The sequence below is a fragment of the Myxocyprinus asiaticus genome, chromosome 7 (genome assembly GCF_019703515.2).
Source record: "Myxocyprinus asiaticus isolate MX2 ecotype Aquarium Trade chromosome 7, UBuf_Myxa_2, whole genome shotgun sequence".
NCBI lineage: Eukaryota > Metazoa > Chordata > Actinopteri > Cypriniformes > Catostomidae > Myxocyprinus > Myxocyprinus asiaticus.
The window spans coordinates 46,359,638-46,565,174 of record NC_059350.1 but is presented as its reverse complement, the minus strand read 5'-3'; the positions used below and the strand labels follow the sequence as shown (position 1 = coordinate 46,565,174).

Sequence of the window (205,537 nt, the reverse complement as noted above, 5' to 3'; positions counted from 1 at the left end):
AGTTCTCCTGAGCAGGCAAGGGGAACTTTCGGCCCTCCGACCCCGCCTGGACCCTCCGAGCCCTGGACTTTGCCTTGGCCTTCGCCTTGGCCTGTCGGTTCCTCGACATTGCCTCAGCTCGGCGTTCCCTCGGCTCCACTACGGTCCTTCAGCCTGTCGGCTGTGCTGGGGTCCCTCATCCCTCCGGCTCCTCCTTGGTCTGTTGGTCACCTGGCTCCGCTTTGGCTCTCCGATCCTCTGGCTGCGCCTCGTCCCTCCGATCCGTCAGCTTCACCAGGGACCTCCTTCCCTACGGCTCCACCTTGGTCCTCAGTCCCACCGGCTCCACCTCAGTCTTCCGATCCCTCAGCTCCGCCTTGCTCCTCCGAGCCTCCAGCACCGCCTTGGTCCTCCCTGCCATCGGCTCCACCCTGGCCCTTCGAGTCTTCGGCTACTCTCCGGGCACCACGTTCCATGGCTCCGCCCCTCGAGCCTCTCACGGCTCCACCTTCCATGGCTCCGCCCCTCGAGCCTCTCATGGCTTCACCCCCCCACGGACTTTGCCCTGGTCCCATGCCCCTCGCCCTTTCTCGCCACGCCACGCCCCACGCCTCAAGACACCCCCCCACCCCACCCCCTGCTCCCTACAGAACTTTGAATTTATGTCATGTGTTACGTGTTTTGTTTATGTGTTGGGGTGTCGGGAGCCACCCCTTAGTGGGGGGAATATGTCATGTGTTCCTGTTTCCCTTGTCATGTGATTTCTGTTTTCCTTCCATGTTCATGTGTCATGTTTTCATTGGTTTATTGTTTAATTAGCTTGTTATGAGTTCTGTTTGTTCATTGGTTTATGTTCTCCCATGTCTTGTATTTAAGCCTCATGTTTTCCATTGTGTAGTTGTGAAGTATTGAATGTGAATGGGTATGTGCATAGTCAAGTCAGGTTATAGTCAAGTTCATGTTTATGTCAAGCCAAGTTTCAAGTTTATGATTGTTCATGTTTGTAGTTAGGGTGTTTCATGTTTATTAATAAACTGCACTTGGGTTCTTCTCATCATCGTCTTCGTCATAGTCATTGTCAGCAGTTCCAGCATACATTACAGAACCACGGTAGAAATGCACATCAACCTGTATAATGGTGTCTAGATAAACATTTTAATGCAAACAGGAACTTGACGATAGATATGATTATCATGACTGATAAACGCCCCCATTTGTAACCTAACACCCCCCTCTCTACTTATTTGCTCTCAGCGCCAACTGGCATCCTTTAAACGCCCACTGGGGGGGGGGGGTTGGGGGGTTCCCGACCCTGTTGAGAACCCCTGTTGTAAAGTGTTACCAAAATGTGATTAAAAATGGTGAAAATGTAAGAAATTGATAGTTTAAAATTATACATTCACATAATTTTTAACCTTCAATCTTGATGTTGATTTAAAAAAAAGTCCATGGATATATTATGTGGCAGTTACCCATATCTGACGTTTCTGCTCTTGCCTATTCCTTCATTCACCACTGACTATAAGGAAGTAAAACTTAATGTAAAAACTTAATGTAAATTCCTTGATTTTAAAATTCTTGTATACCAGCTCAGTACAGAAAGTAAATTATAAGTATGCAATTTGTAGGTTGATTTGACTTTAAAGTGTAATACTGCGACACTATCAAAATATTCCTGTTTGTTTGAGTAGCCTGTCAAGCCCGATACAGCAACATTGGCTCGACCAATGGTGTGAGTTTGGGGTGGGACTATCTGTGGTTTGAACAACCAATGGAAGATGGAGCAAGGTTTCTTGGAATCTGTTTAAAAACAGTGATTATTTTGCAATTACGTTTGGTGACGCCAGTGAGGCAGAAGTTACACATTTCAGTTTTTTTAACTAATGTGGGATTCAGAGTAAAATATAATATACTGCATATTACATAATATGCAGCAGCTGTTGTCAGTAAACATGAAGTGAAATCACTTAATGATAGATTTTTAATTGTGCTGACCTTTATTAAAGCTGAATTATGTAATTGTTTGTGGTGTAAAAATGCTTTCTTATATTCCATCTTAATATACAAAGACGGTTAATATACATCGGTTAATTTTCTCAAAAACTAAACACTGTTTTGTGGTGCTATAAAAATTCCTGTGTTTGATTTTAGCGTCCCGCTTTGACCCAACTCAAGCCACTGGTTATGTAACGTTGTTGGGGCGGGACTATCTGACTGTTTGAACAACTGCAGACGAGGGGCATTTTTGGAAAGCTTTTTGAAAACATTGTTTGTTTTTGTAATTCCGTTCGGTGGCGCTTGTGTCATATAAATTACATACTTAAGCTTTAAGATATTAGGCCCTTGAAATTCAGGTGTCCTTATTGGAGCAGAAATTCCCAGATTATAAATAATCACAAAGGTATTGGCACACACTGAAGGATGTGCCAACCCCTACAATGTTTGATCTATTTTAATCAAATTCAAATCCATTTCATCAAAACTGATGGAATTGTGAATTCTGGCTTAGGAATAATTATAGCGCACTTTGAAAGAGCAGGACAGGTGCTGATCCTGATGCTCCAACAATTGTCAATTCTGAGATGCCTATTAAGACAAGCTGGTAGACAGATTAAAATGGACTAACATAAGAGGCAGAAGACTGATTTAAAATGTCTATGTGTGTGTGTGTGTGTGTGTGTGTGTGTGTGTGTGTGGATCTTTGAAAAGAATTGATTATCTCCAAAAAGCACTGAGAATGAACTTTCTCAATGCATAAAAAACTAGGGGACTTGTCCACTCCAGCTATAATGATTGCAACACTCCTGCCAAACATTACAATCTGGAGGAAACAGGAAAAACTATGCAGAATTCTGAAAATGTACCACCCTAGATTTTACACAAACTGAGGCACTACATGGTTGATTTGCATATCTTTTTGGCATTCATACTTCTCATATGATATGAATGGCAGTGAATGCAATGTTTTTTTAAATTGGATTGCGAAATTCAGCCAAACAGCTGGTCTCGGGGATATGCTGGAGATAATGCCCCATGAACCCTCTAGGAAGGAAGAGAACTTTTCAAATTATGTTTCTCTGTTGGAGCCGTGGTGCACTGAATAAGGCACATGTTCTAAAGCAGATGTAGGTTTCAGTGTGGCCTGCATCATGTCCTGAACCTGAGTTCTCCTTATCTCTCCCTACACTTTGCTATCTGGTCTCGACTGTCCTGTAAATTAAAGGCATAAAAAAATCCCTTAAATGAAAATATGTAGATGCATGACATATGGACCTAAAGGCCCCGATATACTTCATATGGAATCTAAGAATGAACAGGTGTGATGTCATTTAGAAGAGTTCGTTTCATGGTTTGTAACAGCTCTCCAGTGCGACCTTTCAGGAAAACTTTGTATCGGCTGCTAAACACCTTCTTACGGCCATTGGTCCACAGCTCCACCTACTTTGAGGCCGACAGCTGTTTCTGTTTACGTTATATAGTCAGTCAAAATCAGTCAACATTAACACACCAACGTGTAGAGTTGTTAGCAAGCAGGTGCAAATTTACCTTTTTATCTGTACAATCGTTCGTGTAGAGTCATTTTCCAAGAACATGCCATGTGATTTTGTTTTGGTTTAATTAGTCCACAAAAGGAGTCAAATCTACTCAAATACTCTCAAGTGCCCATTCACTACATTGTTTAATATACTGCTTCACTCATATGCCGTCTGCAGCGCATCTGTCCAAAGTGAGATCTTTATTCTGCCCATTAACACTTTTTTATACACCCATCTTTGCAGTAGAATCAGTGTCATTATAAATTACAATAACAGAGGGTTAGCTGCACATATTATGGTCTGAATGTTCACAAACAGTTGCTGCTGATTAAGCTTAATTTGTATTGAACCCATAAAAAAATCCTATAAATCAAAATATATACTGTAGGTGCATGACATATAGGCCTAAGACTTATTTCATTTTTTTTTTTTTTTTACTTAAGTAATTTACCATTTTACTGTTTTACTCTTTTTCTATTTTTACAAAATTATGAATAATCAAATTTTGTGGGGGACATAGCATTTGAAATGTTAACCTGAACTAATCATAAAATGTAAGAAAAAGATAACATTCTGATATCTGATATTTTTTAGAGACTAAATATATTTTTAGAGATATTTTTTAGGGTCTGTAGGGGTCCTCGTCCATTAACAGTCACCTAACCACACTGTAATGGACTAAGTACTTTTCTGAAAACACTGGAAAGTTGTTACTGACATGATCTAAAGGCCAGTACAGAAATATGGGAGATTAGTATATAGGCCAATGGGCAGGAAGAACAAATGTATGTTCATGACTGCATATGTAAGTCTGAAATCAGTTTATGATAACTTGTGTGTGTACCTTTCATGAATACATTTATGAAAGTCTTAGATGAAAGCATGTAGGTGTGGGAATTTGTGTGTGTCTTCCATAAATATATAATTACATGTCAGAATGTGTGTGTTCATGTATGTGCATGGGGAGCAGAGAGTCCATCATAAATACGTGAATATACATCTAAAATGAGTGTGCATAGCAAGATAAATAATGCACTTAGTGTCTGAATAAATATCATTCTCTTAACAGTTCATGAACTGTGTGTGTGTGCTTGCTAAATGGATGTTAAATTAAAGTTCCAGAATTCAAAAGAGCTGCTTACTACATGTTTTATTGGAGTCAGTTAAAGGTGCTCTCAGTAATTTTTTTAATATGTCATCTTGGACTTTGACACCTAGGTGCGTTGATGCAGCATCATTCATATGCAATAGTTTAGTTACCGATGCCATTATAGAAATTTACTATTCACAGTCAGCCATGATTAATTCAATTAATGAGTGAAAGTGTCCAATAACAGGGCAGTTACTGAGATTAAGCGAGTAGTACGGCTTCGGCAGATAGCTAGAGGCTGGAAATTACATACAGTAAGAGCTGGAATACAGTACAGGGAAAGATGGATACAGCAATATGACAGGGTTAACACAGGTTAATGTCATTGCTCAGAATGTGCACTTCCACAGCTCCATATACTTAAAGGAATAATTCACCCAAAAATGAAAATTATCTCATCATTACCCTCATACCATCCCAGATGTGTAGGACTTTCTTTCTTCTGCAGAACACAAAAAAAGGTTTTTAGAAAAATATTTCAGCTCTGTTGGTCCTTACAATGCAAGTGAATGGTAAAAAGAACATTGAAGCCCCAAAAAATCACATAAAGGCAGCATAAAAGTAATCCATATGACTTCAGTGGTTAAGTCCATGTCTTCAGAAGCTATATGATAAGTGTGGGTGAGAAACAGATCAATACTTAAGTCCATTTTTACCATCAATCTCCACTTTCAAAATGTGAAACTTGGAAGTATTGAATGACCTCATATTGAAATCTCTGACTGTAGACTGCAGACTTTAGTATCTTGGTAAATTTGAACACAGTTTGTGATGTTGTTCAAATCTCCTTGGAAACTCTAGAAAAGACATATGTGAGATTACTTGGGTCTTTTTTCAGGAGGAAAATCTGAAAAGCAGAAGACTTAAGCAAATGTCTCCGTTTGCTCTCCATTTAATGTCTTGTTGTCTAGGGGAAACAACTGAGATATTAAAGAGGTCTCATTTGGGAGTTTTCTTTCCAATGGGAACACATTGGCAAAGGAAGTAGGAAATCTACTATTACTCCAAGGAAAACCCTGCTGAGTTCTCTTGAGTATACAGCTACAGTCAATAAAATTGTAATAAAACAGAAAGACACGAGAAAGTGCATTAAAATGATTTTACCACAGGTAAGAGGTGTTCATGACACCAAGTTGTTGCTGCCACTTTTATAAAACCAATTGTGGTTAATGTGAATGCAAATGTGACAGACCTGGGTTCGAGTCAGGGCTATATCTCTTCTCCTGGGTTTCCTGTCATCTCTCAACTATGTCAGTAAAAAGACCAAGGTCCAATAAGAACCAAAGATGTCCAAAGAACAAGGTCCAGTCAGAATTTAGTGTTGGAACCAGGCTGATCTGTTCCTACACAACAGGGTTTTACCTCTTATAAAACATAGCGCAGTTCAGTTCAGCTGGGTCTGTGACTGAAATTCACATTCTATGTGTGAATTTTGGTTCTCCATCTCCAGTGACAGTAGAAGCCTGCTGGTCTCCACAACCTCTTTCAACTGCCATCAAGTTGCATATTACTCCCACGCATTCTTGGGCACATCACTTTTTTTCCATCCAAATGTCTCTGTAACCCAAAAGTTATCACAAACCCCCTAATATATGTTTAATGAGTTAGCAAGACAACCTCTAACTATAGTACAGTAATTGCCCACTGTCAATTAAAGGAGGACAGGCTCCTCTTGGGTCTGATTCCTCACTGGATTTGCTGCTCGTTGTGCTTCTCGATGGGAATCAGTCTTCCCTCAGGTCGCTTAAAGGTACCCTACGGCATTCTTAGAGCGTTTCAGGCCCAACATTGTGTGAAGTTGCTCTCTGACAAGATCCATTTGATGATGCATCGCAATTTAATTATGTATGCAGTTGAATTGTTGGAAACCATGAGTGGAAGTTATTGTATGGACAGGCATCTGGCTGAGATGGTGCAAGATCTATAGAGAAAATGGAAAGCTTCTCATCTAGCTTCTTAAATATGCGTCCATAGCTGTAGCAAACTACAGAATGTGGTTCTGAGAAGATGAAGCCCTTATGGATCCATTTTCAGTAGAATGACAATAGTGCAACTGTTCTCAAAACATTGTAGCTTTTCCAGTAACAAGATAATTTTTTTCCATGAAGCACTAATGTGTACCATGACAAACCGATAGACTGCTGTTTAAATGTTACATTGTTTGCACATGTTTTCGACTCAGTTATATCAATGATGGTTTTCTAGATTTATTGTTGAACTTAGTGTAAATTTGTCTCTTCAAGTTTAATGCTGTCACTACAATTGAGGTCCTTACTATTTTTGTCCCAGATAAGTACTGCTCTGATTGCAAATAATAAAAAAAATGCTACAAAAACAATGACTTTTTTTTTTTTTGCCAGAACAAAGCTGAACTGTACAAGCTGTTTATATATATACAGTATATATCAGATAGTTATAAACTCACTGAGCACTTTATTAGGAACACCTGTACACCTACTTATTCATGCGATTATCTAATCAGCCAATTGTGTGGCAGCAGTGCAATGCATAAAATCATGCAGATATGGGTCAGGAGCTTCAGTTAATGTTCACGTCAACCATCAGAATGGAAGAAATGAGATCTCAATGATTTCGACAGTGGCATGATTGTTGGTGCCAGATGGGCTGGTTTGAGTATTTCTGTAACTGCTGATCTCCTGGGATTTTCATGCAAAATAGTCTCTAGAGTTTACTCAAAGTGCTGCCAAAAACAAAAAACATCCAGTGGGTGGCAGTTCTGCAGATGGAAATGCCTTGTTGATGAAAGAGGAGAATGGCCAGGGCCTCGTTTCCCAAAAGCATCGTAAGCCTAAATATTTATAGTAGGGCAGTGGTGGCTCAGCGGTTAAGGCTCTGGGTTATTGATTAGAAGGTTGGGGGTTCAAGCCCCAGCACCACCAAGATGCCACTGTTGGGCCCTTGAGCAAGGCCCTTGACCCTATCTGCTCCAGGGGTGCCATATCATGGCTGACCCTGCACTCTGACCCCAGCTTAGCTGGGATATGTGGGGGGGGGGAAAGAATTTCAATGTATATGTGTGATAAATAAATAAAATTAATAAAAAATGATAGAATCCAACTTACAATTCATCTTAGTTTTGCAGCCATTTCCCAAAAGCATCATAGTACTTGAAAATGCTCGTAGATTTACAAGTGCTCTGGTGTAATCGCGCTTAGAGCATCATAAGGACATAGACTTATGCAGACACCTGCAGGACAATTCCAAAATTACACTTCATACAACTGTAAATATCATTCGCTACACTTTATGGTGAGACTTCAATATCAGGATATATGTGTTTTATTTATTTTAATTTTAACAGACAAGTCTAATAATAATAATAATAATAATAATAATAATTATAATAATTATAATTAAATGCATAAAATAGATAGTCTAAATGGATGAATAGATTAATTAGAACACAAAGTTATTTGTGTTGACTAGTTGGACAAGTTGGTAACAACAAAGTGGTGGCATGATTGATGCAGACAACTGTATAAATTAATATTACAGAGAGAAGAAAAAAGTCATTAACTTGCTGCTGTGCATGAAAATCATCCATATATATTTGCTCATTATCCTACATTTACATTTATTCATTTAGCAGACGCTTTTATCCTCGTCTCCTCTTCCTCTGTGACACCCAAAGTCTCTCTTGCCAGCACTACAAGTTGTGTAGCACCGCACCTACAGCATTGCTCCCACCGTTATCACTTTTGGGAATAAAGGCAGACCTCCCTTTATTGGTGAATGTCCCTAAAGCGCATCTTCCAAATGTTTCCTTATTTTGCGCTGCGCGACAACACATAATATTCAATGAATGCTTGTCATTAGCAGGATCCTACACTGAGCCTCCACTGACTTCACTAATCCAGGAAGCTTTTATATCAAGAGGAATTTATTACAAAAAATATTACAAATGAACACCTGATTATGGAAGCAGATTGTGTAAAAGAAAATCGTTCTGCACAAAATTATTGTAAACACAATATGTAAATATGCAGTTAATTAGGTCAAATTTTTAAGAAAATATTTTAAAACAAATTTTAAAGAAGTAAATTACAAATGATTGTAAAGTTACGCACAAATATAATAAAGTTACAATGACGAACAGCACTATACGGTTACATTTCAGCACAGTCACACGGACAGCAACTCTCTTAAGTACCACTTAAAGTGCATCCTCACACGTTCATGTTAAGTGCAGTTTTGGGAAATGCTCTTAACCGCTAAGATGGATCGTTATTGGGAAATGCAGCCCATACTGGTTCGAGCTGACAGAAAGGCTACGGTAACTCAGATAATCACTCTGTATAATTGTAGTGAGCAGAATAGCATCTCAGATTGCACAACAAGTCAAACCTTGAGGCGGATGGGCTACAACAGCAGAAGACCACGTTTGGCACTTTATTAGGACCATATTGTTCCTTATAAAGTGCTCAGTGAGTGTGTATTTTAAAAGATTTTGCCCCCTTAAATATCAGCTCAATCTCACAGTCAATTTGGCGACAGTAGGCTGAAAGTTCTTCAGCTGAAATTGGTCTATGCTCACCAAAATTCGAATCACTGCCCCCAGTGGCCGAAGCTGGAAGTTTTGTGAACATATGGGCACGTGTGTACTCCAGTTTCTAGGTAAAATGACCACAAAGTGGTGCCAAAAGCGAGATGTTTTTAGTTGTAAATGATGTAATACGATCAACAGGAATGCATACTTTGTTAACCATACGCCCAAACCCCAACCCTAAACCTAACCATCAGTGGAGTCAAATTTGTTTAGAGTGATAATGCAACCTCCGATTTGCTCTCATCATTGAATATGTGAACGTGATTACTTCCTGGTTTTCATGGATGGCAGTAGCACCACAGAAAAAGGTACCGGAACATTCGGTAGCAACATATCGAGTTCCAATGTGATCATGTTGTAAATACTTTTTATTGTAGTTAGCAAATTGACTGTAGTCACTTTAGTTACTTCATATTGTAACTAGTTACTTTAAATTATAGCTAGTAGTTTGGGAAGCTAATTTGTAAAAAACGCTTTGCTAGGTAACTTAAATTAACTTTATATGGTTCCATCTAAATTAACTGGTGTAATGATTTCATACTGCTAAACTGATCAGATTACTAGGTTATATCAACAAAAGTAATTTTTTAACAGTAAGATCAGGTAGAAAATGCTTAAGAAATTTAACAGTATACACTTTCAAAGTAGCCAATCCCCAAGTCCACAATATGTTCACTGCTGCAGCACAGTACATAATGTGATTCTCTGAAAATAAAGCCCTTCTGAAAGTGCCAGGAATAACAGATTCCTGTAATTACAGACCTGTGCCTGTTAAAACACATACACACTCATGTGAAGGTCAACACTTGCCAAACCTGAAAAAACGTGCTGCAAAACTACTGCAAGTCCTGCCTATGGCAGCTTGAGCGGTAAGTGTATGTGTTCTCATTTTGAGCCTTTTCGTCAGGTTGCCCTACTTAAGAGTGTGTGAGCAAGTGTGTGTGTGTTTATGGGCTAATATTACAGACCAACTGGAAACTTTGGTCCATCTGTTACCCAAAACATCTTTTCTCCAGTATTAGGTCTAATGGAGATTCCCTGGTAGAAAAGTTGTACTCTAAGTGCCGAACTCATCCCTGGCCAATCAATGCCTGCTATAGCACACACACACACACACACACACACACACACACACACACACACACACACACACACACACAGTACCAGAAGTAATTAACTGTGACCAGTGCTTCACACTCTTCAAATTACTGATAGACCTTTATTCCGTCCTGTGCCCCAGGAACGATCCTCTCACAGTGGGTAAAGCTAAGTGAATTAAAAGTGAAATTTATTCAAGGGTAAGATTTGCACCCTCTAGATAGCAATTAGTAAGACTTATATGGTATTTTAGGAAGAAATCATTTGGTGGGTATTTGAGAAAGATGTTGACTGGATCAAAAGTGAATTTCAGGCCTGAATATTTTCCAATTTATAAAGACACTTATGAAGTTTGAGAAGTAACTTCTTTGTCAGAGCTGTAGTGCAGCAGGTAGCACATGTGCTTTTGACAGGTCGGACTTGATCCTGCATCTCCAAGAAAGCACCATCGTTCCTATTTGCCTGTTTCCCTATCTCTTTCCACTTACCTATCAAATAAAGGCCAATAATTTCATTAAAAAAAGTCCCTTTGTTATGTAAAAATTAGACGATTGTTTTTTGTCATTCTCTGGAAATGGTGTCATTTGTGTGTTAATGTTACTACTGACATAATTAACAGGTTACTAACCTTTAGTACACATTATTAGACATTTTTTGTCTCTATTCAGTGTGTAATGGAAAATAAATATTAAAATAAAACTTTAATTTTATTTTTAAATGTTTGTTTTCCATTAGAACAAATATTGTAATGGCTTATACAGAATAATAATCTAATAATAAAAATCTTGCATTCACTATTTACTTTTTTATTCTAAAATGTTTTATGCATTTTCTAAGAAAAAGCTAAATTTATCCTTGTTCCTCACTTTGTTCAACCCTGTTGATGTTTTCTGTTCAACCATTATGTTGATGTTTCCCCTCTTTAAAAATAATAGTTTAATCCTTCTAAAGCCATTTTTAAGGTTCTGACATCCTGAAATGTTTTGACCACACGAGTCAAACAGAGGTACATTACTCTTATAATTTCTCACCATTATTTCATTATGATAACATTTATATAGGCTCAATAGTATAAGAGCTCTGTACAATGGTAGTGAGCAGAATAGCATCTCAGAATGCACAACACGTCGAACCTTGAGGGGGATGGACTACAACAGCAGAAGACCACATCGGGTTTCACTGGACAGATGAAGACTAGAAAACTTAGCCTGGTCTAATGAATCTCGATTTCTGCTTAGGCACACAGATGGTAAGGTCAGAATTTGGTGCCAACATCATGAATCCATGGATCCAACCTGCCTTGTATCAACAGTCCAGGTTGGTGGTGGTGGTGTAATGGTGTGCGGAATGTTTTCTTGGCAAACTTTGGGCCCGTTAATACCAGTCAATCATCACTGGTTTCATGAACATGACAAAGAGTTCCATGATTTTCAGTGGCCTTCCCAGTCACCAGATCTGAATTCAATAGAATACCTTTGGGATGTGGTAGAATGGGAGATTCGCAGCATGAATGTGCAGCTAACAATTCTGCAGAAATTGCATGATGCAATAATGTCAACATGGACCAGAATCTCATAGGAATGTTTCCAACATCTTGTGGAATCCATACCATGAAGAATTAAGTCTGTTTTGAGAGCATAAGGAAGCCCTAAACAGTATTAGTATAGTATTCCTAATAAAGTGTTCAGTGAGTTTATATTGGCACAAATCACAAAAATACTTAAAGGAATTTTCCAAGTTCAATTCAAGTTCAGCTCAATCGACAGCATTTGTGGCATAATATTGATTACCACATAAATTGTTTCGATTGATCCCTCCTTTTCTTCTTCTTCTTCTTCTTCAAAAAAAGAATCAACGTTACAGTGAGGCATTTACAATGGAGGTGAATGGGGCCAATTTTTGGAGGGTTTCAAAGGCAGAAATGTGAAGCTTATAATCTTATAAAAGGACTTACATTAATTCTTCTGTTAAAACTTGTGTATTATTTGAGCTGTAAAGTTGTTTAAACATAATTTTCACAGTCATTTTAGGGTTTTAGGGTTTGTTGACATTACATCGTCATGGAATCCAAGGATGTAACCACATATTCAGGATTGGGGGGTACCAAATGTAATAATTTAATAATCCACAATGGAAAAACCCCATATCAGTATGGTATGGGGGGCGGGGCGGACAGTGGAATGTCTATGGTGGTTAAGGCCCAGATGGAATCGAAGTTATAAAATTGGATGTCATTTTACACAGAAAAGGTTAGTATAAGTGATTTTAAGAAAGCGATTAAAATCATGTTAACACATATTTTGTTTATGTCTTGTTGCTATAATTTTTGAAACAGTGAGTATTTTAATGTTTATGGATTGGCCCCATTCACTTCTATTGTAAGTGCCTCACTCTAACCCAGATTTTTGCTTTTTTTTTTTTTTTTTTTTTTATTTAAAGAAAAGTAGGGACGAGTCGAAATTAATTTAAGGTTCTTTTCAAATTTACTTTAGTTGACCACTAATCTAAATATTGTGGGCACACATTCCCTTACAGTGGTTAAAGCATTTTCAGGCACAAATGGCACAGATTCCTGAGAATAACTCATTTACAGTCTGATCTATTGTACTGTATTTTCTTTAAACTGGAGGGTTTGGAACGATTACACAAAAGCTGTCAAAGATTAAAAAGCAGCTTTTGTTCAAATGACCTACAGATTTTTTTTTAACAATATGTCTCTTCTGTGTGTGTGTGTTGTTTCTAAAGTTTGCTCCATGTGTAGTCAGGATGTCAAGATGACATCATCGCTGTAGCCCACACTCTGACAAGTTAACACTCAAGAGGCACATATAAAATGTTAAGATATCACATTAAAAAATAAATATATAATGCTCGTCATGAATTAAAGATGTAGGGTGCCACCAGCGTAATGCTCCAGACATTTCCACTGTCTTGTCATCTACTTCCACGTTCTCTTTCTTTCTTTCTCTCTTTCCCATCTGTGTGTTTACGAAAGGGAAACTAGGCCTTAGCATCTATTGACAGAAATGAAATGGCCAATACCTACACAGTATAACAACTACAAGAAATATTGCTTATTTATCCCCACATGGCACAAGAGAGGCAAGAACGAGCAAGAGTAATGAAGTGTAGAAATTAATTCTTTATATTTTCACACGAATCAGTTTGGGAGTAATAGCTTAAGCTGTTTTTCCCTTATACGATAAAGTTATCAGATACAAAGCTCATATTTCACATCCTTTCGAAAATGTGACAGCTTGTGCCCACCGACAGTCCATGTATCCATCCATTTATGTCCATTCCTCAGTCTATTCGTTTTTTTTTATTGTATTGAAATGACATTTCATCACGTGCACGATGACATGTCTAATGGTGCTATATTGAATCCAAACATTTTGACTTCTGCCTCCAACTGGGAACTCACTTAAAATAACACTAATTTGCATGAGCATTTGCATAAACATTTCCCATTTGGTGTGTTTCTGAATGCATAATTAGAGTCATAACTTTGCTTTATTTGTGCAGTGTTCTTCCCAAGGGACTTTATGAATAAGCGTATTCTCATAGGCTGACACACATTCTCATATACGAGTACTTTTAAGAGTAGTCCACCACACACACACACACACACACACACACACACACACACACACATGTTGGTGCGGCTATCCTTATGAGGACTCTCCATAGACATAATGATTTTTAAACTGTATGAACTATGGATTCTATCCGCTAACCCTAACCCTACACCTACCCCTAAACCTAACCCTCACAAAAAACTTTCTGAATTTTTACATTTTCAAAAAAACGTAGTTTAGTATGTTTTTTAACGGTTTGAAATATGGGGACACTAGAAATGTCCTCATAAACCACATTTATAGCATAATACCCTTATTATTACCAGTTTATAACCTATTGTAAAACCATCAAAACCATTACATACAGGCTACAGTGTTCCCATTGGGCTGCTGTTAAACTGTTGCTTTGATGGTTTGATATATTGCACAAATCAGATTGGAATGTAAGGATTTTGGACCAAACAAGAGCTAGGATATTCTGCAAGTCAGAACGGGTAAGAGGGATACCATTTTATATGGAAACAGACAGGCCAAATGTGGTTTTTTACAATAAAGTGATTTGCAGGTGAAATAGAGCATCAGCCTTAGTTGAGATAAGGTAACCACAGGTAATAGGCCTATATATAATCTGCTATATATATATACATTTGTGTCATCCAAGCAGCCCCCTGAAGCCTTTCCTGCCCCATCTAAAAGATTTATAGTGAATAAGGACTTTCATTTTGGCCTGTTTCTCAACCAAAGTGATCAATTCATTTCAGATGACATGGATTAAACCTCTCAAGTCATATGGATTACTTTTATGCTGCCTTTATATGCTTTTTGGAGTTTAAAAATGTTGGACCCCATTGACTTACATTGTACGGACATACACAACATATATCTATGAAAATATATTTGTGTTCTGCAAAAGAAAGAATGTCAAATGATTCTGAGATGGCATAAGGGTGAGTTAATGATGAGATAATTATAATTTTGGGGGAACTATCCCTTAACAATAGTTAGTACACATAAATTATCTACATTCACATTTAGAACTTTTAAACAATTATACAGCATGGGTGGTATGAATGCAACATTAGCTATCATGTACATCTAGTTTAACTGTCTGACCAAAAATGAAAATTCTCTCATCATTTACTCACCCTCATGCCATCCCAGAAGTGATGCAATCACTTTGGGTGGGAAACTGAATAATATTTAAGTCCTTTTTTTACTTTCACATTCTGAAACTGAAAGTGAAATTGGAGATTTATAGTAAAAAAGGACTTAAATATTGATCTGTTTCTCACCCAAACTTATCATATCGCTTCTGAAGAAATTGATTTAAACACTGGAGACTTAAGGATTACTTTTATGCTGCCTTTATGTGCTTTTTGGAGCTTGAAAGGTCTGGTCACCATTCACTTGCATTGTATGTACCTACAAAGCTGAAATATTCTTCTAAATATCTTTGTTTGTGTTCACCAGAAGAAAGAAAGTCATTCAAATCTGGGATGGCACGAGGATGAGTAAATGATGAGAGAATTTACATTTTTGGGAGAACTTTCCCTTTAATTAAGTGATAATATGTCTAAAATGTTTGAGGTAAAATCTCAAAGCTTTAGTCTAAACATTTTCTGAATAAATGGGCAAAAACCAAAAAGTGTTACATTATTCTCTCCTGTATGGAAAAACGTACTCATAGTTCAACCATGTTAAACATGCATTGGATCCAGTATCCTGTGTCCTTTGATTTGCCTCATAGTGTGACAAGGGATTTTGGTCACACCACATATGGAGGCCTGGATGGAAAGTCTCACACATTTATCTGAACACACACACACAAGATCATAAAAGGTTGTGACTCCAGGATTGGAATTTCAAAAGCGAAACCCTTCCATTTTGCACCACGTGTGCAATGCTTCCCTGATCATGGAACGTCACCCTCTTACTCCCTCTCTCTCTCCCTTCCTCCCTCCGTATTTTTAGTATTGGAGAGTAGGCGTCGCGCCCTTATGAATTTTCATGGCTTCTTCTGTGTGTAGGCAGAGCGCGCTCTTCTGGCAAAAGCTCAGATATACTCACTCATGTATGAACGCACACAAACATACACTCATTCTTTCGAACTGCAACCCAGAAGACTACCCATCAACATCTCTGTTCCTCTCTTGTTTGGCACAAACACACACATATACACCCACATGAATGAGATATACATGAACAGTGAGTATACACCTAACGCTACGTGAACATGCAGTGTCTCACAGTAGATTAAGCCAATGAGAAATTACTTGCATCTAAAAATGGATAGATCTGGGTCTCTCTCTTTCCGGCGAACCCACACACACACACACCCACACTACAGAGGATAAATCTCTCCACTTCTTTAAGCTCCATGTTAGTGACATGATAATACAATGTTAATTGGGTTTTACGGCACACTTTTGAGATTTATTCGGAGTCCTTGACCTTTCGTTTTCGATTTAAGCTCATATGTATGTGCATTCACACATTCACAGATGTGCACTGACACGCACACACACGATTACATGCAGTCTGAACTTCCGCGGTACTTACTGACAGCAATCCAGCATATGAAATTCATGACTGTGTGTATATGTTAATCTGTCAGGGTGTATTATGAGCATACTTTTGCTCAAGGGGACATTGCATATGTTCACGTTATGGCTTAATCTTGCTTATTCCTAAAACTTGATTCATTTAGTAGCATTCCTTTTAATTTATAGATCCCTGCTCTTTGATAAACTGTGCAATGTATTGTCGGGGCGTATGTAGTGTGTGTGCGTTTTCTTACTGTAGCCATTAATGTTGCACATATGGATCATGTCACAATTAATTAGATTAAAATGATCTGACTGCGGATTAACGGCAGTGTATTTGTGTCTGTTTACATAAACCAGTACAAATTATACACTCTCTCGCTCTGCCTCCACTGAGCCTCTTCACGATACATCTGGACCTTTTAGTGCCCAGTGATGAGTAAAAGTAATGCTTTCACCCGTGTGCATAACTAAACACACTCTGACACATGCATACACACTGTTGGAGACTCCAGATTTCCACAGTGTGAATGTTTGTATGGAGGCGTTTAGTCCTTGATATGCATTAAAACATAACAGAATTGATAAATATAACAGTCAGAAGTTAAAGAGAGAGAGTGAGAGAAGAGGAGGAAAGGATAAAAAAGTGAAAATTACAACAGAGGAAGAGAGTTATAACAACACTGTGAAATATGAAAAGTGCACAAAGCAGTGACCTCAAAGGAAAAAAGCAACAGAGGTAGAATATTTTGTCGGTTAAAATCGGTCTATGCTTTCCGAGTTTCCAGACTACACCCCCCCAGTGACCGATGCTAGAATTACAGTTGTGCGCATCTTCGCAACGCCGTTCTTTCCTTTCCTTCTTTGAAAGGCTGAGATGTGAAAGGCACTGCGTGTAGAATCTTCCAAGCCACAGATAAAATAAAGTGACATCAAAGGCATGGTGCGCCTTGACCGGCATTTTGCACATTGCATACGTATTGGGATGAAAAAAATTCAAAGATTTTGTGTGATCATGCTAACAGCAATGAAAAACAGCCTGATCTGATGCATATTACGTGACAAAAAATTTTGCAAAATGATATTACACATATCGTGGTGTTCCGAGTTGAAATGTCCACTGTGTGGCACTAAAAGCGTGTTAAATTTTCCCCCTAAACAGATGAGGTTTTTAAGGTAATGCTGTATCGAGATTTAAATGAACAAAACCTACCTCCCACAGTAAAACTTAAACCTAACCGATAGTCAGTGTTGGGTGTAATCAAATTACAAAGTAATTAGTTACTAAAATCGAATTACTTTTTTAGTAGAGTAATGCATTCCATTTTTTATTCTTGTAGTCAGATTACAGTTACTTATAAAGTACATTATAGGGTTATGCTTATTTCTAATATATTATTTATGTAGACTACATGAATTATGGCCCCGTATTGAGTCAGTGTGAAGGAGAAATGTGAGGTGCTGAGTGTATGACTTGTGTGTTACAATGAACAAGTAAGAAATATAGGTCCTTTGCATCGCAAGTGCAAAGCTCTATCAGTTAAACTATAGCACACAATTTAATCACACTTGTAAACAACAAGCTTGTAAATGTTAAAATACGTTCAAAGGTATTGCCAAATAATAAAAAGGGGCAGATTCACTAAGAATGAATTGCGCCTGCTAAAAAGTTTTTTGCACGAGCTAACTACGCTCGTTTACTGCCCGATTCACTAAAGGAATTATGCAGATCAGGCAGCGGCGCAAATGGATGCACAAACTCACTGCTGAACACAATTTGCACGCGCAATTCTGAACTTTCTGACCCACCCTGCCCAGAGTGAACAGCATCACTTTGATCCAGACAAGTCATTTTTATTTGTATAGCAATTTTCACAACACATATCATTTCAAAGCAGCTGCATTCATGCATTAACAAAAAAAAAATGAAACTGTAATATCTATAAAGAAACTTTAATATCTATAAACACCTGGATCATTTCTTAAAAATGTGTGTGCTTGACGACACCACGCATATGGATATATTCCAGGTTATAACGCTCTTCAACATCTTAATTTGATTAATTAATGCTGAAATGATCAGTTGAAAATGTTCACAAACATTTCTTTTAAATAAAATTCATTTTACCGCCTACTTTCATTTGGCGGTAATAGCGCGATGTAAATTTTGTGCATTTTGTGAATGAAGCGCAATCTGTGATGAGCCTAATTTACGTAGAAAGGAGGCTTGTTTGTGCGGAAACTTAATTTAAATATTGCAGATGCAGTGGAATTTCACAGAAGTGGCGCAACTGTTTAGTGAATCTTCCCCAAAGTGTTAAAATGTCATAAGATAGTATTGTGTGAGGAACACGGCAAAAAGCATGTGTCGATAAACTGATAATCTGCTATTTTACTTGTGATTTGTGTGAAAGAGACTAAAAGTCACTGTTGCTTTAGCACCTCTAGTGTTCATATATCCAGGAAAGTGCTGTGATATGTACAACAAGCCAAGTAAAAATCATTTTGCAAAAATGTAGGTATAGTAATGTGATTCTATTAGACCAGGTTGCGAAAAACAATGATTGCTATAAATAAAACAGTGAAGCTTCCAATTGTCACTGTCACATGCATTAAAACTATAAATATTATAACGTGCCCTGTGATGGACTGGACATCAGTCCAGTGTGTTTCCCTGCCTTTGTCCCGAGACAGCTGTGATAGGCTCCAGCACTATCCGCGACCCTGCATAGGACAAGCGGCTTTAGAAGATGGGTGGATGGATGGATGGAAATGATAACATCTAAAGAATTAAAAAAACAATACAGAAGAGGATGAATGAAAAAGTCCAAATTAAAACAGCCAAAAAATCAAATGAAGCCTTAATATACAGTATAGTTATACATATAAAATGACTTCATGCTTTGGCGTATTGATGGACAAGCTACTCATTTTCCATATTTCATTAATATATCATTAGCTATATATATATGGACTGAAAACATTTGGCCTAAAATGTGTCAAATGAGAACCTAATAGCCATTATAGAATCATTAGAATTATAGCATTGAAAATCAAACAGTCCTGTAGTGCACTTACTTCCTCCCATTGAGGTACTCTTATGAAGTGCATTCCCTGCCATTAAAGTGTTCTCAAGAAACAGCAGGTCACATCTTGCTGAAACCTGAAAAGCATGCAATGCAGTTTTTTAAGCATCCATGTACAACAGAGATAAATAAATAAAACTATTGACACTGTCCTTTATTTCTGACCAAAGGCTCTAAATGGATACATAAAACTGTCGTAAAACATGCTTGAACACATTATGAGGAACCATTATGGAGGAAAATATTAAGAAAGTTGTTTTGGTTGACCCAGGTATTCATTATCCGGTAAAATCAAGTCAAAGGCAAAGTAAATGTTCAATAAAGCATTCTCAATTTTTTAACCAAGACTAGTTGCCTTTGACCAAATATTATTAGACACATTTGAGAAAAAAATTAATGTAGGTTAGTAACATTCTGCATACAAATCTTAATTTAAAATCAAATCAAATATATTTTTATCAATTAAACTCTGTATGCATACTGTAAGTCCAAACTTAATACAAAAAATCAACAAACTGTATTTCAAGTTAAATACACAAGGTTAAAAAAGGAAAGTTGGATTGTTTAGTGATATTTATCTAGAGACTTGGTCTTATAGACACAATTACTTTACTGCTACGCACACACACGCACACAAACACCCTCCTTTGCACACATACTAGTCTTGGACATCAGAATTTAAGAAGCTGAGGCACATACACATTGAACTACATAAACATCTGTCTACTTCCAGTGTAAACACAAACTACGTCCTATAACACACCAACCTACTCGTACACAGTACATACACTACCTGGCACATATACATACTATCTATGACAGTAAGTATGAGTAGAATAGTGATAGTTGACATATTTTGTTTATTGTAAAATGAAAAAACAAAACAAACAAACAAACAAAAACAACATGGATTAAAATGAAGTAATTTCATGGTATTCTCAGCAATTTTGCCAAATATTTTCAGCAAAATTGCTAAATATTCTCATGATATCTGTGGCGAAAACTGGTTTACAGTAATGTAGCAATTCTCCAGACTCTCTCGTAAGTGCTAACAGGAGCAGTATTGGGGATAGGAGTATTTCTACAGAGTTGTGCTGTATTCAGAGCAGTGCACACTTTTCTGAGCCAATTGTTGTGCCACAAGATGTCATGCCTTTTGGCACCTACAAATTACTGAAAAAAATGATAAAATCCAGCGCAAAGTTGTTTTGAAAGACCTGCCAAAACCCCATTGTGTAGCTGTTATCAACATAATTGTTCTTCATTTAAAATGAATGGGGGTTTTCAGAACCCTTAACTGTAAGTATTAAACTTCGGTGCGTAACTCGTCATGCTATGGACATGAATGATACTCAAATTGTGCGTTTTGTTGAGGAGAGATGTACTGTGACTTTTCTTAGTGCTTGGCGGATGATAAAACAACATTAACAAAAAAATCCCATAGATTTATGTTAAAGGATGGACTTGATCCATATCTATTAGGACAAATTTGGTGTAGTCTTTTGATCTGGGCCATTAAGTAAGCACCTACAGTAGCAACCGTATGGCAACACACTAAAACCCACTCAGAACACCTTAGCAACTGCAAAGCAACACTCTGGCAACCTAGAAACAACCTAGTAAGCATCACTCACATTTTCTTCAGACAATGCAAAAAAGTATTCTTAACAATATGGTTGCTTTACTGTCAGAGACTGGTAAAACAGATCGAGGCTTTGGGTTTCAAAGACCTCTACAGTTGGGAAATAATTTACATAATAATCCTCTCTTTGCTAGAAGGCTTTTCCTTAAGTGTAAAGCTGCTAAGATTTTCAGCAAGTTGCTGTGTATTTCAAAATTTGCTGGTGATTATTAGTTAGCTGGTTAATTTAATAAAAAAAAGCTGTTTTCTGTAACTAGTTCAAAGAGCAACGAGCCTAAACAAACCAGCATTACATAGAAGAAACACTGGTATGACAACTAACATTACCAACTTGCTTTCTGATTTACTTGCATAATTGCGTTTCACCTAAAAGAGTGAAACAAATGGTTACTGTTAGTTTGGTGATCTCTCAGGAACTGAAGCGAAATAATGCATGCATTGTACCCTTTGGATTATCATGCCTAAATGAAAGTTATAATTAAGTAAAAAATATACATATTTCCAGGGAAAGAATTAAATTTTGACTAGCACTATTGCATTCCAAAAGAATAATGAAAGAAGTTATATCTCACAGACGTTTACCTTTGACTTTCTTAAACATTTTCTTTTACTACAACTCATAAATTACACGTTGTCTCTTAAACAACCTGCTGGAAAAAGTTTTACTTTAAATTTGCAGCCAGCGGATTGAATACATGACAAAAACAATGACATTTTATGTTATGCTTCAAAATCTCTAGTTGTAATGTCTGTTTTTAGCAAATTAATACTTATCATTTTTGACTTCTTTTACATGAAAGCTCTTTAATTTTATGACAGATTATAATTACACAACTGAAGGAATACAAACAGTGTTCTTATGGTATGCCGTACTGGCAATGATGCGAAAATGAAGTCACAGTACTGCTATTCTTGCGTACCGGATTTCATCGCACTTCAACACTGAATACAAATCAATGTTTAAGAGTAATTAAATGGTTATAACACCATTATACAATTTTATATAATCAATTTGTTGGTATAGTACAAGGGGATCAAGTGCTGAAAATGTCAATGGTTCTTAATCTGTGTAATGAAAGTGATGTAAAATGATGTAAAACAAATAAATGTGGAAATAGATTTATTCAGATGAAGGTCAAATCTACCTTTAAAACCAAATTCATACGGGTTGTTTAAACCATGAATATCTAACAACACTGATGTTGTTTACGTTCAAGTGAGATGTTGATGTTCATCAGAATGTGAACTGGTCTGCATGGCCTACTCCGCAGAGGCTGATGTATAAAACAAGAAATATGAATATGATTGCATTTCATAGTCATTAATTAGGATAGAAAAACAAGCTAATTTGAATATTTCTTGGGAGTGTAAAAACTGGACAACCTTTCCATATATAGAGGCTGGGTTGACATGGTTAGCGGCAGACATACGGTATAAACAGAGCCTGAGTGATTGATTGATCATCTAAAAAATAATTATTTTTCAAACCATGTTTGTTTGGTGAAGAGGAACACTTTTGAGTTTGAAACCCAGTATATACCCTGAAATGTTAACCTCACTCGAATTTAGAACTATTTACTGAAAACACAGCAAAAACAGGTGATCCCGTTGACATTTGGTCATATGACAGTTTTATGTTTGTATTCAAATGAGAATCAAAATCACATCTGAGATGAATCCATATTTTCACATACACTGTAAACATATACTCCCATTCACTTCAAAATCAAAAAGAACAACTCTAAAAGTTTGATCATAGAGAAGATTAACATGCTGTTGTCTTTTTTTTTCTTTTATATATATATATATATATATATATATATATATATATATATATATATATATATATATACGCAATTAAATCACATTTTTAAATTAATTCCACATGTGTAACAATTCATAAATGAAAGTAACTAATAATAAAACATATTAAAACTAGGAAATTTCATACATAAATATAATATTGCAACCTGATATTGTGCATATCGCTGGAACGACCATTATATTTCAAAACAACCAAAAATATTTGTGAAGTATGGGTGTGTGGTTGGATTTGACAGGAAGTGATGTGCTTGTGTGTTTGAGGCAAACAGGAACTTTTTATATCTCTGTGGTTCTGCACTGACATCTTTAGTTGGTGTGGGCTTTTACATTTTTTACTCATCCGAGTCCCTATGTCCCTTCTGACCACAAAAACACAGGATATCTCTTCACTCTTTCCTGTTGCCGTCTTTTCTTGTCTTACTGTTTTGATTTTTCTATGCACACCTTTTTCAAATATTTGGCAGTGTATAAAACTGTGTAACAATTGACTATCATTTTTTCAATATTCTAGATAACTATAGAAATATGCTCAAGATGATAAACTTTAGATGAATGAACATTGACACTTTACTACACTGTTGTGCATTGAGCAGAGGAGTGTCTTCCTGCCTTTGCGCTTTGCATGCAGTTAAGGTAAGGACTGATTCAAGGATGGGGAGGGATAAAGACTTTTTCTTGTTGGTGTCCACAGAGATACAAACAAGTCCAAACAACTGCAGGTCTTATATGCAACATGTTATCCTCCCCTGAAATTCGCTAACATACTTGATTTCAGAGATTTCAATCAGGACTAATCATTCAGGTAGTGCATTCTGTCATAGTTCAGGCTGGAAAGGAAATCTAATCTTTGAACTCTTGAGTAGTCTGTATGGTTCGTGCCTCAGTGCAGCTTTTACACTGAAATGCATTTGTGCATGCATTTATAAGCCGTTCAAACACTTTAAAAGATGTTTGGCTGCCTTTCCAAAAACTCCACTAAGCAATTATTTATTTCAGAGCATGTGATTGTGTGCCAGTCTATGCCTACCACTTATATTGTACGTGGTCTTTAATTTTTGGTCAAGAGAGATTCTATCATTCCTAACTTTGTTTCGCAGTGGTTTGAGATCATGTATCATTTGTGCCTCTTGCATGTGTATGTGTATTTTTGTGTGTCAAAGTGCAGAATGTGGATATTTGTTTATTTATATTTATTTAATTTATTTTTTGGTTACTCTTGTGTTACCAGAAAAAGGAAACTCTTTGGAGCTGCCCCTGTACTTCCAAAAAGCTTTTGCTGCTCTTCCTTCACTCGAAGGTGCAAGAGTGTCCTGCCCACAAATTTAAGATGTTTTCTGGAAGACACAGAGCTGCTGCTCGACTAGAGGGGAGGACCTGATGTAAAGTTGAACTCTGACTTTTGTTCAGATAAGTCCAAGAAGGGAAACAAAATATATTCAAAACGTTCCTGCTTTGTAGTCATAAAGCTTTACAATTCAGTTAACAGTTCCACTGTTAAGCCATATCCTGGTGGAAAGATCCATGCATGTCTTTTCATAGTCTTTTATATTCGGTGTCTCGCCCTCTTTCTATCAGACATCAGACTCGATGCTCGGCATCCTCTTGTAGACACGCCGAGCACCCCCAGCGCTCATTGCTCTGGGGGCAGTGTATGTGCCGACAGGGGGAGGGGCTACATAAGGCATGACATGCTCGGAGTAATAGAGGTCAGGGCTCGCCATCCCCATGCCGAGCACATTGCCATCAGCCTGGCCTAATGTGAGCGGCACCAGCTGTTTATAAATATCTGTGGAACTGCGGCCATGAGCTAGACGCTGGTCATCACGGAGCGTCTGGAGAAAGGGATTCTCTGTTGGACGGGCTGGATACATCGACTTGCTGCGCTGGCCAATCCCGAGTCCACTAACGCCCACACCTGCAAGAGTGTGGTTTAGGTGTGCCGACTGATTTTTGGGGGGCTTGTCCGGAATCAAAGTTGAGGAGGGAATGTTGGCATATGGAGTGCTGTCTTGCAGACTAACCCGCCGTGATGAACTCTTCTGGGGCAGGTTCTCGTAAGAGTGCTGACGTATGATTACGCCCTCATTCTGGTAGTGGCTAATAAGACCATCGCCTTCTTGGTCACTCTGGGGAAGATAGGCTGTGAAGGAAGCATCTGGCTGGGGAAGATAAGGTGAGAAGGCCCTGTCAACACTTCCACCTCCAATGCCCCTTCCATCTGGATGAAGAAACTGATCCTCACTGATGTCATAGAGGTTTCCAGAGTGGAGGCAGGCATCGCAGCGATACTGAGGGGACCTTACTGTGTAAAGCCCAGAGTAACTGGACACCTTCGACAGACAGCTACGGCAGTGCGTCTGTCGTGGATCCTGAGAAGAACCAGGTCCGCCAGTGTTGCTCCCTGCTCCAACAGGCTTTCCATAAGTGTTATACTTTTTATCCTTAGCGATCGCAGTTTGCATCACATCCGGTTCATGTGGCTGGGTAAGCAGAGTACTGTTGAGCTGCAGAATTGGCTGTTGCTCGGAGGAAGATGTGGGGCGGTGCTTGTTCTCGCGGTGATCATTGAAGATATCTGGGTAGTGTAGTCCATGCTCCTGGTCAATAGAGTCAATAGTATATATCTGACTTCCTTGGCTGCTCTGAGAGAAGATCTGAGCACTGTGGTTGCTCTGTTGGCTGGGCTGACTCCGCAACGTTGAAAGCTCCATGTCACTCAGGTCTCGTGGTAGGCGGTTTCGTTTTCGGAGTGTCTCTTTTAACTTCTGCTGCTTTTGCAGGTCTACTCGGCCTGAGCAATCTGATATATCTGAGCGGGCAGGTGCATCTTCAGGTAGGTAGCGCTGGCTCTTCATAGGTAGTGTCTCAGTTGGTTGTGCAGCAGATGGTGGAGAACTACCCTCTGGTCCTTGGGTTTGTCGCAGTGTCTCAACAGATTTCTTCCACAAAGTGCGTGGTTTGGAAGCGGCAGGTCGTGTTGTCTCACCTCCGCCTCCCGAGCCCCCATTTCCAACAACACCTGGCTGAGCATCCGTCAGGCTCAGGGCACGTTGCCCTGGCAACAGAGTGTTATTAAGCGGCTCTTTGTGACGGTTGCTGAGCATAGTACTGGTATTGCTAAACGCCGCATTTTTCTGGGCCAAGTTGTTGCCTTTTCCTCCACCCATCAATTCTAGCAGGCCTGTGGTAGGAGGAAGAATGCTAGCCATAGGACGTTTGGGCGAGGTAACTCCAAGGGTGGTGATCTCTTTAGCTGATTTCAAAAGGTGCAACATGTTTGCCTGAGGGCTGAAGCCTAACTCTGGGGGTTTCTTCATCTCGATATGGACACCGTGAATACAACTCCAAATCCCCTATAGACAGAAAGGGGACGGAGAGGTAAAAGGAAAGAAGTTGAGTTCATACAACAGCAAAAACAATAATGTTGGCACAATAATTCTCAATATAGTCTCAAAGCAATTTTTCCCTGCTGTTCCAGCTGGGTTCTGAATCACTATAAACCGATGGAATAAAGTAATATATCCTGCTGTGACAAACAACCATGCCCTGTAACTTTATTCTAGAAACAGTGCATGATAATACTATATTCTGTTATATAAGCTATGTCTTATTTTGCTGGAAAAAATGTGTTTGTCAGCAAATGAACAGCAATTCCTACACTGATTGTGGTACCGTGACATGTTAATATGTCAAGACTGAACAGATAAGGGTTGCCTTCAGCAACAAAATCTCTCAAGTTAATTTACTGTGGTGTTTATGGTACATACCCTGCTGATAGTGAAAAGAATTCCTGGTCGACCAGAACAGAGACCAGTGAAACAGTAACGTAGCCTCCAGTAGAAGAGGTGCTCCCAGACAAAAGTAATTAGTGACAGAGCCATGGCAGCTGCGAGCATATAAAACACACCAGCCATATTATCTATATCCAGCTGACTGCTCATCACTTCATTCTTCTCATTATGACAGATACCAGTCAGCCATTGGGCCTCAAGCTCCTCCATCTCACCTAGTGCACAACACAAATCACAGTCAATGCTCATTTACACACTCACAGAAAAACACAGACTGGCATACTGGCTCAATTCCAAACCCTAGATAGCTGTCTACCTAAACAGCATTTGTAGGCATCCTAAACACACTCCTGATGCAGCTGTTCCAAAAAATGCATCGAAATTACGCTGCCTTACATAATACCTTGTTTTGGGCAAATTCTAAGGCAGCATATACTTCGCAGATCAGACAGTCATAGAACTGTAATGAGCTCTTTGAAAATTCTCATTCAAAATGAAAACAGTACAATAATGTTTTCTAAACTATTTCACCAAATATTTAAGTAATTGCATTTTTTGAGCATACTATAGTGTTGCATCATTAGTTTAATAACATAAAGTGTGTGCTAATGTCAAAATCTATTGGAATGAATTGTGAACATTAGTCAAGTTTTGAGCGAGTGAGGAGCTCTGTTTGCGTGAGCATTAATATTTTGGTCCCATAGTATTTCATATCAGTCATTTAAAAGGTTTGGATGCTACCATAGTAAGGGGTGTTCACGCGTACAGCGACTTACAGTGACAAACCAACCAGAAATCATTCATTTTAAATAGGAGTTGCCAATTTCCAGCAACATCAGCAATAGTGACAGTTCAAATTTATGCATAAGCATGAATGAACTGGGTGACTACCAATGGGAGTGCAGAGTAGTGATCTGCCATTTGATACAATTGGATACAGCAGTCAATAGACATCTTTTAGAAACCAACTGCTCAGAGAGTCTGCGACCTCCAGAGATTTAATCGCTGTATGTGTGAAAGTCCCTGTAGAAAGAACTTGTCTACACAGACAAGAGTTTGGAACAGAGGCAACCCTTATTATATGTTTAAACAGAGGACATGAAATATTAGAAATAATAGCAGAGAAAGCTAGGAAAACCCTTATACCATCTCCAATAATCCCGAGGATAGCAAGGTCAACATGCCGTTTCCAGTAAGATCCTTTCTGTAAGGCGATGCCATATCCTGTTGTGGCAAAGATGTAGCCACTGCCAATAGTCACAAGCTTACAGCCATCATCACGCCCCGCCATATAGTTAAGCACAGCAGCATCATATATGAAAGCATCCAGTTTCCTGTATAGACCAAAGAGGGAAAATGAATGGCTTTTGCATAGGCACAGAACATAAAATCAACATTATGTCTACCAATTATAACACTGAGTTAACCACAGATATAAATATGTAGATGCCGCATTCGGTACCCCGTATACGTCAACAGTACCGCTACCTTGGAATGGTCAACATTCCGGGTTTATATAATATCTTTTGTGCAGTTAATATGAGTCATATCCACTATACATTTACTGTATATAGTCCATTGTAAATAGTTCATTATTAATAGTTACTTCTGTATATACAATATATTTTACTATATAAAAAAGTTCCTGTATGAGGGTTTTATAAACTTTTTTGACATTAACATTACAAACAATCATATCAACATAATAAATGCAATGCATATACAGTAAATAAATAAATGACTTCACAAAAATATTATTTCAAATTCATTAAAGACATAATCTTCCTGGTTTTCTTGTTTTCAGAACATTACTGTATATATTATTCAAAAATACATCAAAAATGCAATTCACACAAAACCATTACTTAAATACACTTTTATATATTTATATATTTAAAGTGAAATATGTCATGTGGTTTAACCATTCAAAGACAGTACTTAAAAAAAATAAATAAAACCAACATTTAGGTTGCCAGTTTTTTTTTTTATGTTGACAAAAACCATAAAACAAAGTGGACCCCTTTAGACACTCAAGACTGAGTGAGAAATAAAATAAAAAATAAAAAAATAAATCATTTATATGAAAAGGCTCATTTTGTTCAGGTCATGTGGTGTAACCCTGAGTAAACTTGATATTTCTGACTCACATTTTTTTTTTTTTTTTTTTTTAAGGACAAAATAAGGACAACCTTATTTGTCAATGACCCAAATATGATGACTAGTCTCTGGTTTGCGGTATTAATATTGATTCCTGAGGACTGTAATCTTGTCTTTTACTTTTTTATTCTGCACCTCAATAATAAATCAGTCAGCTAAATAAAACGTGTGACAGTCTAATGATATGATAGGCTGACATTAACTAAAAAGCATTTAGTGGAATTCCCTGTTCATTCTAGCTGTCATGTTATGTCTTATGTTATCATTATGTAAATAAACCAATACATTATAGATGGTTTTGCATTGCTATATTAATTTATTTATTAATGGTTTATGAACTTCTCTATTCAACCCATTGTGTTTATGATAACTCGTCCCACTGCATTCTTTAGAAGCTTCAAGCAATCTGGCTGTGCTTTATGATGGCCAATATCCTCCACAAGAGGGTCTTACAAACTCTGTTAAATTTAACATTTTATATCATCTGCAATATGCAGAATTGTCTGAAGTTTATGACAAATCAAATTTTGCTGCTTGTTGCAGATTGCATCTGTCAATTCACTTGAATGTGTTTACGGGCGAATCTTGACCTTTTCAATATGGCAGATGCACAGATGTGCAGACGTACTGCCATAATCAGTAACAGTTGCTAAAATGGCATCTAGTTATTCAAAAATGTGCATAACTCATACCCAGTTTTGAGGCTGACAAGTGCATCATGAACTCCAGTCTGATGGTATTTGACCATGTACTGGTGCATGTCTGGGTAGTTCTTCCTGATATTTCTCTCTGTGCTCCCATTCGGGACAGTCCCAAAGCGAAACGGTGGTGAGTAGGAATAGGGACTTTGGAACTATGAATAAGGAAGAAAAAAATCAATTACAAGAAAGGATTGTGAGAGCACTATTAAAGGATACATGGAGAGAATCAAAAGAACCTGAAATATAGAAATATGTCTGGGGAAGTAAATATAGTAACCAGTGTAGCTTCATATATAATGACAAAAGGGCCCTTTCCTCGAAAACCTGTAAGCACACTGCACACTGTAAAACATGTTTTGTGAAGTAACCTAAAAAATGTGCTTTATGTGCTACCATCTGCTTTAACTGGCTTTATTTATGTAAAAGGAATTCTTTATTGTGACTGAATCAACCTGACTACATTAGGTTACACCAATGGATGTCAAAGAAGGGTCAAAAAAGTTTAATGAATCTTTTTAAAGTGCATTTTTAGTAGTGCTCCAGAGTCTAAGGGCTCAAATATAAATTTCTATGCATCAAAATTATAATACTTTCAAAAATATTTTATTGTTTATGGTGCCACACAGCATGTGTCCTTCATGGATACAGTAATCAATCCCACAATGCATTTGTGATGAGCTAAAGTTTCAACAGGACATACAGTGGCCCACAAAATATTTGGACACTAAGCCACACTTAAAAATTTGAGTGATCAAAAATCAGATGATATGTATAAGGTTTTAATTGGATTAGGATGCTATGTTGTCAGCGAAGTACATTTTAGAGTCAGAACCAAGATCTATAATACAGAATATGCCATAAGACAGTAAAAAATTACCTTTCTGTCACTGAGGCCTGTGACTTGGTCCACAAACTCCTCTTGGATCATAAAGGCAGCCAAGTTGGCAGTGTAGCTAGCTAGGAAGATCACAGCGAAAAAGGCCCATACAGACACAATAAATTTACTGGTAGTGCCCCTTGGGTTCTGTACTGGGACAGAGTTGTTGAACACCAGACCCCACAGCAGCCAGACAGCCTTACCAATGGTAAAAGAGGGTCCATGAGGGTCTAGACAAATTGATAATGAGAAAAGGAGAAAATTAGTGAGGAGTGAATGGGAGGTTATATGGTCTTTGTGGTTATATTGGTACTCAAAGTGCATTTAAATGTTTAAAGGTATAGTTCACCCAAAAATGAAATATCTGTCATCATTTACTCACCCTCATGTTGTTAAAAACTTTCTGTCTTCCATGAAACACAAAAGGAGATGTTAGGCATACAATGAAAGTGAATGGTGACTGATGCTAACATTCTGCCTAACATACAGGTCAAACATGAGGGTGAAACCAGATGATGCCAGAATTTTTATTTTTTGTGAACAAATGTGAACCCTTTAATGGTTTATAGTTCAGATTTTAAGTTTTACCACTTTAACCATGTATTCTGACTGTGTTTTAGATCATCTTAAAGCAGAGGTTAGTTTGACTGTGTGGTTGAGAGTGTGTAACATACCTTTGCCCTGTGCCAGGTTTCTATTGAAACCAAGCGGGCTGATAAATTCAAAGAGGAAAACAGCGATTGCCGTGACGATGAGTAACATGACAAACATCATAACCCACACTGAAGCACTGAAGGGTTCTGAGGGAGGAGATAAAAAGAAGAGAAAACACATGAGGGGAGGCAAAGATAAAAACAAACAGATCTCAGAGGGAATTCAAACATTTGATGCAATGTTTTGAGATTTCAGTTCCATTACCTAGAAACGCAGAGGGTGACACCGTTCCATTGCTACGTGAAACCATAACACTGATGCCTGTCTCGACGAATGGGACTGAGAAGTCTATGACCTCTGACCGCTCTTCATTTATGGTCAATGAACCGACGGCCATTACAGCCTTTTTGTTGAAAACCTGCAGAGCAAAGAAGAAACACACCAACTGAAACAGAAATACACAAAAAGTAGATGGATGAATGGTTGGTTACAGACAGATAGACAGACAGACAGAAAAATGGACTGACGGATGGATAAATAGGGAGGGATGGATGGATATACAGATACACAGATAGATGCATGCATGAATGGACGGATGGATGGATGGATGGATGTAAAGATACGCAGATAGATGCATGCATGCATGAATGGATGGATGGATGGATGGATAGATGAATGGATGGATGGATGATATAGATGGATGTACAGATACACAGATAGATGCATGAAAGTATGGATGGATGGATGGATGGATTTACAGATACACAGATAGATGCATGAATGGATGGATGGATTGATATAGATATGGATGGATGTACAGATACACAGATAGATGCATTAATAGATGGATGGATGCACAGATACACAGATTGATGCATGAATGGATGAATGGATGGATGGATGTACAGATACACAGATAGATGCATGAATGGATGGATGGATGGATGGATGGATGGATGAATTGATGTACAGATACACAGATAGATGCAAGAACTGATGGATGGATGGATATGGATATTGATGGATGTACAGATACACAGATATATGCATGGATGGATGGATGATAGATGTGCAGAAACACAGATAGATGCATGCATGAATGGATGAATGGATATGGATATGGATATGGATGGATGTATAGATACACAGATAGATGCATTAATAGATGGATGGATGGATATGGATACTGATGGATGTACAGATACACAGATGTAAGCATGGATGGATGGATGATGGATGTACAGATACACAGATAGATGCATGCATGAATGGATGGATGGATATGGATTTGTATATGGATTGATGTACAGATATACAGATAGATGCATTAATAGATGGATGGATGGATGGATGCACAGGTACACAGATAGATGCATGAATGGAGGGATGGATGGATGTACAGATACACTGATAGATGCATGAATGTTGAATGGTTTATTAGAGATGGATGGATGAATGGATATAAGATAAATTTAGCCCAAACAAGTCAGTGGATGAATGAATGCATAGTTGGGAAAATTATGTAACTAAAATTGACACTTATTAGGTTTAATATGTTAATTACCTCCCCCACCATGCCGTTCCACACATTATTTATCTTCTTGCCATGTTTACCATTAGTGACCAGGTAAAGATCATAGGTAAACTTCACATTCCTGGCAATCTTCTTCAGGATGTCTATACAAAAGCCCTTGCAGCACTGCTTGATGTAGGAACCCTCTGTGGTGTTACTGTAGCACACACAAAAACACACATAAAAAAAGCAGTTGAAGTAGTTGATAATGTCAGTGGGGTTACAGCAGCTCATAAAGACACACAAATTTAGAAAAGCTGTTGATGCTGTGATAGCTTTAAGATAAACACTTCTTGTGTTTGGAATCTTAACCTAATAAGTTCCAAAAATAACATCCAAAAAGTTGAGCATTAGCCACATTAGAGACAGCACAATTATTCCTGTATTTTCCAAGAAAAGAAAGCTCTCATGCTAAAGGTTAGTAAAGATAGAATGTACATTGCCTGGGGTAGCCAATAATGCATTCAAAACTGTTATTATCTTACAAAGCTGTTTTTTGAAGTTGTTGTAATAAAACTCACTCTTTAATGTGTTTCCTGCATGGCACTGAGTTGCGCACGCAAGTTCCAGTAAGAATGTCCACATCATCTACAATAACGAAGGGTCGTTCCTCTAGAGTCACAATGCTCAAGTGGTTCTCATCAGCATCCACGTCCCCAAACGAGTTATAACGTGGCCACACTGGAAACTTCAACCTCAGCTCGTGGTTTTCCCATCTTCCCATCTGTAGACATGCACACATGAAGATTGGCTCACAAATAAACAAGTTTAGAAAGTTCTTTGAACTAGGTTAGCCAGATACGTTTCAGGATAGGCATGGGATTTCCAGTTCTTTAAAGCAAGCTTGAAGTTAATCCAGCTATGTTATCAGAGGAACATATCAGACTTCTCAAATATGCTTGCAGGCAGGCTAATTATTCCAATAGATATCCCAGGTTTATGCCAAGTTTATGCCATCTTTGAAGACCAGGATCAATGTCTCTCTTTCCCTCAATCTTCCTTATACTATGACACCTCAAACACTCTCTGTTTACTGTCTGCAAGTGGGTAGTTGACATGCTGATGTCCATTAACTTTCTTTTCAAACATTAAGATTTTAGGTTAACCCTCTGATGCATAACCAGACAGATCTTTAAAGGCCATTTTTAACCATTCAGGGTGTGAATGGTTACATCCAAACCACCATGGGTGATTAACTTTAACCCTTACCCATAACTCTATATGACTGTCCTCTCTATATGTCTTTGTTTTTTTTTCTTTATTTATAAAATTAATTCAAAAAGGTTGACAAAAGTGATGAAGTACCTCTGGAATATTTACTATTATCTTCTTTTCAGTGTTAATCTTCACACAGTTTTTTATTTTTATTTTAGTCATAATTTTTGTCTTTTGACAAAAATGTCCTTTAAATTTAGTCAGTATGTCACCATGTCATATTCATTCATTTTAGTCAGTTTTACTCTGACTAAAATGGCATATAAATAACATTTACGTTGACGATAATGCGAAAAATTACAAAAACAAGATTAAAACTATAACAGACCATTTGAATATTTTAACCAAATATTCAAATATTTAGAAAAATGTATACATTACTTAAAATTATTCAAACATGGATCAAACATATTAAAGAATATTGTTTAATATGTAAGTTTAAACAACATGAGAAAACTGTACTGAAAATTTGAGCTCCATAAATGATAGCATATAATGAATATACTGAAGTATTAGCTACTTATTAGAAGTTACTCTGTAGTGAATTCCTCACGTTTAGACAGTTTAGGATATTGCGTTACATGTAGCACCTTTTTTTTTTTTTTTTTTTTTAGGAAAACAGCATTACACATTCCGACTGCTAGCGCATATCTTAAGCAAGTTCACCTGTTCATTCGCTTCATTGTCTGTGCAGTTGTAATATTATGTTAATATTGTCGATAGAGCTGATTAATCTTTGGGAAATCCCCAACATGCTATGGATTATTTAAATAAATTCTTTCTAGATTTGTATTTCTCAATAAATAAATAATTAAACAGTGTTAGTGCATTGCTAATATCTTTTTAATATTTTTTCCCCATCATATTTTTGTCAACAGTATGTTTTAATTAAAACTGTTTGATTATCGTCATGCGTCTTTTTCGTCTCGTCTTTGTTATCGTTGACAAAATCTAAAAAAGCATTTTCATCAGAAATTTCCTTGACGAGATTAACACTGCTTGTATTGCAGTGGACAGATACTGTAACTATTTAAGTGTGTAACTCTCAAAACACATCATTTTGAAAAACAAATGGGAATGATTATATTCTTGTTTTCAAGCAACAAGAGACATTAATCATTAACGCATAAAAGGGTTCAAATTAAAGTGAATTACTTTTTTCTAATCACCTCTCAATCTTTTTTACAGTTCACTTAAATAGTCCTGCAGTGTGATAAATACATTTTTAAAAGTGCAAATATTCCAAGTAATCTTTCAATTAAAATGAGGTCATAAAAACAGCATGTATAAAAATTATAAAATAATTTGATAAATTATGTTTAATAGTAGTTTTTATTTCTATAGCGCTTTTCACAACACACATCATTTCAAAGCAGCTTTACAGAAAATTATGCTTTAACAGAAAAGGCTGTAATATAGTAATGTATTCAAGTCATAATAGTGCAGTTTAATAATAATAATAATACAAAAAACATGATTGTTAATTGCACCTTAAAATAAATAACAGAAAATAATTATATTTATATTTAGAAACCCAGTGAGAAAGCTTAAGGCGACTGTGGCAAGGAACACAAAACTCCATAAGATGTTGGTTAATGGAGAAAAATAACATTGGGAGAAACCAGGCTCACTGCTGGGGCCAGTTCCCCTCTGGCTAAACAGCATGAATATAAAGCCAATATTAGTTATTTATGTGTAGTACAAGTCAAGCTTTAAAATTAGTAAACTAAGTAAGTGATTGGGGCCAATGTTTAAACAAAAAGCTTTTGTATTAACTATAAGATTAATGACTAATGTCTTAGAATTTACATTCTTATTTAACTGCGGAAGTGCAAACAGATGCACTGTCCTTTGTCATTTGGCTGATGAAGGCTGCAATTAATTTATTATCCATGTATCCCATTTTAAGTGTGCAGTCCATTCTTTGACCATCATTCTCTGACTGCAGTTCAGCTGTACTTTTAGATGAAGTACAGCATGTCACACTGCTCTCACTGCATGAAATGTCATGCCAACTACCCATGTAACAACATAATTTTATGCAAGGATGGTATGTTTACCACATGTAAGAACTTTCTCATATGTGGTGTATGTTTTGTGCAATCGTTGTGTGTTCTATCATGTGTGTGTGTTTGTCTATAAGCTTCAATAACACAATCTGCTCACACCCTGTTCTAGCCCCGTCTCAGTGAGAAATGATTAGTGTCACACTTTTCAGACAATAACTGCAGGGTTTTAATGTGTGTGTGTGTGTCTTCACACACACTGCAGGGCACTGTCAAAACACACAGCATCCAACACACCTCAGAGAAATAGCAACTCATTAAGAACGCATGAGTGAGCAAACGATTAAGAAAACGAGTGTGTGAGGCGCAGAGATAGAGTAGGAGAACATGTAAAGCTAATTAGAAAAAGAGCGCAAAGTAAAAAAAGAATAGATTACTGTAAAGAAAACAAGCAAATTATTTATGTAATAGCCAAAATAGAGATACAAATGAAAAAGGGAAGTAAGTAGCACATTTCAATATGACAGAGACACATGTGGCAATGCACTGTGCTCCAGTCTATTGCCTGAAATCATATCCTAATAAATCAGTTATGAAACCATTGCCTTAATAAGGGACATTTTGGACTGTTTTTGACTGAGCAAACACTGTTTGATGTCTTCTGCATAAAAAACCCCAGGGTGTGAAATGGAAAGTATAAATGAAATGCTATTTTCCTCTAATAGTGAGGGCCACTGCATTTTCCGTCACAGCCACAAAAAGGCTTTTAGCTAGTAAACAGAATATTGATTGCTTATGCATCCTAACACCCCTGACAGGCAAAGTTAATAGTGGGGGGGGGGGGAATAAAGATTAAAGGCTCTTTATCTTACCTTTTCCCATTCCCTCTGTGTGTTCAGAACAATGACAATCAGTTTGGGATTGACTTGGTAGCCATCATCCATGAATGAATGATCTTTACCCCCGAGATTGACTCCCATCATATATCTGAAATAAACAAACACACAGACACATACATCCCATAAAAGATAAACACTGGCTGGGTTATAAGAGGCTTTAAGGTATATATTTTCAAGTTGCTTTAACGAAATGAGCTTTACAGTTTTGTGCCTGCGTAAAAGTCAGTTAATAAAAAATGTGTAAAAAGTGCTCTAAGTTAGGTAAACAGTAAATTGGTAGCAATATGCACACTCTCACACAAGCAGAGGCAGCATCAACTAAAAAACATTGCTGACAATAACAAATCTATTAGGTGTGCAATCTGTTTTCCAAAGACAATAAATAGCTTTTGTGAGCTTAAATGACTAACACAAATCAGTCTATCCCAGAATTTTTCCAAGTCTTTGTACTCTTAACAGAAAAACTGAAACAAATTAATGTCAATATGTCTTGCAAGAGTATTCAGACCCTCAACTAATTAATTTTAATGAACGACTAATTCATGTTTAAGATATTTTTCAAAACACTGAGACTCTAAATTATTTTAATGCAGCATTGTTTTATGCAGTAAAGTATTCTGAATGAAAAAATAAAAACAACCCGAATACTCTGAATAAATATTAAATTCTGAAGGTTTAATACATTATATTGTAGAGCCACATTTTGCAGCAACAAGACTTTCTGGGGAAGTGTGTACAAGCTTCACACACTGATCAGGTGGGATTTTGTCCCATTCTTTCAGGCAGATTTGCTCCAGGTTGTTTAGGCCAGTCAGATGCTGCTTGTGCACTGCAGTTTTCAAATATTGCCAAATATTCTCAATTGGACTGAGGTCGGGGCTTTGACTGGGACATTGAAGAACATTTATGCTATTAAACCACTTTGATGTTGTTTTGTGTTTTAGGATGAATGTCCTGTTAAATGGAGGTAGACCCTATCCCTAATGTCACTTTTTAGAAAATTTGGAACAGGTTCTTTTGAGGTATTATTATGTATTCTACACCACCCATTCTTCCTTTTGAATTTAACAAGTTGTTCTCATGCCCAAGTCACCATGTACTTTTTATTCTAAAATGTTTTATACATTGTTCTGTTTAACAATGTTATGCTGTTACATTTCCCCTCTTTAAAACTAATTATTTTCCTGACACCCTATTTGAGTAAGTGACATCCTTAAGGTCAAACATAAGCTTGTTTTTTATCAATATTTTGATATGTTTGCACTTATACTGGCCTCATCAATCTCAATTAGGGCTGGAAGATATTGCTTCAAAATTATATCTCAATATTTTTCAGCCTATTGATGATATTCAATATATATCTCAATAATTGTGTATTTGCTCTATAAGTTCAGTTGTTGTTTTTTTATCAGAGGAACCACAATTTCATTCAAACAGCCATTGTAGCCAAGTAGATTCAATATTTAAAATACAATACATTAAATAAAAATCTATTTAAAAATTAAATAGGCATGTTTCTCCATAGTTTTTCACTAAATTAACTAAATAAGGGAGAATGAGATTTAATCATTTTCATTGATATGCACTTTTATATTTATACTAAATTATTATTGTGGGACGCAGTCAAGTTCATTATTATATCTTGAATGTTCGTTTTTACTTTGATGATTCGATTTTGTTATTTAAAAGTAATATATATTTTTCCTAATTACTTCACCTTCACCTAGAGCTTTTATTTTGATTCTTCACATGGAGCTTTTATTTTGACACCGAAAGTGCAGTGTAATTTACAATGCTCCGCATATGGCGAAAATCATCGTCTCATATCTTTTCTGTTATACTGAGCCGCCTTTGTAGATTTGTGGCATTTACTAGTGTTTCAAATTGCACGAATGCTTGAACATTCAGCCCTGTGCGTGCACAGAACAGTGCATAACTAGTTTATTCTGAAGCGCACACAGACCATGTTTATCTGTCTTTTATTGCAGCCTTTTACAGTTTTATAATCACATTTGAACATATTGCCATTTTGGTGTTATTTTAATTAATTGTGCAGTCCTGAAGGATAGTGAAATTAGTCTACTTATGCGCTTTTTATGAAACTTAATGAGCAAATAAAAAGCCCATTAAAATCATTGCGATATTCACGATATTGCTTAATTTTATATCGTCACCCTAATCATTGCGATTATATAGTGAATATTCGATACAGTTGCAATCAAAATTATTCAACCCCCCTGACCAGCAATACATTCTGGCGATGTGAATTAAAACACATCAACTAAAACCTCAGTAAACAGTCAAAGAAAGTTTTTAATACACATTTGAGTGATTTTGAGAACAAAGAGTTCAGTTTACCCAAATTTTAAAATAAAAAATAACTAATTCTCTCCACAAATGTCATGTCAAAAATATTCAACCCCCAAAGTCAATCATTTGTGGAGCATCCTTTACCCTTAATAACAGCAAATAAATGTTTCTGGTAAGTGTTCTTAGGCTTCGGACACCTCTCTATTAGAATTTTTACACATTTCTCATGAGCAAAAGCTTCCAGCTCATTGACATTCTTTGGTTTCTGTGCTGCCACTGCTTCCTTGAAATCCCAACAAAGGTTTGCAATGGGATTTTAATGATGGACTGAAAGGGCCATTTAAGGACATTCCACGACCTAACCCTGAACCAGATTTTGGACAACTTGGATGTATCCTTGATGTTACTGTCTTGCTGGAAAGTCCAGTGATCACCGACCTTCAATTTACACACTGAAGGCATCAAATTTTTCATGCCAAAATGGCCTGATACCTGAAAGAATCCATGGTGTCAGTCACATAGTCAGGATAGCCATTTCCTGCAGCCGCAAAACACCCCCATAACAGGACTGATCCACCTCCATGCTTGACTGTGGGGATGGTGTCGTTCTTGTCATCAACTTCTCATCTTACTCCAGACGTACTGCTGACCCATGGGTCTAAAACTCATTTTCAGTTTAGTGTCATACGTCTATAAAAGCTTCTTCCAGGACTCCACAGATCTTTCCTAATTACTTCTTGAATATTCAAGTCAACATTTCCCTTGGTGAAGTTTTGCTTTCTTCCACACCCCAAGAAGGTTGCTGTTGTACCATATTTAAAAAATGTATGAATGGTGCTGCCAACTTTGTCTAATTGAAAATTGAAGTGCCTTGGAAATGTACTTTTAGCCATGACCTTTCTTGTGTAATGAAATAATCTCCTCTATTAGCTTTTTTTAATTGCATTTTGTGCATAGAAATACATTTTTGCTTACAACGCTAAACTTACATTTTAACTTACATTGCAGATTGATGACTTAATTTTGTTTTAAAAGCTACATGCAATAGGGGTTGAATAATTATGACATGGCTGTATTTTTAAAAAATCCTGCTATTTAGAAATATTAGGTTATATATTCACACTTTGACTTTGAATGTGTCACTCAACTGAAACAGATGTAAAGTTAAAAAATTCTGGGTCATCAGAAAAGCTTACCTTTGTAAATCCTTACTGTCTTGGGGGGTTGAATAATTTAGATTGCAACTATATATCGACCAGCCCTAATCTCAATATTTGTAAAACATTTTTACAAGTACAAAAGTATTGACTGAATAATATGGTGTGGTGCAATAATATATGCTATATCTAAGGCCTTTTAGCAATTTTTGCATTGACCTTCAACCTAACATATCATGTGAATGTAACAGGAATGAAAGGTCTTGCTCAAAACATGTTTTCAATCAAACATCTTTTTAAATAAAAGGCACACCAAAACTGAGTGATAACACCAGAATGTACTATTTAAGTATATGAATTCCACTTACCATGATGGGATTGAAAGAAAATATAGCACTTTACTATTACAGTCAGGGTTAATAATGATAACTAACTATTTGTCCTTTTCAAGGGTGTAACCACATATACTGGATATTAAGGTAGTTTAAGAATCTACTGAAAACTGCATATTTGTTGATTACTAATCATTGGGGGTGGGGTTGGGCGAGGCAACATGTCCCCTTCAAAGTATATGATAGTTAGCCCTGGTACTTTGTGACTGAGATGGGAAAAATATTATTTCTTTAAAAGTTCAGCAGTAACTGTGTGAAATGAAATAATAAATAATTAAAAATGCTATTATTTTTTCCTGAAATTGTTAAGCCCAAATGGCACCGTTTCCAGAGAATGGACCTAAAGGCGCACTATGCTAAAAAAATTTCCACATGGCAGCTGGATCACCATTATGCTTTTTGGCAAATGTCAGATGCGTTTTCACATGGTCTTTTATGAGTACTGCTTTCTTTTGTGCCATCCTGCCATATGTTGTTTTGCGGAGCTCTTGATAATGGTTGACTGTTCGTTTCACCTTTTACTGTGTTCCCAGCTACTGAACTCTGTAACTCTTTCAAAGTTATCGCTGGCCTCTCTGTGGCTTCTCTCACAAATCTGCTTGTTTGTGCAGAGAGGTTTTGAGGGATGACCTTTTCCAGACAGTTTCTAGGGGGTTTGAAGTAGTTTCAGTTCCTAATAATTGAACCAACACCACTGGGACATCCAAAGCCTTGGACATTGTTTTGTAACCTTTTCCTAATTTATCCATTTGTTTAACATCATCTCTGACATATTTATAATGTTCTTTAGTTTTTGTTTTCACAGCTGTCCTTTAGATTAGAAACCTGAATAATTATCCTATAACTGTGTTTTTTTTTTTTTTTTTGTTAATCAAGAAAAGGTTATTTTAATGATATACAGGTAAAAGCCAACAGTAGGGTAAATGTGTCCCCGTTATTAACAAGGGAACCAAATGCTGAATACAAACAGCGTACACTGTAAAACAAATTTGATAGGTAACAAAAAAAAATAAAAAATTAAATAAATAAATAAATATTTGATTTGGTAACATCTAAATTAAATGGTTTTAAAATAGTCAAAAATATAATGTAATAAGAATGAATCAACCTGATTTCAGTAGGTTGCACCAACAAACTTTTAGGTGCTTTTTAGGGTTAGATCAAGTAGAAATAATATCTCCTTTTGTGTTCCATGGAAGAAAGAAAGCTACATGGATTTGAAACAACATGAGGGTGAGTAAATGATAATAGAATTTTCATTTTTTAATGAACTATCCCTTTTAAGAGGACAACTGCACGTTACTACTTTTGACTGTATATTTAAGTTATTGTTTTTGATAAATAACATACATCAATGTCGCATTAAAATAATTAATTTGGCTTAATCAGTGCTTAGAAAAAATATCACTAAATTATTTTAATTCAGTAAGTGAGTGTATTTTTAAGGGTCTGAATGCTTTTGCAAGGATTTAATCAAATACACTCCATTAAATAACAGAAGCTCAAAACTGAGTACATCTCTGTATAATGCACAATAAAGATCAGCTCAGCTGTGCACTACTCAGAAGGCACAAACACACACATTCTTTTGACGAGATTTAATTAAGAAACAGGAACAGAACTAGGAAATGGGGTTTAGCTCAAGGCAGAAAGAGAATAGGGTCAGAGCTACACCTGCTACTCAAATACAGCTTCTGTTGTGTGTGTTTGTTTGTAAGAGTGTGTTATTTATATATTAAACATTTCCATGGTAGAAAAATGAAAATTGATTTTTTTCCCACCAGAGCTGTCTCAGTTTTCTCATAAATGAATACATCATTCGGTGTATCTAATCAAACTGATTGAGAGACAGAGAATGAAGGTGGGAGGGGGGGGGGGGGGGGGTAGAGTGTAATATATTGCACACTATCCAGGGTGACCTTTATTTTCAGGGTCTTCTGCAAGTAGCTTTATACTAATTATGTCATATAGAGTTTGTGGTTTATAAAATGTGGTGATTCAAATTGCTTTTGTTGTATGCTGAGCCTCACTGCAGGATCTCAATTAACACAGTTAAATTTTAGTCAGATATTAGATGTAGTTTAATGCATATTATGTGATGGTCTCGTGGGGTCTTAATGTTTTCACTGTGAACACATGAAACTCAGGACGCTGGAGTCATGGCTCGCATTCATTGAGAAAGTTGAAGCCCTTCCTCCTCCCTTCCGATTCGCTACTTCTGTGCCTCCCGAGGGACCAAGTGAAGGAGGTATGCAATGATGGGATTTAGAGTATGGAGATTATGAGGAGGATTTGTCTCCGGCACAAGCCTTGCGCACCTCTGCTGCACCATATACAACGTATTCTCCTGTTGAGTTTGCCCATGATGACCTGCACCTATGATCGATGCACATGGTTCTATCACGTTTGGTGGCAAGGACGTTGAGGAAGATTCGCTCGCACTCTTCCTCTGGGAAGCATCCAGCCAAACAGAGTGCTGTTATCGCTAACCCAGTTCCTTCCAGAGTGGAGACAGTAAGGAAACAAACCCAGCGGCCTGGACCTCAATGGAAGGTGGCGCTTCCTGGACCTCATCCCAGCGATAAAGTTCCTTCTGGGCGGGCCAAGTGTTTCTGATGGTTTGGCACCTACGAAGCGGGGTCGTATGCACATCGACCAGTACACTCAAGCTCAGAAAAGGCCCAGAACACTTCTCTGTGTCCCTGCAACATTCCTCTTGCTCTCCTCATGGTTCTATATCGGGATCGAGATAAAATGTCTGTTTTTGTTGGCTCCATGCCAAAAGTTTTTCATGACCAAATAAAGTTTGCAAATCTTGTTGCAGTTGCTTGAAACACAAACACATTAAAATTTTCAGCTTTAAGCCACTCGATTATGAAAGATGCATACTTTCATGTGCAGATTACCCCTCGACAAAGGTCATTCTTGAGATTCACTTTCGAGGGGACTACTTTCCAGTTTAAGGTCCTACCCTACGGGTTGTCCCTGGCTCCTCACACATTCACAAACTGTGTCGATGCTGCGCTCGCTTTGCTGAAGCTGAGCGGCAACCGTATTTTAAATTACCTTGTCGATTGGCTGCTGCTAGCTCAACTAGCACAGAGATATGTTGCTTGCACATTTGGAACAGTTGGGCCTCAGGGCCAACTGTACATAGAGCTTGTTGATGCCCAGTCAGCAAGTTTCCTTACTAGGAATGAAACTTGAATCGGTAGCCATGTCGGTACACCTGAATGGTGAAGGCGTTCAGTCCAATCTCTTACACTTGACAAGGTTCAAGCTGGGGAGAACCCTGCCATTGCATCAGTTCCAGCGAGCACTGGGCTTGATGGCAGCTGTAGCTGCCGTTACCCCAATAGGCTTGCTAGGGATGAGACCTCACCAGTGCTGGATCAGCTCAAGGGTCCCTTGTCATGATTAGCAACATGGTCACCTCCTAGTGACACGTTGCTGTTTAGCCATGCTACCTATTTGGAGGAGAGCCGAGTTTTATCGTAAAGGTGTGTCACTCGCAGAGATGGAAAGTTGTCACCATGGACACATCCAGCACAGGCTGGGGAGCCCTGTGTAACAGACGCCCGACGTTTGGCACCTGGACAGGTCCACAAGCTGTGTGGCACCTAAATTGTCTGGAATTGCTTGCAGACCTCTTGGCAAACAGATGGCAAGAGTCTTACATTCTGAATTGTTCAGATAGCACTGCAGTTGTGGTGTATATAAATCACCAAGGAGGAGTAAGGTTATGCCCATTGCTGGACCTGGTGAGCTGAATTCTCCTTTGGAGCAAGTCATGTCTCCTACCGATGCATATCCCCAGCCATCTGAACAGCGGAGCAGATTTACTCTCAGATCAGGGTGCCAGGACAAGTGAATGGAGATTCCACCATCAGTCAGTTCAGAGGATATGGGAGGTATTCAGGGAAGCCGAGGTGGACCTGTTTGCCTCTGTTAATCCATGACAAAAGCTCCACTAGACTTGGATGCCTTAGCTCACAGATGGCCAGCGAAACAAATATGCATTTCTCCCCATCCGTTTGCTACATCAAGTACTGTGCAAAATACAGAAATACATAAAACACTGAGGTTTTTGGGCTATTAAGATTCTTTGCATTGTGACATTACTTTCACGACAGTTAGGCACATTTTACCCCCCCCCCCCCCACCGTTCCTATTATCACAATGCAAAAAAGTAGGACACTATGATATTCTCTTACTGCAACATGAAAAATTTACAGTGCATTTAGAAAGTATTCAGACCACTTCATTTATTTTCACATTTTGTTTTGTTGCAGCTGTAACACTGAAAAGGAGGAAGCGGGAGATGGCGAAACTAACTCAAACGGTACGTTTTATTCCTTTGAAACTCAATATTTATGCTTTTCAGCGATCACACACAGAAACTACGCTTTTCAGCAGACATAAATTCGTACAGTCTTTCTCCAGCTCATGTCTCGTAACTCTCTCCTGTGACTGGCATCTGGCTCGCTCTTAAAGCCCGTCTCCACTCTCAACACAACAGCTGTTAGAGACAATCATTGCCAGGTCCCATGATCCTTACCATTCTCATCTCCTGATCTTGCTCCCCATTCAATAACTGGCGCTTAACCACGCCCCCACCGCCACAGCAGCCTTATGCTTTAAATATATATTTTTTCACATCAATCTACACTCCATACCCTAGAATGACAAAGAAAAACTTTGCAAATTAAAAAAAAAAAAAAAAAAAACTGAAATAAGATTCAGTCTTTGTACATTCTGGTGTACAAAGTAACCCTGTTGATAGTGGAGGTCATAGAGAGGAAGATCAGTAGCTACCTCCGCAGATGGCTGGGATCTGCCATGCAGCCTAGGCAGTGCAGCACTGTATGGGAGGAGCAAAAAACTCCAGCTCCCTATCAGTTGCCTCAATAAAGAGTTCAGGGTTTCTCGCACAAGAGATGCACTGCTCTATGGACTCCAGGGATTCTAGAGTGGCATCAGCAGGCATTATGGTGTGGACAGGCAGGAAGTGGAGAGCCCAGGAAGGCATGGAGATGGCAGAGTCTTGGCTGTGACACAAGGCTTTGGTGGGCACAGTGGCAACTTGACGGGCAGAGGATGAGCTGGACAGAAAGATCTCTGGGACTGATATCTGGCAGGTAGAACCCAAGCAGATCAAGTTTTTGGTCCAAGCTGTGTATAATGTCCTACCTAGCCCAGCAAATCTCCATGTCTGGGGCAAGAGTGATTCTCCAGCATGTCCTCTGTGCCCCGGAAAAGGTTCACTTGAGCACATCCTCAGCAGCTGTCCAACAGCCCTGGGGGAGGGCCGCTACCTCTGGTGACACGTTCTGGTGCTGAAAAGAGTTGCTGAGGCCATCTCCAAAGCCGCAGCCAACAACAAGCATGTCCGCGGCCAGAGGAACATCGCCTTTGTCAGGACTGGTGAGCAGCCTCAGTCAAAGCAAAGATCAACAGTCGGTCTCCTCTGTGTCGGACCGGGAGCTGCGAGTCGACATGAGAAGGCATCTCAAGTTCCCGGACCATGTTATGGCAACTTCGTTGAGGCCAGACATGGTACTACCATCAGCCTCTTCAAAGCAAGTGCTCCTGATAAAGCTGACAGTTTGGACCGTATGGAAGAGGCAAATGATCAGAAACGGTACAAGTACAGGAGCTGGTAGATCAGTGCCGGAGGAGAGGTTGGAAGGCGCGCTGTGAGCCCATTTAAGTGGGGTGTAGAGGCTTTCCTGGCCGCTCACTGTGCAAGGTCTACACTCTACTTGGCATCACTCGGGCTGCAAAAAGAAAAGCCATCAAGTTTACAATGGAGGCTACAGAGAGGGCCTCCAGATGGCTTTGGATCAGGAGGAGTGATCCTTGGGCCAATGCTGCTGGGACACAAGCCAGGGTCTGATCAACTCTGGCTGGGTCGCCTGAGTGAGGGTGAATGATGTTGAAAGACCCGAAACACCCGATGACCTCAAGAACATCACAGAAGATGTGTCCCAGCACATCCTAGGATGTATCTTTGAATCATGTATATACACTGCCTGGCCAAAAAAAAAAGTTGCATACTCTAATATTTTGTTGGACCGCCTTTAGCTTTGATTATGGCACGCATTCGTCGTGGCACTCTTTCGACAACCTTATGTAACATCACAAATTTATTTCCGTCCAGAATTGCAATAATTTTTGGCAGAGATGTTGTATTGATGACGGGGGAGTCGAACCACTCCGTAAAGTCTTCCCAGCTCATCCCAAAGACTTTAAATGGGGTTCAGGTCAGGACTCTGTTGTGGCCAATTCATGTGTGAAAATTATTCCACATGCTCCTTGAACCACTTTTTCACAATTTGAGCCTGATGAATCTTGGCATTGTTGTCCTGGAATATGCCTGTGCCATCAGGGAAGAAGAAATCAATTGATGGGATAACCTGGTCATTCGGTACATTCAGATAGTCAGTTGACTTCATTATATTGCTGCTTAACTTTGCTGAGCCTAGACCTGACCAACTGAAGCAACCTCAGATCATAACACTGCTTCCAGAGGCTTGTACAGTGGGCACTATGCATGATGGGTGCATCGCTTCATGCGCTTCCCTTCTTACCCTGACGCACCCATCGCTTTGGTGTAGGGTAAATCTGAACTCATCAGACCACATGACCTTTTTCCGTTGCTCCACAGTCCAATCTTTATGCTCCCTAGCAAATTGAAGTATTTTTTTCCGATTAGCCTCACTAACAATTGGCTTTCTTGTGGCCACACAGCTGTCTAGTCCAAATCTTGTAAGTTCACGTTGCATTGTGCATGTGGAAATGCTCTTACTTTCACTATTAAACATAGCTGTGAGTTCTACTGTCGATTTTTTACAATGTGACTTCACCAAGCGTTTTAGTGATATCCGACCACAATTTTTTTCCGACCACATTTCTTCCACAAAGCTGATGGTTCACCACTATCCCTCCAGGTTTTAATAATAACTTGGACAGTTCTTAACCCAATTCCAGTGATTTCAGCAATCTCCTTAGTTGTTTTCTTTGCTTCATGCAGGCCAATAATTTGCCCCTTCTGAAACAGAGTAACATCTTTTCCACAACCACAGGATATGTCTGCCAACATGGTTGTTTAAGAAATGAGAAGCTACGCACTGCATCATTTAGGGTTAAAGGAATTGTTGCCAGCTAAAACATATTAATCACTGCAATAATGATCCAATCATAGGCTCTTAAGTATCTGCTTATGAGAGAGAGAGAGTTTTTCACAGTCAAGCACCACTCATATTTTCTTCAAAAATACAACAATCTAGTCTTTTGTAAATAATGTTACAATATGTATGCATTTGAACTTTAACGGAAGCAGGTCTTTTCTTTAGATTTGAAAAATGTTCAACAAAATGACTGTACTAAAACACTGAAATTTGTCAGATCAGACACAACAAAAAATTATAAATTATTAACTGAAAAACTGGGACCTTTAAATGGCATTCCAATAGCAATGACAATTAAAGTGAACTCAAGTGTGTCATATAATAGAACCAAGGTTGACATATCCAATGTAACCAATAAGCACTGCCCTGGAAGTTATTGTGTGGTTTTGTGCACTGAAAGACAATAATTAGGAGGTCAACAATGAGGGAAGTTTACAACATAGTGCTTCAGAATCGATTTCCAGAGATCTTGTCTTGCCAACATCAAAGACCAGTAAGCGAGGGGGAAAATGTGTTCATGGGAAATAGATTCATGTTCACATAATACGGAGCACTCGCACCACTAAGGTGTTCAATGTTTTAAAAGTATATTAAGTAAGGAAAATACCCCCGGATGAAGTCATCTTAAATTTTGCATCTGCACCCACACTGTACATAAATACAGTAGTGTTACAACATTAAACCCGAGTGAGAAAAAAACAAAACTAAATAACGGCGGTCTAAACAATTTGATGATAATGCTATTAACAGTAATGTGTTAGACTGTGAATAATTTGGACTAAAGGAGTCACCACAACTCTAGCAAAATAAAAGGAAGACACTTTTGCCTTAGGTTGTGAAATCACTCAAGTGCTTAAAATACGAGACTTGTCAGAGGCATGGAAGCGTCTTCTGCGGAAAGGTGATAATGCTGCAGGAAGTGCTTATGAAAGGAACTGTTGTGTTTGTGCTCGAGCAGATAGAGCAGGATTGGGCTGGGCTCACAACACAGTGAATGAAAGAGATAAACACAAGCACTGGCAAACACAAACAGAAACTCTTAACTAAATTCAGTTAACTTCAGTTAACCCATCATAACGAAGGATGCATAATATATTAGTGAGCATAGATGGCGCCTTGTTGTACCAACACAAAGATGCACCAAAACACTTTCCCGGACTTTCGGTTTCAAGTACACTTCACTACCAATTTTTTGGCAAAAAAGAGGTAAATTTGTCTATTAAGTACTCATACCAACCAAGTATTTTAGCAAACATTTCGATATCAATGGCTGATTGTTAATTGATTATGACAAACAGACATATCCCAGACATATCTTCATTTTGTGCATGTTTTTTTGTGCATGATTTTCAATTTATAAGCTTGGTTGGGATTTCACATGGTTCATTTAATATTCTTGATGCAACATAATGCTTGCCAGCCCCAGTCAGCTGTGCACTTTGTACACTGCGAAAGAGACCCCATCACACACACACGCGCACACACACACACACACAAATTAATGAGTCTTCTCCTGTCATCTGTATGATTTGGAGCACATTTTGCTCGCTTCAAAAGCGGAATGAAACAGTGCTACATGTGTCAATTATCAACACGGCTCAATCATGGATAAAGCAGCACGAGCACAGAGCAGGTGCGGTGATACGCGGACTGGCCTCAACCGCACAGACTATTTTAAATGCGCTTGTGAACCAGTGAGATGCGCGGGCTGAATCTGAAACCCATTTTAATCCGGTACAGAATTGTCTGTTGCAAAACTCATGGTTCGGTGATGAAACTAGTTTAAAATAAACAGCCCCACATTCTAAACGGCACTGACAAAGAAAACAGGAGAAAACATAATTAGAAGGCTTTTTGATTCTCAGTTTACAACACTTCAAAAAATGTACCATGGATTTACTAACTGTACTGTATTAACTATGGTATTTGTGGCAGAAAAAGTTTCTAAATGTATTTAGACTGCTGGTTTTCTTTATATAGAAACCATAGTTACTAATCATGGTAGTGTGGAGCCATGTGTGGTTTTACCTATGCCATGAACTATTAAAATTATCATTCTTAAAACTATTGATACTATGGAAGAACTATGGTGCATCTTCATAATTATGGACCAAGCTATCGGTTTTCCATCTGTGTAAAATATGTTTTCTTGTAATGCTCTCTGATTGTAAGAAAATATAAGTTGTTTTGTTTGTCTTCATAAATTCCAAGAGATAACTTTAGTTTAATCAGTCGGAGCCTGATGAAAGGAATCTGTAAAGAAGATCCAACTTAATCACACTGTCAGAATATTTCAATTTAGCCATATAAAAATTAGGTATACATTTTTTCCACAGATGTTACTGCTGTTAAAATAATAATTTTCATCTGCATCCCAACCTCAAAATCAGTGCTGTACTGTCAAATGTGCATTTCAATGCACATAACATAATATTATTGGTAATTACATGGGTGCTACCAAAGCAGGTGCTGGTGCCACATTTTCAACCGGTCGTTTAAGGGCACAAATAAACCCTGATGTGTTCCAGGCTGAAACTGAGTTTGACACCCCTGATTTAAGCTATTCTTCGACCAACACACATTAATACGGGTCCGGCATTGCAGGCTTGTGGACACGCGCACAACAGCACCACTGCTGAAAAATATCCTAGGGGAAACACTGTATACAATACTGTGCAAAAGTCTTAGGCACATAAGATGTTTCACAAAAACATATGTTTTACGATGGTTATTTACATCATCAGTTTTAGTGTGCAACAGGAAATATCAATTTTAGACTCTCAAACATTCCTTTTGCAAATAGAATAGAACAGATAAACAGGGAGCCCTGCAATAGATGGCATTGCCCCCACAGAGCCCCCCACTGAACATCGAGTCAGCCTGGGATTACATGAAGAAACAGAAGCAACTGGGACAGACTAAATAGATTAAAGAACCATTGCAAATTCTCCAAGAAGCTTGGGACATCCTATCTGCCAACAACCAAGAAAAATTGTTTCCAGATGTCCCACACCAAATATTGATTTACTGGATTTTGTATGACGTTAATTGATAAGTGCCTAAAACTTTTGCACAGTACTGTGTATATACAGTATGTAAGGCTTAATCAGATTAATCCAAGGCTTAATCATTTGTAGGCTATTTAATATTCGCTGCAAAATGTGTGCTTGACTTTTCACAATTGCTTGACACCTCGTGCCTTCAGAATAACATTGTTATACTTGCACACTGCATAGACGTAGGCTAAACGAAAATTCTGTTTCAGTAGATATAAATGTCAGTTAAAAACCAAAGTTAAAAACACATTCCATAGTTAATGTAGTCTACATATCCAGCTTCATCTGGTGAGAAAAAATAAAGAATATATCAATAATATAATTAAATATTAATAATAATTATTAGGCTATAATAATAATAATAAGTATTATTATTATTATTAATAATAATAATAATAATAATATAAATAGGCCTATCCGAGGCATATTTTATATACAGAAACTATAAATGTAATAGAGTTACATTTCAAAATTAGTTTTGAGGCACTTCCGGTTTAAGCCACGCCGAATACAGAAACAGATACAAATAATTTTGTCATAGTAACAATTTTTTTTTTTGAATGAGTAGTAATTATAAATACTAAACTAATTTCTTTGCTTTTGAGTATTTAACCATTTTCTTGTATATATACTGTACATAATTTTTCAAAAATATTAGCCTATTCTGTTATATTTCCCACAAAAAGCACCATGGTAATACACTTGTTTGTTTATTTTCAGACATGGTTTCATGTTTTTGACAAGTGTCATAGTAAAACCATGGTATTTTTTAAAATACCTTGGAGTACCATGACAGCATCATGAAATATGAACATGAACAATCATTCAGTACCATGGCATTACCCTGGTAACGTGGTACGTGGTGCATGGTGCGAAGGCGTGATGAGAAAGTGCGAGCGCCAGGCGATCGACTGTGTTCAGCGAATGCTACAGGGTCCTTGAATAATGTACAACATGCGAGTAAGGGCAGCTGGTGGAGTTTCTGTTGCCCCCCTAGGGTATGATGTTGGCCCCCTAGGGAGTTGGTGCCCTACGCAGACTGCGTAATATGCGTATATGGGGAGTAACGAAATACATGTAACGGGATTATGTTTTTAAAATACAAAATATAAGTAACTCTATTCCACTACAGTTACAATTTAAATAATTGGTATTTAGAATACAGTTACATTCAAAAAGTATTTTGATTACTGAAGAGATTACTTTGCATTTTATTGACATTTGTTTCATTTAATATTTAGTCCTTTCAGATGGAAAACATTTATACATATAAATGATGCGATCCAAAGTGCATTTGAACAGCGGTGAAACACTTTCTTATGATGTGTCACATTCATACGAGCAGACAGAGAAGTAAGTTTGAAGTAAGTTTGGAGCTGAAGAAATAGAAATAAACCTTGTGTAAATTGTCAGCTTTACGCTAAGCTAAAATGCTATTTCTAGCCATTTTACATGCATGTTACCAGGCACGATCATATTTTTTATCAAGAAAATTCACGTTGGATCATAATTTCTTTTTTTCTAGTAAGACCTTTGATATTAGGGCAAAAATCATATTCTTGATAATATTTTTTTTACTGTTTTCCTGTAGAAATATCTAAAAATCCTTAAAACAAGATCAGTTTGATTTATCTTGTTTTAGAAACAACACTGCATAAGATATTTAGGTTTTCCAGAGAATGTATTTTTAACATGTGTATTTTGTCTAACTGTACTGTACTGAGTTTTTATAGTCAAAACAAGTGAAAAGATCTACCAGTGCTGAACAAATAATCCAAAGTATTTAGAATACGTTACTGACCTTGAGTAATCTAATGGAATATGTTACAAATGACATTTTACAGCATGTATTCTGTAATCTGTAGTGGAATACATTTCAAAAGTAACCCTCCCAACCCTGCGGATAGGGAGCGGCAGTACTGTAGTAGCCTAATGGTATTTTTCTGAAAGTGATTATTCTAATGGCTTATTAGTTTCAACAAAACCAAACTGGCTTTGGCTGAACCTGACAGCTCCTTCAGTTTATGTCAATATTCTATAAAAGACTAGTTGAATTTATATCACTGAAAGCGATGCGACCGCTCCCATTATAATTAATAAATCTGTCTACACTAGTGGTACGCAATGTCGGAAATGTGGTAGCAATCAAGTATGATTCTTTGATGAACTTACAGCACAATAAATGGAGTGGACTTTTTATCTGACCTGTTACTTGTCTGAGGTAACAGCACTTTGATGCTCTGGGGCGAATTCAAAACTGCATTTTTTGCTATCTTGAAGGGCACTGCTGGGGGGGGGACACCACTCAAAAGCTCATTCAAAACAAAAGTAAAAAAATGAACCTCATCTCGGAGGGTCCTTCCACAAGACTGTTAGCAAAGGGTACATTCATACAGTAATGCCATGTTTCCTTCAGAGTACCCCCTTCAAGGGCTCTGCAGTTTGGAGTGAGTATAGGGCATAGAGAGGATCACTTGCGATTGGTATCCGCCCCCGATCTGCTGTAGCATGCGCTCTTAAAGGCACCTCCACTTAATTTTCTTTAATACGCCTGTGACTTACAAAGAAACCTCATAACACATCATTACTGTTATTGTGAAATTATGACAAGATTTTAATTTTGTTTTATTTAACTATTTTAATTTAATTATTAAAATTTCTCCCCTTTTTCTGGATGACCAAAAGGGCACCTTTAGATTTATGATTGAAAGGGGTAGGGGCTTGCGCGCCTGCTGCCCCCGTTCTGTGCACGTCAATGCAGATAATGGTTTCGCTGCACACCCCCACCTCTCATGATTTACTTACTTTTAAGCCATCCCAGATGTGTATGACTTTCCTTCTGCCGCAGAACCAACGTGAAGATTTTTATAAGCCAATTTCAGCTCTTTTTGTCCATACAATGGAAGTATTGGTGTCATATTTAAGTAGCATAATAATAATCCACATGACTCCAGTCGATCAATTAATGTCTTCTGAAGCAAATCGATAGGTTAGTGTAAGAAACAAATCGATAATTAAAACGTTTTTAACTTAAAATGTTTGCTTCCGGTTGCTGTTTGAAATTACCTAACTCTCGCGTGATGTTTGTTCCTCTGTTGTAAACAAAGCGCGCACTTCTGACTTCTCACATGAACGTGCTACTGCGTTTACGTCACTGATGCGTTAAAAGATTTTTTACGTTAAAAAAGTTTTCATTATCTATTCATTTTTTATACAAACCTAACGATTTGCTTCAGAAGAAATTAATGGATCGACTGGAGTCGTGTGGATTACTTTTATGCTGCCTAAATATGCCTTTTGGACCGTCAAATAGCCAGGAGACTGATGGCACCTGTATACTTCCATTGTATGGACAAAAAGAGCTGAAATGTGCTTATAAAAATCTTCACTTCGGTTCTGCTGAAGAAGAAAAGTCATACACATCTGGGATGGCTTAAAGGTAAGTAAATCATGAGAGGATTTTCATTTTTGGGTGAACTAACCCTTTAAATGACTGTGTTATTGGCTTTTATAAAGGATGAGAATAGCCATATGTATGGCCAACAGGAAAAGTTGTTTTAGAGATGGAGCAAGTATTACATGTAACACTGCAAAGACAAACCTATGTTTTATTTCTTTGGAATGACGTAAACTGATGAATCATGCATAATAAAACCAGAAACATGTAGTAAGAAAGTAAAGAGGGTAAATTGTGATTTCATGTTGACTTAAATACATGGACTAATTGCTGTCATTACTGTTTGAGGGCAGATGTATGTACTGTATATGTGTGTTTGTGTGTGTGTGTGTGTGTGTGTGTGTGTGTGTGTGTGTGTGTGTGTGTGTGTGTTTGTGTGTGTGTATTGGAGGGGAGATAATCGACTTAATTAAGACAACATATACATTTGTACAAAATGGGGTTTAGCCCCTGGGCAGACAGAAGGAAAGGGGCCAGAACTACACCTGCTACTCAGATATATTCTTTGGATGTGTGTGTGTGTGTGTGTGTGTGTGTGTGTGTGTGAATGCCTCAAGAATTACTGCAGATATACAGCAAACTGTTTTAAAACGAATGTATTAGTTGTAATCTACAACTTCAACTCAAATCTTAAAGGGATAGTTTGCATAAAAAATAAATGTCCTGTCATGTTTCTCCAACCGCTATCACTTTCCTTCTTGCATATCTTTTTTTCCATACAATGAAAGTGAATGGTGATTAAGGCTGTCATTCTAATGTATCATTTTTAATTTTTGGGTGAACTATGCCTTTAACAAACATACTGTTCTAATCTCTTAAATTACATAAAATGACACTGCTTACAGTACAATATGTGTATACTGTATTATAACAAGTATTACAATGCATCTATCCATATATTTTGGAAGCATTTCGAAGATTAATTCTAGCTCTGTGGATGGTGGCGTCATACAAAATGCACCCACACTGAAGAGTCTGCAGTGTCCCAGATACAGACAGCCTTAGCAACGAGGGAGAGATCAAAAGGAACACCTACTCGGAGCAGACGGATACCAACGCTGCAAACAGCTACTGATGGTAACCTATGGCAACTCCTGATAACTGTGTTTCCTGAAAAAAAAAACGGCATAAGTGCCTTTGCAATCTAAACTAACAGTAGCATTTGTTTCCGACTACCGTGTGTGATATGGACAGTGTAGACATCACAGGTTGCCCTCGATGCTCAGAACGGAACTGAAAACCAATACAATAATTGAGGCAGGAGGAATTATATGGGATCTAAAATAGAAATCTTTGTGTCTCCTGAAATATCCAGCACCTCTCAAATGGAGCAAGTAATCTGTTTCCAGAAAAGGCTCCTTGTTTGTCACTGCTTAGCACACTTAAGACCCAGAAAGATGTTCTCAGAGACCTATTAAATTCAAGAAAATAAATAAAATAAAATGTCACAAGTGGTATTCTTTTCATTTGGAAAAATAAGAAAATTTACTACACAATATAAAACAAGCCTTTTCTGTAATAATAGCCGTTTTTCTTTGTTGTATAAGTAACACATTTTTACAAGCTCGAGAAACATGCTACAGGAGCTCTACAGCTCACACATGTGAGTTCACATCATTTTAAACATTTCTCAAAAGTACTATTCATTTCTTTAAGTGCTATTCTCATTTCTAAGTGCACCTTCAATTCTATTGCAAAGAAATCTTACTGATAAAATCAGTAGGGCAGTGTATTGATATAGATTTTCCAATTCGATTAGTTTCGGATTCACAAGCTCTCGATTCGATTCCAATTTCTTTGGGTATTTCAGTTATAATGTCCATTTTGCTTACTTACGAAAGTAATTATCTCTCAGCTAATGCTGTTAATTATAGAGGGGACCTTCTAACTAGGTACATTATGAAAATATGAATTGTACAAATTATATTTTATCATTAGCTTTTCATCATTTTTGTTACTGTAAATTTAAATTATGTTTCATTTATAAATCCATGTCTTCCATAAAATATGATGTCTTGAAATTGCAAAGTTTGTATTTTGTATATACTGTGTCTATATATATATATAGACTATATATGACTAGTGTAACACTCTCATTGAAGGCTTCCCTGCATGTGCAATTAGACCCCTGCAAATGATCCAGAAAACAGCAGCATGCCTGGTCTTTTATGAACCAAAGTGAGTGCATGTTACACCACTCCTTGTCTCTCTTCACTGGCTGCCGGTTGATGCACGTATCAAATTCAAGGCTCTGATGCTGGCATACAGCACAGTCACTGTGTCTACTCCAGCATACCTAAAATCATTTCTGCAGAGCTACATTCCCACCAGTAGCCAGCGGTCGGCTAAGGAATGGCGCCTTGCTGTACCAACACAAAGAGGCACCAAAACACTTTCCCGGACTTTCGGCTTCATCATACCACGTTGGTGGAATGACCTTCCCAACCCCATCCGTGAAGCTGACTCACTTTATGTCTTCAAAAAATGGCTAAAGACACATCTCTTCACTGAGCACTTAACCAGTCACTAAATAAAAATAAATAAAAAAACAAAATAAATTCTTTTTGCACTTTAATCTGTCTTGAATACTACTATTCTGATGCTAGTGAAACTTTGTAATACAGTACTTTTCGTACCACTGTCTCGCTTACAATGTATTCCACTTTTGTAAGTCGCTTTGGATAAAAGTGTCTGCCAAATGAATAAATGTAAAATGTACCAATATTGTGAATATCGTGATGATTTTAATGTGCTTTCATTTGGTCATTAAGTTTCATAAAGAGTGCATCAGTAGACTAATTTCACGGTCCTTCAGGGCAGCACAATTAATCAAAATAATATAAAAATGGCAAGTTGTTCATATGTGATTATTAATCCACAAAAGGCTGTGATTTAAAGACAGATAAACACGGTCTGTGTGTGATTCAGAACAAACGGCGATGCGCTGATCTGTGTGCATGCACATGGCAGCACTCTCAGATCAGTTCACGTGCATTGTGAAATCAAAGTGATGCAGGTTCAAGCTTTTGCACACTTCCAAACATTAGTAACCGCTACAAGTTATTATACAAATCTACAAATGCTGCACAGAATAACAGAAAAGGAGGTGTGATGAGGAGGAGCGCGTGGTCGGGCTGTGATGGCGCTGAAGCTGGAGAGCGAGATAAAGGGGAGCATGCGTTGCATGTGTGTCCTTATGTTTATGTTTGTTTTATGTTGAGTTTCTGATTAAACTTTACGTTGACTGTTCAGCCGGTTCCCACCTCCTCCTTGCCCATCCTTATACTGTTACAATGGTGCCGAAACCCAGGAGGGAGGAGGGATGATACGCTGTCGTGGAGTCCTGCCGCTGCTATCCACCAGGGGAGCAGCCACGGGCGTCAGAAACGGAGGGGTCGCTGCCGGCCTCCGAGAGCCGGTGGAACCACTGCCATTCGCCGAAGAAGGGGACGAGCGGTTCTGTCCACCAGGGGCCAGAGGACTCGCTGCCATCCACTGGGAGAGAAGCGACTGAGCTTCCGCCAGAGGACGGAGGAGCGGTTGAGGACCGGGCAACATCGTGTCTGGGAGCCGGCGAGCAAGTTCTTCTCTCTCTCTCCTCTCTCTCTCTATCTCTCTCTGTGGGTTTCCGCTCACCCTTTCCCTCTCCCCACGCTTACACTCATCTCTCACCCAGGTTCACAGGAGGCGGGGTGGACCACTGGCTGACAGAACGGCCGGATGGGCAGTGTCTCCCCTCCAATAAATGGGGAGGGGAAGTTAGTCAGACCGGTGGCACCCCAGCCTGAATAGGGCGGGGGAGGAGTGTGACAAGGAGGAGGGCCGGCGCTGAATCAGCTGATCAGTGTGAGAGTGAGATAAAGGGGAGCCAGAGGCGCCAGTTCGAGAGAGAGAGACGCACACGGCCATGTTGCATGTGTGTCCTTATGTTTATGTTTGTTTTATGTTGAGTTTCTGATTAAACTTTACGTTGACTGTTCAGCCAGTTCTCGCCTCCTCCTTGCCCATCCTTATACTGTTACAGGAGGAAATTACAGTGTTTCAGGAAATTCAGGACATTGTAAACAGTCAAATACACATTTAATTTTCTGTCACAATAAAAGCTCCTTGTGAAGTTGAAGTAAATACGACAGCACTTTCGGTGTCAAAATAAAAGCCCCAGGTGAAGTAAACAGGACAGAAATATATTACTTTTGTATAACGCAAATCTAATAATCAGAATAATAATGATAATTCAGCATTATATTATAATAATAAACCTGATGTGTACCAGTAATAATTTTGTATTATGCAATGTTTAACTGGGGTTTCAAAAATAAGTCAGTGAAGTAGCTTTGCACACCTTGTTCATTCACAAAAATGTATTAGTAAAAACATTTAAAGGTAAATAATGCTTTTTATTAAGCTAGTATGTATCATTGTATATGAAATATAAATATAAAGTGCATATCAATGAAAATTATTGGATTTCATTCTCCCTTGTTCTTATTTAATAAAAAAAAACAAAAACAAATTTAAATAGATTTTTATTTAATGTCTTTAAAATATTGAATCCACTTGGCTACAATGGCTGTTTGGATAAAATTATGGTTCCTCTGATAAAAACAAAACAAAAAACAGTTCTGAGCCATTTCAGAGCAAATACATAATTATCGAGATATTTATAGAATATCGTCAACAGGCTGACAAATATTGAGATATAATTTTAAGACATTTCACCCAGCCCTAACACACAAACACACACACACATACATATGGTTATATGTTTATTGTTTACATGCAAAATGTTTACTATTTACAAGTATTTACATTGCTTTGCAGATCACGTGCTACATACCGGTACTGTCTCTTTAAGGAACCCAGTTCAGTTAGCAGGTTAGTGAACGTCTCCGTGTTTTGATTTAGTGCACATTAACGAGAGAGTCCAATGGCTTTTTTACCGCATCCATGTGTGATTACAATTAAAAGTTTATTTGTTGTTGTTTTTGAAAACTTAATGTAAAGAACAGAAAAGGGTATTAAAAGAGACATTATTCAATGACAAATGGATTGCGAGGACCTCGTCTTTGGACACACATTACATGGAACGAATCAAACCAAATCTTTACTCTCAACATGCAGTGAAAGGATACTATTCAATCACTGGTGAGTGAAATCTGAAAAAGTTACTATTTTTAGCCATTTTTACTCACATTTTAGAGGGTTGCTGCATAGAGTAAAAGATCCGTCTTGGAATTTAAGAATCAGTATAGAGCTCTTTCAGAAAATCGCAATTAATCAGAAAATAAATATTTATACACAGTCCTATTAGGCAGTATGTTAGTCTCAGTCACAGTTCACTTTCTTTTTTTCTTACAATGAAAGTGAATGGTGACTGAGGATGTCATTCTGCCTAACACCTCCTTTTCTGTTCCATGGAAGAAAGAGAGTTACATGGGTTTTGAACAACATGAGAGTAAGTAAATGATGCCAAAATTTTTATTTATTGGTGAACTGTCTCTTTAAGGCTTTACAGTTTACTTCAACCGAGTGTACATTTCATACATGCAACAGTAAACAATTTTTGCTTACCTGCGCAGAGCACTTGGCGGCACCTCCGGCTTCTCTGATTGGCCGTAGCAGCTTGCCGTTCCATCAGGTATCCGACCTTCTATGTGGAACATGGCAGCGGCTGCAGAACTGATAATTCCCACGGCATCCTGCACACGCGTCTCCAGGGGATAATCCCATTCATCGTATGCCACAGATATCATCCCTGTTGGAAAGGCTTCCGGGGTATGTTCAAGATTCCCCGTTGTCAAACTTGGAACAATCCAAACAAAGCCCGCCCCAGTGAGCCCTAGTGAACGGGCTTCATCCAAGACCATCGCTGCTTCGTCTTTGGAGCAGTAGAGAAGGATGACTGGCGACTGGATGCGTTTAAGTTGTACATGGGCACGATCCTCGGGTTCGCCAACACCATCCAGCGTCACTACACTTTGAAGGTCCCAACGTACAAAGCTGTGGTCCACTGTGACGCGTACAGTAGCTATGAACTCCTGGTAACCAGGGAACTTGGTGGTGACCACAGAGAAGATGTGCCAGTCGTACTCCTCCATTATGGCAAGCATCAATAGCGCCTCCTGCTGCAGGGAGGCCCCAAACTGGAAAAACGAAGAACTGGCATCCTAGAACAGAGAACAGGTGGAAGAGGAGAAAAAGAGAAAGGTAAATATATTGAGTAGGAGTAAAGACAGAAAAAGAAAGTACGATGAGGATATCGAGGGAACAGAAGCGAGAAAAAGGATATCAGGAGCAAACAGCGAGCAACTGAATACGGGAGAGGGGAGAAAGACAGAAATTGCTGCTCACTGTCACACTGCAGTCACTGACTAAGTTAAGAATAATGACTGCATCCTTGTGAGGTGACAGCTTGATATCTCAGAATACACAAACACATAAATGAGCGACAATGCAGCTTATGAATATCATGGTTCACGCTCTGTGCAAACACATACACACTGATCTGTCCACCACTGTGCTGAGACAGATTTCAAATACTGAGCTTAAGCAAAGAGTGACACGCCAATAAACAGGCAAGAAGGAGGTATCTGACAAGGATTAACCCCACACTTGAGTGCAGAATAAAAAAAGAGGCCAAAAGAAAATTCATTTACATGTGGTAAATATATGCTTATCCAGTTGAACTAAACTGTACCTCACTGTAACCGATCCCACTGAGAAAATCGAATCTACGATGCATAACGGAGTCACGAAGCAATCCATCTCCACAGATCCAAAACTGAGTTTGCACTAAACTTCGCATAAACCAATTATTTCACATTCTAAAAATATATCACGCAAACAATTCAGGAGACATTAAATCTGTGTCCCAAATATACTGAGGACTTAATAAATCAGTGCAAATGTAGTGGTTGCACTCTATGTTTTGGATGGTCCCAATCGCATTGTGAATGCAGCACTTGAGTGTGTAAGAGGTTTTAGGATGAAACTGGATGAAGGGTTGCACACACACGCACACATACACACATATAGACCCACGCAAATCTCTGTCTCAGGTGTAAACACACACAAGCAGAGTTGCATGTATAGAGCTACATGCACACACACAGCATGTAAAATCAAAAATATCCGCACTCAGGACAGGTGTCGAAAGATAATCATACAGACTTACACATAAAAATCATTTTTTGGTACTTGAGGTGCTGAGAGGTTTTCCAATTTGGCAGGAGGTTGATAAGCATGTGAAGAGGGTTAGGATTTAAGAAAAGAGCTGGAAGCTTGCAGGTACTATACACACACACACACACACACAGACACATGTGCACATATACAAACAAACACACAAAAGATGTGTGCACCTTGAAATTGCTTTAATCAGAGAGGGTATGAGGTCAGAGCTCTGAAATATCTTTCCATTAAAGCATTTCTTCATTTGTCTACACATCCTCACCTTGGAACAGTCATTTTCTCTAGATTTGTTGCATACTCATGTTGCTTAATGAAATCACTCTTTGATTGCCGGTTTTACGCTATATATAATCACACAGCAATTTTAACACATTCTAACCTTTAATTTATATTTTTAAATACCATTTTTGTTTGTTTTCCAACTCTGGAATGTCATACAATTTTATAAAAGTAAGAAATTGAAGAAAAAAAAAAAACGTATAAATAATTCAACAGCCTCGTGGAATCTTTGAAGTAACCTCAAATGGGAAAGACAGAGTCCAGAGTTTACCCTGACACAAAGCATCCACACACACACAAAAAATAGACATAATGTATATGCATCATGCATGCCAATATTTGGATATTTTAAATGTTTGGATGCTGACATTTCAAATGTACCCAATTAACACTGTAAAGGTGAACCCTCTGTACACAAGCCTCTTTGCTGCTGCATCCCAGTGAAAAGCCAGTGCCAATGCTCAAATGGAGAGGCAGGATTTTTCAGTGCTTTTAAACTTGGGGAGCACAGTCAGCTGGCTGTCATCCCTCATTCCTACCCCCACAACAGGAGTGGTTGAGAGAAAGAGCTCCCTGTTCTGCTATTACTCAGCAGAGACTGACCAGGGTTTGGACGACTGTGTCGGCACTCCAGGTAAAAAGAATACAGGCAAACAAGGACCTCAGAGCTGGAAAAAGACCCTGTTTAGAATTCCTAGCCAAAGAGACAGATTAAAGGGTTAGTTCACCCAAAATTGAAAACTGTGTCATTATTTACTCTGTCACAATTCACTTTTTTATTGTACAGAAAAAAAGATGCAATGAAAGTGAACAGTGACTGAGGCTATCACTGCCTAACATCTCCTTTTGTGTTCCATGGAAGACAGAAAGTTATACGACAACATGAGGATGAGTAAATGATGACACAATTTAAATTTTTGGGTAAACTATCCCTTTGAAATGGTAAGCAATCTTCTAATAGAACGCAACAGTGCCTGCCCACTTTTTTTTAGCCATCTTGGTTCCAAAAAAATATTCCATAGGGATTTCATTAAATCCTTCCTAAAAGAGTTCTAAGCCATGAACCAAATCACCAGCTTAGAGGTGAATCATAATGTTATAAACGTTATAGATTTAAAGCAAAAAAGTATTTGAAAATCGAACAGAAAGACAAAGGTACAAAGGTCTTTCATGAGGGGATGAACTGCAGTCCCACTGCAAATGATTTAATCAAAATAAAAACAATGTAGGAATATAAAATTATTGATGTAAAGTTGTTGATTATAAGTATAGACTCTACACTGCAAAATATTCAGATATATGCATACATATAAGTAGTTTGAGAGTGTAGGGAAATGTACCCTTGTAACCTTGGTTCCCTGAAAGGAGGGTACAAGACACTGTGTCAGTAGCTGATGCTTTGGGAACTCCCCTCAGGAGTGATGATCTCTGAGTGATTAAATTCACGCCAATCTATTGGCAGATGGCGCCCCTGATGCACGCGTCATCGTGAACATATAAATTGGAGCACAGCGCCATTTCATCAGAATTTTATGACTGAAGGGAAGAGAGCACATCTCACGGTCCCTTAACAGCGAGAAATCAGTAGTGTGGCTAGCAGTTGTAGCAGAGATGTTCCCTTTCAAATCTGTCACGTTGACGCTGCATCAGTAGCTGACACTATTGGAACCGTATACCACAGTGCCTTGCTATTGATTTACATGCACTAGGCAATGCCTACTAGCCAATAGGATACTTGAAAGGCATCAACACGGTCCTATTGAAAAATAGGAAGGAAAGAGAGAACTTAAATAACCATTACCATAATCTCACCCCCCGTAAGTATTTAATGACCAAAGGTTGTTTACCTACAGACAAACCACCCAAAGGGGTGTGACCCATTGCTATAGCAGTGACATATACTTTGAGCATGGATGTAAGTCCTGCATCCAAGGGCTCCAGCAAAAAAACAAAGCTTCGTTTGCACAGACATTAGGTTTCCACAGCTCTGGCAGAGGATTTCAGATCGTGCCTTGAGCCTGCGCATTTATGTGCCACGCCACTCACGCATCTGTCCAGGTGCCAAAAGCCAAATGACCGTCACAAAGGGCTCCCCAGCCTGTACTGGATGCATCCGTTGTGACAACTTTGCATCTGGCCATCTGGCCGAGCACAATGCCCAACTGATAGAATGCAAGCATCTTCCAAATAGCTAAAGCGGCTAGAGAGTGGCAAGTCACTACAAGACGTAAGCCACCCTGTCAACATAAATGATGAGGTTCTCTCGAGTTGACGAGAGTGCAACAAGGCCTTATGTGCAACAACCCCAATGGGTTAACTGCGGCCACTGTGGCCATCAATCCCAGGGCCTGCTGAAAATGTTTCAGCGGCAAAGCTCTCCTTAGCTTGAAACTCATCAAGCACTAGCAAATAGGGTGACCGCCTTGCGAACTGATCTTCTCAAACCATCAGGAACCCTTGCCATGCCCAGACACAGGTTTTCTACTGAGAGGAGGGCAGCAGAGCACAATTTTATGCTTTGGCCAAGGCCGCTGTGCAGGGCAGAACCAGCCTGACCTGCCACGGCGTAGGCCTTGCCTACGAGTGAGGATGTAAGCCAACATGGTTTGGACAGGTGAACAATTAGATTTTCAATCCCAATGCAGAGAAGGGGCATAGATGTGCCACAACTGCATCTTCAACTGGGGGGATCTCAGCATAACCCCTTTGCATGGTCAAGCGTTATGAAGGCTTCTGCACCAGAAATGTTTTGACCAGCTGATCATGCAGCTCATGGAAAAATGCCACTGGGTGACATGACTCTGAGTCGTACCGACCAAGTAGGAACCGTTTGTCGAGACAAAAGCGCTCGGGCCCACTCGGAGTGGGCCACTCAAGCTGAAGCTTCTCGACTGCCCAAGAGAGAACCTGAGCAAGATAAGAATCAGAGGTTTTAGTGCAGATTTCCTCCCCATGGGGGGAAATACCAACAAATTAACGGTCAAGTGAGACCAGATGGTGATCATACCATGCGTGCTGATTTTGGTGGCGCAGATTGTCACTGGCAAATTCAACAGGCGAAGATGCCTGTAATGATGGCTGAAAGGCGTGCAAGGCTTGTGCCGGCAGTAATTCCTCCTCAAACTCTCCATGCTCCATATCCCATCCTTGCGCACCTTCTATATGTGGTCCATCGGGATCCGTAGAAGGAGTATGGTGGGAGGAAGTGGACTGGCATTGTCCTTCAGAAAGAGGGCGTGCTGTGAGCGAAGAGTCTTGAGTTTCATGCATTCACAATGAATGCAAACAGTCTCACTGAGTGGCAATTCCGCATGGGCTTAGCCAAGGCATATAACGCAGCACTCGTGACCTTCAGACAGAGGGATATAACACTCACAAGGTGGAAAACATTTGCGAAATGCCATCTTGAAAAAGATGTTGTTAAGCAAAAGACTCTTTTATGTGCTTTACCTGTAATAAAACACACAACAACAAATCACAATATCAGTAGTGAATTAATAGTGTTTGATTAAAGATACACTGTTTGTCAGAGCACAGGCAGGGAGATTCGGCCGTCCAGAGCATGAGAGATGTATTCACTACCCTAAAGAGAAAATTCTAATGAAATGGCACTGTGCTCCAGTTTATATGCCCACAATGATGCACGCAACAGGGGCGGAGCATCAAGCGCCATCTGCCAATAGATTGGCGTGATTTTATAGGGCTTCAGAAATCGTCACTCCTGAGAGAAGTTCCCATAGCATCAGCTACTGACGCAACGTCTAAGTGATCGGCTTGAAAGGAAACCGACTTGATTGGGAGTAGGCGATAGCTGCTGCACTCTTTTGCCATGATTCTCTGATTGGTAGATATCCCCCCTTAGGATCAAGGGTAGTTTAGTTTTTCACCAGGAATTCCACTAAAATTAACGTGGACTGATGGTTTCAACAGAAGCATATATTGTCAATTAACAACATTTTACTTCTGGAACCAGGCTGTTGTGCTATGTTCTCATTTACATATAGTAGGTTCACTTCCCTCTCAACATCTGAGTAAAAATATCCTCCTCTATTTTCTGGCATAAAGATGTGGGTGGATGAGGGAAATGCATTGCAACAATACCCTAAAAGAATCAGCACAATACAGTAAATCAAAATATGCAAACTGTCTATATACACATTGGAAAAATAGTCAGGAATGACCTTCTCTAGTTGTCTTAGTAACACCAAAGTTAGGTTAGCCCATTGCTTTACTGTACGTAGGCATTTCAGGAGAGTGAGGGACATTTTCCTTGATGTTCATTACTTTAGACACCATTCTCTATTCAGCAACTTCCTCCCAAGAGTTTAGGTCAGATCAAAATGACAGAACATGTCTTTTTGATGAGCTTTAGCATCCCCTGTGCTGATAACAGAACACACTCTGATACCAAAACACACTCCAAATACAAAAATCTGCAACATTCTCATGCTGTATAACATATGGCTAATAGAAAATTTCAGGGATTCCCGAACTTTTTTGAACTCCTATGACCTACATTTTTTACTTAAAGTATCCCTTGATATTTTATGTAATATTAATTAATTTGACATCTTTGCACTTGATTTTTCTCATTCTTGTTATATTTGTTCTCTTCTAATAATAGTTATATAAAATGTAATATATAACATCAAACACATTTTCCATAATTCCGTCATCTATTTTTATCCATCATTTTTGTTTTCATAACCCTGATAATTTTATACATTTTGTCATTCCATTCATGTATATACGTTTCATATCTTGATATGATATAGCCAAATTATCCTGTACATTTGAAATAAATAAAAATGGCTTTTAATTGAAGTAATAAAGCCAGGGGCATACAGTACAACCGTTATACTGTATTCTAGGTTGGGAGACATGCCACTGTTACTTCTAGAAAAAAAATTAGGAAATGAAACATTATACCTGAATAATGTTTGGCAGTGAACTGAAAAACTCTCAGGTTCACAACAAAATTTCTTTTAAAACATGATTGTGTTGCTGATCATGAAAGTAATTGTAACATCATAACTTTTTGTATGGTAAGCAGCTCTTTTAAAAAATGCCATTTTCTCACCATCAGTGAGTGCGCAGGGAGATAGAGAGTGAAGTCGCATAGGTTTGTTCACCACAAGGATAGTTAAACCAAGTGTTGTGTGGTTAAAATCTTTCAAGTTGTATTCTTTCTCTTTTTATTTGTCAAATGACATAAAACCTTTAGAATTATCCCTTTTTTTAACTCTGTAATAACAAATATTTTTCAAACAATATCTTCACAACATCACAAACCCCCTACAGTTAAATGCTTTGAGTCTCCTATGGAAGTAAAGTCATCTCTGGAACTTCCTGTATATAGCCATGGTGTCCATATCGGTGCATCTATGAAAGTTCACCCCTACCTCCTTGGTTTTTACTAAGTGGTTGATTGGCAGAATTTGTTGGTGGCTCACTCAATACCATTTCATGAAACTCTAAACCAATCTCTGTACTCTGCATCTTAACAACATTCAATACACCAAACAGTCAGGTGATGAATGAGATGCCAGGCCTATCCAGCTGGAAACAAACCTTTTGTAGCATGTAGATGATTGCAGCTGCAACCAACAGCAGTAGAAACAACAACAGGCCCAACTCCACAGGGAGGCCTGGGTGGGCAAGACCAACCCAATCATGAGACTGTCCCACCTTTGCAACCAGCACTCTCCCCCCAAATGTAAGCACTGTGAATTGTGTCTCCTAAAGAGGATGTCTACCATTTGTGGACATCCCATGATAAAAAGCTACTTACAAAGCCAAAGCAATAGAGCTGTCTCTTTTCAGTAGAGTAAAGAGGGTCTCCCAAATGAAATTCTTGCAGATCAGAGCACTTTATTTATCTTCCAACTGAAGGATTCCAGATGTGGAAAAATCTCAGACAAATTAGCTTGCTGAGATATTCATTCAGAAACTGATGAGGATATTGTGGTCATGAAGGGAAAAAGAGTACTGTACATGCTCTTTGTCTTGTAAGTGGTATCCCAGGCCTTCTGTGGTAACACCCATCTCTACCATCGCTAATGGGTATTGTCCCATCATTGATACATGGGAGCGATCCTCTCTTCAACAACCTCTCAGATCTGACCAAGAAAGGACAGACAAAAAAGATATCCTTTGTATGGTGATAACAGCCCATATCAACCTACCTAGCACATTACAAATAGATACATCAGAGCCTGCCTAGGGCTCCCTTAATAGGAAACTGACCCTGACAAATTAAGTCCAGGTACACGGGGGTGCAAAAAGAAGCCTTCGCAATTAAGTGGGCTGTCTTGGAATAAAATATCTGCAAGGCCACTTCCTCACTTTATGCAGTAGTTCATGCAATATGGCAGTGGATGACCAGGACCACGCACACCAACCAAAAGGTGGCCAGCAGTTCCCTATCTGTCACTCACTCGATGTTGTGTCGACGTAGTGACACTCTTGGGAGCCCAAGACACCTCTGGTCTTTGATAAAAGGCCAATGAAAATTGGCGAGTGGTATTTGCATGCCACTCCCCCGGACATACGGGTATAAAAGGAGCTGGTATGCAACCACTCATTCAGATTTTCTCTTCGGAGCTGAACGATCATGCTCACTGAGCTGAATACTACTGTTCATTCACCTCTGCTGGATCTGACAGCGCATTTCAGTGGCTTCTCCCCCCTCTGCACTGGTGCACTGCAGAGAATGCCCCTGGGTGCTTTGGCAGAAATAAAAGAGTATATTTCTCTAAAAGAGTATATTTCTCTAAAAGAGCGGCACACACGGAATGTCTTTTTAAAGACGCGTCTTTTTAAAGATGCTTTTCCGATTGTGTGTTATTCCTGGTTGCGCTCGTTATCTCTCGCCTTCTGACGGTCACGATCACAGTCTTTCGTGCCTGGGCACTGCTCACGCAGAGACAGCGTTCACGGATGGTCATGTTCTCATTGCGAGAATATGTCCATGGCAACGTTGCGGTCGCGGCTCGCCTTCGTTAGAAAGCAAGCCACCCCAGAGGCTCCCGCCTCAGTACTTTTACCCACGGGTATGAGGCCAGCGCGGCTAGCACTGGGGGCGATTTGGGGACCCCAATGGGACCGCCTCTGCCGGGTATCCCCACACAGACCTCCCATTCCCCAGCACGCTCGTCTGCCCCGATCGGGCTTCCGGATGTGTCCGCCAGCTCATCTCACAGCGAGTTCGACCTCTTATTCGGAGCCCGCGAAAGTGATGAACTCTCGAGTGCAGCATTGGAGAGCGGGCTCGTCCAGTCAGAAGCCTCAGCTGGGCTCCTCCCTTCGGGGTCGATTGCCCAGTCAAAGGCTGACGCGGAGATGACGACATGCTTTCCTGGGCAGCTGCGAGCATCGGCTAGAGTGGAACTCACTGCTCTTCCCTGAACCCTCGCAGCTCGGTGATTGGTTCCTGGGCTCGTGGCACCGCTAAAGCCATGCCCCGCCCACCTTCCTTTCTTCCTGGAAGTGCATGAAGACCTGACAAGGTCGTGGGAGGCACTTTTTACTGCCCGGTCCCAATCTTTTCAGCTTCCCTGCCCTCACTACCCTCAATGGTGGGGCGGCCAAGGGCTATTCGGCAATCCCCCGGTGGATAAAGGCGCTCACGGTGCACCTATGCCCGCAGAGCACCACCACCTGGCGCGGGTGCCCAAAGCCCCCATCCAAGGCCTGTAGGTTTACGTCGTCTCTGACTGCCAAGACCTACGGTGCCGCTGGACAAGCCGCCTCTGCCCTGCACGCCATGGCTCTCCTGCAAGTCTGCCAAGGCGCTAAAGGAACTGCACAAGGGTAGTTCCGCCCCGGGATTGATGCAGGAACTGCGCTCGGCGACCCACCTCGCTCTCCGAGCGACGGAGGTCATGGTGCGGTCTCTCAGGCAGACGATGGCCACCCTAGTGGTCCAGGAGCGCCACCTTTGGCTCAACCTGGTCGAGATGGGTGAGGCTGACAAGACACGATTCCTTGCTGCCCCCATTTCCCAGGCGGGCCTATTCGGCGACACCGTCGAGGACTTTGCCCAGCAGTTTTCAATGGTAGAGCAGTAGATGGATGTTAGCCGGCATATCCTGCCCCGGTGCGGCTCAAGATCCCGCACCCCGTCTACTCATTGCCAAGGGCGTCCCCCTGCAGTGACTGCACCGGCTCTGCCGCAGCCCGCCCCTTCGGCCCGGCCTCGGCGTGGAGCCCACCACAGGAAGCAGACGCCACCCGTCTCATGGCCGCCCAGAACCCGTGAAAGGCTTCAAAGCGCCCTTGAGACGGGAGACCCAGGGACAACGAAACCTGCTGCTCTGGAGCTGGTAAGCAGATCTCCATCTTTTTGTTACCTTTTGCATTTAATTGTGCTGCATGCCCAAGTGGCTGCAGTACTCAAGAGCTCAGCAAGAGCAGTTTCCTTGTTCCCTGGGTCACGTATCCGGTGTGCACGGCTGTCATCACAACCACCGTCCACCACTCTATTTGGCAGGTTTGGCGCTCCAGCGGTGGTCTCCCGCCCCTGAGCGCCCAGCTGTGGCACAAATCCGCCCCCGATGTGAAAGTCTCCACGGGTCACGAGGACAGGCCTCTTCCTTTCCCATCCCAGGCTGTTCCGGGGGTGGTCACAAGGAGCCAGGTAAGTGCTTCGATGTCCTTAGACTCAGCACAGCCACGATGTGGTGTGACACCTCGAGCTCCGCCCTGCCATGAGGCCCCACCTGCCGGTACGTCCGATGACGTTGTCCCTTTGGTCCCCCTTGCGCAGAACTTGGATGCATGGCTTGTGCTTTCCAATCCGTCACGAGGGCTGGTCCGGACCGTCCGACTCGGCTACACGGTTCACTTCGCCAGGCGTCCGCCCAGGTTCAGCGGTGTCCACTTCACCTTGGTGAAAGACGAAAACGCTGCTACCTTGCCTACGGAAGGGCGCGATAGAACCTTTCCCTCCAGCCATGATGAAGAAGGGGTTTTTCAGCCCCTACTTCATCGTACCAAAAAAATGCGGTGGGTTGCGGCCAATCTTGGACCTGTGAGTTCTGAACTAGGCTTTACACAGACTCCCGTTCAAGATGCTGATGAAAAAACACATTCTGGAGAGCGTCCGGCATCAAGATTGGTTTGCGACGGTAGACCTGAAGGATGCGTACTTCCACATCTCGATCCTTCCTCAACACAGACCCTTCCTGCGGTTTGCGTCCGAGAGTCAGGCGTATCAGTACAAATTCCTCCCTTTCGGCCTGTCCCTGTCTCCTCGCGTCTTGACGAAGGTCGCAGAGGCTGCCCTTGCCCCGTTAAGGGAGGTGGGCATTCGTGTTCTCAACTATCTTGATGACTGGCTAATCCTAGCTCATTCTCGAGACATGTTGTGCGCACACAGGGGCCTGGTGCTCTCACACCTCAGCCGACTAGGGCTTCGGGTCAACTAGGAAAAGAGCAAGCTCCTCCCGGTTCAGAGCATCTCTTTTCTCAGTTTGGAGTTGGACTCAGTCTCCTTGACGGTGCACCTTACGAACGAGCATGCCCAGTCCGTGCTGGGCTGTTTGAAGGCGTTCAAACAGAAAACAGCAGTTCCACTGAAACTTTTTCAGAGGCTCCTGGGGCATATGGCATCCTCGGTGGTGGCCACCCCGCTCGGGTTGATGCATATGAGGCTGCTTCAGCACTGGCTCCAGACTCGAGTCCTGAGATGGGCATGGCGCCATGGGACGTCGCGTGGTCATCATGCCGGTCTGTAACTGTCTTTTCAGCCCTTGGTCCGACCTCTCGTTTCTATGGACAGGTGTTCCTCTAGAACTGGTCTCCAGGTGCGTCGTGGTCATGACAGATGCCTCCAAAATTGGCTGGGGCGCTGTTTGCAACGGGCACGCAGCCGCCGGCCTCTGGATGGGTCTGTGACTGCATTGGTATATCAACTGCCTCGAGTTGTTGGCAATTCTGCTCGCCCTGCGGAGGTTTCGGCCGTTGATCCAGGGCGAGCACGTGTTAGTTCAGACAGACAACACGACAACGGTAGCATATGTCAACCACCAAGGCGTTTGCGCTCTCGTTGTGTGTCACAACTCGCCTGCCATCTCCTCCTCTGGAGTCAGCAGCACTTCAAGTCGCTGCAAGCCACTCACATCCCGGGCAACCTCAACACAACAGCGGATGCGCTGTCACGACAGGTTACCCTCAGGGGAGAGTGGAGACTCCACCCTTAGGTGGTCCAGCTGATTTGGAGTCGATTCGACAGGCACAGGTGCACCTGTTCACCTCCCAAGGATCCTCCCCGCTGCTTTGGTACGCCCTGACCGAGGCCCCCCTCGGCATAGACGTGCTGGCACACAGCTGGCCCCTGGCATGCGCAAATATGCGTCTCCCCCAGTGAGCCTGCTTGCACAGACCCTGTGCAAGGTCAGGGAGGATGAGGAGCAGGTCGTCCTGGTAGCACCCTACTGGCCCGCCCAGATGTGGTGCTCGGACCTCATGCTCCTCATGACAGCTCCCCCCTGGCGAATTCCCCTGAGGAAGGATCTTCTTTCTCAGGGACGGGGCACCATCTGGCACCCACGCCCAGACCTCTGGAATCTCCATGTCTGGCCCCTGGACGGGACGTGGAAGACCTAAGTGGTAGACACGATCACTCAGGCTAGGGCCCCCTCTAGGTGGCACCTGTATGCCTTTAAGTGGCGTCTGTTCACTAAGTGGTGTTCTTCCCGTTGGGTAGACCCCCAGAGATGCGCAGTCGGATCAGTGCTTTCCTTCCTGCAGGAGAAGTTGGAAGGGAGGCTGTCCCCTGTGAGGTGTACATTGCCGCCATAGCAGAACACCACGACGCAGTCGATGGTAAGTCCTTAGGGAAGCACGACCTGATCATCAGGTTCCTAAGAGGCGCCAGGAGGCTGAATCCCTCCAGACCTCGCCTCGTTCCCTCATCGGACCTCTGTAGTTCTTCAGGGTCTACAGAGAGCCCCCTTTGAGCCTTTGCAGTCAGCTGAGCGTAAGGCACTCTCCTTGAAGACTGCCCTCCTGACTGTGCTCACTTCCATCAAGAGGGTAGGTTAGACCTGCAAGCGTTCTCTGTCAGCGAAACGTGCCTGGAGTTCGGTCCAGGTTACTCTCACATGATCCTGAGACCCTGACTGGGCTATGTGCCCAAGGTTCCCACCACCCCTTTAGGGACCAGGTGGTGAACCTGCAAGCACTGCCCCAGGAGGAGGCAGACCCAGCCCTGTTGTCGCTGTGTCCTGTGCGCGCTTTACGCATCTATTTGGTTCGCACGCAGAGCTTTAGAATCTCTGAGCAGCTCTTTGTCTGCTTTGGTGCACAGCAGAAAGGAAGCGCTGTCTCCAAGCAGAGGATCGCCCACTGGCTCATTGACGCCATAACTATGGTATATGTCGCCTAGGACATGCCGCCCCTGGTAGGGCTACCAGCCCATTCTACCAGGGGTGTAGTGGCTCCCTGGGCGCTGGCCAGGGGTGCCTCTAACAGACATTTGCAGAGCAGCGGGCTGGGCAACACCCAACACCTGTGCAAGGTTCTACAACCTCCGGGTGGAACCGGTTTCGTCCCAGGTAGTGGCACGCAACACAAGTGGATAAGCCCGGGATAGCTGGCCGGGTGTATTGCTTGCACATAGTGCCTTCCACCTCCCTTGGAGCTGAAGAACATGCGCCATTAATTCCCAGTAGTGTTCACAAACTTTGTTCCCTGGTTGACTTCCTCCGAGCCCTATGGCAGTCGAGTTTTCGGAGAGACTCGCTGCTGGCCCAGTACACGTGCTAACTAAGAGCCCTGTTCTGGGGTAGGTGCTCCACATGTGGCGGTTCCCTGTAAGGCTAAACCCATGCGATATATATCTTCCACTAGTTCGTTTCCCTGCTTGCAAACTGCGTCTTCCTTGGGCAGAACCCCTCTGCCCCAGTCTCCATGTTTGTAGCAACTCCTCCCCCATTGGGCAGGATCTACCATGAAGGCTCTCCACATGGTTTGAAAGACCATGTGAGGTATTCTTCCACTTAAATATCCCCCCACCCCCTCTCTTTGGGCGATGTGTGGTCTCCGCGGTGTCTTCCCCTTGGGAGGGACACCCCCCGACTAGACTTGGCGGCCCAGTCGGATAATCCCCCTTCTTTTTTAGGGAGTGGAAAAAGAGGCCACGACTGGGTTAAGCCTGTCTCTATCTTTGGGTAGTCGACTTGTCCCCAAAAAGGGCCGTTCGACACTCATAACTATGTTGGGGGAGGTTACGTGTCGACCTGGTGCGCTGGCTATGAGGCACACAGCAGTCTGCCCACCACACACCGCCAGTTCATGTAACACAGTTCAGCCAGTTGTGGCGTTTCGTATAGGGACCCCTAGTGTCACTACATCGACACAACGTCAAGTGAGTGACAGATAGGGAACGTCATGGTTACTTGTGTAACCTCCGTTCCCTGATGGAGGGAACGAGACTTTGTGTCCCAACTGCCACAATGCTGAACTACCCGCTGAAATGGCCGGACCTTACATCGGCTCCTCAGCATAAAACCTGAATGAGTGGTTGCATACCAGCTCCTTTTATACCTGTATGTCCAGGGGAGTGGCATGCAAATACCACTCGCCAATTTCCATTGGCCTTTTATCAAAGACCAGAGGTGTCTCGGGCTCCCAAGAGTGACCACTAGTGTCACTACATCGACACAACATCGCGTTCCCTCCATCAGGGAACAGAGGTTACACAAGTAACCATGACGATTCTTCACTCTTTACAATTTTCGATGCTTAGGGAAAGCCAATGCTAATGCTACAAGTTTGACTTTCCAGGATATACAGTATGCCATGTTGTCAAATGAAGATGTCACTTATCTGGGCTGCCCAGTAACCCTTGAACTCCCCATCTGTGCTACAGCAACTGTCCTGGAAGCTTAACACCAGATAATAGCAAGGAAATTAAGGAAACCATAATTTTTCCACTTCAATGCACCTCAGGAATGCCATATACTCTCCTTTCTCAATTGCACTCAAACACCCTCTCCAAGACATTTATAACTCCACTCAATCCTCATTTACCTGTCACAAATACATACACTGTATAGCATTCCGTTTTTAAGTCTTTATTCTCTAGATGAACTTAGTGTTATCAAAGACATACAGGTGCATCTCAATAAATTAGAATGTCGTGGAAAAGTTCATTTATTTCAGTATATCAACTCAAATTATGAAACTCGTGTATTAAATAAATTCAATGCACACAGACTGAAGTAGTTTAAGTCTTTGGTTCTTTTAATTGTGATGATTTTGGCTCACATTTAACAAAAACCCACCAATTCACTATCTCAAAAAATTAGAATACATCATAAGACCAATAAAAAAAACATTTTTAGTGAATTGTTGGCCTTCTGGAAAATATGTTCATTTACTGTATATGTACTCAATACTTGGTAGGGGCTCCTTTTGCTTTAATTACTACCTCAATTCGGCGTGGCATGGAGGTGATCAGTTTGTGGCACTGCCGAGGTGGTATGGAAGCCCAGGTTTCTTTGACAGTGGCCTTCAGCTCATCTGCATTTTTTGGTCTCTTGTTTCTCATTTTCCTCTTGACAATACCCCATAGATTCTCTATGGGCTTCAGGTCTGGTGAGTTTGCTGGCCAGACAAGCACACCAACACCATGGTCATTTAACCAACTTTTGGTGCTTTTGGCAGTGTGGGCAGGTGCCAAATCCTGCTGGAAAATGAAATCAGCATCTTTAAAAAGCTGGTCAGCAGAAGGAAGCATGAAGTGCTCCAAAATTTCTTGGTAAACGGGTGCAGTGACTTTGGTTTTCAAAAAACACAATGGACCAACACCAGCATATGACATTGCACCCCAAATCATCACAGACTGTGGAAACTTAACACTGGACTTCAAGCAACTTGGGCTATGAGCTTCTCCACCCTTCCTCCAGACTCTAGGACCTTGGTTTCCAAATGAAATACAAAACTTGCTCTCATCTGAAAAGAGGACTTTGGACCACTGGGCAACAGTCCAGTTCTTCTTCTCCTTAGCCCAGGTAAGTCGCCTCTGACATTGTCTGTGGTTCAGGAGTGGCTTAACAAGAGGAATACGACAACTGTAGCCAAATTCCTTGACATGTCTGTGTGTGGTGGCTCTTGATGCCTTGACCCCAGCCTCAGTCCATTCCTTGTGAAGTTCACCCAAATTCTTGAATCGATTTTGCTGGACAATCATAAGGCTGCGGTTCTCTCGGTTGGCTGTGCGTCTTTTTCTTCCACACTTTTTCCTTCCACTCAACTTTCTGTTAACATGCTTGGATACAGCACTCTGTGAACAGCCAGCTTCTTTGGCAATGAATGTTTGTGGCTTACCCTCCTTGTGAAGGGTGTCAGTGATTGTCTTCTGGACAACTGTCAGATCAGCAGTCTTCCCCATGACTGTGTAGCCTAGTGAACCAAACTGAGAGACCATTTTGAAGGCTCAGGAAATCTTTGCAGGTGTTTTGAGTTGATTAGCTGATTGGCATGTCACCATATTCTAATTTTTTGAGATAGTGAATTGGTGGGTTTTTGTTAAATGTGAGCCAAAATCATCACAATTAAAAGAACCAAAGACTTAAACTACTTCAGTCTGTGTGCATTGAATTTATTTAATACACGAGTTTCACAATTTGAGTTGAATTACTGAAATAAATGAACTTTTCCACGACATTCTAATTTATTGAGATGCACCTGTACTTGGCAGCAGCACTCCAGGTTCTTTTGAGAAGAACTGCTTTCCATGGGCATTTAATTCAAATTGAGATGAGAATGCCCAAAAAGTGTTGTTGTTGGAGTTGAAACACTCTATTCCAAAAGATTATGGAAGATTTGGGCATCTTTAGATTTCCATCAGGGTCAATGAAACATGACAAACTAAGGATTTAACATAAATTATACTATTTCACTGATATGTCATTGCTATTCTGTCTGCTCTAATAAGACCAATTCGCCCCACAGCTGCTGTTGGAAGATTTTAACTTTTACTTAGGAATCGCACAAACTCTGATCACAAACAATTGCAACCACTGTGACAGATATGAGACCAAATATGATCTAACGATGACTGTATACCTTAATGTAAGGTACCATCTCCACCACCGAAGTGCACACTATTTGTGAAAGGATATGCAAATAAAAATAATGTTATACTTCTAAATTGTGTCTGCATTTATTCTGAATGCAGTTAGTAACTTGTTCAATCGAATCCCACTGTTATTAAGTCTGAATACTGAATAAGTCCAAATTTAATTTAAGCAGTAAAGATGTATATTTCATGTCTGATGGTGGTTTTAATTTTTATAGGACGCATTTCTCAGGTTAAACGTGTGAGGATGTGTATTCATCAACCTAAATAACCAACAAAATCATCCAGGCCTATTGTATCAAGTCAAAACTGGTTTTGTCGATAGTTCAAAAAGAACCTTCATATATTTCGACAGGATCACACAGAAAGTCGGCATGTTGCTTCCGAATGTTCCAGTACCCTGACATCAGCTTTCTTACGACCAGTAATGCGTTGTGTCAGCGGCGTGGGAGACTGGGGTTCTCTCCCATGTTGAAACCAGGAAGTAATTTTGTTTGCTTAAACCGTGACAAGCGTGATTCAAAAGTTCAATTTTCCAGCTAAGATTAAATTTTTACTCCACTGATTGTTAGGTTTACAGTTGGGCTTTGGATTTGGGGGTAGTTCATATAAACACTTCTTCGGCCAATGGGGGCAGTGTTATGTATTTATGGGATTACTTTTGTGCCAATTGTTTTGAACGTAACTTTTAAAGAAATGAATAAAAATATAAAATGAGAATGAATAAAAGCAAACTGAAACTTAAAAAAATCCATTCAAAGTCAAAATTTACACTTAGTCTCCAAATAAACTGCATACTTTGTTAATTAAATTCTCTGCTTAAGTTCGCTAATCAGGACTTATGAATGCGCCTGCTCACATTTTCAGTCACGCATTTACACTCCCGGAGTTTTCATTCGCAGTTCTGACACAAAACTCTTGTGTGGGCGGGGCTAACAAAGAGGAATTCTCATTGGCTTGTGAGATTTTGAGTGACAGCTCTTTGACCTGGAAGTAGAGTTGACCTAGAAGGGGCTCTGGTTCAGGTTTTGCATGTAAAAGTGCGAGAATCTGTTAGCGGCTTCATAATTCATTAGTGTTTAGTGATATATTTCGGCACTTGTTTTTGTACGTTATCTGTATTTTTCTCACCACGAATATTTGTCGCAATTAGCTTTCAGGAGGATCATGGACAAATCATCATGGCTGTGTCTCGTTTGGAAGGATGTGTCCTCCGGAGATCGCATTTGTCGGCCGCATACGTCATCGAGGGTGTCTCCTTTCATTTTTTTTTCTTTTTTTATTGGGAATGCAAAAAAGGTTAACAATTGTATAAATGTAAGTGCATATACATAAAAGACATTTACAATAGATAAAAAATAAGAAAGAGAAAATTAATTTAAAAAAAAATGAAAGGAGACAGCCTCGATGACGTATGCTGCCGACAAACGCGACCTCCGGAGGACGCATCCTTCCAAACGAGACACAGCCATCATGACTACCCCATTGTTAGCGCATGCGCTGCACTTTTCTTCTTTTTTTCATTAATTCTGAAGAATTGAAACAGATTATGAAAATCTTAATCAAGCATGGAGCTTGTTTTCACAGGTTGTAGACCTTCAATGGTATTGCATTGCATGGGTATTCAATCCAAAAAAAAAAAAAATTTGTTGATAGAATTTTTTAAACACTGCTTTAAATGTGGCTTCTGCAAAACCAGCTGAATGAATGATTTTAAAGTTTGAATGAATTTAACTTGATTAAAATTATGGAAATCAAATCGCTTTATTAGTGCAGTTCTACCAACATTGCATCTCATAGTTACAAGATAATATACAAGATATACAGAAAACTCAAAAACTACCTGAACAATATATACACATATTACACAATATCCATATTACATAATACACACATTGTACAAAATATATAGACAACAAAACACAATATACATAAAATAATATACATAGTGCTTTTTAATGCGTTACACCATTTAACGTTCACGAGGACACCAACACAGGCTTGTTTCTTTTCATTTATTCAGTGTTCCTGTACTATATATTTCACTGTCTAGTACGATTTAATTAATCGGGACAAACCATTTATCATTTTAAACCTCAAGCATCAGTAATAGACCACTATTTTACAACTGAAATCATATAGCTAAAAAAGTGCAAAATCAAGCTAGAGAATTATCATTCATGTTCATTTTAAGACATCAGTTGACAACCATAATTTATCATACAGAAAACTCACCTGTGTCTGGTCCAGAGATTAGCTTCCATATTCTTTCCCTTAAAACAACTGACAGATTTACAGATATTTACTTTTTTTTTTAAAAGCCAACAGATACACTATAATGATTTCTCTATATCTTCAAGTGGTCTCAAGTATTTATATAAGCATAAAGGAGTTAATATAAGAAACGCAAAGCAGCTGTAACCTGAATTTGACATGGAATGTGCCTGATGCAAGGGTCCTTCCTAGTGGTGTATCTGTAACATAAGCAGTTTCCTTTCCAAGTACGCATTCTATAGTATGTGGTACTGAGTGCAATATCAGGCATTAACATATATTTGACGGAATGCAGATCAGAGTCTAGCGTATATAAAGAGTCTGATATAGACTAATAAAGCTTAACTGCTTGTGTACTTGTGAATTGTGTTTGTTTGAATCTAGAACTCAAAACAAATTAAATAGAACACAGTCCGCATAATATCACAGTATAATGTTGTCTGGAGCTCCAGGCCTTTCAAAGGTGATGTCAAGGCATTCATTAATCCATGCAGAATAGCTAGATTCAAGTCTGATAAGGGGAAATGGATCACTGGTACAACCACTCCATCCTCTGGGTCATCTGAATTGTGTTTGTGAAAAACTGTTAAATAAAAAGGGAAAGAGATTATTGTAAAACACTACAAACTGCTTATACCAATTTTCTATGTATATTCTAGAATATGTATTCAATTTTCTAGAATCTGGATGTGGCTACTCTCAAAACTTGTTAAAGAATTGGTTTATACCCCAAAATTGTGAATTATGTCATTATTCATAGCCTCATTTTATTTCAAGCCCATATGTTTGAATTACTTTCTTTCATGGAAATAAAAGGAAAGGCAGAATGTTTAGGACTGACAGCCTCAGTCCCCATTCACTTTCACTGCATGAAAAAATTTTACTGAAACAAACATTCTGCCTTTTGTGTTCCATGTAAGAATGTCCTAAGTAAATAATGACAGAACACTCATTTCATCTTTACATGCTCAATCCATACAAATATCTGGTTAAAATTATGTCCTGACAACTAATGAACAAGTAAACACAATATAATCAAATTATGTAATAGTAAGGATAATTAAGTCAAGTACTGGGCTAAACCAAGATCAAACTGTCTTATACAGTTCTGCTCACTAAGGAGCCCGTTATAAGACAGGGAGGGATTTAATTTTCTTAAATAGTTTTGTTAACTTGCAATAAATTAACTATGGTTTTACAACAGTAACCATAGTCAAACTTTGGTATTTGTAATAAAACCATAGTAACCACAACATTTACCATGGTTTTACTATAATAACCATGTTTTAACCACGATATTCATAGTCAACCCTAAGCAATCATATATGAAAATGAAACCTATATGGGAATAAAATCATAATTTTGTGGTTACTATGGTTTTACTACTAATACCATAGTTCAACTATGGCTAATGAACTAAAACCATGGTTAATTATATCTAAATCATATATATATATATATATATATATCTTGTGTATGCCCTGTCTACAATATTACTATAGTAAAAGAGCACGCAAAACTATTTCAGAAAAAAATCCCTCTCCGTCATATAACAATAACTTTTATTTATTTATTAGCTTATCTTAATTACACTGACTTACCTCAGGCTGCCTCGTGTGTCCTGCTGATGACGATTAAGGCATTCGTCCATGTTGCTCCTCAAATTATCTCGACAAAATAGTCGTAGGAAAAAAAATACAGATAAAATACAAAAACAAGCACCTAAATATATCACTAAACACTAATGAATTATGAAGCCGCTAACAGATTCTCGCACTTTTACATGTGAAACCTGAACCAGAGCCCCTTCTAGGTCAACTCTACTTCCAGGTCAAAGAGCTGTCACTCAAAATCTCACAAGCTAATGAGAACTCCTCTTTGTTAGCCCCGCCCACACAAGAGTTGAATCAGAACTGGGAATGAAAACTCTGGGAGCGTAAATGAAAATTTTGGAAGCGTGACTGAAAATGTAAGCAGCGCATTCGTAAGTCCTGATCAGCGAACGCAAGCAGAGAATTTCATTAACAATGTATGCCGTTTATTTGGAGACTAAGTGTAAATTTTGCCTTTGAATTAATTTTCTTCAGTTTCAGTTTGCTTATATTTTTATTCAATACTTGAAAAGTTACGTTCAAAACAATTGGCACAAAAGTAATCCTATACGTATTTAGTTAAGCACAGACCAAGTGTAGCTCGCCATTCGCATTCAAATGCTGTGTGGATTGACCTCTTTAACTCATCTAATTTGATGATGTTGACCCAAGTCTTTCTTGCTGTATTCAAGATAAGACAAAACAATAAATGCACAATGTAAAGCTCTGCTTCTTGTTTTGCTGCATATAATTATGATGTGCATTATATCGAGACCCAACTATAGTTATAATATTGTGCCTTGGGATTTTTTCTGATTTCTGCTTATTTCAGATAGACTCTCCATGCTAAAGGCAGACATGGAACAATTTTGTATAACCTAATAAATGTATACTTCTAGACAATTTGAGGGTGTAACAAATGATTAAATCCAATAGTAAATCTCAGGAATAGGACATAATGAGTCAGTTAGGTTGGAAAAACAGAGTTGGATAATCAACATGAAGACAAAGAGCTGAAAAGTATCCAAACCATACTATTTCATCTGTGACTAATGGCCTGCGGATCAATGGCCTTATGAGTACTACTGGTTCTGTCCAATTTGTCATTTTTGATGATTAAACTTTTGGCTCTTACCCACTCAAATGCCTTTAAACTCATTGGATGGGACTTAATCAGGCACCAGTACAGTGTAATTTAAAAATTCTGCTTGGGCACCCCTCTGAGCTTTCAAAAACAAACTATGAAAAAAAATAGTTTGTTTAAAACAGTTGTTTAATCTGAATCCAAGAGTGTGTCTGATATCAGAATGACAGCAAACAAGGAGGTACTGAAGGTGGCAACAGTACAAGCTTGGCAGAGCATCACATAGAGTTGCTGACTTCAGTCAATGATTAACTGCTATTGTGGCATTTTAAATTTTTTTTCCAATCTGTCATACTGTCCACTACAGTTGATGCCGACGTGGCTTACCATGTTTATTTTCATTTAACAATTTCCTACATTTAATTCTTTAACCTTAAATAAATAGATGTTAATCACTGCAACTCCTTATACAGTGGCCCCCCAAAAATATTTGGTCACTTAAGCTACACTTTAAAATATATGAATTCCATTGCATAGATTACAGAATATCAAACAAAGTGGCATTTGCAAACGAACGATGCAAGAGAGCTTCACTTTCCTCACCTATTTTTGGAATGGCTTTTAGCCAAATGGTCCCAAGGTCCTTTTTAGTGGATGTATAATGTCTGTTCACATAAGCATCCTAGCAAAGCAACAGGTGCAGTTCGTCACATTAACTCTGGATATGTTGCACTGAGTCTGACAACCAGAAATTGTCCAAATAATTTTTGTCTTAACTTTGAACAATGTCTCTATTTTTTTTTACTATTTAAACACGCTAATATTTGCAGGGCTCCAGACTGTGACTAAATGATCGCATTTTGCGACAGTTTTTCCCACCGGTGCGACAAAATGTTCCTATAGGTTGCATTGGTGCGACTACAAAGTTGGCCAACTCGCTCTCAGTCATTACAGCACAGTGAGAAGCAGTGAGAAGTACGGCACGAGTCGCGGAACCCATTTGAGTTCAGCACAGAATTGTCTGTTGCAAACCTCTATGAAAACCCTCGGTGATAAAATTAGTTTTAAACAACATTAAACATTTTGAACAGCATTGACAAGATGAACAGGAGAAAACACTGAAAGTAATGCACAGACATAAATTAGAACACTTTTCACACATCACTAGCCTAAAAAAGATAATTTATTTACAATAGCACTAATTGCATTAACTAGTACTTTAGGCAGAAATATATTTGATATTACATGAAATATCATTTGTATTCATAAATATTTAAATATATATGAAATAAATATCATATTATAACTAATTAAGCTACATTAAGGGAATGGGGGAATATTATTAATTTTTGTTACCTCTTTGGAAGTTTCTAAATTTATAAATGATATAAATATTTTGTATTTATAGTTTTACACATGTTTATGGAACTTTCTTTTCAAATGCAATAATTTGTTTTATAGATGCTTGTTTTTACCTGTGGTTACCATTGTCTTGTTACAAATGCCACTGTTAAAACTGAAAAATAATTATAATAATAATAACAAAAACTATGGTAAATGTTCATAAGGGCAAACACAAATAATAATAATAATAGAAAAAATCGGTTCACATATAAAATATAATATATATAAGTTATATTTTTCTACAATCAGAGAGCATTAGAAGAGAACAGATTTTACACAGAAGGAAAACTAGCTGTCGATAATTCACAAAGTCTGGACAGCTAGTTTTCATTCTGTGTAAAATCTGTTCTCTTCTAATGCTCTCCGATTGTAGAAAAATATAACTGGTTTTGTTTGCCTTCAAATTTCCAAGAGATGACTGAACTTGAATTAATAAGAGTCACACTGTCGAATAATTTAGCCATTTATAAGTTAGGTGTTAATTTTTTACCTTTCATACATTTTTCAGCTTAAGTCTTCAAATATATTTTGGCGTCACTGTACATCCAAATGTATCTAAATATAAACTAACATTATATAAATTCTCCTTCCTTTAACCCAAACTGATCTCACTGTGAATTCAGTGACAGTATGATCAAAACTTCTTTAGCTGAAATCAGTCTGTGCTCACTGAAATTCAAACTACTGCCCCCAGTGGCCTAAGCGGGAAGTGTTGTTGAACATACAAACATGTCTGAGCTCCAATTTCCAGGTGAAATTTCAACAGAGTGGCGCAAAAAAGCAAGTTGTTTTTAGTTGTAAATGATGTAATAAATTCAAAAGAATGCATATTTTACTAACCATATGATAGGGCTGCACAATTCATCTTATTTTAATAGCGATCACGATTTCTGCCTCTCACAGTTAATTAAGCATAATCGTCTGCGATATTAGTGAGCTAGCAAACAGAAGGTGTCAGCCAGGTAAAGTTGCAAATTGTTGTTCATTTTCATTATAGGCTGTGTCTACAGACGATAGTCAAATCACAAGCTCTTTCCTAGTCCGTTTTCACCTCACCTGACCAATCACGCTCTCTTCAGAAGTTCGCTACTGACCAATCACTGTTCCTCTTTTGAGCACGCGCTGAAATACATAACCGCATCGCAGATGTTTACGAGTCTCATATGTGCGGTGCACGAGGATAATGATACGGCGTTCTGTGCTCGATGCACATGAAACGAATTCCATCTTGTGCTTTGATAATGTATGTTTTATACAGAACAGCTGTGCTCTGAGTTCAGCTCATGCACGTCGCTAACATGTGTTGACCGGGCTATTTTAAAGCGCTACGCATTTACCTCAGTTACACATTTGCCTAATTCCAAATATATTTGGCCATAACAAATGTGTATCAAATCTAAAGTAAACTCATGGCACCGGGGTTGTGTGGAGCAAGGAAGAGACGAGAGCATTTCTCCATGTATGGAAGCAGTCTTGTATTCCTTTCAATGCTCTTCCCAAACATCCTTTAATCAAAACACTGTATTTGTTCATTTTAACCATCAATCATCCACCTATCATCCTCCGCTATCAAAATGGAACACCACATACACCTCCACCTTGACATCTCTCCATACTTAAAGCCCTTTTTCAGAACAACCACTCATCCATCAAATATCTCTATGAAACACACGCATGCACACAAACACCGCGATTGGGTTTATATTTTGTACATGTCACTTATCACATACAGTATGTGTTCTCTCTTTTGGAAAAAGTAGGATGTATTATATAATTTAGTATTCAGTATGTGTAGATGTATGTGTGTGTGTGTACATTTGTATTCAGTGCTAAGTCTCTCTTTTTGAGCGGAAACACATTATTGTTTCTGCTTGCCTTTTTAATGTGTCTATTATTCTCCCCCTTAGGCCATTCAAAGCCCAAAATACTCAAAATCCCAGAATTCATTAGAACTTAATTACTGTGGAAAACTCAGAGTCCAATAAAGTTTTTAGAGCATAAGCATCACACAACTTATGCAAGACTGAGTTTATACTGCGAGGTGCCATTCAACCAAAGCATTTTTTCCAATCTGTTTCCTTATTAGATCAGGAGTAATGAGAGCTCTATGGAAAAATCTACCGGTAATTCAAATCCCATATTAACCACTACCTTTGACTAAGCCCACATGGAACCTGTGCACTTTTTTCAAATTTTCTACATTGATTTGTTGAAGGAAATCTGTAAAATTCTGCAGAGCAGATTTAAAGGTGCTGTAAGCGATTTTATTTATTTATTTATTTTTATGGAAAGGCACAGAGAAAATGTCTCTATTTCCTGACAGACATCACTGAATTAGGTGTCCTGAAATATATCACATGCCTCTGTGATAGCCCTAGGCTCTGTATATAGCAAACAAATATGTGACTGCAGACCACTGATCATTCATGTTTAACAGATTATTTCAAGTAGATGTCACATTGCATCACTGCTCATTTGCATAAAAATAAAATGTCCTCAATTTAGCCAAGCTTGCAAAGCCACTGTCGTCTTATATCGCAAAAATAAATGACTTTCGCTTTGTTGGTGCAAAACGCTGACAATGAGCATTTTAACATGGACAATCTTACATCGATTATGCTTAATAAGACGACAACATGTGTGGTCATGTCAGCGCCTTACACAGCTTTCTTTAAGGTCACGAACGATTTAAGCATAACTTTTTTGTCTATTACCCCGATTTTGCATTGCATGTGAAAACTTTTAAACGTATTTTTACTGCTTTTTCCAGCAGGAATCTGTCCTGGTTTCTGTGGCATTATGCGGGCACAAATTCTGTGCAGGCATACCCACGACCCGGAACACCATTTATGGCTGGCTGCACCAGTGTTATTGCTCTTTCTTCTGTTTCTGTCAGGAAAGCACTGACATGCCAAGCAAGATATTTCCAGGTGGGAAAACTGCATCAAATTCATGCTGCAGACCCAAGACGTCAAACAAAAGAAAGTGAAAAGAAAATGTATATTTCATAAATATGAAAAATATTTCATAAGAACTTCATAGAACTTTCTTCGGTTTAACTACATAATAATGCCTTACTGCTTATACTGTACTTTTTACAGCCTATGTGTTTCTGCCTTACTTAGCAGCATATATCTAGCAAACTTTTATGTATTTTGTTTTATTTTAAACTTTAATTATTTAGTGTCAAGTAATAACATTATTCTTTACGTTACTCTGGTATTAATTTAAAAAAAACAAAAACAACAACAACTAGTCACCACTGCTGCAATGTGGTTTCAAATGTAGCTGTTGAGGAAGGAACAGTAAATTTGGCATCTTTCTTTCTTCTGACCAATGGTGTGCACAGAAGGGGGCAGCAGGGGCACGAGCGTCTTTAATAGAATACTGTCATTAACTGAAAGAGCAGTCTGTTTCAGCCAGACAAATTGTTGTTTAAATGAATAAGCCATTAGACTAATCACTTTCAAAAAAGTACCCTGGTATTACCAGTTTTTGGACATACAGTTGAAGTCAGAAGTCATTAAAACTAATTTTTTAACCACTCCACAGATTTCATATTAGCAAACTATAGTTTTGGAAAGTCATTTAGGACATCTACTTTGTGCATGACACAAGTAATTTTTCCAACAATTGTTTACAGACAGATTGTTTCACTTTTAATTGACTATATCACAATTCCAGTGGGTCAGAAGTTTACATTCACTAAGTTAACTGTGCCTTAAGTAGCTTGGAAAATTTCAGAAAATGAAGTCAAGCCTTCAGGCAATTAGCCAATTAGCTTCTGATGGGCTAATTGGCTAATTGGAGTCAACTGGAGGTGTACCTCTGGATGTATTTTAAGGGCTACCTTCAAACTTTTTATGGGAAAATCAAAAGAAATCATCCAAGACCTCAGAAAAAAAAACAAAAAACTGTGGACCTCCACAAGTCTGGTTCATCCTTGGGAGAATTTCCAAATGCCTGAAGGTGCCACGTTCATTTGTATAAACGATAGTATGCAAGTATAAACACCATGGGACCACCCAGCGATCATACCGCTGAGGAAGGAGACGCATTCTGTCTCCAAGAGATGAATGTAGTTTAATGCGAAAAGTGCAAATCAATCCTATAACAACAGCAAAGGACCTAGTGAAGATGCTGGAGGAAACAGGTAGACAAGTATCTATATCCACAGTAAAATGAGTCCTATATCAACATTACCTGAAAGGCTGCTCAGCAAGGAAGAAGCCAATGCACCAAAACCACCATAAAAAAGTTAGACTACAGTTTGCAAGTGCACATGAGTACAAATATCTTACTTTTTGGAGAAATTTTCTCTGGTCTGATGAAACAAAAATTAAATTTTTTGGCCATAATGACCATTGTTATGTTTGGAGGAAAAAGGGTGAGGCTTGCAAGCCTGGCACAAGGCCACATAAGGGCCAAAGTGGCGCTAGTGCACCCAGATTGATGGCTGGTCCACCCAATCAAAACTGCAGGAATATAAGAACAGTTTGCAAATAAAAAGAAACTGCATTTTGTTGCACACAAAATAGCTCACATGCAAGATAATCATCATATTCCTGTTATAAATATAGTTAGAAAAATTTATTTTTATTTCAAATAAAAAGTTTGATATGATAATGGTGAACTGAAATGGGTCGAGTCGCTCATTTTCTCATTTTCAGTCATGCCTGTAAACAGATCCGCTTACTGTGCTTAGCACCAAGATAATGTATCCATGCTTTGTCTCACGTAATTTTTTATTATTATTATTATCAGGAGCGGACTGGGAAGAAAATTCGGCCTGGGATTTTACATAGAAACTGGCCCAGTGGCATGTTCTTCATAACATGGCAGCCCATGCGTCCCCATTTCACTGCTGGCCCACCGGGAAAAGTCCCGGTTCTCCCAATGGCCAGTCCGCCACTGATTATTATTATTTTGCATGGGAGTTTTGTAGATATTTCTGTAGATGACATGGTAGGGTATGAAATTAGCGGGTAATTTTACTCGTCATCTACCCGCAACTGTGTGGCAGGCGACCTTTAAGACTTCTCGGAGTGACAACTGACAAGAAACGCTGTTAGACACAAATACACACGTTTGAAGAAGCACACTTGATCATATCTTGGAAAACAGAGGAAGAGAAGCCGTCGATGCGTGTCTCTGATTCGATGTGTGTTTAGAGGTTTATTGGCACGTTGGTGTCTTGCAGAACACGCGCATATGATGAGTTCTCACTATTTCTTTCCTGTTCGTAATCTGGGAACAATTTGCAGGAATAGTGCCGTCTATGAGAACACTGAATATTATCTCAGATCATCTCAGGTTGCAAGGACATTAGGACAACAGGTGAATTGTCATATGTGTCATAATTCAGTAGCTACAACCTCAGAAATGGTTCTTGAACAAGAAGTTTCTCTTCTGTGCTTGTCTACTCTTTAGCCTCCATTTGAATGCAACATTCCCCAACTCTATAGGACAGCTGTTAAATAGAACATCTGATTCACTCGCGTTTTTCACCAGACCTCTTATTTTACTACTAATCAGAATAAATATTTTGCAACATTGCAGCAGCTCCACGAAGCCCAGAATGTAAGCCAAAGGAGAGTTGTCAGATTTTAAAGATTCGATCTTTGGGGAAATAGCCAATGCTGGGTTTCCCGATAACACTGAAACTTAAACCTTTACAATCATCTTAACTGACATCGTTCATTATTTTAAGATGGAGTAATGCCTGTTTCCCAAACCAGCACATAGATTGCTTGTTATAAAGTTGAACTTAAGTGCTTCGTTACGGGAGCTGTCCGGTCCAAAGGTGCTGACCACTTTGGCAAATATGTCCAGGTGTTTGTCTTCTCAAAATGAAAATAATGTGGAAATACTAACAAACATGGAAGTTGTTTGTAAGCCAAAATATATTAACTATTACAGAATTCAATTAAATAAATAATTATGGCTTTGGTAAGACAGGGTTTCAGATGTTTGCTCAACTAATAGAGATAAATAAAAGTGACGCAAGGAGTGCATGTAACATAAATGTACCCGATGAGCATCACATCATATGATCATAATAAGGGGATCTCATGTAGCCTGTGTTGAACAGATGCACAAAGAACAGGGTTAAAATGATGGACATACTGAACTACTCAGATCTTAATAAACAGCATAAAGGGAATCTCTCATTGCACACTCACTCTAACCTCCTTTGATAAACTTATTTTATTTATTTATTAAGGCCTATTTATTTAAGTTTTAAACTGCAGGGTCACTTTACTCACATATGTCTAATGAAATATGTTTAATAAGATAATCTTTCTATTGCTATCATAGTTATGATTATCAAATAAGGCCAATAAAACATTATACTGTATTATGTGTCATGTAAATTTAGATTTATCTTTAGAACTTATTTAGATCTATCACGTTGCGTGTGCAGACTGTGGAGACTGCCAGTTGATTTCAATACGATTTAGTTTTTTAATTTTATCCTCTAAACAATGTACAATGGCTTTCCAATGTTCAAAATATATTAATATAATTTATTCTATGTCCCTTTGTCTCTGATAATCTGTGAAAGATGTGAGAAAGATACATTTAAGTTGCACTTAATGGACTTAAGAGTGTTTTAAAGCTCTCATTAAATTACAAATGTTTTTACTTAGATAATGATGCTTTAGGGGAACGCACCACAGATATTAAGTACTACTTAAGTGCTACTAACATTCTTCTTAGTGCTTCGGGAAACCCAGCCAATACCTGTGAAAAGCAGGAGGACTGAAAAGTGTCTAATAATAATGTTTATTGCGATATCTCTTAATTTATAATATTGCCATTTCATTTTTCATTGTGTAACAGGGTCAGAAATGTGCTTCCACTTGCTTTACTTAATTTGGTGTATGACCCTTTAAATTTATTTAAGCTGCACTCTCCACCCAATGGCTGGTGCTGTGTAGCGAACTGGTTCCAGTTAGGTCATCAAGATCCGCGCCAGCCGAGAGAGTGGTTGTGAGTGCTCCCCTGAAAAAAATATTTTAATGAATTTGATCTTATTTTTTGGGGATCTGTATATTGTTTTGTCAGGTATAAAAGTGTACTGTATGCGCTCTTCTCAAGCTACCATGTTTTATGTGTAATAATGTTATTTATCAAACAGAAAATCCACCAAAAACACAACGCAGAGACAACCCCATTACAATAGCATCAATATGACCTATTAAGGTAAATTTATAATCATAAACTTAATTGTTAAAAAAAAAAAAATAAATATATATATATATATACACTGTATATTGTTATTGTAAATGTAATTATGCAACTCAAGTACTAGGTAAATGAACAAATATTAACTCATAAAGGCTGAGAAAAGGGGTGTGCTTCATTATATTCATGATGAAATTAGGCACAGAAAAGAGGTCCACCCTGTTTCACCAAGGTCCACTCATTTAGAGATTTCTGGCCTCGCCCCTGTTGCAAGCCGAAGAACACCATTCCAACCGTGAAGCATGGGGGTGGCAGCATAATTTTGTGGGGGTGCTTTGCTGCAGGACGGACTGGTGCACTTCACAAAATAGATGGCATTATGAGGAAAGAAAATGATGTGGGTATAATGAAGCAACATCTCAAGACATCAGCCATGAATCCATCTTATCACGTGGCTCATTGTGCATGACACCGCGGAGACTCCGCATGTGGAGGCTCATGCTACTCTCTGCGATCCATGCACAACATACCACACACCCCATTGAGAGCGAGAATCACTTATCACAACCATGAGGAGGTTACCCCATGTGACTCTACCCTCCCTAGCAAACGGGCCAATTTGGTTGCTTAGGAGACCTGGCTGGAGTCACTCAGCACACCCTGGATTCGAACTTGTGACTCCAGAGGTGGTAGTCAGCGTCAATACTCGCTGAGCTACCAAGGCCCCCCAAATAACATTATTTTAATATAAAAAGAAAGTGTCAGTTTTATGAAGAGGGTTATGAGGTCGGAGTGGAAGCAGCAGAAATGACAGGATGAAGTGAGGGAGCATAGATGAGAGAAAGTGAATAGAAGAGTGATGAGACAAAAAAAATATTAGCACTCTCAAGCATTGTGCTGTTACCAGGGTAATACTGTAACGTTGAGTATCTAGGAGTGGAAGAGGAAGAGAGGAGATGCAGGAGTGGAATCTTTAAATCCTTTAATAGCAATCGTCAGAGTAGAACAAATGTTGGAGTGGAACAAACAAAAGGCTCAACAATAGTAATCGCTGGAGTGGAAACAAACTATTAAACACATCACTTCTTAAACAAAAAGTAGCACTTCATTAACACAATGAAACACTTCAAGGACTGACAAAGGAGTGGATAAAACTAGAGGATATTTATACAAAAGGAACTAATGAGGAAATGGAATACAGGTGAGGATAATAAGAAACAGATGGAAGTGATGAGGGCAGAGCACTATGGGAAATTAAGTCCGGGGGAAAACTTCAAAATAAGAGTCCTTGAAGAAGATGATGGAGACAGACTGTTACATTACCCCCCCACACACACTTTAAAGGGCGACTCCTAGCGCCCAATGACGGATGAGGAGGGTATGATGACGTAGAAGATGAAGGATCCAAGGAGGATGATCAGGAGGCCTACGGGGTAGCTTCAGGGCTGGGAATGTATCCGGAGGCCTGGGAGGCAGCCACAGGGCTAGGAATGGGTCAGGAGGCCTGGGAGGCAGCAACAGGGCAAGGATTGGGTCAGGAGGTGGAACTGCTGGAGGAGGAGACTCTGGCGAAGCGGGCGGAGCCGCGGATGACTCTGAGGGCAGAGCCGTGGAAGAGTCTGAGTGTGGAGCTGTGGAAGGCGGAGCGGAGGAAGGAGGAGCTGTGGAAGACTCTGGGGGCAGAGCCATGGAAGATTCTGTGGATGGAGCCATGAAAGGTGGAGCCGTGGAAGAATCTGGGGGCGGAGCCGTGGAAGGTGGCGCAAGGAAGGTGGAGCCGTGGAAGATTCTGGGGGTGGAGCTGTGGAAGGTGGAGCCGTGGAAGGCGGAGCCGTGAGAGGCTCGAGGGGCAAAGCCGTGGAAGGCGGAGCCGTGAGAGGCTCGAGGGGCAAGGCTGTGGAAGGCGGAGTCATGGGAGATGGAGCCAGGGAAGGCTCGAGGGACAGAGCCATGGAAGGCAGAGCCATGGGAGGCTCGAAGGAAAGAGCCATGGTAGGCGGAGCCGTGGAAGTTCCACATTTCGTGGAATGTACAGGCCGAGACTAGGGATCGACCTCCGCAGTCGAGAGCTCGGGTGGAGACTGGGGAACAACCTCCATGGTCGTGAGCATGGGCAGAGACTGGGGAGGAGGAGTCCTTTTCCTTCTCCTCTTCCGGCCAGCAGGGAGCATAGATATGGGGACGGTAGAGGCTACAGGCACTGGCTCTGGGACGGTTGAGGCTACAGGCACTGGCTCTGGGACGGTCAGGGCTACAGGCACTGGCTCTGGCTCATTAACCATGGCAGGCTTGGTCATTGGCTCGTTAAATAAAATGAGATTTGCAAATAAAAAAATTAATTACAAATATATTTTTTAACTCACAAACACAACTCTGTCCAGCATTCATTTGTAAATCATGTGCATTTATTTGTGTGAATCGCTTGCTGTGCATTTGTGGATGGCAGCTCACATTAGTGAATTCTGAAACATTTATTGCGTGAGAGCTGCGGACAATCCACAAATAGGTGGACTCCACCCATCATCTACTCAAGCTAATCAGGTAGCGGCCACATTATTCGGACCAATCGTAGCACATTTTATCTTCACCAGAGTCACAGTGCTCTCATGAGCATGGAATCAAACACTTACAGATATGCTCCAAGGCAGTAAACTTTTAAAGAAATGGATGCCATCAGAGGAATACTGTGACTTAACCTTCGTATCATTTTCTCTCAGTTAGAAACATGTGTGGTGTCTTGTTAAATGTCAACAGCTGAAAATTGCCCATTTAGTGTCCTGATCATTAGCTTTATAGCTAACCTGGTTTACTGTATGAGTCTGCTATTTTAATTTTAACCAAGTTTCTTGACTGAAACTCCTAGCTACATAATGGAAAATATATGTATGTGTCATCAAAACCTTTACTCTTAATGTTACATGGCAGATCCAAACAGACACACTACTAGACACTACAAAAGATCAGTAGTACAGATAGTGCCTTTATAAAACATGAATCATATTAGATGATCTTAGGAGCACAAACCATAAATTATTACCCTATATTACACAGTGTAAACGATCTGCTATGCCAATAATTTGGTTTCACATTATGTTAATGTGTGTATATATATATATCTATATATATATATATATATATATATATATATATATATATATATATATTAATCATTGACGTAATATTTCAAAGGATTTATATTTTTAGCACTTAGTATTATGGCAGACCAGTCCAATGTTACTCACAAGAAATAATTACATTAACCCTGTAAAACAATGCGTGTTTCACTTATTTACTCAGGAAATATTTGGGCTGTGAGATACAGGAGGATAATAATAATAATAAAATAATAATAATAATAATAATAATAAAAGTGTTGTGAGGATACTGGAGAACTGGTGCTGTCTGCTCCACATCACAAAAAGATGGAAACAGTTGTGGGACTTTTGTGCTACTGGTGGTAAGACATCACAAAGCTCCATGGCCCAATCTTGTTTGTGTAACATGTTCTTTTCTATACAGTAATGGATTTTTTTTTAAAGTGTAACTGTTATTTTTTCAATCATTTGTGCAGAATGCTCTTACCCTGACTAGGAGTATCGATCCCAGACAACTGGTACAACACCATGACGTGGCAATGTGGATGTTCATGTACAACAAACTCGACCAAAATGCAAGCACTCCAGTTGTAATGTTCAGTTACAGTGTTTGTGTGTGTAAATACATGTACTCAAATGTATTGTCTTTTGTAGTTACATGCAAGACAACCTGTAATTTGTAACCAAAATAATCATATCTTTTAGCCAACAGACTTGCTTTAAAGTGTTAAAAACAGACACTCTTTAAAACCTATTTACCTCAAAATGCCTTGATAAAACTCAATAAAAGATCTGTCAACTACATGACAAAAAATATTGGAGGTGGGAGGAACTCAAAAGGAGATGTCAGGAATAATGATGGGGACTGATAGCCTCACTTTAATTTCACCCTCATTAGCAGCATCTACATTTTACAATGTATTCTCATAAATCACAGAAGAAACTAAATAGTACAGGTTTTAAAAAAAAACATGAGGGCGTGTAAATGACAGAATTTTCATTTTGTAAGTAAGTCACCCTAAAGACAATGTTACGGTTTATTTAAATTTTGTACTGCACTTTCATTTTAAGACATGACGTTGTAACTTAAAAGAAATCTGTCATAACAGAAAAATAAAGAATCTCATATCACACATTTTAAATGGTGTTCTGTGTTGGAGCTGGAACCAGGTTTTGGAGAAGGTGAGTCAAGTGCTCAAAGTTGATGGGCAGTACACAGGGGAAACATCTGGAAAAGATAGCAATATCAATTATCACTGTCAGAACATGATGCTTATTTTATGAAGGGACCCCATAATAGTAGCTCCTAAAACATTCACACAAAAGCTAAATGCAAAATTCTAATAAATATTACCTTACAAATGCTTTTATTAAATACATTAACATAATGTGAAACCAAATTATTGGCATAGCAGATCTTGTACACCACGTAATATAGGATATTCATTTATTGTTTGTGCTCCTAAGATTATCTAATATGATTCATGTTTTATAAAGGTACTATCTGTACTACTGATCTTTTGTGTAGTGTTAAGTAGTGTGTCTGTTTGGTTCTGCCATGTAACAAAGGTTTTGACAACACATACATACATTTTCCATTATGTAGCAAGGAGTTTCAGTCAAGAAAACTGGTTAAAATTAAAATAGCAGACTCATACAGTCAGCCAGGTTAGCTAACTAGCTAATGATCAGGACACTCTACAAATGGGCAATTTTCAGCTGTCGACATTTAACAAGACACCACACATGTTTATACCTGAGAGAAAATGATACGAACCTTAAGACACAGTATTCCTCTGATGGCGTCCGTTTCTTTAAAAGTTTGCTGCCTTGGAGCATATCTGTAAGTGCTTGATTCCATGCTCATGAGAGCACTGTGACTCTGGTCCTGATAGTAAAATGAAGCATGATTGGTTGAAGATAGAACGTGCTATGATTGGTCCGAGTAATGTGGCCATTATCTGATTGGCTTGAGTAGACGATGGGTGGAGTCCACCTGTTTGTGGATTGCCCGCAGCTCTTGCACAAGAAATGTTTCAGAATTCACAAATGTGAGCTGCCATCCACAAATGCACAGCAAGTGATCCACAAATAAATACACGTGATTCACAAACTGGACAGAGTTATGTTTGTGAGTTAAAAATCATATTTGTAAATATTTTTTTATTTGCAAATCTCATTTGATTTATTTGTGAATTCACTATATTTTTGTGAAACTCCTAACATTTATTTGTGGATCTCATTCAATTTATTTGTGAACCAACTTTCTATTTGTGAATCACTTTCCATTTGTCTCTGAATTAGAAACAATACTAACTCCATATTACCTGGACATCACACTGCGTGTGATCATGACTGGGAGATATTCAGAGCTGGAGTCATAACGTGCTATTTTCACGTTGATATTATTTTATATGATTAAACATTTAAAACTGAAATATTACTTGCTTTGATGAAGATAAAAACACTCCTATTTACATATTTTGAATAAATTAATTTGACACTTATAGCGCACAGGGGACTCAATCACCTCAATATCCACCATTTACCAGTGTATTTTAATATGACTATTCAAGAGTTTTATCTACTATTAATGTTTGTATTGTACTACACTTACCAAATCAAGAAGTGAAACTGGTGATATGGCTGATACTAGGTTAATGGTAGACTTTATTATTTTTTCATTATATTGTACAGACTCAGTTGATAATGCAAGTGAACCGTAATACTACAATAGTTTGTCTATGCAATGAATTCTGTTAACAATCTGTCTAGAGATGTATAACTAGGGATGGGCATGAGTACTCAGTACTGACTCAATACTCAATACTGGGTACTCAGATGTGGCAGCAATTATCGATCATGAAAACGATGATCGATGGTGATCATGTACAGTTGTGCTCAAAAGTTTGCATACCCTTGGAGAATTGGTAATATGTGTACCATTTTTAAAGAAAACAAGAGTGAGCAGGCAAAACACATTTCTTTTATTTCTTATGGGATTCATATTCAACTGTAGGTTATAACAGAATGGCACAATCATAAAACAAAACATGGCAACAAAGAAAAAAATGAAATGACCCCTGTTCAAAAGTCTGCATACCTTTAGTTCTTAATACTGTGTATTGCCCCCTTTAGCATCAATGACAGCATGCAGTCTTTTGTAATAGTTGTTTATGAGGCCCCAAATTCTTGCAGGTGGTATAGCTGCCCATTCATCTTGGCAAAATGCCTCCAGGTCATGCAAAGTCTTTGGTCGTCTTGCATGAACCGCACGTTTGAGATCTTCCCAGAGTGGCTCGATGATATTAAGGTCAGGAGACTGTGATGGCCACTCCAGAACCTTCACCTTTTCTGCTGTAACCACTGGAGGGTCAACTTGGCCTTTTGCTTAGGGTCATTGTCATGTTGGAAAGTCCAAGAGCGTTCCATGCGCAGCTTCGTGCAGAAGAATGCAAATTGTCTGCCAGTGTTTTCTGATAACATGCTGCATTCATCTTGCCATCAATTTTCACAAGATTCCCCGTGCCTTTAGAGCTCACACACCCCCAAAACATCAGAGAGCCACCACCATGCTTCACAGTGGGGATGGTATTCTTTTCACTATAGGCCTTGTTGACCCCTCTCCGAACATAGCGCTTATGGTTGTGACCATAAAGCTCTATTTTGGTCTCGTCACTCCAAATTACAGTGTGCCAGAAGCTGTGAGGCGTGTCAAGGTGTTGTCATTTGTGGCATTGGCACAGTAAAGTCTTCTTTCAGGCAACTCGACCATGCAGCTCATTTTGTTCAAGTATCGTCGTATTGTGCTCCTTGAAACAACCACACCATCTTTTTCCAGAGCAGCCTGTAAATCTCCTGAGGTTACCTGTGGGTTTTTCTTTGTATCCTGAACAATTCTTCTGGCAATTGTGGCTGAAATCTTTCTTGGTCTACCTGACCTTGGCTTGGTATCAAGAGATCCCCGAATTTTCCACTTCTTAATAAGTGATTGAACAGTACTGACGGGCATTTTCAAGGCTTTGGATATCTTTTTATATCCTTTTCCATCTTTATAATGTTCCATTACCTTGTTACTCAGGACAGTTATTTTCTGCTCCCCATGGCTCATTATCTAGCCTGCTCAGTGCATCCACGTGAGAGCTAACAAACTCATTGACAAACAAACTATTTATACACGGGCAGTAATTGCAATTTAAAAAGCCACAGGTGTGGGAAATTAACTTTTAATTGCCATTTAAACCTGTGTGTGTCACCTTGCGTGTCTGTAACAAGGCCAAACATTCAAGGGTATGTAAACTTTTGATCAGGGCAATTTGGGTGATTTCTGTTATCATTATGATTTAAAAAGGAGCCAAACAACTATGTGATGATAAATGGCTTCATATGATCACTATCCTTAAATAAAAGACAGTTGTTTTGTTTTTTGCATGATAAGTCATATTTTCAAAATCAATGCCAAAATTTCACAATTTCTGCCAGGGTATGCAAACGTTTGAGCACAAATGTATGATGGGACTTTTCACCTAATTGAAATTCAGTGACAATTACCGACAACTAAACAAAAACGTGTCAAAGAGGGAGCTTATTTTTAATTTTGAGATTGATTACATTCTGGATTTTAGGTACACTGATTGTCAGAGACGTCTCATAGCAACCAAACTGATGTCCGACACTGCAAAGCAAAGAGTGTAATTAACCGTGTTTTGAACACATGTCTCTGCAAAACATTTGCTAAACATGTTTTATTATCATTTACTGTAAGAATTTTGACTCGTTAATGGATATTATTTAATAAAAGTGAATGTTTGTCACTGATTGTAAACCTCCCTGCCCTGGGTGCCGACATATTTGCGTGATGTAACACACACCTGCATCTCAACGAAATGGGAGTTGAAGATTTCCGCACGAGTTTCCAAGTTAGAAGTCCGACATAAAGTGTCATTCTGTTGCAATCATCCCAGTTGAAAGGTGGAAATTCTGACTCTATACAATACGGAGAATTGTGGCTTTCCCCACAGGAGTGAACACTTACACACACACACCAGGCGTGTGGCAGTGGACTCAATGCATATACAGCAGGCGAGTGTTTCAAACAGCTAGACAGAGCACAGGTAAATGGAACAGAATGCAGCATCTTCAAAACTGAACTTCAACTTAACACTCATATTAAAAACGCAATGGTTATGGCGTCTCCTGTTAAGCCAACCGCGATTTGAAAATAGACGGTTCAGACAGTAAAAAACTGGTGCGCTTACTAAGATTACTACAGTAACCTGAAGGAAGAACAGACAGGCACGTTGTGCACATTCTTTCATTGAGTTGGGCAGCGAACCTTCGCATAATGACAAAATATGATGCATTATATTTTGATTATGCAATCTTTTGTATATTTTGAAACAGATTATTTTATAACAGCCTATAATAATGAATAGACGATACACTGGAACAACAAGACGCAATGCAGCAGCCAAAGATGTTTGTCAGACATGTTATTATATATACAGTTATGTACATGTCATTGCCCCTCGAGTAGACAAAATGACCAAAATGCCCATCCCTATGTATAACAACAAATCACTATCGTGTTCAGACAAAAAACACAAACACACAAGTGCTGGGCGATATGGCAAAAAAATGTAATCTAGATTTTTAACACTTCTTTATTAGAATGCAAGGCAACCTGGTTAGAGAAATCCAAGTCCTTATCATTACAGGAAACAAAGGTGTGCAAGAAAAATTTACAAATGCACCAAATACACCACAGGGGGAAGTTATCAGCAGAGTGTAAATGTAAAATAAATTTCAATCTAATAAACCCAGATGTTCAGAAATAACAGAATAAGAAAACTGTAAAATAATCCTTAGCCAGTGTAGGTATTCATTTTATCTAAACCAAGTCTTTCTAGAAAGTTATCTAGAAATCAATATCTATAAATAATCAAATTTATCTAGAAAGTACTCACTGTATATCAGACAATTTGTGTATATATTCATAAACCCCTGCAGATATAGACGCGCCTTCTAGCGGTCCATGCTAAGCAGTGCAGCAATATGAAATAATTTATAATTACAATTCAACTAGCAAATTTGTCAAAATGATCGCTTGCCAAAAAAACACGTCACAGAACAAAGCAATAGTTAGAAATCTATCTAAATCATCATGGCAAAATGAGCGATAAGGAGGATGTTTGATTCTCTCATATTTAGACTCTCCATGATTTGAAATGAACTGCCCATAACTGTCAGATATCTAACGCTTTTTTATGGGTTAAAAGAAAAGAAAGGAGACCGTCCATCAACATACGAACGCCGATGCAGTTATGGTCTTAAGCTGGTGTATACCTGCATGATGGACGAAGCTGAGCTATAATCACACTGTATCACTTATATCAGTCTCCGTGTTGTTAACGTGTCACGTTCATTTGGAGCGCATGCACACACGCACAGCTGATCAGATCGGGAGCGGCATTAAGACAAATGCTATGAAATATTTTTCTCTTCCTTATTCAGCCATTGGTGGATTTACAATGAATCTAACTTTAGCGTTTGCAATATTTTTTTGCAAAATCTTGTTTTCTCGATTTAAAAAAAACAACAACAAAAAATCATGTCGAAACTCAAATTCGAATTTATTGGAAAAATCTGAAAAACCACCCAGCCCTAACACAAATACAGACACATTATCAAGACTCAGACAGAATAAAAGGCTTCATTACGATTTAATCAAAATCATTCACATCCCCACACACTTTTACTTATGACACACTTATCGTACCAAACCATTCAACACTCATACACACAAACCATACACATGACAGGCCAATTAATTAATTAGACTGTCACATAATGAATAAAACACACAAGATCCTGAAAGAGGTGAAAGCACCATCTTCCTGTCTTTCTAAAAGAGCATCTGATGTATCATGTATGTGTATGCGTGCATAACAACATTACTAGCCATTGAAATCGAAAATACATACTCTAAATCTCTGGAAGTGCTGCTGGTGAGATTGCTGAGGGCAAAAGTGTTTGTGCCAACAGCTTGCTTCAGCAATGTAAGCAAAATGTATATCAAGCTTGATTAAAAAAGCCCATTAGGAACCATTTGCAAAAAACATCCAAGTCTAATATCTGAACCATTTATGAAGGAGTATTTCTTTTTCAAAGAAATGCTTCCTCTAATTTAGACATCTGCCTAAATTTTCAAAGAAATGCTTCCCCTAAATTAGACATCTGCCTTATTCCCAAATGATTATTAACAGTTAAGAATGGCATGCACATTCCAATAAACAAAGAAGAAACCACTCATACAGTATGGTACTGTATATAGTACCACTCCTATGGCAATCAGCCATGAGACACGCAAGAATATTGGTTCATTGACAAATGATCACAAGATATTCAAGAACCAAATGATGTCAAACCTGGTGAGAAAGATTATAAAGTAGTAATGCTTCAGACTAAGTGGGACAAAAGGATGATAAAGACTGAGCAAGGGAGTAGACGATTACAGCAGTGAAGAAGCAGCTGGTTTGGTTTAAGCTCGAATAAACACATTGGAGAAGCAGGTGCGTGAAATAGATCATAGTGGTGTTTTGGAAAACTAAAAATGAGAAAGAATGCTTGGTTTGTCAGAGACATTGAGAATTGTTGTTTTGCGAGCTTCTGGCATACCCTAATTCCCAAGCCAACAAAGTGGGACCTATTTTAAGAGTGCTAGCGCTATGCTATAAATCATACATGCAAAGGCAATGGGCATGGCCAGGAAGTTTTGGTACTTTCAAGCAAGCATGCGCTAGGCGCAAGTGGGTTTGGCGAAATTGCGTGCGCAAAGTGCTAATAGGCTGGGACAAGAGCAATTTAATTCTGAGGTTCTTCTCTGGCACCATCTGCGTCCTACTATATAGTCCATTTCCTGTCAAGCACCAGCGATATAAACAAAGAACACATACGTAAGAACTTGGTAGTGTAAATGGACTGTATGCAATGAATTAGAAGAATAGAAATATTACGTTCTTTTTTGCATTGACTGTTGAATGCAGGCATATTTCAATGACAGTAACACACTCCTTTTATATGCATGGAAAATGTGGTTCTCGTCAGGATTTGGATTTACGCTCCATTAAATTATATAATAATATATTATTAGGATAGGATAAGACGTTGCGCGTGGTCGCATTTTTGCGCACTCACTAAAATAGAGCCTAGTGTGCTTATCAGAAATACTTGTTAAGATGAGAGTTTTTAGTGCACGGAATGAAACCTCTCAAAAACATAACCACTGAGAGATAGACAGAAAAAGCTTGTGGCCTGCTTTTATCTAAAAGGTTCTGGAGCGTATGGTGAGACTTGTAAAATGTAAAGGTTATGTGACTAATCAGTGGCATACATAGACCCAAGTGGACACAGTTTATAAATTAACCCAACTGTTCACACAAAAATATACACTTAAATACACTGTATTTGAACGTATATTTCCCCAAAAATGACAAATCTGACAACATCTCATGTCACTTGAAATGTAAATTTTATTTTTTGGAAGTTGAAGTAAAAGGCCAGATGTTTAGATGTGAACAAGCTAAAATTTCTGTCTGTTCCTTTAAAATTATTTTATGGCATTTAGAAGACTGGGAATATACGCTCATTGAGCATTTTAATAGGAACACTATGGTCCTAATAAAGTGCTCGATGTGGTCTTCTGCATCCGCCTCAAGGTTTGGTGGTTATCTGAGTTACCATAGATTTTTGTCAACTCAAACCAGTCTTGCCATTCTCCATTGACCTTTCTCATCAACAAGGCCTTTCCATCCACAGAACTGCCGCTCACTGGATGTTTTTTGTTTTTGGCACCATTCTGAGAAAAATCCCAGGAGATCAGCAGTTACAGAAATACTCAAACCAGCCCGTCTGACACCAACAATCATGCCACGGTCAAAATCACTGAGATCATTTTTTCCCCATTCTGATGGTTGATGTGAACATTAACTGAAGCTCCTGACCCATATCGGCATGAATTTATGCACTGCACTGCTGCCACACGATTGGCTGATTAGGTAATCGAATAAACAAGTAGGTGTACAGGGGTTCCTAATAAAGTGGTAAGTGTTGGGAACTGAGTACCAGTTCTTATTAGGAACCAGTTTTATTCCATTCCTAAATACCAAACTGTATGATGATTTTCATGACTTTCGGTTCCATTAGCAGTTCTTGGATGTGCATTTTTCCACCTACACAGACAGAACACTGTACTAAAATATTCTGACAGTGTTTCCTTTAGCGCTATTCAGTGGCAGAGCTGCAAAACCCATATCACAGCCAATGTGGTCCAATATGAACCGGTTCTTTTAAATCTAAACTGTGAAACATTCAGCACAGTCAGAGTAGTGCGGTTCCCAAATGAATGACCAGTGTGGTCCGATATGAGCCAGTTCTTTTAAATCTAGTGCAAAATATACACTGCAGCCAGAGTAGTGCGGCTCCCAAATGACTCTTAAGAGCCGGTTCTTTTAAATCTACAGTGCAAAACATACAGTGCGGTCATAGTGCGGTTCCAAAATGAATGGCTCTTGTGAGCCGGTTCTTTTGAATCCACAGCTTGAAATATATAGTGTGGCCAGAGTAGTGTGGTTCCTGAACGAATGACTCTAAAGAGTCAGTTCTTTTGAATCTACAGTGCGAAATACAGCATGACCAGAGTAGTCCAATTGCCGAATGAATGACTCTTATTTTGATTCCTATTTATAAATATGGTGCATGAGTATTGGTATATTGGTAAAATGGTATTTTATATTAAAAAAAAATGTAATGTGTTGAAAAAATAGTATTGTTTTGTTTATTGTGTAGTTAAGCTCTACACAAACTACTATGTAGTTACTGTAAGTACTACAACATATTTAATTTGGGGTGTAGGGAAAATTCAGTAGAAAACAATGGCATTAATTACTTTCATGGTGCTTTTAGTCATTTTTGGAGCTTGCATTTAATATAAGCATACACTACCAGTTAAAAGTTTTGAAACATTTATTCTTTATTTACACTTTTTTTTTTTTTTTTTTTTTTTCACATTTTAGAATAATAGTAAAGTCATCAAAACTATGGAATAACATAAATGGAAATATGGGAATTATGTTGTGACTAAACAAAATCCAAAATAAATCAAAACTGTGTTATATTTTAGCATCTTCAAAGTAGTCACCCTTTGCCTAGTATTTACAGAAATGTACTCTTGACATTTTCTCAACCAACTTCTTGAGGTATCACCCTGGGATGCTTTTTAAACAGTATTGAAGGAGTTCCCATCTATGTTGGGCACTTATTGGCTGCTTTTCTTCATTATTTGGTCCAAGTCATCAATTTCAAAAACTTTTTTTTTTATTTTTTATTACATTTTAGTTTTATAATGAAATAAATTAATATGTTGGCACAATTATATTTTTGTCTACAAAACTAATTTCAAACATTTAAGCATACGCCTTCAGATCAAAAGATTTTTAAGATCATGAGAAACATTTCAGTCAAGTGTTTCAAAACTTTTGACTGGTAGTGTATATATACATGGGTGCAAAATTCATCACAAACTCAAACCAGTTTAAATCACATAGGCAGAACACCTGAATAATTCTGCTGATCAAGTAGCTCCCTCTTGTAATCGCCAAACCACATCAATGAGTTTGTAGTTTCGCTAAAAGCCTTTGTATCACTTCATAGAGAATAATCACTACACACACACTGGCAGAAGGAATAAGCTGATAATTTGACTCCTTCGCCCACGTTAACAGCAATGACTCCGCTATGGTCTAAAAGAAGGGAAAGAAGAAAAAAGGGGTGTGCTAAGCTCCCTCCATTTTCCAATCAAAGAAATTAGATATATTTATAGCTTAGAGCAGCTGCAGTGTGGAGCCCCCCATTCTCTCCATCTTTCTGTTTTGATTTGACCTCACTGGCTGAACTGTCTCTCTCTCTCTCTCTGTCTCCTGTCCATCATGACTTGTGCTTTGCATTTGCCAAGGGGTCGTACGGTGTCCTGCTGGCCAAAATCTATGAAAGCCACTCGACTTAGGCCCTCACAAGCAACACACAGATTCAGATATTGGGTTGGATACAAGTAAAAACAATGCTATAAAGGAATGGTTCACCCAAAATAATTAGCAAATTACTTAAAAAAGGCCATATTTTACAATTTTGTAGAATTTTTTTTTTTCCACTATAATGTCAGTCAATGTCAGTTTCTTGCACCAAAAAGAAGTGACCTTTTTTAAATGTCTCTGCCCCTCAAAATGAAACATGCTGTTTTTGCTACTATATATAAGACCTCTATTTGTGTTATCATTGGCTAACCTCTGAGTACTGGTATAGTACACACTGTCATTCATTAGGGCAGGTCAAGTTGCTGAATACTGAATAGAGCACAACAGTCAGGTTCTGGAAGTAAAAATTCCAGTCATTATCTCCATATGTGAATTGACTTTAACAATTACTTCCGTGAGCCCCAAGGTTGTTAATCGATGGTATACATTAATGTTCTGTTAAAAATGTTGTTTAATAGTGGAATGGAGAACTACACTACCCATGATCCTGAAGGGAAACATTCCACCAATCTGAGAACTGCAGAAAACAAAGTACACCAAACAAGCTCTGCAGCGACCGCCCACTTCCATGACGCACTGTGAATGATGCAGTTGAGTCGGTCTCCCTACACACTCAAGCTACTTGTATATTTCTGAATTTTTGGCAATAAACTTAAAATACATTGATTCTAGGGATGTGCCAGGATGGTCAACTATTTGACTAGTTGTTTAACAACTGACTAGTCGATTAGTGGGGTCGACTACTACCATTAATATTTTAAGTGGTGGTGGATATAATGGGAGACACAATTCTCACATTAATTGAGAGATGCAACTTTTTAGAGAGCGTTTTCACATGATGATAACTTGCTGTACCTTACAGTGAATAACAGTCAGCACGGTAAAACCCTCTGCAAGAAGTTTAGTCTTTTTAATGATTCAGGCTTAGGCTTTTTATGCGCTGTTGTTACAGCAAAGCACCATATCAACAATACATTTCAAGACGATCACTGTCGGACATGAAATCTTTTGCTGTGAGTAATGTTCCCATATTTGTGAGGTGTTGTGCAGAGATTAAAGTCTTTTGCTGACACTGTTTCAATAATATATCCCTCTAAAATGTGTCTGGGTAACATGAACATAACGGAGCCTAAATATACATTATTCTTAACACTGACTAGTTGTTCAAACAACTGTCTGACTAGTCGATTATAAAAAATGTTGTTGTGTTTTGCACATCCCTAATTGATTCTCTAATTTAAACTTAATATTTCATTTATTTATTTATTTTCATTATTATTCCTTAATGGAAAACGTTAAGCACACAGTCTTGTACCTTTTGTCCAATTTACAAATAATTTTTTGCTTTAAATAAAAGTTTGTAATGTTGCAATTTACCTTGAAACAGGTTGGTTTGGTTCATGGCTTAGAACTCTTTTATGAAGTACTTTATGAAATCCCTATGAAATATTTTCTTACCAAGGTGACTGTATAGGACACTCTATAGGCTTTAATAGGTAATTCTGGGCAGTCATATGCTAATGTGCTCATGGCTTAGTTTCCATAAAAGTGTTTCCATTTCATTCAGACTTGCGATGACAAAAAACCTGCATATGGTCACCGGAAATGTTCGTACAATGCGGTTCCACAAAGTACAATGGACTGAGAAATTACCATAGTAGTTGACAACTGGCCTGTGTATTAATCAATTACCACCTCCCTTTAGAGCAAGTCCTTCAGTGGAGTGGAACTTCGTAATGATCAATCAGCACTGTACGTCTGTGAAAGCACATAAAAGATCTAAGGATTTCTCCATTCTATGAAGTACAATATCTATGGTTTGTGCGAGTGAACATGAGTGTGTTATTCTTAGAGCATCAAGACTCCACTGATGGAGAGAAATAGCTGCTGCAGGGAACTCATGAATAAAACACCAAAGTTACTCAAGAGCATATCTATTCACACACACACATGGACACATTCTGAATCTAATGGATGCTACATGACTTGATGGTCTTACACACTTTCACACACATACACCCACACAGACAGCGCAAAACTAACACAAATTGACAAAGAACCGCAATGACCTGAAAACTGCAAGCCAGAGGTACTAAGATCCCAACACAATTGTATTAAGCTTCTATTGCAGGAGTGTTCACTCATCATGTTGCATTTTAACATGAAATTTACTCTTTAATGCGTCTGTGAGTTTGTACTTTTTGACCATTCATTTTGTAGTTACTCAACTCTGCACGAGCATAAAAACATAAAGTCTGGAAGGCAGTCCTCACTAAGTGACCCCAAACTCACTAAATAATTCACTAAGCTCTGTGGTGTGTTGAAATGTTATTCCAACTTGACAAATGCTGCCATTGCAACTTCAAAGAAAAACTGGCACACTTCATTGTGGAGTGGACAGACACATCAGAGGCCAAGATTTGTGGTCACTCGTTTCCACTGGCCAACATGATAATACAAATGACACGTTGAGGGATGGAAAGAGAAACAGTAAATTCCCAGATATACTTCATCCAAAATTGAAGAACGAACGGGTTTGATGTCATTTCGAATAAAATCTGGACAAAGTATATCAAAGACAAACATGGACGTATTGAAGAATTCATAGAAACGGGCCTCTGATCTGCAAATATATATCTATATTTTGTTTTTCAGGTTATCCAGAGCCCTTCATGGTGCTCAAGAAATCCCTCCCACTGGGTAAACTTAAAAACGGATTAGAAATTAAATCCATTATTCTGCTGCCATAACATCATGCAGCATTGGAAAAATGTAATCAGTGTCAAGTATAAAATTGCAGACTGTCAAACAGGCTTTATTAAAAAAAAATTCTGTGCCATACTAAATCCTCTCAGTTTACCACAAAAAAAAAAAAAAAAAAAAACACAAAACAAAAACCTTTTTTAATAGCTTTTTAAAGCTTGTTTATTGGGTGTGTTTGCAAAGTTTAAGTTGTTGTTATTGCATTATGAATTATGACTTCCATTTTATGCATTCTAACCCATGCATATGCCTACACTAGGACTATACATGAGATTTAGAAGCATATCTGATGAATAATGAAAAATCCACTTCCGCCGACTTCAATTTCCCGTCTGGACCAAATGTACCAGCAAATGGGGATAAACTTCCCTCATTAAAGTACAAGCTCAGTTTTCCGAACCATTTCTCAAATCCTAAAATCAAATTTATGTACCATTTATCGTGCACCCAAAGTTTTGCCTTTTAGCTTTTTTAAATGACCCCAAATTAGAATTTAAGTATCATATAGGCGATGCATCACAGAACATTTACAAAATAAATATTTACCTCAGACAGCACTTCTTATCGACTAATCTTCCAACCCATATTCTTATGGACTAATAAAGAGTTAATTTGTAAATAAAATTAAGTTAATAATATCTTTTAAAATGCCTACACGAATTTGTATTCTTGAATGAATAAGGCACTATGCGGCAAGCCCCTCTGAAGGCAGATTTGTAGAGGAATCCAACAGCCACACAGGGTAACCACAGGGTCTGGCTTTGCTTTCATCATATAATGCTAATAGCCCTACAGCTTTCATTTTCCACCTTATGAAATATTGAGATTGATGTGCAATCCACACAAAGGTTGTGCTAAAAGACCTTAGTTCATCGCTGACCAGACAAGCAGCACCAGATGAAAGTAAAAGATAGGAACCGGACTAATGTCTTCAGAATTATGATTTCCTTTGACTTCTTTTACACCAACTCTTTTAGACCTTTTCATTTTCAGACTCTATCATTCTGTTTATTCCTGAAAGATTATGTTTAAAAAAACTTTTTAGAACCACTAAATGATCCACTTTGATCTGGATAATTTGAAAAGTTGGCAAAAGAACATTTAGTTTACTTGTAGCCCTACAATACACAGCCCCTAAGAGGACAAGAAGGACATTTATTTTCTGAAATGGTTTTGCGTTCCCTTGCAATAGTTTGCTTACCCTGGCAATAACTTTATCCATCCCTTACAAAAATTACCATGGTTTTACTACATAAACCATAGTTAAACTTTGGTATTTGTAGTAAAATCATAGTAATCACAAAATTTACCATGGTTTTACCACAGTAACAATAGTCAATATATGGTACAGTATTTGTAGTAAAACCAAAACCACAAAACTTACCATGGTTTTACTACAGTAACCATATTTTAACCATGATATTCATAGTAAACCACATATTATAAAAAATAACTCATTTTAACATCATTAACGGATATGTGCTATTCTATTATAGTCTATTATATATTACTCCTACTGAAGTGGTCTAAAATGGGATAGAGGACATACATTGAAAATATAGTTCACCTGTGATGGGTACTTAACTGTACTTTACGGGCCATGTTTATTTTATTAACCAATTTACAATGTGTAAATAACAATTTAATATGTATCCATCAAATACGTTTGGACAAGTAGAGTAATATCAGACTGACAGGGCTGGGTGTGTATGTGTGTGTGTGACTTGAGCTGGTAAGTGATCAATATTTCATTGGATTTTTGCAGTGACAGTAAGCATATCGCTCTGGCACTTGCTGCTGCTTTTGAATGTATTTGTACGGCATTGATGAGCACAGTGTCGCACAAAGCAAAACAAAGCCCTGCTGCTGCTAAAACACACATTCCATTCTTTTTCTCTCACTCTGTTTCTCCATATTTCTTCCTCTTTTACTCAAACACACACATACACATACACACTGCCATGCCATTACTGCACTGTTTGTTTCTCTATTATGCCTAAACATACCCAGCAGTGAGCCAAAGGATTATACAAACACTGTTAGCATGTTAGAAAAATCATGTTCATTTTGAAATATATATTTGTTTGTAATCATAATTTAGTGTGTTTAATGGTTTTCATGAGATCTGTTGAACCCTTGGTTTCAGGTGGCATTTTAACTATCCTTTTTAAATTCATACTACTCCAGAGTAAAAAGAGATCAGCTGGTGTTACCATTGACTGGCTGATGCAGAGACATCGCTGCTGACTGCCAGACGTCAATCAAAAAAAGGAGTTTGGTTACCCTTCAGTGATTTAGATGGTTTGGAATGTGAATGAATGTGAACAGCAAAATCACGTCACGGTCTACCCCTGAATTTAACATAAAATACACTTTTAGAACAGAACAGAATATAATACAGCAGAATACAATATAACTTGAATAGAATAGAATAGAATAGAATAGAATAGAATAGAATAGAATAGAATATATAAAGGGTAAGTTAAAGGAATGTTCCAGGTTCAATACAAGTTAAGCTCCATCATCAGCATTTGTTGCATAATGTTGATTACAACAAAAAATAATTTTGACTCATCCCTCCTTTTCTTTAAAAAGAAAGAAAAGAAAAGCTTAAATCAAAGTTAAAGTAAGGCACTTACAATGGAAGTGATTGGGGCCAGTCCATAAACATTAAAATACACATTGTTTCAAAAGCATAGCCACAAGATATAAACATTAAACATGTTAACATGATTTTAGGATGATAAAATTGCTTACAAACTTTATCTGTGTAAAGTTATATACAAAATTACAACTTTGTTATAATGCCATTAAACCTTGTAATCTGTTAAACAGCATAACACCAGTATATCCCTGATTTACTCACAGTAAAATCATGTCTTGTGGCTATACGTTTGAAAATTGTGTATTTTAACGTTTATGAACTGGCCTTACTTTTTTTTTTAATGATCAAGGAATCAAAATAATTTTTTGTGGTAATAAACATTATGCAACAATTCTCTCAATAGAGCTGAACTTGTATTGAACCTGGAACATTCCTTTGATAGAAAAGAACAGAACAGAATAGAGCAGTATACACTAGAATGCAACAGGCCCAAGATAACAGAACAGAACTGAGTAGAACATAGTACAATTGAATAAAACAATGTAACAGAGCAGTGCAGAATACAAAAGAACAGAATAAAATAAAATAAAGAATCTTTGCTTTCCAGTGTCAATTTCAGGAAGATAAAAAAGAAACTCCTGTGACAATTTATTTTAAATATTTTTCTGCAATGAGAGCAATGTGGATGCGCAAGTATATGTGGAGCTACACTCCACAGGATTAGATGTTTCGTATCTAGTCAAGACTTAGAGAAACATGTTCATGCTTTCATTACCAGTAGGGTTGACTGCTGCACTCCTCACAATGTTTAGTTATTATGCCACAAGCAGTTGGAACCAGCTTCCAACAGCAGTCACATTCAAATCCAGTCTGAAAAAAAACACCTGTTAGCTGTGCTGCAGTTACTGATTGCACTGTATCATTTTATTTCTGTATTCTTTTTTCTTTCATTTTATTAATTTAAATATCTTGTGGAAACATCTGAACAAAAAAAGGTGGAGGGTTATTAAAGACTACCAGAGTGGTCGCTTCAAGATCACTGGGTGATAGACTTTAAGACCACATAAAGGTGGTTATTAAATGTCATGGAGGTGGTGCTGCAATATCACGGGGTGATCGATTTTCGGACCCCTGGGGCACCAGTTCAGTGTTTCTACACAGATAAGTGGCGTCCAAACTCAATGTCAAAATCTTTATTTGTATTGCTTGTTCTTACTGACTGCACTGTATCATTTTATTTCATTTTTAATACCTGGTGGAAACATCTGAATGAGAAATGTGGGGGTTTATTTGTAGGGCTTTACTGGTTGTTTAGATCAGTGTTACTATCAGAAATAATTAATAATTATTTCTGTAGTTATTAATCAATATTTAAATTAATTAATTGGATCTAACTCATTAAAACCTCATATGGGACTCCAGTAAATGTAGTGTGCTACGTTTAGGAGCAAGTTTGGTTATTAGCAATAATTAATAATTATCAAAGATAATTATTCATTATTAAAATTAATAGAACATTGATGAGAATCAATGTTAGCTTTTTTTTAATCCTTTAAAATCAACACTTATCAAAGATAATCGTTAATTGTTAACATCGATGAAACATTAAAATTAACACTAGCTTATTGATCATTCAAATTCAACAAAGATAATTATCAATTATCAAAAATCAATAGAATATTAATAAGGATTAACATTGACGGGGCACCACCCTGGAATCAGGGACTAATAACCGAATATTAAAACAGTCTCAATATTAGATTGTTTTCTTAGGAAAATCGACATCCGAAGAATATCGATTTACGGGAAAAAAAACAATGAATGAAGGTTTGAATCCGAGCACTGGCATCCCGTCAGCACGACACAGGCGTATGCAAAACAAACAAAAACACTTCTATTTGTAATATAAACAAAAGTTTATTTATGCAGTAATATCAATTAATAATTAATACAATGCAGTCAATAAACTTCCAACTTCCAACTACAAACTAAACAGTGATATGATTAGATATGGAAATAAAAATAATCCTGTAACACATAAGGTGTGTGTGTATCAGTGTGTGTGTGTGTCAGTGTGGTTAGTGAGAGAGAGAGAGAGAGAGAGAGAGATGATTAAGTGACAGCCCGAAAGCTGATTTCGCGATAGCTGGAGATAAAGCAGCCGTGTTCATCACTCAGAGACGCGGTTTTACGAGCGGGGCTCGTAGAAGTCCCTTGTTATTTGACTCTTTAATGGATGAACTCAGTTGCTGTCTCACCCGCGATGGCGAAAATGCACAACAGTCCAATTTGGTTGAACCACAATACAGCAAAACAAATCTGTGATAATTAATACCCTGAGTATTAATAATGAGCGGACATGGCGTCCGTAAACTGTACAAGCAAAAACCTTGAAACACAAGAATAACACGCTATAATATTCTATCTCTGCCCAGACGTAACCTCTTACTTGAATCGCATGAGGACACAGGTAGAATGTGTTTTCCTCCGTCCTTTAACTTTGACCCGGTTCCTTGAGGCTCGGGTGATGACGAGGGGGCGTTTCCTCGCGCTGTCGGCGGGCGGTACGGCTGTTGATTCTCAGAGGGCGGTACGGCTGTTGATTCTCAGCGGGCTGGCGGAGAACTCAGAAATGTCGACTTGATTGAAGATGGAAGAGAAATCTTTAATCTCTTCACTTCTGTAGGCCAACGGATGAAGATGCGAATTGCTCGGCGGTCTCCTTCGGATCCGTTAGAGTGTTCGGTTGAACACAGAGTAATCTCAACTCGTCCAGCGAGATGGAGATTGTATGGCTACAGTTTCAAGTCGGACATTACTTCCTTATGCCACGAGGTTGCACCGGAGAGCAGCAAAAAGCTACGTCCGTATTCGGTGAACTAAGTCGCTGGAAGCCCCTTTGGAAGCATTTCAGAATTATTTGAAGTCCTGATGATGTCATGTTTGAGGGACGTTCTGTTGTGTGCCTCATCCAATAGGAGTTGAGAGCTCGATCCTTTAGTGAGCAAGGCTTCATGGATTTGTAGTCTGTTTTGGACTCCCTTTGTTTGATTTTGGCGCGATTTTTATCAGTAAGATTTACGACTTAGAAGGTGGGGGCTTAAGTTATGTTTTTACGACTGTGTTAGGCCTGCCTTTGTCTTCTATCTGAATACATGAGGCCCAACAATTAAAGAATACTGAAGTGGACTCTTCAAGATCACAAGGTGATTGACGTGAGGACCTCAGGAGGGTGGTTACTGAAGCTCATGAATGTGGCTATTTCAATATCAAGGGGTGATCAACTTTCAGACACCTGTTCCACTGAAGGGGCGCACAAACTTTTTTTAAATTCTTATGTTTAAAAATGAACTTTTATGTATGTTTTATTTTCTTTATCATTTCCATGTAAAGCATTTTGAATTACCACTGTGTATGAAATGTGCTATATACACTCACTGAGCACTTTATGCCCGATGTGTTCTTCTGCTGTTTAGCCCATCCACCTCAAGGTTCGACGAGTTGTGCATTCTGAGATGCTTTTCTGCTCACTACAATTGAACAGAGTGGTTATCTGAGTTACCGTAGAACTTCTGTCAGCTCGAACCAGTCTGGGCTGCATTTCCCAAAATCATCGTAATCCTAAGTAGATCGTAGAAGCCATTGGCGCCAATGGTCTCTACAATCAACTTAAGCTTGCGATGCTTTTGGGAAATGCAGCCCTGGCCATTCTCCGTTGACCTCTCTCATCAACAAGGCAATTCCGTCCACAGAAATGCTGCTCACTGAATGTTTTTTGTTTTTGGCCCCATTCTGAGTAAATTCTAGAGCCATGGTAATCAGCAGGCAGCCTGTCTTTTTGTGGCCCATGTGATGTGTCATCACATAAAATTAGTGAATATGTATGAATTTTTTTGTGTTCATTTGTGTTCATTTTCTAGAGAATTTACAGTAATTCTCTGTATTGATAAACTGCTGAACTGCTGTTATAAAGGAAAAGAATGAATCAAACTACAAATCCGCAAATGTAAATCTGATTATAAGCCACTTTATATAACATGAGAGCGGGGTCAGTCTGAACGCACATGTTGATAACAGTTTGTGCCCGCTCTCAGTGACTTAAAACATGCACGCACTGAGTCTCCACACCTGCTCGTCACTGCCATAGCACGAATCTACCGAGTGTCAGGTGACAAACAAACTCAGAGATATATGCTCATCGCGAACAGTAATACCAAGAAAGAAAAAAAAAGAGTAATCCTGCAATAACAGAGTTCAGACATCTCACAAATTCTTAATTTTTTGTGATTTGCGTTACTTACCTAAAATAACTCTGAAAAGAGTGTAATAGATAATGATGTCTCATTGAAGCGCTTTGGAGCTAGTATTGATATAAATGTCTTGATTTGAGAGCACTGTATCTCTGGGGTGTGTGTGTGTGTGTGTGTGTGTGTGTGTGTGTGTGTGTGTGTGTGTGTGTGTGTGTGTTCATTAGGTGGCCAGTGTGTCATGACAGTCTTTGACAGTGACAACAAAACAGATCATCATATTTCTATAAATGGCAAAAAAATTTGACATTTCTCAGAATGTACATTTTAATTGTACATTGTCATTTTTTAGAGTAATGCATTCCGCAGCAGTATATGGCCTACATTTAAAAGTGTAGATCTTTTAAAATAAACAACAACAACAAAAACACTGACCTATATTTGATCATGATAATAATAGTATATCACAGTTTTTATTTTTAAGAACCACACTTTTACAAGACTTTTGCTATATACAGTATCTATATATAATTTCATTTTATTTATTTGTGATAATTAAATGTGCCCGTGATATATTAAATAGCATATAGCATAGTCTGCTTGCCTCAATAATATAAAAAATTATTAAAATATGTTTTAATAAATACAAAATATAAAGGTGCGGCCCTCGAGGCCAAAGGGATCCTGCTTTCAGGACCCCCGGCTTTCCAAAGTTAAGAACCCCTGCTCTAGAGACTGTTATGCGTGAAAATCCCAGGAGATCCGTCTGGCACCAACAATCATGCTAAGGTCAAAATCACTGAGATAAAATTTTTCCCCCATTCTGATGGTTGATGTGAACATTAACTGAAGCTCCTGGCTCGTATCTGCATGATTTTATGCACTGCACTGTGGCCACACGATTGGCTGATTAGATAATCGCATGAATATGTAGATGTACAGGTATTCCTAATAAACTGCTCAGTGAGTGTAAATAAACTTGCCTTGCCTTAACAGTGCAGGTTTCACTGATCTTTGAGGATCTTCCAAAAGATGATTATGTAATTTAACGCATACTCACACTGGTATGGTGCACTGCGCTGCACAGGGATAAATGGTACTGTTGAAAAAAAGTTCCCATGATGCCATGTGTGTTTGGCTTGAACCCATGGGGGCTTCATTAAAAGTTCAAACTATCAAAACCAACAAAATTCTCTCTTGCTCACACTCCTTCTGCTATACATCTCTCCCATGTCTCTCCCATGTGTGTGTGTTAAAAGCTTTGAAACAAAGGCAGTCCCTAAGGTTTCTAATCCTTTTCTAGTTTAATATTTGCAATGAAAAAGGAATATGTTAGGAACAGCATACATCCTTTTTTGCATGAATCGCCATGGATATGTTGCATTTTAACTATTTTGATTTATCTTTTATACTGCTTTTTCTAGCTCTTTGAGAATAACCGTGTGTTCGAACCATGTGATTGTGAGTACATGCGTGTTAGGATGTGGGTGCACATGTTGCATTTAATCTCCTTCCTGGGGAAAAAATTCATCCACAATCTTCACAGCAACAGCTGGGTTACTGTGACCACACCCCATTACTATTGTGCTAACACTCCGGTAGCCTTGGCAACACCGTGGCGACACCATGGCAACAAAGCCATTTGACAGCGATAAGAGAGGTGGTTAGTGCCGCAGACATCAAGCATTTAAATTCATCACCCTCTTCCCTCTCATTCTCCCACTCTCGTTCCTCTGCGCATTTCTTCTATACAAATTGGTTTCAATTAATTTAAATGGAATTTAAATGCTTTACTGTTGAAAAATTTGATCAGCTATTAACGTGGCCTTTGTGAGTCAATCCAAATGCAGGGTGATGTTATAAAGATGATGCTTCTGCCACGCTCAGCTTTTGTGTTTGGAGAACGTCTGATATTCATCACCTGCCCTATGATCTACAGTATATTTCTTCATTTTCATCTCTGCCTCTTTCGTGCGGAGGAGAGTTGAACAGTCAAGCTTACTCTGTCAGGCTGTAATTAGTTTTCAGATTCAATGACACTTCTTTTGTTTATTCATCCTTTGCGGCATCTTTTTTTTTTTTTCATTGAAGCATGGCTTGGAGGAGTAACAATCTTTATATCAGATGATAAATAAAATTGTTTCATATTCTCAGAACACTCGCTCAATTCTCTCCGAATTTTCCCTTTTGTCTTCATGCTATTATTTTCAAAGACTTTAACTTTTACAACACAGTTGAGTTTCCTTTCTTTTTCATCCCAATCTCCCTGTTGTCTTGTTCTCTAATTCCCTCACTCCCTTTTTTCCATCCATATGTTTGTTGTGCTTTTCCTCTAAACTCTTGTTCAGATCTCTCTCTCTCTCTCTCTCTCTCTCTCTCTCTCTCTCTCGTCACTTTTTGCTGATGTCTTTTTGCTGTTTTAGTAACTTCTTGTAAGTGAAGCCATTCTCCTCCATATATAGGGCACTCAAGGAAATAAGGAAATAAAGCTAACCATTTAAATTGTCACTCTGAACTCAGGGGAAACAATCAACTCGCTAATGTTATATATGCTGTGCTGCAATCAGAAAACCGCTAATGCATTTGACATTTGTTCTGACTGACACTGCATTCATAATACCAGCAATACAATATAAACCTCTTGTAAGATTATAGTTTCTTAAAAAAATAATAATAAAGAAGCTGACAGTGCAATCATTGGAATTAAAATATATTAGGTTTGAGAACTAAAATAACTTCCAATTTCCTAGAATTTCCCAGAATAAAATTGTATTGCTCTTTTATAGCTCAGGAAATGAATGTGGTTTTCATGTTTTATTTACATATAAACTTTGTGCTTTGCTAACCCTTTATGCACTGAGGGTGTTTTTAAAGATTTCCTGTTTCAGTGGCATACCCAAAACTAAAGGCTTTAATTAGACTCGACACAAAAAAAAAGGGTCAAGTGTTCTGGTTTGGTGTTTAAAGAAAACATTTTTAAAAAATTATGTAGTTTATGATCAATTCTGAGACTCTCTGCCTAAGAACTTTTTCTGAATCGACATTATACAGCTCTGGTGAAAATTAAGAGAACACTGCAAAATGCAAAAAAGGTATGTGTTTGAGTAAAAGGAAGATTTTTGTTTTATGCTATAAAGTACTGACAACATTTCTCTCAAATTCCAAATAAAATATTGTCATTTAGAGCATTTATTTGCAGAAAATGACAACTGGTCAAAATAACAAAAAAGATGCAGTGCTTTCAGACCTCGAATAATGCAAAGAAAACGAGTTCATATTAATTTTTAAACAACACCATACAAATTTTTTAACTTCAGAGTTCAGAAATCAGTATTTAGTGGAATAACTCTGATTTTCAATCACAGCTTTAATGCGTTTCGGCATGCTCTCCACCAGTCTTTCACATTGCTGTTGGGTGACTTTACGCCACTCCTGGTGCAAAAATTCAAGCAGCTCAGCTTTGTTTGATGACTTGTGGCCATCCATCTTCCTCTTGATCACTTTCCAGAGGTTTTCAATGGGGTTCAGGTCTGGAGATTGGGCTGGCCATGACAGGGTCTTGATCCGTTGGCCCTCCATCCACACATTGCTTGACCTGGCTATGTGGCATGGAGCATTGTCCTGCTGGAAAAACCAATCCTCAGAGTTGGGGGAACATTGTCAGAGCAGAAGGAAGCCAGTTTTCTTCCAGGAAAACCTTGTACGTGGCTTGCTTCATGTGTCCTTCACAAAGACAAATCTGCCCGATTCCAACCTTGCTGAGGCACCCCCAGATCATCACAATCCTCCACCTGGTCATCTAATGGTTAGACGGAGACCTGGAGAGGCCTTCAAGCCACAGTGTCTCGCACCCACTGTGAAATTTGGTGGAGGAACGGTGATGATCTGTTGGCAAAGCTCCATGCCACACAGCCAGGTCAATCAAGGTGTGGATGGAGGACCAATGGATCAAGACCCTGTCATGGCCAGCCCAATCTCCAGACCTGAACCCCATTGAAAATTGAAAGTGATCAAGAGGAAGATGGATGGCCACAAGCCAACAAACAAAGCCAAGCTGCTTGAATTTTTGCAGCAGGAGTGGCATAAAGTCACCCAATAGCAATGTGAAAGACTGGTGGAGAGCATGACAAGTTGCATGAAAGCTGTGATTGAAAATCAGGCTTATTCCACCAAATATTTATTTCTGAACTCTTCCTAAGTTAAAACATTAGTATTAGTATATAAATTAATATGAACTTTTTTATTTGCATTATTCGAGGTCTGAAAACACTGCATCTTTTTTGTTATTTTGACCAGTTGTCATTTTCTTCAAATAAATGCTCTACATGGCAAAATTTTTATTTGGAATTTGGGAGAAATCTTGTCAGTACTTTATAGAATAAAACAAAACTTTACTCAAACACATACCTATAAATAGTAAATCCAGAGAAACTGATAATTTTGCAATGGTCTCTTAATTTTTTCCATAGCTGTATATCTCAGGGTGTAAATAAAGTAGCTCAAAAAAACTGCTTTTATTTTGTTCCCAGTCATATCACAGTAAACTTTTGTGTTGATACAACAAAGCAATCAAAAGTTAGCATTATAAACATTAGGAAAAATAATGTCCCAAAGCCTCTTCAAACAAATAAAACATAATAATTGTACATAAGAACTGATTACGATGCAAACACAACAATGAGTAAAGGTTTGCATAGCATGCAGACACAATTTTAGTAATGAGATTTCACAGAATGAGTTTCATTCTGTGCCATTTGAGTCATCATTGAGTCTGTGTCATGTACTTGGGCCATCTTCTGGTGGCCATATGTAATTAGAGTTATTGATCACATGACTCTTATATTTATTAGATATGTATCCAATATTAATATAATATCGGATACATCCAGATGTGCAGTGTAGTCAAGCACATTTTCGGCATGTAAAAGAGGTGACTCAGGTGTGGGTCAGGTGTTAAATTTTGGGTTGTTTTTCACCAAAACCAATCATAACCCTTCAGAAGATGTAAAATATGACAAACAAATTGCATGGACTACTTTTATGATACTTCTGGGACCTTTTTAAGCTTTAGCATGAGGCAGTATCCACTGCCATTGTATTGAACAGACGGGCAGCAATATTTATAAAAACATCTCCATTTGTGTTCCACATAATAAAAGAAAGTCATAAGTTTGGAACAACATGAGGATGAGTAAATTAAATTATAGATTTTTTTTATATTTAGATATCTGGATTTTTATAATAAATGTCTATAAGTTTGTACATATGTAAAGTGGTGGAGGTAAAACAAAATGTGTAGGCTACATTTAATGTACTAATCCATAATAATGCTAATGAAATCACACAGCATTACCATATGCTATATTACCAAATGTATTCATGTTATAACTAAAATATATATGTGTAGTAATGTGGGTGTGGCCGAGCGACGTCTGTGGAGAGAGAGGCCAGGAGAAGGAGGAGGATTGACACCTGTGGGAAATTATCTCTAACATCTGTTCTGTGTTTCAATGAGAGCTGGAGAGGCACACAGCAGTATTTGTGTGTGCGCATGTGTTTACATGTTGCTGAAAAGCAGAACCATTTGTGTATATACTGAAAAGTATAGGAAATAAAAGACTCAAGTTGATTGTTAACCTGGCCCCCGCTTCCTCCTTCACAAGAGAGCTAAAGAACTTATCACAATATGTTACATTGTACTGATTATATCTATGATACTATATATTATAGTAATGAACACAAATTTATTTTCTAGCGGGCCTCTGCAGCTAAAGTGTTACTAACAACCAAAACTAAAAGCACATAGTGATCTAATAATTGCCAGCAATAAAAAGTGTTTAACAGCAACATAATTTTGGGTGGGTGTCAGGATCCCACGCATGAGGAGACAGGCGATAGAGCAAGCCAATGGTCAGCCATTAAAATCTTTAAATGGCTGCTGTCTCTGGCCTAAAAATCTGCAACAAGTGTTTTTAATGGACCAGGGCTAAGTCACTAATGAACTGTGTAATAATTTCGAGTCACTCATCCATGGAAGTTTACAGTTTATTTGGTCTGAACGTATGTCTTGTTCTTTTTTTTTTTTTTTTATTGCCTGGAGGAAATGTTTAATCAGTTAAAGAAAAAAAGTCTTATTTTTGTGGCACAGCTGGCTATTAAAGAACATCTCTGATAAGCAATTGTCCCCAGTCTTCAAAATAAAGGATCTTCAATGGTTATTTGCAGCACTATTTGCAGCTTTGAATTACTGACTGACAAAAATGTTAGCTGAAAACTACCACAAACCAAACCAAAACCAAAAGGAGAAGCTATCATGATATATTTTTCAGCCTAAATTGTCTAATACTTCGTGTAGAGGTTAAAAGTGTTCAGGAAAGAGCACTCTTTTCCTCTAACTGTAGGAGTGAGGACTGTAGGACTAACTCTTTGTGTGAGTCACACGCTTACAGTACATTCAATCAATACTGATTCATATCCTTAATATATTTACATGTTTTACATTCATGTTGGTGTACATAAATGAGTTTTAACTGTAAAAAAGAAACTCCATACAGAACCTTTTCTAAACCCCTAACCCCAAGTATTATTAAACTTTGGCAGACATAAATGATACCTCAAATCATCCATCTTGTCAAGGAGAGGTGTTCTGGGCAATAACAAAGGCAAAAAATCCCTTAGACTTACATTGATAGAATGGCCCGAGTCACATCTTGGGACCTGCATCTGGCTGCAAGAAAGCCTTTAATTAAGAAAACCCTTAAAGGTTTCCACAACTTAAGGGGTTTCATGCAACTGGGTCCAGAATATAATTGACTTACGTGATAAACAGTGTAAATTACAATCAGTTAGTCTTTTTTTTTTTTTTTTTTTTTTTTTTTACAAATTCCTCGGTGCCATGCAATCATTATAAGTTCCAGGCAAACTTTCTTTCATAGTTGAACATTTACAATGTTTACCTTTGATAGAATAAACTCAGCAGGAAAGCTGGCAAAATGGCACCTCTAACACAAATAAATGAAGAATCTTCTTGTTTGGAAATGGAACAGAGCTCTCTCCCTCTCTTCTATCCATGATTTTTTTTTTTTTTTTTTTTTTTTAGTGTGTGAGTGTGTGTTTATACTGCACACTTCCCACGCACAGTGAGCCTATGACTTGCATAAGAGAACCTCACCTCTTTAGCTCTCAATCTTTCTCTCTCTCTCTCTCTCTCTCTCTCTCTCTCTCTCTCACACACACACACACACACACACATTGGTGTAGCTATCCTTATGAAGACTCTCTATAGACATAATGATTTTTATACTGTACGAACTATAGATTCTATCCCCTAAACCTAACCCTCACAAAAAACTTTCTTCATTTTTACATTTTATAAAAGACATTGATTAGTATATTTAAGCGATATGAATTATGGGGACACTAGAAATGTCCTCATAAACCACATTTATAACATAATACTATTGTAATTGCCTGTTTGTTACCTAAAAAAAACGTCCTCGTAAACCACCCAAACCCGCCCACACACACACACACACACACACACACACACACACACAAATAAACACAAATCGACTTCACTTAGTACTAACCAGAATAATATTTAATTAAAACAGAGAAAGGGCATTATTCAAAATGTTTAAGGATGTTGGAAAACTGCTTTTTACTGAACTGCAAAAAAAAAAAAAAAGTCAGCAAAGGAAGAGTTTTTCAAGCATTAGCATACGTTTGATAACTGTTTTCAAATAGTCTATTGGCAATGGCCATTGTATACGGCAGCATCTTAAAACATTCAAATCAGCTACTGGCCTACAAAATGTACATAATCCATCCACTTATGATGCGTTTACACAATCAGTGGCTACTGTATGTTCAGAAAGGAATATTAGCTTACTGAATACTGCACAGAATACACTGTATGCTGCCTACTATTTAAAAAAAAAACATTTATGTGAATATCCATCCGCAGTAGCTTACCTGATAGAATGTTGGACTTTGGACATAGAGGACCATGGCTCGAGACCAGTCAAGCACAATAGCTGACATGTGAGATGAAGGTGTCATAGATTCAGTGGAGGACTGGCCATTGGGAGAACCGGGACTTTTCCCGATGGGCCGGCCTCGAAATGAGGCCGCATGGGCGCCGCGTTATACAGAACGTACCACAAAACGGCAGTGTGATATGCATTGGCCAGTTTCTATGTAAAATCCTGGGTCGAATTCCATCCCAGTCCGCCCCTGCATAGAAGTGACACGAAATGACATGGTTGCTTCAGAAAATTTGTTTTTTGACACTATCGGTAATGTTTAGGTGTTGGTTTAGGGCTACAGTTTTCAAACTGGTAGGCGCGCCTCCCCAGGGGGTAGCAAGAGCATGTCAAAGGACGCCTGAGATTGATGATATATTCACCAAGTAAAATCAAAAGACATAAAAATACAATAAAATGTATTGTCAAGATTTATGAAAATTTATAGCTTAAAGGTGCAGTATGTAAGATTCAGAAACCCTTGTTATTAATGACACCTGTTGCCGTTAAGTGAACTGCAGCCAGCTACCTGTTGCTCGTGCTTGCGCACACACTCCATAGGAACGCGAGCGACATCGACCAAAACAATGACGTAACGTACAAAGAGGCTGAATGTGATTCACCAACATCATGCTGACAGATGAGGTAGCATAATTAAAATTACACAGTTATGACTGTTTTACTACAAACTTTGAGACTGTATATTATATTTGACTCTCCAGTGCTGGAACAGGGCTAAAAAAAGGATGGATATAGGTTTGACTATGTGAGATTGTAGTTTGAAGTAATCACTTTTCTTTGCATGATGCATTGACTGCATTTATACCATAGCCTATGTCAGCGTTAGCTAGCTAGCCAGCTTTATCAATAGCTGTTAGCTAAATTTGGTGGATGATATTTATAAAATAGACTGTACATTATATATATGTTGACACAATTCAGTATTGATGCGATTCCATCACAACTGTCATTTTGATATATCGATGCGCTATTGTTTTTATAATAATAGAATGTATATATTTTCTGTATAACCAAGTTACGTTACACTAATGAATGGAGCTTTTTGCATTATTTTGAATGTTGTCTAGCATTCATTTCATGTGTTACTGTAGTTTACCTTGCTGAATAATTACAGATTAACATTGACATTAACCTGACTTTTAGTAAAAAGAGAAGATCGTTGAAATTATTTGAAAGTTACGAAGCAAGGTAGCTTGCAATTCGTCAGCGTTAACAGGCAAGATCAAGTTAGCTAAAATTACACAGATCAGTACTTATGGCACTATATTTCACATGCTTTGCAGTTATGTAAGCTTACCTGTCCAATAAGAAGAACAGCAATTCAGGGTCGGTTTTGATCCCCAAAACTGAACGAAGGTCCCTCCGAGAATCAAATGCCCTGCCGATGTTCACTCTAGTTTCGCTCAACCATGATAACATTCCCGCTTAGCCAGACGGGATTCAGTTGATAAATGTTTTTTTTTTTTTTGGCTAACTCAGAGTTTGTGTAGGAGTCGGCATTGTGCTGGGAGCCGGACGTTCGCTGGATTCCATCTCTAAGATAACGTTACCTAGTGTTGCAGACTGTCTGTTGACGCTGTTGAATAGCGGAAGAGAAGCTACTGTCGAGGCAAGGCTCTTGGGAGCGCGCACAAACGTCACATCCTTTGGATTTTCCCGGCAAAAGCGACCCCCTCCCTTCGCATGAAAATCAGTCTATAGGCTTTAATAGGCAACCTAGGAAGTCCAGGAAGGGCTCATTTTTTAAGTTGCGTTACAAGCCGTTCACACATTGGCAAAAAAAAAGGCGAATATTACATGAAAAATGTTACATATTGCACCTTTAATGCTTAATAGACCGTAGCTTTATGTCATTATAACACTATTAAATGTCGTGAACGAAAGCACATCATGCGAGAGCGCATCCATATACTGGTTGCGCAAGCATGAATCTCTCCGCTCACACACAGATTTCATTCTTTCTCGCACAAAACTGAATGTGCGCTCTCAAATGTATGCTGCTCTATAAACATTGATGCTCAAAATGCTTGTGGGGGGAGGGGTGCAGTCTCCAACATTTTGCCAGAGGGGGGGCTTACTGTTTAAGACTTTGAATAACTATGGTTTAGGGTAAGGATGTCTTCTTTGTTCACGTCTCATTTATCTTACACTATTGATTAGGTTTAGGCTAGGGAAGTGCATTTTAGGGCCGAAACATACGCTATGCGAGTACGTGAACGCAGGCACATCTTGCAACACAAGGTCGATTTCACACATCATTGCGTTCTGAAACATGTGACCGCAATTCATTACTCAACTACACGTTGCATTCTCAACGATGCGACAAGGGGGGCTACAGCAATGTGAACCGTTCACTTCTACAGTGAGTTTTCTCTTTCAACTCTTCTACTGTTGTGGCGGAGCAACAGTACGAAGACATGGCAATGCGGTGTACAAGCGTTCCCATCTGCATTCTCATACTTGCATAGAGTATTTTTGGTCTTTACTCATTAAAACCTACATCTTAAATTCACATTAAAAACAGGGCTGCCAACTTTTGAGTTCAGCTCGGTGTGAGAGTTGTTGGGGCGAGAGGAGAGGAAGAGACGCTGTGCTGCTGCTTTCCCCCTGAACAACATAATTTCACTAGCTTTTGGCACCCCTCGCTGGCCATTTCACTGGGAAACTGAAGCCAAACGTGTAATACAGCACATAACTGATCTCATGAATTTTACTTGACCATGGCAACTTTTTTGGGAACCAACAAAAATGTTGCCATGGTCACGTAAATTTCATTAGATCAGGCTGTAAAATAAGTATACACTGCAGCAATAGAAAGAACAGTATGCTATTCTGAACATGTTTAAGATTGACAACCATACCACACCTCAAATTGTCCTCTGCGGACTTAAGGACAGGGAACCAAAGTCAGTCCTTTTCTCAAACCCGTGACTAACACCTGTAACCATAGAGACAGAAAATGATAATACATTTGAAGCCTTTTAATTGTGTTTTTAAGGATTTAATATCTATTCAAAGGTGTATGGCATTTCAGGCATCTCCAGCTGCTTTTAGCCTCTCAGATATGTGTCTGAAACTCTCCAGTTCCTTTTTCTTTTGCTGATTAAGTTCTTTTTTCATGTATTGCCTCATCTGCCCAAACACTTAGCAGTTTGTCTCACTCCAACCATACAATACTACTATTTTCTACCATTTTTTTTTTTTTATATCCTGAGGTTGACATCCTTCACATTATTGACTAACAGTAAACAATAACCTGCACAGTGAACATTAGTGTCAAACGTATGACAATTACTTCACATGACAAATGTCACGTTCAATTCGTACAGCACAAATCAACTGAACTTGCCCTCAACATGTAGCTGTCACTTAGGGCTGGGCGATATGTAAAAAATATTTCTGTGATAACTGCCTTAAACATTGCGATATCCGATTACATCATCAACCCACCTGCCGAGGGTTGGTGAATTTCTTTGCTTTATTGAATTTGCTTTAAAAATGTAATTCATATATTAAAACACAAAAAACTTAAAATACATTTCTGAATTCAAACAGCCTGTAAACTATACTAAAAAAGCATTAAAATAACAAAGTGATCAAAAAATCTTATTTAACCACCTCCCCAAATCCAAACATTTACCATCACCAACGGCCCCATTTGCCATCACATAAGCATCCGTCAACGACACCAGATGGAAAATTACTAATAGCCTACAGATTAAGAACTAAAGACAATTATAAATGTAAAGAAAATGATCATCAAAATAAATAAGCCTAATAAATTCCCTTGTTTTCCCTAAATAATGCTGCCAAATGTGTGTTCTTAACGAATTTGTGTTTGTATTGCGTTTTGGTAACACAGTTAATGCTGCCAAAAGAAAAGAAAATAATACTCAATTTTAGGTTCAAGGTGAACGTGTCTTGTATTACTTTATGATTTATTTACTTTCGTCTTTGTTTCTTTAATACAAAAATATATATTACTGAACCTGCAGATTTGTGTTCAAAATGCATGCTAACCACGTGGAAATAAAGTGAACTAAAGTCACAGCACCTCCAGAGATGATCAGAGATCATTTGTAGCATTCTCACAGATAACAGTATTCTTGCAAACAGTTTTCAGATGAATGAAACAGAGAAAAAAAACTCTTATATGCGCTTGTCCCACAAGATACAAGACCTGTTCCAGCTCGCGCAGCATGCCTCTGAACAATCAGACACAAGCAGTAGCTATGTTTCCATCCAAGTCGTGACTTTAATTAATGCGAAAAATCAGAATATCACAAAAACGACGTGCGGATAAAGCCACGTTTCCATCCCTTGCATTCAAAAGAACAAAATCGTCACTTCCGGGGAAATTGTAGCGACTGTGTGACACTTTTATTAATAAAATACTTGCGGTTTAGGACGTGCAGACAAAACACTTTAATAACTTGTTTCAAGAAATGACAGGTATTTCAGAATGACCAGGCCAACAATTTAGTTGCGATGACTGGTCCGCTGGTTCATCCGGTTATGAATGAATTATTCAGTCACATGAATTTTTTGATGCACATCTTGTATTCCTGTTAAATTCAATAGGAGTTTATTCGGTAAATGTATTTCCATAATAGTTTATGCACATTTCTTCTTATAGAACAATGCACATACAAAAGTGTTAATAGAAACATAGCTATTGACGACTTTTCTTTTGTCTGTCCTTAAAAATATAATAAAGTGTGTTTCTTCAAGCGCATGTCTTTGTGACTAACAGCATTTCTTGTCATGTGTCACTCCAAGACGTTTTGCAGCAGGTCGCCCGCCTGTTGTGGGTAGATGAGCAGAATTACCCACGCATGAAATACATTTGGACGAGGAGCTCGCAAACTGGATTCAGCCTCGTCGCATTTGGCGGGTGGCGGGTGCTAGTTTCACACCCTGGTCACTGTTTAATATATTTGGCGACTTCCCAGATCCATGGTTTTGCCATTTCCCGATACTGTCGATCATGTCTGTTCGGAATCAGCATCGGGATCTTTGTAAGACATCGTTGATAATTTAAAGTATTCTCTTTGGTTATAGAATTCAGATATCACTCACTTTCATAACCAACATGTTAAAAATGCAACCCTCATGCCACTGAAAAAAACAGTGTGATAAGATGTATGTAAGAACTGCAATTAGCACAAAAAATAAGGATGGGTACAAGCATGCAAATACCACAGAAGACGTTAGATATCTAGACAGAGAGCAACTAAATGGAACAGTCTTGTTATGCGTTTTTTAAAAGTTAAACTATTTTTAAATTAATGCAACATCTTTACTGAAAAAACAGTGACAAGATGTAAAGTGTAACATTTGCTGGAATGAGGCGAGAGAAGGAGGATCTATTTGCAGGCTTTTAATAAAGAACTCAAAGAAATAAACAAAGAACTCAACCACGGAACAAACCATTACATCCACGAAAGGAAATCAACTGACAGAGAGAACACGAAAGCAATATATACACAAGAACAAACAAGGGTAAAAAGACACAGCTGGGATGGCAATCAAGAAAGGAACCAGATGGACGGACTCATCGACTGCCTCAGGGAACTGGACAGGCTCGTGGACAGTCTCAGGGAACTGGACAGGCTCATGGACAACTTCGGGAAGTGGACAGGCTCGGGGAACCGGTCAGGCTCATCGACAGCCTCGGAAAACTGGGCAGGCTCATCGACAGCCTCGTGGAACTGGGCAGGCTCATTGATGGCCACCGTGGTCGGGAGTGCTGGCAGCAACTGAGAAACGGCCTCTGTGGCCAGGAGTGCTGGCAGCGACTGGGGAACGGCCTCCATGGCCAGGAGTGCTGGCAGCAACTGGGGAATGGCCTCTGTGGCCAGGGGACTGCAACAGGGAACTAGACAGGCTCGTCGACATCCTCGGGGAACTGGGCAGGCTCGTCGACAGCCTCGGGGAACTGGGCAGGCTCGTCGACAGCCTCGGGGAACTGGGCAGGCTCGTCGACAGCCTCGGGGAACTGGGCAGGCTCGTCGACAGCCTCGGGGAACTGGGCAGGCTCATTGATGGCCACCGTGGTCGGGAGTGCTGGCAGCAACTGGGCAAAGGCCTCTGTGGCTGCGAGCACTGGCAGCGACTGGGGAACAGCGTCCATGGCCAGGAGCGCTGGCAGCGACTGGGGAACAGCCTCCATGGCTGGGAGCACTGGCAGTGACTGGGGAATGGCCTCCGTGGCCGGAAGCACTGGCAGCGGCTGGGGAACAGCGTCCATGGCCGGGAGCACTGGCAGCGGCTGGGCAACAGCATCCATGGCCAGGAGCGCTGGCAGCAGCTGGGGAACAGCCTCCATGGCTGGGAGCACTGGCAGTGACTGAGGAAAGACCTCTGTGGCCATGAGCGCTGGCAACGGCAGGGGAACGGCCTCCGTGGCCTCTGCGTCCAAACCGATAACGGCCTCCGTGGCCATGAGTGCAGGCTGCGACTGGAGAGCAAGGGCCCTTCTTCTCCTCCTTTTCGGGAGCACTGCTTTTGGAACGGCCTCCGCTGGCACTGGGATGGCTGAGGCTTCAGTCACTGACTCTGGGACAGTCGAGGCTTCAGGCGCTGGCTCTGGGACTGACAAGGCTTCAGGAACTGGCTCATTGACCATGGCAGGCGTGGGCGCTGGCTCGTTGACTGTGGCAGGCATGGGCACTGGCTTATTGACTGTGGCAGGCGTGGGCACTGGTTTATTGACCGTGGCAGGCGTGGGCGCTGGCTCGTTGACCATGGAAGGCATGGCCACTGGCAGCGGCACGGGATTACTGCCATACCCCACATAATATAATGTGAGCCTTAAAGCATAGTCAATGATTTTGACCAAGGAAAGTTCAAATCTGCCTCCTGGCAGACAGGATTTCACAGGCTCATTAAGTCAGAACCGATAGAAGTCCTTGAGACAAATATATCCCCAACTGAAATCCTAGGCGAGACTGCAGAACTGCTCTGTGTATTGCTTGATGGTATCACCTCCTTGTCTGAGAGACAACAATTGCCAAGCCACTAGATCCATAGTCTGGTCAGTTGTTCTGTAACGTTTGCAGGAATGAGGCAAGAGAAAGTGGATCTATGTCCAGGCTTTTAATAAAGAACTCAAAGAAATAAACATAAAGAACTCAAAACTCAACAATAGAACAAAGCATTACATCCATGAAAGTAAAACAACTGACAGAGACAGAGAGAGCATGAGGGCAATAAATACACAAGAACTAACAAGGGTAACAAGACACAGTTGGGATGGCAATCAAGGAAGAAACCAGGAACAGAGACACAAGAAAGAAAACAGAACTTAGTCTTCCTAGCGACCTCTAGTGGCCGCTAGGGCAAATATCCCAAGTGTTACACAAAGGTCCATCTGACACATACCTACATAGACTAACAATTAAACACTGCACAAATGGAAATTGGTGGATTTTTCTGTCAAGTAGTCAAAATGGCCAAAAAGCACATGCTTACTCCAAACAAGACTGACAAATAGGGATACACTGATACAAAACTTGTGACATATTTTTCACACACAGCACGAGTTGCTGATTGTGTTCTTCCGTACCCTTTTGACAGATTCCAGATTGTTACAGATTGTTCTGCACCAGGAGAAGTTTCAGCGCATAAATGGTAAAGCAATGCTTTTTTCACCTTCTGCTCAAGTGTACTAAGGGGCTGCCGTGCCCTTGTTAAAACTGTGTATGTTTACTGTTTCAGTACTGTTATGAATATTGTCTATATGTTTACATAAAATACAGCCTATTGCAACAGTACTTGCTTGGAGAAGAAATTAGATAGCATGCAATTTTGGGATCAGGTCGGGTTCGGGCTTAAAATATGACGGTATCGTTCAGGCTGGGTAGGGTCAGCCACACGGTCTCAGGTAAGGGTCGGGATTCATTTTAAGACACGTGCAGACCTCTACTGGATGATATTCAAAAGTTCAGATAATTGCTATTATTGGCCGATACCGATGTTTGGGCAATACATCGGTGCATCTCTACTGACAAATATATATCATATATATGTCAATGACAAATCTATATCATCTACATGTATGCTGTAAATGTTCTGCAAAGTTTAAGATGTTTTCTTTAAAATACTGTAAAAAATGTTGGTTAACCGATTAAGTAAAGTTATGACATCTCTTATACATATAGATCAGGTGAGGTTTACTCTGGGCCACAGCTCTTCTGATAACATTAGATGTCTCATCAATATTATGTGGTCAGTGGCGAATGATCAGACTCCAGTCACGGCCATCTCACTTGACGCTGAAAAGGCGTTTGATATGGTAGAATGGGATTATCTTTTTAAGATTTTGGCAATATACGGGTTCGGGAATACTTTTATTTATGGATGGATTAAGTTACTGTGGCAGCAGGGGCGTGGTCAAGCATCTCTCCGGAGAAAGAGAAAGCGGCAAGGGCGCTTACACCTGAGCTAAATTATGTCTAACACCTGTCTCTAATTTCAGTGAGCACGGGGAGAGCGGCATAAAAGAGCCACACCGCCAGTAGACGCGGTGAGAGAGAGACTGGCGCTAGAAAGGCCACGATGTGTCATTCTGTTATATGAACTGGGAGTATTTAAGTAAATGTTTGCCTGTAAAACCGATGAGTGTGAACTGTAAGAGTCTGAGTGCAAGATTAAAACTCCTACCTGAACCAGGAAATCTGCTTCTCGCCTCCTCCTTTCCACTAAGTAGTGTTACACAGGTGCCAAAACCCGGAAAAAGGTTTGAAGATGGATGGAAGTCACCCCGTAGAGTCCTCCCAGTTGGCTGAGATCCTCAAAGCCCTCGCTGGCTTACATTGGAGCCACAAGCAATCCCTGCTTGAGCTCCGGCAAGATCAAGACCGCCGGTTTGTGGAGCTCATGCGTGCTCAAGCAGAGGACCGACAGGCATTCCGGAGCCTCCTCAGCCAGGAGGCATCCCCAGCCACGACCCCGGACACCCGCACGCCATCACCCCCGCCTGTGTTACTGAAGATGGGGACGGCGGATGACCCAGAGGTGTTCCTGGATCTGTTCGAACGCACCGCCGAGATCTGGGGCTGGCCGCTCGGCCAGTGGGCGGCCCAACTCATCCCGCTACTGTCCGGGGAAGCCCAGCTCGCGGCTCATCAACTGCCAGCGACGAGCCTCCTGGCTTACGGAGACTTAAAGAAAGCCATCCTGCAACGGGTTGGTCGGAGTCCGGAAGAAAGTCGTCAACTCTTCCGTAGCCTGAAGCTGGAGAGCTCCGACCACCTGTTTGCCTTTGCCCAACGGCTCCGCGACGCCTCCCAAAGATGGTTGCTAGCGGGGGACCGCAGCGTCGACGGGATCATCAACCAGGTGGTACTGGAGCAATTAATACATCAACTGCCGAAAGGGGCAGCGGAGTGGGTCCAGTGCCACTGCCTGGCATCGCTGGAGGAAGCCGTCTGGCTTGCGGAGGACCACATGGCGGCGATCCCGAGGGCGGAAAAGCCCTCCTACTCTCTCTCTCCTCCCCCTGTCTCATTCCCCTCCCCTCTCTCCTCTCATTCTGCTCTCTCCCCAGGGCCCGTTCCTGCCCCACGCAGACAAGGAGGACTTCAGACATCGGCACCAGTGTAACACTACTTAGTGGAAAGGAGGAGGCGAGAAGCAGATTTCCTGGTTCAGGTAGGAGTTTTAATCTTGCACTCAGACTCTTACAGTTCACACTCGTCGGTTTTACAGGCAAACATTTACTTAAATACTTCCAATTCATATAACAGAATGATACGTCGTGGCCTTTCTTGCACCAGTCTCTCTCTCACCGCGTCTACTGGCGGTGTGGCTCTTTTATGCCGCTCTCCCCGTGCTCACTGAAATTAGAGACAGGTGTTAGACATAATTTAGCTCAGGTGTAAGCGCCCTTACCGCTTTCTCTCTGGAGAGATGCTTGACCACGCCCCTGCTGCCACAGTTACTTTATAGACACCCGGTAGCGGTGGTACAAACAAATGGATTAATTTCAGATTAATTTACTCTGGATAGGGGCACCCAGCAGGGTTGCCCTCTTTCCCCATTATTGTTCTGTCTTGCCCTGGAACCATTAGCAGCCGCAATAAGAAGGGAAGATGATTTTCCAGGGGTGGTGGCAGGATGTGTGGTGCATAGGCTTTTGCTTTACGCAGATGATATTTTATTATTCGTCTCTGACCCCACTAAATCTATGCCTTGCCTCCACAGAATTATTAATTCCTTTTGTAAGTTCTCAGGATACAGAGTTAATTGGTCTAAATCCGAAGCTTTGGCTCTGACAGCAAACTGCCCAGTAACGACTTTCCAGCCAGGTGCCTTCCAGTGGCCCAAACAGGGCATTAAGTATTTGGGTATTTTATTTCCAGCAAATTTTCCCTTAATAAAAATGTTTGAGCGATGTGGGCAGGTGGGCTTCATTACATTTATCTATGATTGGGAAGGTTAATGTTATTAAAATGAACTGTATTCCAAGATTCAACTACCTGCTACAGTCTCTACCTATAGATGTCCCCTTCTCTTATTTCAAGCAATTTGATAGCATAGCGAAGACCTTGGTAAGCGTCATAGATTACATTTTAATATGTTACATTGGCCGATTGACAAAAAAAAATGTTGTTTTATTATTACGCATTCGGTCTTAGACATTTGGCTCATTGGTTGCTTCCACCTGATAGAGCCCCTCCCTGGTTTTGTATTGAATAGGAATTTTTTGCACCTATTTCGCCATGGCAAAGCCTTTCTATCAAACTAATCGGAGAAGTTAAGTTACACCCCGTTATCTCGCATTTGCACTCGGTATGGACAAAAGTGTCCAGAGTGTTTAATTCGGACATTTATTTGAATGTTGCCTCAAGCATATGGCTGTGTGTATTGGGTGTTAAAAGTTGATTCTGTGTATTTCTGTTTTGCTTTTCTGTATTTTAATAAAAATGACAATCATTAAAAAAAATTTTTTAAAGATGTTTTCTTTTTCCTTCTTGATAAAGAAGGCTGGACTGAGAATGTTATCTGACCTTTTTTTCTAAATTCAAAAGAACATTATACCTTTTGAAGCTACTTGGTAGAATGTCCACTTGTCTATAAACACCAGATTCCTGCCTGAGGCATTTTGTGAAGACTATCTCTCCATATCTCTTCTCTCAATTCCACTTCTGAAGGTACTTAGAGGAAAACACCTCCTGTAGCTAGTGAGTCTCTAACTGGATCTTTCCATTCAAACTGTTAGCTTATGCATTTACAACCGATAAAAAAATCTACTAAATGAATTTCAACTATTGTGCAATTAACATATGGAAAAACATTGCTGCAATGGAGTACATGCATGTAAAATATGTATCCTTTCATGTGCTCCAGATCAGGTATGTTATGCAATAATACTGCACTAATACTGATTACATAATTGTCTATTAAAACTTGTTGACACTAGCATGCTGCAACACACTGTCTCCTGTCTTATAGATTTAGCTGGTGTTTAATTATTAGTGAAATCAACTCCTGTTGAACATGCACTGAGGAAACACTTGAGAACAAGATGAGGAAAAAGACGGTCATGACTTTTCATATAAGTGCAGTTTGCATGAAATGTTCTATTTCTGTGAATCTCTGGCAGACATGCATGCAGAGACAGACAGAGGAGGGGGACGCGGGACAAGGTCAGCCAAACCACAGTCTGCCTGAAGCAAACAAGTGCCTTGCTCAAGGGCATAATGGTGGAAGGTTGTAAGGTGCAGGATCTTTCAGATGATACACTCTTAAACAAAAAAAGGTTCTTCAAATGTTGTTTGCAGCAATTTGGTTATCAAGAACATTTTTTGTTTGTTTTTTGTTTTTTTGCTGTATAGGGTTCTTGAGTTGGCTAAACAGTTATTTGGGGATTCAAAATCACAAAAAGTTATTCATGTTCAATTATAGATTTTTTAGATCAGTGAATTGGTTTTAGAGCTCTTAAACCCTTAAAGCTCTCAGAGTGTTTTTAAAGATTTCCTGTTTCAGTGGCATACCCAAAATTAAAGGCTTATAACTCTACAAAAAAAAAACAAAAAAAAAAACAAGGAGGGTCAAGTGTTTGGTATACTTTTAAAGAAATCTGACAATTGTTGACTTACATTAAGAGTACAGAGCTATAAAATTAATGTCGATAGCATAGTTCAGATAAGTTGGCAAATTGAGTATTTGATGGAAATGTTCAAGTTATTGAAAATAACTCATTGAAATCTCTGACTTTGTTGAAAGCCCTTCTGAAATTTTAGAGGAAACACATGTGAGAAGTGGTAACCTGCAATTGTTACCATAAGGAGCCATTTCTACTTAATCTAACCACTAAAATTAATTTTGTTGGTGTAACCTCATGGATTCAAGTTGATTCAGTGATGTCAAAAATACATTTCACTTGAATCAAACCAGTTAATTTAGATGTTACCACATGAACCACATTTTAAGTTAAAAAAAAATTGTATGTGTAGCTAGGGTGTTTTTCACAAGGGAAAAAATTGAAAAGGAGACTTAAGCAAAGTATCTGCTCTCCATATAATCTCACTGTTGTAAGGAGAAACAACTGGGCTATTGAAGTGATCTCATTTCTGATTTTTCCTTCCAACAGGCAGGCAGTCTGTAAAACCCTTTTTGTTGCAACAAGAACCTTTCTTTTTAAGTGTAATCTGGAGCAAAATAAAACATGTACTGACATGCAGTTTGGTAACAGAAAGTGAGAAATGCAATGCTGCTGGAACAGACAGAGTATGGAAGTGAATCATAAGGAGTGTTCAGTCCCACACACAGCAACCATGGCCCAGCGCTTTGAAAAGCTACACATTTAAACATCTAATCCTACGCCAGGCAGTCTTTGATCATGTGATGACTGCTAGACCATTATGACCAAATATGGAATTCTCTAAAGTTATTACTGTTTTATCAAACAGTAGCTAAAACAAAGCCAAGCCTGCAGCTGTTAACAAAGGTACGTATCTCAGAAATACATGGAATCTTGACCGACCTTCGTTTTATGGCCTGTTCATAACAAGAACTAAATGAAAAGGCTAAACAAATTGCAGACGAAAAGCTATTGACACCAAGCGTGAAACTCAAAAGCACTCCAGTATTTTGTGGAGTGCTCGCATATTTCAAACCAACCAACAATATCAACACTCCACTGACAACTGTCTATGTGGAATTTCTAAAAGCTTAAAGGGGAGACGGGGGTTAGTTGTCACAAGAGCTACTGCATATCTCAGTAACACAGAGATCTGGAGTCAAAATTTGTGCAAATGTGTGTTTTCTCTGGCAGAGGTTTTGAATGTTCAAAATCCTCTTCAAGTAGAATAATTTTTGTGAATTCTACCTTCCAACATAAATTTTCACTATCATCATATTTTTCCTATAGCTCTTGGGTAAACAAACGAACACAATTAAACCACACTGACACACATTAAGGCAAGGGTAAACTAGTGGTTTCAGACTTAATAAAAGACAGACAAGGGGGGAAAATAATTTATATAATGTAATAGCGCGTGAGTTTCTGCGAGCGATTGCACAGAAAACACATGGGAGAATAGCAGAAAATGTGTAGAGAGTCTAAGTACAGCACAGAAAACCTCATCACAGAGTATTGTACAGAATAAACAAAGTAAACAAAGCAGAAAATGCAGCTCTGCTCACTTTCTGCTATGTGTCTCGAAACTCTGAAAATAGTAAAAAGATTTGATGTCACTAACCTGGCAAACTTGTTCAAAATCTGTGATTATTTCATCCTCAAAAGAGCTCATTGCATCAACGAGGAACCAAAACTCGGCTTCCAGGTGGACTGATAAAACGTCCTGTGTGCGTCTACTCGTGGAAGTTCCATCGAACCAGCCAATTCGATTTGCACTGAGTTGATCGCGAAAGTGTTTTCCAGTTTTGTGTGCTTTAAGCATCAGATATTAAGAGAACGAACTGTGGGCACTCCATGGGCGTGCTATGATACTATGGTTATCCAGTGAACTATGAAAACACTTCCAAAGAAAACAGATTAAAGAAAGGCAGATTTTCACCGAAATGTTTAACCCTTTAAGCCCAGCAATAAAAATTAATTTGTCAAAATATTAATAACTACAGTCTTGACCAACACAAAATAGGTATCGTTTGAAAGAGAAGCTTTACTTTCCAATGCATGCAGGCATTATGACCAAACTGAACAAAACTTTGAAATTTGCAGACAAATCAGAAGTGTATCATTTTGATATTTTTTTTTTTTTTTAAATTGGCACTGTACATATTATTGCAATAAGTAAACATCAACCTCATCAAATAGACATGTGTCATATGTTGCTGGAAAGCTCTCAAAATATAGACCACAACCAGCCTATTTATTTTACTCATAGACAGAAATATAGTGAGTAATAGCCAAGTATATGTCTTTGACAGTTATATTGGTGTTGCTTATATACCGCGTTTTCACTTATAACTTCATGAAAAATAAACAGAACACAAAATATCACATACCATTACTTAGAGGAGGTGATTATCTTTCAAACGACCCCACACACACACAAGGTAATCGGATCATTAGATAATCCACAAAGCACAATGTTACATATGGCCATCATGAGATGGTGCCATGTAAATGACACAGACTCAATGATGTAGACTCAAAGAGTCAAAAGGCACTCATTCTGTAAAAATCTCATTGCTAAAATCATGTCTGCATGCTATGCAAACCTTTAGTCATTGTTGTATTTGCATGTGTAATAAATTCTTATGTACAATTATTATGTTTTATGTGTTTGGCGAGGCTTTCGGACACATGGAGACGTTTTTGGACACTATGATAAATAAATTTTGTAACGCTATATCTTTAGTTAGCATTGTTTAATCAACACTAAATTTTTCTCAGATGACATGATTGGGAACAAAGCATAAATAGTTTTTCGGAGCCACCTAATTTACATCTAGAGATATATAATGTCAAATTAGAAAAATAAGATTAATAGAACATTTTTGGCTCTCATTTATTTCAGCAGTTTACGTTTTTAGCATAATCTTTATCATTAAAAAATGTGAAAAGTTTTCTTTACAATGATACCAAACACTTGAACCTCATTATTTTTTGTTTTTGTTTTTTGTCAAGTTATAAGCCTTTAACATGTATTTACCAAGTCATGTCAGGGCACGCTGCCATATTTTTACTGAGGCAGGTTATCACATGCATTTTAAATTGTAACTGATCAATTCAAATTTTTGCTGGCGAAACAATGTCCCCGCTCTCCCCTGTAATTTATTGGTCACCAGACAGAGAGAAAAAAAAAAACAACCCACACCACCCCGGTGTGATTACAATAGGTCCATAGGAATGACTGCTTCAAATTTAAAATTAGCTCTTGGTGTGAACAAACCTTGAAGATGACACTTTTTGTTGTAAATTTCCAATGTGCAATGAGTGTAGAAACTTCAAAAATCAAAGAATATAAAAAATAAAGGCATATTGTCAGAGCTGTGGCTTGGCCATTAGCTGAGGTTAAGATACTGTATATTGATCTTTGGTGCAAGCACAGATAAATATGTTACACTTGTCCACAACAGTGATATAGAAACTTAAATAGATATACACTCATTGAGCACTTTATTAGGAACACTATGGTCCTTATAAAGTGCCCGTTGTGGTCTTCTGCTGTTGTAGCCCATCCGCCTCATGGTTCGACGTGTTGTGCATTCTGAGATTTTATTCTGTTAACTACAATTGTACTGAGCAGTTATCTGAGTTACCATAGCCTTTCTTTCAGCTCCAACCAGTCTGCCTATTCTCCATTGAACTCTCTCATCAAACACGGCGTTTCCGTCCACAGAACTGCCACTCACTGGATGTTTTTTGTTTTTGGTACCATTCTGAGTAAACTCTAGAGACTGTTGTGTGTGAAAATCCCAGGAGATCAGCAGTTACAGAAATACTCAAACCAGCCCCTCTGTCACCAAGAATCATGCCATGGTTGAAATCACTGAGATCACATTTTTTCCCCATTCAGATGGTTGATGTGAACATTAATTGAAGCTCCTGACCCGTATCTGCATGATTTTATGCACTGCACTGCTGCCACACGATTGGCTGATTAGATAATCGCATGAATAAGTAGGTGTACAGGTGTTCCTAATAAAGTGATTAGTGAGTGTAGATAGATATAGATATAGAAATTTACAGTGACAATAATTTAAAAGAAAATTTCACCCAAATATGACATTTTTTTGGGACAGTTTCCTCACCCACGTTCCAAACCCAAATGACTCCATTTCTTATGCAGAACACTAAAGGAGATGTTTTAATGAATATCGCGGTACCTCACTTTAAAGCTTAAAAAATGGACCCAAAAGTCTTAATGGAATGATACAGCCATCTAAGAAATCTGAAGATAAGCAAGGATTTATGGAACCCATGTGACGAGGTCCGAAGATTTGCCAAATCTAAACAGAATCCTCTGAAACAAGTAAAAAAAAAAAAAAAAAACGGCACAAGAGTGATGTTTTAAGAGGGGCACAGATAAATGTTGGTATAGTGACATTTCCTTTTTAGACTATGCTACACTGCACCATGAATAAAAGGTGATATAAACTGACAAAAAGACAAATCATTATTCAATATCTGAACTAAATTAAAGTATATTAATCCAACAAATCTCTCCAGTGTTGGAACCTTCATCAGATATACATAGTTATTAATCAAGTGGATCTGTTCTATTCCTGTTTTCCTCTTTATTTGATGGCTTGATGTATCAATACATCAGTATAGTACACCAGTGACTTATGTTTTCTTTCTTCCAAGGCAACTCAAGCTGCTGCATATAAATGATCAGATTCACCATATTATCATAATCTCTCTAACTCTCATTGTCTGTCTTTATAATGCCTTCTCTCACACTCAGACACATACGCACAAAGACAGTCTCTGGCCCAAGACAAATCTGAGAAAACAGTAGGAATTATGAGGTTAACGTTTCGCTCTAAATGAATTAGCCTGTGTGTCTACTTAACTATACAATATTCATAAAGTTTATGTCACACAAAACGCAGAGGGCCTTGGAACAGGGAATCTAAACATAGCTCATAAAAGCTGCTTTCAAAGGTTTGTCGAGATGTTTCGCTCGTTCTTCTCCCAAATAGACTGTCATTTCCCATGAAGGCAGCACTAAGAGGGAAAATGACCTCATTCGGTCCTGAATGCAGCCACCAATCTCCATGTTAGCCGACTGTCCTGTACAACCCGCGGGAAGGAAGCAGCGAAAGCAATTGGAAGAAAGAAAATAAGTGAGGGCGAGAGACATGTTGGTGGATTGCCAGGGAGAATGATTCTTTGTGCAGACCCTCTCTTCTGATAAACCCTGAAGGAAGGAAGACAGAGAAAGAAAATTAAAGAGAAAGAGAGAGAGAGAGAGAGAGAGAGAGAGAGTGAAATGGGGAAGGAAGTTTCAAATATAAAGGGATTGCAGAGATTAAAAGAAGAAAGACTGAAACTTGACAAAGAGGTCTGAAATATTTTTCTTCCAAGAAAAGACCCGTAGAGCGTTGTCTGATCCTACAGTTCAAAGCACTACACCCAGTATGGGAGCTCTCCTGTATAGTGACACATCCTCGGCTGGGGATTTGATCTCCTAATGATTCCGATATCAACCGAATTTAAATTCACTTCTAATATCATATCTTTGCAATCAGAGGTTCTGCGCGTCAAAGTCAATCCATAACCTTGACAGCATCTAATAACTGGTGTGAGTCATTGACGGCCAAAAATTATTTTGATGCAATCCAGGTGGTATAGTTGGGAGTAGAGCAGGATTTATTATACAGTACTGAACTATGGCAGATCGTTTGTCCACTGTGTACCATTCCGGAGCAGTTTAAAACATTGCAAATTGCACTGAAGCTAAGATCTGGCATTGTAACTTTATTTTGGTGTCTGCTTTAAGAGTAGCCACAAATCACACAAAATAACGAAGGACAAGTTTATTCTGGCTTCTACTGGACTCTCACTTAAGTTGTCCTGATCCCTCCTTAGGGGAGTTTGGGAACTTAAGAGCACAGGTGAAGTGTAAACAAGACATGGATCAGCATTCTGACATGACTGACAACACTTTTCCCTTGAAGGGGTCATGTCATGAGGAATCAAATTTCCCTTGAAATTTTGACATATAAGAAGTCATTCTACTATAAAAACATACTGTAAATTTCAGAACTCAAAACTTAATCCCCAAAGCAATAAAAGCATTTATCAATGCAAAAACACCTTGTTCTCTATTTTCGTGAATTCCCTACATCACTAGAGGGCTTATTAAATTCATGACCGGCTCTAAAGCAACAACATCAATACCTGCTTTAAATTATCACACCCTTGGCCCCACTCACTGGTGCTCAGTTCGTAAATTAATGTTGTGCGACCTTGGTCATTCTCTTCCGATTGAGTTTCAAATATGGCTGTATTTGAGGGGCTGCACAATGTTAGCCAGTCATAACAGTGGGCATTTACGTTGAAATTTAAAGGAGGCACTTAGGCCAAAACCGAACGTTTCAGAAGGAGGGCCAGAGACAGGGTGGAAAATGATCATATATTACAAATTTATGACTGTTTTGGTGCAAAAAAAAAAGAAAACTTAACTAACAATATCAGTGGACCTCAGGGAAGATAATAAAATTATATATCCTGTATATATATATTATATATATATATATAAAAGAGTCATAACCCCTTTAAATAAATAAAATATAATATAAAAATAATATAAATATAAATCATATATTTAATAATCTATACATGTTTAATATTATATTATCTATATAAAAATAATACAAAATAAAAACATAACTGAAAAAAAATTAATTTTACAGTAACTACAGTATTTAAGTTATTTTCATTACTATCATTTTCATTAAGTTATCATTCAAGTTATCATATGAAGTTATCATATACTTTCTGTTTGATATGTTATGAAACATATCAAATAGAAAACACCATCTTTATTATTATTTTAAGCAACTTATTCAGCACAGCTGATGACATCACATGATCTAATGTGCCAATGCAACCTCAGTCTATTGTTCAAGGAATAATGAGAAAATATGAGCAAGTTTGGGAGATGGATAAAAGAAAAAGACCAAGCATATATGTGTGTGTGTGTGTGTGTGTGTGTGTATGTGAGTGTATGTTACATATTTAATTTAAGTCAGAGCCTCTATTTTGCTCTTTTCTCCCATAATGCACCTCTCTAATACAGATGGGATAAAAGCAGCTTCAATGGGGCAGAAAACAGCTTTAGTGTTTAACTCTTCAGCCCTGGCTCTCCTTCTCTATCTTTTTCTTTTCTCTTTCTCTCTCTCTCTCGCTCTCTCTCTCTCTCTCTCATTTTATGTACTACCCTTATATAGACCCAAAACACATTTCCACATATTCCCAGACCTCATTTAAGAAATTGAGCATGCTAGCCACATAAAGAAGCTCATAGAATATTCAGTCCTGCCCCTCAGCGTGTTAGTGTGTGTGTGTGTGTGAGTGCTCTCTGCCCTCTCCTCCCATATGGCAGGAGAAAACATGGTAAAAAGACGTGTCCCCGCTCCTTCATTTTTTATAATGCGAGAAAGAAAATCTGGGTTTACAGCAGAACCGAGCATCCTCCAGGACCCTTCCAAACTCTCTCAAAACACACTCACACACCCCCCAGAGTGCACTACAAAGAGGCATGCAGTGGAACTTGAACATAGCAGGCCGAGAGAGACAGGTACATAGGAGAAAAGAAGTGCAGTTCTAGTGAGAGAAAAGGACCATTCTCAAACATATTAACATTGCATTATCAGATGGATGGATGGACAGACAGATAGATACAGTAGATACTAATGGATAATATAATAAAACATTAATATTTTTAAAAGAAAACTAATAACACACTGCATTTGTAAGACTTACAGAGTTCTCTCATCAGAGAATATAACCACAAATATGACCCAGATTGATGTGTAATTCATATCAATATGATACTTTTGATTATGAGCAGCTGTTATCAAAATACTGGGGGTAATAGGCTACTTTTTCCAACTAGTGAAAGTGTAGCATTTCAAAAGCGTTACAGTGCATTGCTGTTTTTTATTATCAATTAATTACTGTTGTATTCATCACTATGTTTTCACACTGTAGTTTAACCACTTTAAATTATGAGTAGCTTGTAGTTTTAAAGGAAAATTCCGGGTTCAATACAAGTTAAGCTCAACCTACAGCATTTGTGGCATAAAATGCAAAAATCTGGGTTACAGTAAGGCACTTACCATAAAAGAGAATGGGGCCAATTTTGAACATTAAAATACTCACTTTTTTGAAAGTTTAGCCACAAGACATAAACAATATGCACGTAAACATGATATTAGTGTGATAAAATGGCGTACTAACCTTTTCTGTGTAAAGTTAAAGCCAATTTTACAACTTCGTTGCCATGATGATGTAATGTCAACAAACCATAAAACCCTAAAATAACTGTAAAAATTACAATTTAAACAACTTTACAGCTCAAACAATACATGAGTTTTAACAGAAGAATTAATGTAAAGCTTTTATAAAATTATAAGCATCACATTTATGCCTTAATTTTTGTGGTAATCAATATTATGCCACAAATGCTGTCGATTGAGCTTAACCTGTATTGAACCCAGAATATCCCTTTAAAGCAGATTTCCTAACATTAGCTATGTTTCCATCAACAATTTTTTATGCGTACTTTAGGATATCGCATAAAATCTGTTGGATGGAAACACCAAGATGCGAATAAAATCTCCAAAATGCGCATGGAAAACTTAGACGCTCGCTTGAGGTGGATACGTTTTTTTATTCGATAAGAAATGTGCATAAACTATGATGGAAACACATCTACCGAATAAACAATCATGTGACTGAATAATTCATTCATAACTGGATGAACCAGCGGACCAGTTATCGCAACTGAATTGTTGGCCTGGTCATTCTGAAATACTGGTATCCTAAAAATCCAAAGCCTGCACAGAGTTTGCAGAGCAAATAAGTTAAACACAAACTTGCATTTTTTCCAGAAGAGCAGGTTTATTGATACTTGCAAAGAATATCTTATAGATCCACACCGCAAAGTCATGATGGAGGAACGCACACACATATAGTGCTCCCAGATCTGTGTGACCTGCTGTCATATCCAGTCATGAAACGAGTTATTGTGTTTTGGATGCACGTCCCAAACCGCGAGTATTTTATCCATAAAACAGTCACACAGTTGCTACAATTTCCCCGGAAGTGACGATTTTGTTCTTTTGAACGCAAGGGATGGAAACGCGGCTTTATCCACACATTGTTTTTGTGATATTCTGATTTTTCACATAAATCAAATTCGCAACTTGGATGGAAACATAGCTATTGTCAGACAGTTACAGTTTTTATAATTTTACTATATATTTCACTAAAGTTGCTGCCTTATGAACAGTATACTATGAGGTTTGTATGATGCCCAAACAAGGAATGCCTAACTTAACGTGTTACCTTTTGTGATAACATAAATGTCTAATGCTACTACATTTATTTAACACAATTTTAATACACATTTACCTAATATGATGGAAATGATAGAGAAATATCTTCTTAAAGGCTATTTTATTAATAAATCAAATCTAATCAAATCAGATGGAACTTTAACACAGTAAGTCATTTGCAGTCTTTGCAATGGTGGAACTTAGTTCTCATCAAAGCTCAACAAGAACCAAATATCATCTGCGAGTGCAATACAGTTAATGGTATGAGAAGGCACACCAGAGTACTGCAGCGGCAGGCTATGCTAGCGGCAAAAATACATATTTCTCTCCATAAAAGAGCTGAATGCATTAAAACTGAATGCACTTTATTTTTAAAGGAAAACTATATTTCAGCTAAATCTAAATTTGACAAAATGGATGTCTTTACAAAGCAACATTTAAATGGTATGCACATTTATAGCATGTCTACACTGCAAGCAAAAAACAGCTTGAGGTTGTCTATGTAGCGGAGTGGTGCAAGATTGAAAATAATAACTAAAAAACTGTGCCCGACTACGCCACCCTGGCAATTCCACCAAGGGATTATGAAACACAAGATGTCAATTAATAAGTTCACACAGGTTCACTTCACTAATGAAAGGCCAGAGACATAGGTACAAGTACAAAAATAAGCATTTTATTTAAAATACAATTAGAATAAAACACTTAATCTTAAAATGAGAACTGGCCTCAACCAGGAGTTGGTGCAAATAGCAGGACACACACAACGGAACTGGAGTTATATGATATAATATATAAAATTATAAAATATATGATTAGACACAGCTGCATGAACTGGGGCTTACCAGCAGGGGCGGACTACAAGGACCAGTATCAGCCCTAGAATAGAGGATCACTGCATTCACATGTGCGCGCGCGCGCACACACACACACACACACACACACACACACAAAACACAATAAGACTGGATATCAGTGAAAAACACCACCACCAATACAAGTGGGATAGAAAGCCGGCATCCCTGCCTTTGGCCCAGATCCTGGAACAAACACAACCGGGATAACAATTTAATATTCTAATCACATCACTCCATAGCATTGGCATAAACTCACTGAAACACATCAGTTAAAAGGCCAGGGACCCATCAGAACATAGTTTCATTAAAGAAAACACTTAAAAATCAGAAATATTTCAAAAGAACATGGGTAAACACTCTACAAAGAGACCCAGGCCTTGTTACCCTCCATTGCAGCCACAGGGTTCATGCAGCAACACTGCTCAAAATAGCACTACAATATGCAACAAACACAAAGGAAATAACCAAACCAACAAAACAAATAATTGAAAGAAATAAGACAAAACAAAAACAGAACAAGTAATCGAAAAATAAAACAAACAGAAACAAAACAGTGTTATAATTATAATTTTCTTTATATATCACACATTATACATTTGCACATATACAGTGAAATTCTTCTTTTTTACATATCCCAGCTAGGCTGGGGTCAGAGTGCAGGGTCAGCCATGATACAGCACCCCTGGAACAGATAGGGTCAAGGGCCTTGCTCAAGGGCCCAACAGTGGCATCTTGGTGGTGCTGGGGCTTGAACCCCAGACCTTCTGATCAGTAACCCAGAGCCTTAACCGCTGAGCCACCACTGCCCTATAATTCTCCTGTTGTCCCAGGAGAAACGCAAACGCAAATCCCAGAAGCTTTTTAGCCACTGGCCCTCACAGCATGCCAGTGAGCGCAACAATAGTATGCCAGCTCCTCGATCCAAACGCTAACACACAATAGCAATGAGCTGAGAATGGGGGGGTGGGCTGACGCAGCACAAATAAATCCAGTGGTCTACATTATGCTTTACAGCTGGAAATGAACAGTCAGATTGACCCACAATTACAGACACTGGAAAATGTTTTCAAGTCCACTCTCCAATGTCCCCATCCATTTCCTGGAACAACAACAATGACACAGCCGTGAGGCTAACAGTGAAGCATTTCCAGGTGGCATGTTGTGACCCTTAAATAGGCAAGCAGTGACTGTCATCATCATGACAATGTCAACAAGCCGCAAATTCAGGGAGGGTTTATCCTACCCTGCCACATCTACACTAAAATGCATCAGTTACAGGTGGGACATGTCCCCACCACTTGCAAAAGAAACATCTCCAGTTCTTGAACAGGAGTCACCATTTTGTTCATGTTTGCTATAAATGGCAATCCAGCGTTAAAGTTTGTTATTTTTGTGTGTTGAGTGATCATTGCTGCAATTAACAGTGCCGTTGAGTGACAGCGGGCGACGATGTTCTCTCTTGTGTCCAGACATGTGCTCTACTAGCACCGTAGCTTGCGCTTTCCAGTTAAATCGCAAAGCAAAATGCAAACAGATGTGTCCCCGCTCATGATATCCATCCACTAACGTTCAGATGCAATCTTAATTTATTGAAAAAAAAAAAAGTTATATTAGGGTGGATTAGAACCCAGAACTCCTTTTACTAGAGGCAAAAACTTCACCATGGGACCAGTCAGTCATTCTGGCTCAAACTCATTGTTCCATTTATTTATCCACTAACAAAAACCCAGTACTTTGAGTGTAATGTCAGAAAAGCACTATACGTTCATTCATTCATTCATACTTCCAGTACTGTGTTAACTGTATGGATCAAATTATCAAATTAATTATGTTAACTATTTATTAGAGCACTTGAATTGGTCATCAAGAATGACTATTTATCATAGCAATAAAAGATTATTTGGCATTATCTGCACAAAACCTAATTAACATCAATGAGTTTCCATCCACACCCTCACCCCCCCAAAACTGTCCCTACCACTTTTTAAAACAAAGTGATGCCCCTGTCTACACTGGAAGCGTCAAAACTACACATCACATCAGAATGTTCACTGAAGTCCCGTTCACAGTGTGTTGTTCCCCGTGCTGTTGGTTTTGGCATTCCTACTCGACTGCAGTATTCAACTTTATCAGGCAACAGATCACTGTCTGCACTCCCATTCAGTGAGCTTGCATGCACTTTAAAAGTTTGATTTCAGTCGGACTAAAACAATAATTTGTCTTTTTAGCCATCTGTATCTCTGCTTTGTCCAGCATGTATACACATGAATTGACAATGGTATCTGCATCTTGCTCATGCTTCAAAAGATAGAAGTGACGTGCAACATGTATTACCTGTACTTGCTAAGCTAGCATTCATCCTTCAAATAATCGATTATTAATTTTGTCATGTATAACTGGACAGACAGAAGAAGACTGCAGCTCAACTACACAAAAACCCACTGTACCTCGATTAAAAGCGTCACTAACGGACAATCCACATAAGAATGGTTTTACGTACAATTGACACAAAAATACGTTCTACTCTGGCTTCATGAATGAGCCACAATGTTAATATAGCTACAACCAGGGTCTTTGCTAGTAAAGGGGCAAGGCCTAAGGCGATGTCAAGTGTGCAATGCCTCTTGATGTCCCAAAGAGGAGGGTGTTGGGGGTGCGATGATGACCCTGTCAGTAGTGATCGCATTCCGGATCCAACCACACCGGTTACATCGCCCTAAATACGGTCCTGGCTACAACTGTGTATGTACATATATGGTTAGAAAAAAAGATGATTTAAATGAGTAGGACAGAATCCAAAACATTATGAGCTGGCTTTGGTGTAACAGTCAGAAGTTATTTAAATATAAAACAAAGACATTTTTTATTGATATTTATAAATAAAATCATTTTATTTCAGACGGACTGGGAAAATAAAGTGGCTGACATTTTTGCACAGCCAATACAGCAATGCTTGTATCAGCTAGAGCATCAAAAGGAACTCTGGGAGATGATTTAAAGAAAGGAGGAGAAGTGTTATGGGAAACAGCAAGCAGGGGGCCTCTTAATGTTTGAGTTTCATTCACATCAGCCCTGGAATTTGACTCCCTGTGCAGTGTTTCCCTCCAGAAGAGACTCTTCAATTATTATCCTTCCAGCTCTCCAGCAGCACAGGGGCCTAATGTGTCAAAACGAAGTTGGAGGATGTAGCTCCAAGAAAAGGAGATATTGAAAAATCTGAATCTTATGAATTGTAAGCATCTTTCAATATATTTGCCATCACAAACATCTCTGCTTACATACAATCAGAATCTAAGTGGATTGTAAAAATTCGAACTTAAGGGAACTTAAGGGAATCTTTTAATCATTTACAGGTAAACACACATAACAAGAGAATGAACTATTCGCTTTTGGTTTAAGCTTTTCATCGAGAATCATTACAATGCAAGCAGTAGGAGCCACTTAAGTATTTTAAGGTTATTTCATCACTGTTTGAAAATTGTGCATACATCTAAAATGATCAAATCTGTATGTGGATGGATGGAAACAACATTTTAATGAAAGATTATGAAGACATTCTTTGGAATAACTGATGATGGAAGAATGAATGAATCATGGACAATAAGACCAGGAAAGTGTGTATTAAGAAAGTAAATATGGTCCATTTTAATTTCATATTGACTTTAAATTTAAACACAATATGAGGTTTGTAAGGTACGAGTTATGAGATATAAGTCTCACAAACAACATTTGTAAAAATTAAAACAAAACAAAAGCAAATCTATTAATCATGCAAAATTAGACACATTGCATGAGAATCAACTTGTCAAAACCCCTTACTGGTTAAAGCTCGTCAACGAGAATCGTTACTAATAAAAGGGCACTGATAGAACAGTATAATCCACTTACTTTGAGGTTATTTCATCACTGTTTAAGAGATTATGCATTCATATAAAATGATCAAATCTTTATTTGGACGGGTAGTTTAAAGTGAAGTAAGCCAGATGATGCAACGGGATGACATGGTCGCCTGCAAGAGGTTTCTACAGTTCATGCGGATGAATGCTGCACAGTAATAACCTAATAGTCAAATGCAGCTATTTCGTAGTATAATAACCTAAATCATCATGTAAACATCAAATGCTTAATGTTAACTGTAAGGGCAGCTTTGATGAATCGAAACATAATCGTAAACTTTCTTGAGTTTTGCATTAAACCCTACTGACATGTCTGTCACTAACCCTGTCGGTTTGTTACACTGATATTCTGTCACACCCACACAATTGCAACTGATTTTGCCACAAAAACAGCTCTTTGCCAACTTTGCAGAAACAAACAGACTGACAGAGGGACAGTGACAGGAAGACTGGCAAACCGTCAGGCTGTGTCCGATACAGATGGCATCACTGCTAAAGAAAATCTGTCAGGTATCTGAATTGTGTCTCGTTTAATGCCACATAGCTAGATGGTCCAAAACATGGCACCGGATATTTGAAATAGAGTTGTTTGTATAGACCTTGGTGGAAAACATCAGATTAATGCCATATATGATGAAATATTCTGAGGTCGGTTGCTCAAAATGTCCATGGGTTTTCGTGTAATGATGAGCAGTGTCAACATTCTTCAAAACATCTCTTTTAGTGTTCCATAGTGGGTGGAATCAGTAGGGACCTGGCAATGCAATATTATATCGATATCTGGGTTGCAACATAACAATTTTGCAATTCTTTATGTTTAGTGTATTGTGATTCATGACTTTGATATATTGCAGTATCTTGTACTCTTTTTTTCTTTTAACTCATTAATAAAACTTTGATTTTTCGCAACAACTTCTAAGCGTTCTACTTTACTTGATTGTAGACCCATAAATATTGTGTAGTGCATGGCCACATCAGTGTCAGTAAAAAAACAAAAACATCTTGAGGGAATAGCGTACCTTGGTTCCAGCGTATCTTTACAGACATTCTTATAAATGAAACAAGTTATAGGCTTCTTCTGTTTGTTCATTCTGTTCATTGACCTAATGTAGGTTTATTCTCACACACTTGCTTTAATGGTGGTCAATGTCTTGATGGATAACATCAGATTGATGTCAGGTATGAGGTGGATTGCTGAAAATGTCCAGTGTAAACACACCAAGGAAAGATACTGGCTTACCTTCTCGGCCATGGTCATGGCAGAGCCGCCATGAATTCCCAGTATGGGCATGGATGTCTGAGAGGAAACAAAGTCCAGCATCTGTGCCACTGCTTCTTGGTCTGTACCGTCTCCATAGACCAGCCCGTGAAGTCTCTGACGTGACATGAGCTCACACAGGTGTGTGAGCATGCTTCCTGGGTCCGTCTGGTTCACCTGGACACTGAGTACAGTCACATCCAGTGGTGCACCTATCCCATGAGCTGGACGCAAGGCTGACTCGGATACGGTGGGGGTTTGTCCCAGAATCACAGCAACAATTAGGGACGGGGGCTTCTCTGCGGCCAGCGAACAACCCAGCAAAGTCCATAAAACCATCGACCAAACTACAGCTCCCATCATTCCTGGCTTCAGCCCCTGTTAGGATGAGACAAATAAGCTACATCTGGCTGGTCGTAACACCTTGTCATGCAAACCTCATGCTCAGATACAAGACAATGCATTAAAAGCTTTGGCAAATCAGGCTTACAGAAGAAAACCAGTACAAAATCAAATAATGCAAGAAAATACATTACATCCACCCCATTACTCTGCTCACAGTGATTCAGTAAGTGGACTGATAATGAATGGGAAGTGAATGCACAAGGCAAACTTTTAAAGGTTAAGATGGCATGCCACTCTATACAAATACTCAATCATATAGAGTCAATACTTTTCAATTAGTCTAAACAGTTTAATGGAATAGTGGTTCACTTATTACCAATTAATTCTAATGTACTGTCTTGCCATCTTACAATATATCAGTGTGGTTGTATTTAAAGGGCCTGCCTAATTGATAGGATTCTTCAATAGTTTATTACAATACTGGGCTGAATTTTCATGCCTGGATGATTCCAGATGGCTAGTATAGCTGTCTTTTAAATTACAGTAATAATTGATGAAACCAAGTACTAACTGGAGTGCATTATAACTTCATGAGTGAAGAATAGCTTACACATGGTTAAATTTAAGTGCGCTGATGTCAGCAGTTCAAAGATGGTCCAATCTCAAGAGATTGAATGTAAAAGTCAACATCTGTATGGAAGTAGCTGTGTTTATCCCATAGTATTAAGGGAACAGTTCAGCCAAAAGTTCTGGAATCATGCACTCACCCTTATGTCATCCAAAACTTGAATGTTTTTCTTTCTTACGTGGAACACAAAAGGAGATGTTAGGTAGAATGTCTGTGCTGCTCTTTTCCATACAAATAAAGTGAATGGGGATGGATGCTACCCCACAAATGACAAAAAAGCATAATTAAATAATTCCATACTACTCTCATCTACATTGTATGAGGAACAGAGCCAAATTTAAGATGTTATTCACTGAAAATCTTGGCCTCTGGCACAGCTCTCACATCTAATACACTCTTCTGCATATTACAATTTGGCAGGTCATGATCAGTTACAGCTAGGGATGCATGATATATCGAATTTATCAAAATATTGCAAATGTACATATCATAATATTCAAGGGCTTGCGATGATGATTTTAATACAGTAACGTTCAAGAAGATGCAGATTGCAGAGAATAGGCTGGGCATTGTCACTTTATGTGTGTGTGCATGCAGTGTAAATGCGCTTACTCAAATGATGGAGCGTGTCACAATTTGTGCATACAGTTGAAGTCAGAAGTTTACATACACCTTAGCCAAATACATTTAAACTCAGTTTTTCACAATTCCTGACATTTAATCGTAGAAAACATTCCCTGTCTTAGGTCAGTTAGGATCACTACTTTATTTTAAGAATGTGAAATGTCAGAATAATAGTAGACATAATTATTTATTTCAGCTTTTATTTCTTTCATCACATTCCCAGTGGGTCAGACGTTTACATACAATTTGTTAGTATTTGGTAGCATTGCCTTTAAATTGTTTAACTTGGGTCAAATATTTTGTGTATAAGCCTTCCACAAGCTTCTCACAATTTTCTGGCAAGTTGCTGGAATTTTGGGCCATTTCTCGAAACAGAACTGGTGTAACTGACTTTGACTTTGTTGTCCTTATGTCATTTTGCCACAACTTTGGAGGTATGCTTGGGGTCATTGCCCATCTGGAAGACCCATTAGTGACCGAACTTTAACTTCATGGTTGATGTCTTAAGATGTTGCTTTAATATATCCACATAATTTTCCTTCCTCATGATGCCATCTATTTTGTGAAGTGCACCAGTCCCTCCTGCAGCAAAGCACCCCCAAAACATGATGCTGCCACCCCCATGCGTCACGGTTGGGATGGTGTTCTTCGGCTTGCAAGCCTCACCCTTTTTCCTCCAAACAAATTGATGGTCATTATGGCCAGAATGTTAAATTTTTGTTACATCAGACCAGAGGAAATTTTTCCAAAAAGTAAGATCTTTGTCCTCATGTGCTCTTGCAAACTGTAGTCTGGCTTTTTTATGGTGGTTTTGGAGCACTGGGTTCTTCCTTGCTGAGCAGCCTTTCAGGTTATGTAGATATAGGACTTGTTTCACTGTGGATATAGATACTTGTCTACCTGTTTCCTCCAGCATCTTCACAAGGTCCTTTGCTGTTGTTCTGAAATTGATTTGCACTTTCGCACCAAACTACACTCATCTCTAGGAGACAGAATGCGTCTCCTTCCTGAGTGGTATGATGGTTACATGGTCCCATGGTGTTATACTAGCGCACTATTATTTGTACAGATGAATGTGATACCTTAAGGCATTTGGAAATTGCTCCCAAGGATAAATCAGATTCTTTTTTTCTGAGGTCTTGGCTGATATCTTTTGCTTTTTCCATGATGTCAAGCAAAGAGGCACTGAGCTTGAAGGTAGGCCTTAAAATATATCCACAGGTACACCTCCAACTGACTCCAATTAGCCAATTAAAAGTGTTGCCCAAAGGCTTGACATAATTTTCTAGAATTTCCAAGCTGCTTAAAGGCACAGTTAACTTAGTGAATGTAAATGTCTGACCCACTGGAATTGTGATATAGTCAATTAAAAGTGAAACAATCTGTCTGTAAACAATTGTTGGAAAAATTACTTGTGTCATGCACAAAGTAGATGTCCTAAACGACTTGCCAAAACTGTAGTTTGCTAATATGAAATCTGTGGAGTGGTTAAAAAATGAGTTTTAATGACTTTAACATAAGTGTATGTAAACTTCTGACTTCAGCTGTATGTAGCTGTAACCGGCGCTGTCTTGTGCTTTCACTCTGCATTGTGTGTGCAGATAGTAATGAGACCAGATGCCAGTATGCAAACTTAAACTTGGCTTGTTTATTGGCCGCTGTAGTCTGTGTGGATATATCAAAGGATGGGTTTCAATTAATGGATTGTCCTGTGAAATCATTCCTCTCAGTCTCAAGTTCAGCACGGAATGACAACAAGCACGTTAAACCAAAGCAAAAAATGAATCTATGGCAAGCGCTTCTGGACATAATTTTTGAAAATAAAAGTCCCACATTGACTGAGCTCATTTTGAAAATAATACGAACATTATTATTTTAGGATATCCCACAATACTACATGGCTAATGGTAAAAAACTTAATATTTTACACAGTCTATTAGCAATTTGGAAAAAAACAACAACTACGTTTGTGATCTCTGGGATAAATGGTCCTTTTTATTCCAATAAACATCAGTTTATTTGGGCGGTGAGGTTTCCGATGTTCCGCACACTCCGATAATGTCATGATAGGATTATCGTATTGCATATCACATTTTTCCTCCATATCGTGCAGCCCTAATTAAGGCACATGCAAGAACTAATGGGGTAACGTGTTTTCTTGTATCATATTTGAAAGTATGTGAATAACATTTAATGCATGTGTTGTATGGATTAAATTTTTTGGTTCACATTTCATCATTGTTTGAGCTCGCCAGCATCTATCTCCATTCACTTCGTTGAATTGAAAACAGTAAAGTGAACGTTTTCAAAACATCTCCTTTAGTGTTTCACGGAATAAAGAAATTCTGGATGATTTTTAATTTTTAGATTAACTACGCATTTTCCTTTAACTTTTTTTGTTCATTTGGCTTCTTCAACCATGGTTGTGCCACTTTGCTATCAAACGTAAGCTTCAAGGTCAAATTCACACTGAAATTTTCACTTTCAGAAATGTCACTGGATACGTCTGCTTCATTCCTGGAATGCAGTCATCAGTCATATTTGCACCTCTATTTTATTCACTGACAAGCTTTTGACAAGTGTATAGTTTTGGGCAACAGCCACCAACCACAGATGACAGAGTACTCAGATGAAGAAGTGTTGATTTACATGAATATACTGTAAATATATAGGCTACATTCAAGCCCTTCAAATGGAGGATACATGAACTACATTCAAAGATATTGTTGCTTGTAATTGTTACTAATGACTGAAACATTCTCAACCAAACCAACACAAAAGGACACATGTACACCCTCATGGAGCAGTGTGAGCTTGTCCCTTAATATGCAGTATGTTCCATGTAATTTATCAAAATTCATTATGAAAATCTATAAAATGCAATAAATTCCACAGTCTCGCTTGAATTCTGGGAGTTTGTTTGGGGTTCTCAGCAACAATCAATGTGATAAGAATGTGCTACCATCAGCTGTTGTGAGAAGTACTTTATTTCTGCTGTCCTCAACAAAGGATGCAGCACAAAGCAAAAAAAAAAATAAAAAAAAACTCATAAATGGCTGGCTTTTAAAAAAATAATAATCTCACCCTGGAATGTTCCACTAAATATATTATAAATACATATATATGGGTGTTTATATTTAAACAAATAACATGGTCTTATATCAGTGTCAGCAATTAACTTTTCCATTAAGGGCAATACTTGCCCCCTGGATTTGATTTTCAGGGGCATTTTTTACCTTGATCAGGGCACGACATTTCTAAACATACAAAATTAATACAAATTAAAATGACCACAAATCTAATCATGCAAAATATAAGAAATATATCAGATGTTACAGATAAGAACATCATAACTCATTATGGGGGCATTTTTGTCATTTTCGATGGCGTTTTTTGCCCCAAGCCCTTATTACTAGGGGAAGTGTATAGTTTTGATGCTGTAACTGGTCACCATTTATATTTTCACTATTTTTTATCACCTTTTTTAATTTTGCAGTTAATTTAAAAGAGTCCTGTGGTGTGACATATTAATTTTTCAAAGTACCAACATGCCATTTATTATCTTAATTAATATGAGGTTATAAGAAAGCATGCAAAATAATTATAAAACAATTAGAAAAATGATATTTCAAAAATTTTTAGATGGTGTATAGCATGTCACACTGCAGGACACTGCTGTAAAATATGATGTGAACTGCCCATATACTGTACACACACCTATCACAGAGTATAATGATTTATTACAGTATTTTATCAAAGTATCATTATATTAGCACAGCAGTATAGTCCAAGTGGATGATTGTCACTGCCTACAATGCAATATTTCCATAAATGAAGCAATGACTTGTTTAACACTTGACAAACTAATAATTTATTGATGCAATTTCAATTGTTGCCGAACAATAATCACAGAGAGTAAGAGGCTTTATCTTTTGACAGCTAAAACATTCAGATGTATTGTAAGCACACTAATTGCTTTCTTGATGGTTGCACTGGTTGTTTGCAATGGTCCAAAGTAATATGTGCCTCAATGGCCACATTAGAGATTCCAGAGACAAGCAGTTGTGCTCTGTTGGCCGTTACTTTCTCATTTAATATACTCGCTAACGTCCATAACTGGCATACTTACAGTGCCATCCCAGCAAAACAACCATGCCCTTAGGCCCAACCTACAGTAGCACTTAGTTTGTGCAAAAATGCAACACATCACTCGGCATCTCTCTCACTCATTCTCTGTGCATTTGTGAGATTTGCTGGACATTTTACAAGTAAATTGCTTGTAATATTTTCATATTTAACCCAAACTAGCAGGTTACAATTGCAGAGCAGCCAATGCTCAAAGTGCAAAGTCTTTTCACTTACAAACACAAACTTTTTACTCATCAAATTTTTAGCAACTCTGCCAGAAACTTCTTACCAATATGAGTGTTTGTACAAGCGAGGTTTGGACGTTGTCTCCGAGTATGTGCCTGAAAGTACAGACCACACTTTTGATGATCTGTCACAGCCCATATTTTATAACTCAAAACCAGAGCGTAAAGTGCCAAGTGTAGATCGGCTCCACTGTTAGCAGAACATCACCTCTGAGATCACTTCTCTTCGCAAGTGAAAGAGGAGGTTGTGGGTGGATTTCGGAGTTTGACTTTGTGGAAGAGTTGGGGGGTCAACATTTATGAGTACTCTCAAAATAAGCACCTGTACTAGGTCCTCCTCCCCCATCTATCACTTTTTCCAACAAACATATACGCTTACACATAATTTTCCATTTTAAGGCATCACAAGAGATGGCCCGATAAAGGTAAGTGAGCAAACGCATTAAAGGAATAATTACGGTTCAATACAATTTAAGCTCAATCGCCAGCATTTGTGGTATACTGTTGATTACCACAAAAAATAAAGCAAAAATTGAAGTTGCAGTGAGGCACTTACAATGGAAGTGAATGTGGCCAATGTTTGGAGGGTTTAAAGGCAGAAATGTGAAGCTTATAATTTTATAAAAGCCCTTACATTAATTCTTCTGTTAAAACTTGCATATTATTTGAGCTGTAAAGTTGTTTAAACTGACATTTTTACAGTCATTTTAGGGTTTGTTGTCATTACGTCATGGCAACGAAGTTGTAAAATTGGCTATAACGTTACACAGAAAAAGGTTAGTGAGTGCTGTTATCACACTAAAATCAGGTTAACATGCATTTTGTTTATGTCTTGTGGCTATACTTTTGAAATGGTGATTATTTGGACCTTTACCAATTGGCCCCATTCACTTCCATTGTAAGTGCCTCACTGGAATCCAGATTTATTTTTTTTATTTTTTTATCAATATTATCCCACAAATGCTGTTGATTGAGCTGAACTTGTATTAAACCCAGAATATTCATTTAATGCAATATATTTGGGTGGTAATTGTATCATTTGTCAACAGTCATACATGCACGTGTGTGTAGGAAGGAGGAAGTTTTAGAATATTTCGGCTTTTTCAAAATTGTACCCTCCACTACAGGAAATACTATTTTAAGGACTGGGCTTGTAAGCTTGAGGAAAACATCAAAAATGTGCTTGGACAACGTGACTGCACCCAAATCTGCAAGTCCCTCATTCCCAGTGTCGGCGGAACCCGCGAGACAACGGCGCCCCCTGTCGGATCTCCCGCCAGAGCCGTTTCGCGCCTATTACTAAACGTTCAATGTTTAACCCGTAGGCTATCTTACCTTGCGTGTCACGATGTGTCAGTGAAGAAAACTCGGCGAGGTTGAAATGTGCCATCTGTGAAAGTGAGCGACGTCCTGTGAATTTTATCCACGAAGATTTCCTGACAGAGGAGACGCGTTCCTCGGCGCATTTTCAGACCTTCGGTGCACCACCTTGACAGGAGCTTAAGTATTCAGTGTTCTGAAAGAAAGTAAAGCAAATTTTCCTGAATTGGGTTAACATAAATGTGGTAAACTGATCTTTTAGTGCATTTCTTATAACTTATCGTTCGTGTTCATGGCACACCCGAGAGTGGGCTCGCGGGAAAACTGCTCTGCGTGGAAACGTAACGGTTCCCCCGCACAGAACCAAATAGCTAACCTCAGAGACTAACGGCGTCTTACGGAATAAGACTCCGTGAGCTTCGAGTTAGAGAAGATAGTCAGTGTTTAAAAGGTATATGAGAGACCCGGCGTGTTTAAATGACGAGCGGTGCGGTATTCCCCTCACGCGCGCGGGATTTGTCTGTATGTAGGGCGCTCGCTCGCGCAGCAGGTGTTGCGCATCAAGGCGGTTGAAATAATTTCTCCCTTCACAAAAATACGCCGACGATTTCGTCAACGTCAAGCTCCAACGATTCCCCTTTTCCCATGAGAGAAGGAACCCTCATTTGGTATTGGAAAATAAGATGGAAATAGCACATTTGACATTTAATTGAAAGTAAAAAGAGAACAGCTTACCTTATATCCTCTTTATACACATCCAACATTCTATTCGTGAATTACACAATGTCCCGACTCTTCATCGTGTAACCTTGCTCGTTCTTTATAAACAAATCCGTCAAGTTCAGCGCTCTTATCAGCGTTATTCCACCAGTGCCCTTGTGTTTACCGTGACTATTCCTTACAGCGATTCGCCAAAAAAAAAAAAGGTAAGGAAAAAAAAATTATCCGACCAAAAACCAACGATCCAATAGATTTTTATTATTATTATTATTATTATTATTATTATTATTATTTATTTTAATCGTTTTTTTATTTTATTTTGGAGTCTCGAGCGCGTTCCGCAGTGGATCTGGTGGAACAGGTCCGTGTGCCTCCTCTGAGGGGGATTCCGTCAATAGCACGTCCTTTTGGAGAAACCAACAAGAAAACACCGAATTCACAGGTGCATTCGTCGGTAACGCTGATGAGGTCTATTTTGGGTAGAGATTCCTCTGCGACACCGTCGACTGAACTCGAGACATCAGCGCAGTCAAACTGTATCGAGCTTGTATACGCGCTTTTACATCTCAGCGCGGAATTGAGACTGTACTTGCCAATGCCTCCCACGCGCTCCGCGCCAAATACAACTCAGTTCCTGTACCCTATATCAGCTATAATTAAACGTAAACATATGAGAGGTAAAGGTATTGATTTACCATATGTTTACGTAAAAGGACTAGTCTCTCAAAACTTATATGCATACTGTGCGATAATCAATTAGAAGATTTAAAAAAGGTACCTTGGCGCGCGTTAATATTTCCACCCAACTTTACAGACCATTGCTCTCAGACGCACACTCCATGAATCGAGTAAATAGATTTTTTTTTGGGGGGGGGGGGGGGGGGGGGTCTCTCACTCTCTCACTCTCTCTCTCTTTCACACACACACACACACACACACACACACACACACACACGTTCATACAGTCGCAGATGATAATGAGAGCCATTAACAGTCCATGATCACAATGGAAAATTGTGTAAAATTCTCAATCACACTGTGCCTCATTAAACAAGTAATTTTCCCGTTTGGTGTTGCAAAACCATGTCCCGTCCAGTCTCGCCTCCACGTGTTAAAGAGAGCAAAACCGTTCAACGAATCGACTCCTAACTGTCTCAGTGAAAACGGAGAATTTGGGCTTGCTCAGTCTGCGCTAAAATTGGTGGGTTTTATGAGTCAGACGCTCCTAGCTGTGTAATTTCTCTGCGAGAGACTATAGTGATCCCCAAATCAGGCAATTAAATGAAATGGATTTTATAGTTTAAGCTGCTTTGAGATCATTCACTCGATCATTTGTAAACTACTTGACACATGTCTATTTATAGTCATTCAAACTTCAGATTTTGACAACATACGTAGATGTGCATAGAGTTATTTAGGATAATTATATATTTATGCCTAGAGTGCAAAAACATATTTAAAGGAATATTCCGGGTTTAATACTAGTTAAGCTCAATCAGCAGCATTTGTGGCATCATGTTGATTCCCACAAAAAATAGTTTTAATTTGTCCCTCCTTTTCTTTAAAAAAGCAAAAATTTGGGTTCCAGTGAGGCACAAACAATTTAAGTGAATGGGGCCAATCTTTGATGCCACAAGATGTAATATGCATGTTAACCAGTGCTCGAATTGAATCAAGTCTTATGGGGGGGTCCCCACCATTATATATATATATATATATATATATATATATATATATATATATATATATATATATATATATATATATATATATATGTGTGGGGGGGGGGGGGGGTAGTCTCGCAATATACAATTTATACAAAATATACAATATATTTATTTGATCATAATATGCATAACTATATACTATTTATTAAAAACAGGCTTACATAAAAGAACAGGCTTTTGTGTTGATAAAGAATAATATATATATATATACATTTTCAGTCCAATGTTATATAACAAAGAGAGAGAAGCTACTATTCTTCTTTTAAATGGCTTACTCCAAGTAATACTGGATTTAGAGGGGTTCCAAGCAGCAGACCCAAAAGGGCAACTATGGCAAATATACCAGGGGACTACATATAAGGCACTTGTGTGAAGGCATGTGACTTCAAAATACATTGAAATGTCTCCATATCAGTAGAAAACAATCAGATGGCTTCCAGACTCACTGGATAGTATCACTGTCAGATTCAGCAGTGGCACATTATGATTTCATAATGTCTCGGAAAACAGTGATAAAGGAGCAGTCAGTTTAAGGACCTTTTTTTATTACTTAAACAGTAGCAAAAGGATGGCAAAATACTGTCAGGCTGTAATGATACTATAGAGAGGAGATTAGGTATGAACCCAGGTGCGGGAGCTTTATTCAAAGACTGCAGGACAACTGGGCAAACAGGATACAGTCTTTAGAATAGTTCATGACTTTAACATAGGCATGTTGTCAATCATTGCTATTTCAAGAGTGAATTCCGCATTTATAGTCGGATGTAATTCCCGAAACTTTGTAGCGTGTTCATGGCCGTTGGTCCTCCTCTTGGCAGCATGAAAAACAAGTTTTATACAAATTCTGAATGGATTATATATAGCATAGAAAGCGCACAAAGAGCGCTCCCTTTATAATCAATAAAAAAAACTGTCACTCATCTTCATCGCGATCTCTAGCACCCCCGTAAAACCAGGCCTATGAAAAATGAGTAAGCCGAAATGTTTCCAATTTATGCAAGGAATACAAAAGCCCCGACATGGAGTGGATAGATATAGTAGAAAGATATAGAGAGAGAAAATTACCCCTCAAAAAAGTCACTTCTCGACTGCGAGTGGAGGTTTATTATTCTCCATTTTTTAGCTAAAGTTAGCTTCACCGGAGCGGCGCCAAGCAAACAGTCATGTCAACGATGGCTGTGTCACGTTTGGAAGGCTGCGTGCTAGGTAGGACGCGTCCTTTGAAGGCTGCAGTACACCAAGTATCCTCCTTTAAACAAGCCTCGTTTAAACGAGACGGCCTTCGTAGGAGAAACGGAACATAACATGGTTGCTATGACAGCACGCAACTCTTTAACAAGCGCGAGAGCTTTGAGTGAGAAGGGAACAAAGTCCCTCTGGAAGGGAATGTATGAGGTACATTTTAGGAGAGTTATAATGATGTAAACAGAAAAGAAAATAGATTTTACAGGTGTACTTTTAGTCTAATACTTTATTTTAATTATATATTAATATAATAATACATATTATATACTCTGCACCCATCTACTGAGGTACTTTAACTTGGGAATTAACATTCCTTGCATTTGAACATCATATTTATGGGCAAATTGGCGTCATTTTTTTTTTAGACATTTCCGTTGAAGCAAAGAATTGCGGGTTGTGAGTGCCCACGAAGGATACATCTCATGCATCCTCCGAATTCCCGTGAAAGAAGGTCGCATTCGAAGGCTGCATTCATCTCTTCTATACAAGATTACATTAACATACAAACTACTGAAATCATTTTTACAGTCGTTTTAGGGTTTGTTGACATCACATCGTCATTGCAACAAAGTTATAAAATTGGCTATAACTTTACACAGAAAAGGTTGGTAAGCGATTTTAGCCAACTAAAATCATGTTAACATCAGTGCTCAAATTGAGGGGGGTTTGGGGGATCCGGGACCCCCCATAAGGCATTAGGGACCCCCCATAAGAAGTAAAAAATAGACTTAGGGGGGTCCCCAAGATACTTATATTTTAGTAAAAATAATAATGACAAATCTGATTAAATTCTCGCTTTTCTGAAACGAGACAGCCTCGATGACGTATGCGGCCGACAAATGTAACCTCCAGAGGACGCAGCCTTCCAAATGAGACGCAGCCGATGCCATGCGCTTAGCGGTCTTTAGATGTGGGCGGGGCATTTACATTTTAAAGAGACATGACAACTAGCCTATAAACAAACTTAATAGAAATTATTGTAAATAATTAATTCATGAAATTTACCATATCCACTGCATGAATTTAATCAGATTTGTCATTATTATTTTTACTAAAATATAAGTATCTTGGGGACCCCCCTAAGTCAAATTTTTACTTCTTATGGGGGGTCCCTAATGCCTTATGGGGGGTCCCGGATCCCCCAAACCCCCCTCAATTCGAGCACTGATGTTAACATGATTTTAGTTGGCTAAAATCGCTTACCAACCTTTTCTGTGTAAAGTTATAGCCAATTTTATAACTTTGTTGCAATGACGATGTGATGTCAACAAACCCTAAAACGACTGTAAAAATGATTTCAGTAGTTTGTGTGTTAATGTAATCTTGTATAGAAGAGATAAACATATTTGGCTTGCTGTCCGTATACTGGAGGGCTCGGAGCTCGAGACTCGTCTCGAGTCCTGATTACCCCCCTGGACTTTACTTATTTATATAAATAATTAATCTAGAGAACAAGTGGAGATGGGCTGGAGGAGGGATGTCAGCACAGTTGGCATGGGAAGTAGGTAAGCAGCGGCTTATATACTCCTACTCGAGGGCCATGATTTGTCAGATTAAAATGAGCATGCTCCTCCCGAACCTCTGTTAATTAACTCCACTTATACAACTTTATAGCTCAAATAATACATGAGTTTTAACAGAAGAATTAATGTACTATAAGTGCTTTTATAAAATTATAAGCTTCAAATTTCTGCCTTTAAACCCTCCAAAAATTGGCCCCATTCACTTCCATTGTAAGTTCCTCACTGTAACCTCGATTTTTGCTTTTTTTACAAAAAGAAGGGACAAGTTGAAATTATTTTTTGTGGTAATAAATATTATGCCACAAATGCTGTCGATGAGCTTAACTTGTATTGTACCTGGAATGTTCCTTTAAAATTATGAAATAATTGGTTGCACTTTGCACTGCCTTTATACCCATTCACAACGCAAACCAACCTGTTATCAATTTTATAGCTCTTCAGCTCTTCTTGATGCAACACAACAAAACCAATCAACACTATTACTTGTTGCAAGCTATTGAAAGGTACATTCTTCCTCTTTTTGTTTGTCCACACACTCAAAAAATATTTTAGCCTATTTTTAAGATTGACACATTTCAGTTTCAAAGCAAAATTCCATCAAACTGAATTCTGTCATATTTAACTAAATGTAATTAATAAAACTTATAATATATATATATATATATATATATATAATTTTATATTATTAAAGATTACTGAATTCTGTTTGATTAAATTTTATTATGAAATTGAAATGTGCAAATCTTCAAAATTATTTTTTGAGTGCACATTCCATTACATCGCTCATTACTTAGTCCAACCTTTTTATTATTACACAACTCCATTGTGGCGATCTGTGGTCATATATTCTTGTATAATGACTGCTAAACTGTACAATTAACCGTTGTGCAAGGAAACAATTTTCTACATACAGTAGCTGTGCTAGTTTCATGTCCCCTTCTATCACTCTGCGGTCTCTTTCTTCTTGCATAACAAACTAATTTCACTTTAAAATCAATATTTCCTGTTCATTATTTATTTATTTGGTAAGTAGCTATATAAGCAGGATAATATACAGTCAGCAGTCATTATCACAAAATAAATTATACATTTAAAATTATTTTATGCAATAAATTTATATTATCCCTTACATACATTTACATTTAGCAAACAACCTACTCATATTCACAACATAAATTCCATATGTTGTTTTTCGATGAAGGAATGCAAAAAATGATCATACATTTATTTGATGTATATCAATATATATATATATATATATATATATATATATATATATATATATATATATATATATATATATATATATTTACAGTCCAGTAACCAAAATGTAAAACTTGAATCATATTTTTCACCATTTGTATACTGTAGATTCCACAGGTCCTCTGTTATAATCCCTGTGTATCTAAGTTTGGAAGCCCATGCCCATTATTTGCTTGCTTGAGCAAAAAATAAACAACAAAAAAAAACATGACATGACATGACTCAAGATGAGCTCTGATTTGTTTTTGCATGGAGAGATTTTCTTTTTTCTTGCATATCATTTTTCAAAAACATATTCATGTTTGGTTCAAAGAACCTGTAATACAATGAAAAATGAGTATGACTACTGTATGTTTGGCTTTAATTTTCCAACACAGTGGTTGGTTTTGCTTAGAAGACAGGCTTGATATTTTGATTATGACCAAACCCAGTCTTTGAGAAAATTTACATGCAGTAATATGTATTGAAATGGTTAGTATTTTAGGGGGAAAAAGTCACCCCAAAGAAAAATGATCTCTGCGATATTGTGCTGGGTGACTTACATTACGATGTTCACAATTTAAAAATAAGAGATGTCAATCACTGATATACATATACAGTAGGTGAAGGGCTCTTATTTTGGTGTCACTGTTCTCAATAGGCTATCATCAATTTCTTACTCAGCTTTAAGAATACAGTCATCATGTTGTAGAGAACTGCCACAAGAAAGACATTTGGAACAGTATGAACCAAGAGAAACAGTGACAAAACATCTTTAGTTGACACTGGTTAAGTGTGGTGTAGTGAAATATCATGATTAGTTCACAAAAAGGAGTACTTGTGTACTTGTATCTATAAAATATTGTGATAACACTACATTTAGCTGACATTGGACATATAAAAGATTATAGGTTTAAATATGTTAACAATTAGAATCTAAAATCTAAACATAGAACAAAAGGTTCCTCTATGGCTACTCATTATATTCATTATTTTGTTAATTATTTAGAAAAATGTTTTATGTTCATCTGTGGCCTATTGAAAGAGTATAGAAGCTCCAAAGTATTTGTAACACACTTATTAACATATTATGTTTGATTTATTATGCATGTAAATCACTGAAAGATATACAAACACTTATTTGCAAGTGCATTAAATCGGTCCTATTGCAGAGTTAAACTGGGTCAAGTTAGGGGTTGTTTACATATTAGGCAAGAGCTCGAAACTGACTTGAAACGATTCACAGGTAATTATCCAAAAAGTCTGTAATGGAATTATTTTATGATGGAGAACAGCAAATAGATTTCAGACATATTTTCTTTTGAGGATAGAGCTATACACACATGGCATGTCTTGGCAACATACTGTAAACAGGCTCATGTTAACTAAGGAAGTTTTTCTCATTTTCTTGGCCTGTTTGGATTTACAATCCACATATCGCATCAGTATTTTTCATCATTATATCTCACACCCACAAACAAACAACCTTAATTATCTGATATTAAACAACTGCTTACATCAATGCATTTTAATTCAAACCCAGAAAAAAAACACTTTAATTTAGTGCAACAACATCAACATCCAGTTGTGCAGAAAAATAAAATAAAAATAAATATGCACAACTGGATAAATAAAGGACGAAGAAATTAAGAAATAAATGAGTAAAGAAGAAACGGAAGAGAGGTTTGCATGAGTTTGTCATGAGCACAAAAAAGTGGGAAAATTCTGTCTCCATGGTAACCCAATTTTCAGTGTCACCACTTTTGTTACCAAACAGACCATGCTACATTACATAAAACACACACTCACAGCCCCCTTCACACACAGACAAATGCGCACTCACACATGCATACACACACACACACACACACACACACAAACGTACATTCACTCAATAGGGAAGCAGTTATTCACTCAACAATAGCATTTGTATGACAGTTTTGGTCAGACTTTGATGCATCATAATAGAACACAACAGTTTCGTTTAATTAGGTTAATTTATTTTAAAAGTACTTCAAAAACAAACTTTACTATACAACTATTCCACAAACATTTTGAGTGTCAGTGAAGAGAAGCACAATTAAAAACAAAACACTAAGTTGGTGTTTACTTTCTAATGTTTACTTTTACCTATGCAATTATGAAAATTTGCATTTTCAATTAGTATTAATTAATCTTAATCTTTCTCCTAATACATCCTTCCACATACATCTATATTTATACACAACACAACAAAAGCAAATGCACACTCCATATCTTGCTTATGCACACAAGCAGTCATGCATAGCCTCGCAGATAACATGCATTCACACATACATAAACTGAAAATCTCATACTGCACATACGCTCAAGCTGGAATAGTGAGGTATTTATTATGTCTTTAGAATTATCTGTAGTGTTTAGTTTGAAATAAAATGTAAACTGATCTTCATCTACTGTAATTTGAATTAAAATGCAAACTGTTCTAATTCATAGCAATATATTAAACAAATAATGCAGAAATACTTTTTCATATCTTTACTGAACACATTGATTCATTCACTAGAAAAAGGATAGACGTATAAATTCATTTGCAATGTTCAGCCTTTTATATGTTGTCCAAATTAGCAATTAACAGTTTCATTTATTACATCGTTCCCTATTTAATACCCCCAATGTTGTTGACTGTAATGGACGCAACATTATTGTAATGCAAAATAAAACATATTTTACTATGAGGTCATCTCAGGACAGTACTAACTCAGTAGCAAACTGACCACGAACACATCACTCTTAGAAAAAAAGTTTCCATATAGAACCCAAAGGGTTCTACCACTTACATCATACTGTATTTGGAACCCCTAAAAGGTTCTATATAGGACCCTTTTTTAATATTCTATAAGGGTTCTTTGAGCCAGGTTAAAAGGTTCTATATAGAACCTTTTAGGGGTTCCCAACATGGAATCGTAACATTTGTTTTTTGTTTATTCTTAACATTTAGTTTTTGTTTTATTACCAGAAGAACATTTAATGGATATGTGAATTAAATAGTTCATGTAGATACTTCTTCTTCTTTCGGCTGCTCCCATTAGGGGTCGCCACAGCGGACCATCCGTGATCCAGGTATTTGACTTGGCACAGGTTTTACGCCAGATGCCCTTCCAGACGCAACCCCAGTGGCTGGGGGACTCTAGTTCATATAGATACTATATCACTAAAAAAGTGAAATAACAAAATAAAATACATTTAAGTATTATTTAATAAAGCATTTTTAATATTTGTATTTACAACTACACAAGCGTTAAAGAAGACAAAATTGTTGAAGTTATGAGACAAATTGTGGTTTTATCTTTTGGGCTCAATTTTGTCACATGGTAATTGCATTGAATCCAAATTCTCTCACCTGTTTTCAATCAATTGTTTTATATCTAAAATAGCATGCTATGTAGTTTTTGCTAAAAGTGACATGTTGAAAATGATATAGATGAGGATCAGAATTTTTTTTGTGACAAAAACATGAAGGCTGCCAAGCACAAAAATAAAACATATTTTACTTTGAGGTCATCTCAGGACAGTACAAACTCAATAGCAAACTGATCATGAACACATACTGTATACACTCTTAGAAAAAAAGGTTCCATATAGAAATTTTTTTTGAAGTTATGTGACAAATTGTGGTTTTATCTTCAGGCAGTGCCGGTCCTAGCCTTTTGGGGGCCCTAAGCAAAAATCTGGTCACCATGCTTATAGGATAATGTCCTTTATGAAGCTGGTTATTTAAGTGAGATTACCCAATTAATGAGATGAATAAGGTGAGAATTTCCAGCCTCTTCCTAATAGCAATGAGCAAGGGCAAATGCAAGGTATATAATATTGCAAAAACTCGTTAAGGGCTCAGCATAACATCCAAGGCTCTCTTGCACTGAACAAAGTTATCCTCATGTTTCCAACACATGCAAAACACAATGGCAGAATAAATACAAGAAGCATACAGAGCATTGTAGACCATCTCAAGTTTGTCCAAGACAAATTTAAACATTATAAAGGGGACAATGTACTCCATATACGGATCTAACCAGTTGCCCTGTAGTGAGCCAATATCCCACACTGGCTAAGTATTAAAAGTTGAAAAAGTAAAATAGATCAAAGGGCAATCATGGCCAACCTTTTTTTCAGTTTTAGTAGACTAATTATATGAAATAGGGAGGATATGTTTTCTACAGAAAACATGTTCCTTTTAGATTTTTGTAGATTGTAAATACAGTAGACTGTCATGTCACACCATGGCTATTTTCAGAATCAAATGCTAGTCTTCTAATTATGGTTCATTGTGCAGAATATACTGTCTACTGCCTTCTATTTTCTTTTTAAAAAATCGACATGATCACACAGGAAATCGACATGCTGCCTCCGAATGTATGTACCCTGAAATTGACCCCAATCTACAGAATTACTGACAAGCGCCATCCCCCATCAGACATTTTTGCATCAAATCAAATGTTTGCCATTCCCAGCGGCACTACTGATTTTTGACACATAGGTTTTAGTCCCATGGGAATCAGCAAGTAACTGAGTTTACATAAATAATGGTGAGCGTGATTCGGAGGTTTTGCTCTAAAATGTTTACTCCACTGATGGTTAGGTTTAGGGTTGGCGTTTAAGGGTAGGGTTAATAAAATTTGCATTCCTGTTGACTGAATAACATAATTTACAACTAAAAATACAACTTGCTTTTGGCGCCACCCTGTGGACATTTCATGCAGAAACTGGTCAACAACAATTCCAGCTTCTGCCACTGGAGGCAGTGGTTTAAATATTGGTTAGCACAGACCAATTTCAGCAGCAGAACTTTCGATCTTTCAATCGAATTCACAGTGTGAATCTTAAATATGGTTATTTTGCCTTTTTAATCAAGGTTTGTTTAAAAACATATTAACCTTTGCCAGTCTGATCAAATAATGAGTTAAGACAAAGACGTTTAAAATAATAATAATCACACAGGAAATTAAAGGTCAGGATGTGAGCATTGCATTTTAGGATACAGTTTCTCATGCAGTGCACTTTGTTGGTTGCTGTGCATTTACCATCATTTCGGCTGTTTATTGTAAATTGTTTAAATCCATGTGTTCAGTTAAATTTTCTGCCCCTAACCTTCAGTATAACATATCAGACTGTGACATAGAGTAAGGACCAAATCTGCAGACAGTTCAATAAGCAAAATCGTAGCAGTGATCAAATAATCATAGTAATAAGGCAGATAGTCAAAACCAGTAATCAGTCCAGTCAAACTGACAAATAAAGCAAAAACACAATTACCAGTAACTAGTACAAGAATAAAGAAACCACTTTGAATTGCAAGCCAAGGCTATGTGTGGATGATACAGTAACACACTACCATCCTACTCATACTATTTCTGCAGTATGAAATAGGTGTTGGTCAGTATGCAAATTTTCTGTCTTTGTGGAATACCCGGATGGCCTACAATGTTTGCCACAAGTGGCACAGAAATGACAAAGTATATTAGGCACAAAATTTCAAATGCTATTAAGCATTATGGCCAATGGCAAACCCAATTAACTTTCATACACATTCGTACTAGTCGAAGAAAGAAATGTCCTTTTCAACAGAATAGACAGTAACACTCATTGTTAAAAAGGGGGTTTTTATTGTTGAGCATGATAGTTTGGCTCCCCAACCAGCTGTTATGTTACACTCCAAGTTCTTTAATAACTGTTATCAAGGTCATTGGAAGCCAATACAACATATTTTAGCTTATGAAATGCAACACAAAAGAGAGTTCGTTAAAGATTTAACCTACTCCCTCTCTGTGTATAAGTCATTGAGGTGTGTGACACTAACATGAATGATTTACAATCCCACAAGCCCAGTGTCAGTGCTCTTTAGCCATTAGGCGAGAGGAAGTGCAGTGGGAAATTTATAAAAGTCAGTGAGTCATTAAGCTGGAGGAGACACATTGTTCTGTCTGATAATGATTTATTACTAAACATTTAGATGTAAGAGGGTGTTTGTGCAATTGTTTATGTAAGCACATTTAGCTGTAGTTTGGGGACAGATTTGTCCGCAGTAGTTAGTTCAATATGACAAATCCTCTCTTTGGGAATGTCCTCATCTGGAAAAATTATTCATAAATAAAATAATGAATTTTAATCAACTTAAAATACAAAAATGTTTATTTTAGGGGTAAAGTTAGGGTTTAGGTTGGGGTTAGTCTATAATTATTATAGTTAACTTTATATAAACACAAAAGAAGACTATGGTATGTCCACATTTAGGTAGCCTAGTCAGCATGTGTGTGTGTGCGAATGTTTTCAAGTGTAATCCACTAGTTTGAGGTTGCATGGATAGCTTCATTAAGCTGAGTGGCTCACTGTAGCGAGCATGTGCTCTACTCAACAGTTTCTGTACTGACAGTTTTACTCCGACACATTATCTGGAGCACGCGTGGGCCTAACACATACTCTGATGCAACACACACATGGTGTCCTGGATACGCCACAGCTCCGACAACAGCCAGAAATGACACAAACATACATAAATTCTGTTACATTGGCTATTATTCCACTATTTAACTTCATGTTTGTCCATACATGAACTCCACTTTGTATGTGTTTCATTGAACAATATTCTTTAATAATACATGTATCTTTGTGAGTGTGTACTGTATGTAAGAACTTTTCAGCCTTTGTGTGTGTGCATATATGTACATATTTGTGGTGGATCACAGCAGAGATTTGCTTTGGGGGCGTCTTGGTTGTACTTTGTAACCTACTTTGGATATCTGAGTAGGACAGATTTTTCCCCAAAGTGCTGGGTTCTGGACTTTTCTTGCTCATACTTCTCCAAAAGAGCTTTTACAATATGCACAAATGCCATTCTAAAGTAACAGAATAGGGAGATCCAACCCAGTCCCACGAAGAGTCGTAATAATAGTACGAGATGGCAAAATAGTATGGAAACATATGAGTTGGCTTGTACAAAAATTAAATCTCATAAAGAAAAATAAATGAATTTGGTTTTTTTTCCTCCCCAATATGGAATGCCCAATTTCCAAAGTGCTCTAAGTCCTTGTGGTGGCGTAGTGACTCACCTCAATCTGGGTGGTGGAGGACGAATCTCAGTTGCCTCCATTTCTGAGACTGTCAATCTGCACATCTTATCACGTGGCTTGTTGAGTGTGTTACTGCGGAGACATAGCACGTGTGGAGGCTCATGATATTCTCTGTGGCATTCATGCACAACTCACTACGTGCCCCACTGAGAGCAAGAACCACATTATAGTGACCACAAGGAGGTTACCCCATGTGACTCTACCCTCCCTAGCAACCAGGCCAATTTGGTTGCTTAGGAGACCTGGCTGGAGTCAGAACACCCTGGATTCGAACTCACGACTCCAGGGGTAGAAGTCAGTATCTTTACTTGCTGAGCTACCCAGGCCCCCCCAAAACAGTGTTTTTACGACATCAGTTTAATCCCTGACCCCAAACCCTAAACATAATAAAGTGTTAGATAGAAAGCTAGCGAAAATTTGATGCCTGTATTGTATCAATTTGAAATTCTGTTTGTTGATTGGTTGGTCCCTACAGGAATTAATGTTTTAACTTTTAGTACGATATCTTACAATTTTGCCATCTCATATGAATTATTACAAGTTGTCATGATGAGACTATGTTGGCTCTCTGTGGATAAAATTAAATATTTATATGCAGTTGAAGGGTTTGCTGAAAGTTTAAATTCATATTAATTCTGTATGACTTAGCAAACTGTATATTAGCAACTATTTATTAACCATCTGTCTTTCTGATAGCCCAGCTAATTTCATACCTATCTACATTAATTTTTAAAAGAGAAACAAAGTTGTACAGTAGTTATGATTATGATTGTTGTTGCACTAAGTACTCTTATAACCCTAATAAGTTGCAATTTCTCAATGGAATTGAGTAATGGCATTTCCAAATCTTGTGTAATTAAGTTCACTTAACTTGATGTTCATATAGAATTAACTTAACCATTTAAGTTAACTAGATGCAAGTAGACTAAACTTTGATTTGCTATTTAAACGTTGTTGTTTATTGAATTCACTCAAATTTTGATAATAGAATAATACAGCTCAAATAAAAAAGAGTATAACTGATTCTAGGTAAATCATAAAATATACTTAATTCTTAATTTAATAAAATAAAACATATATATATATATATATATATACAAACTTAAGCTGCATAGATATTTGAGTTATGAGCCCAAAACTTGACATTTTAAGAAATGTTTAATTAAGACAACTTGATTTTTTCAGTAATAACAACATTAAAGTTGAAGTGCAGTCTGTAAAGAAATGACTCATCTCAAGTCTGAGTCAAGTAACAGTGCAGAAAGTCAAATTTCAGGTATTCTAATATGTCAAGGTACTGCAGATATTTGCAGGTCTTCCAAAATGTTGAAGTCATGAATCTTGGGCCCACATCTCAATAATGAACTATAAAGTACAGTGGATATATGTAATGTATACTGTAAAAAAATAAAAAATAAAAAAATAAAATCCTTTTTTTTCCAGGTTTATATTAGATTTTTAATCCCAAGATTTCAATGTGGAGTCAGACTTTTGAACCCCCCTGATATAAATACTACTGTATGTCTCACTCTCACAGTGATATTAATGACATTGTGTTTGTTTTCCTTGACACACATAGAAACATCTCAAGACACACAATAATGCAATAACCATTCTTTAAAGTAAATACTGAAGAACAGTTAGAAAACCTTTTGAAAATTCATCACACAATGCACCCAGGTATAATCATATGCTGTTAATTTGAAGAATTACGAATGAGTCCATTATGGATTTAAGAATCTCTTGTGAAGAAAAAAGATATACTAGCTTCGTCTGAAATCCAAATATATTTTCAATCTGTTCCCTTCTCACAAATGCAGCATAAGTACAGTCATATACTATTATCCACCAGAGGGCATCACAATTACAGCTAACCTTATCTTAAAGTTATTGTTCACTAGAAATGAAAATTCTCTCATCATTTACTCACCCTCATGCCATCCCAGATGTGAATGACTTTCTTTCTTCTGCTGAACACAAAGATTTTAGAAGAATATTTCAGCTTTGTAGGTCCATACAATGCAAGTGAATGGTGGCCAGAACTTTGAAGCTCCAAAAAGCATATAAAGGCAGCATAAAAGTAATCCATACAAATCCAGTGGTTTAATATATGTCTTCTGAAGCAAAAGTGGGTGAGAAATAGATCAATATTTAAGTCTTTTTTTTTTTCCTATAAATTCTCCTCTCTGCCCAGTAGGTGGTTATATGCACAAAGAATGTTAATCGCCAAAAACAAAAGAAGAAGAAAGTGAAAGTGGAGATTCAATATTAATCTGTTTCTCACCCACAGCTATCATATCACTTCTGAAGATATGAATTAAACCACTGGAGTTGTATGGATAGAGAATTCCATACAAGGAATGCAAATAAGAGTACTTATGCTTGCAAATGACGTGTTTAGCCCCTTGGTTTTGTTATATAAGGGTGAAAGAATTTGATCAGACATGTTTTAAAAATTTGAGGTAATCACCCTTAGCTCAAAGTATTATTTATATAGACAAATATTGTGCGATATGTATGCAAATGACATGATGTGACAGTCTCTGCTCTGGGAAAACCCTTAGGTGTCTTTCCAACCATTGACAAGATGTAATCACTGCAACAAAACTGGAAAGACACACACACACAATCACATTGCATACAGACAGCCTAAAGAAATCCTGCAGGATAAATGGGAATGCTAATAATGTAGCACCAAATATTTTCATATCAAGTTACATCTGAGAGGTTCAGACTTCACAAATATTTCAAACGACCACAAAAAAATCCAGCTCTTGTTTTCATTGCCGTTGGCTTAAAAGCTCTGAAGACCTGCCTGCTCAAATTCCTTTACAATTAGGTTGCTCACAGAATTTAAAATAGCTGTCAATCAACAAGCAGGCACCTTGGTTGAAAACAGGATGGTGTGCTGATAGAAATGTTACATGTAGGCCTAGTTGTTTTATGGTTTCTGATAAATCACAATTCTTTTGGAGCCAGTCCTTCAAAGTAAATTTGACAAAGTGCCACAGTTTGGTTTCTGCAAGGCATTGCCTAAAGCTCAAGGGAAAGATAGACTGGCTGCCAGTTATTTTGTCTGAAGAGCCTTTGAAGGACAGTTGTTTGAAGAAGTGTGTGCACACTTCCTGTACACACAAACACACAACAGGTGGCTGGTCAACAGCAGTTAATGTTAGAATGGTTTTGGAGGATTTATGCCATTATTTCTGACAATTCTTGGAAAATAATGTATATATTGTTTCCTGGTCACAAAACTAAGACTTTAATTTGATTTTAGGGAATGGTGTTGCCTGTGCTAATGCCCTAAATGAAGTGTCTTAGTCATCAGGCATGTGATTTCACATACACTCAAACTATTACTAAAAACTCACTATACTTGTTTCTTTGTAAGGCAATGGCAAACTCTTCCTGATTACAACTCTGTAATTCCTAGAATCAGCATCAACTTTATTTGTACGTTTGCACATATGAGAAATCTCACTTTGTGACTAGGAGGAGGGTGGGGCCGGGCTGTGAATGTGCACGCCCAGCACCCAATCGGGCTGATCAGCCGAGGAGAGGGATAAAGACGAGCCAGATGCGGCAGTTTGTGAAAGAGAGAGCCACACTCAGCTGCCGTGTGTGTGTTTATGTTTGTGTCTTTTTGTTGGTTTTTTGATGGTTCATCCTGTTCCTGCCACCTCCTTTCCTATTTTAATCCCCCCTGTTACACACTTGAGTTGATCCCATAGCAACACAGATTGAAGTGCACAATAATAAAACTTTACAAATTCTTACAACATTTACAATGTGTTTAAGCATCTGCGAGTTGTGGATGCACTGTAGTGATGTTACGTATAACACTGAAGCTTCAAAGAGTGTATCGAGTATTCTTTTCAGAGAATCACGTGATCAACAAAAAACCAAGCCAGTCACCTGTGCACGCTTCACATAATTGGGAGAATTCCAAACGGAAGTGAGCATCCCTATGCCCTACTCCCTCCGAAGGGCTGAGCCCTTGAAGTGGGAACTCTGAAGGGAGCAGGGCACTCGTGTCTCATGTATGCCGTTTGGAACACCATTGATGAAGGGAGTAATGAAAGACATACATCACTTCCACTTTATCTTCACTTGAAATGTTACCATGACGACGCAGCGCATCTGTTCTTACAACAGCTCAGATATTGCCTTTTGTGTCTTATTTAAAATTGCTTACTGTTGCTGTTTTAAAAATAATAATAATAATAATAATAATAATATGTCTGTATATAAATGTATATAAAGTACATGAATGAACGTTTCCCGCCAAAAGTTATTTGGTGCAGGAGAGGTCTTAATAATAAATAAATAATAATAACCCTCAGGGTTTAGACTCGCCTACAGGATAAAATGGCCCCTGTTATGGAGTATCTCTCTGCTTATGGCTGTCTACTATCTTAAGTATGAGAACAAATGTAAACAGTGTGAGGAGGAGAACTATCTGTTATAAAAGGGCTATAGCGCTTGCCCGAGCATTTGAACATGTAAAATGTTCTGATCAACATCCTTGCTATAAAATATAACCCGTGGACACATCTCCCAGGGTCACGTGATTATAAACGGTAAAATTACTTCCTCGAAGTGACCATCGCATGTACCCTTCGCTAATGGCCTTGTGGTAGGGCCCTTTGTGGAGGGCTTGAGTTGCTCACTTGCGTTTGGAACACCTCTTAGTGTGGTATCACCTTCCGCATTGCCCTTCAAGGGTGCAAAAACGCAGTTTGGAATTCGCCCTTTGTGTGTCAGAATGTTCAAATCCAGACGTCTACTCTATGGGTTTATGGATGTTTAAGTCCATTTAAATGTATTTAAAATTACATCACACTCTTAAAAATCTATTAAGAAAAAGGTTATTTGGCATGCTGAGTGACTCCAGCCAGGACTCCTAAGCAACCAAAAATTGGCCCGGTTGCTAGGGAGGGTAGAGTCACATGGGGTAACCTCCTCGTGGTCGCTTTAATGTGGTTCTTGCTCTCGGTGGGGCGCGTGGTGAGTTGTGCGTGGATGATGCAGAGAATAGCGTGAAGCCTCCACACGCGCTATGTCTCCGTGGTACCGCACTCAACAAGGCATGTGATAAAATGCGTGGATTGACTGTCTCAAATGCGGAGGCAACTGAGATTCGTCCTCCGCCACATGGATTGAGGCGATTCACTACGCCACCACGAGGACTTAGAGCGCATTGGGAATTGGGCATTCCAAATTGGGGAGAAAAAGGGGAGAAAAAAAAAGGTTATTTATTGGCATCGAGGGTTCCATGAAGAACCTTTAACATCCATGGAACCTTCCCACTGCACAAAAGTTTGTTTGTAGTGGAAAGGGGTTCTTTATGGCAATTTTCCACTGCATGTTGCGGTTCGACTCGACTCACTCTGCTCGCTTTACTTTTCTGAGCTTTCTTTTCCACCTCAGTTTAGTGCAGTCTCAATGTGGGGGGGATTATAGGCTGATCGTCATAGTTGCGCCACCTCTACTGCTGTGACATCATCTTAAACGCGACACAAACACACAACAAAGGAGCAATGGAGGATATCGAAGGAATGTTGTTCTTGATTCTCGGCATGTGGCTGTTTTTCACAGCAAGACGACAAACTTTGTTTCAAAAGAGGTTGACGGCAGCAAGACAAAATACTGCTAAAAAAACAGGAGAGTTTGGGAAATCATACACCAAAGCAACGCTGATTGTATGTTAGCTCAAAGACGACGCACGAGGGTAAGCTAACCTGCCATCTAGCTTATAGCAATGACGCTAGTAGTGACGATTTTCTCTGACCAATCAGTGATCTGCAGGGTTTTGATGTCACATTTTGTATCAGCTCGGTTCACTTGGAACCTCGACGGTGGTAATAAAAAAAGTACCAGGTACTATCCACAGTGGAAAACCCCCGAAAAGCGAGCAGAGTCGAGTCGAGTTGAGCCGTACCGTGCAGTGCAGTGGAAAAGCCCCATTAGACTTCCTCAAAAGGTTCCTCAAAATGGTTCTTTAAAGAACCAATCACTGAAAGGATCTTTGTGGAACCAAAAAGGTTCTTCTTTGGCATCAGTGCGAAACACCCTTTTTGGTTCTTCCTGGCACCTTTATTTTTAAGAGAAATATATCCTGTAATACAAGTGTTATTAAAAATTATTAGAGCACCAGATACTTGCCTAATACTACTCTGTTAGTCGTTTATGTTCCTTAATATTAATATCACACTGAATCTTATTGGCATTTATTGCCACAATTTAATAAATGAATAACATTATCATAAGGTGAAAATTAACACTTTTATCATTGTTTGGCTTTTATTTGTGCACACTGGATCAAAACTACATCAGGCGCTTCATATAGCGGAGCTGCATACCCGGGATATTGGCTGCTTTAAATTTGACTAACCACCAGATGGCACTGTTTCCAACACTCCCGATGCTCTGAATCTTTTCACGGAGCAATCGGATGAGGCTTCATTTGCCCATCCCTAATGCACTTTAAACTGTGTTGTTGACCTGTTTACCTTTCTCAATCACTGCCTCACAACGGTCAGGAAAAATCAACGTTATTAATTCTAGGTAAACTGAACATGACAGGTCAACAGTTAGGAGAAGCCTACCCTCTTGTGGCAAATTTGCAATCATGATTTTGCTGGCATATCATAAAATAAGAGCACTGATTAAGAGTCCTTCCCTAAAAACAAACACCCAAATAGAATGATCTTGAGTATCGTTGAGGACAACAATAAGTTATTATGGGTGAGTTTACTCATAATTTATAAACAAAATATTTAAATAAAAAAATATATAAAAAAACTATTTAAATATATTATATATAATAAATAAATGGCAGAAAAATGCAATAAAAAAATTACATTAAATCTATATTTGAGATGCATCAAATACATTTTCTAAAATAACACAAATGAAAACTAAATAAGAAATGAATCAGATTACAGAAGTAAAATGGGTTGTGAAAAGCCCTTCATGTTTACTTTAAACATTGACCTTATTCCTGGTAGCGACATATTTGATTTCTGACTTGAATGAAAAAGAGGCTGTGAAGGATAGATTTACCGTCTCTTCGGTGGCTTTATAAAACTCCTAAATGACATCTAATTTTCCACAACCCATGTTTTAAAGGGTAAGTCACCCAAAAATGCAAATTCTCTCGTGTTTTACTCACCCTCATGCCATCACAAATGTGTATGACACAAACTAATATTTTTAGATGAATAGGTCCATACAGTGCAAGTGAATGGTGATCTGACCTTTTGTAGCTCCAAAAATCACATATAGGAAATATTAAAGTAATCCATATGATTCTAGTGGTTAAATCTATATCTTCAGAAGAGATATAATAGGTGTGGGTGAAAAACAGATCAATATTCAAGTCAGTTTTTATCATTAATTGTCCTCCCTGCCCAGTAGGTGGTGATATGCACAAAGAATGCAAATCACTCAAAACAAAAGAATGTAAAAGTGAAAGTGAAATTAGAGATTGATTGTTTCTCACCCACACTTATAATCACTTCTGAAGATATTCACTTGCATTTTATGGACCTACAGAGCTGAGATATTCTTCTAAAAATCTTTGTTTGTGTTCAGCAGAAGAAAGAAAGTCAAACACATCTGGGATGGCATGAGGGTGAGTAAATAATGAGAGAATTTTCATTTTTGGGTGAACTATCCCTTTAAGGAGTTATTTATCTACTGAGTTTTTTGGGAAAGATGTTTATTTAAATGTTTCGTCAGCAAAATGAACATACAGCAGTACAGCCAACTGAAGAGACTGTAAGACTATCCCTTACAATCTTATTTCCTTTCCCATCAAATATCAAGATGCTGCTACAGTGAATAAGGTAGCCATACTTGTTTGACAGGTACTGTACTTGGAGATGATCAAGAATGTACGTTGAGCTTTAATGTACTATTGAAAAACATAATACCAATTCCTTTGTAGAGCTTTTTGGAGAATAAAAGAAGCGTGGGTTTAGCAAGAGGGAAATTCTGCATCTTTACCCATATAATAGCTGTTTATCTTGTTATCTTCCTGTCTTTCAGAGTTTTTTTTTTTCTTTTATCAGTTAAGCAACACAAATCCTGTCTTGTTGAAGGACTTACTGTTTGAATGGAACTGAACTAGAAAGGTGATGCCGAGGCATGCATAAAGAATGCCATGCCACTGATAACTTACAGTAAGTCATCATAGTGGAAAAGCTATTGAATTGTCTGTTGGGCCCTGTGTAACATTACTGCTGTGGTTCATGCTGAATGAATCTGAACAGGCTTTGTTTGAGGAGGAGAGAGAATTTTGGCAAACCTGCCTGCAAACCTTGTCCAAATGTTCCTGATCCTTTTTGTGATGACAATATCCTCAACTCTGCCAGTTAGCATGGACTCTGTAATGGGCTTATGCGTCAATGGATATAAACCTGAGCTCAGTGAGGGAGGTGTGTCTAAAATGTATGTGTGTGTGCTAGATAAGAAGAAAAGGTTGAAATGCAATGATGGAGATGTTGTGGTGTGGAATACATGATAATCATAATAGATTCCTTCAAAACAGGAAACACTGTGCTGAGATTATTTTTCTTTTCTTCTTCATTTTTTCATATCGGAAGTTTTCATTATCTAAAGTTTTGTCGAAGTGTGGGATTTATTGCGCACATTGTACAATAGATAAGGGAACACATAAAAGTGTTTTTCCAGGATGTGATTTCTATAAGTTCAATGGTCTATATGTGTATGTCTGAACTGGTTTGTTCATTCAATCTGTGCTTCCTCATCTGTTCCATGCTTCTCCTCTACAAATGCATACAGCTATTTTAAAAGTTTACACTTGGTCTGACAAGCACATATACAGTACATGACACGTGATATACAGTAGCTAATCGACAAGTGTATTGTGAACACAACAGCAGGATTGTGGTTTGAATAAAATGTTCTCATTCGTACTTCAAACCATAAAATGCATTTAGGTTTAGCTACACTGAAACAACATTTTTAATTGCAAATTCATTCAACTACCTCAAATACTGGCTAAAGGCAATACTGTGGCCATTCTTCTATTAACATTAATAATGTATACAGCCAATGATAAAATAATAATAATAATAATAAATACAAACAATTTTGACACCGTGCTTATGGGAAATTAAAAGTTGGAAAAATTCAATTTCCACCTTATGGAAACAATACGCTCTGCAGTCCAGCGATAATTAGGTTTACATCAAATAAAGTAGATTATTAGCATTAAAAAGTCAGTGTGCAATTGTTAATTCAATTTTGGAATGAATAAAGAAACACATTTTAAAACAATGTAGTTGTAGTTATACTGAAAAAATTACTTTGTGAAGTAAATATAGAAGAAAAGATGATGTACTTTCTACATTGAATAAGTTAGTTGAAGCGTGAACATGAAAATATTAAGGAAATTCTACACTGTAAACCATAAAGTTGTCATTACTGTAAAAATCAAGTTGTCTTAATTAAGTATTACTTAAAATGTCAAGTTTTGGACTCATAACTCAAATATTTAAGTGCATTGAACGTATTTTTCTTAAAAATACATAGACTTAAGATTTGACTACTCAAACTATTGAGTAAACAATTTAGGCTACGGGGAATACCCACAATCCCTTGATGCTTGAATTATGTTTCCTTGATCTGAGGGAACAGATTGGAAAATTCATAGATGTTTTAGCTCTTTTGTTGTAGTATTTATGCTTTGTTGCAAATAGAGGTTTGGTGTAATGTCACCATTAGTGTGATCTGTGTCTCTTTGGTCAAGCTGGACCCTGGTCACACTATCTCACTTCTCTTTGTGCATGTGCAGCTGAAGTGTATTTATTCATTTCTGTAAAGAATTATTTAATAACTGACCTAGAATCAGTTATCAGCTTTATTTGAGCTGTTAAATTAAAATATGCAACAGTAGAAACAACAATATTTAAATTCAAATCTGAGTTAAGTCTACTTGCATTAGTTAACTCAACTTAAATAGTTAAGTTCACTCTACTTGAAAACCAAGTTAATTGAACTTAAATACTCAAGTTTTGGGAGACCCCATTACTCAATGGAATTGAGGGAACAAGTTTACTCAATCAAATGAGTGCAATGAACTTATTAGGGTTTTCACTGTACATTTGTTTTTAATTCAAACATGTACAAATTAATGCTTTAGCTTATGAGTGAATATTTTTCATGATTATTTGTTATTTTTACAATGCATCATCATTTATCAATCCTAAAGTAGAAAACCTTGTCATATTTATTTGTTAATTTGAGTACATTTCATTTATAAATAAAGTTCATTTTACTTACTGTTGTTTCCAGTATGCACCAGGCTTGAATAATTAATGAGCATGCATGGTTTCACTATTTGCAGTTTTATTTAAACCATTTTTATTATTGATCTTGATGTTACATTCGGTAACTTCTTGTTTTGTGAAGGATGAAGTTAATTTTCTACTTAAAATTGCCCGTTCATGATCCCAAAAAAATTATCTGGTAATTGTTACCATCATCGTGTTTTGAGCACCAAGTGTTGAGGTTTGAGTGCGCAGCGCCACGTTGTGTTCCCATTGTCAGTAATGCAAGGTGATGTTGTGTAATAGACTACATAGCATGCATGAAGCTTTCCTATGGAATGCTTTCATATGTAATGTGGTTTATTGATGTGTTAATAATGAATGTTCAAAATGTGAAATATTTTAGTAAATTGTTCATTTAAATTTTACTAAGCTAATTTAAACACTATGCACATTGGATTTGTAAGTACATTTTACTGAAATAGTTCAGTTAAATTCATTCTCTCACACAATATTATGTCATGAATTTAAGTAGAGTTTGCTTAATTTTATATAATTAAAAAAATAACTTAGAAAAACTGTGTGCAAAAACTTGCAAAATAAAAATTAAGTAAATCTAACTCTGCATTTTTTATTCAGTGCATAACTCTCATAGTTGCTAGACCATGAATGGGTGCAGCTGGTGGATACATAACTCATATTTTCTCCTAGATGTGGCTGTTGAATGTGATGTAGCCCAAGACTATACACTGTTGCACTTGTGTATATGGTTGAGTGACAATAAATGGATTTGATTTGATTTGAAGCGTGTAGTATGTTCCTGGCTATTTCTGGTTGGGTCGGATTACAAGTAAACCATTAGTGCATAGAAAGAGCAAAAGAGAAACAGAAACAGAGAGAGATAGATAGATGACAGTAAATTAAATCAACTGATAGGCTAAATAGTTAAACAGATAAATAAAATTACATTTATTGTAATAAAAAGCAATCCTAAACATAACTCTTAACATCAAACTAGGTGAAATGCTTCAGATTATCTGCATGGCAGAATGGCATAATGCATACTATAGATTTAATAGTCTACATATTGTACTGAATCCCATAATGTAAATTATTATACTGATAATGGTCACTACCAGTGCTGTGTGTATTAGATGGTTTACATTCATATATAAAGACAGACAATACAATTTAAAAGTAACAAAGTCATCATATTCAATAATACAGACTGTAACACTTTACCAGTACCAGTGTAATTGCTCTAAAGCAATCATCGGCCAATGATGGGAAAATAGGCTACTGATTATGCAGTATCTTTCATATAAAACTGTGTTGTAGTGCATTTTTCTGTGAATAACCCAAACAATCACACACTTAAGTACACTACAGTATGTTCTAGTTGGGCAACCCAGGCATGTGAATTCTCTGAAATGATAAAAAAAAAAAATTACACTTTCTTAAAGGTAAAATGTGAAAGTGAACAGGTAAAATCTGTTCATATACTAAATGGGTACAACCACAGAAATTCTTTAAGCTTCTTGCTCACAGGGAGTTGTTGAATGCTATCTTTCCCAAAACTTTGCACCACTGCTCTCCGTGCCAGTTCTTGTAGGCTTTGTGCTGCTTCTCCACGATAGGGCTTACTCAGACTCTTTTTGGGGGAGGCTATATAGTACTCCAGCAAGGCAAATAGACAAGGGAAACTGTGTTTACTCCCAGCCAAACTAAAACCCCCATCTTTCAGGAGCACCCGTACACTGGTAGGTCCCTCGGGAGCCCGATAGCTTAGAGTGAAGAAAACGTTCACCTGCATGCTATCCCGGATTAAGAACGTCCCAAGGGGGAGCTTGGCAAGTTGTGTGTGAGCTTCATCCACATCCAAGGGACCCCAATAAAATCCACTGTGGCTCAAGTGATGCACAGCCTGGGTGATGAGATTACAGTCCTGCTGGTGCCGAAAGGGGCGAAAGTGTGTTGGTGGGACAGAACAGGGCGTAGGGACCTCTGCTGGCTTGGATGGGCCTTGTGGTGCAACTGGAAGGTCAGTGTCATTGTGTTGGACCATTCTGGATTGGGGCCCAATCATGACATTCCTCCATGGTCCCAACACATAAACGAGTAATTCTGTGCAGCCTGAGAGAGAAAGAGAAAGAGTTGTAGGAACAAGAAGTGGGAAGAGCGCTTGCCTGAACATATTCGGGAAAGTCTGTGTATGTATGTGTGGGGAAGCCATTTTGATGTAAGTTGTGCCTTATCATAGAAACATTCAAATTTGACCATTTACATGCAAATTATTCTCAAGACTCAAACTGCATACAAACACACCAACAAAAAATATTTCTTCCCTTTAGTAGGGTAGGACAGGGCTAAAGGACCTTAAGGAAATTGTGCTTTTTTTCTGTTCACAAAGTCTACGTGTATCAAAATTGGAAGAAAAAAAATACATTTCTTTTTATTGAGTAGTAATGGAGCATCATAATTTGTATGAAAAAAAAAAAATAACATTGGTTGTTTTGATTAAAATAAGTTTTTGAAAAATGTGGTGAGGGTACCTCACCAATGCCTTAGGGGGATTATAGGGCAACATTTGTCAACTTAAGCAAACAGTTTTAAGACAGCAAGATGCTTTTCTGAGTAACAAATTAAGATAATACTTATTCAAAATAACTACTTTAGAAAAGGGTTAACCATTTTCTGTTCATTTAAATCACATTTGGCATTTCATAACTTCTCAAGTATTCTATAAACAAATTCATTTCCATTGTGATAGGATCTGTCAATGTGAGCCCACTTCAAAAAAACTTCATAAAACTATTCGCCCACATAATGTGTTTTAAGGGGGCCTTTTGCCCCTGCAACAGGGGGGCTTTTAAGGCCAAATACTATCATTTCACTTATTGGACAGTTATTATAAAACTTTTGATTTAATTACCTTAACGTATTTTGTCTTCATATAAATAGGATTGTCAGTAGTTACATAAATTTGCAACATTTTAACATTATTAAATATAGATCAAAATTACCTCAAATTCAAACTTTAGTCATTGCATGGAATGATCTTATGGATCAGAATTTTGCAGTTCATGGTGACAAACAGTTGTGTAGGAAAGCACTGTGGTGGTTTTTGTTGCCGATTAGTGTTTTGGGGAGAAAATCAAAATCAAAAGTGCCTTTAAACCCCGTGGGGCTTTTAGTACCCTACTTGAAAAACTGCAGAATTTGCTTGAGGTAGTCTGTTGCATGAGAACAGTGTCTGTCTGAAGTGACAGTAACAATTTAGATAAATCAAAATCTTGGCTAGAACTCTTCAAATGTGATTCTCACTGTAACTGAAAATGAATACAAGGAAAAAACGAAAAGCAATGCTTCTGTTAGAAAATGTTCTCTGCAAAACGAATTAGCTATTGTGCGAACACGTAACTTGAATTATTGTACGTGCCAGGGAGTTTCCACAGTCTAAAATAAATAATGCATGACGCTTTTACGATGTTGTTAAAGAATGATGGGACTAATATTCTTTATTTATTTTCCATTTTCAAAATAGTGTCAATGCATTTACACAAATGTTGGAAGACGTTGTACAACACGATCGGGAATTAAAGTTATGCGTAACAGATGGTCCTATAATTTTGTAAAACCAACAGACTCGGAAAGGCAACGAATGAAAAATCGCTTAAAATAGTTGTATTATTATTATTATTATTATTTTCCGTTAACGACCCCACTAGTAAAAAGGGAAAATGTTCATAGAAGCACCATTAACGGTTTCAGCAACTTAAATGGTTCTCCTGGCGTTATAGGAACGTGAAAATGTTCTCCTTCATGGCAACAGGCTGCTAAACCCCCGTTTTTGAACGTTTATTTTTTAAGAGTGACAACGACTGACAATTTTATATTTCGGACTAACAATTATGCTGTTTGCATACTGAAAAGGTTTCATACAACCCGGTCTACATTGAGAACAGTCTTTCACTCTGCAATGAATTGTGTACAAAGCCCCTCAGTCCAGTTCTCAGATCAAAAACCACTTACCGCAATTGTAGTTTTGATGTTGACTAGCTCAGCTTCTCCAGAATTGTGTCAAAGATTTCCTGCGACACTGCTCTTTGAGATGAATCAAGATTCTCTCAACTGGTTGAACGTTACAAAAGAATAGCGAAACCGAAAGTTTTTTGCACCAATATATATACAGACACGCGGCAGTCTCGCCTCTGAAATACCAAGAACTGTAAGATCTCCTCCAAGAACTCCAGCTGTATGGATGTTAGGATACGTTGCGATGTATTCGTATATCTTATACGAAAGATACATATACTGTATATGTCAATGAAAAGCATTACGTGACGTGCAAAGTAAAATCCTATATTTATATGCTAATGGAGACCGATTTGGCAACTAGCGCGCATAACTGAACCCCCCCATCTCTATGCATTCTCTTCAAACAGGCCAAGATCTCGGCAATGAAGGAGACACCAGAAGTGTATTTACAGAAGCATGTGTTAAGCAAACAATACAGTTCATGTTAATAATGTGCGCATATAAATGTATTATTTATCTTTAGCCTCTTATAAAATACTACTTTGATTTCACTTTCGCTTTGCACCTCGGCTTACTTTAAATCACGTGATCTGTACACTGCAATCTCAGTCTACAAGATATTAATGATTAAAAGTATTAGGTTTTCACCCCTTTTTATTTTGATCGTTTAGGACTATAACCTAAACACTCTATGTGGATTAAAAACTGAAAACATATATGCATAACTATAACTCAATTTATATTTATTATATATATATCATTTTTATTTTTTTTTTAGTAAACCCAATCTTCTATACATGTTATAGTCAGACTATACTGTAAAAGTATACAAATATTCCAGCAATTTATGTTTTTTTTTTTAATTTTTTTTTTTACTTATTTACTCAAATTGCATACATACTAATATACACCCAAATTAGTCACACAAGTGTGCAATTAAATTTGTTTTACATGGACATTAATTCAATGCAACTTGTAAATGCAGTTTTGAAAATAAAACGTTAACAGATGCTATATGGTTTTCAGTTCTTTCTGCAGAAGTCTTGAAAATGTTTTTTTTTTTTCGTCTTACATCTTTGGTCTCTGTAAACATCTGTATCTCTGACAGTCAAGAGAGATTGCATGCCTGGAAATTATCTAAGACATAATTACAAATACATTAGATCCAGGCTATTAAATGAGTTTTAAAATTAATAATACATAAATAAAAAAAATTCCAGATTTGTTTACATTTTAAAATATATTTTTTTCAAATGTGTTTGCTTATTATTTAAATGCATAACTCATTTAAGCAGTTTTTTATATGTTTTGCATGATCAAATGACAGTTTTGTCTGCAGATTTTGAATAATTACCGTGCACAGTACTTCAGATGAATCCAAATATTAATTTCCACATTAAGTTATTTTCCCCTTTGAGATGAGCCCCAAAAAAGATGCAATGGAAAAGGTAAAACTCCCAAGAAGACCAACTATTATTACCAGTGTCATCAACTGCCTAACACATAACACATTCACTCCAATGATTTTCGTAAGCTAGGTGTAGTCCCCTATGTATATATATATATAAAAAAAATAAAAAAACCTCACCACAACCCACCATACAGCAGACCTGAATGCAGGTGCTTTTTCATTTCAGTTTCACTTTGGCTATTGCAGGTACCTATAATATATTATAGAGATATATAATATTCATAAAAAGTAACTCTTTTAAAAGTACAGTAAGACTGTTTTAAAGTCAGAAAGACTTGAACTAAATTTGCATATCATATCTGAAAGAGGAAAATGATCTGATATCACAATAAACTGGTCTCTTAAAGGAAAGAGGTAGTTTTCCAGTCATATGCTGACTGTCTTAATAGAATCTACTTTGGAATGCAATAGGACTTCATAGAAATGTCACTTTCAGAATGATGCCACATCTTGATCAACTGAAATGATGACCCTGAAACAAAAAGCACAGAATAACATCATTTTAAAACAGCACTGATATTTCTCAAGTGTAAAAATCTGACTGCAAACCCTCTGAACATTGCATTCGACAGGAATTCATGTGTGTGTTTCAGTCTACACGTGTTCAGTCTAGATTTGCATTGCTAGCAGGGCCGTTTCTGAGCATATGGGGGCCCTTAAGCAAATTCCTACTTGGAGGGCCACCCTCTTTTATAAAATAATAATAATAACAATAAATAACTTTACAAAGATTTTAAATAAAACAAAATTAAAAAAATATATATATAAAAAGAAATATAGCTGCAAGCTGCAATTACGGTGCCAAGCACACCAACAGTAAGGAGGTATCACTGGACATCACTGATTATAACGTTAAGAAAAGCAGCATAAAAAAACATTGGTAGAATGACTAATTTTACAATATAATTAAGCATAACTTTTGACCAATAAATGCAATAAACGCTTTGATGCTGTCACCAAATTTATGTGATGTTGTCAGGGTGTGGTCTCAATGACAAATAAAAGTTTAATGTCAATACGGCAAAGCATTGCCAAGATATAGCCTCAGATCCTTATTGGCGTGTTGCCATGAAATTCATTGACGCTTTACACGAGAACGATTTGGTTTATCACAAAGCTTTTCATAACTTTTTGTCATGAGTGTACCTAGATAATACACACAAGATTTAGTGCAAATCGGACTTACGGCTAAAGCCCTAGGTATACTTGGTTTTTGCCCGTTCCGGATCAGCTTGCGCCTGGTCACGGCTGACATATAAAAATTGGATATCATTCAACTTATGCCCTGGGGAATCTAAAGAGAAAACTCTCATGATTTTAGGCCAAACTATTCAGACATTATAAGCAATAATGGCTGTTTTTCATATTTCCTGACCACTAGGTGGTGCTGTGCCAAAACTGTGCAGGTACACTCAGGTCATGCTTGTAATGACATATAGTAAGTTTCATGTCAATACACTAAATCATTGTGAAGATACAGCTTTACGTGCATTTTGGTGTGCTCTCTGTCACATTTGTTGAGTTATATGAGAACGGTTTGGTTTACCATCATGAATTCTATAACTTTTTGTCATGAGTGTCTCTAGATGATGCGTGCCAAATTTTGTGCGAATCGGACATACAGCCTAGTCGGAGTTCGATAAAGTAGGTTTTTCCGAAAATTCAAAATGCAGAAAAATCGAGTGGGTCGGAGGCGAAAAACAATGCAATATCTGGGGCATGACCCAAGGAATCAATAATTTTGTTACTAGGACTTATGGTTCAAAAGTTATAGGCAAAAAGGTATGTGACACTTTGAACTGTTGGTGGTGCTAGAGAGTTTGAGTGAAAGACCCTAAATTTGGGTTAGTTACATTTGAGAGTGAGATTTGTCAACTTAAGCAAATACTTTTAAGACAGCAAGACGCTTTTCTGAGTAACAAATTAATATAATACTTATTCAAAATAACCACTTCAGAAAAGGGTAAACCATTTCCGAAACGTAAGTGACATTTTGAACTGTTGGTGGCACTAGAGGGTTGGCGTGAGAGACACCACATCTGGGTCAGTTACATTTGAGAGTGTCCTCTATCAGTGTGCCAAATTGCATAACTTTCCTTGGTACGGTTCCATGGGCTGCCATAGACTTTCCACGGAAGAATAATAATAAGAACACTAACAGATACAATAGGAGCTTCTCACCTTCGGTGCTTGGCCCTTAAAAATAAAAAAACACCTTGCTTTGCGGGGGCCCCTGGTGGCTCAAGGGCCCAAAGCGGCTGCTTATACCTCTTATAGCTAAAAATGGCCCTGTAAAACAAAGCAACTGTCCCATTTGCTTCCAAAAGAAGCACTGACACTCTCAATATTTCTGTAGGGGAAAAAAAGCACTTAATAACCATACACTGCACACTGCTGGCAAATCACTTAAAGACTAAAATGAACAAAAATCTGTTAGCCACAGTCCATTCATGTGGTGATCATAAATAATTTATTGTACTTTTTAACCCTCAAAAACCCCAAACTTAATCATTTCTTTTTTGTTTACGAGGACGCAGATGCTGTTTCAAGTTCCTTCTTCCTGCTGCGCCTCAGCATGTAGGCAGCAGCTGTGAGTGCAAGAGCACCATATGTGGCAAGAACAAACTAGAAAAGGGAAGAGAATAAGAGGCAGAACAAAATGCATTTAAGACACAAACTGATGTGATAGTTTCTAGGACATTTTCACAAGCAGGCATTTTTTTAACCATTAGTTGTATTCAGAAAGATTTGGTAAATTATGTCTTTAACAACGAGACATGCCCTTTATTACCAGTACATAATTCTTAAAAAACGAGTCACAGTAAAACATTGATCTTACATTTCTGCGTCCTTGTAGTGTGTAGCTGTTAAAATACTTCCTCCATCCTGTCAGTTCAGTTGGGTTTGGTGCATTCATCCCAAAGAGCTGTTTCTGTATTTCACACACAATTTATAATCACAAAATCAACATTAACACGTATGTCATTTTGGCTTCAAGTGAAAAGGGGTGAAAACAATGTCCAAAATAATATCGTATTACCATGGTGTCATAGAAGCATATCAGTCATGAAAGTTAAGAACTAATTAGTTTTCTGTCTTAGAAGGGTATAGATTTCAAATAAATTGCACTTTATTTTCATGACAGCATACATGACTGCTATCCATTGTTAATAAGGCTTATTTGTGTACCTTGACCTCGGTTATGAGATGACCAAAGCTTGTCAGCGGAATGCGTGTCTTTACGGGAGAAGTCGGCATGTCTGTAGCCTAAAAATATGTTTAAAAATGTATGTAAGCTTGAAAAATATTGTTCATATGGCTCAACGCTTACTCTATTTACCTAATAATCAAGTAGCTAGCTAGAAGCTACAAGGGCACGCTGCGGGTGTTTGTCGCTGTATGTAGTTCCGGGTTGTAATTTGTTTCATGGCAACACACTATCCAATTAAAAAGCCCCAACAAAGATGTTGAGCCAATGGTTGCAGGTCTGGGGGCGGGGCCTCGTTAAAGTTACACAAGCGAGTTAAAGAGCCCGCGTTTGAAATTGATTATGGTAAGTTCATTTTTGCAAAAGTGGGTTAGAGGAAGCTATAAAGACTATGAGGAAATATATGGATGCATTTTAACCCCTTTTATTTAGCTTCCTCCAAAGTGACTTGAGTATGGTAGTAAACTTAGTAGTAAAATAATTGCTAAAGCCGTAACCTCTGAAGTGCTGCTTACTCAGAGGTCAAATGTATATTTCGTATAAATGTATATACAAACTTTGTCTCAGATATTTATCCTAAAACTTCTTAGATTAGGGATAGTTCACCCAACCTCATGCCACCCCAGATGTGTATGACTTTCTTTCTTCTGTTGAACACAAACAATTTTTTTTTTTTTTAAGAATATCTCTGTAGGTCCATACAATGCAAGTGAATTGTGGCCAGAACTTTGAAGGTCCAAAAATCATTTAAATGCAGCATAAAATTAATCCATACGATTGCAGTGGTTAAATCCATGTCTTCTGAAGCAATATGATAGGTGTGGGTGAGAAACAGATCAATATTTAGGTCTTTTTGGACTATAAATTCTCCTCCTGCCCAGTAGGTGGTTATATGCATAAAGAATGTGAATCACCAGAATCAACAGAAGAAGAATGTGAAAGTGAAAGTGGAGATTTACCATTTTATGAGTTTTGTATGTTCCCAGGGAATCAAACCCATGACCACCATGCTCTGCCTGTTAAGCTTTTTACATACTCTTTTTTGATTCATTAGGGTAAAATAAGTTCAAAATACATCCTTTAAACAAAATAATAATTTCTGCTTTTTTCTGATTAAACTAAAGAAAGATTAATTAAGCTTAGCGTCATGGGTGAAACCTGAAATTTAAATCACTTACCAATTAGTATTGTTCCTGCATATTCCTATAAATGCTCCTAAAAATATATGGAAGTCACATTGGCCTTATTGCTTAAAATTACAGTGATTTCCATAACCCAGATAGCACATATACATTTCAAAAAGCTGGCTGTTTAAGAGCATTTCATTTGGAAAGCATCACATTCTAATTGACATCTGCTAAACATCTTAAAAATATCAGATTTACAAACATTCTAAATAATAAACATCTCAAAGACATCTGCTGAATATCTTATTGATATCCGAGAGGAAACATCTTATAGACTAGATTAGCAAACAACCTAAAAAATATGTCTTCCAGATTTAAACACACACACCAAATAGACAGCTGGGTGATGTATGTGTGCTATCAGGGAATTTTAGAAATAATGTGGCTTTAAATCTAAAATGAAATAATAGAGAAAGGCTTTTCTGCTGTTTACAGTTCCAATCAGCCAGAGCAAAAATAACAGCCTGTGTCACATGAGGATTTAGGAAGTTATGTCTGATTGTCTGATGACATATGCCTCTTTTCACCTGTCACTTACAGGTATATCACTAGGGAGAAATCTTGCAATTGTTTTGTCCTTCACCAGAAAAGTGGCTGAAAGAAGGTAGCTCACAATAAGCCTGACATTTATTGTTATGCGAGAACTGTATTCAAAATCACTCAATCAATAGGTATCATATACAGTATATTCTACCTATAATACTTTTTAATTTACCTATAAAACCCATTTCTGAAGCATGTATACTACATAATTATATCTAGAGGGAGGGTCCAGACAGTATATGCAAATATATTTCTAAAGTACAGTAATAACTGAAGTGTTTGTTTTATAATATTAAAAATATGAGCATTTGAATAAAATAGGTTTTAATTGTACCAGATTGAAGATCCCTGCACTTCACCACAGGACTGTTAATAACATTCTCGTTATCAATATTGTATTTATTTATTTTTTATTATTTGATTTGTTACTTTTGCTGTACTTGTAGAATATTTGCAACTGCCTGTCATGAATGAAACCTGATGCTGGACACACAAGACCTTACAACCACCACAGGAGAAGTAAAGTTGTGTATTGTCGTGCAGGAGTTACTTTCGAGGCCAATTTGGCAAGATTACTTCCTTTTCTCATATCCTTAATTCTGAAGTGGTGCTCAGTGAAGCATAAATAAAAGATGTCTTAAATAGTTTTACAAAAATTGATTTGCATAAAAGCGTGTTTAGCTATATCTCCAAACTACTAAGACACAGCATGAGAGAAATATACAGTATGTACGGTATAGATGAAATACAATTGCTCTGAGATTGGTCTTAAGGGATTGTTCCCTAAAATCTATGCTGCAAAAAAGGACATGATTTTGTTTCAATCAGGCTACTCTGTTTCACTGCCTCTTGTGACTCACATTATCTTTGCGTTCTGTGTTTGAAATTTTTACGACTGCCAATCTGCAGGCAAACTTTGGGAGCAGAAATGCCAGCTAGGTAATCTTTCAACTTTTCTATCTTGTAATATGCAGTAGTGGTAGAACTGTTACATTCATCATGTTTAAAGACTAGCTATTCAATTGCACATACTCATATTTAAACAGATTGTACATTGCCAAGAATTTGGCATTATAATTGTGGAACTTCTGTTTTATGTTTTTGTTCAGACTCTTGTGTTTGCAGACTAGCTGCATTATGCAACTAAATATAGGCTAATACTGTAGGGTGGATATAGTTAAAGGAATATTACGGGTTCAATACAAGTTAAGCTCAATCGACAGCATTTGTGGCATAATGTTGATTGCCACAAAAAAAATCATTTTGACTTGCCCCTCCTTTTCTTTAAAAAAAGCAAAAATCTAGGTTACAGTTAAACACTTATGGGGCCCATAAATGTTAAAATACTCATTGTTTTAAAAGTATAGTCACAAGACGTAAAAAAAAAATATGTGTGTTAACATGATTTTAATGTGATAAAATTGCTTACTAACATTTTCTGTGTAAAGTTACAGCCAATTTTAAAACCTCATTGACATGACGATGTAATGTCAACAAACCTTAAAACGACTGTAAAAATGATGATTTAAACAACTTAACAGCTCATATAATACATGAATTTTAACAGAAGAATTAATGTAAGTGCTTTTATAAACTTATAAGCTTCACATTTTAAACCCTCCAAAAATTGGCCCCATTCACTTCCATTGTAAGTGCCTCACTGTAACCTTGATTTTTTTCTTTTTTTAAAGAAAAGAACGGATGAGTCGAAATCATCTTTTGTGGTTATTAACATTGCCACATATGCCACAAATGCTGTTGACTGAGCTTTATTTGTAAAGTTGAATATTCCTTTAAAGAACCTTGACACTCCAGCCTTATCTGTCTCCTGACCTGATGGCCCAATTTACCTGAATTCACCCAATATAAATAGACCTATACAATCAAATAATAGGCTTTAGATACCAAGTACTGTATACTGTAAATGTATTTTCTGATTAATTGTAATCAAATACTATTCTAGTACTATTCTATTCTTGAATATCCTTTAAAAAATCAAATAAAAGGTGAATCTTACTTGTGTTTGTTCTCTTATAGGATGAGATTCTTGGGAGCAAAACAGTCCATAATTCTACTTTTTACACTCATGTTGGTTCAAGGTTTTGAGTACTCTTGGACAAAATGTGATAAATGTGATGAGCAACAAGTTTGCAACTGTTCCTCAAAACATCTGCAACAGGTTCCAAAAGTTCCAGTGAATGCTGTTGGCATTGATCTGTCTTTCAATGAAATTGAGTCAATTGACAAGAATGATCTCAGCTTATATAGTGAGCTGAAAAACCTAAAATTGCATATGAACAACCTCAAGTTAATTCACGAAGAAGCATTCAACTCTCAAGAAAAGCTGGAAGTTCTTGATCTGTCTTTAAACAACCTGAAAAATCTATCTTCATTTTAGTTCCACAGTCTAAAATCTCTAAAGCAGTTGAACCTTTTAGGAAATCCATATACCACCCTCGGGCCTGCTCCTCTCTTTCAGTCTCTGGTAAACTTGAGGACACTGCAATTTGGCAGTCCTTCACTGAAAAAGGTATACAGGAATGGCTTAGATGGGCTCACTCATATGGATGAGATGACATTTGTTGGCAGTAACCTGAGGTCATATGAGAATGGGAGCTTTAGAGCAGCCCAACCCATTGGTTTAGTCTCCTTGAGCCTTCAAGATCTCTTTCAGGATGATCCAGAACTTGTCTCTAAGATTCTTCAAGATGTTTCCCACCCTGAAACTGTGCTGATTATCAAAGATGTTATACTCAGAACAAACACTTCAGTAGAACCCTTCAAAGCGCTGAAAGAAGGAGGCACAACAAGTCTGACTTTGCTGAAAAGCACTACAACAGATGAAGCTGTCGCCTCAGTCTTGTTGATCATGAATGGTTCTGCATTGTCTTACATTGGTCTTGAAGATGTACGTTTAGTTGGTAAAGGGTGGTGGCAGAAAGCTAAGCCCATGGATTATAAAAGCTTGCATACTGCCTTCATACGAAATCTTGACATCCAAGTCTTCTTTATGTTTAGCAGCATGGCCCAACTGGGAATTATCTTAAAGAATTTTCACAAGGTGTCTGTGATAAACTGCACACTTTATGCGATTCCTCGGATAACTGCTATCTTTCTGAATAACACTGAATACTTGGACCTCAGCCAAAATCTACTGTCAGACCTAACAAATCAGGAGACCTTGTATACTGGTCAAGGGGCATTTCAAAACCTCAACACACTCAACGTGAGCCAGAACTCTTTAAAATCTTTTGGGCTGTTGTTGAGTCTGGTAGCCAATCTTAAGAGACGTATTTATTTGGACATAAGTCACAATAGCTTTGGTTCTATGCCAGAAAAGTGTATCTGGCCAGAAACTCTCAGATTTCTGAACCTTTCAAGCATAAAGCTATGTAAATTGACCCCTTGCTTGCCTTCTAGCTTGACAGTCCTGGATCTCAGTGAAAATTATCTAACAGTGTTCCACCAAAGATTTCCTAAGCTTACTAAGCTTATATTGACGGGCAACAGATTTATGAAACTGCCACAGGGGGAATTATTTCCAAGCCTAAAGACGCTTCTCATCCAAAGAAATGCCTTGCATATGCTCAACAGGAAAGCTCTGATGCGGTACAGAAACCTGCAATACTTGAAGGTGGGTCAAAAAAAATTTTGTGTGCTCCTGCGAGTTTGTGGCTTTCTTCAGACAGGATGTTGAAAATTTCATTATCCTACGGGATGGTCATCGTAATTATCTCTGTGACACTCCATTCATTCTCAGGGGTGATACTATCGACAGTGTCAGATTATCAGTCTTTGAATGCTACATGATCCCTGCTGTCTCAGTTCTGTGTTCAGTTATTGTCTTAGATTGGACTTATTGTTGTTACCTGTCACAAGCTCCATGTTTTATGGTACCTGCAGATGACTAAAGCATGAATACAAGCCAAATGAAAACCAGCAGTTTGTCAAACAGCTGCAGAACTCTGCTTTGACGCTTTTGTGTCCTACAGTCAACAAGATGCTGAGTGGGTCGAGGAGATCCTAGTTCCAGAGCTAGAAAGTGCTCATCCTCCCTTTGCTCTCTGTTTGCACAAACGTGACTTCAGGCCAGGTCGCTGGATCATGGACAACATAATTGACTCGATTGAGAAGAGCCATCGGACCCTATTTGTTCTGTCTGAGCACTTTGTCACCAGCGAATGGTGCCGCTACGAACTAGACTTTTCGCATTTCCGCATAGTCGATAAGCACAACGATTCTGCTGTCTTGATACTTCTTGAGCCAATCAAGAAGGAGACAATTCTCAAGCGTTTCTGCAAACTAAGGAAGATTATGAACTCCAGAACATATCTGGAGTGGCCCGAGGATGAGGAAAAGAGATCAGAGTTCTGGAGCAATCTTAGAGTCGCCCTAAGGAGAGACGAATGTTGAAGAGTAAAAACATGATCATGCATTTCCTAAATTTTAAGGGAAAAAAAACACTGTTTTGATTTTATTGTATTGATCTTATTTTAATAGTTTCCTTCTAATTGTGTGGGTTAACTTTCTATCTGGTGTTTGACAGTTCTTTTTTCCCCTATCTGTTTTGGGTAATAAACCATATTAGAGTACCAGCACCACTGTGAACATACAGTGGTTTGTGGTTAAATATTAATGGGAAGCACAACACTACCCTGAACAAATGTAAATATTCCAGGCCATATTTAGTGTCCAGAGTGTTCCTGTAATGTGACCTGTTTCAATAGAAGGTTATCTAATTGTAATTTAATGTACTGTTTCTTTCAATGAGAGTTCTATGAATGTTTAACAAAAGTAGCATTATTTCAGTTCAGCCATAATCTGTTAGTTAAGTAAATAACATAAGATTTTCTGTTGAAAGTTAATGTTTGTGACAGTGAACTTTACAGTGCACCACTCCACATAATTAACTGTCATAAAACCAATCCAAACATTTTAACTGTATGTCCTTGTGACTTTTTTATTTATTTTTACAAAAAACATAATATTGTATCAGATGTATCTAGGTTTATAATTTTGAGCATGTTGTCATTATATATTGGCCTGCTCTGGCTTAACTCTCCAACAGCTTGGGGCACTTGCCATAAGTATAATATTTTCAAATAAATGATTGAGTCAAATACGATATCGGCTGTTAAGTGATGTCCACTGGTTTGCATGCTTTTTTTTTTTTTTAAGAAAACTTATTTGGCCAAGTAAACTGAACTTTTTAAGTAATGTTAACTAGTTACAAGTTAACTCATCTGTGATCTAAGGATCATTGTTTCTATTTAATTATTTACATTTAGTTATAGCAGGTTTTATAGGTTTCATAATGATAACAGGAATCTCAGTTAGTCATATGGCACATTGGATTCTCCTCAGTACTTCTTTATAGTGCACATAAATCTGCACTTTTGTAAATTACAATTAAAGCAGAACGGCTTAAATTTAACAGGCTCCAAGTTCACTAGAGGTAACACTAATCACCCTAATGGTGACTTCACACAAATCACAACTATCAACCAGCTACAAAAAAATAACAATAGTCATAAGAATTAAAACTATATACAAATTATATACATATGTTCCCTTGTTTTTAACAAACATACATAATTTATTCAAGTGCAAGGGCTGATAGGTATTTCACACAGCCGCAATTTTGTACTTGATCATTTTGAGTTAGCTGTACTCAAAGCAAAAGTTTAAAGAACGTACACTATATTGCCAAAAGTATTCGCTCATCTGCCTTTAGACACATATGAACTTAAGTGACATCCCATTCTTAATCCATAGGGTTTAATATGACACCGGCCCACCCTTTGCAGCTATAACAGCTTCAACTCTTCTGGGAAGGCTTTCCACAAGGTTTAGGAGTGTGTTTATGGGAATTTTTGACCATTCTTCCAGAAGCGCATTTGTGAGGTCAGACACTGATGTTGGACGAGAAGGCCTGGCTCGCAGTCTTCGCTCTAATTCTTACCAAAGGTGCTCTATCGGGTTGAGGTCAGGACTCTGTGCAGGCCAGTCAAGTTCTTCCACACCAAACTCGCTCATCCATGTCTTTATGGACCTTGCTTTGTGCACTGGTGCGCAGTCATGTTGGAACAGGAAGGGGCCATCCCCAAACTGTTCCCACATAGTTGGGAGCATGGAATTGTCCAAAATCTCTTGGTATGCTGAAGCATTCAGAGTTCCTTTCACTGGAACTAAGGGGCCAAGCCCAGCTCCTGAAAAACAACCCCACACCATAATCCCCCCTCCACCAAACTTCACAGTTGGCACAATGCAGTCAGACAAGTACCGTTCTCCTGGCAACCGCCAAACCCAGACTCGTCCATCAGATTGCCAGATGGAGAAGCGTGATTCGTCACTCCAGAGAACACGTCTCAACTGCTCTAGAGTCCAGTGGCGGCGTGCTTTACACCACTGCATCCGACGCTTTGCATTGCACTTGGTGATGTATGGCTTGGATGCAGCTGCTCGGCCATGGAAACCCATTCCATGAAGCTCTCTACGCACTGTTCTTGAGCTAATCTGAAGGCCACATGAACTTTGGAGGTCTGTAGCGATTGACTCTGCAGAAAGTTGGCGACCTCTGCGCACTATGCGCCTCAGCATCCACTGACCCCGCTCTGTCATTTTACGTGGCCTACCACTTCGTGGCTGAGTTGCTGTCATTCCCAATCGCTTCCACTTTGTTATAATACCGCTGACAGTTGACTGTGGAATATTTAGTAGCGAGGAAATTTCACAACTGGACTTGTTGCACAGGTGGCATCCTATCACAGTACCACGCTGGAATTCACTGAGCTCCTGAGAGCGGCCCATTCTTTCACAAATGTTTGTAGAAGCAGTCTGCATGCCTAGGTGCTTCATTTTATACACCTGTGGCCATGGAAGTGATTGGAACACCTGAATTCAATTATTTGGATGGGTGAGTGAATACTTTTGGCAATATAGTGTGTATATTTGAGTTATGATTCCAAAATGTGACATTTCAGCTATAATTTCTAATGTTTAATTAGGACCACTTAAATGTCTTTATTAATAAAATCTTTAGGGTTTAGAGAGTAATGGTAACTTAAGAGTTAACTTTCTTTTTCTTTTGTTTTTTTTTTTTTGCACTTTGAGATAGTGTTTACAGTGTATTAAGGATACATTTACAGTAAGTTATGTATGAAAATTGCAATAATACATTATTTCAAATACTTTATTAGGAAAATAGCTTTTGTATACCACGGAAGAAAGAAAATATTGGAACGAGACTAGGGAAGCATATTCCAGGATACTGACATCAGTCAATGGAATGAGTGACCTATTTATAGATGTATTGGATAGGAAGCTAGCTAAAACTTTAAGCCTGTACTGTATCGATTTAAAATTCTATTTGTTGATTATTTGGCCCAAAATGTGCACAATCTTACTGGGTTTATATATATATATATATATATATATATATATATATATATATATATATATATATATATATAATTTTTTTTATTATTATTATTATTACAAGTTGTCATTAGACTGTTGCAGAAACAGTTTATCTGTGATAAAGTAACATGACAAAAAGTATTGAAATACTTTTTTTCTACTGTCACAGCTATTCAGGCTTAATTTTTACATTTATTTTAATATATTTACCATTTAAACGGTATGATCTATTTTAAGGTTTTCAGAAATCACTATAACGACTTTTTAGTCACCTTGGCAACAGGGATGGAGAGCGGCTGAGATGAACAGTATCTCATGGTTTTGGCGCCACCTGTTGGACATTCTATTATTTTACTCTTAGCTCTTGCAGAGGAACATCAATAAAATCACAATAGATTAAACACAGGGGAACTTAATATCTCCCATCAGTAAAAATGCAGGTGAAATATTTGATGGCCACATCAGAGAGCTTATCTGAATTATTTACCCATCAATTAATCACCTCTCTAATGTTCAGTGACCATTGTTACCTTAATGGTTAGCTTTGGAAATAAATCATTGTGACCTTCATTGCTAACCATGTAAACATTTCTTTTTTCTTTTTCGTCTGTTTATGTATCTGCTGTGATGCTACGTCAGCACATACTGTAGCTAAAGATAATATTGATTACCTAGACAAAACCAAGCAGCATCAATGAGTTTTAGATACTAGCTGACTACTGGTCATCCAGATCTATGTCAAGAAGAATAAAAAGAGACTGAGATCTTCTTTTTGAGGTGTTTATGAGATGTAAAGTTGGCTTGAATAACTGTTATGATAACAGTTCATTTTGATGAACGACTGACCTACAGAGTCCAGATCCCTGTGGAACATTATAGTGACGGAACAGGGTGTAAAAACTAAAACTTTCCAATTGACCTAATGGTAAACAAATCAAGAGATGTGGAGATCAATGGATGGCCGATCAGTGGTTGTCATCGAATAGAGTAGAGAAAACAATCAGAATAGAAGGCAATGAGTATTGCTGATGTAAGTGATTCAGTCACTATAAAGAAAAAGGTTTTGGGATAAACCTGTTTGGTGAGGCATTGCAAGTTTAACCATTGATTGAATACTATACATTCCAAAAAATCACAGAGCTACACTGTGTCCTTGATGAACTCCCCAGTGACCCCATTAGTGGGTTCATTATCAAGCTAATAACTGTGCACACTACTATTTTAATTACATTAATTATTTTATTTAAAAAAAAAAACTAAAGTACTCTCTTGAGTGCCCAGTTTTAAAGATGGTCATCAAAATCGGCTCATCTCATTAAGCATTAACTATTATTTCGTTCTAGTCTGTGTAGATGAGGAAAAGCCTCATTAGTGAGATTTCATCCAAGTAGTCAAAGTTTAGTTAGTTAGCGTGGTCCAGGTAGCCCCTGCTGGTAGGTACTCAGTTATCAGAAAGCATCTTTCTCCATTCACGGCCATTAAAAAGTAGATGTGCATTCTGACTCATTTTATTATTATTTTTATTTATTTATTTATTTTGCAAACAACAAATAAATCACATTAGATAATAGAAGATGTTTGATTTTTATAGGGCTTGTAAAAGTGTGTAATTTACTTACAGTATTTTGGTCTGGATATTAGACATCAAAGCTCAGTATAGTCGCTATAGTGCACTGAAAAAAACGACTAGTACAGTAAGATTTACTTCGCAAGTTTTTGCACAAAGTTTTGATAAGTACATTTGAATGGTATTAAAGTAAAATCTACTTACCTTCATGATATAATATTGATTAAAGTTAATGAGTAAATTTAACTTAAACATTTCAGTTAATGTAACTTTTACTCACAAATTTCCTTATATAGATACACACATTTAATGACATACAAATGTGTTCCACAGGGAAGCTTTTTGCATTGTGCAGTACTAGGCAAGTGTAATCAAGTTTGAAATAGTGATCATGGCTAAAGACTGTACTGGCAAGATATACAGTGAAAAAGGAGTTATATTTTGGTCAGTTCTCACCCAAAACCAACTGGATCGCTTCAGATGAGATTGATTAAACCACTGGAGTCATATGGATTACTATTATGCTGACTTCATCTCCTTTTTGGAGCTTCAAAGGCCTGATCACCATTCACTTGTATTGTATGGACCTGCAGAGCTGAGATATTCTTCTAAAAATCTTTGTTTGCATTCTGCTGAAGAGAGAAAGTCATACACATCTGGGATGGCATGAGGGTGAGTAAATGATGAGAGAATTTTCTGTTTTGTGTGAACAAGCTCAAGAAAAGTCAACCTACTGTGAGCTCTGAGGTTGTTACTCGATGGTATATGCTTCTTTTGAAGACATCAGTCCATGTAATTTCATCTTCATTTTTAAAAAATCATATTCAATAGTGGAATTTCTGGTGACGAATTACACTAACCATGATCCTGAAGGGAAATGATCCACCAATCAGAGAATTGTGGATCGTCACAAAGCGCACCAAAAGACTTTTTGGGTCTGATTAAGAAATTACATTCCTCTTCACTGTATTCATTTACAGCTTAAAACAACTTGGTTTACAAGCTGCTTTTGGCACCCCTCTTTGGGCATTTGACCTGGAAACTGGAGCTTATGTGCCCATATGTTTCACAACACTTCCCGCTTCAGCCACTGGGGGCAGTGCTTTGAATTTCGGTAAGCACAGACCAATTTTAGCTCAAGAAAAATCAACCTACTTTTTCAAAATTTTTTGAGATCAGGCTGCAACAATACCTTAAAGCATTGTGAATGATGTGTTTGAATCAAAAACTATGGAAAAATATAAAAGTTGTTGATTATATGTCTATAAACAATATATTTTAATTGTATTGCAAAATATTCAGATACACTGTATACAAATAAGTATATTGAGAGTGTAGGGAGACCAACTTGATTGCATAATTTACAGTATGTCATGAGAGTGGCCAGTCACTGCAGAACTTTTCTGGTGCACTTTGTTCATGCGATTCTCTGATTAGTGGATTATTTCCCTTCATGATCATGGTTAGTGTAATTCATCACCAGAACTTCCACTATTGAACATGATTTTTTTTAAATGAAGAAGAAATTACATAGACTGATAGCTTCAACAGAAGCGTATACCTTGATTAACAACCTTAGAGCTCACGGTAAGTCTGTCTTTAAAGGTTTGTAAGTTATCATTAAAAATATATTCCCCTATGGAGAAAATGAATGTGATTTTTACTTCAGGAACTAGACTGTTGCACTCTATGGTGCATTGTGATTTCAGTAGCATTCTACTTCCTGTGTCACCACTACTTGGGTTTGAAATGGGTAGCATCTTTTCCCATTGAAGGCCATTATCCTAAAGTAGCTGTGCATTCTAACGAAATAAAATGCACCAGCTGAGCAACCGCCATTGAGATGAATGGGAATGCTGAGGAGTAACTCTCTCCTGGTATTCTAGAACTCCTTTGGTTTTCATGTCTGAGAACTAGAATAAAAATGTATAGAAAAAATTATATTACGATAAAAATGGTCCTTCTTCAAAGATCTACTTGAGTGAAAGTAAAAGTACTTATTCAGTTTAATAACTCTTCTTACATAAGCTGTAGATTACTCTTCCATGGAAATAGTCTTCCATAGAAAGGAGGAGCTTAACAATTAACACTCCTTCTGCACACACTGATCTTAAAACTCGTGCAGTGTCATTTGCATAAAAGCACACACATCTTTAGGCTATTCTGTTATTTCAAACAGATATTACTGGTTTCAGTGACAAAATTATAAAATTTTTCATCAACATAAAATGTCAAGATACTTGAGGCACTTTTTGGAGTTCCCCAGACTGCCACAAGGAAAAACCTATCACTGAACAATGTACAAGGTGTCTTGATGAGCTCTTTCATGATGACTCCAGAACATTAGCATTGATGCTTAGTGCAACCCATACGTTCCTAAGAACTTTAAAGACTGCCAGTTCCTCCAGTAACACATCACAAGGAAAAATATTTTGAGGCACTTCAAATATATAGTGAAGTTCCACAATTAAATTCCACAGTATTTTTTATCTAAACAATTGGGGACAAGGATATTAAAGAATATATTATATAAAATGCATTTATATACATTAATGTGAAAATAACATTTGAAATAAGCATTAGCAACAAATATAGTACTATTAATTGTGTCAAAAATAAAGCAACCAGGTTACCACAGTTAAATTGTAACAGCAGTATTTTTGGTAAAATGTATCTACTTACTTGACGCAAAACTTGTCCATGAGCTTTTTTTTTCAACATCAAGATTTTAGGTTAAAATGTAGATGCATTTATAAGGGGAAAGTGTATGTGTCGGTGCTGTGACTGGTCACCATTTCCCTTTCAACATATTTACTAGCTCATTTTAAAATGCTCCTGTGAAAAATTGGGCTTTTGGCCTTTATTTCAGAGGAAAGTGCAAAAAGAAAAGTAGGTGAGAGGAATCAGGATTAGATCTACACTCACCGACCATTAAGAACCTGTACACCTACTTATTCATCTAATCAGCCAATCGCGTGGCAGCAGTGCAATGCATAAAAGCATGCAGATACGGGTCAGGAGCTTCAGTTAATGTTCATATAAACCATCAGAATGGGGAAAAAAATATGATCTCAGTATTTTGACCATGGCATGACTGTTAGTGCCAGATGGGCTGGTTTGAGTATTTCTGTAACTGCTGATCTCCTGGGATTTTCATGCACAACAGTCTCTAAAGTATACTCAGAATGGTGCCAAAAACCAAAAACATCCAGTGAGTGGCAGTTCTGCGGACAGAAACGCCTTGTTGATGAGAGAGGTCAACGGAGAATGGCCAGACTGGTTTGAGCTGACAGAAAGGCTACGGTAACTCAGATAACCACTCTGTACAATTGTAGTGAGCAGAATAGCATCTCAGAACGCACAACACATTGAACCTTGAGACAGATGGGCTACAACCGCAGAAGACCACATCGGGCACTTTTATTAGGACCGCAGTGTTCCTTATAAAGTGCTCAGTGAGTGTAGGTCAGGCTCGAACCTTGGTCTCCAAGATAAGCATTTAGTTCTTAAAGGAATATTCAGGGTTCAATAAAAATTAAGCTCAATCGACAGCATTTGTGGCATAATGTTGATTACCACAAAAATTACATTCGACTTGTCCCTCGTTTTCTTTGAAAAATAAAAAAATAAAAAATGCAACATTCTGGGTTCCAGTGAGGCACTTACAATGGAAGTGAATAGGGCCAATCTGTAAATGTTAAAATACCCACTGTTTCAAAGGTTTAGCCACAAGATGTGAACAACATACACTATATTGCCAAAAGTATTCGCTCACCCATCCAAATAATTGAATTCAGGTGTTCCAATCACTTCCATGGTCACAGGTGTATAAAATGAAGCACCTAGGCATGCAGACTGCTTCTACAAACATTTGTGAAAGAATGGGCCGCTCTCAGGAGCTCAGTGAATTCCAGCGTGGTACTGTGATAGGATGCCACCTGTGCAACAAGTCCAGTCGTGAAATTTCCTCGCTACTAAATATTCCACAGTCAACTGTCAGTGGTATTATAACAAAGTGGAAGCGATTGGGAATGACAGCAACTCAGCCACGAAGTGGTAGGCCACGTAAAATGACAGAGCGGGGTCAGTGGATGCTGAGGCGCATAGTGCACAGAGGTCGCCAACTTTCTGCAGAGTCAATCGCTACAGACCTCCAAAGTTCATGTGGCCTTCAGATTAGCTCAAGAACAGTGCGTAGAGAGCTTCATGGAATGGGTTTCCATGGCCGAGCAGCTGCATCCAAGCCATACATCACCAAGTGCAATGCAAAGCGTCGGATGCAGTGGTGTAAAGCACGCCGCCACTGGACTCTAGAGCAGTTGAGACATGTTCTCTGGAGTGACGAATCACGCTTCTCCATCTGGCAATCTGATGGACGAGTCTGGGTTTGGCGGTTGCCAGGAGAACGGTACTTGTCTGACTGCATTGTGCCAACTGTGAAGTTTGGTGGAGGGGGGATTATGGCGTGGGGTTGTTTTTCAGGAGCTGGGCTTGGCCCCTTAGTTCCAGTGAAAGGAACTCTGAATGCTTCAGCATACCAAGAGATTTTGGACAATTCCATGCTCCCAACTTTGTGGGAACAGTTTGGGGATGGCCCCTTCCTGTTCCAACATGAATGCGCACCAGTGCACAAAGCAAGGTCCATAAAGACATGGATGAGCGAGTTTGGTGTGGAAGAACTTGACTGGCCTGCACAGAGTCCTGACCTCAACCCGATAGAGCACCTTTGGGATGAATTAGAGCGAAGACTGCGAGCCAGGCCTTCTCATCCAACATCAGTGTCTGACCTCACAAATGCGCTTCTGGAAGAATGGTCAAAAATTCCCATAAACACACTCCTAAACCTTGTGGAAAGCCTTCCCAGAAGAGTTGAAGCTGTTATAGCTGCAAAGGGTGGGCCGACGTCATATTAAACCCTATGGATTAAGAATGGGATGTCACTTAAGTTCATATGTGTCTAAAGGCAGATGAGTGAATACTTTTGGCAGTATAGTGTATGTGTTAACATGATTTTAGTGTGATAAAATAGCTTACTAACCTTTTCTGTGTAAAGTTATAGCCAATTTT

The 205,537-nt window shown here is 38.3% G+C and overlaps 3 protein-coding genes across 5 annotated transcripts; 1 reads left to right on the top strand and 2 right to left on the bottom strand.

Moving 5' to 3' along the window:
* Nucleotides 1-23,036: 23,036 nt before the first annotated feature.
* On the bottom strand, nt 23,037-158,128 carry grin2ab (glutamate receptor, ionotropic, N-methyl D-aspartate 2A, b). Of its 2 annotated transcripts, XM_051702155.1 has the most exons (14): nt 157,909-158,128; nt 157,189-157,369; nt 149,866-150,261; nt 60,010-60,605; nt 36,850-36,964; nt 33,278-33,480; nt 32,748-32,913; nt 31,448-31,601; nt 31,204-31,329; nt 30,530-30,759; nt 29,644-29,804; nt 27,941-28,128; nt 26,771-27,009; nt 23,037-26,356 (listed from the first exon to the last, which is right to left on the bottom strand). In XM_051702155.1, exons 3-14 carry the CDS (start codon nt 150,244-150,246, stop codon nt 24,575-24,577), a joined length of 4,341 nt encoding a protein of 1,446 aa, XP_051558115.1. In that variant the 5' UTR covers nt 150,247-150,261; nt 157,189-157,369; nt 157,909-158,128; the 3' UTR covers nt 23,037-24,574. The 2 variants fall into 2 exon arrangements, with proteins under 2 accessions (XP_051558115.1, XP_051558116.1); XM_051702156.1 differs by lacking the exon at nt 157,189-157,369.
* A 22,906-nt stretch (nt 158,129-181,034) lies between these two features.
* socs1b (suppressor of cytokine signaling 1b) lies at nt 181,035-189,968 on the bottom strand. 2 transcript variants are annotated; one of them, XM_051702204.1, is made up of 5 exons: nt 189,887-189,968; nt 189,736-189,813; nt 189,386-189,478; nt 185,070-189,171; nt 181,035-183,170 (listed from the first exon to the last, which is right to left on the bottom strand). In XM_051702204.1, exon 5 carries the CDS (start codon nt 183,121-183,123, stop codon nt 182,533-182,535), a length of 591 nt encoding a protein of 196 aa, XP_051558164.1. In that variant the 5' UTR covers nt 183,124-183,170; nt 185,070-189,171; nt 189,386-189,478; nt 189,736-189,813; nt 189,887-189,968; the 3' UTR covers nt 181,035-182,532. The 2 variants fall into 2 exon arrangements, with proteins under 2 accessions (XP_051558164.1, XP_051558163.1); XM_051702203.1 differs by having other exon boundaries at nt 189,736-189,960.
* A 2,156-nt stretch (nt 189,969-192,124) lies between these two features.
* On the top strand, nt 192,125-196,603 carry tlr2 (toll-like receptor 2). Its single transcript, XM_051702177.1, is given in 4 exon segments — nt 192,125-192,423; nt 193,522-195,133; nt 195,135-195,331; nt 195,333-196,603. Coding segments are annotated over 4 exon segments (2,385 nt in total). The 5' UTR covers nt 192,125-192,412; the 3' UTR covers nt 195,898-196,603.
* The last annotated feature ends 8,934 nt before the right edge of the window (nt 196,604-205,537 follow it).

Excerpts from the sequence above, each read along its gene's own strand:
- socs1b (XM_051702204.1), bottom strand. The coding sequence starts at position 183,123 with ATGATTGGGCCCCAATCCAGAATGGTCCAACACAATGACACTGACCTT.
- grin2ab (XM_051702155.1), bottom strand. The coding sequence starts at position 150,246 with ATGATGGGAGCTGTAGTTTGGTCGATGGTTTTATGGACTTTGCTGGGT. Across the intron at positions 32,914-33,277 it reads TGCAGGAAACACATTAAAGA|TAACACCACAGAGGGTTCCT; the intron begins GTGAGTTTTATT and ends TGTGTGCTACAG. Across the intron at positions 30,760-31,203 it reads AAACCTGGCACAGGGCAAAG|ACCCTCATGGACCCTCTTTT; the intron begins GTATGTTACACA and ends CAATTTGTCTAG.